This window comes from Sarcophilus harrisii, chromosome 1 (assembly GCF_902635505.1).
Source record: "Sarcophilus harrisii chromosome 1, mSarHar1.11, whole genome shotgun sequence".
NCBI lineage: Eukaryota > Metazoa > Chordata > Mammalia > Dasyuromorphia > Dasyuridae > Sarcophilus > Sarcophilus harrisii.
The window spans coordinates 201,218,466-201,470,320 of NC_045426.1; the positions used below are offsets into that span (position 1 = coordinate 201,218,466).

The following is a 251,855-nucleotide window of genomic DNA, read 5'->3' on the forward strand; positions in this document are numbered from 1 at the left end:
TCTGAGACCCAGAGATAGTTACTTACCGAAGGTTCCAAAGCTAATAAATGGCAAAATCAGGTTTTTAACCCTAAATTCTTTTGACTCCAAGTACAGTACTCAATTGCCTCCTGGGCAAAACTCTTCAGTTTGGGATTTAAAGTTAACAATCTTGTCCCAACCTACATTGCAAGTCCTAAGCCTGATTTTCAGCCCTCAACAATCTTTTTCTAACTTGCATTTCAATTACTCCTCTTTGCATGTTATTCTATATTCCACAGAAATTGAGCAGTTAATTTTCCATCTGCCACCACCCTGAATTGTAACAAATTGTTATCTAATTTTATTATGGATTCTCTGCTCCAATTCTCAGAATTACTTTCCTAAAAATTTGACTCTATAAGTGCCACCTCTTCCATGAAACCTTGACAAATAACAATTATCCTCTTTTTCTTCAAACTGCTTTATATTTATCTATATCCTTGTTGTAATGCCCAATATATAATCTTCTTAAATACAGAGATCATTTCAATTATGGGGGCCATTGTGCATTCCTAGAGTCTAGTACAGGACTTAGAATATAGGAGATAGGATAAAGTATTTATAAAAGAGACAAGGATAAGAATTAAACAGGATGAAAAGCCAAACAGGAATTCTGCACTGATGGTAACCATGGATCCATCAAAGCAATTTTTTTAATGTAGATTCTTATGGCTTTCAGAGCATTTCATATATATTAGTTCACTGACCTTCACAACATTGGAAAAAAGCCATGGTTAGCATTTTTATTTTACATATGAGGGCCATATCATCTATCAATAAGAATTATGAACACCTAAAAAGCAAAATATTGCATACAGTTTGCATTGAGAGACAGTGTGGCAGCATGTAATCTGGGAGAATTGAATTCTACTATTGCTCCAGCAATAACAAGTCATTTTACTTAAAAACAGTCATTTAATCCCACTAAAGGTCATTTCCATATCTTTAAAATGAATTATATTACTAGGAATACCTACCTTCTGTCATGAAGCTCATATGAGATAATGTACATAAAGCACTTTGAAATCGTTAAAACAATGATATAAATACCAGCTATTATTATCTTTATGATCAGTTTAATGTCCTATGATTCATGGAAATTTAAAGGTGAACTGTTTTCAAAACATAACGCTGAATTTTCAGTACCCAGTATTCCAATTTTCTCTTTTTCCCTCAAATAATGTAGAATAATATTAATTATGGTATGAAATTAACATGTTTTTTACTCCAAATTCACTCTGAACTAGTTTGAGTAAAACTAAAGGACTCAAGTACATTTCCCATCAAAAGCAATTAAAAATTCTCTACCTCCCTTTTTCTCCCCCCTCCCCACTGCTCTCTATTTTTCTTTCCCCCTCCCTGTCCTTCTCCCCTTCTCCAATCCTCTCCATCTCCTTCCCTCAGACTTGCCCAGAGACCAAATTTGAACTCTGGCCCTACAGGACTAGTGCTATCTAGCGCCAACCAGCTGCGCCCCTCCTCCTCCAATCAGTCTTGCAATTTTAGTACATTTGCCTTTCTAGCTACATTGTTTTTCTAAAGGAATTCTCGAACATTTTAGAGGTTACTGTTAAAACAAATACATAACTTAAAATAGTACAAATTGTTTATTCAAACATCACCAGTAACATTTATCATCTGTATCAGTTATTTTACATATATATTCATTTCTATCTGTATGTGTATATACACACACACATATAGATAGAGATGAATTCAACCATATAGATAAGTCTACTGGCAATGTAACATATGAAAAAATAAGTTTCTAATTTTTTAATTAAAATATGAAAGGGAGGGTAATCAGGTAAACTGAAATGCACATATTGATGGTAATTATTATTACAACCACGGTCTTCAGGATAATCTTTATCTAATCTTTATCTCAAATGCCAAAAGTATGCATAATCTGTTGCAATCTACCAGAATGAGGGCGGGAGAGATCGAGGAACTGGGGGTAGGGGTGGGAAAAGATTTTATACAAACTCTTCAGATAAAACTCACAACTAACACCAGTATCACCTCCCACTTTGGTCAACTTTTACAGGACCTCCCCACCCCTACCCTCTTCCCAATCTGTAACTCTTTAAAGCTCAAATATCACCCTTTCCCTCTCCATTCCCTTTGGCACCTTACCTCTTAACACATTAATACATCTAATTACCTCTAACAATATCCACAACTTCTGCAGCCGCCCAGCACTCAACCTTCCCACTCTTTCTCGCCCCTCTCCCAAACCCGCCACCCTCAGCGCCTCCGCATCCCATCGCCCTCCTCAATCCCAAGAAACTCAGCCTTCTTACTCCTCCCCTTACTTACCTTTTATTCCCTCCCCCCTCACACATCCTACCTCTTCCCATTCCTTCCACACTCAGCCTTCCGCCGCCTCCACGCCCTCGCCGTCCAGGCCGAGGTCAGGCCAATCGCACTGCGATCCTCTACTACTCCGAGGAGAAGTGGCTCCTCCCGGCAGGTGATCGCTGCCCGCGGGGAAGGTGGAGGCGTGGGCGGGGAGCGGAGCAGGCGGGGAAGTGCTGGGCTTTACCTCTGGCAAACCACCGAGCCGCCTGGCCAAGGGAAGGGGATTTCCCCGGGCTCCAGGGGAGGTAGCAGGGTCAGAGGAGCAAGTGGGAGGATTTGGGGCAGCGGAGAAACCTTGTATTCCCCCCAGGTAGCATCAGAGAGAGGGGACGGAGGAAGGATAGAGGCAGAACCAGAGGAATTGCTGAAGGGAGAGACAGGAGAAAAAGCTGCTCTTCTTGGGCCTCCTACTGCCGCTTCTGGCCATGGAGCTACTGCACAAGTGACTTTGCATCAGTTGCACCTGGAAACGAATGTACAGGCGTGCCTCGATTATCCGAAGGCTTCATTTATCCTCTCACTTCAAACATCCGGAATTGCGGATAAATCTGGAAATTTAAAAAGGTAAAAGGAGGGGAGGGGAAGAAAACATTTTTGAAAGCAAAAGAAGCAATTGTCTTAATAAACTGAGACAACAAACAAGGCCAGGAGACATCCACCTGGTTTGTTGGGATTGGTCAATCTATCAGCCAGAAAGAAATGAGCAGTTATTGGCTGGCCAACTCCATAAAAGGAAAGTTCATCCGGATGCTGATAGAAACTGCAGAAAAGGCTTACTGGGGGAGATGGAGAGGAAAAGAACACAGACTGTGAGAATAAAGAAAGAGGCATCAAAGAAGTAGAAAAGTTCTACATGGTACCATTGCCTAAGTAAAGGAATGGGCATTAACCATATGACAGGCACTGTGCTAAGATTGGGAATACATATACAAAAAGAAAAACATCCTCTGTCCTTAAGTAGCTTACATTCTCATAAAGAAGATAACATATATTAGGATGTGATTGCCAAAGAGGAATGGTTTGGTCTTAATTTTCTGGGATTGAGTAGAACCACAGGGACAGGATATTGGAGGAGAATACAGACTTGGAGCAAAGTCTGGGGAACTCTCACTAATGGTAAGAAAGAGTCTGGCTTATCTTCCCAGATGGAGGGCTCTGGTGGCTCTGCGGTGAGCATCATTGACATTTCAAGGGAGAATGGTTAGAGTAGGAAGATATTTCAGAGAGAGAACAAGTGGAAGACTAACCAATAGTCCAGCTTTGAAGTAATGAGGGTATGAATCAATGTGTCTGCTGTATCAGTAGAGAGGTGGGGAAGTGGCTACCTTACAAGTGATATTGTAAAGGTAGAAATGATAAGACTAACAACAGATTAGCTATGTGGGATGAGTGCAAGTGAAGAGTTGAGAATGAAGTTGAGATTGAGAGTGGGTAACTTGGAGGATGGAGGTACCCTGGACCAATAAGAAGGGAAGGATAGAATTATAAGAGGAAAAAATCCCCTGTGGTGAGTAGGGGAGCAAATCAGGGAAGGGGATATAAAAGGAATGCCTTCTTTGGTGCAATGTGGTTCTAGGTATTTGTGGTAGACAAAATCAAAACAATTTCACTTTTTTTCTCCAATTCCAATTAAAAACTTGTGAATAGCCTTCAAGTGGAAGGCAGAAGTAATATGATGTTAGAATTTGGCAAGAAATCCAAATGTAGAGAAGAATAAGAGTCAAGGAAGGTAGGAGAATGAAGCCAATACAAGAATGATAGCCTGAGGAATAAAGATAGCCTGAGGAAATAAAATTCCTTCTTTGTGAAGGAATTGGAAGTCATGGTAAGGACAAAGAATTGAGTTAGAAGTCCTAAGGCAAAAAAGAGTGATGAAATTATAAAAGATAATGGTCACATAAATAATTAAGAGTTCATAAATATGGAACTCAAATACTTCTGAGAGCAAGATAAAGGGTATAACTATCTGTATGGCTAAGGTGTAAAAGAGGAGTAAGTGACTAAGTTTGAGGTATAGGATATATTGGGGAACTGGAAAGTTAGATTAGTTGAGTAAGTATTGATATGAACTTTGAAGTCTAGTATGAAGGCAGAAATTATATTGAAGTGAAAGATAAGCAGTGAAGAAACAGTACTAGAGAAGGTATCAATAGATAATGGCAATTATTATCTAGACAACCAAGCACTTAAGGCTAATTACCTATTCCATGTGAGATAATGGCTCTATTAACATATATCTGAATAATGGCTCTCCTCACCATTGGTGCTTGCTGAATGTTTGGTGTTAAGATAATTGTAGGCTAGGATTGAAGCGGGGGAGAGGTCAGAGTCACTTGGCAGCAGGACTAGGAGGAGAGATGTTGGTGACTCCAGACTCCAGAATCCAGGATAGGTCTTTGGCAAGCCTCCTGGCAACTTACCTGCCTCCTTCACTTTTCCCCCCAAAGACCAAGGACTTTGATTTATTCCTGACTGGCTAAATCTGTAACCCTCCAGGGAGCTAGTCCATACTTTACAGAAAGATTACTGAGTGATAGAGGAGAATTTGAATGTAGCAGAGGGAGCAAAAGTATTCTGTCTACCACCACTACAACCAGTGGCTGGAAAGAGAGGAATTTAAGATTAAACAGTCCTTACTGGGCTTATATCCCAAAGAGATTATAAAGAAGGGAAAGGGACCTGTATGTGCACAAATGTTTGTGGCAGCCCTTTTTGTAGTGGCTAGAAACTGGAAACTGAATGGATGCCCATCAGTTGGAGAATGGCTGAAGAAATTGTGGTATATGAATATTATGGAATATTACTGTTCTGTAAGAAATGACCAACAGGATGATTTCAGAAAGGCCTGGAGAGACTTACACGAACTGATGTGAGTGAAATGAGCAGGACCAGGAGATCATTATATACTTCAACAACAATACTATATGATGACCAGTTCTGATGGACCTGGCCATCCTCAGCAATGAGATCAACCAAATCATTTCCAATGGAGCAGTAATGAACTGAAACAGCTACGCCCAGAGAAAGAACTCTGGGAGATGACTAAAAACCATTATATTGAATTCCCAATCCCTATATTTATGCCCACCTGCATTTTTGATTTCCTTCACAAGCTAATTGTACAATATTTCAGAGTCTGATTCTTTTTGTACAGCAAAATAACGTTTTGGTCATGTATACTTATTGTGTATCTAATTTATATTTTAATATATTTAACATCTACTGGTCCTCCTGCCATCTGGGGGAGGGGGTGGGGAGTAAGAGGTGAAAAATCGTAACAAGAGGTTTGGCAATTGTTAATGCTGTAAAGTTACCCATGCATATAACCTGTAAATAAAAGGCTATTAAATAAAATTAAAAAAAAAAAAAAAAGATTAAACAGTCCTGGAAATTGGGACCAGGATTGCAGTAGAACCCTGAAGGTTCAGGAAAAGATTTAAGATGAAGGGGAGTTTAGTAATTATAGAGCAGACATTCTAGAGAACATAGTGAAAAGTGTAAGCAAATGTGGAATAAAGTGTGTGTGTGTGTGTGTGTGTGTGTGTGTGTGTGTAGAGTTGGTGTGAAAAGGATTGTAGAAGATGAGAGTAAAGGAGCAGGAAGAGTGGAGTGAGAAATAGGGTTTCTAAATTGTCCAGGAGTCCAAAATCAGAGATAGAGAAAATATGATGGGATAAACATATGGTAATCATTGATTGGAAAAGTCCAGTCAGAAGAGTATCAGTGACTGGAAAGAGGTCCATTGAAAGAAGCAAGTGATTAGATTATCAAACGCCCTTTCTATAGATCTTTGCTATAAGCATATGGAAAAAAAATACAAAATATATAAATTCAAGATAATTGGGGCAGGGAATCTTAGAAGCTGGGGAAGAACTGAAAAGACTTCATATAGAAAGCAGTGCTTGAATTGAGATTTGAAGGATGTTAGTGATTATAAAAGGTGGTAATGACAATAATTTCCAGCAGAGAGGACAGATTTCTAAGGGATGGATGATGGGATCATAAACTAGGAAAAGGAAGTAGACTAATTTAGCAAGAACATAGTATGGCACAGAGAAGCCAGGAAGTTACCAGAGCTCTCCATGATTTCCCTCAGAAACAAAATTAAAGTAAGCCTCTAAACAGATTCTGAATGGCAAAACTCACAAAAAGAGAGAGAAAAACAATTTTCCAGCTTAACACTTAGAAGGACTTCAGTAAAGGTCTTTCTCACTTGGTTAAAAGGGGAATACTGCCCAGTACAAATGATATCCAGTCAAACCAACAGCGCTGATATAGCCTCAGCACAGATCAACAACCAAGACTCCTCAGAGTCCTAGGTCAGCAGGTTAGTGTCACCACATGCCAACTATGAGGCTAACTTCGATGTAAAAATCAAACTGCCAACTGGGGAACCCCTGACTTAACCAGCATGACTAGACAGGGACAGCCCAATACAGTGGGTGGGCTGACAGTGCTGAAGCCTTGGGGCAGAAACCTCCAGCGCCTCAACACAAAAAACCGTGTCCCAGGAGGCAAGCCAAACTTTAAAAAAAAAGTTATTTTTTTTTTATTTGCTTAAGAGTCCTAATCATAGAAAGCTACTATGGTAACAGGGAAGATCAGAACACAAATTTAGAAGAAGAAAAATGTCAAAAAAAAAAAATCTACATGTGAAGCCTCAAAGAGGAATATGGATTGGTTTCAAGACCAAAAAGTCAGGGGGTGGAGCCAAGATGGCGGAGAAGGCACACGCGACTTTCTAAGCTCTTCTCTTACCCTCTTTATCTATATTATATTGAGCCTCAAAAATAGTCTTGACTGCTACAATTCATAAAGATTAGAAGTATAACAACTCACCAGCCAAAGAAAATCTGCAGTCTCGCCAAAAAAGGTTTATTCCTGGGCCGGGGGGGTGGGGGGGGAAGAGGGGGAGAGAGGAGGGGGGCACGGAGATCAGCACAGACAGGGAGAGAAATTAGTTTCCAAGGAGAGCCTCAAACCGGAAGTGAGAGCAGAAATCACAACACAAGCTGGCAGGCGCAACCCGCAGTACGGGGCTTTTCCTTGGGGCAGTTGCAAACCTACACGGCAGGGGGGGCACAGCCCAGGGCAGCCTCTAATCTGCACAATGGGGGGCTCGGCTTGGGGCAATAGAGCTTTCACAGAGCAATTTGCATCAGGGCAGAGACTTCTGGTAGAGTTGGGCTATCTGCTGGTCAGCTGCTAATACCCACAGCCCCACAAGGGGCTCTGGCCTGGGGCAGTGACACTTTCAGCACTTAGTCTCTAGCCTTAGGACAGTGGCTAAACCACATAGCTCAACTGGGCACTTCAATAGCTCCGCCAGTCCTAAATCACTTCCGGTTGGGGTAAGGGGAAACTCTCACTCAGAGCACTCCCATACCTCAGAGCTGGAAGCCAGTTTATATCTCTCCCTGCTCTACAGAAGAAGCTGGTAACCCCCTTGCTTAGAAGGCATACTCTAAAGGCTTTAAAAAATGAATAAAAAAATGAAAAGAACTATCAACAGCTTCTATACAGAAAAAGTGCAGGTCTACAACCCTGAAGAGACTAATAGCAAACAGTCACCAGACAATACCCCCAAAGGGGAATGTTACCTGTCCCCTTTTACATAATGCTCTCATAGAAGAGACCATTAAAAGTCTCAAAAGAGAGTTATAAGAAAAATGGGAAAAGGAAAGAGAAGTTTTGCAAGAGAGCAAAAATTTCCTGAAATATGAATTGGAAAAGAAAAAAAATTCCCAGGAAGTACAGGGAAACAAAATCTGTGAATTGAAAAAAGTAAAAAAATCTCTGGAAAGTAAGATTTGTGAATTGGAAAAGACAAAGAACTCACAAGAAAGTAGGATCTGTGAATTGGAAAAAGAAAATAATTCACTAAAAAAAAAAAAAAAATAGTGAAATGGAAAAAAATTCCATAGAGCAAAACAATTCATTTAAAAACTCAATTGGACATATACAGAAAGAAGTAAAAAAAAAAAAAAAGCTAATGAAGAAAATAATTCATTAAAAATCAGAACTGAACAAATAGAAACTAATGATTCATTGAGACAGCAAGAATCAGTCAAGCAAAACCAAAAAAATGACAAACTGGAAAAAAACATGAAATATCTACTTGGAAAAACGATAGACTTGGAAAATAGATCTAGGAGAGATAATCTGAGGATTATTGGACTTTCCAAAAATTATGATGAAAAAAAGAGCCTAGATACTATTTTACAAGAAATCATCAAAGAGAACTGCCCAGATGTAATAGAATCAGAAGGTAAAATAGGCATTGAAAGAATTCATCGAACACCTTCTGAAAGAGACCCTAAAATAAAAACCCCAAGGAATATTGTGGCCAAATTTCAGAACTATCAGATTAAGGAAAACATTTTACAAGCAGCCAGAAAAAAACAATTTAAATACCGAGGTGCCACACTAAGGATCACCCAAGATCTGGCTGCCTCCAAATTAAAGGATAGAAGGGCCTGGAATCTGTTATTCTGAAAGGCAAAACAACTTGGAATGCAGCCGAGAATAAACTACCCAGCTAAACTGAGAATTTTCTTCGAGGGAAGAAGATGGACATTTAATGAAACAAATGAATTCCATTTGTTTCTAAGGAAAAAAACCAGAACTAAACAAAAAATTTGATCTCCAACCATAGGACTCAAGAGATGCAGAAAAGGTAAAAGGAACTCTTGAGAATTGTATTTCTGGATATACAAAAGACTACATGTATAATTTGATTTTACTGATATAACATAAAAAAGGAAGTAGATATGGAAAAGGAATGATGGCAGAAAAGGTGGGAAGGGGGATAAAAAGAGGGAAACCACATGACACAAAGAGGCAAAAGAAATTTATCATATCTGAGGGAATTTAGAGAGGGGGAGGAACACTGTGTGAATCTTACTCTCATCAGAATTGGCTTAAAGAGAAAATAATTGACATACTTGTTTTAGAGAAAATTCTCTCTCGCCTCATTAAAAAGGGAGAGAGGAAAAGGGAAAAGAAAACGAGTAATAAGGGAAGAGTACAAGAAAGGGGAAAAGATTCAAAGTGGGGGAGGGATTCTAAAGAGGGTGAGCGTTGTGATACAAGTGGGGCACATAAGTTTAAAAAGGGGAAAGAGAGTTGGGGGGCAAGAAAAAGTAAAGCATAATCTGGGGATATTAGGGTGGCAGGAAATACAGAATTAATAATTTTAACCGTAAATGTGAATGGGATGAACTCTCCCATAAAGAAGAGGCAGATAGCATACTAGATCAAAAGTCAGAACCCTAAAATATGTTGTTTACAAGAAACACATTTAAAGCAGGGAGATACATACAGAGTAAAGGTAAAAGGTTGGAGCAAAGTCTATTATGCTTCAGGTGAAGTAAAAAAAGCAGGGGTAGCCATCCTTATCTCAGATCAAGCAAAAGCAAAAACTGATCTAAGTAAAAGAGATAAAGAAGGAAACTACATCTTGCTAAAGGGTAGCATAGACAATGAAGCAATATCAATACTAAACATATATGCACCAAGTGGTATAACATCCAACTTCCTAAAGGAGAAGTTAAGAGAGTTGCAAGAAGAAATAGACAACAAAACTATAATAGTGGGAGATCTCAACCTTGCACTCTCAGAATTGGACAAATCAAACCACAAAACAAATAAGAAAGGAATTAAAGAGGTAAATAGAATATTAGAAAAATTAGGTATGTTAGATCTTTGGAGAAAATTGAATGGAGACAGAAAGGAATATACTTTCATCTCAGCAGTTCAAGGAACCTATTCAAAAATTGACCATATATTAGGACATAACGACCTCAAAATTAAATGCAAGAAGGCAGAAATAGTAAATGCTTTCTTTTCAGATCACAATGCAATAAAAACTGTATTCAACAAAAAGTTAGGGGTAAATAGACCAAAAAGAAATTGGAAACTAAACAATCTCATCTTAAAGTATGATTGGGTGAAACAACAAATCATAGATACAATTAATAATTTCACTCAAGATAATGACAACGATGAGACATCATACCAAAATTTGTGGGATGCAGCCAAAGCAGTAATAAGAGGAAATTTTTTATCCTTAGAGGCTTACTTGAATAACAGAGAAAGAGAAGATCAATGAATTGGGCTTGCAACTAAAAAAACTAAAAAAAGACCAAATTAAAAAACCCCAATCAAATACTAAATTTGAAATTCTAAAATTAAAAGAAGAAATTAATAACATTGAAAGTAAAAAAAACTATTGAACTAATTAATAAAACTAAAAGTTGGTTCTATGAAAAAGTCAATAAAATAGATAAGCCTTGGTAAATCTGATTAGAAAAAGGAGGGAGGAAAATGAAATTAGTAGTCTTAAAAATGAAAAGGGAGAACTTTCCACCAATGAAGAGGAAATTAGAGAAATAATAAGGAGTTATTTTGCCCAACTTTATGCCAATAAATTTGATAACCTAAGTGAAATGGATGACTACCTCCAAAAATATAGACTTCCCAGATTAACAGAGGAGGAAGTAAATTGCTTGAATAGTCCTATTTCAGAAAAAGAAATAGAACAAGCTATTAATCAACTCCCGAAAGAATCCCCAGGACCAGATGGATTTATATGTGAATTCTACCAAACATTTAAAGAACAATTGGCTCCAATGCTTATAAATTATTTGATAAAATAGGGAATGAAGGAGTCCTACCAAATTCCTTCTATGACACAGACATGGTACTGATACCTAAACCAGGTAGGTTGAAAACAGAGAAAGAAAATTATAGACCAGTCTCCCTAATGAATATTGATGCTAAAATCTTAAATAAGATATTAGCAAAAAGACTACAGAAAATCACCCCCAGGATAATACACTATGATCAGGTAGGATTTATGCCAGGAATGCAGGGCTGGTTCAATATTAGGAAAACTATCAATATAATTGGACATATTAATAACCAAATTAACAAAAATCATATCATCATCTCAATAGATGCAGAAAAAGCATTTGATAAAATCCAACATCCATTCCTATTAAAAACACTTGAGAGTATAGGAATAAATGGACTTTTCCTTGAATTAATCAGCAGCATCTATTTAAAACCATCAATAAGCATCATGTGTAATGGGGAAAAACTCCAATCATTCCCAATAAGATCAGGAGTGAAACAAGGCTGTCCATTATCACAGTTACTATTCAATATTGTATTAGAAATGCTGGCTTTGGCAATAAGAGTTGAGAAAGAGATTAAAGGAATTAGAGTAGGCAACAAGGACACCAAATTATCACTCTTTGCTGATGATATGATGGTATACTTAGAGAACCCCAGAGATTTTGCTAAAAAGTAATTAGAAATAATCCACAACTTTAGCAAAGTTGCAGGATACAAAATAAACCCACATAAATCATCAGCATTCTTATATATCACTAACAAAATCCAACAGTCAGAGTTACAAAAAGAAATTCCATTTAAAGTAACTACTGATAGTATAAAATACTTAGGAATCTATCTGCCAAGGGAAAATCAGAAACTTTATGAGCAAAACTACAAACCACTTTTCACACAAATTAAGTCTGATCTAACCAATTGGAAAAATATTGAATGCTCTTGGATTGGACCAGCAAATATAATAAAGATGACAATACTACCTAAACCCTTTAGTGCTATACCAATCAGACTCCCCCAAAAAATATTTTAATGACCTAGAAAAAATAACAACAAAATTCATATGGAAAAACAAAAGGTCAAGAATTTTAAGGGAATTAAGGAAAAAAAAAACCAAATGAAGGTGGCTTAGCTGTACCAGATCTAAAATTATATTATAGAGCAGCAGTTACCAAAACCATTTGGTATTGGCTAAGGAATAGATTAGTTGATCAATGGAATAGGTTAGGTCCAAAGGACAAAACAGTCAACAACTATAGCAACCTAGCGTTTGACAAACCCAAAGACCCCAGCTTTTGGGATAAGAACCTACTGTTTGACAAAAATTGCTGGGAAAATTGGAAACTAATATGGCAGAAACTAGGAATCAACCCACACTTAACACCGTACACCAAGATAAGATCAAAATGGGTTTATGACCTAGGCATAGAGAATGAGATTATAAATAAATTAGAGGAACACAGGATAGTTTACTTCTCAGATCTGTAGAAGAGGAAGGAATTTATAACCAAAGAAGAACTAGAGATCATTACTGATCACAAAATAGAAAATTTTGATTATACCAAACTGAAAAGTTTTTGTACAAACAAAACTAATGCAGACAAGATTAGAAGGGAAGCAATAAACTGGGAAAATATTTTTACAGTCAAAAGTTCTGATAAAGGACTCATTTCCAAAATATGTAGAGAATTGACTCTAATTTATAAGAAATCAAGCCATTCTCCAATTGGTAAATGGTCAAAGGATATGAACAGACAATTCTCAGATGAAGAAATTGAAACTATTTCTAGCCATATGAAAAGGTGCTCCAAGTCATTATTAATCAGAGAAATGCAAATTAAGATAACTCTTAGATACCACTACACACCTGTCAAACTGGCTAGAATGACAGGGAAAGATAATGCGGAATGCTTGGAGGGGATGTGGGAAAACTGGGACACTAATACATTGTTGGTGGAGTTGTGAATACATCCAGCCATTCTGGAGAGCGATTTGGAACTATGTTCAAAAAGTTATCAAACTGTGCATACCCTTTGATCCAGAAGTGCTACTACTGGGCTTATATCCCAAAGAGATCTTAAAGAAGGGAAAGGGACCTGTATGTGCATGAATGTTTGTGGCAGCCCTCTTTGTAGTGGCCAGAAACTGGAAACTGAGTGGATATCCATCAATTGGAGAATGGCTGAATAAATTGTGGTATATGAATATTATGGAATATTACTGTTCTGTAAGAAATGACCAACAGGATGATTTCAGAAAGGCCTGGAGAGACTTACACGAACTGATGCTGAGTGAAATGAGCAGGGCCAGGAGATCATTATATACTTCAACAACAATACTATATGATGACAAATTCTGATGGACCTAGCCATCCTCAGCAATGAGATGAATCAAATCAGTTCCAATGGAGCAATAATGAACTGAACCAGCTACGCCCAGTGAAAGAACTCTGGGAGATGACTAAGAACCATTACATTGAATTCCCAATCCCTATATTTTTGCCCACCTGCATTTTTTATTTCCTTCACAGGCTAATTGTACAATATTTCAGAGTCCAATTCTTTTTGTACAGCAAAATGACAGTTTGGTCATGTATGCTTATTGTGTATCTAATTTATATTTTAATATATTTAACATCTACTGGTCATCCTGCCATCTGGGGGAGGAGACAGGGGGAAGGAGAGGAAAAATTGGAACAAGAGGTTTGGCAATTTTCAATGCTGTAAAGTTACCCATACATATACCTTGTAAATAAAAGGCTATTAAAAGAGAGAGAGAGAGAGAGAGAGAGAGAGAGAGAGAGAGAGATTAATAAAGCTGAAAATCAGAAAACTACCAAAATAATAAATAAAACTGAGAATTGCCTTCCTGAAAAAAAAAAAGTAAAATAGATAAACTTTAAATTAATTTGATTAGAAAAAGGAAAGAAAAAATCAAATTGTTAATATCAAAAATGAAAAGGGTGAACTTTTCACTAATGAAGAGAAAATTAGGGCAATAATTAGGAATTATTTTGCCCAACTGTATGCCAATAAATCTGATAATCTAATGTGAAATGCATGAATGTTTACAAGAATATAGATTGCCCAGATTAACAGAGAAGAAAATAAATTACTTTAATAGTTTGATATTAGGTAAATAAGTTGAACAAGCTATTAATTAACTCCCTAAGAAAAAATCTCCAGGTCTAGATGGATTTAAATGTGAATTTTATCAAACATTTAAAGAACAATTAATTCCAATACTATGCAAACTATTTGGGAAAATAGAGAAAGAAGAAGACCTACCAAATTCCTTTTATGACAGATATGATGCTAATACCTAACCAGGTAGGTCAAAACAGAGAAAGAAAATTGTAGACCAATTCCCCTAATTAATGCTGATATAAAAATCTTAAATAAAATATCAGCAAAGAGATTACAGCAAGTTGTCACCAGGATAATATATCATGACCAAGTAAGATTTATATGCCAGGAACGCAAGGCTGGTTCAATATTAGGAAAACTATTAGCATAATTCACTATATCAATAACCAGACTAACAGAAATCATATGATTATCTCAATAGATGTATTTTCCTTTTGCAATTGTTTGTTTTTTCTTCCTCGTGGATTTTTCCCTTTTGTTTTGAGTCCTCTTTTACAACAAGAAATATGCTTAAAATGATGTACATATATCACATACCAGATTGCTTGCTGTCTTGGGGAAGAAGGGAGGAAGATGGAGAGGGAGATAAATCTGAAACAGAGTCTTATAAAAATGAATGTTAAAAACTATCATTACACATAATTGGAAAATAAACTAAAATACTATTAAAGAGGATTGGGGGAGAGGGAAACATAGTATATGTAAATTAAGTGGATTAGAGCCACATTGTAAAGGTAATAATTTTAATTTGATCTTAGAAGTAAATGAGAATTCCTTGTGTACTACAGTGATATGGGTAGATCTGTGCTTTAGAAACATCACTTTTGTGGTTATGTAGAGGATAGAATAGTGGGGCAAGAGACTTAGGTTAGGGAACAATTAGATAGCTATTTGTTGTTCCAGGTAAGAAGTGATAAAGGTGACCATGTAAACAGAAAGGAGCCATGAAAAAAATACTGTAGCTATAGAAACAACAAAGCCTGACAACTGATTATACATATGGGATGAGAGGAAGGGCAAATATGACTCTGATGTTAAAAACCTGGATAATTGGTATTGTTGTCAAGAGAAATTAGAGAAGTTCAGAAAGGCGTGGCACAAAGAGTGTTTATGGGGATAGGTTGAAATGATAAGCTAAGAACTGATCCCTCAATACCTTCAAAAGTGATACTTCCAGCACAGATTTCTCTATTTCTTATTTTTTTTTTCCATTAATGCCATTTGTACTTCATAAAGCACATTGGGAACTGTGACATTGGAGTTCACCTCATTGATGGAAAAAAATTTGTCATAGAACTCTTTAATGGATCCATTTTTTGTCATCTTCCAGATGATTTTTTTTCTTTAAAAAATTTGTATTGTGCAAACACAGTTTCTTCTAACATTTATGCACATTTAGCGATTGAGTCTATATAAAATTGATGTTACTTCAAGTTTTAGAGGAAAGTAGTCCTACATGATGACATTTTAATATGTAAATAAGATGTGTCTATAACCTGATTTGAGACATAAAGACAACAATACAGTTAGCTGAAAACATTATTATTTTGCAGGGTTTTGGTTTTTATTTTATTTTTTATTTTTTGCTACATGCATGATTTATACTCCTAATTTCTACTGCCTTTTTTTTTTTTAACTTTAAACTGACCTATTTCTTTCCATAGATGTTCTATTTATTAGAGTATCCTAATTTTAAAGGGGCTATCTTTTGTAACTATTCTTCTTGCTATGCCTCTCCGTAAATACCTTTGAAAGTCACTTGAACATATTGGCTGATGGTTAATGGAAAGTACAATGGTAGGATCTTTTGAGCTATAGAATAAGAAAACCAATCATTTAGGATCACCTCTAAAACTTGAAATAACATCAACTTTATATAGACTCAATCACTAAATGTGCATAAATGTTAGAAGAAACTGTACAATTGGAACATAATCCCAGCATAGGCCAGGCTAGCACAGCCCTAGTCCCACCTAACTATTAGAAGGGGTTGGAAATCTCTGAATCAGTGGTAGCAGTGGCAGTTTTCAGATTTCTCAGGTCACAGACACCAAAGATTACTTAGAAAGCAGCAGGGAAATTGTAGCATAAGGGCCAGAAGATCTTGGGAAATCAGCAAAACAGGAGCTGGCTATGAAAGCCATTCAATGAGCAGCTGTGGTGGCAACAGCAGCAGCTTCTGGAGCTTCTGGAGAACTCGGGTCAAATAGCTGGTCAGAAGAAGGTCTCTTTGCTAGCACTCAGATAGGACTCTGTTGCTTTGCCCACACTCAGACCTAGGACACAATCCTGGCCCACAGTCCCAGGACTAGGAAGAATACTAATAAAATTAGAACTTGCAGGTACAGTGGAACAAGGACTTGACTAACAGTTCCAGGGCAGAAAAGGATGTAGACCAGAGCATCGGCCAGGAGAGTAGTAAACACACTTCTCCTTGGATCATACCAGCTTAGAAGAACTGAAAATTTCCAGGTCCCTAGAAGAACTTCGAAAACATTTGCACAAAATTCCTGAAGCCTAGAATATTGTACCTTCCACTCTGGAAACAAAGCCCTAATCTAATAAAGAGTTAAAAGTCTAGTAATAAGCTGAGTAAATAAGCAAACAACATAAAGAAGATTCTGCTCATAGAAAGTTACTATAGTGATAAGGAAGATGAAAACACACTCAGAAGAAGATAATGAAGTTAAAGATCCTACATCCAAAGCCTCTCAGAAAAAAATGAGATTTAGTCTCAGGTCTTAGAAGAACTCAAAAGGTATTTTGAAAATCAATTAGGAGAGGAAGAGGAAAATTTGGTAACAGAAATGAGTGTGATGCAGTGGAAGTATAAAAAGCCAACAAGGAGAAGAATGCCTTGAAAAACAAAATTGACTAAATGGGAAAGAAGGCACAAAATTTAACTGAGAAAATAGTTCCTTAAAAATTAGAATTGAGCAAATGGAAGCTAATGGCTTTATGAGAAATCAAGAAACAATAAAACAAAAGCAAAAGAATGAAAAACTAGAAAACAATGTAAAACATCACAACTTACCTGGAAAACAGATCAAGGATAAATAATTTAAAATTTAAAAATTATTGGACAACATGAAAGCTGTAATCAAGAAAAAGAGACTAAACATCATCTTTCAAAATATTATCAAGGAAAACTGTCCTGATATTTTAGCCACAAGATAAATTAGAAATTGAAAGAATCCACTAGTTACTTCCTCCTGAAAGAGGTCCAAAAAATGAAAATTGCTAGGAATATTATAATCAAAGTCCAGAACTCTCAGATCAAGGAGAAAATATTCTAAGCATTTAAAAAGAAACAATTCAAACATGGTGACGCCTACATTAAAGGATCAAAGGATTTGGAATATGATATTCTGGAAAGCAAAGGAATTAGGATTACAACCAAGAATGCCATTCTCAGTCATACAATGATCCAAGACTACGCTGAAAGACTTATAATGAAAAATGCTATCCATACCCAGATATCCAGATTGTGTCTGAATACAGATTAAAACATGCTTTAAAAAGATTTATTTTTCTTGAGGTTTTGTGGGGGAGGGGAAATTTATGTTTTCTTTTACAAGATGACTTTTATGGAAATCTTTTGCAAAACTTCACATATGCCTTTTCAGTGAGGGTAATAGGTATGGGGAAGAGGAAGAGAGATAATTAGGAACTCAAAGTTCTAAAACAAATGTTAAAAATTGTTTTACATGTAACTGAGAGAAAACAAAATATTAAAAGATCTAATTTCTTCAATTTATAGAGAACTAAGGCAAATTTATAAGAATATGTCATTTCTCAATTGATAAATGGTCAAAGGATATGAACAGGCAGTTTTCAGAAGAAAATGAAGCTATCAATAGTCATGTAAAATGTTTAAAATCAGTATAGATTAAAGAATTGCAAATTAAAAACTGAGGTGTCACCTCATACTTATCAGATTGCTTATATAACAGAAAAGATAAATGAGAAATGTTATAGATAACGTGGGAATTCTGGACAACTAATGTACTGTTAGTGGAGTTATTTACTGATCCAACCATTCAGGAGAATAATTCTGAACTATGCCCCAAAAGTTATAAAATTGTTTATGCCCTAGTAATATCACTACCAGGTCTATATAGCAATATTGTATGGTGATCAACTGTGACTGATTTAGCTATTCCCTGCAATACAATGATCCAAAACAATTCCAAAGGATTTGTGAAAATGCTATCCATCTTCAGAAATGGAATTATAGAGTATGAATGTAGATCAAAGTATACTTTTTTGTTGTTTTGTTTTTGTTTTGTATTTTGTCTGTTTTTTTCACTGCATGACTAACATAAATATGTTTCACACAACTGCATATATATAACATATCAAATCATTTACTTTCTCAATGGGGAGGGAAAAGAAAGAAGAGAGTTTGAAACTCAAAAATTTTGAAAATTAATGCTAAAAACTTTTTTACATGCAATTTTTAAAAATTAAGAATCGCACTGGAAAAAAAAAAATCAAGAATAGCACTGGAAAAAAATCAGTGCAATACAATGATGAACAGTAATTTCAGAGTTCCAATGGTGAATCCCAATATCTTCCTCCTGACAGAGAGATGGTGAAGTCAGGATGCAGCATGAGACATATATTTTGGATATAGTTAATGAAGGGATGTGTTTTTCTTGAATACATATATTTGTTATAAGGATTGTGTTTTTTTTTTCCTAATTGAAGGGGATGTAAGAGGAAGAGAAAATAAATGCTTTATTAATTTGAAAAATACAAAATAAAAGTTGCATTTAAAATTTTTTTTAAAAAGAAAACTTAAATAACTGGGGGAAAATTCAGTGCTCATATCTAGACTAGGGCAATGTTATAAAAATGATAATAGTTTTAAAGCAAGCTCATATTTTTGGTGCTATACTAATCAGGCTGCCAAAAGAATATGAAATTTGATTAAAAAGAGCAAAATTAATTAAAGAAACTGATCTAAACTTTTTAGTTTTAACAAATTAAAGGGAAAAGGTGAATCACAATTAATAATTTGTTATAAATACAGTACTATAATATTAATTTTTTTCATCAATGGAACAAAGTGACAATAGAGAATAAGAAAAAGTGGAACTCAATAAAATACTGTTAAATAAAATAGAAAAATATCAATTACCAAGGAAAAGAAGCTTTTTATTTTATAAAAACTGCTAGAAACTAGCCTTAAATGAACACCCGACAGCATATTCAATAATACGTTTATGTTAATTTTTAGACAGTTTAAAAATTAAAAACAAAATAGATTATAAATATATTTTAACAAAATGAGATGGAGGCAACAAAAAAGGCAGCTGATAACATGAAACTGAAAGACTTGCAAAGACAAATTAATATACTTAAGAAAGGAAGTGGTTAAATGGAAGAAAAAAAATTTTTATCAAATTTTTCTGATTAAGGTTTGGTGTCTTACTCACATATACACATGTTTGTGTATGATTCCCCAACAGATAAATGATCAAAGTATATGAATGAGCAATTTCCAAAACAAAAATTACTAAGTATTCACAACTAATAAAAGTTTTCTCCAAATTATTGAGAAGAAATGTAAATCAAAACAACACTGAAGTTTCACCTTATATTCTGCAAATTGGCAATGAAAAAACAAAATGGCAATTCTTAATGTTGGATAGGTTGTGGAATGACTGTCACAGTACAGTGAAGCTGTAAAATTGCTTTGGAAAGCAAAAAATTGTGGAAATGAAGTGGCTAAGAAGTCTTTATCCTTTGAACCAGAGACTCCATTACTGGATTTATACCTTAAGGAAGCTATCAAAAAGAAGCAAGTCCTCATACACATCAAAATATTTATAACACTTTTTGTGATTATAATGAATTGAAACAAAGTGTCTGTCCATAGATTATGGAATTGTTAAACAAATTGCAGTGCATGAATGAAACATTCATAGGTGGTAAAAAAAAATATATGTATATGATAAATACAGAGTCTATCCTCCTCCTCTATCAATTCTAAGGAGTTTATTAACAAGAAATATACATCAAGATATTTGTATCAGTACTTTTTATGATAGAAAAGAATTGGAAACAAAGTATATGCCTATAAGTTAAAGAATAAACAAATTATTGTAAATTAATATAGGAAATCACAAATATAATTAATACAGAAAAGTCTAGAAAGATCTACATGAAGTGATGCAAGTAAATTAAGTCATACCAAGAAATCAATATACACAAAAACTACAACAATGTAAATGTGAAGAACTACTACCAAAAATGTTTTTAAAAAATATAAAACTACAAAGAACAACCATGAATCAAAAAAGAGATATGAAATTACACTCTATCCCATGAAAATAATGGTGATGTAAAAAACAAATGACAAGATTTTTTAATGAAAAAAGTTTTATTTAAAAAAAAAAAAGCTTTTGTATCAGAAAACAAAACAAAACTATATTTTCCTTGTCCACAAGAGGTCACGCTCTAATCAGAAAAACTGTACCAATACTAAAATCTATATGATCCTAGTAATGAGAAGACATTTACAAAACTTCATAATTGAATGAGACTCCAGAAATTAAGTCTAATCTATATACCCCCTACAGTATACCTAACAAATTGCCATCTAATCTCTAGTGAAGTAGATTTTACTATCTCCTGATGTAATACTTATTCTATTTTTGGATAGCAATAATCATCATGAAGTTTTTACTGAATAAAATGAAGTCTACTTTTCTGCCACATATTTTCATTGCTACTAGTCTAATCTATACAAAGAAAGTATGATTCCTCTTTCAGGATAGCTATTTAAATACCTGGAGACAGCTATCACAAATGCTTGTGATTTGTTGTACCAAATAAGATGAGATTGCTAGGAGCAAAGGCATGATATAAGAGTATAAATAAGTAGTCAAAAGGATATGAACAAACAGTTCTCAAAAGAATTACAAAGCATTCACAACATGAAAGAATGCTTCAATTTGCTAATAATAAGAGAATGCAAATCAAAATAACTTTAAATTTTAATGTTACAATCTGCAAATTAGCAAAAAGATGATGAAAAATGACTACTTAATATTGGTAAGGCTGTAGAATAATAGGCATTATTATATTATTACATTGTTGATAGAACTGTGAAATTGTACAGTTATTTTGGAAAACAATAATTTGAACCAGAGATTCCATTTATTGGGTTTACACTTTAAGGAAGGTATCAAAAAGAAGAAAGTTCTTATGTAGCCCCAAATTTTATAATAGTACTTTATCACAAATAATTGGGTAGATTATTTGTGATACCCATTAACTGGGGAATGATTAAACAAATTATGATACACAAAAGTTATAGAATATTATAATGCTATATGTAAGACATGATGAATGTTTTATAATTCGGTTGTAGCAGACTGCATACATTTTTGGTCTTATTCATGTAGAAATTTGTGCTAATTTTGTGTCTTTAAAATACTATTTTCTATAGAAATTAGCTCTCTGAAATTGAAACTATTTCTAGCTATATGAAAAGATGCTCCAAGTCATTATTAATGAAAGAAATACAAATTAAGACAACTCTGAGATACCACTACATATCTCTCAGATTGGCTAGAATGACAGGGAAAGATAATGCGGAATGTTGGAAGGGATGTGGGAAAACAGGGACATTAATACATTGTTGGTGAAATTGTGAATACATCCAGCCATTCTGGAGGGTGATTTGGAACTATGCTCAGAAAGTTATCAAACTGAGCATACCCTTTGATCCAGCAGTATTAGGATTCTTAGAAGGTAATAAGTTGATTGCCTAATTTTAGTATCATGCTTAGCAGTTCTCTGGTTCACTAATGTATTAAGTATTCTTTGGAGTTCTACAAGATTCATAAATCCAGGAGATTCACAAGTTCAGTGGAGGAGATTCACAAGTCACAGCTCCCACAATCCCACTCTCAGAGAAGGAATCAATCTTTAAGTTCACACCTCTAAAAGAGCATATAAAAGAGTCAGTTGGGGAGATTGAGAAGCCAGGATTCAGTTGGGCAGAATAGGGGATTCGGAAGAAGAGAGGTTGAAGCTGGAAGAGACAAAAAACAATCTCCTTGGAACCAAGGAGAGAGATAGGCCTCTAAGAAAGTTAACTGGCCTATTTTGGAAGAGACAATAAAGAACTGGATTTTAACTCCTGGCTGCATTTGAAGTGATTATTACATGGAACCGAAACTAAGGCTGCCTCCAGAAGTCCCCCAAGAAATCTGCTCCCAGAGAATGATCATATTTTAGAGAAGAGAACACTACACAACAGTGTTACTACTGGGCTTATATCACAAAGAGATCTTAAAGAAGGGAAAGGTACCCACATGTGCAAAAATGTTTGTGGCAGCCCTCTTTGTAGTAGCCAGAAACTGGAAATGGAATGGATGCCCATCAATTGAAGAATAACTGAATAAATTGTGGTATATGAATGTTATGGAATATTATTGTTCTGTAAGAAATGACCAGTAGGATGATTTCAGAAAGGCCTGAAGAGACTTAGATGAACTGATGTTGAGTGAAATGAGCAGGACTAGGAAATCATGTGTACATATATTGTATTTAACATATACTTTAACATATTTAATATGTATTGGTCTATCTGCCATCTTGGGGAGGAGCTAGGGAGAAGAAGGGGAAAAATTGAAACAAAAGCTTTTGCAACTGTCGATGCTGAAAAATTATCCATGCATATATCTTGGAAATAAAAAGCTATAATTAAAAAAAAAAAAAAAAAAGAAATTAGTTCTCTGAAAGGGCATCAAGGGTGGGACATACTAGGATTGACTATGATAGTATAAGAAACAAGAGACATTATTAAAAACTCATTTTTAAAAAAACAGATTAATATATTTTTAAAGTTTATAATTTAACACATTTAATATTATTTAATCTTATCATGGAGTGTCTATATTGAAATATAATGGAATACCTCTGAGTCTTAAAAATAGAAAAAGAAAAAAACATGATTCTGCTAGTTTTGTTATAGTTTAAATATTAAAATAAAATTTATCTTAAAAAACCTATGGTTGAGAATCTCAATACTGAGCTCAAAACTACTGAGTGCAATCTTTGGATGTTCCTTTATAATAATTCAATAAGGTATTGATCTATTGCTCTGATTCTCCTCTTCTTCCTCCTACCAGAAATTGGAACTCTGACTTCACCTTGGCTCTGATGGTGAACTTTTGCCTTCATCTCATTTCTAGCCACAATTTCCAAGCCAAGCTGCTTGAACTTCAATCATTTTCCTCATCCTACTAAACTTTCTTCAAACAGAATTTTGAACTCTGTCCCTCGATCCAACTTGAGTTTTAATAGATGGATTTTTCACTATAGCTTGGAAAAATGGTTTCAATTTTTTAAATAAATTATGAGGTAAGATTCTTAATTGAGAAGTTTGGGAGAGGAAGGAGCTATAGAAGTTCTGAGGAAGAATGAAAAGGTGTGAAAAAGACAATGTGATAAGTAGGATAGTGGACTAATTACATATTACAGCCTCATTGTGGTTAAAATAAATTTGTAGTGGACCCAGTCAGCATGGTTTCATGGTTTTCTAGCTTTGTTCATCCACATATTAGTAGGAATGAAGGCAACAGATGGTGGCAGTAATTCAAGACCGAAGCTTGTCACGGTAGGATCAGCAATATAATAGAGGAAAAGTCTCAAAGACAATGTAAACTTGAACTGATCTACCAAGGGGTTAGGATGGGGAAGGGAAAAGAATGTAGCTAGGGCAGGGGTTATAGCCTTGAAAACTGAAGGGTTGAGGAATTCAAGTATGAAGAACAGAGTTTGAGGCTGCCAGTCACAGGAAGATATGGAATGAAAATAAATTGTGATCAGATATGGGAATTTCAGAGTTTGTGTACATGCAATTGGTATATTTATATGTGAGAGCAAGATCAGAGGTATAACAACTTTGTATGTAGCTGACATGGAATGGAGGGGTAGATCATATGGAATTAAGTACATTTCCAGTAAATATTTAAGTAAATTGAAGTACTCTGCTATGAAGGCAGAAGAGACTATGAGTCACTGAACTCATTGAAGAAAAGAGACTTCTAAAAAAGAATAGATCCTACCAAATTCCTACTATATATAAGAATGGTTCTCATGACTAAAGCAAGGAGAAGCAAATGAGAGAGCAAAATCTATAAAACTTTATCACTAATGTATATTGGTGAAAAAATATAAGCAAAATATTAGTAGAACAGTAATATCAATACATCAAGAAGATTGTACATTATGATCAGGCTGCATTATTAATAAAAATACAATCTCTGTATAACACAAGGGAAATTAAAAACTTAATAGCTTTTAATAATAATAAAATAATAAAACTAATTTGATCACATAAATGCAGAAAAAAAGCTTTTCATAAAATATAATACATATTTCTATTAAAAGCACACAAATTTCATGTAAATATTATCTATCTAAAAGCAAAGACAACATGATATATAATGATGCTACACTAGAAACCTTTATTAAAATTAGGAATAAAGCAAGGATGTCTATTAATACCAATATTATTTAACACATTGCTATCAATAAAACTAAGAAATAGAGAACAAGTGTAGATGGAAAGGAAACATAATATCATTTTTTGCCTATTATCTAATGTTTTCCATAGAGAACATTAAAGAAGAGATTATTAAAAATAACTTCAGCAAAGCAGCAAAATATTAAATAAATCAATATAAAATATTACTATTTTTATAGCTCACCAAGGAACTGAGCTGAAAAGAGGGAAGCAGAAATTATTTTTAAATAATTAAATAATGTCCAAAATGAATACCAACTAAATTACATGTAAAAACTAAGTAAACTCAAATGTAAAACCCATTTTGCTAAAATAAAGATAAATTTAAATAAATAGAAAGATATTAATTGATATAGATTGACCTACATCAATATAACAAAAATGGCAAAACTACATAAATTAATTTGTCTATTCATTGTCATGCCAATCACATTTTCAAAGACTTACTTTATAAAACTAGAAAAAAATTCACCTGAAGGAAAAATAAAGATAAAAAATCTCAAGAAAATCATTTTTGAAAGTGAGGAGAAAAGTATCTTACCAGTCCTAAATCTCAAACTATATTACAAAGTAGAAATTATCAATTCTGTGATGTACTAATTAAAAAGTAGAAAAGTTGCTCAGTGAAGCAGTGAGGTACAGTGGATAAATGAAATCAAGGAGACCAACTTCAAATTTGATATCAAATATTTAATTAGCTGTGTAACCCTGAATAATTCTCATAGGTCTGCCTCAGTTTCCTAAATCATAAAGTGGAAATAATAATAGGACTTACAGAGTTGTTGTGAGGCTCAAATGAGATAATATTCATAAAGTATTTAGCACATAGTTGGTATTTAATATAAGCTTTTCCCCTTCAGATTAGGTACACTAGTTAATGTACATAGTAACCCAATTTTTGACAAAACCAAAGACCCTATTTACTGCTATAAAGACTCAGTATTCATTATACACCCCTTCGAAAGCTACAGGCTGTCAAAAAATAAGGTTTATATCAATATTTCATAAATTTGTAATAAGTTCTAAAAGGATATGTGTGCGTGTGTGTAATGATATAATAAACAGATTAGAAGATCAAAGAAGATATCTTTTGCAATTATGACTAGGATAAGATTTCATTACCAAACATGAGATCACCATAATTAAAGTAGACAATGATTAATACCCAAAAAAATGAAACACTTTTGCACAAACAAAATAAATACAGTAGTTAAAGTTTTAATGGAAACAGTTAACTGAGGGAAAACAATCTTTGTTGCTGCTTTCTTTGATAAAGATCTTATAACTAAGATGTATAAGAAGAGCTATTTCTCAGTAGTTAAATGGTCAAAGAAAGAAATCTAAGCTATCAACAGCAATGTGAAAAAAATGATAAAAGAAATCCATGTTAGAAACAACTCAAAGTTTTCACATAAGATTGGCAAAGATTACATAAAAGGAAATTGATAAAGATGCATTTTTAACAATGCTGTGCTAATAATTCTGGAAAACAATTTGTAGCTATGTCCTGAAAGTCAGTGACTCAGTGAAAAAAGAAAAAAGAGGAAAAATCCTATGTGTACAAAAAATTTTACAGCAACTCTTTTTATTGCAGCAAAGTGCTAGAAACAAAGGGGAACTGATCAATTGAGGAATGATTACATAAATTATAGTATGTGTGGAAATAATAATCATGCTATAAGAAATGACAAAAAAGAATTGTTACAGAACTAATGAACTAAAGAAGGGTGAAGTGAGCATAACCGGACAATTTATATAGTAATAACATCAATGATGTCATTGGGAAAGAGGCTTTATCTCTTTCTCAGTGTTAATCTCTATTCACTGGATTATATTATTTCTCATTTTCTAGTCTAATCTGTTTAGTATTATTGCTGGTTACAGCAAGAACAGCACTTGTTGGAAATAAACTGAAGAACATTTCCTTTATGTAATCAGAAATTATCTGTCAGAAGGAAAACTATAAAAGTTTCAAAATTGCTCAGTAAAGTGGTGCACAACTAAGATTCCTGCTACTGAGGTTACTGAGATTGAGCTAGGAGTTGTGAACTGCTGCAGGGCTAAAAGCAGATTGTGTATCTGTTCTAAATCTGGTACCAATATGATGAATAGCTGGGATTGAAAGGAGGGAGTGCAGGGAACAACAAGGCAGCCTAAGGAGGCATGAATTGGCGTGGGTAGGAAAAGAAACAAATCAAAGCTTTTAAGCCAATCAGCACTGGGATCTGGTTCATGAATGGTTGCTGCATTTCTAGCATAGGGAGATACAAGATGGAAAAAGGATGGGAGAATCAGAATTAAGTTAGTTAAAATTATAATTTAACTTATTTGCCTTGCAGAAAGTGATTCTTCTCAGCAGATAAAATGATTCAAATAAAATAATTCCTCCATAATTAAGGCAGATGCCTTACTTCTTTTTGCATAGACTCCAAAGGGTTTTTTGTTGTAAATTAAAATTAATTTTTTTCAGTGTCCTGAAACTCACAAATCACAACATTTTTAAAATAATTGAATAATTGACATATACTATTAAAACAATAGTTGTAACCTATAAATTTCCTTATTGTGAAAGCTGGAAAATGTATAGATCCATCTGTTTCTGATACTTACTTGTAGGGGAAATGTGCACATTTTAAAAGTTTTTCTTTTAATCCCTCAACTCAATAATCCCTTCCCATGATCAAAAGGATAGTTATATTGGCCAGAGTTAATTTTTTTTCTGATTTAAAATTTTTGAATAGTCAATATCTAACATTCCCATTTGATGTTTTGGGCATTTAATGAATGTCATAGCTCAATAGCATTGTTATAGCTAATATTATGTTTATTTTTTCCTGCTTTTATATGTCTTTTGAACCTCACAAAAATATTATTTTCTCAATTTTACAGATGAGAAAATGAAAGCTGAGAGAGGAAGTGACTTTTTAAAGAGTTCACAGGAAGTAAATAGTTGAATCAAATGTTGAGTACTTTAAAATACACTGTCAATCCTCATTTCAGTAGTTAACTGCATAAATCTTCAAGTACCTCTTCTGGGAAAAAAATTATAACATGCATCCACTTCATGCTATACAAAATATGTTAAAATACTCTTGCAAAAGTGTTCCAATTTCATTCTTTCAGTGCTATTACTAACCAAAAAAATTGATAGAATATGTAGCTTTGTGAAACTGCAAAATCTTGTAACTGTTCTGGGATTTATCTACTTTCTAGCAAGTCATCTGGGGCTCAGAAAACACCTGCTTTCTTTAGAAATTATCTACCAGAATGATCTAGATTTCTCGATGGGAGAAATATAGAAATCTAGATTCTAGATATTTTCCAGCTTTTAGGTCATTCTGTACTCTAAATAGCTTCCCACACACCCTCAACTTCACTAACTACTCGGTTTAGTGTTCGAAGTGGAATAAACAAACTCCTCTTTTCAAATATATGTATGTTTATTGAATGTAGATCAACTAAATGAGAATTCAGATCCCTTAGCTAATTTTATCGTTTCCCCTTTAACGTATGGTGTTTAACTGAACGGATGAAATGAATAGAACCATACTCTAAAACCCTAAAGCCAATCAAACGTAGTTTATCAATTCTAGTTTGAGAGCAAGAGCTGGACTTTTGCCCAAATTGCTTGCGAGCCCTATTGTAGAAACCGTGTATGAAAGTTAAAACAAAGAATACAGTCTTTAACCTAGGAGACTGTCGCCTGCGCCTAGGGCACCCCAATCCAATTGCACTTTGGAAACGTGTGCAAGTGGAGACATTCAACTGCAATAACAGATTGGATGAAAGAAAAGAGTAATACAATTGTCCCATCCTGCGCCACCCCCACCCCACAACCCATCAGCAAATCCCCACCCTAGTGGCAGGTGGACAGTGTTGCTATGAAGAAAAAGAATCAATTGTCTAAACTCCAAACTGCCACACGCCAGACCTCCACTATTGTGTGCTTTCAATAGAAATGCAAACGAGCAGCGTGTGCCATCCACAATCTGCTCCACTAAGATTCATTATTTATTCAGGGCTTGTGCGGATTTTGGTAAAGTTTTCATTTCACCCGCAATCCCCATTTATACTTTTAAACGTGCATTGCAAATGCCGATTTCTGTCTTTAAGAATTGTATGTTAACAGCAAATAGGTCTTGTTCAATTTCTGCAGGCTAGAAGCAGTATTTCAAGTTTTGTTTTACTGTTCTTAAAGTGAAATAATCTTGAACGGTAAGATTTAGCGACAATTTTTGTCAAGATCTAATTTTTCTAAAAAGCAGCGATTTCGTCAGCCAAATTAACTTCCTTTTCCTTTTTATGATTTAAAAGAGATTAAATTTTCAGGCTCCAGTCTGCCTAGTAACAACATAACAAAAGCGGCAGATTTCAGGCATTGTAATCCTTCAACCCCCTCCACTCAAACACCTCCTCTCCCTCCTCTCTCCCTCCCCCCACACGTGGCCTTCTGGCACGAGTCGGACAGCCTACAGCCTTATTACCATCACAATACTCCCCTGCCTCAGCCAATCAGTGTAAGGAACTCCACCAGCTGTCTTCTCAGCAGTCAGAAAGAACATAAAGAGGCTCCTGAGGAGACTCCTCTAGCATTTTACTTGGTTACCAAACGTTGCTCTCTCTACCGGGATCCTATCCATTGAGTAAGAAGCAGCCAGAAGCTTCTTCTCTTCTTTGTGGATAACTAATTTTTTTCCCCTTCTCCTACTGAATCATGACTTTGGAAGAAATCCACAGCCAGGAGATGGTTACCGAAAGCACCAATAGGTAATTATCAACTAGCAGATGCTAGAAGGAAAGGAAACCTTTGGATTAAGCTGTAGCCAGGGCATGCTCCTGTAGGACTGGGGAGCAAGTTCTTAGAGCCTGAGCTGGAGTATTCCAACCTATGCTGGAAGGACTGCTCCGTGCTCCGTACTCCTCCTGACCTTTCAAAGTGTTTTCCTTTTGCTGTCTGCAGGATGCAGAACGCTGGAAACTTTTATTCAAATAGCTCTGGTTCTTTCTCCTTTTTAGCAAAAAAAGATTTTTATAGTTTTTGACTGGGCTTGTAGCTACTGCTGTGGACGAGGAAAGAGAAGGTGGCAGAGTTGATTTAAGGAGGCTGTGGGGCAATTTTCCGGTGGAAAAAGGTTGAAGAAAACATCCACAATAGTAGTGTGTTGGGAAGGAAGGATATTTGAGAATCCACACTTTTACTTGCCAGTGTTCGCAGCATCTACCCAACAGACCTAGAGATCTTAACGATATTTCTCTCCTCCTTTCTGGACTTTTTCTCACCCGCATGCCTTCTTGTATTGTCCTCTAGGATGCAGGGCGCCGGGAAAGCATTGAGCGAGCTGCTGTTGTCTGCCCAACGCCAAGGCTGTCTTACTGCAGGCGTATATGAGTCTGCTAAAGTCATGAATGTGTGAGTATCCTATCAAATAGCCCCAAGTTACCGTTTATTATTATTATTATTTATTTTTATTATTAAAGTGTGAAGTGGGAATCATTGCTAGACCATTCAAGCAACATGTAGAAATAGAGGCAGAGACAGTAGAACAACCTCCCCCACACTTCCCCCCCAAAAAAAAAACTCACCCTAAACTGTAATTTCAACGCAAAGTTGTATTCCTTGTTTTGACATTCTGTATCTAATGTTCTTTCTCTTGTAACTTTCCTTTCCCCCTCTATACAGCGATCCAGATAACGTGGCTTTTTGTGTCCTGGGAGCAGATGAGGAAGATGAGGGTGACATTGCTCTGCAAATTCACTTCACTCTCATCCAGGCTTTCTGTTGTGAAAATGACATCGATATTGTTCGAGTCAACAATATTCAGAAGCTGGCAGAGATTTTAGGTGCTCATGAAGATTCTGGGGAACCCCAAGATCTACATTGCATTTTAATTACAGTAAGTATCATTCGATGCTGTTCACTTCTCTCTTACCTAACATCAAAGATAAATTGATGTGATCTGAATATAGTAAAATGCTTGAATATTTCCCTTTTCTTCTTCATTGCAGAATCCCAATGAGAATTCCTGGAAAGATCCAGCTTTAGAAAAACTAAGCTTGTTCTGTGAAGAGAGCCGAAATGTAAATGACTGGGTACCCACTATCACTCTGCCTGAATGAGGAGGATAGTTCAAGGCGCTGGGGGGAGCCTTAAAACCTTTGTTGTCGAATCAACTTGGTTCTACACACCTGGGCTAACCAAACAACCGGTGGCCGATTCTGTAGATTAGCATGGAGGAGAAATCAGAATTGAGCTGCTTGGAATGGCATACAGTGGGCCGTTGCCAAAAGAAGAGAGGAGAGTGAACACACTGTGTCCGTGATTGGTTAATGCCCACCAATAAGCCTTTATAGTGCTTCTGCACTGGAGAAGATGGCTTACCTTGGAGCTGAAAGAATATTGGAAGTTTATAAATCAGATGAAACTGTCTTGATAAGGAGAACAGGTTCAGGAAAGGGGGAAAAAATAGCTACTAGAAGCTGAAACTGAGCTGTTCAGCAAAAAAGGGAGACTGGGTCATGGATCCTTGGACTTAAGTAAAAATTGCGATTAAACAACCTTATTTACTAGGGACTAATGCATTTTTTTCAAAATTGATTATTGCAGTAATCCTAAAAGAAGTGGTGCTCTTGATGAAGCAATGATGGAAGTTTACAATAATAAACTTATTGAAAATGAAGTATCCTATTTGCTTCTTTTGCTTTGGGGAGGTAAAACAAGAATTCCAAAACCATTTCTAGGCAGCATGCTTGTTTGAATCTTCACACTTTACAACTTACTATGGCAACTCAAGCAAACTGTTCCCAGGAGGAACAAAGTTCTTTTCATACTTTTCCCTTTAAGAAATCCAAATATTCTAAAGTAGTAGCTAACTGAAGATAAAAGCAAATAAATTTTTTCCATTCAATTAGATAATTTGACCTTTTGGCTTCTCTCCTCTATTCTTTGCTACAACTGGTTATCACAATGTCTGGCACTGCATACTTAATAAGCTCTGCTTTTGTGGTAGGTGGCCTTTGTATTCTCCTTGAGTGATTTGACAGACTAGTCCCTAAAGAAATTTTTGTGTCATAAAGCAACTATGAACATTTTAAGCACATCCAGCAATAATTACAAAAGCAGCTATATTAAATATTACATTTAATGGCTGCATTTGATATTGCTTTTAATTTTTTTAATTTTGTTTTTAAATTTTTTCAATTAACAGAAGTCTTTTTCTCTCCCACTATTCTGCCTCTTAAAAATGAAAAAAAAAAAAAATTAACAAACCTTAGGGAAATAAAATAAATTCCCACATTGTCCATATGTCCAAAATATATATTTAAGTCTATATCCCATCACTTTCAGGAGGGTGGGTAGCATGCTTTATCATCCTCTGGAGTTCTACTTGGTCATTGTTTTGATCAAAGTTCTTAAGTTTTTTTAAAGTTATTTGTCTTTACAATGTTGGATAACTTCATTGGAGCATGAATTACTCAATATTACTCTTGTCTTCGTAGCTCAACAAAGATTTGACTACTTACATCTGCTATAACTACTTTGAGTTTTCTTCTTCCATACACAATGGGACCATTATTCACAAATTTATTTGCAGTCTTACAAGATCCTTTTTTAAAAGTTACTTTTTAAAAATAATGTGGAAATTGCTTTTGCCTCTGCACTGATATGGAAAACTTGCTACATGAATGCAAATTGGGAATATCTGTGATTTATGTCTTCAAAAAATTTTGTAGTTTTACTGAGAGGGTGACTTGTCTATAGTCATACAGCCAGTTAGATCTTTGAATTCAAATTCCACCTGACTCCAGGGTTGACCTTAGATCTATTCATTTTCTTACAAGATTAAAAAAAATCCCTTAACCAAAAAACATGGTTAAGGAACATTTTGACTAAAATGCAACCTTTATGTTAGGTTAATATTATATTACAAAAATTCACATGCTAATTTCACATAGTCTCATAACATTTAGTGGAGGGTGTTTGGTTTGATTTGTTTTTTTTCTCAGAAAAAAACTCAATTTTTTTATATATATAATACTTTAATTTTCTCCAATTACATGTAAACATTTTTTAAAACATTCATTTTGAGTTCAAAATGTTTCTCCCTCCCTCCTTTTTTCCCTCCCCAAAACATCAAGCAATCTGATCTAGGTTATACATATGCAACCATGTAAACATATTTCTCCATTAATCATGTTATTAAAGAAGCAGCAGAACAAAAAGGAAAAGTCACCTCAAAAAGGAAAAATAGTATGCTTCAATCTGCTTTCAAATTCCAGTAGTTCTTTCTCTATGTGGATGGCATTTTGGAATTGTCTTTGGGTTGTTATATTTCTGAGAAGATTTGAATCAATCAGAGTTGATCATTACACAATATTGCTGTTATTGTGAACAATGTTTTCGTTCTGCTCACTTCACTCAGTAATCAGTTAGGTGCCAATTCTGTCAACATTAAAGGAAATACTAAAGAAATCTTTTGTATCTATAGATCCTTTTCCCTTTTTTATAATTTTTTTGGAATATAGATCTGGTTGTTGAATCAAAAGGTATACACAATTTGGTGCCTTTTGGGCATAGTTCCAAATTGCTCTCTAGAATGCTTGGATCAATTCACAGCTCCACCAACAATGTATTAATGTCCCAGTTTTCCCACATCTCCAACATTTATAATTTTCTTTTTCTGTTATCTTAGCCAATCTAATAGGTATGAGGTGGTACTTTAAGAGTTATTTTAATTTGCATTTCTCTAATCAATGGTGACTTAGAACATTTTATTCCTTTTTGATCTATTCTTTCACAACTCTAACGTGGAAATATGATTTATAGGATAGTACATTTGTAAACTACATTAAACTGCTTGCCATCTTTGGAAGGGGGAAGAAAGGGAAGAAGGGAAAAAAAAATTGGAATTCAAAATCTTTGACATGTAACAAGGGAAAAATAAAATAATGTTTAAAATAAAAATAAAATGAAAAATATGTACACACGTAATAAATATATACAAATGTATATGTGTGTGTGTGTGTGTGTGTGTGTGTGTACATACATATATATGTAAAAGAAAGCTACAGAGGAAAGCACTAGAAAAAAAATAAAACAGCTTGATGAAAGAGGTACAAAATCATAACCAAGCAGCAAGCACTCTAAAAATCAGAATGAGCCAAATAGAAATTGATGACACAAAGAAATGATAAGATTTCAAGAAAACAATTGACTTGTAAAATAAATCAAGGAAAGAGCTTAAGAACTGTAGGATGTACATTTTAGACAAAGAGTAATACTATAAGCAAATTAGAAGAACAAAGGATAATCTACCTCTCAGATTTTTAGAGAAGGAAGGAATTTGTGACTTAAGATAGAGTACATCTTGGAATGTAAAATTGATCATTTTGATTATATTAAGTTAATAAGTTTTTGTACACACAAAACCAATGCAGACAAGATTAGAAGGGAAACAATAAACTGGGGAGAAATTTTCCAAGGGCTCTGATAAAGGTTTCATTTCTAAAATAGAGAATTGACTCAAATGTATAAGAATACAAGCCATTCTCCAATTAATAAATAGTCAAAGAATATGAACAGACAATTTTCAGATGAAGAAATTAAAATCATTTCTAGTCATATGAAAAAATACTCTGAATCACTCTTGGTCAGAGAAATGCAAATTAAGGCAACTCTGATGTATCACTACATACCTCCCAGACTGGCTAAGAAGACAGGAAAAGATAATGAATGTTAGAGGAGATATGGAGAAACTGGGACACTAATACATTGTTGGTGGGGTTGTGAACTGATTCAACTATTCTGGAGAGCAATATACTCAAAGGGCTATCAAACTGTGCATATCTGTGAAATCCAGGTTAGCTCCCTGTTGACCTCAGAATCAGCCAGATACAAGATCAGCAAAAGTCCTTGGTCTTTAGGGGGAGAAGTAAAGGAGATGGATGAAAATTCCATGAGCTCTCCACAACCTCCTCTCTCCTTCTTGTCCACAGCCAAAGTGACCCTGGCTTGTCTTACTCCACCCCCTAATCCCTCTTATAATTATCTGTACTCAACAAAAGATCAGGCCAGCACAGAATAGTGAGAAGGGCCATTTTCCAAGCATATGCTAATAGAGTTATTGTCCAACAGGTAATTAGCCTTAAGTGCTTGGTTGTCTCATTTCAGTGCACATATTCAGAGTTTTACCCCTTTACATCTCCCACTTTCATTTTAGAACACAGGTGGTCACGCCATCCCTGACTTCTCAGAGAGGTGAGAACCCCAAAAAGGAGGTGATCATGCCCCCTCTGACTTCTCAGGGAGGTGAGAACCCCAAAAAGGAGGTGATCATGCCTCCTCTGACTTCTCAAGAAGGGAGGTGAAAAACACTAAGGGGAAGTGGGGAGACAAGCCAGATATTGTTAGCAGGTTTCTTGGACTGAAGGGTTTTACTACAAACAGGTATGCACAAACCCATCAGCATGGGAGGTATTACACAAGCACATAGCAATGAAGCAAAGGCTATTAGTAATGACTCTCTCCACAGTCAGTGCAGGCTCGATGTGTTGTAACAAACATGAATTGTACATATAAGTAGTGATATAACAAACAATATGAATAAACATGGTGTTGTAAAAGATTTCCAGAACTTCTAGAAGGAGATTATGTAAATAACAATTACACGTATGCCTCCTTTAGCAGCCAAGAGATAGTCCAAAACCAATGTATTGTCCATTGCTTCACGTGTTAGGGAATCCAATGATCCCCACAAGTTTTTGAAGTCCTGCAACAGTCTTTTTATGTGTTAGGGAATCCAATGATTCTAGCAAATTTTGAAGTCCACAACAGTCTTATCAGTTCCCAGAAAATTCAATGATTCCTGAGGGTTTTCAAGTCCCACAACAGTCTTATCATGTCTCAGAGAATCCAATGATTCCTGAGGGTTTTCAAGTCCCACAACAGTCTTATCATGTCTCAGAGAATCCAATGATTCCTGAGGGTTTTCAAGCCCCACAACAGTCTTATCATGTCTCAGAGAATCCAATGATTCCTGAGGGTTTTCAAGTCCTACAACAGGCTTATCATGTCTCAGAGAATCCAATGATTCCTGAGGGTTTTGAATTCCAACAATTTTTGATATCCATGAGTCAAACACCATAATTGTCATGCTCTTTCAATGGTGGGCACAGTCAGCAGTGGAACCATCCGATGTTTCTTGGATCTTCTCCTTCGTTTCAAGGGTCTGCTCTGTCTCTCTCTGATGGACAAGGCGAATATGGATTGTTGGCACCCATCTGATTCCTTCTCCACCTGTAGAGATACAAGCAAACCCTCTCCCCCAAGCAGTTAATCTATCTGGTCCCTTCCATTCACTACTCTCTAGATCTCCCACATCACCTGGTAACTATCTAAAGATAGTGAAGCTGCTTGCACTGGACACTGCCCTTCCTGTGGGTTATAAAATCTGTCTGCTGGAGCCAGTGCATCTTTATCAAAAATCAAGAAGTTAATAGTATAAAGAGCTAGATTTAGAAGTTCTCTAGGGTTACTTGTGGCTCCCCCTTTCTTTGTTTTTGGAGGAGCATCTTGATGTCTCTGTTTCTCCTCTCTAGTACTTCCTGTTCTTGACGATTAAAGGGTATGCCAGTGGTGTGTAAAATCTTATACTGTGCACAAAAGTGTGCAAAATATTTAGAAGTATATGCAGGTCCATTATCTGCTTTTATTGCTTGTGGTACACCCATAATTGCAAATGCTTGGATAAGGAATTCAGTGACCACTTGGGCTGTTTCTTTTGCTGCTAGTATTGCAAAAGTGAATCCCAAGAAAGGTGTCTACCACAACATGGATAAAAGACAGGCAACCAAAAGATTTATAATGGGTCACATCCATTTGCCAAATTTCATTGGGTCTCAAACCACGAGAATTCTTCCCTGGAGGGAGTGTAGGAGCATGGAAAGGAAGGCAAGCTGTACAGGCTGTTACTATGCTCCTTGTTTCCTCTCTTGTTATTCCAAATTGCAAATGTAAAGCTCGAGCAGCCTGATGATATTTAGAATGAGATTCTTGGGCTGCCTGAAATAAAGGTCTATTGGCCAACATAGTTAGAAGGCTATTTGCCTTTGAATTGCCATCAAAAATAGGACCTGGAAGTCCACTATGAGAGTAGACATGCAAGATATAAATGTTACCTGAATGCTTTCTCACTTGCTCTTGAAGTTCCTTAGAGAACTGATATATATTGGAAGCTACAAATTTTATTTGGGCTGTGGCAATTCTTTGTACCACACCTACTGAAGAGGCTGAATCAAATATTATATTTATATCTCCTGGATAATATAAAGTGGACTGAAAAGGAGTTCTGACTACTCTCTTTATAGTTAAGTCACGAGGATATACAGCACAAATATTATGTTTGGATGCATCTGTAAAGATAGTTGGTCCTTTAAGAAGAACTTTAGAAACCTTTTCTTCAAGAATCCATCACCAATTATGGAATAGTCTGGTTATCTTTAATGGAGACCCGTGTGTAAAATTTGGAGCCATGGCTAATAAAATTTGCCACTTTGGGAGGTTTCACAGCATACATTAATTTGTGCATTAGTATAAAAAGTGTATATCTTGTCAGGTCTTATCCCAGATAATTGTACTGTCACTTAATGGCCTTTAATAAAATTCTAGCAACAAGCACTGGGTAAGGAGTAAGGCTTTGTTCTGGTGGTGCTGGAAGGTTCACCCACTCTATCATACTGTCTCCTTGATGAAGGACTGCTATGGTGCCTCCTTAGCAAAAACTGATATTTCCAAGGATTTTTGAGTGACTCAACCACATTGGATAAAGCCAGTTCAACTTCTCTCAAAGCCTCTTGAACTTCTTTTGTAAGTTGGCATGGTGAGTTTAAAGCACTGTTTCCCCTTAAAATGTCATATAATGGTTGCACTTGATAGGTAGTCAAGCCTAACACTGGATGCATCCATTGGATATCTTTTATCAGTTTCTGAAAGTCATTTAAGGTGTTTAGCTTCTCTGTTCTTAAGGAAAGGTTTTGTACTGGAAGCACCTGAAGATATACTTTATATCCTAAATATTGAAAAGGAGCATGTCTTTGAATTTTTTCTGGAGCTATATGCAATCTGTAGTTCCTTAGTGTCTGTAGGGTCTTTTGTAGACATGCTTCTAACATTTGTTCCTCAGGTGCACATCCCAATATATCATCCATGTAATATAAAACATTACTTTTGGAAATGCTTTTCTTACTGGAGTAAGAGCAGCAGCAACACACATTTGACACATAGTAGGACTGTTTTTCATTCCCTGCGGCAAAATTGTCCATTCATATCTTTTATAAGGCTCAACTAAGTTAATGCTGGGCACTGAAAAGGCAAATCTTTTCATATCCTCCTTATCTAGAGGGATAGAATAGAAATAATCCTTAATGTCTATAACCCAAAGAGGCTATTCTCTAGGCAATTGAGTAGGAGTTGGAAGTCCAGGTTGAAGAGTTCCCATAGTTTCCATCTGTTCTTTTACCTTTCTTAAATCAGTCAACATCATCTATTTTCTAGATTTTTTTCTTACAACAAATACTGGGGAATTCCAAGGACTTAGAGAAGGTTCTAAGTGTCCTTGGTCAAGTTGCTCCTATACTATATCTAATAAGACCTGAATTTTATGACTAGCTAAAGACCACTGTTCTATATACACTGGTGTATCAGTTTTCCATTGAATAGGAACAGATGAGAGTGTTGGCAGGCCTTCAATAGCAGCCCTGCCTAAAAAACTGAATTACTCATTTGTAGTCCTAACTGTTGTAAAATGTCTCTTCCCCACAGCTTGATGGGGATTTTTTCAACTATAAAAGTAGTAAAAACTCCTGTTTTGCCTTCAAAAGTTTATCTCAAAGGAGTAGCACTAACTTCAGCTGCTATTGATCCTCCTATGTCAGACATGTAGGTTTCTGACTTGATCTTTGGCAAGTGACTGAGCCAGTTGACACCTCTGATGACTGTAAGATCTGCACCTATGTCTACCAATCCTTCTAATTGTATGCCATTTATATAGATAGTGAGCATAGTCAGTCAGCTGTCATAGCTGCTGTTCTGTATGTTCCTGGATTTTGTTGCTTGGAGTCAGAATCTGGGCAACTATCACCAGATTGCCTATTAGGCGTTTGTATCAGTAAACCTGTTGCTACTACTTCTCCTGGTTGATAAGTCACACATTGTTTACCTGTATTAGTGACTGGGATATTATCTACACATTCCCCAGTTTCCCACATCAGTGTATGGATGGACACTGTTTTGTAAGCACTCTCAGGAAGTTAAATTGTCAAGCCTACTGTGCCTGGAGGCAAGGAATCCATAGGCTGGAGAGGAACAGATTCCACCTCTCCAAGGGGTATCTCAGTTGTCCCAGCTACATACAACTCTATTCTCCCCAATTGTAATCCCCTTCTCCCATCAGGTTGCTTCCTGGCTGATTGATCATGTCTGGGTATTAGGAATTAGAATTAAATTCATGAAATATCTTAGTTTCTTCCCAATTAAATGTAAAAATGTTTTTAAAAAAAAAAAAAAAAAACTTGAGTTCCTATGCTCAAAAAGTTATCAAAGTGTGCATACCCTTTGATCCAGCAGTGTTTCTACTGGGCTTATACCCCTAGAGAAGGGAAAGGGACCGGTATGTGCCAAAATGTTTGTGGCAGCCCTGTTTGTAGTGGCTAGAAGCTGGAAAATGAATGGATGCCCATCAATTGGAGAATGGTTGAGTAAATTGTGATATATGAATGTTATGGAATATTATTGTTCTGTAAGAAATGACCAGCAGGATTGAATACAGAGAGGATTGGTGAGATTTACATGAATTGATGCTAAATGAAATGAGTAGAACCTGGAGATCATTATATACCTCAACAATGATACTGTATGAGGATATATTCTGATGGAAGTGGATTTCTTTGACAAAGAGAAGATCTAACTCAGTTTCAATTGATCAAGGATGGACAGAAGCAGCTACACCCAAAGAAAGAACACTGGGAAATGAATGTAAACTGCTTGCATTTTTGTTTGTCTTCCCAGGTTATTTTTACGTTCTGAATCCAATTCTCCCTGTGCAACAAGAAAACTGTTCAGTTCTGTACAATATATTGTATCTAGGATACACTGTGACATATTTAACTTGTATAGGACTGCTTGCCATCTGGGGGAGGGGGTGAAGGGAGGAAGGGGAAAAGTTGGAACAGAAGTGAGTGCAAGAGATAATGTAAAAAATATTACCCAGGCATGGGCTCTGTCAATAAAAAGTTATAATAATAAAAATAAATAAATAAATAAAAGAAGTGAGGGGTCAGACTGTAGGGTTGCCTTCTGTTGGAGGCCCATGAGTTGAGTCTGCTAATGCAGTCATATTGGCAGAGCATACTGGGTATTTCTTAAGACCATAGAGGTCACCTTCCTCTCACTGACATTCTTTGATGTGATTCCAGAACATTCTGGGAGTACTCTCACTATATTACTGTTTCCCTATCTTTCCAAATGTATTACAAAAATAAAATAAAATAAAATAAAAAGGCACAGATTTAACTGTAGGTAGAATGTCATTTTCATAATACACTATCTACCTTTTCAGTGTTTTCTCTTTCAAATTTCTGTCTTCACCCTGTTTCCTTTGTACATTTAGAAAGAAGTCTTTTACTTATCTCTCTGCTTTTACTCTCTTAGTGTTGCTGTACCTACTTGTTGGATTTATTCACTCTACAATTCTGTTGTTTGGAGTGTTTGAAAAACAATCTCTTCAATTCTGCTTTCATTGCCAAAAATGTCTCAAAATATCCTTTATTATTGAAGTTCATCTTTCATCCTGTACAGTTTAACTCAGATTTGCAGGATAGGTCATCCAGGGCTGCATTCTGACTTCAATGCTTTTCATAACATAGTCCTTGCCCAATTCCCCTTCTTTGCTGTCCTTGGATGAACTTACATTAGTTAGAATATTATTACCATAAATCAATACCCGTCCTAGGTAAGCTTTTCTGTATGCACTTTGGGTAACCACATGGGGAGTTCCAGCAAGATTTTAGGACTTCTCCATGTTAGCAAATTCTCCTTGTAACTTCAAAATTTAGCATCCTTGTCTTGATTTGCTGGGTCGCTGAGTCTTACAGGGTGTTTGCCTGCCCACTGAGTGTGTAAATCTCATCAAAATGGGCTTGAAGATTTGGATTGAAGACTGTCTGAGCCTGAATTCTTTCAGATGCAATGTCATGACACATACCTGATATTTCAACACTTTTCCCTGTGTTCCTCAGTTCTCTGGTTCAGCAACAGCAATTTAGGTCGTTGTAGTGCTGGTATTTCCAGGTTGCAGTCCCTGTTTGTACAAAGGCTTTTTAATTTGATGTAATCAAAATTTTCTATTTTGTGATCAGTAATGGTCTCTAGTTCATCTTTGGTCACAAATTTCTTCCTCCTCCATAAGTCTGAGAGATAAAATATCCTATGTTCCTCTAATTTATTTATAATCTTGTTCTTTATACCTAAATCATGGACCCATTTTGATCTTATCTTGGTATACGGTGTTAAGTGTGAGTTTATCTTTCTTTTTATTCATAAGCTTCTATTCTTCTTTGAGTGTGAAGTCTTTTCAGGTATTCCTGACTTTAAGAAAGAAGATGGAAAGAGACAAACTATATTTCTGGAAAAGACTTTGGGAAGACATGGGAAAACTGGTCTGTCTCTCAGGGATTTTCCATTGGGTAAAATCAGTTTAGCCCATATTGTAGGGCATATTGGCATATGTATAATTTCTTCCACCACAGAAGAGCCAAAAAAGAGTAGTGTTCTTGTTTCGAATATGCAGTTTTAGATACCTATGGGCCATTCAATTCAAAATATTCAAAAAATGATGTGAGACTGAAATTTAGGAAAGGGTTAAAACTAAATATAAACATCTTAGAATCATATGTGATAGACATAATAGATAGATTCCTGAGAACTGATAAGATCATTAAGTGAGATTATATAGAGGGAGAAAAGAAGGTTAAGGACAGACCTTTGGAGAATGTTGTTGGGCATGACCTGGGTGAAAATCCATCAAAGGAAACTGAAGTAATAGGTAGGAGAACCATGAGAGAGTAGTATCATAAAAAATCTGTTGAGGAGACCATATCCAGAAAATGACAAAAATTAGTGTCATATGTTACAGAGGTTAAGAAGAATGAAGATAATAGAAAGGTCATCACTTTTGGCAGTTAAGAGATCACTGATAACTTTTGAAAGATCAGTTTCACCTCAGGGAACTGATTAAAAAAAGTGAATTAAAATAGAGGAAATGGAGGTAACAAAAATAAATAATATTTTCTAATAATTTTGTATAGAGTATAGAAGCAAATATTTTTTTAAGGATGGAGAAGTGTAGGTAGAACAAGAAACAATAGATGTGAAGAGACTGAAATTTAAAAAGAAAGGGATAGAATATAACTGAGAGGAAAACCTACCAAAATAAAAAAAAGAGAGAGAGAGAGAGAGAATAGAATCAAGGTTACAGGTAGAGGAATTGGCCCCAGTAAATCCCAATGAGGAGAAAAAGTCACATCTTTTTGAGAGATTTCAGTGATTTCTTAAGTCAAAGGAGTCATCTGTTTCTTTTCCTTTCTCATCTTATTGCTGTGAATAAATTTAATTATCATTTTTCATCTTTACTTCACAATAAAAATCTCTTGATGTGAAAAAGTTAAAGTCAAAGGTAAAAGTTGTCTATTAGACTATAAACTCCTTGTGAGTAAGAATTTTTTTTTTTTATTCTTAGTACTTGCAACCCCAGAGCTTAGCATATAGCACTTGGCATACATTAGTTAAGTGGTGTAGTAGGCAGAACATTGAGCTTAAAATTGGGAAGACTCATCTTCATAAGTTCAAACACAGTCTCAAACATTTTTGAGCTATGTGACCCTAGGAAGTCACTTAACCCTTTCTGCTTCAGTTCCTCTGTGAAAATGAGCTTGAAAAGAAATGACAAACTACTTCAATATATCTCTTTTAAGAAAACCCCAAAATTGCATCACATGATTAAATAAACAACAAAAAAATCAGTGTGTCTTTTTTTGAGCAATAATGTAACGTTGTTGATTCATATGGAACTGGTAATTTATTAAAAACTCAGAGATGCAGCTCGTGAATGTTCTCTCTGGCTGATAGCCATTCTTGTGATGCACTCTCTCCTCCTCTCTGCCTACTGACTTTCCTGGATTCTTTCAAATCCTATCTAAAATTCTACCCCTTCCAGGAAATCTTTCCCAACCCCTCTTAATCCAATATCTTCTTTTCTGTTGATTATTTTCTAACTTGCTTTACATATATATTAATTTGCATGTTGACTCTTCCATTAGACTGTAAGCTCCTTGAGGGTAAAGACTCCCTTTTGCCTCCCCAGCACAGCATGTGGAAGGACTTTAATAAATGCTTAGTGATCAACATGTGTATGTTGACATGTCATATCATTATCTTTAAAATAATTATTAATTAGTAATATGATTTTTTCTTTGATTGAATATTATTATTTGATATTGATATTTGATATGATTATGGTATTTCTATTTAATCTCCCATTTGGATCAGCATATTTTGTTCTTTTTTATTCATTACTATTTTATTGTATTATGTTTTAAGAATGAACTTATGTTTTCTTTTTTATATTTGTTATGCTTCTTTTGTTCCTTAGCATATGGAACATTTTGGTTCCAATGCTTTTAAAAGCTAAAAAACAAAAAACAAAACCAAACACACACACACACACGCCCACTTGCACACGGCCATACCCATACATTTGTCTATTGATATGGATCTATAGATATATGTTTCTATAAATATATATATGTTCTTTAATATTCTAATTAAAGTCACATTAGAATAATACAATCTAGAGTTCTCCAAAATGCATTTATCTGTTATAAGTTCCTTGTTTATCTTTCTGGTGAATTTATTTAACTCTGAGAGAAGAAAATTAAAGCTTCCTACAATGATTGTGCTGTCACCAATATCTTTTGACAACTAATCCAATACTTTTAAGCATTGAACTACTATTTTATTTGAGGCATATAAATTTATCGCAATTTTCTATTTTTTTATTTTTGTCTTGTTTAATATAATTGCAACTCCTAATTTCTTAATGTCACTTAACCCATAATAAATTGTATTCTATGTCTTCATTTTCACTCTATATATTTCTTTATATTTTAAAAGTATTTCTTCTATGCAGCAAATTGTTGAGTTCATTTTTTACTTGTTATTATATTCTTTTTTCCTTTTGTTAGAAATTTTAATATACTTACCTTTAGAATTACAATTGTAACATTTTTGTTATTGTCCATTAAATTCATTACATACTACATCCATTTATAAAAATGGATGCATGCTTTAATTTTATATAAAATAGATGGATTTTTGATTCAAGTTTTTTTAATTGTCTTGCAGATTCTCTCAAACAAAAATTTTCCTATTTATACATCATGTACATTCTCTGGAAAATACAGCAATATAACAAAAAATCTTTGAAAACAACTATCAGGTGAGTCATAAAACATTGAGACTACTCATTATATCAAAGCATATAAATGACTCAATGTATAGAACTTTGAACTTGGTGTCAGAAAGACCTGAATTCAAATCTAACCTCAGAAAATTATTTTGTACTAGTCAATTCACTTAGCTTTCTCCTGAAATTTCTTCATCTGTCCAAATTTCTTCATCTGTGAAAGAGGGATAACAATATCTATCAACTAGAATTATTGTGAAGATAAAATGATATATTTGTAAAGCTCTTTTCAAACCTTAAAGAAGAATGCAAAAACTAGCTGTTATTATTTTCAAACCTCAGAAGTCACATTCACTCAGAGGAGTTTATCTGACCATCCACACAAAATATACTAAATAGAAGAAGAATGTCTGTTTCCCACATTTCTATATGCATTTGAATGGACAGCCTATAAAGCATTTTCATCAGTTTTTATATATTGGGAAAGATAGTACACGTAGACAATGAATTGGAGCCAGAGCTGAGCAGGAAAAGAGAAAACTGGATTGTCTTAAAAAATTACAAAACTCTTAGTGATCTTAAATTTTATATGAAAGTAATATCCTATGTTCTCAATATTAGCATTACTATATGACAAGACATTGCATACACATATCTATGAAAAATTAAAAATGAACTTTTTCAGTGGAGGACAGAAGAGGGAATTTTGGGGACTGTGAATAAGATACAAGACATACATATGAAAAGATGCTCCAAGTCATTATTAATCAGAGAAATGCAAATTAAGACAACTCTAAGATACCACTACACACCTGTCAGATTGGCTAAGATGACAGGAAAAAATAATGATGATTGTTGGAGGGGATGCAGGAAAACTGGGACATTGAGCATTGTTGGTGGAGTTGTGAACGAATCCAACCATTCTGGAGAGCAGTTTGGAACTATGCTCAAAAAGTTATCAAACTGTGCATACCCTTTGATCTAGCAGTTTTACTACTGGGCTTATATCCCAAAGAGATCATAAAGAAGGGAAAGGGACCTGTATGTGCACGAATGTTTGTGGCAGCCCTCTTTGTAGTGGCTAGAAACCGGAAACTGAGTGGATGCCCATCAGTTGGAGAATGGCCGAATAAATTGTGGTATATGAATATTATGGAATATTATTGTTCTGTAAGAAATGACCAACAGGATGATTTCAGAAAAGCCTGGAGAGACATACACGAACTGATGCTGAGTGAAATGAGCAGGACCGGGAGATCATTATATACTTCAACAACAATACTATATGATGACCAGTTCTGATGGACCTGGCCATCCTCAGCAATGAGATCAACCAAATCATTTCCAATGGAGCAGTAATGAACTGAACCAGCTACGCCCAGAGAAAGAACTCTGGGAGATGACTAAAAACCATTACATTGAATTCCCAATCCCTATATTTATGCCCACCTGCATTTTTGATTTCCTTCACAAGCTAATTGTACAATATTTCAGAGTCTGATTCTTTTTGTACAGCAAAATAATGGTTTGGTCATGTATAAAAAAAAAAAAAAGATAGAAGACATAACCAATGAAAAATTTAAGGAGGTGAACAGAACTAAAACATATCACCAATAAACTTTATGATAGCTTATATATCCATATGGGAAGATGATATGATATGTATAAATTCTAACAACTTTGTCATTATTGGGCAGTTAGAAAGAGTTTACATAGAGAGGAGCATGAGTATATGTTAATTATGTTGAGATGATTTCAGAAGAATGGAGAGATGAGGAAGGATGAGAAAGGTGGATATAGGGAAGAAAGGAGAGGAAAAATGGGGAAAATTATCTCATATAAAAAGGTACATGAATTAGAGCTTTTACAATGAAGGGCAAGGGCAAGTAGGCAACACTTGAATATTATGCCCATCTAAACTGGTTCAAACTGAGAAACTGGAAGAACTAAGAGAAAGAGGGATGGGTGAAAATAGAGATGGAAAATTAAGGAAGGCAGTAGGTCAGAAGCAAAATAAACTTTTTAAGAAGGGCCTGGGGAGAAAGAAGCAAAAGAAAATAGATTAAGGGGAAATACACAGCAATCATAACTGTGAATGTGAATGGTTTGCACTTATGAATAAAATATAAGTGGATAGCAGTAAGGTTAAAAACAAGAATTCAACAAAATCTTGTTTATGAGAAACACAATTGAAACAGACTCAAAGAGCTTAAATAAAAAGCCAGAAGAGATTCTGTTATGCTTTAGCTGCAGTTAAAAAGACAAAGGAAGGAATCATGATCTCAAATACATAAACAAATAACAAAAGCAGATCTCAAAAGCAAAAAAATTGATCTAATTAAAAGACATAAAAAGGGAAACTATCTTTTCCTAAAAGGTACCAAAGAGAGTGAACTAATAACAATACTTAAACATCTATGCAGAAAAGGCAGAGCATCCAAATTCTTAAAAGAAAAGTTTAGTAAATTACAGTTAGAAATAGGCAATAAAATTATAATGACAGCAGATCTTAATTCACCCTTTCTAAAAACTAGATAAATCTTAACATGAAATGTATAAGAAAAATGTTTTTTAAAAATGGAGAAAATTGAATGAAAATTGAATGAATGATCTTTTTCTCAGTCCTAATTCACAAAAATTGAGCATGTAATAAGGCATAAAAAACTCACAAACAAATGTAGAAAAACAGAAATTTTAAATGATCTCTTTTCAAATTATAATGTAATAAAATTACTTTCAATAAAGGACCTTAGAAATATAGATTAAAAATTAATTGGAAATGGGATAATCTAATGCTAAAGAATAGGTGGGTCATGGAACAAATCATAGAAACACTCAATAAATTCATTAAATAGAATGACAACATACCGAAAAACCACTGGTTAATTTGATTCTTTAAATTCTTTAAAAAAGAAAGAAGAAAAGGAAATTGTCATTATCAGAAATTAAAAACAACAAATACCTCACTAATAAATATGAAATTAAAGCAACCATTAGAAGCAAATTTGCCAATTATATACCAATGAAACTGACAATCTAAGGGAAACAAAAAATAGAAATTATCCAAGTTAAGAGAAGATAAAATAGAATACTTAAATAGTCCCATCTTGGAAAAAACTTAAAGCTATAAATGAGTTTCCTTTTAAAAAATCCCCAGGAGTAGATGGATTACAAGTATCTTATACCAAAAATTTAAAGAACAATTTATATATAAATTTTAAATAACTTTTTGAAAACAAAAGTATGAAGAAATTTTGAAAAATTCCTTCTCTGACAAAAATATAACTCTGATATCTAAACTAGGGAGAAAAAAATGGAGAAAGAAAATTATAGATCTAATCAATATTAATGAAAATTTTAAAATAAAATACTATCAAGGCGACTCCAGTAATATATCACAAACCTGATATCCTGAGTAGGTGAGATATATGCCACAAATGTAGATATGGTTCAATATTTAGAAAAGTGTAAACATAATTGAATATATCAGTAATAAAAAACAACAAAAAATCATATCATTATGACAATAGATGCAAAACTCCTAGGAAATATAGAATGGAACTTTTCTTTAAATGATGCATAGTATCTATATAAAACTAAGGTTAAACATTATCTGTAATAAGGATAAATTAGATTCCCAATTAGAACAGGAATGAAGCAAGGATATACATTATCACTATTATTATTTGTTATTTTATTAGACAAGGAAAAGAAGTTGAAATAATAAAAATAGGCAATAAAGAAATTTTTTTTAAAAATTACTCTTTGCAGGTGATATGATAATATGCCTAGAGAGCCCTAGAGATCAACTAATTGAACTAGTTGAACAAGTTTAGTAAAGTTGTAAGATACAAAATAAATCCACATAAGTCATTACACATTTCTCTATATTAGCTGTAAAGCCCAGCATGAAGACATAGAAAGATAAATTGCATTAAAAATAGCTATGGACATCTTAAAATACTTGGAAGTCTACTATATTGCCAATATAAACCCAAGGACTATATAATCACAGAAAAAAGTTTTCATACAAATAAATAAGGATCTAAAAAATTGGAGAAATATCATTTGTTTATTGGTAGGCAGTCAATATAATAAAAATTACAATTTTACTTAAATTCATTTATTTATGCAGTGGCATACCAAACAATCAAAGAACTATTTTACAGAGAAAAAAAAAATTCAAATGACATCTGCAATTATAAAAGATCAAGAAAATCAAGGAAATCCATGAAAATAAAATGTGAAGGGAAGGAGTCTAACAGCACCAGATTTCATACTATATTACAAAGTGATAATCATTAAGACAATCTGGTATTGGCAAAGAAATAGAATGGTTGATAAGTGGAATTGATTATACAATATATAGCAGTTAATGATCATAGTAATCCACTATTTGGGAAAACTAAAGATCCAATCTTTTGAGACTAGAACTCATTATTTGACAAAAATCTTCTGGGAAAACTGGAGAAAGATCTGGCAGAAACTAGACATAGACTAATATTTCATATTCTATACCAAGATAAGATAAAAATGAATACATGATATAGATGCAAAAAAAGATATATCATAAGCAAATTAGGGCAACATGGAAAAATCCACACCAGATCTTAGGCTAAAGACAGAATTATTTATGATTAAACAAGATATAGAGAGAATCATGGAAGATAAAATAGTGTTGATTATATGAAAATATTATTTGGGGGGAAATTTTTATTATAGCAAGTTTCTCTGGTTAAGGCTTCATCTCTCAAATATATAGGGAACTGAGTAAAATTTACGAAAAAGAAGAGCTATTCTCTTATTGATAGGTAGGTAAAGGACATAAAGAGTTTTTAAAAGGAAAACTCAAATCTATCAATAATCATAAGAATAGATATACTCAATAAAGCATTCTGCTGGAAGATGATGAACTAGTGTTAGGCATGTTGACTTATAGGGTTACTCCTGAAACTCTTTGCAGATTGTCCATCATTCCTACAAACTGGTGGGTAGAAATTAACGAGTAGCCTAGATGGGTTGACATGTTTACAAACTGATGAAGAATAAAGGAGAATAATTTATATAATAATGTTTTTTTTTAAAGAATTTGAAAGACTTCAGATCTCTCAACAATATAATGACAAATCATGAATTAAGAGGAATGATAATGTAATCTTTAAGAAGTCACTTCATCTCCTTAGCTCTCAGAAAATTTGTTTACAACATGAATGAGAGATGATTTTGCTTCTTCCAGAACTAAAACAATGATTTTATTAAGAAGGCACAAATGACCGGGGTCTAACAGAATGTGCAATTTCCACACCAAAAGTTCCTAAACAAAATCCAAAGCAGGGAAGAAGGTGCATTCATATATTAGATTTAAGAAGTTTAGTAACAAAAATGATCTTCAAAAAAAAAGATCCAATTCTAGTGCTTTTTTTTTAGACATATTGTCCTTCAACATATCCCTAAAAACCATCATTAAGTCAGATACTGACTTTAAGGGGTACAGAAGGTACATGTGTTCAGAACGTTTGTACAAATGCTCTGTAGTAATTAACTTAGTGTTATATATAAAATGACAATGAATATTATGAATATGATGAAATACATTGTTGAATACTTCTGTTCATCAGAAGTCTAAACTTCATTAACTATTTCTTTAGGTATACAAAATGTGACTATAATACAATAAGACTGATCTCTCTGCAACATTTGAAACGTTTGACTGCTGTTTCTCCCTGGTCTCTGAATTTTGATAACATTGAGTCTTCTTGATTCTCCTCCTACATATCTGGCCATCCAGTCTCTTTTATCAGGATCTGGATATCCATAGTCATCTCAAATGTAACATCTTCAAAACAAATCTCATTGTCTTCAGATGCACATCCAAATGTACTCTTCTATTCCCTATATCTATTTAACTAAGGTTACAATTTTAGAATAATATTCAACTCCTCATTCTACTTCTCATGCTGAATATTTAATCAACTGCTGAATCTTATTGATTTTCACTCCACAGCAACTTTGTCCCTTAATTCCCTTCTTTCTATTCATATGATTACCACCACAAGATCCACCAGTTCTTGTCTAGATGTTTACAAAAACTTCCTAATTGGTCTCCTTTCCTCATATTTTGTTCTTCTCCAATACATTTTCCATACAGTTGCCAGAGAGTTTTCCTAAAATATACTGTGACAATGCTATCCTCCTTACTCAATTAACTTAATTTGACTCTATTATTTGTAAGATCAATTTAAAACTACATTTAAAACATTTTACATTTCAGTTCTAACCTACCTTTTCCAGTTATAAATTATTATTCTCCTGCATATACTTTTAAGTCCGCTAAAACCAGACTTCTTTTGGTTATGTTGTAGGAGAAATATCTCCATTTTGAGATCTTGTGGTAGGTAACAGCTGCCACAATAGATGTTGTTCATCCTTTATTTTTATGATGAAATTATTGATGTCTTGACTTGTGTGTAAATTGGATTTAAGTGAGGCATAATTGAACAAAGTTATCAGCCTCAATCTCTCTTCCAGAATAAAGTACAATGGCAAGACAAAAATCAAGATAACTGACAATGTAGTAGGTGACTGGGATATCTAGGATATCTGCTCAAGCTTTAAGTCTTCCATTGTTCTCATATGTCCATTTCACCAGAGGAAGTCATCACATGCTTGAGATCAATATCTAATTTACTGATGGGTTTGAGACCCCTCAGTTTCCTACTTATGAAAGAATTAAATAAATAAATGAAGGTATACTTGATTACAGTGAGAAAGAACATACTGATTGCCTTCAGGTATTCAAAGGGTTGTTAAGGTCTACAGAAGGCAGAAGGAGTGTAATGGGGTGTGTGGATATGTTGGTGTAAAGTTTCAGGAAGGGGAACTCAGCTCACTATAAGAAAGAGTTTCCTAATAATTAGAACTATCCAAAAGTATTTGGCAGGTGATCAGCTAGAATCAGAAGATCACAAAATCTCACATCTGGAAAATACCTCAAGGATACCTGGATCTAGTCTTTCATAGAGCAATAAGATCTGTAAGATCTTTAAAAATCACCTTTGGTTTTAGGGATTCTCTTGCCCCAATCTATATGTCTCTCTCTCTCTTGGTCTCTCTCTTCTCTCTCTTTGTCTTTTCCCCTAAGCTTACCCTGATCCCTATGCCCATAATGACCTGTGTACTTTTACTTCTTTACTTCTCCCTCACCCACACATTTCTCTTTGGTTCAACAAACGTTAGCTTCTTACTTCTAATCTGCACAGTAACACTACATATGGATCAAAATAGATTTCCTACAACGCAAAAATTATAAAGTTAAAAATGTAGGGTTTATTGTGCTTAAGCTTAGGTTGGGAGTGAGGGAAGAGGATAAAAAAAAATAACCCCTGAAAGGAATTAAAATTTATAGACAAAATTATATCAAAGTGACAGGAAAAAAATAATTTTTGTTCACATTGCTATATTGTATATTTTTAAGTCATAAAAGTTAAAAACAACAAATTGATAATCCTATGCAATGTTCTAAAAGTTGAGTAAACTTTAATAGAATCATAATCTCATATATCTCTTAAGCAAACAATGACTTAAACAGACTCTATAGGTACACTAAGTTGCAGATTGAACTACATTTAAAAGATTCACATTGAGCTGACTGTTGTATAAGCCTACAGAGATTTGCATGCCTTCAAAGTAAATGTCAGATGAATCCTTCCTTAATACTAAATACTGGGAAGCCTAGACTCCCTTTTTAACTTCTTATCTTAGAAGTTTTTGAAACCTTAAGTAAATTTTCACCTCCTATAGAATAGGTTTCAGCCAGCTCATTAACCTCTTAATTAGGAGTAATGATCCTGACTTTCCCTAAATAAAAAAAATAATAAAATGAAATCAAAGATGAAAAATATAATTATGATCCATCATTTTATCATAGAGAGGTCTGCAATCATTTTTGTTTTTTTGTTTGTTTTTTTATTGCAGGCTTATAGCTTGTTGTGTCCCACATTAGAATTTGGACATATATTTCTGCAGACAAACATATAAGCACCAGGAAACATTAAAGCAAAAATTATACAATAATGATAATTAATATTAAATGGCATGAGTTCTCTTTGATCTAGTTTATTCCTGATAACCCACTCCAAATGTTCATTTAATCAGCATTTTCTATTTTGGATCTTAGTTGTATCACATAGGCATCAGAGCCTGGAAAAGAATTTCCCATGGAAATTCAAGAATAGACCTTATTCCCTGGTACATACAGTCCTGGAGAGGTGTTCTTCCTAGTCACTGGGAGAGATTCCTTAGGGAGTGCTGCTAAAACCTCCTAGTGAAAAGACTTAATACAAGATTTAAAACAAACTCTTAAATTTGAACTTCAAGTAACTAGTTCATGTGATAAAACCTAGTTCAAATCTCATAATACTTTTCATAATAGAACTATGTGAAGTACATAAATCTAGGAACTGATAATTCACACTAAAGTTCACAGAATTTCATGATGTATGTATTACTTGCTTTATTTTTTTAAACTACAGAATGATAGGGATATCACTAACTACAGATTGAAGTAAGAATCTTTTAAAAAGATCCATGAGTACTTGATTTGTAAAATGACTGCTTTTGACCTCTTAATATTATCAGACTTCAAATAAAAAAATAATTTAAAAACTTATTTACAATTATTAATGCAATTTTACATGTAAAAAAAATCCTTCCAAATTTGAAATCTTACGATTAAAACGTATTTAAAGCAATATGTCAGAAAAAAAAGAGAAAAAAATTTTTTACCAAAAAAAAAAGTATATTCATTTGAATCAAAAAAAATGTTTAATTCTTCATTCTATTTTTAAAAAATCTTATCTTAATAATCTTCAGATTATAAATAAAAAGCATACACACAAATACACACATATGTTTATAGACATATATACATACCTGTATATATACAGGAACATCATGTTTAACTGTTCTTTTTCACTGCTCTTAATAGAAAGATTTGCAAGTTCACCATATGTATGTGTGTATTTATCTATCCATACACACAGAAAGAGAGATATATGGATACATATAGATACCCACATACATATATGTGTGTGTGTATATATATATATATATATATATATATATACACACACACACATATACTTAGTGAAACCTATCAAATTCTATTGCTTTTCTCAAAGTAAAATTTATTATTCCATTGTAATTTTAAAACTCTTTCATAAAACTTGAAACTTAAACATCTTTATCACACTACATTTTTGACCTAGACCACCTTCAAGGGTATGTAATATACATACACATGTAGATATACATATTTAGTGTGTGTGCACACATATGTGTATATATGCATATATGAATATATACACACATCATCATCATCACAGCATTTAGAAAAGAGGTGATAAATGTGCAAATCTGATGCTATGCATGAATGCATAATCATTAACAAGGAAATAAATGGCAAGTCTAAGCATTTATTTACTGAACTACTTCAATTAAGAAGTCAAAATAAATTATGTCCAAAAATTCATTCAGATCTTTCATACTTGCATCTTACTATAATAATTCAGAGATGTCTGACTATTACAACAACAGTATTCATCACATTTTAAAAAAATAACAGTTACAATTTATCTGCCTTGGTTACAGTATTTTTCTGGGAAAGCAAGAAATTTTTCTGGGATCACATTATAATAAAATCAAGATTGTCCCTTCAAGAGTATAGACTAACTTGGCAAAATTTAACAAGATATCTGTTATCTTTATTTGATTCCAGGTAAGAGTTTAAATTTATATTTATAAAAGATCATCATAAAGTTTCCACATTATTCAAAAAGTTTAATTGCCTCGCTCAGAGTTCATGAGGTGGGAAATTTACTATTTAGAAAGGAAATAATATAATGGGAAACTGAGTCAAGAGGTTATTACCCTTACCTTTGCAAAATCGTCTTCTCAACCTTTCCTAAGCATGTGCTGCTCAAAGTGAATAAAATATTAGAATTGCTGCAGTTGAATGTCTATACATAATGAGGTTTTTTTTCCCTGTTAATCAAAGTTCATAAACATACCTGTAAAGATAAATGTCAACTCAATTGTGGGATAGTCTGTTTTTAAAATTTGATTCTCAGGGTCTGCCCAAATGTGCCAATTAGCTATTTTATAAAGATATTGATTTTCTATAGCCAATCTAAGCCCAGGCAGAATGTTAAAATCAAAGGATACTTCTTTGAGACAAGGATATCTATTTTCTGAAGTTAATTCTATAAAAACAAAGATTTAAAAAACTGAGCTTTAGATAATTTGAACTTCTTGAAGGCAATATTTTCCACATTACCCAGAAAACAACCTCTGGGAGTGTCTTTAGATCAAACAGACTACTTTAGAATTAAAAAAAAAATTACCAGAAACATTAAATCGGAATCTAAGGAACCCCCAAAAGAATGATTTTAGAACCAATTATTCCCCTGCTAAATTAGAATAACTAAAACTAATTCACTGAATATTTCACAATAAAATATTATATCAGTCCAAAACTTTGTTGGTGATGGCAGCTACCTCAATGTAAACTAGACAACGAAGATAGAAAATAGAAAGATGTAGATGCCTGAATGATTTCTGAGCCATCCTCAATATGAAACTTAGTTATATCCCATACACACACACACACACAGAGAGAGAGAGAGAGAGAGAGAGAGAGAGAGAGAAAGAGAGAGAGAGAGAGAGAGAGAGAGAGAGAGAGAGAGAACCACTTAATGAAGAATTTTAACCAGACTAGGAAGAGTACTTCTGAATGTTCTAAATGGCCACTTGGAGTAGGGAGTAGGTAGGACATTTTAGAAATCAGAGGTTCTAGTCTAATTAAAACCCCTGAAGGCTCAGCCACATAAGCCAGAAATTTTTCTGTGTATTATGATAATTGTCTTTGAGTCCTTAGTGGTTCACTGGATAGTTAAGGTTGATCACAAGTTGATCTAAAATGAGTCCAAAAGGCAGAAAATTTGGATTCTAAAAATGACTTGTTAAAATTCAGAGTTTCTCAGTTCAATCAATCCTTGCTTTAGACACCTGAATCACAGTGTCTTGATCATAAGAATGTTTAACTAACCAAAGCATAGATCTTAATCTTACTACTTATTATACAGTGTTCCACACTTATAATTACCACTTCAAAAAAGAAAGGAGGGAGGTACATTCTCATTTCTGGCCTCTGTAGTCAAATTTGGTCATTATAATTTTACAAGATTCAGTTTTTGTTGTTGTTGTTCTTTACACTGTTGTAATTGGTGTGTATTTTGTTGTCTTGATTCTCTTTTATTTTGTTTAAATTGGTCTTTTCTCATGAATCTTTGTATTCGTCACATTCATTGTAATTAGAGGTTAATAATTTCAGTTTTGTCTGACTCTTCTTGACTCCGTTTGCAATTTTCTTGGCAAAAATACTGGAGTGGTTTGCCATTTCCTTCTCCAGTTCATTTTACAGATAAGTAAATTGAGGCAAACAGGGTTAAGTGACTTGCTCATACATAAGGTAGGTGTCTGAGGCCAGATTTGTATTCAGGGATATGAATCTTCCTGACTTTATCTGGCTGGCACTCTATCCACTGTGCCACCTAACTGTCCTTCAGTGTTTTCTTACAGAACTATATGAATGTTCTATTGTATTCATAGGTTATTACATGTTACTGCAATTAATTTTTCTGTGAATTCAATAACTATCAATTCAAGACTTCTTTTTTAAAATAAGAATGAGCAGCTTCCAGAGAAGCACCCCCAAATTTCAAGTCTGATTATTAAAATGTAAAAAAAAAACAAACAAAATAAAAATAGAAACATAATAATAATAATGCATAGACATATATAGAACACACAAAGAAGACATATATCCTTTTTTTTATACTTTTAGACAGTGGTTTTTATGATTCAGCTGTATTTTCCCCTTCAAAATTTCCAAGATAAATGTAAACTTCTGTAAACAAGAGAATTTTGAAACGGAAGGTATAGTGCTTCCAATCTCATGACCTACCTCTTTATGGGTTGCCAAATTTGTTATTGGATAACTATCTCCTTTTTAGGTTGATGTGGTACTGAAAATAGATCTACCATATCACAAAAAATATATAGCTAGAAATCTTTTGGTTTTATTATGCTTAAGAGCAGTTCAGAGGTTGAGAATAGGGGAGAAAGTAGAGAGATAACCTCTGAACAACAATTAAGATTCTATCAAGATTTCTTATAGATAGTTGCATTAGAGAGACAGAAAAACAACTTTTTTTCTTTACATGTTACAATCTTGTACATTCTTTTAAACCATAAAAGTTAAAAAAACAGAGATTAATTTATTCCATGCTCCTGTTAGGTCATAAAAGTTGGGCGAATTTAGTTAAACAGAACCATAACCTCACATACTAAGGAAACAAATCTAGTTAAACAGACTCTATGGGTAAACAAAGTCAGTTTACAGATTAAGCTACATTTAGAAGGTTCACAATGGACTAATTGAGAAGGGAGATTTCTATACTTACAGAGGAATTCTTCCTCAAATCAAATTGGTTGGGAAGCATCAATTCCCTTTTTAGTTTCTTATCTGAGGAATGTTTGATACTTTATGTGAATTATGTACTTTACTTTTTGTAAATTTTCAAAATCCCTTGTATAGGTTTTAGCCAGCTCAATAACCTTCTAACTAGGAGAAAAGCCTCTGATTTAACTATATATAATAAAAATTAATAAAAAGGAAATCAAAGATGAAAAATTATCATAATTCCTCATACTCAGCATTTCACCTATTTCCATGCCTTTGTGCAGCTTATCCCTGTCTAAAGCCTAAATGCTCTTCTGCCTCATCTCCCACTTTTACAATGTCTAATTTCTTACATTATTCAGGTCAAGTAATATCTCTTACATAAGAGCTTTCCTGATCTTCCTAGCTATTAGTATCTTCACTCCTCTCTCAATAAAATGACTTTTTATTTTATAAAGTGACACTTAGGGTCAGAATGATTTGAATATAAATTCCATTTCAGAAATTTACCAGCTGAGTGATCCTGGACAATTCACCATCTGTAAAATCCAGTTTCCTCATCTGAAAAATGAAAATAATAATTGAACCTATCTCACAAAGTTGTTGAGAAAATCAAATGAGATACTAGATGTAAAATATTTTGCCATCCTTAAAAGCATCATATAAATATTAGTTATTGTTGTTATTATTACATAGATACTTAAGTCTAAACAGAAGGCTGCACAGTATAGTGAATCAAGAGTTGATTTGGGGGCCAGAAAGATGGGGTTCAGTTGCTAGTTTTGATTTATATTAGCTGTATGATTTTAGACAAATTTTTTAATCTTTCATGCTCTAAACCAGAGGTGTCAAACCAAATAAAATATTTTATTTTATAAATACAAATATAAAAGGAAAATATAAATATTTATTTAAAATAAAATAAATAAATATTTAGATATAAAATATAAATTTTATAAATTTGAAATTTAAATTTATATATAAACTGTAAAAAGAAATTATTTAACAAAATGTTAACATATGATTTTCTTTTTTTTTAATTTATTTATTTTATTTTATTATTATAGTAACTTTTTATTGACAGAATCCATGCCAGGGTAATTTTTTTTACAGCATTATCCCTTGCACTCACTTCTGTTCCGATTTTCCTCCACCCTCCACCCCACCCCTAGATGGCAAGCAGTCCTATATATGTTGAATATGTCTTAGTATATCCTAGATACAATGTATGTTGCAGATCAAACAGTTTTCTTGTTGCACAGGAGATTGGATTCAGAAGGTAAAATAACCTGGGAAGAAAAAAAATGCAAACAGTTTACATTCATTTCCCAGTGTTTTTCTTTAGGTGTAGCTCTTCTGTCCATCATTGATCAATTGAAACTGAATTAGGTCTCTGTCAAAGAAATCCACTTCCATCAGATTACATCTTCATACAGTATCGTTGTTGACGTATATAATGATCTCTTGGTTCTGCTCATTTCACTTAGCATCAGTTCATGTAATTCTCTCCAAGGTTCTCTGTATTCATCCTGCTGGTCATTTCTTCCAGAACAATAATATTCCATAACATTCATATACCACAATTTACCCAACCATTCTCCAATTGATGGGCATCCACTGAGTTTCCAGCTTCTAGCAACTACAAACAGGGCTGTCACAAACATTTGGCACATACTGGTCCCTTTCCCTTCTTTAGTATCTCCTTGGGGTATAAGCCCAGTAGAAACACTGCTGGATCAAAGGGTATGCACAGTTTGATAACTTTTTGGGCATAATTCCAGATTGCTCTCCAGAATGGTTGGATTCGTTTGACGCTCACCAACAATGTATCAGTGTCCCAGTTTTCCCGCATCCCCTCCAACAATCATCATTATTTTTTCCTGTCATCTTAGCCAATCTGACAGGTGTGTAGTGGTATCTCAAGAGTTGTCTTAATTTGCATTTCTCTGATTAATAACGATTTGGAACACTGTTTCATATGAGTGTTAATAATTTCAATTTCATCATCTGAAAATTGTCTGTTCATATCCTTTGACCATTTATCAATTGGAGAATGGCTTGGTTTCTTATAAATTAGAGTCAGTTCTCTATATATTTTGGAAATGAGGCCTTTATCAGAACCTATAACTGTGAAGATGTTTTCCCAGTTTGTTGCTTCCCTTCTAATCTTGTTTACATTAGTTTTGTTTGTACAGAAGCTTTTTAATTTGATGTAATCAAAATTTTCTATTTTGTGATCAATAATGGTCTCTAGTTCGTCTTTAGTCACAAATTTCTTCCTCCTCCACAAGTCTGAGAAATAAACTATCCTATGTTCCTCCAATTTGTTTATAATCTCGTTCTTTATGTCTAAATCATGGACCCATTTTGATCTTATCTTGGTATACGGTGTTAAGTTGGGTCCATGCCTAATTTCTGCCATACTAATTTCCAGTTATCCCAGCAGTTTTTGTCAAATAATGAATTCTTATACCAAAAGTTAGGATCTTTGGGTTTGTCAAACACTAAATTGCTATAGTTGACTATTCTGTCTTGTGAACCTAACTTGTTCCACTGATCAACTAATCTATTTCTTAGCCAATACCAAATGGTTTTGGTGACTGCTGCTTTATAATATAGTTTTAGATCAGGTACAGCTAGGCCACCTTCATTTGATTTTTTTTTTCATTGATTCCCTTGAGATTCTTGACCTTTTATTATTCCATATGAATTTTGTTGTTATTTTTTCTAGATCATTAAAATATTTTCTTGGAAGTCTGATTGGTATAGCACTAAATAAATAGATTACTTTAGGGAGTATTGTCATCTTTATTATATTCGCTCGACCTATCCAGGAGCACTTGATATTTTTCCAATTGTTTAAGTCTGACTTTATTTGTGTGGAAAGTTTTTTATAATTTAGCTCATATAATGCTTGACTTTCCTTTGGTAGATAGATTCCCAAATATTTTATGCTGTCGACAGTTATTCTGAATGGAATTTCTCTTTGTATCTCTTGCTGTTGGATTTTGTTGGTGATGTATAAAAATGCTGAGGATTTATGGGGATTTATTTTATAACCTGCAACTTTGCTAAAGTTATGGATTATTTCTAATAGCTTTTTTGTAGAATCTCTGGGGTTCTCTAAGTATACCATCATATCATCTGCAAAGACTGATAGTTTAGTTTCCTCACTGCCTATTCTGATTCCTTTAATCTCTTTCTCGACTCTTATTGCCGAGGCTAGTGTTTCTAATACAATATTGAATAATAATGGTGACAGTGGGCAACCTTGCTTCACTCCAGATCTTACTGGGAAAGATTCCAGTTTTTCCCATTGCATATGATGCTTACTGATGGTTTTAAATATATGCTCCTGACTATTTTAAGAAAAAGTCCATTTATTCCTATACTCTCAAGTGTTTTTATTAGGAATGGATGTTGGATTTTATCAAATGCTTTTTCTGCATCTATTGAGATGATCATATGGTTTTTGTTAGTTTGCTTATTGATATAGTCAATTATGCTAATAGTTTTCCTAATATTGAACCAGCCCTGCATTCCTAGTATAAATCCTACTTGGTCATAGTGTATTATCCTGGGGATGATTTTCTGTAATCTTTTTGCTAATATTTTATTTAAGATTTTAGCATCGATATTCATTAGAGAGATTGGTCTATAATTTTCTTTCTCTGTTTTCAGCCTACCTGGTTTAGGTATCAGTACCATGTCTGTGTCGTAAAAGGAGTTTGGTAGGACTCCTTCAGTCCCTATTTTTTCAAATAGTTTATATAGCATTGGAGTTAATTGTTCTTTAAATGTTTGGTAGAATTCACATGTAAATCCATCTGGTCCTGGGGATTTTTTCTTAGGGAGTTGGTTAATAGCTTGTTCTATTTCTTTTTCTAAGATGGGACTGTTTAGGATATTTACTTCTTCCTCTGTTAATCTGGGCAAGCTATATTTTTGAAGGTATTCTTCCATTTCATTTAAGTTGTCAAATTTATTGCCATAAAGTTGGGCAAAGTAATTCCTAATTATTGCTCTAATTTCCTCTTCATTAGTGGCGAGTTCTCCCTTTTCATTTTTAAGACTAACAATTTGATTTTCCTCTTTCCTTTTTTTAATCAGATTTACTAAGGGTTTGTCTATTTTGTTGGTTTTTTCATAGAACCAACTCTTAGTTTTATTAATTAATTCAATAGTTTTTTTACTTTCAATTTTATTGATCTCTCCTTTTATTTTTAGAATTTCAAGTTTAGTGTTTGACTGGGGGTTTTTAATTTGTTCCTTTTCTAGCATTTTTAGTTGCAAGCCCAATTCGTTGACCTTCTCTTTCTCTACTTTATGCAAGTAAGCCTCTAGAGATATGAAATTTCCCCTTATTACCGCTTTGGCTGCATCCCACACATTTTGATATGATGTCTCATTATTGTCATTTTCTTGGGTGAAGTTATTAATTATGTCTATGATTTGCTGTTTCACCCAATCATTCTTTAGTATGAGATTATTTAGTTTCCAATTATTTTTTGGTCTACTTTCCCCTGGCTTTTTGTTGAATGTAATTTTTATTGCATTGTGGTCTGAAAAGGAGGCATTTACTATTTCTGCCTCACTGCATTTGAGTTTGAGGTTTTTATGTCCTAATATATGGTCTATTTTTGTATAGGTTCCATGAACTGCTGAAAAGAAAGTGTACTCCTTTCTGTCTCCATTTCGTTTTCTCCAGAGGTCTATCATATCAAACTTTTCTAGTATTCTATTTATCTCTTTGACTTCTTTCTTGTTTATTTTGTGATTTGATTTATCTAATTCTGAGAGTGCAAGGTTGAGATCTCCCACTATTATAGTTTTGCTATCTATTTCTTCTTGCAGCTCTCTTAATTTCTCTTTTAAGAATTTAGATGCTACACCACTTGGTGCATATATGTTTAATATTGATATTGCTTCATTATTTATGCTACCCTTTAGCAAGATATAGTGCCCTTCCTTATCTCTTTTAATTAGATCAATTTTTGTTTTTGCTTGATCTGAGATCAGGATGGCTACCCCTGCTTTTTTGACTTCACCTGAAGCATAGTAGATTTTGCTCCATCCTTTTACCTTTATTCTGCATGTATCTCCCTGCTTCAGGTGTGTTTCCGGTAAACAACATATTGTAGGATTCTGGCTTTTAATCCATTCTGCTAATTACTTCCTCTTTATGGGGGAGTTTACTCTATTCACATTTATGGTTAAAATGACCAATTCTATATTACTTGCCATCTTGTTAACCCCTATTTATGCTTTTCTCCCTTCTTTCCCCCTTCCCAGTATTAAACTTGTGAGCACCACTTGCTTCTCACAGCCCTCCCTTTTTAGTATCCTCCTCCCCACCTTAGAGTTCCTCCCCCTATCTTACTCCTTTCCCTCACAGTTTCTGTATTCCCTTCTGCTTAGCTTATTCCTTCCCTTTTCACTTTTCCCTTCTCACTTTTCAATGAGATGGGAGAAGTTTCACCATACATTGAATATGTCTAAAATTTTTTCTCTTAAAGTCAATTCTTATGGCAGTAAAATACCCACTATATTCATCCCCCTCCATTCTTTCTCTCAGATATAATAGGTTTCCTTTGCCTCTTTGTGAGATATAGTACCCCCACTTTACCCTTTTTCTGATACAATGTCCTTTCCACCTCTAATTTCTAGAACAAGGTATACATGTATTTTTTATACATCTTTACAGCAGAAATATAGTTCCCAAGATTTCTTTTTACCTTTTTAGGTTTTTCTTGAGTTCTATATTTGCAGATCAAACTTCTTGTTAAGTTCTGGTTTTTTCACCAAAAATAGGTGAAATTCACTTATTTCGTTGAATGACCATCTTCTTCCCTGGAAAAAGATGCTCATTCTGGCTGGGTAAGTTATTTTTGGTTGCATACCGAGTTCCTTAGCCTTTTGGAATATCATATTCCAGGCCCTTCGATCTTTTAATGTGGATGCTGCTAGATCTTGGGTGATCCTTATTGTGGCTCCTCTATATTTGAATTGGGTTTTTCTAGCCGCTTGGAGTATTTTTTCCTTTGTTTGAGGGTTCTGGCATTTGGCCACTATATTTCTTGGTGTTTTGATTTTAGGATCCCTTTCAGTGGGTGATCGATGAATCCTTTCAATGTCTATTTTACCCTCTGTTTCTATGACTTCTGGGCAGTTCTCTTTGATAATTTCCTGGAAAATAGTGTCCAGGCTCTTTTTTTCATCGTATTTTTCTGGGAGTCCAATAATTCTCAGATTGTCTCTCCTAGACCTGTTTTCCAGGTCTGTTGTTTTCCCCAGAAGGTATTTCACATTTTTCTCCATTGTTTGGTTTTTTTGGTTTTGCTTGACTGATTCTTCTTGTCTCCTCAAGTCATTCAATTCCATTTGTTCTATTCTGATTTTCAATGAAGTGTTTTCTTCACTCACTTTTTTTATATCTTTTTCTAATTGTCCAATTTGTTCTATGGAATGTTTTTCCATTTTGCCAATTTTATTCTTTAGTGAGCTATTTTCTGTTTCCAGTTCACTAATCCTATTTTTCAAGGATTTGATTTCTTTATCCACTCTGTCTTTAAATGAGTGAGATGACTTCTCCAGACTCTCTTGCCAAGCCTCCCTCTCCTTTTCCCATTTTTCTTCTAGCTCTCTTGTGAGAGCCTTTTTAATTTCTTCTATGAGATTCATCTGTGCTGAGGAACAGATGATCTCCTCCTGTGGGGATTCACCTGGAGATAATCTGTTTTTAGTCTCCTCAGGGTTTAGAGTCTGTTCTCTGTCCGTATAAAAGCTGTCAATCGTTAAAGTCCTTTTTAACTTTTTGCTCATTTTGTCAGAGAAGAATCAGAGACAAACTAGCAAAGAAAAAAAAGGAAAAAAAACCCCAAATGGAATCTGCTTTTTTGGGGGAGGGGCTGGGTGGCATTACCGAGCTTCCTCTACAGACTGAGGGGGCAGCAGCGAGGCACTAGCAGGACTGTGTTGCGCCTGCGCTCTGAGACTCTGAGAGCGTGCTGAGACGCTGTGGGGGAGGGGTGGCCAGTCCCAAGGAACTCCAGCTGTTTGGGGTTGTATTCTTCACCCCCGGTGTTTTTAGCTTCTCTGCTGGGCTACTGACTTGCTGCCAGGGCAAAGTATCCAATCCTGTAGTGAAGCTCTCCCCACAGAGACGGCTGAGATCACACCCCAACCCCCCTCCGGTCTGCTCGGCTGTGAGCTGCCTGCCGAGCTCTTGCTGCCGCTGCCTGCCCTCAGCCTGTGCCCGATCTAAAACCGTCCTGCCCTTGAGCAAAAACAGACCTTTCCTGTCGAATCTCAAGGATGTCTTCTCTTGGTAACTGTTTGTGGGGTTTTTTTTCAGTCAGGCATTAATTCAGAGACTTGTAATGAGATGGATTCTGAGAGAAAATGCCAACATATGATTTTCAAAGTCCATATGTTGCCCACAAGGATCCTTATAATGATTTAGAGTCAACCTCTTCTTTTTCCCTCACAACACCTACCCTTTCCACGAACCTTATTTCTCTTTCTATTTGAGTTTAACACCAGTGTTCTAGATAGACTCTCTAAGGCTATAAATTCTAGAAACTGTGCCAACCTGCCATGGCAAAGGTTCCTCTTTGGGAGCTCCCTACACCAATAAAATTGTAGAGCCAATCTTTATGCTACACTAATGTGTACAGGTAGGAATGTAATTTCCTTCGGAGAAAGTAAACTCTTTTATGGCTGGGATTATTTTATTTTTGTCTTAGTATCCCTAGTATCAAGTACAATGCTTATGACATAATAGGTCATTTGTTTAATTAATTGCTTTAATTAAAAATTAATTTCTTTGAAATACATAATATTCTTAAAGTTTTTATTACTTTACAACACATTGTTGAGAAGATAGCCCAACATGATTAGGATCCCCCTTTGTGTCTTGGGTTTGTCAAAAGAATTAATACATGGAGAGCAGGCAGATGACATACTGGATAGAGTACCAGCCCTGAAATCAGGAGGATCTGAGTGACTCTAGGCAAGTCACTTGACCCCAATTGCCCAAGAAAAAAAAAAAGGATTATCATGCTCAATCATTTTTCAAGTTAAAGGACAAAGATTTATTATACTGCTATACAATGGGCTGATTTCCAAAGCAAAGAGGCAGAAGCAAGACATAACTTTATAGGATAGAGAAACAAAGATTAGATTGATATGCTAATATTATTATGGTTTAGAGGTATAATGCAGAGTGGTAAGGATGGGGTAGTTCCTATCACTGAGTTCTACAGCTTACAGACCATGAGACTCAGTATTAAATTACTGCTATTGCCCAGAATTGTTTGTGCCACTCCCAACATCAGCTAACTTTAGGGTTTTTCAGACCTTGCAACTTTCTCACACCTCATTAACATTGTGTTATGTGTTAAATATACATAAATTAATTTGGAATATATGAAACTGATTTCAATAGTATAAAGAACTAATGAGGAAACACTTTCTCCCTATACAAAAAGGTGAGTTAAAGCTACATTGTGACATGGCTGAAAAGGTTGTTTAGAGACACAATGTAAAATGTTTTAAATGCCAAAAGGAGAAAACCATGCAGACTCACAACTATTTTGCAACATAGAATTTTAATTAGTTTCTTGAAGCACTAAAAATTTCATTAACTTGGCTAAGATCAAAAGGTTAGCATTTGTCAGACACAGGATTTGAACTCAGGGCTTTCTGACTTAGAGGAAATTCTATATAAGGGTAGTTCTCTATCTTTATATAAGTCAAACTACATTTTTCAGGCTGATTATAGTGAAGTAAAAAACTTTAACTATATTCATCAGCCTCTCAGACCCCAAGCTAAAAGTAGCAGAGCTATTCTAACTTCAGATGCTAAACATATGGGCTGCCTTTAGGGAAAGGAAGAGAAGAAATTGATTTAGGACTAGGAAGAGAGAAATTGACTTAGACTTCCATGTAGCAGAGGGAATTTGTCTGACTTGTCTTTATCATTATAAAAGTTCCCAATAAAAACCAGTCCCTACCTTAAAGCCATCACTGATCATCAGAGATAACCCCTTCAACATATTACTCTTGAGGTTCATAAAGAGTCCCCCAGAAGATTGGGGTCAAAGACCAGTGTGGAGAGTTATCTCAAAAGAATTTGCAGGCTTGAACCCATATCCAAATCAAGGGGCAGAGTTTATTGTAATCATAATGCCAATTGAAGCAGGCTAAGTTTCAAAAGAATTTAACAAGGAACCAAGAGAAAGAAGATAGATTTATAGGACAAAGTTAGATGGAGCTTCATGTTACTTATTTGCTAATTTTATGGCTTACCGATAGATTTGAGGGGTGATCTATTCACTATTGTCTCAGGAATTTTATTATCACTGACCAACAGATTATCTCTTACAATCAGTTCTGTTTGTGGGACTAAGGCTAGAAGACTTTAGAATCATTGAAAGATAGATTGTTAGAACAATAGTATTCCAAAGTCAGAGGACCTCAGAATCATTAATATATCTTCCCTAAACCTTAAGGGAAGAAATATTATATTCCTAGGCCAGAAGACTTTTATAATCATTGATAAACAAATTATTAGAACAGAAGCACTCTAAGGTTGGGGGACCTAAGGAACACTAATTTTAAAGCCAGAAAACTTTATAATCATTGACAGATTGTTGGAACCGAAGCACTCTAAGGATAGGGGACCTCCTTACTGCTGTGTTTTCTCTAGAAGCATATTTTCCCCCTCTCAAGTAATTTGCACCCCAAGTTCATTTGGGACAAAGGGACAGAGATCTCAGCTTCTGGGATTGCTTCATGCTGATAAAGGGTGAAGAGCTGTCCCTGCCTAGTGGAGTCCAGACTGAGGAGAGGAGGCACATGGCTTGAAGATGGAGGCAGCATCCAGGGTTTGCTGAGTGTCAGAATCAGTTAGGTGATGGTATTCAAGTTGAACAAGTAATTGCAAGTTCATAACTTGAAGTCTGGAAGAAACAAATCTCACAAGTAGATTAAAAATGCAAAGGCCAAATATGAGCAAAAAAAAAAAAAGAATAATTAAAAGTAGACTTAGTATAGGGATTGGTAGGGACAATAGCCAGGAACATCACCCAGAGTAAGACTTGGGATGGGGTGGATGAGAGAATCATGAATGTCTCACAATCAGACAATTTTCCCTAAGATAAATACCAAAAAACATTTCCCTCAAATCCCTGATTTTATTTCCTCAAAGGAGTAGGAGTAATGGGTAGAATAGTGTGACATTATACACAGTGAAAGTAGTGCTGGGGTGGTCGAGAGTGCTTGCACCATAATGTTTAAAAGGCATTAAGCACTGGGTAGAGAGGATGACATGCAAAGTGGAAATAATAATCTTAAATAGGTTTGATCTCCTTTAGGAAAAACTTTTGAGCCTTTTCAGTCTTACAAGGCTTTTACCCAATTAGTAAAGATGTCAACAGAAACCAAAAGCAGTTTGAAATCCCTGCAAGGGGGCATATGTGTAAAATCTGTTAGTCCTTCCCTACATATATACCCCTCCTCCAGACAGACTTCAGGATAGAGGGGTTAACAGCCCTTTCAGGATTTACTGGGGCAAAAACTGGGCAGGACTGAATTGGAGAGCATTTTTTCCCAAGTGAGTAGCTTGGTGTATGCCACAGAGAAGTTTCCACTGGCTATCCTCTGCAATTAGAAGTTGGCCTAAGGGTGTTTGAAACCACCCAGAAGGAAAAAGGGTGTTCCCCCTTTCTTTAGTAAGGGCTTGTTCCTGAGAGATAAATGAGAGAGTGTAGGAGTCAGGGAGTTGGGGAGCCAAAGGTCATGAACAAAGACAAATAGACAAATAAGCAGCAGCACAGGCAGTTGAATCGGCAACCCTGTTTCTCTTGGTCTGAAGTGAAACCCCCTTCTAGTGTCCTTTAAGAAAGATAACAAAAACATCTCTAAGTCCATGGACAGCTTGCAATAATTGTAAAATTTCCCCTGAATGTTTAATTGGGAAATCTAATTATTTATGTATTTATTTATTAATGTCAAAAGTTCCCTTTCTTTCCATATAACCCCATGAGTGTGCAAAACATGAAAGGCATATTTGGAATCAGTATAGAATCACTCTCATTCCTTTGCCCCGGTTTCAAAGGCTTAGTAAAGCAATGAGTTCAGCTGTCTGGGCAGAGATCTGACGGGGGAAGTAGCTTAGTCTCCAAGGTGCTATTGAGGCAGAATAACCTGCCTTCCTTTCCCCATTTTCAAGAAAACTGTACCCATCTATAAACCATTCACACTCTGGGTTGTAGAGAGGAATGTCCCTCAAGTCAGGTTGGCTGGAGTAGGCAGAATCTAAAGTTTCTGCACAATTATTTACAATGTCACTCGATTTGAGTGTTGTCAGGGAATAGGATGATAGGGTTGAGAGTGGCACACCCAGAGAGTCAAGTCTGGGATATCTAGCAGGAAAGCCTGATATCTGCTAAACCTTCCACTAGCAAGCCACTGATGCCCTTTGGCTTCTAAAATGCTCTGAATCTCATGGGTTGTTAGAATCTCTAATCATTAGCCTATGGTGAGCTTAGAGGCTTCCTCAATTAGAAGGGCTGTGGCAGCCATTGCTCTAAGGCAGAAGAGTCACCCCCAAGACACCAAATTTCTTTGAGAAGTAAGCAAGGGGTCTGGGAGAGAATCTCAGGGATTGAGTCAGACACCTAAGACTTGGCTCTGCCTTTCATCAACATACAGAATAAAAGACTTCAGGTAAGGCTAAGACAGGACAAAAGATTACTTTAGCTTTCAGGGTCTTAAAAGTCTGGTCCTGGTCAGAGCCTCCATTCCAGGGGAATTGTGTCAGGTTCTTGGACAGAATCATAGAAGGGCTTGGCAAAAATGAAAGTTAGATATAAAATCCAACTATACCCAGGAAAATACACAGCTGTTTCTTTGAGGAAGGTTCAGGGAGTGAAATAAGATTGCTTCCTCTCTGCTGTGAACAAAAGGGAGGTGGGAGTTAATTCATGGCCTAAATATTTAACAGACTGATATGCAATGTTGGACCCTTAGGCAAAGAAACTTCATAGCACTGGTGGGGAGAAAGAAAGGGCTAGAAGTTAAGGGTTTTTATAGCTGCAGCCAAACAAGCCTCTCACTGAGGCTGCAGATCAAGATGTCATCTACATACTAAATAGCCTGTGCTTGTCCAAATATGTGAGGGCTGTCATGGAAGCCCTGAGCTACCTCCATGTTATGGACTTGAGTGCCCATGCTAATTAGTGAGGGTTATGTAACCCTGGATTTTCTTGTTGAAAGGCAAAAAGAAATTGTGACTCTATGCAATGGTATGCAAAAGAAAGCATCTTTAAGGTATAAGATAGAAAACCTTTGTGTCCCCTGGGATACTGGGCTCATGGTTTCTACTGACCATTTTCTCTTTTTATAGAAATTTGCTATAAGAGGAAAAAGTAGGGACATGATTATAATAGTATCAAAACAGGTTTTTCAGGCTTCAGCCTGAAAGCACATAAAGCAACGTTAGCTCTGTTTGACAACGAATCATGCAGTAACAATTCCACCTCAAAGCCAGACTTAAGAATAATCAGGTGGGAAATAAAGAAACAGAACTGGGAAACTGAGTCAGAAGCATCCAACCCTGAGCAGAGACTAAGGTTGTCCTCCCAGCTCTTTCCCAGATAAGATGTCCACCTATGACAATTCAGCAAGGAATTAACTTATGGTATTTCTCTGAAAAGGTGGGTTACTGGCTTAATAATCAGACAATCAAATTCAATACTCCTTAAGAATATCAGATACTGTCCCAAGAGATTTTATCTCTAATGGCAAATTCTACTAATCACAGCTTAGGGCTAAATAACATTTTTTAAAGTTTACCAGAACTTTAACATATAGGATATTTTATTTAACATTTAGATTCTTAGTATACATAATCCTTTTTAGAACTATACTTACTAAACACTCATTTCTCAGGGCTTATGATCTTGCTTATACTGATGGTTTCAAGAAAACTGGCAAATTTATACATTAAGGGGAGTTGACATGGAACCCAGAGAAGAGGCTGAGCTTGCTGTTGCCCATCCCAATTATTCTTAGTGTTTTCATGGGCTGTGCTGTTTGTTTTCCTTTTTCTTTTTTAAATTTTATTATAGCTTTTTATTTACAAAAAATATGCATGGGTAATTTGCAAGGGTAAGGGACTCTTGCAAAACCTTCTGTTCCAAATTTTCCCCACCCTCTCCCCTAGATGACAGGTAATCCAATACATGTTAAATATGTTAAATTCAATACATGTATACATATTTACCTAGCTATCTTGCTGCACAAGAAAAATTGCACTAGAAAGAAAAAAAAAAAAAAACCTGAGAAGAAAAACAAAAATGCAAGCAAACAATAACAAAAAGAATGAAAATGCTGTCTTGTGGTCCACACTCAGTTCCCATAGCCCTTTTTCTGGGTGTAAATGGTTCTCTTCTTTACTGAACAATTGTAACTGGTTTGAATAATTTCATTGTTGAAAGAGCCATTTTCATCAGAATTGATCATCGTATGACTTTGTTGTTGTCCTGAATAATGATCTTCTGGTTCTGCTTATTTCACTTAGCATCAATTCATAGAAGTTTCCCGAGGCCTCTCTGAAATCATCCCGTTGGTTGTTTCTTACAGAACAATAATATTCCAGAATATTCATATTCCATAATTTATTCAGCTATTCTCCAATTGATGGGCAACCATTCAGTTTCCAGCTTTTAGCCACTACAAAAAGGATTACCACAAACATTTTTGCACATGTTGGTCCCTTTCCCTCCTTTAAGATTTTTTTGGGATATATGCCCAGTGGTAACACTCCTGGGTCAAAGGGTATGCAAAGTTTGATAATTTTTTGAGCATAGTTTCAAATTGCTCTCCAGAATGGTTGGATCTGTTCACAGTTCCACCAACAATGTATCAGTGTCCCAGTTTTCCCACATCCCCGCCAAAATTCATCATTATCTTTTCTTGTCATCTTAGCCAATCTGAGAGATAAATAGTGGTATCTAAGAGTAACCTTAATTTGCATTTCTCTGATCAACAGTGATTTGGAGCACCTTTTCATATGACTAGAAATAGTTTCAATTTCTTCATCTGAAAATTGCCTATTCATATCCTTTGACCATTTATCAATTGGAGAATGGCTTGATTTCTTATAAATATGAGTCAATTCTCTATATAATTTGGAAATGAGGCCTTTTCAGAACTTTTGAATGTAAAAACATTCTCCCAGTTTATTGCTTCCCTGCTAATCTTGTCTGCATTAGTTTTGTTTGTACAAAAACTTTTTAACTTAATATAATTATCTATTTTGTGATCAATAATCATTTCTAGCTCTTCTTTGGTCACAAATTCCTACCTCCTCCACAGGGCTGAGAGGTAAACTATCCTGTGTTCTTCTAATTTATTTATAATATCATTCTTTATGTTTAGATCATGAACTCATTTTGACCTTATCTTGGTATACAGTGTTAGGTGTGGGTCAATGCCTACTTTCTGCCATACTAGTTTCCAATTTTCCCATCAATTTTTGTCATATATTGAATTCTTATTCCAAAAGCTTTGGGTCTTTGAGTTTCTCAAATACTAGATTGCTATAGTTATTGACTATTTTGTCCTGTAAACCTAAGTTTCTTAGCCAGTACCAAATGATGAGCACTTTTGATGACCACTACTTTATAATATAGTTTTAGATCTGGTACAGCTAGGCCACCTTCATTTGTTTTTTTATTTCCATTAATTCCCTTGAAATTCTTGACATTTTGTTTTTCCAGATGAATTTTGTTGCTATTTTTTCTAGGACAGTAAAATAGTTTCTTGGGAGTTTGACGGGTAAAGGACTAAATAAATAGATCAGTTTAGGTAGTATTGTCATCTTTATTATATTTGTTTGACCTATCCAAGGGCACTTGATATTTTTCCAGTTGCTTAGATCTGACTTTATTTGTGTGGAAAGTGTTTTATAGTTTTGCTCATATAGTTCCTGACCCTCCTTTGGAAGATAAGTTCCCAAATATTTTATCCTATCAACAACTATTATAAATGGAATTTTTCTTTGTATCTCTTGATGTTGGATTCTGTTAGTAATGTATAAAAATGCTGATGATTTATGTACATTTATTTTGTATCCTACAACTTTGCTAAAGTTGTGGATTATTTCTAATACCTTTTTAGCTGATTCTCTGGGGTTCTTCAAGTATACCATTAAATCATCTGCAAAGAGTGACAATTTAGTTTCCTCATAACCTATTTGAATTCCTTTAATCTCTTTTTCTTCTCTTATTGCCAAAGCTACCCCTGATATTATTGGGAATAGTTCCAGTTTATCCCCATTACATATGATGCTTACTGACGTTTTAAGAAAAAAGTCCATTTATTCCTATACTCTCTAGTGTTTTTAATAGGAATGGGGTTTGGATTTTATCAAATGCTTTTTCTGCATCTATTGAGATAATCATATGGTTTTTGTTCATTTGGTTATTGATATAATCAATTATGCTAATAGTTTTCCTAATATTGAACAATCCTGCATTCCTGGTATAAATCCTACTTGATCATGGTGTATTATCCTGGAAATGATTTTCTGTAATCTCTTTGCTGATATTTTATTTAAGATTTTTGCATCAATATTCATTAGGAAGATTGGTCTGTAATTTTTTTTTCTCTGTTTTTGTCCTTGCTGGTTTAGGTATCAGTACCATGTCTGTGACATAAAAATATTTGGTAGGAATCTTTAGTTTCTTTTTTTTTTTTTCAAATAGTTTATATAATATTGAAGTTAATTATTTTTTAAATGTTTGGTAGAATCCACATATAAATCCATCTGGTCCTGGGAATTTTTTTCTTAGGGAGTTGATTAATAGCTTGTTCTATTTTTTTTTTCTAAAATGATACTACTTAAGCAATTTACTTCATCCTCTGTTAATCTGGAGGAAATCAAATTGATATGGCATAAAGCTGGGCAAAGTAACTTCTAATTATTGCTCTAATTTCCTCTTCATTGGTGGAAAGTTCTCCCTTTTCATTTTTAAGACTTTCATTTTAAGATTTTCCTCTTTCCTTTTTCTAATCAAATTAACTAAATTCACCTCTGATATCCCAAAGAAGGTGGCAAAGGTTCCCTAAGAATTTTGCTGAAAATTGCAAGAATTTTCAAGTCTGGGTGTCCACTGTCAAAGAAAATTTGCTGAGTGTGGAGCTTAAGATGATCCAGATAAACTTTTCTCAGTTGCCTGGGGTATCCCAGCTATAAAATTGAGACAGAAACAATGGCTTACCTTAACAAGGAGAGAATCAAGCCAGAGGAGACCAAACTCCCCATACAAAACCACCAAATGTTGAGGTTCAGAAAGAACCCCCAAAAGGTTGGGGGTCACAGACCCGTGTCTAGAGGTGTCTCAAAAGAATTCGAAGGCTTAAACCCATATCCAAGTCAAGGGGCAAAGTTCATTGTAATTGTAATGCCAATTGAAGGGACTCAGTTCCAAAAGAATTTAGTAAGTGTTTGGGACAAAAAAAAAAAAACCTATCCAAATTGACTATTACAGAGATCACTCATAGAAAGCAGAATTATTTATTAGAATCTCAAGAAGTGGACTCCATCCTGGTCTGTGAGCCGAATTTACAGCAGGACAGGGCCACTCCCTTGAAAATGTTCACAGCTTTTATACATTTCAGACAAAGAACCTCCAAAATCCCACTCTCAATATAGTGTGATTGGTTACATAAGTCTATTCCCCTATTTGGTCAGTGGAATGCAGTAGACGTATAGCTTTCTCCCCAGTCTCCTTCTTTGAACAACAGAATATAGTCCAGGCCTTATCTAAAATCACATGCTTCCTAAACTGAGGCCTTTAAAGCTTTAAATAACAGTCCCTGATCAGTAAGTGCTTAATCTGTAAATTCCTCACCTTTTTCCCACACATAAGGTACCAAGAGAAAGAAGATAGCTTTGCAGGACAAAGTTAGACCAGAGCATTTTTATGCTAATTTTATGGCTTACAGGGCTGTCAGTCAATAATGTTTGTAGCTATTCTAAGGCCAGAAGACTTTGGAATCATTGACAAATTGTTAGAACAATACTACTTCAAGGTCAAAGGGCTTCAAGATCACCAATACATCTTCCCTAAAGTTTAAGGGAAGAAATATTATTATATTCTTAGGCCAGAAGACTTTAAAAATCACTGAGATTATTAGAACAGAAGCACTCTAAGATCAGGAGACCTCCTTAATGCTGTTTCCCCTAGAAGCTATATCCTGTCATTACTACTTTCAAAGTATAATCCATGGGGTCATTGAAAGTCAAATATGACCGAACAACAAAATAAATTATCATTATTATAAAAGGCAGTTTAGGTGAAAGAGCAGCTATATGCACAGTGATTAGCGAGTCTGTACTATAGAGAAGATTCTCTTTTCCTGAGTTTAAATCCAGACTCAGATACTTATTAGATATGTGACACTGCATAAGTCACTTAACCCTGTCTGCCTCAGTTTCCTGTTCTGTAAAATGACCTATAAAAAAGGTTGTGACAAACCACTCTACTATCTTTTTCAAGAAAATCCCAAATAAGGTCAGGAAGAGTCAGAGGACTGAAATGAGACAACAATAACCCCTTGAGCTATTTACAAAGAATCTGGAGTGAAAGGCCAAATGAAACAATTGGTGAGGGCAACCTAGGAGTTTTGAGGCCTTTTACTTCTGGCTCTAATTGTAGGAAGGGCCTATTCTATCCCTCAATCTGTCATTCAAGCTGGAATGGACTCCCTGTCCCAGCAGGTTAGCTAAGCATTGAACTAGTGGAGAAATTAGCTCTCCTTAGAATTTAGGATTGGAAAGAGAATTAGATTCCAAAATCTAAATTTTGATTTTCTTTTTTTTACTCATACACAAAGAAAAGAAGATAAAAGAAAATGTGCTTGTTTAGACTGGATAGATGAGTAAAGACCTTGCATGCATTTATTTGCATGGGAATACTGGTATTCACAGAGGGATCAGGACTCCTGGGGAATCAAATTGTAATGGCTTGGTAAAATCCTGCCAGCAAAGTCTACAAATGAGAGATGGGGTTGGGTAGGGACTGGAAAAATTATAAGAAAAGGAAAAAAAATTGTCAGATAAGAGATGGGAGCTTTCAATGAGAGTGAGAGAGGCTTTGAAACAGCAAGAGCCCTCATTTTCATTAGATAAAGACCAAAATGCCCTGGAGGGTAACAGAAATAGGGGAAAGGTTTAAGGAATGGAAAGACAGAGGAAGAAAAACTCAGGACTAATCAACCCCACCCCCAGCCACATGAGACAATCTTACTCCACCCCCATACTGGCCTTCACTCTGATTATAGATGGATAATACGCATAAAATATTCATCGTAAGTTAAGGCAGGCAACTAGTCCCTGGTAAGAATTTAGTTGAATAAGGTGTATATATGGTTTGGGATTTCACTGGTAAGGAAAGTGTTCCAGCTGGATGTGAAAGAAACAAGAGCAGTATAGTTTTGTTTTGTTTTTTAAAACTAAGATTAAAAGAATGCAGCGTATATTTAAGGGAGTTAGAAGAGGAAATGAGTAGAAAATTGTGTAGGCTGAATAGAAGGTTTTGGAGATTTGCAGAGAAGTAGAAAAGGTTTTTAGATCTTTGTAATATGCAGTTTGTAATTCCTCCAAAGCTTCAAGGGGGGAAGAGGGGGATGGGAATGGAGAACTGTCAATTAGTCTTATCAAGAAAGAGTTAAGGGGACTAAGAATTGATCCAGCTCTTTGAGAAAATAGGAAAAAAAGTTTTAGGAGCTGAGAATTGTCACCAATTGTCTTTAAAAATGAATTTATTGATAATCATAGATTGCTTTTTGAAGTACTACCAATAAATGATCCTTGAATGAAATGAGATTTTAATATTACCATTAACAATTATAAATCTGGATTTGATTTGGTAGAAATCTGTCCTGAAAGTAAATTGGAATGTGGTCTAAATGTGTTCTCTTATTAGGATAATTGTAGTAAAGAAATTTATTCGTTATTTGACGTTAAAACATAAAAAAAAAACAAAAACAAAAACAAAAAACTGCTGGGAAATGGGATCAAAGAAACCAGAGTTAAAGTCCAATATTACTTATTACTTATTATTAACTTATTACTTATTACTTTTTACTTATTACTGTGTAACTTATTAATGTGTAACTTAACCTCTGTTTAAAGGGGAAAATGAATTAATAACATTTATGTCCCAGTGTGTTATCACAGCTAAGTACTATATCATTGGTTATATTGGTATATTGGTATAACATTGGTTAACTATTATTTTTATTATTAATTCTTTAATTGAATGTAGTTGCTCCATACTAAATAACTATATTGGGGTTTTAGACATGATCAGAGTATAATCAAATAAATGATTTTTCTGTATAAAGTGATTTGGAAATTGCATTTAACTGAATTGAGGTCACTTGAGAAGTTCCAAATCCATAATATTGTTTATGATTTTGTGAATTTTTGGACAAGTTTCAAATTCATAATTTTGTTTGTGACATTGTGAACTATTTAATGAAATATGCTATTAGAAAAGAAACTTCTCTTGTAATCCAAATGTTTTTAGATTATGAACTGAAATGTTAAAAGAATGTGGAAAAATCTTTAAGAACTGTTTTATTAGTCCTTTTGAGCTCGTTGTAATATTTGAAGTACTATAATTTTTTTTAAAAATCGAAACTTCCACGTTTGCCTATCGTTAAGAGGAAGCTTCACCTAAAATTATTTTTCTGTCACTTGACTGACAATTATGAGACTGTTAAATAAGTTACTATTCATAAAATAAAAATTACTAATTGATTGCTGGGCAGGAAATGGTACAAAGAAAAAAAATCTTGTAAAATCTCCCTTTTTGTAAGTTTACAAGTTTTTTTGGGACCCTCTATTCATAAACTCTTATCAATCCTGTGCAAGAGCTTGCTGTGTTATTGAACAAGATGAGGTGAGATCTTTCAAGACAGTCATGAAAATCGAGTAAGGCTTATCTACTTCAGAGTTTGAGTAGACCTGAAGGACTTTGAAGATTGAGTCAAGGGCATATCTAAGTCCCCTTCCTGCTATCCTCCCATGACATCAGCGCCTCCCTATTTCAGTCAAATATGGGCAACTATGTACTTATTGGTGAAGTTCAATTTCTTGGGTAGTTCCCGAGTTTAGAATGTAAGGCCCTCAGCCAATGAGGATGATGCTCAGTGGTGGGAGGGGATATTTACGTTAGGGATTAAAAGTGTTGACCCTGCCCCCGACAGGGCTTCCTCCCTTCAATTGTCTACTCCATGGGTGGGACACCCTTCTCCTGAGAATGTATAATAAACTTTGCTTTGCTTGTAGAGATCTCTCCAGCTTTTTTTATTAAATGGTGACCCCTCACCATTTCTGAACCACACATTATGAATAAATATTCCTTGCACAAAGGGGGGCTAAATGTGTTTATTATGTAGAATGAATTTTATCTAAATTTGTTTATCTATTACTTATGGAAGGTATATGTATTTTGATCCCGTTTAGTCCTAACAAATTTCAGGCTTAAAAATTCATGCTTGTTTTAAGGCCTGAACATACGATATCTTAAAATACATACAAATCTGTGTATGTTTTGGGGGGATTATACCCCTTGCTCAGTGTTGTATTTCTAGACTTTTGTGATTCTAGGTATCTTTATTCAACTTTATGACACTGATGGAGACATGAAACTATGATTTGTGATCTTTGTGGTCATAGTATACTTATTTCCTGTTGTGAGTTTAAGTCCCTTAGTTTAGAGCCACTAATTTGGCATAAAGAGCAGCAGAGATTAGATAATATAGTTGGGCATAAAGATGCAATCTAAGACTGACTGTGGTGCTGAATCAAATATATTTTGTTTTGCTGTTCATTGTTTCAAAATATAGGGTTAGTCCATTTTCAATAAGATCATGGGTAAAACAAGGTTGCCCACTATTATCATTACTATTTAATATTGTATTACAAATGTTACTTTTGGCAATAAGAGAAGAAAAAGAGATTAAAGGAATTAGAGTAGGTAATGAGGAAACCAAGTTATCATCTTTGCAGATGATAAGATGGTATACTTAGAGAATTTTAGAGAATCAACTAAAAAACTACTAGAAGCAATTCAACTTTAGCAAAGTTGTAGGATACAAAATAAATCCACATAAATCAGCATTTTTATATATTACCAACAAAGTCCAGCAACAAGAGATACAAATTACATTTGAATTCCATTTAAAATTTATTGCTATGTGCTTGTGTAATACCTCCCATGCTGATGGGTTTGTGCATAATAAGACCCTTCAGCCCAGAAACCCGCTAGCAACCCCCATTTCCCTTTGGTGCTTTTCATCTCCCTTCCTGAGATATCAGGTAGGGCGTGATCATCTCCTTTTTAGTGCTTTCACCGCCTTTTCTGAGAAGTCAGGGAGGCTGTGATTCACCTCCTTTTTGGTGCTTTCATCTCCTTCCCTGAGAAGTTAGGGAGGCTGTGATCACCTCCCCTTGGGGGCTCTGACCTCCCTGAGGAGTCAGGGATGGCATGACCACCTGTGTTCTAAAATAAAAGAAAGCAGGAGATGTAATGGGCTGAGGTTTGAGTTGATGCACTGAGGTCCCAAGTACAGTACATGAGGCTAAATAGTAATTGGGCTATACTCTATTAATATACATGATTGGATAAAGAATGGTCCCTGCCCACTCTCCTTGCAAGTCCTGATGTGTTGTATAGGAAATGACGATTTTGGTGGGTGGAGGCAGAGAGACAAGAAGAGAAGCTGGGAGAGATTAGGCCTGGGTTCGAGACTCCGAGCTGCTGGTCGTGTGGCTGCTGGTCGAGCTTGCTTCTTGACTCAGCTACACACATTGCTATCACCGATTCTCTTCCACCTCCGATCCTTCTTCACTGAGAATAAAGACTGACGATTTTCCCCTAACCTGAATTCCTGACTCCTGCTGATTTAAAAATACACAATCTTCGTACCTCTTGTGTATCTAATTTATATTTTAATATATTTAACATCTACCGGTCATCCTTCCATCTGGGGGAGGGGGTGGTGGGAAGGAGGGGAAAAATTGGAACAAGAGGTTTGACAATTGTCAGTGCTGTAAAGTTACCCATACATATAACCTGTAAATAAAAGGCTATTAAATTTTTTTTAAAAAGAGAGAGAATTAATTCTAATTTATAAGAATTCAAGCCATTCTCCAATTGATAAATGGTCAAAGAATATGAACAGACAATTTTCAGAAGAAGAAATTGAAACCATTTCTAGCCATGTGAAAAGGTATTCTAAATCACTATTGATCAGAGAAATGCAAATTAAGGTGACTCTGAGGTACCACTACACACCTCTCAGATTAATTAAAATGACAGGAAAAGATAATGACCAATGTTGGAGGGAAATTGGGAAAACTGAGATACTAATACATTGTTGGTGGAGTTGTGAACTGATTCAATCGTTCTGGAGAGCAATTTGGAATTATGCCAAAACTGCCTACTCTGTGATCCAGCAGAGTTTCTACTGGGCTTGTATTCCAAAAAGATCATTAAAAAGGAAAGGGACCCACATGTGCAAAAATGTTTGCCGTAGCCCTTTTTGTAGTGACAAGAAACTGGAAAATGAGTGGATGCCCATCAGTTGGAGAATGGCTGAATAAGTTATGGTATATGAATGTTATAGAATATTACTGTTCTATAAGAAATGATTGGTAAGATAATTTCAGAGAGGCCTGGAGAGACTTGCATGAACTGATGCTAAGTGAAATGAGCAGAACCAGGAGATCATTGTACACAACAACAAGATTATGCAATGATAAATTCTGATGGACGTGGCTCTCATCAACAGTGAGATGATTTAAGCCAATTCCAATGGTCTTGTGATGAAGAGAACCATCTGTACCCAGAGAGAGGACTGTGAAAACTGAGTGTGGATAGCGTATTTTCACTATTTTTGTTGTTTGCTTTCATTTTCTTTTCTTTTTCTTTTTTGTTTCCTTTTGGATCTGATTTTTCTTGCTCAGCAGGGTATTTGTTGAAATATTTATAGAAGAATGACACATGTTTAACATATATTGTATTACTTGCTTTCTAGGGGATGGGGTGGGGAGAAGGGAGGGAAAAACCTTGGAACACAAGATTTTGCAAGGGTGAATATTGAAAATTATCCATGATATTTTTGGGGAAAAAAAGCTTTAATAAAAAAATAAATATAGGGTTAGTAACAAATGGGGGAATTGTTGAAAAGTTTTTCTGAGTTCTATGAACTATTGTTCCTAGATCTGATTTTCAATCAGTGCTGAAGGGAAGCATTAACTAGTCCCCTGATATTTGTCACTTAGTCAAATCACCCCTTACCAAAAATTGTCATGTATTCCCACTTCAGTAAGAAATAAGATGCAAGGATCCAAACTCTTTTGCAAGCATTGACTTATCTGAATTGTCTTTATCTCATAATGGAAGTTCCCAACAAAAGCGGGTCCCATCCTTGAAGCCATATCTGACTATCTATGTGTATCTACATTAACATACTTATAATAAACTCCTTTTAATTTTCTTTGTCTTGAGTTTTACCTTGTAAAGCAGAGTGAAAGTTCAAATGAAAATATTTTCTTTTAAACAGTATTACTTCATTGTCTCTTGAATTGAACTTATTGAATTTTAGGAGAAATTCCAAAAAAAAGTTGTTGAATTGGGTTTGAGGTATGAATTCCAGATGGAAGATTATTTTGTAGTATTATTACACTTTGCCTTGATTAGAGATTAACTGGAACATTCTATTTAGTTCTGAATATTTTAGTAAAATAAGGAAAATTAGAATGCTTATAAAGAAGACATAACCAGAATGGCACACACATGAAAAAAGAATATGTAGACGATGCCATATAAGAATCATGTTTTAAAAAGTTATTGGTCTTTATCCTGAAGAAAAGAGGGTTTTGTAGTATAAGCTTAATAAGAGGGATGTAATAGTTATCTTTAAGTATTTTCCAAGACTCTCAATTATTATACTTTTTTTGCTTGGTTCCAGAGGTCGGAAATAGGAATAATATGTGGAAGTTTCAAGGAGGTGGATTTCAGTGAGATGGAAAGCATTTTGGAGATCAGAGCTCTAAAAATAATGAGTTCTTCAGAATTCTTGGTCAGGTCTGGTCGAGTCAGCCTCTCAGAGACTTTATAAAAAGGGACTGCCTTGGACTACTCTCCAAGGAATTTGGAAAATCTATGATTAGAAATTGAGAATCTTTATTATCACTGTAGTAGAACTATAATCCAACTTCAGGAATATAATTTTCTTTTAGAAATTATTATAGAAGTTTGAATAGGATGATAATATGATTAATTATAAGAATCTAAAGTATTTTTTAAGTGGTAATGAGGTAATGAATTCTGACCATACCAAGAATTAAAATCAAAGAGTTCCTACTAAGAGGAATACTCTCAAGATGATCTGGTTAGATCACATGAACTAGGAATTAATAATTTTTTAGTCTTCATTAGAAAAAAGAGAGGTGTCAAAAACTTAAATTAGAAAATTGTAATTTTGCAATTACATTTAGCACATTTATTTGCTTTTTTTTGTATGGAAAATTTTAAGATTAAATCTTTTCTCATTATCCTTTCTCTCTATGTTTCTCCTTACTCTCCCTACCCTCCCTACCCTCCACCCCCAAAAAGGATTTTTAAAAAGACTATAATAGAATAATGGTTTAATTACTCTATAAATGGAAAAATCCTGTCTTTTTAAAACAAAAGTTAGCAAGAATATAGGATTCAATTCATATTTGTCAAATATAAAATAGGTCTGTTTTCTTTCTTTCTTTTCTCATTTAGCATTTTGGTTTTCCAAATCACATGTAAAAACAATTTCTAACATTTGTTACTAAGGTTTTGGGTCCCAAGTTCTCTTTCTTCCTCCCCACCCCCTTCATTGAGAAGGCAAGAAATTTGATACAGATTATAGAAGTGAGTCATGCACACATATTTCCATATTAGTCATGTTGTAAAAGAAAACATGGATAAAAAAAATCAACCCAAGAAAAATAAAGTTTAAAAAAGTATATTTTGATCTATATTCAGATTCCATCAGTTTCTTCTTTTGGAATAGGTGGCATTTTTCATTATAAGACCATCATAGTTGTATTAAATAATTGTACTTCTGAGAATAATTAGGTAAGTCAGAGTTGATCATCATACAATGTTTCTATTAATGAGTACAATGTTCTCCTGGTTCTATTCATCTCATTTTGCATCAGTTCATGTAAATGATTGTAAGATTTTCTGAAAGCATTTTGTTATTCATTCTTATAGCACAATAGTGTTCCATTACAATCTACTACAACTTGTTCAGTCATTTATCAATTGATGGACATTCATTCAATTTCCAAATTTTTTGCTACCAGAAAAGGACTGCTATAAATATTTTTGTGCATATAGATTCCTTTTCTTTTTTTTTTAATCTCTTGACATATAGATCTAGTAATGGTAATGCTAGGTTAAAGGTTATACATGGTTTCATAGCCCATTGGGCATAGTTCCAAATTGATCTACATAATAGTTGAATCAGTTAACAGCTCCAACTAGTGTACCAATTTTCTAATGTCCCACCAGCATTTTCTATTTTCCCTTTCTGCCCTACCAGCTAATCTAATATAGGGCAACAACTCAGAATCATTTTATGTAGAGGGCTGAAACTCTTGAGTTGATGCACTGAGGTCAGAACTGCCGAGCACTTGAGTCTAACTACTGATTGGACAATATTCTATGGGCATATGCTTGGAAAATGGCCCTTCCCACTATCCTGTGATGGCTCGATGATTGGTGTATACAGAGAATTGTAGGAGGGACTAGGGGGTGGAGTGAAACTAGCCAGAGTCACTTTGGTGGTAGACAAGGAAGAAGGAGGTTGCAGAGATCCTGCTTCCATTCCCTTCACTTCTACCCCTAAAGGCCAAGAATAAAGACTAAGGACTTTTGCTTATCCTGACTCTGGCTAATTCTAAGGTATCCAGGGTACTAATGCAGTCATCACAATTTTATTCTGCATTCATTCAGAAAATAGTGATCTAGAGCATTCCTTCACATGGCTGTAAATAGCTCCTATCACTTCATCTGAAAACTGATTGTTTATATCTTCAGCAACTGAGGAATGGCTCTTTTTTTTTTTCATAAATTTGACTCTATTCTCTATGTATTTGAGAAATGAGGCCTTTATCAAAGTTGCTTCAAATTTTTTTTCATATTTATGATTGCTAACTGTATTTCCCTCCATCCTATTTCTCCTTGTTTATTCTATTCTCTCTGCTTTCACTCTGTCCTTACTTATAAGTGTTTTGCTTCTGACTAGCCTCTCCTCAATCTTCCTTCCCTTCTATCATTCCCTCCCTTCTCTTATCTTTTTCCCCTCTTATTTTCCTGTAGGGTAAAATAAATTTCTATACTCAATTGAATTTGTATGTTATTACTTCTCTAAGTGAATTTTGATAAGGGTAAGATTCATTTATATCCTCTTACTTCCTCTTTCTTCCCCTCCATTATAAAAGATTTTTCTTGCTTCTTTTATGTGAGATAATATACACCATTCTATCTTTTCCTTTCTCTTTCCCCTGCCTTGTGCATTCCTCTTTCTTACCCTTTATTTTTTTTAGATAACATCTCATCATATTTAACTTACAATCATGCCCTCTTTCTATGTATACCCCTTCTAACTGCCCTAATTAAAAAAAGTTCTTTTGAGTTACAAGTATAATCTCTCCAAGTAGGAATGTAAAAAGTTTAACTTTATTAAATCTCTTATGATTTCCCTTTCCTGTTTACCTTTTTATGCTTTTCTTGTGTCATATCTGAAAGTCAGATTTTCTATTGAGCTCTGGTCTTTTCATCAAGAATGTTTGAAAGTCCTCTATTTCATTGAATATCCATTTCCCCCCTGAAGGATGATTATACTCAGTTTTATTGGGTAGGCAATTTTTTACTGTAATTCTAGTCCCTTGTGCTTTGGAGTATCATATTTCAAGCCCTCTGATACTTTAGTGTAGAGGATGCTAAGTCTTATATTATTATAACTGTGACTCCTTGGTAAGTGAATTGTTTCTTTGTGGCTGCTTGCAATAATTTCTCCTTGACTTGGAAGCTCTGGAATTTGGTTACAATATTCTTGGGAGTTTTCATTTTGATATCTCTTTCAGGAGGTAACTGGTGGATTCTTTCAATCTCTATTTGATCCTCAGGTTCTAGAATATCAGGGCAGTTTTCCCTGATATCTTGAAAGATGATGTTTAGATTTTTAAAAATTTTTGATCATGGCAGTCCATTACTTTTTCAAGCAGCCTCTCCCCCAATTTTTAAAAAAGTGATCTCTCTTGGATCTACTTTCCAGGTCAGTTGTTTTTCCAATGAAATAGTTTACATTGTCTTCTATTTTTTTTTTTCATTCTTTTAGTTTAGTTTTTGTTGTCTCATAAAATCATTTGCTTTCTCTTGCTCAATTATAATTTTTAAGGATTTATTCTTCATTGAGCTTTTATATCTCCTTTTCCAATTGGCCAATTATACTTTTTAAGGAGCTCTTTTCTTCATTGAATTTTTTTGTTTCTTTTTCCATCTGGTCAATTCTGTTTTTCAAGACATTCTCCTCTTTGGATTTTTGTACTTCTTTCACCATTTGGCATATATTGTTTTTTAAGATGTATTTTTTTCAATATTTTTTGTACTTTCTTTACCAAGCTGGTGTCTCTTTGTTCATGATTTTCTTGTATCACTGTCATTTATCTTCCTGTTTTTTCCTTCTATTTTCTTGATTTTAAAAATCCTTTTTGAGCCTTTCTAGGCCTAAGACCAATTAATATTTTATTTGGAGTAAGACTTTTGAATTTGTTGTCTTCTTCTGAGTGTGTGTTTTGATATTTCTTGTTATCATAGTAACTTTCTATTTTTATCTTTTGTTTACTCATTTCCCCCAACTTATTTCTTAACTTTTTGCTTAAGTGGTTCTTTGTTTTTAGGGTTGAAGGTGCATTGTCCCAAGGTCTAGAATTTGGGCAGCTGTTTTGGGAGATATTTCTTGGAACCTATTAGTTTTCAGTTCTTCCAAGGTATTATGATCAAAAGAGAGTCATGTTTTCTATTCTCCTGGAATATGCTCTGGTCTATGAACAACCACAAACATTCTTTTACAACTGGAACTGTGATAAGAATCTCTCCTTGACTTTAGTCTGAAGCTCTAGTACTCTTCCTCTCCTTTGGACTGATACTCAGGATTGTGACTGAGCCAAAAATGGGGAAAGCAACAGGGTCCTGCCCTTAGCAACAGAAAAAAGACTCCCGTTATCTTCTTGTCATCGATTCAACCCACTTATAGCTGTGAGCTGAGAGTTTTTCCACATGCAGCTGCAGTTGCTTCCATAGCCTGTTCTTAGTTTACTGGAACTGGTCTGTGTTGAGGAGGCCTTCACTCTCATATTGATGCAACAGACCTTTCCTATCAACATTCTAAGTTGTTTTGGACTGGAAAATTGTTTCACCTGATCATTTTGTGGGTTCTCCCACTTCAGAATTATTTTGGAGCATCATTTAAAATTGTTCAGAGCATTTTAGGGAGATCTTAGGTAAGACTCAAACTTTATCATCTTGGATCTACACTTTTATTTTCTTTCTGATATACAAAATTAATTATTTAATTCCCTCTGCTCCACCTGTGATTAAATTTTATTTTAAAAAAGTAATTTAGTGGAAGGATGTATATAAATTTTATTTCACAGATACATCTTTCCATCTCATTACTTTGTAATAAAGTTATTGACATAATAGATAGCAGATCAGATCCTGTTAATATTTTATTTCATCTTCCAAAAATTCATTTTATTTATGAATTCATGAATAATGCTTACACTGAAATTCTAAATAGCAACAACAACAACAACAACAATAATGATAATAAAGCATTCATATAATGCTTTAAGTTGGGGGAAGCATTTATATCTCCTTGTGAGGATAGAAATATACTATACTAAATACTAAATAAATACTAAATAAAGCAACCTTCTCTAATGTGTTAATTCTATTTGTATAGCTTTTGCTTTGGTTTTGTTTTTCTAGAAGTTGAACAATGAATGAATAAATTTCCTTGAAATATTATTCTAACTATGAAACTGATTTCCAATCAAGATTGGAGGCTTGCATTCTGTGAGTAATATTTCAAAATCAATAAAGTACTGTTTGGGCAAAGACACAGCCTAAAATAGGCTCACAATCACTTTGACAGCATTTTAACAAGGGAAATGGCCTTGGAATGTAAATTCAGTTTTGCACATCTGAGACTTTTAAACTTCAAATAATGAAAAGTTTCCACTGGGTTTCTCTTATCTGGTATAGCTCAAATTTTAGGTTATCCAAAAACTTCTAGTACCTTTAGTGACCTGCATATTATCAGTTCAATTTGTGAGTTTTTTATCTTAGAGTTTCAATTACACACACACACACACACACACACACACTCACACAAACATATATTTGTGAAATCTAAAATATATAAACACATATATTTATTCATATATGCATGCATGAATATATATCTATGCATAATAGATATATCTATACATTCATACATATGTATCCATTCATCTATCTGTCTGTCTATCTATCTATCTGTCTATCTATCTATCTATCTGTCTATCTATCTATCTATCTATCTACTTTTAGAGTGAATTTCTTGAGTTAACAGAATTGAACTGCAAAGCCAAAAAGCTTCTTGGAATAAGTAATAAATCTAAATAGTCCATGGCCAATTCTCAGATATGAGGGTGCCTCCATTAAATTAGCCCGCCTAAGAGTAAATAGCCTCTATTCCTTGGTTAAAAAGACATCTCCAACTCATAGCTTTGGGAGGTGTAGTATTTGATTCTCTTCTAATTTGTGTGTGTGTGTATGTATGTATTGCAATTTTCAATATTAAGTCAAATAAATATTATAAATATTTTGTTTGTAGAGCATGGCTTAAGATGTTGGTCTGACTACAATTTCTCTTAGCATACTTTTTAGTTTTCCAGCAGGAGTTTTCAAATAAAATATTCTTTCCTTAGTAATTTGTTTTCTAGTTTATCATTGAACATTGTCTTTTTGAGTTCCATTGTTTCTGATTATTCTTTTGTCCAGTTTGCTCCACCAATTTAATTTCTCTATTTTTTAACCAGTATCAAATGGTTTTGATGTCTACTGTCTGGAAATTCTGTCTCCCTTTCATTCCTTTCTTTTTTCAATAATTCTCTACATATTATATATCATTTGTTTCTTCAAATTAATTTGATATTATTTTATCAAATTATTGAAAGTATTCTTTGGGTAGCTTGATTGAAATCAATAAGGCAATCTTTTTATGCTTCACTAACCAGTTCACTATCCATTCATCATAGAAGTTTTCCAAAAACTTTTTATCCCTTCTCAATCCTTCCATAGCTCTCCCCTTGTCTTAACCTCCCAGTTTAAATCTTGTCTCATATTTCATTTTAAAAATTAAGGACATTTACCAAGACCATCTTCTTCCTTTCCCTGTCATCACACCCAGATGCTTTCCCCTACTATCTCTTCCTTCCTGTTTTTTCACTAACCCCTGTATGTACACAAGTGATCCTATTCCATTCTGCTTTCTTATCATTGCTTCTTTCTCACTAATCTTCAGTTTTTCCTTGTTTACTAGCTACATCTTTTCTGTCTACAAATACACCCATCTTTCCGAAATCTTTAATATCATCTCTCATATACATTCCTCTTTTTCCTCTGACATATCCTAGTGCAGGCCTTCATCACCTCATGTTGTACTATTCAGTAGCCTTCTGACTGTTCTTCATTTAGTCTCTCTCTCCACTCAAATTTATTATATAAGTGATTATCCTAATCTACATGTCAATAAATTTTAGTAGGCCTTTATTACTTTTAGATCAAATATAAAATCCTATTTAGTTTTAAAGCCACTATAACCTAGACCCTTCTTACTTTTCCAGTCTTCTTATACCTTTGTCCCTCTATGTATTTTATAATCCAATGTCCATTCTTGCTGTCTCTCTCACAAGAGAAGGCATCCCCTGATTCCAGGTATTTTTCATTGGCTTTACCCCCATCTGAACTTCTGTCCTTCTTCACTTCTGTTTTATGAATTCCCTGGGATTTTCATGCAAAAAATTCCATGTTCTTCAAAAAGCCTTTGTACATAATTGTTTGCATGTTGTCTTCCTCATTTAGTTTGAGAGATCTTTAAGGACAGGAACTATTTTGTTTTTCTTTCTATCCCTAGTGTTTAGCATAGTGTTCAGCATATAATAGATATTTAAAGGCAGCAAAGTATTGTGATAGATAGAGTGCCAGGCCTAGAATCAGGAAGACTTGAGTTCAAATACAGCCTGAGATATTTATTAGCTGTTTGACTCTGAGCAAGCCACTTAACACTGTGTGCCTCAGTCTTTTTCATCTGTAAAATGAACTGGGGAAGGAAATGGCAAGCCACTCCAGTTTCTCAGCCAAGAAAATCTCAAATGGAAGCATAAAGAATCAGAAAAAATGATTAAACAACAATAAATCTTTGCTATTTGGCATGATTTAGCAAACTGTGACAATTATCAATTAACATAATAGTATTGTTATGTAATGCTGGAGAATCTGAAGCAAGAGAGATTAGAGAATTTTTAATATTTTATTTGGGTTTCTGAGAAGGAGAAATAGTCTGGAGGCAGAGCAGAATCCATTCTGCCTCCAGGGCTGAATTGGACTTTTGTCTCAAAGAATCCAGCAGCAAATGTGAGATTCCAGTGATTTTTATATGTAGCTATAAGATGAGAGGGGACAAAGGCAAGGAGTAGAGTCTGAGCATTGGTAAACAGCAGGAATTTCCAGTCAGGGACCATCAATTCGGTTCTGACAGGTTGGGGTTAGGACCATAAATTCTGATAAACTGGGAGTGAACTACCCCTAGAGACAAAAAGTCTGGAATTTAAAGATATGTAAGCATATCTCCCAGTAACTCATTTGCAATTTATGGCTCTGTGGAATGCTAATGGACAGGACTCCCAGTCTTAATTATCTCAGTCCTAATGGTTAGGAATCAGGAATGCAACCAGGGGGATTGAGGCAGAACAATTCAATGAACTGAGACAGGACACTTTAGGGAAACTGAAGCAGGAAAGTTTAGGGAAACTGAGGTAGGATAATAAAAGGAAACTGTGGCATAACAGTTATTTTTATTTTATTGACATTGTCCATTCATGAGCAATGCAATTTTCCCCCCAAGCTATTCAAATCATGCTTTCTTTAAGGAGTACTTTGTAATTTAATCTAATTGCATATTTTATGTGCCTTTTGCAGTTATTTTGAACAGAATTCTTATTTCTATCCTATTATTGCTTCTTTGATTTTTGTTGCTATTATAAAGAAATGTTATTTTTTTAAAGGTTTATTTTTCTGCAAGTTTGTAGAAAGTATTAATTATCTTGATTAATATCTTTATCAGTTTCCTAGGATTTTCTAAGGAAACCATCTTAGCATTAGCCAATAGAGACGGCTTTATTTGTTCTTTGCCTATCTTTAAATCTTTTCTTTTTTAAAAATCCCTGTTATTGTTAGCATTTCTATAATTTCATCAGATAAATAGGTAGTATGAATGAATATTCTTGTTTTATTCTTTAATTTGTTTTCATTTTCCTATTTGCTTCTTTGTCTTTTGCTCATTACCATTTTTATGTCAAGTTCTATAAAACATTTGCTTGCTATTTGTTTTTCCTTTTTTTTTTACATTACTTCCACTCTTTCTTAGTTACTTTTTTCAAGCGTTCCATGTGATTCTGAGAAGTATGTATATGTTACTCCTAAAAATACCATAAATCTCCTAGCTCTACTTTCTCCAGCAATTTTTTCATACTATATTTTTACTTTCATTGATCTTTGCAGATTATCCAAAAATGAGAGTAGGATATTATGGTCTCCTATTTTTATTATATTACTATTTACTTTTTCTAAATCAGATAAGTTTTCCTTTGTAAGTTTAGATGCTAAGACATTTGGGGCATATAAAATTTATATTGAAATTAATTTGTTGTTTATGGTTTATTTTCTCATAAAGTAATTTTCTTATTTATGGCCTTTTGGGGGGTGAATTTTTGTTTTTTCTTTGTGTGATAGTATGATTGCAACTATTACTCTTTTTGAGTTCAATTAATACATGATAAACTTTGTTCCAGTCCTTTATTTTGTGTACTTGCTTTTTAAAGTATTTCATGTAAACAATTCCTTTTTTCCCTTATTAAATCAGTCAATATCTTGTTTTATGGGATTATTGAATTCATTTATATTTAAAATTTTCTATAATTTTTTTTCTTAATTTGCAGTTTTCTCATATCATTTCTTGTGTAAAAGCATGTGAGCTTTTGGATTTATCATTGTAACATTATTCTTGGGTTCTTTTATGCATATCATCTTTCAAGGTTAATGTGGTTTTAAGGTTAATAAATTTTACTACTCCAAAATTGTCCTTCATGTCAGTATACTTGTATTCTCAATTGTATGCTCAGTTTTTTAGAGGTTCACTCAATAGGGTCAAATTTTTCCTATTTTTAAAATTATTTCTATTGTGCAGGCTAAAATTCTGCCATTTGTTCACTTTGAATATCTATTTTCAATATTCTTATTTCTTCTTGAACTACTCATAAACATTGTGCTATACTTCTATAGCTTATTGGGAATCTTCAGGGTCCTCTGCCATTTTAAGTATTTATTATTTTTTTTTTAACAATAGTTATATATAAATGTCTGCACTCATTTAAATGTCTTTCCTTCTGTTGATTTATGTACTCATGCTCAAGTTTTTTCTTATCCGAGTTTTATTTCTCCTAAGATCTTTGTTAATGTTGGTCTTTTTTTGCCTTATATTCTTTTATTCATTGCTTATCATTTAATTACTCCTTCTTTGATAGTGGATTCCTTGGGGCTTGGACCTTAAAACTGTCTCAGTCTGTTCCCAAGTTGGGGAACTCACTTTCACTGGCCTAAGATCCTGCCCCAAGGGACTTTTGGGGAAATAGAATTGGCCCCATCTGTATGCCAATCTGCTTACCTTTAGGTTTGGTGCAGAAACACAGACACACCCCCTGCCCATGCTGACAGCTTATCCCTCTTCCCTCTGTTTTTTAGTTTTCTGGCTGAACACTGCCTGCTTCTGTTTTCTTTTACTACCCCTTCCTCTGCAAGGCTGTGGGAGGATTTAAGAGCTATTGTTCATTGACACAGAATAGTAGGGTGAGGACTGGGGCAGGATTTGCTGGCAAGAATAGTAGCTGCAGCAACAGCCACAGCCTCAGCAGCAACAGCAGGAGGAAAAAAAGTGGTAAATGGAGCCACTGGGCTGAGTTTTGCCTCCCTGCCAGAATATAGGGAAGGGTGTTGATTAAATCAGGATTAGGATTTATACTTCTCTGTTATTATCAGTTTGCTATCTTATTAGAATTCCTTTTACCTTGACATAATTCCTATTTTGGAGACTTTTGTAAATTCATGAAAATTTGAGAAAATAACCTAATTCTCTCTCTCTCAGAGCAAGGGTTCCAACCATCTTCTATCTTACTGCACTGAAAAGGAATAATTCTATGTTTATTTAAAAACAAAATGAACTCTCCCAATTCTTCACATGTTCAGCTTTCTATCATTAGCTTTACTAGTCAGGACTAGTGGCAGCCTTTCTAATCCACATTAAAAAATTGAAATATCATCAAAATTTAGATGTTATTTAAATCAAGATAACAAAAATGTGAGCACTAACAACTTTTTGCTGAAAATCCAGAAGGGGCAGTTCATCTACCTCTTCCTTCATCTCCTTTTCCTCACACTTGAAAAATTTCCTAACATTCTGACGGAGATATTGAGCTCTACTTTACAAGGCAAAGTAGATTGGGAGGGAGTAAAAGAACAAAATTCTCATCTATGCAGCAGTCTTATCCAACATATCCAATAAGTTTTGCCCCATGACTTTCCATCATCATACTAGTAATCACAAATGGGATCATCCTAAAAGAAGTAATCTGGGAAGAAAGACTAGGTTTGTCCCTGCTGTTCTTGCTGTCCTTGCTCACTACCACTCCTCTCAGTGGCTCCAAAAGGTAGATGTCCTTCTCCTTATCACAAGTCATTCCTACAATAAACTCCAAGGCATCACCAAGACTTATGAAGTCAAAAAAAAAAAAAAAAAAAAAAGGTCTGATAGCGTTATAATAGGCATTTCCCAAATATATATGATATCTTTATGATAATACTTGCAGTAGTGGGGACCACATTTGAAAATTTATCTTGAAAGGGCTGAGGGGCATCTGTTTTACTAGTAAATTGCAGGAAGAGTTGTGAAATAGTCCAACAATCTTGAAAACAATTTGTAATTATTCTGAAAAAGTGACTGAAATGTTTATACCTGTGGGATCATACTGGAACATATATAATATAAGAAGCCCAAAGATAGAAAGCTTACACACACACATACGCACACACACTCCCATATACATATATATGTATATAATGTACATACATCTGTGTATGTATATTACATATGTGATAAAATATTAATAGCAACACTTTTTGTATTAGCAAAGAAATAGAAATATGTAGGTTCTTATAAACTGGAAAATAAATTCTTGTACATGAGTGTGATGAAATATTATTACACTACAAGAAAAAAAAAGTAAAGAAGTCAGGAAGGCATAGGAAGACATATTATCTATAATTTATTTTAAAACAAAACAATCTTTGCCACTGAGAATATACAATTATATTGATCAAGCTTGCCCTAGAAAGAGAGTTCTTCTTCCCTTGTGGGATGCAATAGTATGAATGTGAAATGTAGCATATATTGCCAAGTAAAGTCAATTTGTTGCTTAGTTTTGGTAAATTACTTTTCTTTTTTTTCTTTCATGGATGAGATGATTCACTGAGTAATTATGTATGAAGAGCTAATATTTGGAAAAAATGTGATGTTTAAAAAAACACAGTCAGTACCTTTTTGAAGACTACATACATTAAAAAAAACCTATAAAAGCATTTCCCTGTCAACAGTAGTATTTAGCACTTTATTAATCAATTTGTTAATTCTTATAACTAACTCTAATGACTAAAAACAGAGGTCCTTGAAAAAACTTCACTTCCCTTCTTCCCTGTCCTCTCAGATCTCCAGAATTCTGCCCAGCAACTGCTACTCTCCATCTGCTGTCTGGTATAATGAGCTAAATCAGGATCTCTGTTATAAGCCAAATTTCATTCTTCTATTCAGTGAAATTATCCTTTAAAGTTCTCGTTGTTCTTGTTAATGGCCTTAATGTGGGCCTGCCTTTTCCACCTTTGTTCTGTATAGTAAAATCTTAATCTGGGTTCCAAATTAAAGGGGAATGACTCTGAATTAATAATGCAAGAAGTGTACTGCCAGGAATGTAGGGTCTTGATTCAAGAGGATGTATAGAACTTTAGTGCTATCAGCTGCTGTGATTAACCAGTCATGTCATAATATTTTATTTAAATTTTCCCCTCCCCCCAGAAAGAGTCCAGTTTACCACATGGCCTATCTTGTACTGTCTTTTCAAGTCCTGTACTAATCAAGCAGCAAAAATGCCCTAGATACTATGACAGATGGGGAGTCAGTTAGTTTAATGCTAGGCTCAATCCCTTAGGCACACACTAATAGATCAATTCACTATAGATTTTAGGAGTCAGATCTGTACTTGGCTTGAGTAATTCCTGTCTGTATTTAAAGTTAACATTTTATGATAGTATGGATGAAATTCTCCTGTAACTAAGCTATACTGTTGTATTTTCTTAATGGCTTAGAGATTTGAACATTAATGAGTTTGAAATGCATATCCAGAGATTCAGTTTTTGAACCTTAACAAATCTGTCCAAAGAAAGTGAAGAGTTGAAAAAAAGAAAACAGAAAAACACAAAGTTTAAAATGTTTCCTTTGCTTTTACTGAAATAAATAATGATTTTTATTTTTGATTCCAAAGGCAGGTAATCATTATCCATATATCCTCTCTTTTGCAATCATGCTTAATAGTATGCATGGCTATTATGTAACAGTTTCACAAATATGTTTAAGCAGTGCTTTGACATAAACAAAGTATCCTTATAATAATTTTGTGAAATATGTAGCACAAGTCTTGTTATTCATTTTACAGTTGAGAAAACTAACACTTAGAAAGATTAAATGACTTCTACAAGATCTCATAGAATAAATGCTGAAGCAAGGACTTCTGACTCCTAAGTCTAGCAATCTATTAAACCATGCTATTGAAAAAGAACTTACCTATTTTAAAATGCTGGAAAACTTGTTGTGGCTATCAGGTTGAAATATTTCTAGGATATTTTTCTGCAAAGTAGAAACAGTAAAAATTGACAAAATAGAGGAAAATAGTTCTGATTTTTAAAAAATGTTTCAACTATGATTTTGCAATTAGATATTTAAAGGACATTTTGTGAGACAAGTGGAGAGTTCAGCATATATTTGCCTGGATTTATGTTGCTTTAAGCATACTTTTAATTATTATTATTTTTACAAAATCCAATTCATAAATACATTTGTATTATTGTATTATATGAAATGTGATTTTTATAAAATAATTATGGTGTGTTAGTGTGTATGTATCTGGGTCTATCTGTGTGATTATGCCTGACCATTCATCTGTGATGAGGCATCTGTTTTGTTACCAATACTGATAGCTTTCTCCAGATTTGCTGATCTTAAAAGCAATGATATGTTATGTCAAATCTGTCCAATAGTCCAGGCACGTGGCTGCAGTCCAGTATGCAAATGAGCTGGAATGCTTTTGCCCTGTGGCCCCTAACACAAGGACAGGCTGCCTGACAGCCAAAGATTGCTAAGCAGGTGCAAGGCACAAGGCAGGTGCACAATCTACCATATGCTCTGGTTAGGGTCATATTTCTTTAAATGACTTTAAAATTATCAATTGAGTGAGATAAAGTCAGTGACAAGTACTCCCCTAAATAAGCCCTCCCCACCCCCATGCCTATCCCCAGCATCTTTGGCTTGCATAAGGCATCTCTTGGTGTTAGTTTATTCTGTTATAGTAAAGATTTGCAGGGTTGTACTTTCAGAGCTCTGGATTGCTGTGTCAGCCCTTTCAGAAGAAAAATAAATAAAAGTATAGAGCCTGACAAATACTGAATTAATACAGCACTCAGTAGCTGCTTCTGAAACTGATGTTTTCATCATGGACACTTATAACTATTTATTTTCCAAAAAAATCATCACAAAGAATTATTTAAGTCAGCTCATCTGGGCTGGTAGGATTAATCAAGTTGCATGTAATTCAGACTTTTCCTCTTCCATATTCTGCACCATGAATTTTTTTCATAGTTAAGACTTTGCACAGAAAATAACTTTAAAGATTATTTTACAGGTGAAAAAAATTGAGCTTTAGAAAAGGAAAATTATATTTCTACAATTATTCAAAGACTATATACTGACAAATTCTTAAAGACCTTTGTTGTTTCTTGATCTAGATAAAGTTCAATTTACATTTATGTTTATTATACTAAATACATTTAATATATATCCTTACTTTGCTTAGTTTGCTATTCTTTCAAAGGAAACATCCAATTTCTTGCACTGAAAGAGGAAATAATTTAAAAATTAGAGGGAATGTGAATTGTTGCTATCTCATTCAACTGGTGCTGACCAATCACATTTACATCAAAATTAGTCTAATGATCATTATTTACCTATAAATATTTAATCCCTACTTCATGCTCTCTACTACAGAGTAAGAGAAGAAAAAAAAGCTGCAGCATCTAGAGGAGGTATGTGCAAATTGTGCATCAATTTCTTCAAAATCTATAAGTGAATAGATAATCGGTTTTGCAGCTAAGGGATAATATTAATACATATCAGCAAGTTCTACATTTTGAAGCTTAAACATATTTCCTAAAGGAATACAGGTTACAGGCTAAAAAATATGAATGTTTGCGGGGGATGTGCTGCAGTCTGGTGTGGAGCTAGTTAAAGAGAAACAGGAGGGAAAGGGGTATTTTCTGATCATACAACATTTCATAGCATATATGTCCAACTGTTGCAGGGAAAAAGGGAGAGAAAAAGAAAGTGGAGAGAGATACATTACTTCTAGTCCCTCAACTCTACTTCTTACTTCCTCATTGTTATTCTGGAGCAGGCAGCAGGCCACAGTGACAGCTGTGCATTGCGTGTATCCCTAACAGCTGCCTTTTCCTAGAGTGAAATTAAAAGATTAGGGGGATGTGGGCACGTGCTGGCTTCTGCAGACTCAGACAATGCTTGATTTAGGGTGGAACTTGTACGTGGAAGCTGACAAAAGAGGTAGACTAGAGCTAGCCAAAAGGTCAAAGGGGAGTTTGCTTTGACAGAGACAAAAGAACACATGATAGAGAGAGACAGAGCAAAGGGGAGGGGAATGACAGGAGCTAAGTGAAAAGAGGGCCCCAGTAGTGGTCTCGCCTAAGCAACAGCTGCTCCTGTACCAGAAATTTGAGCAGATCTTTTCACAAACATACATGCTTAGAGAAGAATAGTTGGGGCCACACTTTGCTAAAATGACTTGTTTGCAAATGGAAAAAGGATTCAAAGCTTCTTAGATTTTGTAGGTTTGTACCTAGAAGGCTGAAAAATGATTAAAGTAAATCACTAGCCATCAGTATACCATGGACCATATGGGCAAGACACTTCTCCCTTTTTTTTTTTTTTTTTTTTTTTTTTGTGTGTGTGTGTGTGTGTGTGTGTGTGTGTTTCCATTACAATTGTGAACCACAACAAAATGATGCAGAACTTGGAGGTGGGATTGGGTGATACAGATATAGCTAACACACTTATAAACATATTTGTCTTTGAATTCTAATAGTTATATGCCATCTATAGGCCCGTATGAATTTTCAGTCACAATCTGATATACTCAATTCTGATGTTGGGCCAAAATGATGCTGATTTTAGCTAATTAAAGAAGTGTTAACATGCTTTCCAGCAGGAAGCAGGTAGCTCAACATTGAAATCGTCATCCTATTGGACTAGAACTATAATTTGCCTTCCTTGTTTTCAGCAATAATTCTGGTTTGCTTTTATGTAAAGGTGCTGTTGGAATAGACTTAGTTTAGCTGAGATAAGTCATCGACAGCAATACATTTCAGAAAGCACTGAAGTCTACTGTTATGAGTTTAAAAAACTTTAAAATAATTATTTATTTACTATTGCAGACATTATGTGATAGTTACAGTGATGATTATTGTAAAATGGCAAAAAGAAAAAAGGAAATGCATTGTCCCTTTCTCTGGGAAATGCCAAATGTTCATAAGTACGATCATTTCAGATCCAGTCATTTACCTATAGATTATGATTGCAATTGTATGTTTTATAGCTGAGAGAGAGAGAGATTTGGAGAAATTAAGGAACTCATCCCCACAAACTGCTGTTATTCATGGGATACATAGAAATATAGCTTACAGACCATTTAAAAATCAATTTTTGCCAAAAAAGAAAATGATATAGTGATGCCTGAATTAGCATATTCTTTGAAAACAAACCTACACCAAACTAGCCTTGTAGAATAAAGAGTTTCAGGAAGCTTCTGGACTCTTGTTCAGTGCCAGGTTATTTGTAATAATGATTGGAAAGAATAAACTTATTGTATAACCCTTTATATACTTTAGTTGGTTATTATGGGGGAATGAGAAATAGAAGAAAAAAACAAGCTTATTGAAGATGTTTTCTAAATTCAAATACTTAAAGGATAGAAGAGGAAGTATGGTATATTGGAACATCTTTGAAGTCAGAAAATCTGAGTTTGCTTGGATAATTTAAAAGACAAATCTTACCTTAAAATTGAAATAATTCAATTCTGAAATAAATAATTCATAAGGCAAAATAAGAATTTGACAAGAGAAATTATATCAACAATGATTATAATAATTGTTTACAAAAATTTTAACTCACATAAATCAATTGTCACAATAAGAAGCCCAAAAAATACTTTATCAGCAAACACAATTTCCTTGTTAGTGAAAAATATGCTTTTAATAGCATAATATTACCAGTAAAGATGGTAATATGAAAGATTCTAGGCAGATTCAGCTTCCTGAAGAATATCCATTAATAATGGAGAACATTATTTCCAAATGAAAAAAAAAAAAAAGGTGAAAGAAAACTTTGAGATTTTTTTCTCCATGAAAGATAAGACAAGGCCTGATGATAAATGGGGAAAAATGTATAGAAAAATTGCATATGTTTAATATATATTGAATTATTTGCTGTGTAAGGAAATGGAAGAGAGGAAAAGGAGAGAGAAAAATTTAGAGCATAAGGTTTTGCAAGGGGAAATGTTGAAAATTATTTTTGCATGAATTTTGAAAATAAAAAGGCTATTATTAAAAAAGACTAGGTCTGAAACAATATATACTCTGGACTTGAGGCCTCTTTACAGAGATAGCTCAGGAGGAAAAAAGCAGCCAAATTCAATACACACAGTATCTGAGGACACACTGATAGATAAACCTAAAACCAGTGAAGATTCTTGTGTGGTGGTGCTTTAGAGTCTAATGCCTGAAGCTGCAGATCTCTGATAACTACATAGGGTTTGGGAACACCAAGTAAACTTCTAGAATGAACCAGTGTGAGGTTGAATGGCTGCTCCATCCAACTAAGACATTAAACTACTAGTAGTGATTACATAAAGGAACTAACAAAACTTATCCTCTCCTCCCCCTGCTGGGGAAGACTCACCTTGATACCAGCTCGTTGTCCAGTTCTTGGGTCCAAGTTAGGACTAAAATTCCAAAAAGAAGGGGATGGAGATTTTGGGAGAGGTTTGATACTAACATCATGTCCAGCTTTTACCCACAAGATTTTAGATGAGGTTTTAGAAGTCAGAGATAGTCCTAAACAGCCTTTCAATAAGAGATTATATAGAAATTACTTACAGACTATGCAAAAGTGATACATAATCTGCTATAACACCATCCTAACAGCATCCCACTATGGGCCTGCAATGAAAGATAGCACCACAGTCTAGTAACAATGTCCAATAATACAGGACTGTGATGATTCTGAAACTGGAATAAAATCTTAATTCATGAAAGTGAAGCAGTGGACATGTGGAAAAACAAAAAAGAAAAATTTTACACTTAACACAATGGGTTAAAAGACATACAAAGTAAAATCCTGGAGGAAGAAAATAATTCACTATGAGATAATTTCAATTAGAATTTAAAAATAGAGAAGAATAGATTGGCCAAAAGGATTCAAAGAATGAATGGGATTAAAGAAGTACTAAAATAATGAAAAAATACCAAATCTGTTTTTAAACTTTTCTTAATATTGATTCAAAATTTCTTGTATTCCTGGTATTACACATATCTTTTTATAATATACAACCTTTCTGATGTGTTGTTGGAACCTGCTAATATTTTGACCATGATATATAATAGTGACATTGATTTATTGTTTTCTTTCTCTGACTTGTCTTTCCCTTGTTCAGGGATCAAAGTCTGCATTATAGAAATTACTTGATAGGATTCTGTCTTTTCTCACTGAGACTTTATGCAATGTTGAAATGAATTATTTTTGGATGTCTGATAAAATTCACTTGTAAATCCATCTGTTTTAGGATTTTTCTTTAGAGAATTTATAACTTGATAAATTTCTTTTTCTGAATTTGGGTAATTTAAATTCTTTATATCTTCTTTATATTATATATATATATATATAATATATATATATATAATTGGATTCTCCATGAATCTCACACATACCCTCAGCTTTATTTTTCTGTTAAATATGTTTTTTTAATTGTATTTTCAATTTTGTCTCTCTGTTCTTTGATTTTTCAGGATTTCTATTTTGGCATTTAATTTGTTGGCTTTCTGGATTTCTTTTAATTGTCATAGAAGGGTAAATGGGGTGTTCAGGAGGGCTAGTATCTCTATTGTGAATATTACTGATTCCTTTTCAGAGCTGATTATCCATCTTAATATGGATGCCACACAACTCTCACCTATGGCTCTAAGAAACTGTAGCATGTGAAGAGGCCACGTCCCAACAAAACTGACTCAGCAGATGAATTAAACTAGGTTCAGGGTAACCAGTGGTCCTCAAACTCAATCATGACTTAGGGAAGTGACTACCCAAACATGCAAAAATTCTCTGGTAGAATAGGGGATGTTAAATATTTATTCAAATAGTCCATGAAGGGGGAAACAGATGCTATGGAGCATTTACAGCTTGGTCAGACATTGAAGATGCCAAAATCATCCACTATATCTCAGGCCAGCATCAGTCATCCTGACTTTTTTTTGCCACTGGATTTTAATGACTGCAAGAGAGATTGAAGCTGACAATTTCATGCAATTGTCTCATTTAAATCCAATTTACATGCTAGCCAACCATTTTATTATTTCATTATATTATTATTTTATGTTACATTATTATTTTATGTTACTATTTTCTTATCTCAAATTCCTGTGATGTCAGGCTAGTAAAGAAGCAGCAGGTACAGATACACTGGAAATTGTAGACACACCCTTTTTTAAAAAAATTTTATTTAATAGCCTTTTATTTACAGTTTATATGTATGGGTAACTTTACAGCATTAACAAATGCCAAACCTCTTGTTCCAATTTTTCACCTCTTACCCCCCACTCCCTCCCCCAGATGGCAGGATGAACAGTAGATGTTAAATATATTAAAATATAAATTAGATACACAATAAGTATACATGACCAAATCGTTATTTTGCTGTACAAAAAGAATCAGACTCTGAAATATTGTACAATTAGCTTGTGAAGGAAATCAAAAATGCAGGTGGGCATAAATATAGGGATTGGGAATTCAATGTTTTTTAGTCATCTCCCAGAGTTCTTTCTCTGGGCATAGCTGGTTCAGTTCATTACTGCTCCATTGGAAATGATTTGGTTGATCTCATTGCTGAGGATGGCCAGGTCCATCAGAACTGGTCATCATATAGTATTGTTGTTGAAGTATATAATGATCTCCTGGTCCTGCTCATTTCACTCAGCATCAGTTCGTGTAAGTCTCTCCAGGCTTTTCTGAAATCATCCTGTTGGTCATTTCTTATAGAACAATAATATTCCATAATATTCATATACCACAATTTATTCAGCTATTCTCCAACTGATGGACATCCATTCAGTTTCCGGTTTCTAGCCACTACAAAGAGGGCTGCCACAAACATTCGTGTACATACAGGTCCCTTTCCCTTCTTTATGATCTCTTTGGGATATAAGCCCAGTAGTAACACTGCTGGATCAAAGGGTATGCACAGTTTGATAACTTTTTGAGCATAGTTCCAAACTGCTCTCCAGAATGGTTAGATTCGTTCACAACTCAACCAACAATGCGTCAATGTGTAGACACATCCTTATACAAAGGCATTCAGTCTTCTCAGCAGCAGGGGGATTAAGCAGTCCCCTAGATATCTGAACAACCTTTTTAAAGACCACACTGCTCACCTCCACTATGTGGAAGGGACTAGAAAAGGTGCTTTAAAAACTGTCTGCTACACCTAACCCTGGCCTGTTAACTGTGACATGCAGAGCTCCTATGATTGACATTTTTAAAAGTGTACAAAATCTTTTACACAAAGATGATTCCATGCCCAATGTGGAATGTGCACACATTTATGGACAACACAAACTCTAGTAGACCAAAAAGATGAATAGTTCTTTTTAGGAGAGAATTCAGCAGTTATCATATACAAAAAGCAGCCCTTACTGAAACAGGGCTGAAAAATAAAGGCAAGCTTACCAAAATCAGAGCTTTTTGTTTTTGTTTTTGTTTTATTTTTCTCCCTGTGAGAAAGAGCATCATATAGGTTTCACAATCAAATCTAATCTAGTCAACTGTCTTGTATGCCTCTCAAAAGGAGTGAATAATAGGTTCATGAAAATGTGATTGCCACTTGCAGGAAAATATACTACCACCATTATCAAGGACTATAATATCATTCTGATAAACCTTGATGATGTCAAAGAAAAAAATTTATAAAGGGCCGGAGACTCTTAGCAATGTGCTTAAAGAGGAAAAACATAATTCTAGTGACTTAATACAAGAATAGGCACAGACTATCAGACATTGTTGAAATGTTTGGAAGGATTGGAATCAGAAACAGCAAGAACAGTGGTCACTTACTACTGAAGATTTATGCATCTCAAGACTTCATCACCTACAGTGTCTTTCATTTATCTAAATGAAATAAAATTTTATAGATGCACCCTTATGCAAATATTGGCATTTTATAGACTATATGATTGGTTAAATAAAAAAGAAGATAGGATGTGAGAGTTAGGATAGTTATGTGTATAGTACAGAATGCTGGACTGATCATAGATCCATCCTTTCAAAAGCAAACATTCACATTCAACAAAAGTGGTAGCTCCAAAGGACTGTCTGAGATCAGATTTGAACTCAGGTCCTCCTGACTTAAGAGCCAATGCTCTTTCTGCTGTATCACATAGCTGTTCCCTGAATAGTGATCTCTACAGACAAATACTGAAGACATTGACTATATCGCTCAGCTTGACATCCATCTCTTTGTAGTCTGATTGAATAAAGGTTGCAAATGTTATTCGATTGTCCTGTAATAATCACTGTGGGTAAGAGGAGGCATTTCTCTGCTAGCCATTGCTGACAAGACTCTTTTTTCCCCTTTGCTGAGTCATGACATTTTAAAAAATATTAATTAAATCTTTTTATTTTCAAAATTTAAACATGGACAGTTTTTGATATTCACCTGTACAAAACCCTGAGTTTTAATTTTTTTCCTTCCATTCCCCTCACCTCTTCCCCCAGTCAGCAAGTGACCCATTAATATGTTAAACATGTAATTTCTCTAAGCATATTTCCACAAATATCATGCTGCACAAGAAAAATTAGATCAGAAAGGAAAAAATGATAAAGAAAACAAAATGCAAACAAACAACAACAAAAAGAGTGGAAATACTATGTTGTGATCCACATTCAGTTCCCACTGTCCTCTCCTTGGGTGGAGATGGCTTTCTTCATTATAAGACCATTGGAACTGGTCTGAATTGATCAGACCATATTGATGAGAGCCATGTCCATCAGAATTGGTCACCTTATAATCTTGCTGTTGCCATGTATAATGATCTCCTGGTTCTGCTCATTTCACTGAGCATCAATTCATGTAAATCTCTCCAAGCTTCTCTGAAATCATCCAGATGATCATTTCTTATAGAACAATAATATTTCGTAACATTCAGATACCATAATTTATTGAGCCATTCCCCAACTGATGGACATGCACTCAGTTTTCAGTTTCTTATCACTGCAAAAAGGGCTGCCACAAACATTTTTGTATATGTGGGTTCCTTTTGCTCTGTTATGCTCTGTTTAGGATACAAGACAAGTAGAAACAAGACAAGTAGAAACAAAGGATATGCAGGTTGGCAACACTTTGAGCATAGTTCCAAATTACTCTCCAGAATGATTGAATCAGTTCATAACTCTACCAACAATGTATTAGTGTCCCAGTTTTCCTACATCCTCTCCAACATTTGTCATTATTTTTTCCTGCCATTTTAGCCAATTTAGTAATGTGTAGTGGTACCTCAGCGTTGTCTTAATCTGCATTTCTCTAATAAATAATGATTTAGAGCATCTTTTCATATGACTAGAGATGGTTTCAATTTCTTCATCTGAAAATTGTCTGTTCATATCCTTTGACCACTTATCAATTGGAGAATGGCTTGGATTCTTATAAATTTGGATCAATTCTCCATATATTTTAAAAATGAGGCCTTTATCAGAACCCTTGAACGTAAAAATGTTTTCCTAGCTTATTGCTTCCCTTCTAATTTTGTCTGCATTGGTTTTGTTTGTACAAAAATTTTTAACTTAATATAATCAAAATTATCTATTTTGTGTTCTATAATAATCTCCAATTCTTCTTTGGCCACACATTCCTTCCTTCTCTACAGATATAAGAGATAAACTATCCTTTTTTCTTCTACTTTACTTTTTATATCTAAATCATGTACACATTTTGACTTTATCTTGATATATAGTGTTAGGTGTGGGTCAGTGGCTACTTTCTGCCATACTAATTTCCAGTTTTCCAAGCAGTTTTTGTTAAATAGTGAATTCTTATCCCAAAAGCTTTGGTTGTGTCAAATACTAGATAACTATAGTCATTGACTATTTTGTCCTGTGAACCTAAACTACTCTATTGATAGACAACTCTATTTCTTAAACAGTAGCAAATGATTTTGATAACTGCTGTTTTATAATATAGTTTTAGGTCTGGTACACTCATAGAGTATGAAAAAGTACACTGCCACCAAGTGATCCAGTTTATTATGCCATACATCCTTGTTGATATACATTTCTGCAAGCATAATCAGCATGTGAATAGCATGTGAATCCCCAATTACCATTCAGAGAAGCAGCTCTTGGGCTTTGTGTATTCATGGCATCAGCCAATGGGAGGAGAGCCAATCCAGCAATTCAGCACCTTGCTCATAGGCAAGAGGCCCTGTCAAGGAATCCCTATTCATAAGCAACTAGCTGTGCCTCGGCTCCATACTCATTCCCATTATCACAAATCATTGCTCCTTGCTCAACAAGGATGGTTTCTGCAACAAGGCAGAAAACGTATTGTGTATTAAAGATCAAGGTGGCCTTGGTACTCTCTCTTAGCAGGGTCCCATAACTCAGCACAACCTCTTTGTTAAAATTTTATTTAAGATTTTTGGGGAATAATTCACATTCCCCTTTCGGGCTTCATCTGGAGATGATCTGCCTTTAGTGTCCTCAGGGTTCGAAATCTGTTTTCTTTCTCCATAACAATTATCTATGGTCAGAGTTCTTTTTGCTTTTTTGCTTATTTTTTTAAGAGGTTGAGGTCTGCTTTTAGGGCAAAGAGAAAATTGCCCAAGCTTCCTCTAGAGATGACAGTGGCTTCACTAAGTTGGTGCTGACTAACTTCCAGTAGTGGGTGGGCGTGGCCAGATCCTGTATTATTCTGGTATTAAGGGACTGTAATATTCTCTGTTGGTTCAGTTTTCTTGGGGTCTCTGGAAGCAGCTTTCATTTCAGTTCAGTAATCACCACACAAGTGTAGCCAGTTGTTAAAGTCCAAATCCTTTATTATCTCCTTACTGGGGGCCCAGGTCAGCTTTCTTGAGGTGCTCCTGAATGTGTCTTGGTTTCTATGGGGGAGGCAGGAGGAGCACCATCACTTCTCTGTCTTCCCTAGTTCTGATTCTGGCTGAGTTTGTCTGAGCTTATATGCTCCACACTGAGTATAAATCAATCGTTATATCAGTAGGAAACGATTATTTGTTGTAGGATTAAATCAATGCTAAACTAGCATTTTTTGTAATCATTGTCTCCTCAATTCTATTTAGTACTTTGTTTCAAGAAATATTTCCCTTGTACACCAAAACTTTTGATTTTTAGCAGGGTACTATCATTTAACTTGATGAAATATTGAATGGTTAGTCTGTAATGTCTGGAGTAGCTCCATGGAGGGCCTCAGGATTAATCAATCAGGATTAATCAAAGTTCTTGTTCTTTAGGGGAAGAAGTGAAGGAGGCAGGCAAGCTGCCATATGGCTTGCCAAAGATGTATCCTGAATTCTGGAGTCCGGAGTCTCCTCCTCATCCTGTCACCAAGTGATTCTGACTTCTCTTCCCCAGCCCTCTATTACTTGCCTATGAATATCTTACCACCAAACATTCAGCATTAATCAAAGTTCTTGTTCTTTAGGGGAAGAAGTGAAGGAGGCAGGCAAGCTGCCATATGGCTTGCCAAAGATGTATCCTGAATTCTGGAGTCCGGAGTCTCCTCCTCATCCTGTCACCAAGTGATTCTGACTTCTCTTCCCCAGCCCTCTATTACTTGCCTATGAATATCTTACCACCAAACATTCAGCAAGGACCAATGGTGAGGACAATCATACTTCACCATCTCATCTAAATATGTATATAGAGCCATTATCTCACATCAAATAGGTAATTACCTTGTGTTCTGCTGTCTGATTCAAGCATACCTTTTTGGAGTTTCAGCCCTCTACATCTCACTATTTCTTTTGTTTTAGAACACAAGTGGTCATGCCCTCCCTGACTTCTCAGAAAAGTGAGAACACCAAAAAGGAAGTGATCACACTCTGACTTCTCAGGAAAGGGTGTGAAAACACCAAAAAGAGGTGATCATGCTCCCCTCTGACTTCTCAGGAAAAGAGGTAAAAACACTAAAGAACACTAAAAATGATCATCTGATCATGCCCTCCCTGACTTCTCAGGAAGAGAGATGAAAATCACCAAAGGGAAGTGGGGAGTCAAGCCAGATATTGTTAGTGGGTTTCTGGGCTGAAGGTTCTTATTAGAAACAGGTATACACAAATCCATCAGCATGGGAGGTATTACACAAGTACATAGCAATAAAACACAGGCTAGTAGTTATGATGCTCCCCACAGCTGGTGCAGGCTCAATGTGGTGTAACAAACATGAATTGCACATGCAAGTAGTGATATAACAAAAAATATGAATCAACATGGTATTGTAAAAGATTTCCAGAAGTCCTAGAAGGAGGGTATGTGAATAATAATCACAAATATGCTTCCTTCAGCAGCCAAGAGACAGTCCAAAACCAATCTATTGTCCATTATTTTATGTGTCAGGGAATCCAATGATCCCTGCAAAGTTTTGAAGTCCTACAACAGTTTTATCATGTCTCAGAGCTTCCAATGATTCCTGAGGATTTTCAACTCCTACAACAATGTTATCATATCTCAGGGCTTCCAGTGATTCCTGAAGGTTTTGAAGTTCTGCATCAGTCTCTTTAACAATTTTTGATGTCCATAAGTCAATTGCCATAATTGTCATGGTCTTTCAGTGCTGAGCACTAATCAGCGATGGAACCACCTGATGTTTCTTGGGTCTTTTCCTTCATTTCAAGGGTCTTCTCTGTCTCTCTCCAATGGACAAGGCAAATACGGCTCATTAGCACACATCTGATTCCTTCTCCCATCTGTAGAGATACAAGCAAACCCTCTTCCCCAAGCAGTTAACCTATCTGGTCCCTTCCATTCACCACTTGCTGGATCTCTCCACATCACCTAGTGATTATGTAAAGATAGTGAAGCTGCTGTTATATGAAATGGAATACTACTGAGCAATAAGAAATAATGACAATGCAGATTTCAGACAAAAACATCTGAAAAGACTTGTATAGATTGACAAAAAGTGAAATAAGTAGAAGCAGGACAATATTAGCAACACTATGTGATCAACTATGATTGATTCAGTTCTTCTCATTGACATAGTCAACCAAGACAAATATAAAACTTTCACAAGGAAAATGCTATCTATAACCAGATAAATTTGATTGACTGGAAATGCAGACCAAAGCATATTTCTTTTTTACTGACTTTATTTTTTGGATCTATTTCTTCTTTCACAAATGTGACTAATATGGAAATATGTTTTACATGATAGCACATGCATAAACTATATCAAATTGCCTATGATCTTTAGAAGAAGGGAAAGAAACAAAAAAGAGAGAAAAATTTGGAACTCACAATCTCTGATCTTTTCATCATGATTACTTTGACAGTTCTCTATTTATTCTCCTGAAGGATTATACTCAGCTTTTCTGGGTAGGTGATTCTTGATTATAATTCTAGCTTTATTAGAATTCATTTTTTTTAAACAAGCATTCTTGATTTAAAAAAAAAAAAGACCAGAACTGAATAGAAAATTTGATTTTGAAATGCAAGACTTGGGAGAAGCATAAGGAGGTAATCAGGCAAGAGAAATCATAAGGCATTTAATAAAGTTTGTTTGTTTACATTCCTACACAGGAAGATGATACTTGCAACACCTAAGAACGTTCTCATTATTATGGCAGTTAAAGGGAATATATATAGACAAAGAGTACTGGTGTGAGTTGAATATGAAAGGATACTATCTAAAAAATAAAATCAAGGGGTGAGAGGAATGTATTAGAAGAAAGGAAAAGGGAGAGATGAAAGGACATAAATTATCTGCTCTAAAAAAGGAAAGAAAAAGCTTTTACAGTGGAGAAGAAGAAGGGCAGAAGAGGAGTAAGTGAACCTTACTCTCATCAGAATTGACTCCAAGAGGAAATAACATACACACTCAAGCTGGGTATAGAAACCTATCCTACTTTGCAAGAAAGTAGAAGAAGAAGGGTATAGGAAAAGGGGAGAGGGTGCAAAAAGAAAGAGCATATTGGATCAACATTTATTAAATTGGCCCATATTTTTCTTTCTCTGCTTTTGCTCTCCTTGGATTAGATATCAACACTATATTTATTTCATAGAGAAATTTGGTAGAATTCTTTCTTTACCTATTTTTCCAAATGGCTTATGCAGTATTGGAATTAGTTGTTCTTTAAATGTTTGGTTGAATTCATTTGTGAAGCAGTCTGATCCTGGCAACTTTTTCTTAAGGAGTTCATTTGTCTAAGATTGTATTAAATTTTTTATTATTATAGCTTTTTATTTATAATATATATGTATAGGTAATTTTTCAGCACTGACGTTGCAAATCCTTTTGTTCCAACTTTTTTCCCCCTTCCCCCCACCCCTTTCTCCAGATGGCAGTTTCACCAATACATGTTAAATATGTTAAAGTATAAGTTAAATACAATATATGTATACATGTCCAAACAGTTAATTTGTTGTATAAAAAGAGTCGAACTTTGAAACAGTGTACAATTAGCCTGTGAAGGAAATCAAAAATGCAGGCAGACAAAAATAGAGGGATTGGGAATTCTATGTAGTGGTTCATAGTCATCTCCTAGAGTTCTTTCCCTGGATGTAGCTGGTTCAGTTCATTACTGCTCTATTGGAATGGATTTGGTTCATCTTCATTGTTGAAGAGGGCCACATCCATCAGAATTGAGCATCATATCGTATTGTTGTTGAAGTATATAATGATCTTCTGGTCCTGCTCATTTCATTCAGCATCGGTTCATGTAAGTCTCTCCAGGCCTTTCTGAAATCATCCTGCTGGTCATTTCTTACAAAACAATAATATTCTATAACATTCATATACCACAATTTATTCAGCCATTCTCCAATTGATGGACATCCACTCAGTTTCCAGTTTCTGGCCACTACAAAGAGGAATGACACAGACATTAAGACTGTTTTATTTCCTTTTCTGTTAATCTGGGAAGTTTATATTTTTATAATATTCACCCATTTCACTTAGATATCTAATATAATGCCATGTTATTAAGCAAAATATTTCCACTTCTACTTCTGCCTCATTGACCACACTAACACCTTTGATTGTGTGGATTACAATAAAATGTGGCGTCTTCAAAGACATTGGAGTACCAGATCATCTTATCTCCTGAGGAACCTGTATGTGGGTCAAGAAGCAACAGTTAGAACTGAATATGGAATAACTATTCAATTTAAGAATGGAAAAGGAGTATGACAAAGTATTGTCACCTTATTTAACTTATATGCAGAATACAGCATGCAAATTGAACCTAAAGCTGAAATTAAGGCTGCTGGAAGAAATATCTAGAACCTTAGGTATGTAGACAATGCCATTTTAATGTCAGAAAATGAAGAAGAGTTAATAAATCTCTTTATGAAGCTGAAAGAGGAGAGGGTAAAAGTTGACTTGAAGATAAACATAAAAATAAAAAAATAAACAAATCAAACCAAAACCAAACCAAAATAAAATAAGATCTTGGAAATTTGTCCTATTGTTCTCTGGAAAATTAAAGAAAAAATGGAAGCTGTTTCAGATTTTATATTCTTGGGCTAAAAGATGGAGAACAAAATCCTGAAATTAAAAGATGATTGCTCCTTGGTAGAAAAACTATGGCAAATCTGGACAGAATTTTAAAATACTAAAACTCAAAGACATCACATTGCTGACAAAAGTCTATATATAATCAAAGCCATGTTTTTTTTTTTTTTTTCCAGTAGCAATGTGAGAGTTGGAGTATGAAAAAAAAGCTGATTGCTACAGAATTGGTGCTTTTGAATTGTGATGTTTGAGAGTCTGTTCAACAGCAAAAAGATGAAATAATTTATTATTTAAAGAAATTAATTCAGGTTATTCACTGGAAGGTCAAATTCTGAAATTGAAGTTAAAATATTTTGGTCAGGAATTCAGGACTCTTTGGAAAAGATGCTGATTTTAGGAAAAATTGAAGGAAAGAAGCTATTAAGAAAAGATAATGTCAAGTAGATCACTTTTTCTCGGATATATGTGTAAAACAAGAAAAGGAGGACTGGCAATAGCAGCAGGACCAATTGGAGCATAATCTTTATGGATTGTCAAAAAAGACAATACAACTAGTATATGGGAAAGAGCTGACAATGGAATATACAGAATTATATATGACTAAGCACATGTAGCTGAAGATCCAGAAGAAGTAAAAAATTTAGGTAAAAGATTAGAGAATGCATCCATTAAAAAATGCATGGATGGTTAAGCCTCAGACACAAGAAATTCATGGTGGCAAAGATTAATTGGAGGCAGCATCACAGAAAGACCAAAAAATGATAACCCAAACTATTAACAGAAGACAGTGAAAAATCCACACATGGCAAACATACAATTCATTCACTGCAGTAGATAGAATACTTTCAATTTAATTCATCTCTTGTTTGCTTTTCAGAATTTCCAATTTTATGTTTAATTAGGGATTTTTAAATCATTCTTTTTATAGTTTTGTTGTTGTTGTTGCATTCCCAATTAATTAATCTGATCTTTCTCTGTTTTATTGGTGTAAGTTTCAGAGTTATACAATTTGCTCTAAGTACTGTTTTGACTGCAAAGCATAAATTTTGATAAGGTAGCTCATTACTGTCATTTTTAAAAATAAAATTATTACTTAGATTCATTCTTTGCTCCACTCTTTCTTTAGGCTTAGATTATTTAGTTTTCAATTAATTTAAGCTGTTTTCGTGGAATTTTATTGAATATAATTTTAGTGTGTTATTATAGTCTGAAAAGGATGCATTTAATATTTCTCATTTTCTGCATTTGTTTTTGAGATTTTTAATGTTCTAATACAGGGTTAATTTTTGTGAAGGTGCTATATATGGCTGAGAAAAAGGTTTATTCTTTTTTGTTCCTATTCAATTTTCTCCAGTGGTCTATTGTATTTAACTCTTCTAAAGCTTTATCAATCTCTTTATTTCTTGTTAACTTTATTCCTAAATGCATTTAGTTCTGAGGGGGAGAAGTTTAAGTCCCCCACTATTATAATTTTACTATTTCATCCTACAACTTACTTAACTTTTCCTTTAAGTATTTGGATAATGCATGTATGTTTACTATTGATGTTTTCTATATTTTTTAGCAAAATATTTTCTTCCTTGCTTATATCTTTTACTAGGTCTATTTTTGTTTTGGCTTTAAGATCATGATTGCTACTCCTGCCTTTTTTTAACCTCAGCTGAAGCTGAGAATAATAGATCTTGCTCTAGCCCTTTATTTTAACTTTGAATGTCTATTTCAATTGTATTTCTTATAAACAGCATATTGTTGGATTCTGGTTTTTAATGTATTCTCCTGCTTTTGTTTTATGGATGAGTTCATGCTATTCACATTCACATTCATAGTTAAGATTGCTGTGTATTTCCATTCATCCTCTTTTCCTCCTCCTAAATTTCTCCTATTTTCTCCTATTAAGTTTTTCCTCCTCACCAGTGTTTTGCTTCAGACCAACACCTCCTTCAATCTTCTCTCCTTTTGACCCATCTGCCCTTTTTACTTAACTTATTCTCTTCCAATTTCAATGTAGGGGGGAGGTGGAGCCAAGATGGTGGAGAAGGCACAACCTCAACCAACTATTAAATTCAGCCTCAAAAATAGCTCTTCACTGCTAAAATTCATGAAGATTAGAAGCACAACAATTTACCAGCAGAAGATAATCTGGAAGATTGCCAGGAAAGGTTTGTCCTGAGGAACCAGGAACAGACTAGCACAGGCAGTGAGAGACTAGCATCCTGAGCAGACCAGAGGCGGGGGTGATCTCTGTGGCTAGAGAAATTATAGAGACTATTCTGCTATAGGCCAACTGCTCTGCCTTGATTACAAAGCAGTAAACTGGCAGAAAAATTAAAGCCTAAAACAGAGGGTACTCTAAAAAACACCAGAATCTAACAAGATCTGGCTGTAACTACTCAAACCTGGAAGTGACTGAAGCAGACTGAAATGCAGCCCTGCAGCCATATCCTGCAGTTCAGGGCTTTTGTGGGGGCAGTTACAAATCTAGAGGGCAGGGGGGCACAGCCTGGGCAGCCTCTAATCGGCACAGTGGGGGGCTTGGCCTGGGGCAATAGAACTTCCCCAGAAGGACTGTGCTTCCCCAGGCAGAGACACATTGGATCCCTGGAGGGCTATTCACTGCTCAGCCACTAATTCCCACAGCCCCAGGGCGGACTTTGGTTTGGGAATAGTGAAACTCTCACTGCTAGGCGTCTAGCCCCAGGGCAGTCGTTATCTCACACAGCAGGGGTTCTTTGCAGGGCACTTTCCCAGCTTAGCCCTCAGGCCTGAGTTACTTCTGGGTGGGGAACTCTTTTCCAGAGCACTCCAGTACCTCCTGCTTTTTATAGCTAGCTGGCAGGACAGCTACCTATCCATACACCTATCACTGCTCTTCAGAGGAAGCTGGTAACCTCCTGGCCCTGAAGGCAGACCCTACAGGCTTTAACAAAATGAGTAAAAAAATCAAAAGGACGATTGATAGTTTCTATACAGAGAGCAGCTTTTCAACGCTGAAGAGACTAATAGCAGACAGTCTCCAGACAATTGTTGGTCCTCAATACAAAAGGCTCTCCTAGAAGAGACTATTAAAAACCTTAAAAGAGAACTAGAAGAAAAATGGGGAAAGGAAAGAGAAGCTATGCAAGAGAGCAACAACTTCCTGAAATGTGAATTGGAAAAGGTAAAAAAACTCCCAAGAAGTGCAAAGAAACAGAATTTGTGAATTGGAAAAAGAAAATAACTCACTAAAAAAAATAGTGAAATGGCAAAAAATTCCATAGAGAAAAACAACTCATTTAAAAACTCAATTGGACATATACAAAAAGAAGTTAAAAAACCAATTTCAATGTAGGTTAAGACAGATTTTTATATCCAACTAATGTGTATGTTTTTCCCTTTGAGCCAATTCTGATGAAAAGTTTGAGTGATCACCCTTACCTACACTCTCATTTTCCCCTCTACTATAACAGGTCTTTCATGACTTTTCATGTGAAATAATTGACCTAGTTTTACCTCTTCTTTCCTTCTCCTCCCAGTGTAACTTTTTATTCCCTCTTAATGAATTTTTGTCATTCCCTCAGATTCACCTTTTATCTCTACTCTCTGTCTATACATACCACTTAACTTAGTGATAACAATCCTCAAGAATTATAAGTATTATCTTCTCAGATAAGAATGTAGACAGCTTAAACCTATTAAAACTTTATGTTTTCTCTTTCCTCTTTTTAATAAACTTTCTATGCTTCCTTCTTGGGTCTTGATCTTGAAAATCAAACTTTTTTGTTTAGTTCTGGAGTCTTCTCCTCATGAAAGTTTAAAAGTTTTCTATTTCATTGAATTGCCTTTTTTTCTTTAAAGGATTATGTTCAATTTTACTAGATAAATGATTCTTAATTGTAGTCTTAGATTATTTGCCTTCCAGAATATCTTATTCTATGTCCTCTAATCTTTCAAAGTTCCATCTGCTAAAGCCTGTGTAATCCTCCTAATTGTAGCTTCCTAGTATCTGAATTCTTTCTTTCTGGCTGCTTACAGTATTTTTCTCCTTGACCTGGGAGTTCTGGAATTTGGCTATAATGTTCCCAGGAGTTTTCTTTTGCCTATTCTTTCAGGATGTGACTGGTGGATTCTCATAATGTCTATTTTTTTTTTCTTTTTGGTTTTAGAATAACAGGGCATAATTGAAAAAAAATTTGAAGTATGATGTCCAGGTCCTCCTTTTGATTATAGTTTTCATCTAGTCTAATTATTCTTAAATTATCTCTCCTGCAACTATTTTCCATGTTAGTTGTTTTTCCAGTGAGGTATTTTACATATTTTATTTTTTTATGCTTTTGATTTTGTTTGAATGATTCTGTGTATCACATAGTTATTAGCTTCCAGTTGTCCAGTTCTAATCTTTAATCTTTGTTAGCTTTTCTATCTCCTTTCCATTTGGCTAATTCTACTTTTTAAAGAATTGTTTTCTCTTCCAAACTATTAACATTTTCCCCACAATTCTCTTGATCTCATTTCTTTTTCCAATATTTCTTTTAGCTCTTATTTTTTAAACTCCCTTTTGAGCTCCTCCATGAATTCTTTCTGGGCTTGAATGCAATTCCTATTTTTCTTTGGGGCTTTGCCTGTAGATGCTTTGACTTTGTTGTTCTCTTCTGAGTTTGTGTCTCACTCTTTCCTGTCACCATAATAATTTTTGTGGTCATATTCTTTTTTTCTTTTTCTTTTCTTTTTTGCTCATTTCTTCTAGCTTTGCCCTTACTTTTAAACTTGAGTTCTGATCCTGGGTTGGAAAGGGTACTGTCCCAAGCTTCTTGTGTTGGGGGCTTTAGCTCTTGGCTGTTTGCCTGGTATTGGTGTTTCCTGAGTGTCATGAGGGTCTCTTGTACCTGTTGTTGCACTGAAGGAGTGGGGTGTGATAATAGGTAATTGTTGCTACTAGAGACATTTGGGGTCTGGCAGTTTACCTGCTGCAATGTGTTGAGACATTTATATGGGGTGTTCTAAAGCAGACATGTGCCTATTTTCTGTGCTGAGGTATTTGGGAGGTTACTGTGTTGTCATCCCAAATGGGCATTTTTTGCCCCAGAGCTACACTGAGGCATTGGTAAACTAGAGTCTACCTGTTAGTCTAGCACTATACTGAGGCATGTGGTGAATTCAAGTGTTGGCATTTGCCTGTTTCTCTGGTACCACATTGGAGTTTGAGACTTTTTGCTAGCTTGTTGAGGCAGGGCTTCCAGCTGAAGTGCCAAGATGCTTACTGTCCTGAACTGTTCTCTCCTTTTAACTGAGTAAGAGAGATCTTTCCTGCCAACCTTTAAAGTCTTTAGACTAGAAGATTGTTTCACCCCATCTTTTTGCTGGTTCTGACGTTCCAGAATTAGGTTGGAGGTGCTATCTTCTAGCTATTTGGAGGTGAATATGGGTGAGTGTGTAACTGCTTACTCTGACCATTTTGGCTTCCAGAAATCTCAAAACATAATTTTATGATCATCTCCACCATGGTATATTGTAGCTGATAGGAATAATCTAGGGTTGATGCTTAGTAATACACAATAAAGGATCTTGACACTTGGGATTATAGAATAGAATTGGATAATCTTTATGTTATAGTTGAAGTAGTGTGGAGAAGTAGGTCATGTAAAAGTATTAAGATGAGAAATTATGAGTTTTGAGATGTTTAGGTATCAAAAATTTTTTTGAAGTGTTATAAGCACAGAAGTTGAGGAGGAAAGAATGTGATCCAGGTTCTGAACTAGTTGGGGAAAGAAAATATCTATCCTAGAGGTGAATGAGTAGAAAAGAGGTACTAGAATTTTGATTGAATAGTAGATATTGGAAGGTAGATAATTTTATTCCACTATTTAGTGGATAGAGTCCTGGATCTCATTGATGTAAGACCTGAGTTCAAGTGTGGCCTTAGACACTAATTATGTAGTTTTCACTCTGGAACTCAGTTGCCTTAGTTTTCAGTGTTCAAAAATGAGGATAATAGCAATATCTACATTTCTGGGTGGTGGTGAAGCTCAACAAAGATATTTATAAAATACTTAGCATAGTACACGATACTATATAATTCTATAAAAATGCTATCATCATCATTTGAGTGAAATTCAAGGAAAAAATAAATTACCAAGTGAGGCAGAGGGAGAACTTGACAAAAATGGATCCAGTGTTGGAAAGGAAGGTAAGGATAACTGTCCTTAGGAGAGTCAGGTCCTAGAGAGCCAAAACATGGAATTTGAAGGGAAAAAAATTTAAACAAATTTGTTACCTAAGGAATGGTTGTTTCAGAGAGCACAGTGGAAAGGATAAATAATGTTATTGTGGGAGTTGAGGAAGAGGGGCTTAATTGAGGGGAATGGGACAAAGGGATTTGGCAATGAAGGGTAGAGAATGGATTCGAATGGTAGCAACTGGGCATTCAGAATCACTGGAGAAATTAAAACTAGTGGTAAGTATATAAATCAGTGGAAGGATTTTATATTTTTACTGTCCTCTTAGGATTTTAAGCAATTGTAGTCAGAAGACAAGTCCTAAGAATTGAGGTTACTCATCTTATCCTAAGGCTTGAGGAAATGGCTTTTTCCTGTTCCCTGAAAGAAGTCTTTTTCTACTGCCTACAAAATTGCCCATCTTCAAAAAACCATTTGTTCCAACTATCCCCTCATTTTTATCATTTGGTCCTAAACTCCTTGAGAAGTTGTGTACAATAGGTGCCTCCACTTGTTCTCTTACATTAACAATCTGATTTTTGTCTTCCTATTCAACTGAAACTGCTCCTGTAATGCCAGAGAAATGAGGCAAGATAGAGATTAGAGAGTTTTTAATATTTTATTTATTGGAGAGCTTTTGACTGGTTCAGACTCACATCTCAAAGTATCTGATATTGAATGTGAGATTCCAGAGATTCTTTATAGGACTTTAGTGATATGGGAGAACAAAGACAAAAGGGGTGGGGGGTGGGGGAGCAATGTAGAGTGAGCACTGGACATTCTGATAAGGTGGGAAGGCCAGGAGCTAGGGTGTCTAAAATAGATCTTCCTTTTACCTGAGATTAAACATTTAGTTTATAACCTTAGAGTAGCCAGCCCTAAGTTATATCAGTCCTAATGGTTGCAGTGGGGGGGGGGGGGGGGGGGGGGGGGGGGGGGGGGAGGGGGAGAGAGAGAGAGAGAGGGAGAGGGAAGAGAGGAAGGGTTACAACCAGGGGAACTAAGGCAGAACAATTCAGGGAAACTGAGGTAGATCAAAGGAAATTGTGGCATAACACTCCCTCCAAAGTTCCAGGGATCTCTTACCAAATCTACTGATCTTTTCTCAGTCTTCATGTTCTCTGTAGTCTGACACTATTGATGACCTTCTTGTCCTTTTTCTCTATTCTGTATTTTTTGGGACACTCCTCTCTTTCCTACTTTTTCTCCCATTTATCTGGCTGCTCCTTTTTAGTATCTTTAGTTGGCTCCTTATCCTAGCCACATTATAGAGTCCCATGAGTCTGTCTTCTGGACTCTTTCCCCACCCCCCCACTATACTATTTCACTTGATAATTTCATCAGCTCCCATAATTCAATGATGCTAATAATTCTCAAATCTACTTATTCAGTACATTAGTCCTCTCTGATGACCTTCAATTTCACATCTGCAATTGCCTATTAATACACTTGAATCTAATATCGTGTAAACTTGCCTTTCCCCTGAAATCCTTTCCCCTTTCAAGTTTCCCTATTATTTTCAGGGGTGCTACCATTCTCCCAGAACACTAGGTTTATAACTTGGGGATCATTCTCTCATTTCCCTACGTTTCTCCATCCCCATATCCAATTTGTTGCCAAGGCTTTAAATATTTCTTGTATATACATTTTCTTCCTTCTTTGGTTACTGCCACTACCCTGGTTTAGGCCTTCTATCTCATCACAACTGGATTACAATGCTAGCTTGCTAGCTTTGCCTGTCTAGTGTCTACTCCAATGTCTCAGGATTAAGTATAAATCGTCTGGTTGGCATTCAAAGCCCTCCATAACTTAGCTCATCCCTCATCTCATTCTAGTCTTATACATTTCACAAACCATTCCCTACCCCCATTCCCACCATTCACTAAGATCTGGTGATACGAGCATCCTCAAACAAAGTACAACTTTCGATGCTAGAACATTTTTACTGGTTGTCCCTCATGTAAAGAATGTTCTTTGTCTCTTGCCTTCCCAGATAAAATCCCAACATCTCTCAATTCTAGTGCTTTCTAGTCTGTTACTTTCTTTTAATCCAGTAGATAATGGTAAATAACCCATTAGATAATGGCAAATAACTATGTGCAAACAAGTTATCTCCCTCATACGACAGAGCTCTTCAAGGGCAGGGGCTGTCTTTTTTACTCTTTGGGCCTAGCAATTAACAGATATTTAATGTTGTTTGGTGCTCAATGAAATGGTGTTTCTTTTCTTCCTGAGGGCAGGAAGGCAGAGACAGTAGGCCTAGTAGAGATGAAATTGTTTTCTCCTTTTATCCTAAAGGCAGAATTTAACAATTTAACTGACCTAACATAGAAATGATATGCAATGACACAATGGCATTTATATTCTCTGGAAAAGTTCCCCTAGTCTCCATTTATAAACATTTCTGGTCAGCAGGTTATCAGCAAGTGAGTACTGGTGACATTTGTCTTTAGGCACCACACAAATGTCCTGAGCTCTCAGAATATTATATTAAAGCAGAAAATGGAGATAAATGGTGGCAACATTTAAAAAAACACGATAGAAGACCTGGATTCAAATCCTGATTCTGATATAATCTGTGGGACCCTGAACAATTCATTTAAATTCTCTGGGCCCAATTTTTTTCAAACACAAAATGAAAATTTTTGAATATACCATCTAATTAGGCAGAGGATTACAATTCTGATTTAAGTTCTGTCTCCTGTGTGATCTAAGCAAAGTAATTTTGTTTTTTAATACTGATAAAGTGAATGGATGAGATTAAAATTTCCTTCTAGTTTTTACATTTGCACTTTTTTCAATGAAGATGACCATTTTTCAAAGTTCTTAAGACCAAGGTTATATTGATTTTCAACTGTAGGGGGCTAGAATAACAGAATATAGGGAAAATGAAAGCTGACTTTGTGTGAAGTGTTAAGTCCAGGAATGACAATTTTAAACTACCTTTAGAATGACTATCTCTATGTGTTAATACACACAGTTGCTTGGACTAATTAATGTTCCTAAAAGGCAGGTTTTTGTGACACTCATCACTTTGGAGACTTATGGAACCTTCAAACTAGGTCATCATCTTGGCAATAGTAAAAGAAAGGCTTTTATGCAATGTAAATATGTAAATAAGGCTTTTATGCCCTATTGAAATCTTGAAATGTGTACACCCAAATACATTTTAACTGATTTAGTTTAATAGTGAAATACAAAGTAATTTAGGTTGTAAAAAAAAAAAATCTACCTCTAAAGGGAATCAACACTAATTCTGGATTGAACACATCTTCAACTCAGAAAGCTGTTAACAGGAATGATAAAATAGGAAGACATCATGCAATCAATTTTATCAGGCATCACTTTATCCTTATGGTAGAGACCATAAGATCTGAAAAGTATTTTCAAAGTAAAGCCCAGATTCTATTGAAAAGAATGTCTCAAAATGCTAATTTTCATTGTGATATAGGATATATAAAACTTTTCAGTGTTGTGAATTTTCAAACTTCTTTAAACATATTTTTTACTTGTAAAATTTCAAAGTCAAATTTAGCTTCAGATAATTCTATTTTATGACATTCAAAATGTAATAGTGTCAGATAAATTAGTCAAGTTTGAGAAAATATCCAGAGGCAAATACATATTACTCGCTGAAGCCAATTTCCAGTTGGGAAAAATTAGTAGAGATCCATAATAATCCATAAGCATATAATTTCTTATTTAATTCTGAGATGCATTTCAGAGCATCTTAGGTGTTTTAAATTTTATTTTTATCCCTAATATATTCCAAATAAAATGAGCCATTTCCATAGATATTACAGAAGAGAAGATTATGCATAAAATTGCGAATCTCCACTAAGTTTGATTTACAAATGTAAATTCAACATGTAACTTTTAAAAGCTCCAGACATGTTATATAAAACACTATATGATATGTGCATATATATATATATATATATATATATATATATACACATTACACATTTTTTTGTGTATGCACATATACTTTTTATATTAAGGGGAAAAATCATTTTGTTGGAGAGATAACATTTGCTATCTTATTGTAGGTAGAATTTTGTGGGGGGCATTTCTCAACTATTATCATTTAGAAAAATTATAGCAAGAGTCAGGGAAATTGCTATCCTTAAATAATGTCCTAAAGCTTCTCTGGAGATGACTACAGTAGAAAATGTCTCCCAAAAGGATTCTCTCTCTAGTTCACTGATGGATAAGGCAACATGGCACCGTTTTCTCATCTGTAAAATGAGTTGAATTAAGTGGCTTCTAAAATCCTTAATAGCTCCAAACCTATGGTCTTATATAATTTTAAAATGATGAGTATATTAAAAAACTGTGTGTATTAACACATAGAGATAGTCATTCTAAATGAGCTCCTTAGATGCTCCTTATAAAATTCTTGCAAAAATACTTATTTAAGCAAATATGAGGCTGATGAAAAAATTTTAAAAAAGAATTATGCTTTCATTTGCAAAAAAGTTCTTTCTGGTAAGGAAATTTCCCATTATCAACTTTGAAAATTGCTTGAGAACACTGAACACTTGTTAGTTGCCCAGGATCACATAGTATATTGGGTCAAGTGGGAGGATTTGAGCCCAGATCTTTCAAACTTTGAGCCCAACACTGTTATCTACTATATATCATGGCTGCTTCCTGATTGAAAGTCACATCTTGATGACAAATGTTTCATTGAAAATGAATCTGTATAGGAGATAAATTATATGTTTTATAAATGTCAGATGTCCCTTGTGAGAATATATTTGTAGAGCAAAAATTCCATGCTCTTAAAATACAGGTAATTACAGAAAATCTACCCCAAAATAAGCTTTTAATGCAAGAAAAGTGTTTTCATATTTGATACAGATCTATAAAAACAAACAAAAGCAAAAACCAAAAATCTTTCCTCACAAACACTTGATTACAAATTTATAATATTTCTTTCCCCACAAAACAAAACACAATATTAAAACACTGGATATAACTGGTTACTAATTTTGTCAGCATAGGTACAAGATAGAAACAAACCTATATGTGCTTTTGGCTGAAGTTCGGTTATGTGAAATCCTTATAGATAACTGTCAAAAAAGCACTGTTGGGACATAAGCCTTATGAGCACATAATAACATAGCTTTTTAAAAAATACTAAAGCAAACTAAACATCAAGTAATTGTACAGACACTTTCATACACAATAGACTATGACAAAATTAAGCATACGGCATATAACTATAATGAATATTCTAAAAAAATTCAAAAAAAAAAAAAAACACACGCATTTCCTTGGCTGCACTGCATGATTAGTTTGCACATATGGCAATCCTGAAATAGCTTGATCATAGTAAATGCACCATTAATCTAAGCCAGCACCAAACCCTGGGAAACTTCAGGAGTTCCTTTCAAAGGAACAACATTTCAGCTGCCTAAAGTAACACAAATATGTAGAGCACCCTTTTAAAGAATGAGGTGTTGTGGGTAGCATATGTAGTTCCTTGAGGTTATTAAGAAGGAAACAGTACAATTTGGTCTGCAATGCTAATGGTATTACAAGTAGTCAAGGTATTTTGCTACAGGGGTTGTGCTTCATCTTCCATTAATGTGTCTGATGATATAGAACACATACACAGTGAGCTGTTCTAACTTCGATGCTCCTTTACAGAGTCTTATGTAATTCTCATATCTAAAAATTATTATAATTTTCATTCAGCTCTGCAAGGTTCTCTTTAAGACAGGCTGGATGACTGGGGGAAAAAGGAAACATCTCTTGAATCTACTGGATCTTTTTTTTTAATCACCTTTAAAATTAAATAGTTCAAATTTGTAAATTTAAAGAAAAACAAATGAGTTTCCCTTTTTTGCTTAGTCTGTTAATTTCTCCATATATTACTGCACTAAAATAAATATCTATACTTTTAAAATTAGGAACTATAGCAAAATACCTAACTTGTTACAGACTGCAAACAAGAAAAAAAAAGCTCACATTATTTTTATGCATTTAGTGACATATGCTATGTCTTGAATATTTAGGATGTTTTTTTTAAAATGTATTTTAGAGTGAAATTATATAAAAACACAGTAACCACGGTTCCTTTGTACCCAAATCTTTGGCCACAGCAGAGTTTAAAGTACATTTGGGGGCAGGGGCAAGTGGGAAGGGAGGGAAGAAGAACTAAAGGTCTATTTTTTCCTCTTAAAAAAAGTCACTGACACCTTATATAGCTTGTGGAAAGTAGATATGCTCAAGTGGATTAAATACATAAACTATTTAGTGATTATAAAGTGATTTGAGTACTGAATCAAGTCTATAAAGGCCTTAGTAGAGCTGAATATGCAGCTTCATTTTGAGAGCTTCACCAAGCTCCCCTAGGAGGTAGTTGTCCTCATTACTGTCTTCCAATTTCTTCATTTCTTTCTTCTTATACAGAGGAATGCTAGTGATTTCCAGTGTGTAAGTTCCAGGTACAGATTTTTTCTTGGCCATATGCAAGTAGGTTAACTCATCCTGTTGGTCAATTCGGAAGATGCTGTTGTCATTTCCCTGGGAGATGATATACTGAATGTGATTGTTGAGTGATTCAATGGCAGGCATACCTTCTAGAATATGCAACTTATTGCCAAGGCTGGAAAGATTGAATTTCATTTTTATTGGAGTGTCCATATCTACACTTTCTATATCCATCTTTTCAACCTGAAAAAAAGGAGATAATCTTCAGAAATAAGGGCTACAAAGCAATTATACAGAGCAAGAGAACTAAAGACTTTATTTGAAACTTCAATTTAATCAATCAAACCTTCTTACTCCTAGTTTCTTAGTTCTGAAGAAATCATTGTCAGCTGGGAGAACTGTTAATTCTATGAAAATTTCATAAACTATTCTGACTTTAATAGGTAATCATAGATTATAATACAATCTGCTTGCAATGAAAAGAATATACATATATAGTAAAATGTCCCATTGCCGGAGACCAGATCTACTAATGATGGATAGTCTAATTATAATTCTTATTCTTAGGATTATTTAGAGGGCTTTGGTGTATGGAGGATAATAAATACATCAGATCAAGACAAATTATTAATATTCTCTAGAACTCCAGAACATTCATTGGTTTAAAAAAAATCTGTCATCATACAGATAACTAAGTTCAGGAACAATGAAAGATCTGAAAAATCTGTACTGCAAATAGGGAATGATATTTTATGAATGGGTCTTTTAAAAGTAAGTATTTTGAGTCTAAGAGGAAAAATATTGCAGTATCATTGTTTTTCAGAGATTTTTCATTCCTAAAGCATGTGATGTTTCTAAGTCTAAAATTAATGTAATATTCCTTCTTACTACGGCACTTCCATCCTTCTAAAATTCTTCCTACTTCTATTACACCCTTTTTATTATATAAAACAATCTCTTTAACTGGAGAGGTGAAAGTTCAGCTTGAACTTTTTCATTCAGGGTTAATGAGTGTAATCAGGGAAATTGCAGTTTTTGCTTCCTATTAGTTCTGAATAGACTATTATCAATGAAGAATGCCTAGAACCGGGCTTCTCCCAGTGATATTTGTTCTCATTCTTTTCAGTGAGCCAGGTATGCTGGTTCAGGGATGAAAGATACAGGGTTTTTTTTTTTGTTTATTTTGTTTTGGTTTTTTAGGATAACACAACAAACCTTGGTTAGTCTCTTGGTGGACACAGCAAAGAGAAAAAGACTGCTTCAGAGTATTTGTCCTAAAAAAAGGAAAAACTGAATACTTAGTTGATCTTAAAGGGAGTGACTAACAATTAAATCTTTCTCCTTTGTTTTGGGGGAGGGGAAAGGGCTGGAAGAATTTTTTATGATCTATGCAAGTTTTGAGCATATGCTCCAGTCTTAAAGAAAAGGACAACTACTCTTAGAAGATAGTCAACACATGTGATAAATAAGATGACCCTGATATTAAATCAGGAAGGCCTAGTTGCTTCTTCTGATGTGTTTAGTGTAGATGACTGAAAGGAGATCCTAAGAGAAGCTTGGAGGCAGTCTTATGGGTTTGAGAAATAAGGAATTCTTGTGTCCTTCAGTCCTAGCTTACTGAAAACTAGAGGAGTGGTTCTCTAACTATACTTCTCAGAGAAGATGACCATAGACAGAAGGAAAAGCCCCAGGTCTTTACTTGGCTTGTCTGAGAATATGTATCTTATGGAAGTTGTTCAGACAGTACAGAGACTGTAGACCACCATAAAATTCTAATAAAGCAATGTCAATTTAATAGTTAAAAAGTTACTGCTGCTGTTTACTTAAGGAAAAATTTAAAAACACACTTAGGAAATGGAATAGGAAACAAATGTTTTGCTCAAAAGGAAGTACATAAAATACTTTTATACTTTCTTTTGAAGCAACTCTATATATCAGCCAAACCTAAGTTTTTGAAGTGATTCTTCTAAAGAGCTCCCAGCTAGAAAGTACAGGGGGAAAAAGTCCTGCCTCTTTCTTCAGGCACCAGACCTCTCTAAGACTGAATTCCATCGATGTTCTTGTTTCCAATATTGAGAGAAATCTCTTAAATAAGAAGCAAAAATGAGCATCCCAGATCCATGGGGCCAGGGGCATTTGTTATTATTGCTACAGAAAACTATCTAATGAATTGCAGAATTTTTTTTATTATAAAAGGATTTGTAATTAGAGATGTGAGAGAAATTTTATAAGCATTTGTTTCACAGGAAGAAGGTAAGTCTCACTTTTTTTTTTTCCTGAGGCAATTGGGGTTAAGTGACTTAGCTCAGGGTTACACAGCTAAGAAACGTTAAAGTGTCTTAGGCCAAATTTGAACTCAGATCCTCCTGATTTCAAGACTGGTCGTCTATCCACTGTGCCACCTAGCTGGCCCTGTCTCACTGTTTCTTAAGTGTCAATCTTCCTCTTTGCTCTGACAAGATTGTTTTTCTTTTTATAGATTAAGAATTAACTTAGAATGGGTATTTCAAAATATCCCTGGGAGAAGAAATCTGGTCCATTTAAATGAAAATTAGAGAGAAAGATCTAGTGGTTGAATTCACTCCCTTTAAGATCTCCTGAGTGGGTGACTCTTCTTAGTCTAGTGAACAATCTTTTGGAATTGATTATTCAATGAAATCTTTCAATTTGTTCTTTAGAACTCTCTTTTGTACTGTACTTGGAATTCTATTTTATACTGGATTTGGAAGAAGGGATTGTTTCATCTTTTCTAATTCAACAGTGCTTGATACATAGTAAATGCTTATTAATTGTTTTTTCATTCATTCTTTCATTCAATTACTACTAATAATGTTTTCAGATATATTGTGTGGTCAAAAATATCTGGATGAACCACTGTGTGCTATACTTTTATGAATAGTGAAATCCAAATGACTTCTTTACCTGTTTATGAACTGTCAATTCTAGTTTTTCCCAAGAGACACTATGTAATATTATGAACCAGGCAAGAAGGTGAGCTCAGCAACTTGAATCTCCCAATCCAAAATTTCTTCTAATTTTATAATGTAATGCTTAATTCCAGAGTCCTTGATGGAAGAGGATATGTGGGATTTAAATTTCACTTTTTCCAAGGGAATAGTTGTCTCAAGTGAACTCTAGGCTACAAGTTAAAAGTTGTCAGTTTGATTTGGAATTTCCTACACAGGTAATTCCCCAAACTGAGGAAATCACAGGTTTGGGCCTACCTCAAAAAAAAGAGTTCTAGCACTTAATTGGTCCAAGTTTAGTCAATAAAAACAGTGTTGCTAATTTAGAAGAAATCTAGAAAAGTACTTCTTTTAACACCATTATTAATATTTAAATCCTCCAGTAGATTATATTAAAATAATCATTTGTATGTTTTTTTGTATTGGCTCTTGGACTTTTACTTAGCACTGTAATTTAACTTCCAACTCATCGACTATGACAATTTAAGTATATTGAGCTCCACTTTAAAAGATAAAACACATTTATATATGTCATTTTCTCAAATAAATGAAATATTAACACTAACTAAAGTGAAATTCTAAGTAGTAAATTTACTTACCACAGTTGGTTCAACTTTGTTAATATTTCCGTTTTGTCTGCTTTCTTTCTTGGAGTAGCCATTTATTTTGCTTCCTTCAGGAGACAAAGTATTTTCTTCATCTGCCTGTGTATCCACTTCTAGATATTGGCCTTTGTTAAATCCCATTTCCGAGACGCAATGACTGTTGACAAAAATGATCATATAAATGATAATTTTAAACACATATTCTGATAACATCTGCCTAGATTTTCTTCCCAGCTTTCTCCCAGAAGATTGTTTGAAAAGAAACAGTTGTTTTTTTTCATGAAAACTGATGTTCTCACTTTTTACTATTCAATAACATTTTTGGGAAAAAATTTATTTGGATTGACTGAAAGCAATAAAGTATATGATATTACATTATGAACTTCTTTTATTTTCCTAAAATAGAAATATTTAAAAAGTTTATGCACATAGGGAAACTAAAGCTAGAGAATCACCTTCCAATGCAAGTGCTTTAAAAGGTCATACCATAGGAGTGCATTTATTTCTAGCTTGTTATTTATCCTAGTTTTAGGAATAATCACTGAATTCATACTTTAGTAACATAAATGAATCTCTATAATGAATGGTTATCATCATAGTATAAATCAAATCTTTAAATGTGATATGTTGACTGTTATAGAAAGAATTAATGAATTATATTTGAGGGACAAGGCCATAAAGCTATCAAATTGTAGAAAATAATACTTTATTTTTACTATATAATTTATTATTTTAATACTTTTATTAATAATTTGATATTTTTATTATTAATAACTCAACTGATATTCTAATATTAGTGGAACAATTGTGAGCTATCCAAAAAGAATCAGTACCCATGAGTATTAGAATTTGTAGGCAGCCAAGTAAGAGTGCAGAGGAAAAAAGGATATGGAGCTGTCATTTTTGAAGAACTGCCAAGTAGGCCAGTGTTGTCGACATGAAGGGGGCACAGAAAAGAGTAAAATATGAGTAGACTGGAAGGTAAGAAAAAAAAACAATTAATGAAGAGTTGATGGCCAAAGATAATTTATATTCAATCTTGGTGGAAGTAATTGGCGGGCCATCAAAGCTCATTGACCAGGGGATTGGTTTGACATGATCATATCTACTTTTTAGAAAAACAACTTGAGTGAAGATACAAGAATAAAAGGAAATCCTAAAAACAAACAAACAAAAAATAAACACAGAAGCTGGTTCTTTGAAGAGTATAACAAAATTGTTAAAAACTTTAGCTAGTCTGCTTAAAAACAAAGCAGAAAATAAAATCAATAAAATAGTAAATGAGCAGAGTGAAATCACAGTAAAAGCATAAGAAATTAAGAGAATAATCTTTATGTTCATTTGTTTGGAAACAAAACTGAGAACATCAAAAGAAAAAGAAGAATATAAATTATTCAAACTATCAACAAATTGAATAGAGCTTAAATAACCTAATCTCAGGAAAAGAAATAGATTTGCTCTAAAAAGACTACACTCTGCTCCTTGCCTCCAAAATAAAGCCCAACAACAACAACAACAACAACAACAACAACAACAAAACCCTTTGATCAAACTGATCCATAGAAGAAAGAATTCTTTCAGATTTTTAAAGAATAGTACCTATATTTCATGTATTATTCTCAAAGATGAGAAAGAACCCTACTAAAAGTATTTTATGAAACAAATTAGAGTCCTAATTCTTAAACTAGGTAAATATTTAAAGTACATCAGAAAAATATAGGCTGATATCATGAATGAATTTTCATACAAAAGCCTAACAAAAATATTGCTACAATTTATATAAGAAATTATTATTATCAAGAATAATTTACAGCAAACGTATGAGGTTGGGCCAATCTTAGGAAAATGAGTAAATTAATCATATTGAAATAATTCTGTATTTCCCACAATCCTATTTTACCCAAGTTATATTTTTCTCTCCTCTTTCACTTTTTCCATTCTCACCAACCTATTGCTTATGACCATAACTTCGTTCAATCTGTCCTCCCTATTTTTTAGCTCCCCCTTTCTTATCTTTAACTTCTGCTCTCTTTTCCATTAATTTCCCCTTTTCCTATCTCTTTCCCCTCTCCTACTACCTTTAAGGGTAAAACAAATTTCTAATAGCTTTTTAGTTGATTTTCTGGGATTTTCTAAGTATACCATCATATTATCTGCAAAGAGGATAATTTGATTTTCTCATTATCTACTCCAATTCTTTTAATCTCTTTTTCTTCTCTTATTGCTGAAGCTAGCATTTCTAATACAGTATTGAATAGTAATAGTCATAGTGGGGAACCTTGTTTCACCCCTGATCTTATTGGAAATGGTTCCAGTTTATCCTCATTACATATGATGCTTGCTGATGGTTTTGAATAGATGCTACTGTTTATTTTAAGGAGAAGTTCGTTTATTCCTATACTGTTATTGTTTTTAAATAGGTGTTGGATTTTGTCAAAAACATTTTCTGCATCTATTGAGATAATCACATGATTTTTGTTAGTTTGGTTATGGATATGGTCAATTACACTAATAGTTTTCCTAATTATTGAACCAGCACTGCATTCCTGGCATAAATACTACTTGTTCATGATATATTATCTTGTGGATAACTTTCTGTAAACTCTTTGCTAATATTTTATTTAAGATTTTTGTATCAATATTTGTTATTGGTCTATAATTTTCTTTCTCCTTTGTCATCCATCTGGTTTAGATATCAGTACCATGTCTGTGTCATAAAAGGAATTTGATAGTAGTCCTTTTCCTATTTTTTCAAATACTAGTATTGGAGTTCTTTTTCTAAAATGGATCTATATATGTAATTTATTTCCTCTTCTGTTAATCTGGGCAGTCTATATTTTTGTAAGTATTCCTCCATTTCGCTTAGGTTATCAATTTTATTGGCATAAAGTTGGGCAAAATAAGTCCTAATTATTGCTTTAATTTCCTCTTCATTTTTGAGACTAACAATTTGATTTTCTTCTTTCCTTTTTCTGATCAAATTAACTAAGAGTTTATCTATTTTGTTGTTTTTTTTTCACAAATAAATTAATTCAATAAATTTTTACTTTCAAATTTATTAATTTTATTAATTATAATTATAATAAATTAATTTCAATTTATTAAAAGAATCAATTAATGCTCCTTTTATTTTTAGAATTTCACTTTTAGTATTACATAGGGTTTTTTTTTTCTTTTTCTAGATTTTTTAATTGCAAGCCCAATTCATTGATCTTCTCTTTCTCTATTTTATGCAAGAGTAACTAGAGATATAAAATTTTCCCTTATTACTGCTTTGGCTACATCACACAAATTTTGCTATGGTGTCTCGTTGTCATTCTCTTGGATGAAATTATTGTGTCTATGATTTGCTATTTCATCCATTCATTCTTTAGGATGAGATTATTTAGCTTCCAATTACATTTTCCCCTGGCCTTATACTGAATGTAATTTTCTTTTGAGTGTAATTTTTAAATGTAATTTTTATTGCATCGTGATCTGAAAAAAAAAATGCATTTACTATTTCTGCCTTTCTGTTATTTGATTTTGAGAGGGTAAGACAAATTTCTATACTAAACTAAGCACATGTTATTCCCTTCTGGAGCCAAATCTGTTCAAACAGTGCTCATCCCCTCCCTTCTTTCTTTTAACTATAATAGATTTTTTTGTGATTCTTCATGTGGCATAATTTACCCTGTTTTAACTTCCCCTTTCCTCTTCTCTTAGAATGATCCCTTTCCCACCCCTTTCTTTATATCATCACATTTTTTATATCTTTATATATCTTTATATCTTTTTATATCCTTTTTGAACTCTTCCAAGAGACCTTTTGAACTGGAGACAGTTCATATCTCACTTTGAGACTTCATCTGTAGGCATTCTTCCTTTGCTGTCCTCTTCTGGATTTGTATTCTGGTCTTCCCTGTCTCCATAGTAATTCTCTTGGAACAGAGCTCTTTTTGCTTTTTTGCTCAGTTTTAAAGGTTGAGGTCTGCTCTTATGGCACAGGGGAGATTGTCCTGAGCTTCTTCTGAATAACTTCTCACAATGCTCTGGGGTTGGTTCTGCATGCTTCCCCACTGCACTGCCTGGCCATGCTGTTATGCTGGGGTTCAGGACCTCACAATTTGCCTTCTCTGTTTGTGTTGGAAGCCTCATAGCTGTTCTACTGATTTGACCTTCTGAACCAGGTCAGAGTAATCAATGCTGCTGTTTTGGGCTAGTGGCTTCCCACTAGATTCTCCATGCTTGGTCTCCTCCTACCCAATTAAGACAAACCTTCTTTCCTGAAGTCATTCCAAGATACTTTAAGCTGGAAAATTATTATACCCCAAATATTTGTGTTTGTCACTCCTAAAAATGTTCAGAGATCTGAATTTAGTGTTGATTCTGAAAGAAGTTAGAAAGAGCTCAGACAATGTCCTGTCTACTTTCTACCATCTTGGCCATTATGTTTCCTTGTTGTAAGAATTACGAACAGTCAACAGAATATTTTTTGTAGTCATATATTTTCTCAATATTTTTTATTGAATGAAATGATCACGTCATAATTCACTTTGGGAGTTAAGATGTATACATCTCAATTTAACCAAGAAATAGAATTAACTTGAATCTGTGAGCAAAATAGTAAATAAAAAGGATGACCATAACTTTAAAATGGGAATTCACAAATAAAAGTTAATTAAAAATAAATCCTTGAAAATTTTAAGTGAAATTTTAATTTTTAATAGAATCTAATGACTTCATGAGATATCAAGAAATAATAAAGCAAAGCCAAAAATGTCAAAAATTCAAAAAATCAAGAAAATTTGAAATGTATCACAAGAAAATCAAGTGATCTGAAAAACTGATCAAGGGGTACTTTAGAATCACTAAGTGATTCTAAAGATGACAACTACTAAAAGCCTAAATGTAATATGAGAAATTATTTAAAAATTACTCAGATATTTTTAAATGAAACTGAAGGTAAAGTAGAATTTGAAAGATTTTGTGGGTTACATATGGAAAGAAAATTTAAATTATCACTACCAAGAACAATAGCAAAATCCAGAGTTACCAGGTCTAGGAAAAAAAATAACCAAGAATAACATACTCAGTAAAACTGAATATAATCCTATAGGATGGGAAATAGACCTTTAATGAAATAAGAGGAATTCTAAACATTTCTAAGAAAAAGACTAGATCCAAGTAGCAAATTCAGCCTTTAAACATTAAATCTTTAAGTAGTCAAGAGAATCATAAAAAGATGAACATGAACAAATAATCATATAAAACAAAGTTAAACTATTTACCTTCTTAAATGGAGAGAGATATAGTTCCTCACAACTCAAAACAGTCATTTTTAAGGGTCAGAGAGAGTTCAATTAGACAAAAGGCCAGAAACTTACTGATATGTTTTGATAATCTTGATGAATGGAAGGGAAGAGGAATACACAGGGAGAGGAGGGAAAGAAAGAAAAAATGTAAGAAATTAATTTGAATTAAATGAAATTTTTAAAGAGGAATTTAGACAAAGAATGGTCAATAGGGGCAAGGAGTGGGACACTTCTTGTATCTTTTATCTGAACTGGTTGAAAGAAAGAAAGATACATAACTTAGTCTAGAAACCTCCTGTTTGGGAAACAGGAGGGAAGGAATTAAGGGAAGACAGAAATAAAGAGGAGAGATCAAAGGAAAAATTAATCAGAAGAAAAAAAACACCTTTAAAGATAGGATGGAGTGGACAAAGTACTTTTGGGAGCTAGATTGAGAAGTAGTGAATTACTGTTATAGTGTTCCCCATGTTAATCTTCTGACAACCACAAAATAATACTCCCAAACAGGTCCTGGAGTAGTGGAAACAGCAAGGAAGGGTTCTCTGTCTGTCTGTCTGTCTCTTTCAGTCTTTCTTGGGTGGGGAGGGAGGGACCATTCAGGAGAGGAAACTAAACCCTATCTTACTAAACCAGGACATCCTGAGACCCAGGATGACAGAGCAGGGGAACACCAGCAATAAGACCCCATATGTGCTTTAGCATAGCCAGGGAGTTCACAGACTCTAGCCATGCCAGATGACAGCACTACACAGCACAATCCCTTAGCTCAGCTCCAGACATTAGGGTACTTTGTGGGTCTCAGAATAATATCAGGCAAACAACAAATGCCTGCAACCACTGCTTTAAAAGAAAGTAGTTTAAAAAGGAGCAAAACCAAAAAATAATCTGGCCTTATAAAAATATTGTGTTCATGAGTAAGACCAAGACAAAAGCTTAGAAAAACAGGAAATGGTCTCAAGCACAGGAAGAGCTCATGAGATTCCAAAAAGAGCTTAAAATTATATTAGAGAAGTAGAAGGGAAAAATGGTCAAAGAAATGGTCTAAGAAAACTGCTTAAAATATAGAACTGGTCAAATGGAAAAGGAGATTTTAAAAATCCAGGAAAAAAAAAAACCATAAATAATACAATTTGCCAAATGGAAAAGAAAGAACAAAAATTAATTGAGGAAAACAACACCTGGGAAGCTTATGATTCTATATGATATCAAGGATCAATACAATATAAAGTAATACAATAAAAATGTAAGAAAATATAAAATAACTCATAGGAAAAATAAGTGCCTGAAAAATAGATCCAGGAAAGAAAATACCAGAATCACTAGACTCCATAAGATCTGGCATTTGCAACTTTAAAGGACTGGAAGTCATGTAACATGATATTCTGGAGGTCAAAGAAGCTTGGACTATATAAGCAAGAATCATTTACTCAGCAAAATTAAGCATAATACATTAAACTTTCATAGGAAAAAACCTACAATTGTAGCTGTATTGACCTACAATATCAAGACACAAGCATAAACAGATAAAAAGGAAAAGAAAACAAGGGATTCAGTGGAACAAAACTATATACATCCCTACATGGGAAGATAATATTATTAACACTTAAAAATCGTATCACAAATTGTATAGCTAAAATGAATTTATAGAGAGGGTAAATAAAAAAATAAAGGATGAGAAAGAAAAGTACATTGGGTGCAAAAGAAAGGTACACACACATGAAGAGGTACTAAAGATCTATTTCAGTGTAGGGGAAAAATGGGGGTGGGTGATGAGCATCATTTGAGTCAAGGAGGGAATAATTAATTTACACAATAAGCTGAATATGGAAATCTGTCTTACCCAAACTGGAAAATGGAGGGGAGGAGATTAAATAAAGAGATGTTATGGGCCTGACAAAATAGAGGGTAGACTAGAAGTAGTAGACAAAAGCAAAATAAGGAGGGAAAGGCTGAAATTAGGGAGGAAAAAAAAAAACAGGAGGAATGATAAGATGCAGGGAATACAAGGTATTGTATATAATTATGAATATGAATGGAATTAATTCTGCTATCAGAATCAGATAGTAGAGTGGATCAAAAAATAGAATCCTACAATTGACATTTTTACAAGAAACACACTAAAAGCAGAGATCTACACACTGGATAAGGTAAGGAAGTGCAGCAGAATTTATGTTTCAGCTGTGATTTAAAAAAAAAAAAGAACAAGAAAAAGCAGGGGTATCTCTTCTGATCTTAGACAAAGTAAAAGCAAAAATAGACCTAATTGAAAGAAAGGAGCCTAATTAAAGGAAGGAAACTAAATCTTGCTAAAAGGTACCATAGACAATAAAGCAATATCAATACTAAACATATTTGTACCAAGTAGTATAACAACTAAATTCTTAAAGGAAAAGTTAAGTGAGAAACAGGAAGAATAGACAACAAAACCATACTACTGGGGGACTTCAACTGTCCCCTCTCAGAACTTGATAAATCCAACTAGAAAATAAACATTAATAAGGTAAATAGAATATTTAAAAAGTTAGATATGACAACTATGGAAAAAACTGAATGAGAATAGAAAGGAATATGCCTTTTTCTCAACAGCACATGGCATCTACAGAAATAATAGACCATGTAATAGGATATGACATTCTCAAAATCAAATGCAAAAAGACAAAAATTAAAATTACATTCAAAAAAGGGCACTGAAAAGACATGTTTAAAACTAATTGGAAAGTAAATAATCTAATCCAAAAAATTGAGTGATTCAAATCATAGAAACAATTTCATCAAAGAAAATTGCAACAATGAGACAAAATACCAAAATTTGTGGGAGACAGCCAAACTACGTAGGGGAAAACTTATTTTGCTTAACTATATGCCAATAAATCTGACAATCTGAGTAAAATTGATGAGTATTTATGAAAATATAAATTATCTAGATGAACAGATCAGGAAATAGAAACCCTAAATAAATCCATCTTCGAAAAGAAATTGAATGAGCTATTAATGAACTCCATAGGAAAATATCCCCAGGTTCAACTGTATTCACAAGTGAATTTTACCAAACATTTAAAGAACTATTAATTCTAACACTATGTAAACTATTTGGAAAAGTAGGCAAAATAAGGAGGTCTACCAAACTTCTTTTAAGACACAAATATAGTGCTGATACCTAAACTTGGAAGAACTAAAACAGAGAAAGAATATTATATACTAACTTCCCTAATCACTATTGAAGCAAAAATTTTGAGCAAAAGAGTTATACACTATTACCAAGTGGGATTTATACCAGGAAGGTTTGGTTCTTTCAATATTAAGAAAACTATAAACATAATTGGCTATTATTTATAATATGTTACAACAAAATCAACAGAACTATGATAATTTCTGTAGATGCTGAAAAATATGCTGACAAAGTTTAGCAATCTTTCATATTAAAAACACTAGAAAGAATAGAAATCAAAGAAGCATTCCTTAAAATGACTAGTATCAAATTAGTAATTTTAACCATAAATGTGAATGGGATGAACTCTCCCATAAAGCTGAGGCGGATAGCAGATTGGATCAAAAGCCAGAACCCTACAATATGTTGTTTACAGGAAACACATTTAAAGCAGGAAGATACATACAGAGTAAAGGTAAAAGGCTGGAGTAGAATCTATTATGCTTCAAGTGAAGTCAAAAAAGCAGGAGTAGCCATCCTTATCTCAGATCAAGCAAAAGCAAAAATTGGTCTAATTAATAGAGATAAGGAAGGAAACTATATCTTGCTAAAGGATAGCAAGGATAGACAATGAAGCAATATCAATACTAAACATATATGCACCAAGTGGTATAGCATCTAACTTCTTAAAGGAGAAGTTAAGAGAGTTGCAAGAAGAACTAGAGAGCAAGAAGAAATAGTGGGAGATCTCAACCTTGCACTCTCAGAATTAGATAAATCAAACCACAAAACAAATAAGAAATTAAAGAGGTAATAGAACATTAGAAAAATTCATCTGGAGAAACAAAGATCATGAATAACAACAGAATCAAAGAATGGAAAGTAGATAGAGTCTATTGATTTTAAACTATCCTACAAAGCTATAATCACTATGATAAGGCTATGCAGAATACATTATACAAAAATATTTGACTGGATGAATCAAAAGTTAAAAATTAAAACTGTTGGGAGAAACAGTCTTATACAAATGATATCACTCTGATGGCAGAAAGGAAAAGGAATTGGGAAATATTTTGATCAGTGTGGAAGAAAAGATTATAAATGCTAAAAAAATAAATAAAAATAAAAAAATAAAGTTAAAACTTAACATTAAAAAACCAAAGATCTGTTCCTATCACTTCCTGGCACACCAAGGGAAAGGAAATTGAAGTAGTACCACTTTTTGTAGTCTTAGGCTTTAAGGTCAATCACTACTGACAGCAACTGCAACCATGAAATTAAAAATATAATTTATTCCTTGGAATAAAAGCTATGGAAAATCTATGGCAAATGGCCAGCATACTGAGATGTAGAGATCTCACCTTTCTGACAAAGCTATGATTTTTCCAGTAGCTGTGAGAGTTAGACTATAAGGAAAACTGAGTCCTGCAAAAAAATTAATGCTTTGAATTGTGGTGAATTGAGAATTTTGAGAGTCAGAGAGATCAAATCAGTCAATACTTAAAAGAAATTAGTTCAGACTATTCACTGGCTTTCCAAGAATTGGAAATGATGGGGTGCCCATCAATTTGGGGAACAGCTGAGCATGTTATGATATGTGAATGTGAAGGGATACTACTTTGTTGTAGGAAATGATGAATGAGGTGGTTAAAAAAAAACAGTCTTGTTTATACTGATGCAAGGTAAAGTGAACAGAACCAGAACAATTTATGCTGTATCATTATAAAGGAAATCAATTTTGAACTCTAAACTACATAATAAGCAAATAAATAGAAAATTAATACATACTTCCCCCCCCCTTTTTTAACATGGCTAATGAGGGAATTTGTATAGCATGTGTGTGTGTGTGTGTGTGTGTGTGTGTGTCTGTATGTTTCATACGCTTCGTTTTGATCACTGAATGGGAGGAAGGTAGTAGAGAAGGGAGAAGATATTTTCACTTAGAAGTGAAAATACATAATTTTTAAAAGAAAGGTAGACAACTAAATAGAGGATGGATGACACTGAGAAAGAATAGAAGAGACAGTTGATGTGATCGAATTAGAGCTTTAGAAAGATTAAAGCTGGAAATATAAATTTGGGGAGCATGTACATACATAGCTACAATTGAACCTATGAGAAATGATGACTTTACCAAGCAAGATAGATAGAATAGATTTAAAAGAAGGGTCCCTAGAATGTAGTAGATTACCTATTTATTACATGGATAAAGAACAAAGATACCAAAAAGAAATAAATCTAAGTATTAGGAAAGATTTGCTCATGACAATCTTTATTTAGGAAGAAAAAAATCATCATAACATGAAATGGTGCAAGGAGGATAAAAATTAAGAAAAAGTCATTAGATTTGGCAATTAAGAAATCACTGGTTATTTTAGAGTGAACATAATTGAATGATAGTGCCAGAAATAAAATTGTAGGGGATTTAGAATTGAAAGATACTAATTGTAATGGCTTTCTCAAGAAGTTTAGTATTAAAGGGAGGATTATCATACCATCTTCCCTTTAGCACAAAGAATGGTGCAATGAGAAGGGGAGAAAGATGATTAGAAGATCAATGTCAGTACAAGAAAACAAGTGATTTGAGTATAGAGGAGAGCATAAAGTTGAACTGGATCACTAACAATGAAAAGTGCACATCAAGGTGATGTTCTGGGAACAAACTGAAGGGCACTACAATGAAGGTCATGATGTAGATGAAAAGCTTAGAGATCATTTAAGAGGAAGAAAAGATAGACTAATAGAAGATTGTTTTAATCACATAATAGAATTTCTGAGTTCACAAATACCAAGTGAAACACTCATGACTGATGTCAAGATCAAGGTTTTTAATTATCTCTGGGATAGCTGAGATAAAGTGAAAATGTTGATCAAGGGAATTACATTGAGTGAGGACTTGGGAAATAAGGATAGCTGTAAAAACAATGATATATGTTGAAATCCTCTACTATAAGATCTTAAGTTGAGGAGGAAAGACTGAATCAATATTTGACTACATTGAAGAAGGAAGGAAAGTATCTTAAGAGGGCAATAATGCATAGATTTACAACTACAAGGATTTGGATTGGGTGACAAATCTGGATAATGTGCACCTCAAAGGACTTTTATTTTGCTTAATGAAGATAGAGTGTATGAAAGTAAAAAAGGGGAGTTGGGGATTTGCTCATTCCCCCCACAACTACTAATAATTTGGGAATGAGAGTATGACAACAGAATCATAAGTATAAAATAGGTTTTCGTTCAGTTATTTCTGACTTTTCATGACTCTATGAAATTTTTGGCAAAGAAATAATAGTAGTTCATCACTTCATTTTACAGATGAGTAAATTGAGGCAAACATGATTATATGACTTGTCTAAGGTCACACAGCTACTAAGTATCTGGGGCCAGATTTAAACTCAGGAAAATGAGTCTTTTTCTTCTCCAGGTCCTGCACTCTATACATTGTAACATCTATGCAACTATGAAATGGATCATAACAGTACATTCTAGTAATAACCATTATTATGGAGTAGTGAGGTGTCATCAGGAGTGAGCAAGCTCTCAGTGAAGGACAGAGATGAAGAGAAATGAGTGGAGACACACCTTTTGAGGTGTATAGGTCATCTCTTGAAACCTGGGGGTGGGTGCCATTATTCAGTGAAACCCAGATATCTTTTCTTTATGTGCAGCTTAGAAATTATTAATATTTGGCATGGCTTCACCTATTAAAAATTATTTTCAAGTCTATGTGTACGCATCAAAATTATATCTGGGAGATTCTGAGTTCAGTCTGTGAACATATTTTGCTGAATTTGCCAGGACATTTTTGAATCTGTATTTGTAGTATATGAACTTGTCATTTGTTAGAACATGTAGGTCTCAGGTCCTTTTCTTGCTAGATATTTGGAAGATGATAAGTCTTTATGGCCTACAATAATTTTTTTATGATTTGTACCATGACTTGTATAAATCTATATTGATCACTAAATCCTAGCTGCTTAAAATAATCAACCTTTTTTTTGTTTTGTTTTGTTTTGGTGGCAAAGACCTGATTCTAAACTACCATCATAAACGTTTTCATTTCCACTTAACTCTCCATGACTTAGTTGTTTTCTGACATCTTGGCAATTTCCCCTTGGCTCTTAGCTTATGAACTTCATCTGAAGGTAAATCATATTTGATACATTTTATCAGTCTTTACTATTTCTTGATATAAAGTGGTGTTTGTTTTTTCCAAAAGTATTTCTAGATTTTTGACCTATTAAGTATGTCTCTAAGAATAGAAAATTTTTTTTTCCTCCTTTCTGAGGAGAAAATGCTATTCTTTCTAGTTGCCTTAGAGTGATTAGATCACTTTTCATTAATGTTGTGAGTTTTTTGTTAGTATGCTTTCCAAATCTATTATGATTCATTTTATCCTGCTTAAAGTATATGTTAAAGACTGATATTGAGGTATTAATTGCTTTATATGTTCTCCTTCAATTTTGATTTTAAGATGTAAGTATAAATATGTGCAGCTACTGCCTTCTGTTTGATGTCTGTTTCAAATATGGTTTGTCTCAAAGGTTCAAAATTTCTTAAATTAGCATTTTTTTTCTGTTGGTTCAATGTAACCCGAGTTAAGTTTGTAGCTTTCAATCTCTCTTTTTTCTTAGAGTTCATTAAGAATTCAACACTTATCAAGTAATTCAGAAGATGAAAAAATATATTATTGGTGCAGTCGTATAGCTTGATACTACCAATGTAAATCAAGTGATTAATAAGGTGTTTTGATCTGACTCTGTTTAATGTAGAAGCTATACTTAATTCTATTTGGGAGAGATAATTAATTTTAGCCTAGGCAAAATCATAATTGTTTAAATTGCCTGCCTGAAAAAGGTTATATTTTACATCAATTGCTCATATTTTTGTGTTGGTGGCACATTTTAAATTGAAAAATTTTCAGGAGGACATCAGTTTAAATTTGCATGGGTTATCTGGGTTAACTTTATATATTTGCAGTGCACCCTTAGACATGAGTATGAAACTGAGTTAAAAGTTTTGTGGTACCTATTAAGGCAATATTAACTTTTGGGCAGTTCTTTCAACAATTACCAAACCAATATACCATTCTTTGTAACCCTGGAACTTTCTGACACAACTTTTTTGATGCTCAGTTAAGATATTTTCTTTCCAATTGTTTATAATTAATTTTGTGAATTTATATATTTATATACAAAGCTGTGTATACTTTATATACAAACATATTTCATCCTATGTTTATTAGAATTACTGGTGTTTTCATCTTTAGTTAAAAACAAAAAGAGATGAGACTTCCCATTAAGAAAGGCATGTGTCTAAGAGGAAGTTGGTAAAAGCTTTGCTAGCCATTTTTAAACCACTCAAATTTTTCAGGCAAAAATCATTCATCTTATCTGATATCTCACCATTTTTACAATATCTTAGAGGCCAGGACTTCAGTTAAACTCCCTTGATATAATTATTTGTTGTTTATGATATTAATAATACATAGAATTTCTATTTTTCATGATCCAATTTGCCTGCATATTGTCTTGTTATCGCATAGAGCAGAATTTTCAACATCCTTTTTCAGGTATTTCTTCTTATTTTTATTTAGGCCTCTGCTGTAAAGTTTATTTAGGTTGAATTATTTTTTTTTTTGTCGTCAGTGTTTCTCTGCCTTCTGATATAATTAATATTTGATTTTCTTTGTTTATGGAAAAAAATTAAGATTTTTCAGATATATTTTTATTTTCTGGATTTCTTTTCAAAGGGATCTATTTTGTTGCTTTAAAATGGATGATATGGCTTTCAAATTTTCTATTGCATATACTAGATACTACGTAATCTTACAATGCCTTTCTACAGATATTCATAACTCTCTCAAAGTGCTTCTCATAGTCTTTCATGACAAGATGATCATCATGACAGTTTCAAGAAGCCCAGCTTGCAACCCATATGCTGTCCCATTTATGCTTTAAATCTAAAGGAGTTTCAACCTAAACATTGGTGTTGTCTAGCATTTCGAGATTTCTTCCAGATTTCGTGGTTATTATAGAAATCTTAGGACACAGAGTCCTTACTTGGCAACAATCTTACTCTGCCATTCTTGACACCCTCCCTTGTCCATCCTTCACTATTAGAATAACTTTTTCACATATTAGGTAATGAGTCTTTTTGGTATACATATAAAACAATACAATATTCTTAATGTTGTTGATGGGATTGTCTCACCCTTGTCTGACTCTGTAATGCCCAGGTGTGCAGCCACAAAGATAACCACCTTCCATGTTGGAACAACCATAATTGCATGAGTTGTTTGCTGATGAATACTCATTCACATCACAATATTCACTGGAAAATTGGTCAAAAGAGAATCCGCATGGACAAGTACACTTGTCACTTCCAAAAGTATTGTAGGAGGAGGCAGAGCCACAAGCATTTGGATTGGTGCACTCATTCTCATCTATTTGAAAAACAGAGGACTATTATTCAGGAACATATAAGGTAGAACTATTAACTCCCAAAACTTTAAATTTTAAAAGAATGGGAGATTTTTATTCCATGTATTTCTAAGTCCATGAGGACTTTAGAAGTTGAAAAACTATGTCAATGTGATTGACATGAATACTCTTTATATTTAGTTTCTCATTTACAAATTATGCTAACATCCCTCTGAAAGAATTCGAGATTTACCTATTCAATAATTCCTCTTAAAATATAATTATTTCAGTTATTCTTTTCTCTTTGACAGAAGTATTCTTAACCTTCACTCTGTAGGGAGAAATAATGTAAGTGTTTTAAAGAAACTGAAGAGAAATTTTTATAACCATTTTCTTAATATTGCTTTGCCTACTTAAAGATCAGCAGAACATAAAGTGTATCTTTCTTAGGCTCATGAAAACATTAATGTACAATTATTTACTACTAACATCATAATAATGATGAATTAAATGGAAAGGGAGTTATTTTATATTTTTGACCTGTCTTTAAGACCACGACTACTTTTGGCTTTGGGTACTATGATTTTCTATTTAATTATAAAGAATATACAAATATATTTTGCATGCTTCTGGAAAGTATTATAATTAAAGTTTTCTCCTGGGAAAAATTTACATTTAGCTTCATGAATTTTTTGTAATTTTTAAGTATTTATGATGGATGATAAAATGTTTATTATATATTATTTGTACAGATTATTTTTCTTCTGCTACAAGTGGCCTATTTGCAGCTAGTCATTGGGAGCATTGTTATTTATAGAAGCACAAAAAAATTTTTGGAATATTTCCATTGTAACTAAATCTTCATTTGAATAAGTGTCTTAGGATATGGAAGGAAAGAGGCAACAAAGTTCCTATAAATAAAGGATATAGTTAATAAGAGTAAATACCATTTGCTAAACAATTCTATATAGGAAAAGAAATTCAGAAGATAAAAAACAAATACCTACAGCCTATAAAATAGTATTTCACTGCATTTAAGATTTATTTTTTAAATTTTAAGAAACTATGCTGAACAGAAATACATTTGATATTATATTTAATGGATATAGTACTGGGTTTACTCAAAATACATTTTCTACTAGTGTAACTTTACCATGCTATAAGATCTTATATCTGAATTCAGCATCTTTTCTAATTTGGAATCTTCATCAGATACAGTGCAACAAAAATAAACTATGGGGATAAGCAAAGCTAGAAATTTCGTCAAAAATATTTAAGCAGGAGGTTAAATTATCATGTCAAGAAATTGATTGTGTTAATTAGCTTTAAACATTCCACTTTTGGAAAGTACTTGATAAATTTTACAAGGAAACATTTAAGTATTTTTATTAAAATGTTGTGTTATGAACTCTTCATTTATATATTCTTCCACATCATTATATAGAATAGAAATAGAACTTTTAAAAGACACATGAGGGCATAGACTCACATCTCTCCTATCCGACACATGCTTTTGTTCGGCATATGGTTATTGTCAAGTCAAATCCAAAGCTCTACTGACATTTCTTAAAGAGTCACAGAATCAAGTGTAAATGGCTAACAAAGTAAAAATTTCACATGAAATAAGGTACTTCTTCCTTTTAAATCAACATGAAAGTGAATGAGACCATTTATAGTAACTTTTATGAGTAAAAATGTATACAAATTCTGAAAATTAGGGGAAATTATTAATTCTTTAACACTTTTAAAAATTCTTAATGTCAACACCTATAAACATTGTTAATTTTTTGCAATATTATGGCATGATAAAATACAATTCTAGATCTGAAATTCAGTTTTATTATTATTTGATTAGTTTTCCCTAATAATGTTCACAAACTATTTGAAGAACAGATATTATGTCATCTTTTTCTTCAATCTCTTTTTAAAAATTCTTATACAGCATTTGACATGAGAACCAAGATTAAAAATCAGGGATTTTTGTTTGGGGGGGTTCTCCTATCACTTTGATTTCCATATTTTTATTTCCTTTGCTAGAAATCACCTATATCATGCCCCTTAAGTGTTGGAGAACCCTGACATTCTGTCATCAACTGTTTTCTCTTTCTAAGTTTTTCTTTTTTTGTGGCTATATTGGCTCACAAATTCATTTAATCATTTTTCTGTAGGTAACAACAGAATCTAGACTTAGTATTCCTAGGAGCTCTAGTTATGTATTTCCAAGCATCTAATGAACATAATGTTTCATAACCATCTCAAATTCAATATGTTGCAAAGATAATTTTTCTGAAAAATTATGAACTTTCCTATTTCCATTTTCCTTGTCTTTTAACTTTTACTATACATCACCTAGCAAATTTTATTGTTTGTACCTCCACATATTCATAAGCCTTATTTAAATCAGAGGGAATTAGCTCTAGATCAGGCCCTTCTATTTGCTTGTAGATTGTTGCAAAAACCTCCCAATTGGTCTCCCAGCCTCAAAAGCCTTTCTACTGTAATCTATCATTTACCTAGTGACTAAAGTGATATTATGACATTGTCCATTCAACAAACTCTTGTGGCTTCCCTACTGCATTAATAAATGAATATTAAATAACTCTACCTTTTAATATCCATTATCACCTGACCCAACTTTATTATACATTACTACAACTTCCACATTCTATGTCTTGCTCAATTGGTCGTCTTCTCTATCAATACCAATTAATACTACTCACATTTATACCTTTCTTTGTGGTCTCATTAAAAAAGAGACAGATAGACAGAAACAGGGACAATAACAGAGAGAAAGAGAGACAGACACACAGAGACAGAGAAAAAGAGAGAGAACAAGCACCTGTCTTTTAATCTGAAACAATTGTGTATGATTAACTTTAAATCAGTGTGATTTATTATTTTAGTAATTATTTATAAAAATAATATTGTCAACCTAAAATTATTATGTTTGAATTATACTATTATATATGTATATATAATTATACCATTGTATATGAATCTACATATATACATAAACATCCATCTGTATGCAGAAATATTTTTATATGCATATGTATACTGTCATTCCTTATGGAACTCCAAATGGAACTACTTATTGATGGAGTTGTATTTCTCCCAACACCTAATACCATATCTTCTACGTATTACATGCTTAACAAATGTCTTTTGAATTATTACCCAGAGTAGGGATAATCTAGAGATCACAAAACCTTAAAGTGTTCATGGATAGATTTCAGGGAGTCTGTGTTCTTTGAACATAGTTTGACCCCAAGCTCCCAAACATATAAATCACTAATTCCTTAAAAACTAGGTCTTTCATTTTAGTCAGATACCTATTTTAGAGGCAAGGATAGAGTGGTTTAGAGAAATAAATTAACTTCCCCAATCAGAAACACCTAGGTCCCATGACTCTGTCTGGTGTATATTTTATAAAATTTTATCATGTCTTTATTTAGGTAATTATGTATGAGGGCTCTCAGGGGATTTTCTATTCTTGGTATTACAGAATACCAATTCTTCCCAGATTCTTCCCAAATTATTAGCCTTGAAATAATAATAGATGAGTAATTCTGGTTTTCTCAGGGCAAGAGAGTGATTTTTGATACCAAATCTTCTCGATTTATGAACTACTGCTAGAGTAAAGATAGTTCTGTTATGTATGTATGTGTTTTCTTTTAGTCCTAAGAAATTATTTAAATCCTAAGAAACTATTGCACTACCTAGCACACAGTGTTTGATTGGCATGATAAAGTTTTGAAGAGTCCACCAACAAATGAAAAGAAATTCATTTATTTTGCTAAGTTTCAACTAGGAATGTGGACTATATTCAACTTTGTTGCTAAGACTATATTCAAGCTTTGTTGGTAGCTAAGGTTGCTAAATAGACACTTAATCTCTACATAGCTATTTTCCCTTTTTTTGTTTAAGTATGTAATGTCTGATGTTTCATATTACAAAATCTGAATTTTCTAGATGATTTATAAATTTATACATACTCTAGGCATGTTCATATATCTTATCATATTTCTAAAAAGCAGCCTTTACATCAATATTATCAACTTAGGATACAAAACTGAATAAATAAATTATCAATGTTAGAAAGATTTCTACTTTTTTTGGAGTTGCTAACAGTTGTTGGAATTAAGTATACTGATTATCTTCTTTATTTCTACTTAAATATTTTACATTTTATTATTTTAAAGAAAGGTATAGTTGATTGTGTATGAAAAGGAAGGCCTGGACAATTCTTGGTATTAGTCTAAATTACCTTCAAATTTTCAATGAAGTAACTTTGTAGCATAAATTCAATGATAATTTAATTTATATATAAGCTCATATATGTATGTGTGTATATATAAAACATAAATATAAGATATGATATAAATTAAGATCAACATACTTGAAAAACTAAGATTAATTATTTTTAAACTTTGATCTCTTATTTGTTGTCTTTAATGACTAAGAACTATGTAGTACTTTGACTCTTAACCAAGATGGTATGAACTTATTAAAAATGTGTTTTTAGCATAAATGATATTCTTTGTAATGCTTTTAATAATCTTGTAATAATAGTATGAACATAAAATTTGTATTCTGAAAAAGTGGTTCATAGACTAAGCAGGGTACCTTAAGAACCTCTACATAGAACTTTTTATCTTGTTTGTTCTTACTCAGAAGTATCTGAAGCAAGGAAATTCAATTTTCTAAAGGAATTATGTTCTTACCAACACACTGATTCCACTGATAATGTTGACAATAATCTTGTGGACAACCACACCTGTAAGCTCCAAGGGTGTTTTGGTAGATATGTTGGCATTTATGATTTGCATCGCATTCATCTATAGCTGCAAGAATAAACCAACTAATATGAGAATCTGACCTGTCATTTAGTATTCTTATACTTCAAACTAAATATATGACACAAATATAATTATTTTGTGAAGAAACTGAGACATTAAAAAAAAACTACATTGTGGTAACATTGAGAATGATACCTATATACACAAACCATTCCATTTTCAGTTTACAAATAATTGAATATTAGTTTTAGCAAATCATCTGTTGACAATAAAATGTTGGCAATTATGTTACACTTATTATTAAGATCAATATATCTTCATTACATATTTTATCAGTTTTAAAAATAATTATCACCTGAATTATTTTTAAGAAAACACAAATGCCTATGGACCTCAAAGTTGTAGGAGAAATTTCTTCAACAATTAGTTACCAGTTTCATTAGAACACTTTTTTATTTTGGAACAATATTAGGAAGTTTTACAGATTAGGACATATGGAAAAAGAGGAGAAAAAAATTATTAAAGAATAAAAATAAATAAATAAAAACAGAATTTACCAATTGTAAAAAAAGATACTAAAACTCACTGAATAAAATTCCTTAAAACTTAGAATATGACAAGTGGAAGTTAATGATTCCAAAAGACAGCAAGAAATAATAAATTAAAAAATAGAAGAAAAAGTGAAACATCAGCCAGATTTGAACTCAGATGGTCAGTCTTCCTGACTTCATGCCAGGAACTCTAGTCACCATGCCACCTAGGCTGCATGGATTCATTTTAAATTAGGATTCATTTAAACTAAAAAGAAAAATCCCATTCTAAGAAAAGGGATGTATGTCTGTAGACTAATCTGTGGCTTGTTTCCACACTAAATTCAAATCTAATAAAGAAAATAAAGTGGTAAGATACTGAATTCTAAGTGAGTTTAAAACTATATTGGATCACTGTACAAAATGTTATAGTTAACTAAAATTTAACATATAATCTTTTAACATTGGAGAACTCAACTCTTTAATGTGTTCTTGGTTATGCCACGTCTTTTTTAATACTTCATTTATCAAATCACAGGAGAATACAATTAGAAGCAAAATAAAAAATAAAAAAAAAAAACTTCTAGCAAAATGATTATTATCAACAGGTTTTGGTAGCTCTGTTTACCCTACCTTTTTTCCTTTGGCAAATACCCATCATTTAAAAAAAATCTAAAATAAAAAAAATATTTTGACATATTTATGTTAACTGATATTAACATAAATATATCAAAATATTTTATTTCATTTTATTTATTTTATTTTATAGATGGTCATAAGTGGTTTTTTAAAAGTAACCAAAAAATGAAGTCTCTCATCTTTGTCAATTTTTTACCAATACAGTCAGTATTAATTAAGTTGTGTGAATCCAAATGGGCATGTATATTGAAACCCTCCAAATTACTGACACAGAGAAATTGACAATTGTGTTGTTTGGTTTGACATTTATCAAGATCTGAATGTAAAAATTCTAGTTATATTACTTTTCTCATTAAGCTAAAAGCAGATGCACATCTGTATCATAGTGGTCTTTCCACATTTTGCTAAAACTTTTACAAACTTCCATTTGCATTCAATAAGTAGCTTTTTTTCTCCTATTATATAAAAATACAAATAGCAATTTATATTACAGTAATCTTATTTCTTAGGTCAGTGTTTTAGCATATTTGTTGAACTTAACTGAATTAAAGATTTAGTTTCATAGTTCAAGCCAACTGAGTCAAGAGAACAATATCTTGCTTCATGTGTTTTCTTGGAATAAGATCATGGTCTATGATTCATAATAAGCTTCCTTTGGAACTGCTCATATATCCAGGAGTTCTTTTTTACAGTAAATAAAAACACTCCACTCTCTATCACAATAAGCAACATTTGAAATTCCTTAAACATATCCATCTTTCATCATCTTATCTATATGCTCTATCCTCTTCACCTTCACCTTTTGACATGAACTTTCAAGTCTCAGCCCTAATTTCACTTGCTTCAGGCAGTCTTTTCTACCTCCCTCCCCTAAGCTGTTTCCTCTCTTAAAGTGCCTTCCATATACTTTGGATATATCTTCTATCTACCTATATATTTATATATTTTCAATCTTATTAGAATGTAAGTTCCTTGAGAACAAGAATTTTCTTTGTGTTCCTAGTAAAAATGATTATTGATTAAACTTTCATCAGTATTTAAATAACTTCAAAAGTGTCAAAATAGTTATTTGGAAGTCTGCATTATAGCAAAATACAAAATAGAAAGGAGGGTGACTAAATAATATATAGAAGGATGCCTAAAGATCCCATAGTGACTTAGAAAGCCACATCCACATAACATTATTTATATTTTATTGCATTTTATTTTTAAAATATTTTCCGATTACATTTTAATCTGATTCAGGCTTTATTCAGGAATCTTGGGCTTACCTGAATATTTGATATTTTTTCTATACACTTATCATGGTTGATTTCATCAGGTTTTGCTTTCTGAAGTTAGAAAATCCTTAGGACTGTCCTATACAGAAGTTCTCTTATAAATGAAAAAAGAATTCAAAATAAAACAAAACTTTCTTTTTACCTCTGTAAGTCTTTCCATCTTCTTGCAGGATATATCCTTGAGGACAAGAATACTGATAACTACCATCAGTGTTTTTACAGACAAAATTGCAAGGTTTAAGAGAAGGGGAATATTCATCAAGATCTAAGGAATGAATGAATAAGTAGCATAAATATTAACTACTAGTTAAAAAAAACCAAATTACATCTCTCCAAATCTGTTCAAGTTTTACTTATAGACTTAAAGAACTGTAGGACATTAGAGTTAGCTTCTAATTATAAAGAAATTTGGAATTATATAAATCAAATAACTAAAATGTCTAAACCCTTTGAGCAAGAAACTTTGATTATTGGGCTCATAAAGGAAATTAGATAAGAATCTAATAGAATAAATAATAAAATAGGTAAAATCAGTGGATAAGAAAATCTAATAGCTATCACATGCAAAAAAATGTTGCTAAGTATTAGAATCAGAGTAGATACTCATCAATAAGGGAATAGATTCAGCAAATGAAATAGAATATTACTGTACTATAAAAATGTTTGTAATATAAACAGTTCAGTAGAAATTATAGTATTATAACATTGTTTTCTATTTGTTCTGTTTTAATATTTATTCCTAAATTATACGTGTAAGAATGCAATCATTTGTAGGCACTGGGGTATTATATAGTTGAATACATCTTGTAATAATATTTGGGTATACAGTCTGAGGATTGTAAAAAGGGATGGTCCCATTCTGTTCTATGATAGAACTTATATTTCAATGTTCAGTAAGGTCAAATGATTTGCAGGAAATATGTGTCAATCAGCAATCGGGGGAACAGTTGATAGAGCTTACCTACACAGGTTGTTCCACTTGTGTCAGCTGTATAGACTACATTGCAGAAGCATCTGAATGAACCCACAGTATTAATGCACTGACCATTATTATTCAAGTTTCGCATGACTTTATATTCATCTCCATCTGTAGAGAAGGAAAAATTAAGTTGAAGTAAATGAAATAAATACATTTTCTGACCTGTGAAGATAGAACTCTGAAATTGCATAAAAAGATTTTTATTGAATCCATCTTTAGCATTTGTTATTTCTAAATTGGTTGAGTGTTAGAGAGATAAGCAACATTCTCAGGAAAAGGTTTAATTTACATTTATTAAAAACAAAATCCATTCCCAAGTAGAAAATTGATAAGAGACGAATAGGATGTTTGCAAAAGAATAAAATCCACATTATCAATAAAACATGAAAAAATATTTCAAATAATTAGTCATTAGAGAAAATGCAAATAAAAATAACTTTTAGGTTACACCTCTCATCTGTCAAAATAATGAAAAGTAAAATGACAAATGTTGGAAAGATTGCAGAAAAACCTTGTATTGCTGGTGGAGATGTGAATTAGTCTAAGTGTTCTGGAAAACATTTGGAAGCCAGTCTCCAAAGTCACTAAACTGTGCATGTCCTTTGAGTTAATGATACAAGCTCACTAGACCTATACCTGAAAGAGATTAAAAAAGGAATGCACACAAAAATATTTATGGCAGCTCCTTTTTTTTTAGTGGCAAAGAAATGGAAACCAAGAGGCTACTCAATAGAGAATGGCTAAATAATTATATCTGCAGTATTTGACCTATTCATTTTTTCAAATTAATATTCCTTTCATTTACATAAATGTACTGATTGTGAAAAATGAAAATAGATCTTAAAATACTGAAATGCTGAAGTATTTTTCATGGTTTTTTTTTTAATTATTTGGTAGTATGGTTTTAGATCTGAAACAGTGCATTTCCTTCTGATTTTTCACTATTTCACTTGAGATTTTTAATCTTTTATTTCTCCTAAACCGTTATTATTTTTTCCTTAATTGACATGATAAATTAAACAAATTAACATCATTTAATGATTAACAAATTAATATCATTTTTACCACTGATCATATACTGTCAAAAGTGCATTTCGGATATAGCCATTTGTATCAGAAATTAAATTTTTGGTTTTATGTAATTTGTATCAGAAATTTAAAATATCACCTGCTTTTAGTTTGACCTCATGTTCTGAGTTCACTTGAATTTCTATATTTATAAAATTCCATAGCTCATCAACTGTCATTTATAATAAATAAAAAGAGAACATATTAATTGATTACATATTCAGTGGAACTGAAGATGCACATAGTATTCGAAGCAAATGCAACCAAATTTAAAAATTAACTACTGAATGACTAGTAATAATTATGAAAGGAGTATGCCTTCACCTTAGCCCTAAATACCAAGATGTCTCTAAATTGCACCTAAAAAGGTAGAACTTGAACTAGAGAAAAAGTAGGCTAGGAATAATAGCATACTCTAGTGCCAGTCAAAAGTATAACAAAAACAAACCTTGAGACAAGAGTAATATGAAATACATGATATGAAGATGAGCAGTATTGGAGAGGTGCCACTGAATGAAATAGAGGTCGGGAATATGTTAGGACGAAGTTTTCTTTCCTAGTTTCCCAGTTTTCTTTCCTAGAACTCCAAGCTTGATGTCTAATGTTCAGATTATTGCATAGGCATTTGAGGATTATTTATTTCTTTATTTTTGGTGACACAGGATGGATAAGAATTGAACTTGATCCCAGCTTTTCATTTATAGTTATGTTAATCCATGTAATTGCAGGTAACATTTAAAATAAAATTTAAATGGCTGAATATAGTGGTATAGGCTTAAGAGTTCCTGCTGCTGGGAAGACAGCTCTTAGCTATTTAGTAGGCCTAAAACTGAGTGAACTTAGCTCTAAGAAGTAAAGCTGCCTAAGGACAGTTTAATTGGACCAACTTGGAAAAACAATGCAAGCCAAAGCATCTGTGCTTTGTGTGTATTGGAATTCACTGCTACGTTAGCTCCTATACTTCTAGCCAGAGCAAGATAGCACTAATGTTTCCAAAAAAAAAAGTAAAAGGAGAGAAGAAAGTGAAATCAAATCAAAGAGAAAAAAACCCATAACTAGAAATGTATCTTCAATAAACTACAAAGTATTTAAATGTATCAGCTTAATTCTCCTTATCACTGAAACCTCAACTTCAGAGTGCAGTGTACTTGTAATCCATTATTTGACTTAAAATTGTCTTTAAATTAGATATTCACACACTCACATTTACATACATATATATATATATACACACTATACATAGGCTTTCTAAATAAATTTAATAATGTAAATGTGATTTATGATTAGTTATTTCTTCTACTTAAGGACTTTCTCCATAGTGGTTTCAATAATATTACAGGTTAGGATTTCTATGGGAGTTTGCAGAAATAGTAATGACATGAGGCCAACAAAATGATACAAAAAAGGTTAGAAACTCAGAAATGCATAAAATATATTCATAATGTTGTATAATATGTTGTATAATAGTGTCATAATGAAGTATGTTCACTATTCTCAAATTTGTTTCATTTAAAAATTTTCTTATTTGTTTTGTATTGTTAAAATATCTTTTCCATACTGTATTTTGACTTGGCATTGATCTTCACATAGCCTATGACCAAATACTTGTTGTAAATTTTACAATAAGTACTGTGAACACTCCATTCAAAAAGGGGGGGGGGGGCAGCGGGAATCAAACTTCTCCGGTATGAAGAGAGGTTCAAAAAATTTTACCCAGATCATAATGGCTCTATGACCCTATGATGTGGAAGAAATAATTGTACATAACATATTTGAGCATATCTAAACTACTAATAGAGAAAACATTTAAAGATATTTGTCACATTGAAACATTACATTACTTTTATGTAAATAGAAGATGCTTATTACAAAAAATCTAATAAAAACAGACCTATTTGATCTTTTACTTGTAGAATATTGTTAGCAGTTAAGTTTAATTAGGTTAAATTTGCCATATCTTATAAAAGAAATACAAGAAAATTTATTGAAATATTAAATAATAAAACAAATTTTCCTTTGAATATTTTAAATATTTAAAATAAAGCACACTTGTCATTAATGCAAACTAGGACGTAGATTCATACCTCTTTCATCTGTGGCATATCCTAAACCATGAGGACAAATTTTTTTGTACTGGGTAGTTACAGGAAATGGGCAAAGTTCACATTGGCCACTCCAGTCCCATCCTTCATCACAGCAACACTCTGATTTTGTGACAATGCTTTGGCAATTGGAAGCCATGTGACGCATGGAGTGTAGAACTTCAGCAAAGCAGAATCCTCTTCTGTTTTCTACATGAATAAAGTGGAGGAAAAATGCGATCACCATAAAGGTCCATGATTTTTATTACAATGTTTAATATATCTGTCAATGATTATTATACAAAAATGTGTTGCAGTCAGCATTTTTGCTTTAATTATTCCCGTCTTCAAAAAGTTTTCCAAGGACACTTAAGAAACTCATAGATCACAGAATTTTTTTTTTTTTTGAGATAACAGAGATTATAATTTTTGCTTCAGTTTTAGGATGGTGTTGATATGGACATAGTATGGGAAGTTTGTAACACATTTAAGCACAAAGATAACCAGGTGCCCATTAAATGTTAAAAATAAATAAAACAAAAACAAAAACCTCCTTTTACCAAAAAAGTTTACTAGATTTGACTAAATGTGATAAGGTATTTCATTACTTTTTATTAACCACTCCAAAAGAACTGCCAGGAACTTCCTGTCAGTCCTGTTGTTACCTACCATATTTTCTTGATCCTTTACTCATATCCCTTCATCACACTGATTCTTCTCAGTAGAGGCAAAAAAGGTTTCCTTTTTTTCATTATTTTCACTAAGATGATACTATTTTACTTCTTCTATATTCCCTAAGAATTTACCATCTCCAGGCAAAGAATAATTTAAACTAGCTAAAATAAAAGTCCACTGGAAAGGGTGGAGATATTCAGGTTGTTTTTGATCCACTAACTAATGGAGTTTAAAAGAGTCGGTGTTATTTCCCTTGCCCTGAAAGAAAAGTCTTACCAGAGGGAAGATTACATGTGTGTGGGATAGTTATCTCCTGTGCAGGGGTTTTGAGTTAGCTTATAATGAGTGTGAAGGGCTCCTGGGAATAGAGAGGTCACAATGATGTTGTCTCAATTTTCTGGAACTAGAAGAGCAATTTGAAACCTAAAAGGAGAGCTATCCTGGCAGAATGGTTGCTACTTACCTTTTCATTTAGAAAAACAAATTTTTGCTGGCCCTCTTCCCTTCTACCTCCTCTTTCCCTGATCAAGGAAATTATATATTAAGCCCAAAATCTGTGCTTTATTTAAAATCTGTTTATATATTCTGTTGCATGGAAAACTGATACAACTTTGATAAGACAACACCAATATTTTTATGTATTTCAATATTGGGAACAGGAAGTGACAGACAGGAACAAGGGCATTAAAACAAAAAATTGATTCACTGAAGTTGCTAGGAATTTTTTCTCTGGAGTCTCTGGAATAAAATGAAAAGAATCTTATTTATTGATTTATGTTTAACTTCAAAAAAAGAAGCAGAAGGAGAAATCTATTTTGCTCCTAGAAATAGTGAGCTCAGTTCTGTCTGGTGAAGGGATTAGGATTGAGCCTTCTCCATTTTTGTACTCTGAGCATGAGGGTGATGAATAGAAACAAAGTCACCTTAAATGACAGGAGAAGGAGAATGGCTAGAAAAGGCTAGTGAGATCTACATTCTAAACATGGGGGCAAAGGGAAAGGGTGTAATAATTTTTTCATCAGAATCTTTTTACTTCACACAAACAAGCACTTAGTGAAGGTGTCACATTCAATTTAAAGTTGAAATTATGAATTTATTTTCTCTTTTAAAAATAGAAAAGATGAGTGTTAATAAGAACAATCAAATAATACTATATTTCAGGAAGATCATTAAACTATGTAACAGGCTTTTCTGAATGGCCTGGAAGTATCATCATCTTTTATTGCACTATTTTTTTTTTAAGGAAAATGCATTCTTAGTCCCAAATTACTTAGTTTCACATGATCTTTTTTAGAATAGAACCTATTCTTAAATTGGGGTATAATAAGATAAGATAGATAGATAGATATACATTTTTATGATAAAGAGAAGAATGTGATAGGGGGATATAAAGTGTTCATGGAAAATGTAGATGATAATGTATATTAGTTGCAGAGGCAGAGAAAAATCTTCTTAATTACTAGATCTATTTAGTATAATGGGCTGTTTGAAGAAATGGTTTTCCTCCTTAGCAATGGATGACTAGTTGGTTATTTTTTGGAAGACATTCTTATTCACACTTGACTTGATCTAGAAGATCTTTCCTATATATATATGTAGGTTGATGGTTTGAGAGACCAGCAAAGTCAACCAAGAAAATAATATGTTTGTATGCAGAAAGAAACTGGAAAGAGAGAAAGAGTAGAGCTCACAAGTGGAGAAGTTTAACTCTGGCAAAGAACTCTTAAGATGAGAGGAAAAGAGAAGATCAATGAGAATTATAAGATTATAGGATCACAGATGAGCTGGAAGCAATGCCATACAATTCTCTCATTTTACAGATGAGTTGAATCTAAAGAAAATGACATTCAGTTTAGAAGATCTCAGAATGTCAAAGAAGAGATCTCTCTAGTCTTAAACTTTTTCTGGAAAAAGGATGTTCTGCAATGTTCTTTACAAATAATCATCTTGTGTCCACTAGAAATCTACCAATTATAAGGAACCTATTATATTCTGAACTATTGTTTTATTTTCAAATTCTCCAAGTATGGAATATGTGCTTTAATGAATAAGTATTCATTCAATAAGTTCATTCAATTCATTAAGTGTTCATTTAAAAGGACATCTGCTTTAACATGATTGTTGAGTTTATAAACAATATAGTACTGCCTCCCTGATATGTTCCAAGTACCTTGATCTGAATGTCTAGTTTCATCAACCCCTGGGGATAGACTGGTTTTATTCGTATGGTACTATGACAAAATAGCATTCTATATTTTCTTATGTGATTTTTCTAGTATCATTTAGTTCCTACAACAAAGACTTAATTTTGCAAAGCCTATTAAGAGTAGAATGAAGAACACCAGCAAGAATTCTAGTTGATCTTCTGCTTCTCTAATCAGGAAGCAAAAATATTTTAGTATATTCTTTATGTTTCTATTAATTGGTCTTTTCTTGTAATCTATGATTATACATTGTTTCTACATCCCTCATAAGGCAATCAATTGCAGTTCAGGTTAAGAAGCCAGCTGCAAATGACTTAATCTAGGTTGTCAATCTCTTTTACATCCCAAATAACTTGAATGATAAAAAAGAAAAATCAACTATTGCAAATGGGAAGGGATGAAATCTAATAGTAATTGTTATTATAGCATTATGCAAATCAAACTTGAAGTAATAAGAGAGCTCATGACATTTTTTTTTTAGAGAAGTAATGTAATTTGCCAACAGATCAGGGAATGGCAATGGAATCAGTGACTTGAGGGGACAGGGTATGTGGAACTGTCATTGTGCTATATATTGTAGGTGATCAATTTCAGATCAGTTACAGATGATTAGAAGAACTTCCATGAAGCAATGAGAGCCTAATTGAGGTCAGAAAGCTTGCATTTTTAGTGTAGTCAATACATTTAACAACCTTGTACATATTTTACATTAATTCTATATGTTCAGACATGTGTGTGTGTACGCGTGTGTGTGCGTGTGTGTGTGTGTGTGTGTGTGTGTGTGTGTGTATTTTCTTACATCAACTTACCAAGGCAATCAATGCCTGATGAAGTTGACTGGAATTCTTCATTACATTCACACCTGTAGCTCCCAACAATGTTAATACAATGACCATTTTCACAGTTTCCTGACTTCATCCAGTATTCATTTTCATCTTCAGAAAAATATCATGGAAACAAAATAGAGATAGTAACTCTGATAATCAAAAAATTTTGGCAAAGTATAGTGACCTAAAGTTTTGTTTTGGCATTCCCATTTTGAGTTAGCAGCTTTGCTAGGTACATTATCAACAAATTACAGATAAATAATTTCTTATTTTTAAAAAGTTATTATTTTAAGTACTTTTATCTTTTCAAATTTTGATTTCCAAATTGTTACCCACCTTCCAATCCCATCTCTCACCCATTGAGATAAGGCAAGCACTATGTCAATTATACATGTGAAATTATGCAAAACTTATTTCCAAGTTAGCCATTTTGCAAAAAAAAAAAAAAAATGGCAAGAAAAATAAAGTGAGAAAATTATACTTCAGTTTGCGCTCAGAATTCATCAGTTCTCTGTCTGGAAGTAGATTTTAGTGTTATCTTGAGTCCTTCAGAATTATCTTTGATCATTATATTGATCAGAGTAACTAAGTCTTTCACAGTTGATCATCATTACAATAATGCTGTTACTGTATAAAATGATCTCCTGGTTCTCCTCTTTACATTTTGCATCAGTTCACATAGATATTCTCACTTTTATTCCCCTGAAATCATCCCCTTTGTCATTTAATTCAACTTGTTCAGCCATTCCCCAATTTGTGGTCATTTTCTCAATTTTCAATTCTTTGATACCACAAAAAAAGCTGCTATAAATATATTTGTACATATACGTGTTTTTCCTTTTTTCTTTGATTTTTGGAGTATACATAAAGTAGTGGCATTGCTCAATCAAAGGGTATGCAGAGTTTTAATCCCTTTAGGCTCCAACATAGTTAAGACTAATTCTCGACTCCACCAAAAGTTTATTTATGTATTGATTTTCTTTTATTCCCTCTAGAATTTGTCATTGCTAGACATGAAATGGTATCTAAGATTTGTTTTGTTTGCCTAATATTACTATATATCTGATTTCATATGGAAATTGTTTTATTCATCTCTTTTCACCATTTACAAACTTTATCTCATTTTTATAAATTTCAATAATTCTATACTCAGTATATCAGTATAGAGTATATAAGGCCTTTATTAGAGGAAATAATTTAAAATTTTGGGGTATTATTGCATATTTTATCTTTTAGGAAAATGTAGTTTTCCTGGTTATCTTTTTAAAATTTTTTTTCTTTGATTTTTCTTTTGTCTAAGATCATGATGGCTATCCCATACTTTTTTTTCCCTTTTTCTTTTCTTTTCTTTTCTTTTTTTTTTTTTTTTTTTTTTTTTTTTTTTGGTGACTTGCCCAGAGTCAACAGCTAGAAGTAGTAAGTGTCTTGAGGCTGGATTTAAACTCTAGTTTCTTCTGACTTCAGGGCTAGTGCTCCATCACTGTGCCATCTAACTGCCCCATTTTATTTTTTTTTAAAGAAAATTAGATTAAGCTTCAATTTTTTTTAACAACCTTGGCAGGGTTAACTATGTGTATCTTTCCATTTCAAGGGTGTCTCTTGTTAAAACAAACAAAACCAACCAACCATATTGTTGGGAGAGGATTCTGGAAAGGTGATAGATTAAGTCAGAAATTTGTACATTTTCCAGATATCTCCACAAATTAGACAAAATAGTCTATAAGGGCTAACTTAAAACTGTACAAATAAAAAAGACATAGAAAAGAACAGCATGACAATCAGAGAAGATATCAGGATGGAGATTTGGACTTTGTGAAGTGTAAAGACCTCCATGCTAGTTCTACTGAAGCAGCAAGCAATCCCTTTGGGCTAGCTAGTTGGCAGGTAGTCTGTGCTCCAAGACACATGAATTTTCACCTCCCAGACAGTGTGGGGAGTTGGATGTCTCTGAGGGGAACTGTCCTAAGGAACACCATGCCAAGATGAGGCCCTGGACAAGAAGGAACCAACACAAATTCAGTGAGTACAGAAACAGTGGAGTAGGGATATTGCTGGCATGGACACTTACATGAGAGTATAATTCTTGGCTTGGGGCTTGAGGATGAGGAAAGAACTAGAGGAAAATCTGCTAGAGGGAAATCTGAGGCCAGAGGCACCATCTTTCACACCATAGGACTGGAGATAATTACAATAACAAGCTCTTATTAAAAAAAAAAAATGAGTAGGCAAAAGAGAAAGTTGCTATGAGAATTGGAAGACTAGTCAGAGGAACTGAATTTTTTTTAAAAGTCTCTCCTACCTCAACGAGTAAGTCAAATGGTCACCTGTTCAAAAAAAAAAAAATTCAAAGAACAACATAGAAGAAAATGAGAACTATTATCTTAAGAAAATGATTCCGAAACCTAGAATTGGGTTAGAGGAATTCATCAATGTTATAAGTAAAATGTGTACAGCACAGAACAAAAGAAAACCTACAAGGAAACAAAAGATGAACAGTTCTGAATACAATTTGTAATATTTATCTAGATAGGCCTCCACCCTTGTGTCAAAGTTGTTTCCTCAATCTTCTAAGCTTTCTTAGGCTGTAAAAATGTCTCACCCTGATCTTTTGTTGACTCTACTACTCCAAAATTTGATTTAAGGTGTTATTTTAATGTTGTTAGGAAGTGAATGTTCAGTGAGTTCAATTAAGTTGCTCTCTCTAATCCACCATCTTGGCTCCACCACAAATAATTTTTCTTCTTCTTCTTCTTCTTTTTTTTTTTTTTTTTTTTTTTTTTTTTTGCACTAAGGCAATAGGGGTTAAGTTACTACTTGCCTAGGGTCACACAGCTGGGAAGTATTAAGTGTCTGAGGTCACATTTGAACTTGGGTTCTTCTGACTTCAGAGTTGGTGCTCTAATCTTTACACCACCTAGCTGCTGCTCATAAATAATTTCTTAATAGTATTGTGCCTGAATAAAATATGTTAGCATTTTAAGAAGATCTACATGGAAAATCCTAAAATAATAATCTTTTAACTAAATATTAAATTACATTTATTTTGTCCCCAGGGACATTTTGTTTGAAGCAGTTTTTATGCCTTTGTAGGCTAGAATTTGGAAGAACTAATGAGAAAAATAAAATGACATTTCCTGAAATGTTAACTACCAGTTTGTTAGCAAATTTATCTGAGGATCCTCGTCCAAAAAAAACAAAAAAAAACAAAAAAAACAAAGAATTTGGATATAGTATACACCTTTGAAATACTTGAAAATATTTAACTTAAAGAGGAAATAATTTGCAAAAGGAACCAGCAACCAACATTTACTAAGTTTACTAAGAATGGCTAAAAAATAGGAGGAGGAAATAGTAGAATGCTGTAATTTTGAAGATTTAGCAAAATGCTTACTTATTGTAAGAAAAAGCAATTTTTATTATTTATATTATTGGCTCCTATTTAGTGACTACTGTCTCTCTATGCAAGAGCCATATTTTATTAAACTTAGCTACCTGATTTGTTATTTTCTCTTTCTATCTTTATTAGAAAAATAATTATCAATGTCTTTTTCCAAACCTTACCTATATAACCTTCCCCATCAGGTCTTTGGATCAGTAGAGTGGGACAGAGACACATGAAAGTACCAATCATATTCTTACACATTATGCCTTTAGATTCACAGTCATGTAAACCTTCAACACATTCATTTAGATCTGTAAGAAAATACTTCATATTAACAAAAAAGATCCCTGACAGTAGGTTCATGTTCAAAGTTGAAGCATAATCATTTAAAAAAATTATTATTTTATTCTATCAAGTAAAATTGTATTTTCCCTTGTAAGCTATGTCGTGTGAGACCAAGGAAATAAGACTCCCACCTTTCCCAAAAAAATCTCAGAAAGAGCACTTTTGCCAGATTTCTACACAACTTTCTAAAACCTTTTAAAGGCACGAAGAAGAGTGCAACTGACTTTATTTTGAATATATCAATATTGCATAGTAACAGTTCTATAATAATACCCCAGTCCACAATTTCCCTCTGATTGAATTTAATCAAAGTAATTAGGGAAACATCAGATGTTGAGATGTTCAGGACTATTTAATCAATGACATACTGTATGAAAGCAAATATGAAAATCACTTTAAGGCAAATTTATTTAAGAATTTGAAGAGCTACATTTCCAATATGGTCACAATTGGTATTGTCAAGATTAAAGTTGTTTTCATGAAATTAAGAATACACATTGTGTATCTAATTTATATTTTAATATATTTAACATCTACTGGTCATCCAGCCATCTGGGGGAGGGGTGGGGAGAAGGAGGGGAAAAATTGGAACAAGAGGTTTGGCAGTTGTCAATGCTGTAAAGTTACCCATACATATAACCTGTAAATAAAAGGCTATTAAAAATTTTTTTTAAAAAATTGTTTGAACATGTAATAAAAGAAAATTAAAAAAAGAAGAAATTAAGTATACGTTTAGAGTTTACTTATAAAATTTTACTTATTAAATATCATTACCTTTACTCATCTTTTGATCATAGCCAGCAGGACAAGTGCATTCATAGTAACCAAAGGTGTTTATGCAGCGAAAAGCACATAACAGTGGATTTGGGACACATTCGTTGATTTCTGAACAGTGATAAAAAGGCAAATTATTTTTATGTTCTCAATATAATGGTTTATTTAATTAAATGGAGATTGATCACTGTACTCTGTCATTCAAATAATGTTGAATTTCTTCCATTTAGATCACATAAAATACTCTTTAGCACCTGTCAGATTGTTATTATAAATTATTGTTTTACAATTATCTCTATAAGTAATCTTATCTTCTACTTGAGATACTATAAGATACACCAGAGCCAGCAATTATACTTTATATAACTTTTATGTCTCTCAGTGACTAATCCTGCATATATTTAATAAATGTCAAATTAAATTTGACTGAGTCTAGTTGAGTCATAAATTGTGTTTACTTTTGAAAATGGTAACCAAAGGAAGAAGGAACACTGCAGCAATTTCACATAATAAATTGTCAACACTGAGAATCTGTGTTTGTAAAACAATTTATAGAGAGGCTACATCAGTAGGATATATATAAAGATATATATATTTATCTTTCATATAAAGAGATGAGATAAAATATATGTAGATTAAATGATATAATGATGGTGGCATCAACTGAACAGCTCTTTTTGAGTAGAAGCTATGGATTAACCACACAGACCTTTAAAAAACCTTTTCCACTGGTGTAATGGGAAGGACACTGAGTGAGTAGTCAGAATACCTTATATCAAACTCCTGGTCTATTACTTATGATGTGATTTTCAGTATGTTATTTACCTTTTTTAAACTTGTACAATGTGACAATATAATCTATCATGTCCACTGAAAATTATTGATATTGAGAGGACTGGCTATATCTATTAATATACAGAGAGTTATCTTCATAGGTGTTTTTTTAAATATGTGAATGATATTTAAATAACTAAAATTTGAGAGACAACATGATGTAGCACACAGATACTTCTTGTAATCAAAGATTTAGATTCATATCTTGATTTTAAGACATTAACTCTCTGATTGGTAGACAAGTCTCTTCTCAGAGAATTATTGGTCTGCATCAGTTGAAAGGAATTTTTATATAGTCAAACATGTTATTGAAATCACAGATCTTCTCCTACCTAAAAACAAAGGACAAGAAAATAAAAGCTTACCTGCACAATTTATCATGGAACCTGGCTCAAATTCATCATTGCAATTGCATTCAAAACTTCCAATAACATTAATGTATGCCCCATTTCTACATGAATTCCCAACTGAACATTCATTTGTATCTGGAAGATAAATTAAAAAAAAATTATTATTAAAGGCCTATACACTTCCACACCCAAGTTTTTGAGGAGGAGAATTGATGCACTCTCTTGAGGAAGTAGAATAAATGGTTCTGAGTATATGCTAATATGTCATCACATAATATATTAGTTGAGCATGAGCACTATACTTATGTATATACATATTTCTGTACTCATGGAAATGATGACTTTTGACAAAACAGAGGAAGAATGGGGTAAGTCTGGCATCTCTGACAATTTTATAGAGCTTGTTCTATCCAACCCTCCTTCACAATGCTTCTTACATACTTTTTATTTCTATAACATATATGTGTGTGTATAATTTATATGTTAAATATATTATATACATATTTTATGTAATTAAGATATTTTAGACCCTCAGAACTTCTCATTCAACTCTTGCAACAGTCTTCGAACAATTCAAAGTCTCCTTGATTCCTGTCTCTTCTTTCTCTAAAGCATCTTTTACACAGATGTCAAAATAATCCTTCTAAAAGACATATTATTGTAACACAGGAACCACCTAACAGTGGCTTCTGGAGATCCTACCCACATCTCCTTATGTGAGAGGATGATACAAGGAGACTGAGAGGCAATTGCTGTTCTCTGACCTCTCTGACTGAGAGGGTATTGATTGTGTTGTCTGACCTCTCTCCTTTTCCCTTTGCCTCCAATTTATTTCACTACCAGTCTGCAACACTGGCTGCCCTGCAACTCCTTCAGATGCTATGATCCACAGCTGTGGAGGCTCTCAGAGAATTGACCTGTACTTAACAAATTATGACCATATCACTACCCCTGCTCAATAGTCTTCCATATCACTCTTTTGACTCTAGGATAAAATATAAATTCCTAACACAGTACTTTCACAAGCTGCCTCCAGCTAGATTTAATTTATATAACTCCTCTTTATATTTTTATTTTTATATTCTAATGAAAGTGGTCAATTTGTTGTTTCCTGAATCTCCAATCTTTCTTCACAATGTGATTGAAAGATGATGTTTATCTTGTTGTTTAATCTATTTGTTTCTTATCCCTCCATAAATTCCCTGAGGACAGGACATTTGTTTCTCTTTTTGTATCTCCAGTATGCAGAATATTGGAGAGGTAAATTGGATTGTGTAGTAAGTTTTGTAATGTACTTTTGAGGCCAGAATTTAGGTAATTATCTGGTCCACATGAATATAAACAGAGTTGGACAGGAGAATAAAGGAGCAGGTAAACTGCTAACTTTGAGTGCTTGGCAGATCTCTTTTTAGACTTGGAAAAAGTGTATTTTAAGCATGTATAGTTGTAGAAAGATGAAATGAAAAACAGAAAACTGAAAATGAAGTTCAATTTCCATCTCATGACTTAAGAACATTTGTTCTTAGAAAACTCATTTTGCCTTTCTATACCATTTTTTTATATATAAAATAAAGGATTGAACTAGATGATATAACAATTAGAGATATGCAAAAGTAGATAGAAGTAGTGTAAGCTGCCTTTTTTTTTTTTTTTTTTTGCTTTTTATCACTAATAACTTGCACATATTTAATACTGATGTACTATAGGGTTTCCTCTCATCAGAAGTCTTTAAGTAAAGGTTAGATTACCTTGAGTTGGAATTATTGCAAGGTGAATCTTGGATTAGAGAATGTAGGATTACATTATATACAATAACAGCAAGAATATGAGATGATTAACATTGAAAAACTTGGTTCTCTCTCAGTGGTTCAGTGATCTAAAGCAATTCCAATAGACTTTGGACAGAAAATGCCATCTGAATCCAGAAAAAGAACTGAGACTAAATGTAAATCAATACATGCTACATTCACTTCTTTTTTCTGTTTTTTAATCATGGTTTTTCTCTTTTGCTCTGATTTTTCGCTCCCAACATGATTCATAAAGCAATATGTGTTAAAAATAAATTTAAGAATTTTTAAAAAAGAGAATATAGGAACTGGGTTTTTTATATCTTGAGATTTTGTAAATTCTAAGGTCCCATTTCCATTCTAGCATGTCATTCTGTGAATTAACACTTACCCAAACAATGTACTGTAGCATAATCCAGGTTGTAACCCATGGGGCTTTCACAGCCAAATGATCCATCTGTGTTGATACACTGACCATTTAAATAAGTGCCTGGGCTTTCAAGACATTCAATGACATCTGAAAAACAGAATTCCCAAGCTTCTATATTTTTTTTCAATTGACAAATTGGATGGGCTCAAGCAAATTTTCAGATGTTAAAAGATATACAAGTTGTGCTACTATTCAAACATAGCATCATAATTTTTTAATTATATGTACTCTGTGGAGTAATGGAGGAATATGCAATTATTAAATGAGAATTTGTGATTTCTTGCTAAAATAAAATTAAATACCTTCCTGTGAATCATGAAGGCTAGAGGAAATTCCATGGCCAAATGGACATAAATCCTGGAAAGCAACTGCAGAGAAATATTGTATAAGAATTCCAAATTATCCTGAATACTGAATAGTATTTAAAAAAAACAAATTTATTTTGCTTCTAATTTACAATTTCAAAATAATGTGTATTTGAAATTTTTTCTTGATTTTCTTCTATGTGTTAATTAAAAAAAAAAAATCTAACACCAATATATCAATATATCTGAATGAGGAACTAATATTTTAAACAAAGACTTCTCCAGTACATATCAACTCCATGCATTCCATCTTTCCATCTTGCTTTATATTTTTCTTTTTTTCATTCAAAGAAGCATGCCTGATGATTCTGAATTTGCTGCAAACTAACCAATTTACCTCTGCTGTTTCTCTACAATGCAAAAAGATCTATGAAAATCTTTGTGTTAATTCAGCTTTTCAATATAAGACTTCTTGTTTTATGAGTTATTTTGTGGTGCAATACCCTAATGAAAAGTTTAATGAAATCTGTAACTTAATTTGTTTCTTTCCCTCTATTCCAGTGCTTCCCAAATTCTTCCTTTTGAAGACAGATAATTCTGACATTTAGACAATAATTCTGACATTTAATTAATCACCGAGTTGCATATTACATATACATTTATGCAAGTTGTCCATATTATTCAGTGAAAAACACCTATTTAGGTTCCTTAGGAAATAATTTTATTTTAGCAGTTAACATGGAAGATTGTGGAGAGCAGACATGACTCTGTGTAACCTCCTTTAACCTTCTCTCAAACCAACAGCAGATTAAACCTCTAAATTGGTTTTGAAGTCAAAGACTCCACAAATATTTGTAGTACAACACATTTCTAAAAGAACTTCAGAACAGGTCTATTTCAATTAGGCAAGGGGACAGTCTGCCAAACCCAGACTGTAGCATAGGGAAATCAGGGGAAGAAGTCAGAGCATTGTCGCTTCCACACACCTGTGAATCTTCTGTGAGCCTCTTAAGCCACTCTGTCCTGGTTGCAATCAGGTGGTTTGGCAGATTTGCCTTTTGTAAAAGAGAGCCATTTTGTAAAATGAGCCCCAGCAGAACACTAGACCTATCCTCTATTACCCAGCACTGGAAATTAATCAGCAGAACTGCCCCAGGGCAAATTAGAGCAGTTATCTCTCTTTTGCATTGAACAGATCTCAAGTCTTTAAAAAAAATGAAAAACAAAAAGAACTCTCACCATAGACAGGATGGATTTACATGTGCATTCTACCAAACATTTAAGTAACAATTAACTCTAATATTATATAAACTATTTGAAAAAATAGGGAATGAATAGGGAATGAAGAAATTCTACCAAATTCCTTTTATGACACAGACATGGAACTGATACCTAAACCAGGAAGGATGAAAACAGAGAGAAAATTATAGACCAATCTCCCTAATGAATATTGATGCAAAAATCTTAAATAAATCTTAAAAGAGATTACAGAAAATCATCCTCAGGATAATACATTATGACCAAGTAGGATTTATACCAGGATTTCAGAGCTGGTTCAATATTAGGAAAACTATTAACATAATTGACTATATCAATAACCAAATTAACAAAAACCATATGACTATCTCAATAGATGCAGAAAAAGCATTTAATAAACCCAACACCCATTTCTATTAAAAAAAAAAAACTAGAGAATATAGGAATAAATGAACTTTTCCTTAAAATAGTCAGAAGCATCTATTTAAAACTGTCAGCAAGCATCATATGTAATGGGGATAAACTAGAACCATTCCCAATAAGATCAGGAGTGAAACAAAGTTGCCCACTATCACCATTACTATTCAATACTGTATTAGAAATGCTAGATTAAAGGAATTAGAGTAGGTAATGAAGACACCAAGTTATCACTCTTTGCAGATAATATGATAATATACTAAGAGAATCCTAGTGAATCAACTAAAAAACTATTAAAAATAATCCACAATTTTAGCAAAGTTGCAGGATACAAAATAAATCCTCATAAGTCATCAGCATTTTTATATATCAGTAACAAAATTTAACAGCAAGAGATTCAAAGAGAAATTCCATTTAAAATAACTGTTGATATGATAAAATATTTGGGAATATATCTGCCAAGGGAGAGGCAGGAACTATATGAGCAAAATTACATAACGCTTTCCATACAAATAAAGTCAGATCTAACAACTGGGAAAAAATCAAGTGCTCTTGGAGAGGTTGAGTGAAAATAATAAAGATGACAATACTACCTAATCTATTTATTTAGTGCCATACCAATCAAACTCCCAAGAAACTTTTACTGACCTAGGAAAAAGTAACAAGAAATTCATCTGGCAGAACAAAAGGTCAAGAATTTCAAGGGAATTAATAATAAAAAAAAAAAAAAAGGAAATGTATATGGCCTAGCTGTATCAGATCTAAACTGTATTATAAAGCAATGGTCATCAAAACCATTTAGTACTGGCTAAGAAACAGAGTAATTGATAAATGGAATAGGTAGGTTAGGTTTGGAGGACAAAACAGTCAATGACTATAGTAATCTACTGTTTGACAAACCCAAGGATCCCAGCTTTTCAAATTAAGAACTCACTATTTGACAAAAAACTTCTGGGAAAATTGGAAACTAGTATGGCAAAAACTAGGCATTGACACACACCTAATACCGTATACCAAGATAAGGTCAAAATGGGTTCATGATCTAGACATAAAGAATGATATTATAAACAAATTAGAAGAACATAGGATAGTTTGTCTCTCAATCTATGGAGGAAGGAATTTGTGACCAAAGAAGAACTAGAAATCATTATTGATCACAAAATAGATAATTGATTATATTAAGTTAAAAAGATTTTGTACAAACAAAACTAATGCGGACAAGATTAGAAGGGAAGCAATAAACTGGGAAAACATTTTTACATTTAAGGATTCTGATAAAGGCCTCATTTCTAAAATATATAGAGAATTGACTCAAATTAATAGGAAATCAAACCATTCTGCAATTGATAAATGGTCAAAAGATATGAAACTTTTAGTCATGTGAAAAGGTGCTCCAAATCACTTTTGATCAGAGAAATGCAAATTAAGATAACTCTGAGATACCACTACACACCTGTCAGATTGGCTAAGATGACAGGAAAAGATAATGATGAATGTTGTAGGGGTGTGGGAAAGCTGGGCTACTGATACATTGTTGGTGGAACTGTGAATCCTCAAAAAGTTATCAAACTGTGTATATCCTTTGATCCAGCAGTGTTTCCACTGGGATTATATCCCAAAGAGATCTTAAAGTAGGAAAAAGAACTCACATGTGCAAAAAATGTTTGTGATAGCCCTTTTTTTGTGGTGGCTTCAAAACTGGAACCTGAACAGATGCCCATCAATTGGAGAATGGCTGAATAAATTACATGGCAAGAACAAGACTTATATGATGATCAGTTCTGATGAACATGGCTCTCACAATGAGATGATTGAAACCAGTTCCAATTATTCAGTGATGAAGAAAGTCATATACACCCAAGAGAGATCTCTGTAGGAACTGAGCATGGACCACAACATAGCATTTTCATGCTTTCTGTTGATGTTTGCTTGCATTTTGTTTTCCTTCTCAGGTTTTTTTTCTTTCTATATTCGATTTTTTCTTGTGCAGAAAGATAACTGTATAAATATGTATACATATATCGAATTTAACATATATTTTACCAAAAAAAAGGGAAAAAACAGTTCACATGGTTTTCTCTCATTCAAAAATCTTATTATTTTAAAATCATACCTTCATCATCTTTAGGATACATTTCATAAGGGTTACCCCAGCCCTCTCCTGGCATCTTACTGCAACAACATTTTGTCTTTGTGGTATTGAAAGCTTTTGCTACTGTGCACATTCCATTCTCAAAATTTTTGAAGCAAAAGCTCTGGCAGGTATCTAAGCAGTTAAAAAATGTAAAAACATTTCAGTTATTTAGGAAACTATTATAAAATATTCTAATGCAAATATCTTTGAAGAAAGGGAGTAAGCTTTTTAATTGGATACAGTTTAGTATAGCAGTTTAAAAACATTATTTGGAATGACCAAATCATATACTTTTTTGTTTTCATAATAATATCTTACTCTATGACAAATGATAACCTCTAATTGCTTGCTTTGTGAAATTTTACAAGAAAATGAAGACTTTTGTAAATAAAATTAAGTAATATTTGTTCAAGTCTTATTCTAATGCCTTATCGGTACATGGAATCTTATTTCTTGGAGGCTAATATAGTAGGTTATATGTGTTAATAGAAGTTATCAAGCTAGAAATGCTCAAGCTTGGACATAATTTTGTCTTAGGTATAACCTTCAGAGAAATTCATCATGAAGTTGATTACAATGGCTACAGTAAGTGATACATAAAGAACTTCTAAACTCCTAAAACAAAAAAAAAAGCTAGTCTATCTCTATGTATCTCTTTTTTTTATCAGTCATACTGTTCCTATTAAAAAATACCTTTCTCCTACAAGAGTATAAATCTAAAAAATACAATGTATCATTCAGTGAAGTAAATCACCTAGAAAGCTAAACCTCACTATATAAATTTTGAAAATATATTGAAAATTTCTAGTAATAAAGTTATAAAAGTGAACCACGATGGTCATTTTAAAAAGTACAATATCAAAAAATTTAAACAGTATTTTTCATCTTCACACTAGTTTATTTTTTTTTTCAAAACTAAAAATTTATGAGTTCCAAATTCTCTTTCCTCTCCAATCCCTCACCCACTATGAAGGCAAGAAACATGATATGCGTTATATATATGAAATCATAAAAATGGGTTTCCAAATTAGTCAATTTGCCAAAAAACAAAAGAAACCAAGACATTTTTGTTTGTTTTGCTGAATTGGGGTGAAGTGGCTTGTCCAGGATCACACAGCAAGAAAATATTAAGTATCTGAGGTCAGATTTGAATTTGGGTTCTCCTGACTTCAAGGCTAGCTGCCCCATGTCACTTAGCTGTTTAAAAACAGTAGTTCAAAGGATAATGGATCTTGCTTATGTAGTTTTCTAAAAAAGTGAAGACTTTATTTTTCTTAATTTCTGTAATTCCCAGGTATGTCTTACTTTAAAGGCTTCATCTCTACCCTTTATGCTAGAGACCTTTCTTTAGGTATACAGACATTCTTTTTATACTAGGATAGCACTTGGATTTTTTTGTTATTTTCTCCCCCTCTTTTTTTAAACTTAAGTTCTTCTGATAGATTTTCATCATTTAGGCCACTCCTTTCTTATAAATTGTTGGTGATATTTTGTAGCTGACTTCCATCAGTTTCTTGCTGTAAAGTTGTGTGAATTTGTATTAATAAAGCATATTTTTCACAGGAAGCTCTCTACACAGATAAAATCAGGATCTCAGTAAAAAGTGATTATAAAATATATTTTATTGATGTCTTTTGTTTTTATACAACAATAATTTCTGGAAGAAAAATGAAATAAAATATTTCATCATCTCCAGATTGAACCCTTCTCTTCTAACAAAAGACAATAAAAACTGATACAGTAATGACAACTTACAACGTATATATTTTTACCTCAAATCCTTGTCTGCTGCAAAGGCAGCAGCTTATTTTTATGTTTAATCTTAACAATGTGTTTTTCATTTATTCAAAGAGTCTTATGGTAATCGATTCATTTATATTGTGGTAGTCATTATGTATATTGTTCTTTTGGTGGTATTTATTTCACTGTGGATCAGTTCATACAAATCTTATGTATCATAAGATGGAAATTAGATATAAAGAGCTGGTAATAGCTAAATCTGTGTATCTGAGTAAGCCTCATAAATATTTGATTATTTTTTTTCTTTCTGACTACTTGTGGTATATATTCTCCTTGATTTGAGAGTTCTAGATTTTGGATATAGTATTTTTTAGAGTTTTCGTTTTGGTATTTTTTTCAAGAGATAAACAATATAGTCTTCCAATTTCTACTTTGCCCTGGGTCTAGTTCTAATCATTTTTGTTTGTTTTATTTTTTTGTTGTTGTTGTTTATTTCTTTTGCTGGGACCTTTTATCTGTATAGAGAGATCATGATGAGAAATATTTAAAATTTCCTAAATAATTTCTTAGAATATGATATGTAGCTCTTTTATTTTTCATTCATGGAATTAGGGTAATGTAATATTTCTTAAATCATTTCTCAATTTATTTCCTAGGCCAATTGCTTTTTCCTGTGAGACATTCACATTTCTCTTCTTTTTAAAAAGTTTTTTTAAACTTTAGTTTTACTCTGGGTTGTTTTCTAGGTTGTTGTGGAAGGAGTGTGCTAGGGAGCTAAGACAAAAATTCCTTTTCTTATTCTGCCACTTTTTTCTCAGCAAGAATTGATGAATTAGCTAATACAAATTTTAGAAATGACTGGAGGTTTGTTATCAAGATATAATACAAGGAAATGTTACAAAAGAAATATAAATAAAAGATGATGGATAAAATATCTAACATGCTTTTTTGTTTTTTCAAAACACCATTATGAAAATGAGATATGACTATCTTAAGCATATATTTGATGTAAAGATGTTTTCAGATGATTTTCTATAGCAAATAATGTATAGTCACACAAATGTTCAAAATATATACAGAATATAAATCTTAAATGTGATGTATTTCTTAATTTTAAAGTAGTATTTGACTCAATAGAACAAAAGGTAACCTGGAAGGCTTAGGCATAACATCTGAATATTAAAATCACAGCTCTTATCATTGGTGATTTGCTAAATACTTATATCTATTGAGATTTAAAATTGGGAGGAACTCCTAAAATGTCACCAGAGTCTTGAAAGTAGTTTTGTGCAAATCTCAAACAAAACAAGTATTTCCTATTTTAGATTAGATTAGTTAGATGCTCTTATGTACAGATGCCATCGTACTAAATGTTTAATTAAACAACATAAAGCCTCCAGAATATAGTAAACGAATTTCGTTTAAACTTTAACAGTGGCAAAATAAAGTTGAAAAGTAGTAGGTACTGACTAGAGTATGATATATGTCTGGATTTGCAATTCATTGATTATCTTAGAGAAATGTTAGTAGACTCAGAGTTGAGTGTCAGGATGACAGGTTATGAAAACCATGTACTGTTTTCAATAATCTCTAAACTGCTTGTTACCTTAATAAATAACTATAAATTATGCAACATTGTGACCAAAAAAGAATAATAATTATTTTAATTAATTATAACACATACCTAATGGCCAATGGATTTCGCAAAGGAAAGCTCTATTGTGGGAATAATCAGGTTAATCATATTAATAATAAGAGTAGTATGATGAAAGATATTATATGTATAAGCTTCTGTGAATATATATAATGCATATATATGTCACATATATATTTATATTATTGCATAAAATGGACTGGTTTTATATTAAGAATAAGATGATTTTGAAAAGAATCAGAAGAAACCCAGTTAGTCTATATTTTCTATGGAGAAAATATTGAAAACATGGGCAGGAATTGCATAAAATAATTGTAGTGGGTGTAGTTTAGGTATGTCTTTGCATTATTGGAAACAAGAATCTACTATGAAATTAAGCAGTTAGAAAAAAGGTCAATATTAACACCATCATAATTTCAAAGCTTACCAAAGCATCTCTGTCCCTTGTCAAACAATATAAAACCTGTGGGGCAGACACATTGGAAACCCCCTAGAGAATTTGTATAAGAGCCAAAAAGGCAGATGTTGGGATCTTCATTGCATTCACTTATATCTATAAAATAGGGGGAAAAAATAAGTTAATTTTGTAACTTTTCTGATGCTTCCTAAAATATTGTATATTTGATGCCTAAGATTACTAAAGGACAAACAAACAAAAGAGGTGGCAAGTGGATAAAACTGCATTTGGAGCCTCAGATATTTTATAATCCTGGGCAAATCACTTTGCCTCATCTATAAAATGAGAATAATAGCACCTATCTCATAAGGCTGGTTTGTTGTGAAGATCAAATGAGTTTATATGAAGTATTTTACAGACTTCAATGCTCTACATAAATGCTATTTTCACTTTAAAATATAGATTATATCAATTCTTCAAGTTACTCTTCTTGCTTCAAAATCAAAAATGTTTGCTAACACACAAAACATATGCATGCACACATACACATAAGCTACATACAATGAACCATAATGAATAGAAAACTCATTTCAAATTCAGGAAAATCTGGGGTTCAAATTTAGCTTCTGATATATAGTGTATAATCTTGTTATGGATTCTTTAATCTCTTAGTGCTCTTGAAAAGTCCCAGATTCTAAATTGTAGGGAAATTCTTGACTTACACTTTAAAGTTTTCTCCTGGGCAACTCAGTTCCAGTCTGTGTTAGGAGTCTTACAAGGTGCTAAGTCATTGGAAATGATAGGCACTCTAAGAGATTCACAAGTCAGGATTCAGTCAGGAGATTCACAAGTCCAGGAGATTCACAAGTTCAGTGGAGGAGATTCACAAGTCACAGCTCCCACAATCCCACTCTTGGAGAAGGAGTCAACCTTTGAGTTCATACCTCTAAAAGAGCATATAAAAGGACAACCCCACTGGGAGCACTCTGGGAGATTGAGAGGCTTTGGATTCAGAGGGATGAGAAGCTGAAGCTGGCAGAGGCAAAAGACTAGCAGCAAGAGCTCTTGGAACCAAGGAGAGAGATAGGCCTCTAAGAAAACTAAGGGGCTATTTTGGAAGAAACAATAAAGGATCTGAACTCCTGGCTGCATTTGAGGTGATTATTACACAGAACTGAAACTAAGGCTGCCTCTGGAAGCTCCCCTAGAAACCTGCTCCCAGAAAACATTACGTTTAAGGGAAAAGAACACTACATTTTGGTGCCCAACGTGGGGCAGACGCAATCCTGCTTTCAGTGGAAAACCCTCTGATCCTAACTCCAATGGGAAAGTCACCTCAGCCCAGAAATTAGGGTGAGTACAACAAGGAAACTTTGTTAAAGAGCTCAAGTAGAATTTCAGCTGAAATGAGACAGATGTTTAGAAAACAGCCTTCTCTTCCAAAAATTAGCACAAGCAGCAGAGAACTGATCCACACTTTGATATATCTCAGTATCAGAGGCTACATTGTGTGCGTAATCATCTAGGAACAAAAAATCATGTATCAACTGTCCCTTTTCAAATTAAATAATCCATGACCAATGCAGTAGCTGACCTTGATGTCATTTTCATCCTCACTGAAGACATGTGACAAACATTGCTGAAAATATCATGCAGAAAAGCATCAGAGAAAGCACACACCCCTGCTTCACTCCATTAATGATTGAGAAAATGGGTTTTTTGGTTGGCCTTACAAGCTTCTTGATTAGATTAGTTTTGAGTGAAAATTCTAATGTCAGCTTTAGGATGCTCTTTTAATGTAGATTGTTGATATTTTGTGACTACCTCAAAAAATTTTATCTTCAGCTCTAGCTTAAATAAGTTGGCTTTTGTCAGCTTTATTTCACTTTGACCTACAATTTGGATGCAATACCCACTGAATTCTCTCACAAGAAGAATCATTTGTCTTTCAAATATATTGGATTTCATATTGTCCATATGTATGCACACAATTCCATGTACCAACAGTGAGTGGAATTGTCTTTGAAAATTTGTCTTCTATTTTATGGCACCTTTTCTAGTTGCTTCCTCATTCCAGGAAGCATGCAGTTTAGTCCTTCAAAAAAAAAAAAAAAAAAACAGATCAGATAGCCAGAAGGCTGCCAAATCTCACTGCTGCTTCAGTCCAGTGAGAAGATGATCCTATGTGCATGATTGTGCATGATTGTGTATGATTGTGACTACAATTCAGAGTGTATTCAAAATGTTGCTTTGTCATTTGCCTATCATATCATTTTGAAGTAGGTAATAAGCATAAAATGATATAGGTGATGTCTCTTGATTTAAACATAAGTATTTATTTAATTAAGACATAGTTGTACAAAGTAATTGGCCTTACTCTCTCTTCCAGAGTCAAAGTCCAGTGGCAAGGGAAGTCAAGATGATTGGTGATGTCTCAGGATGCAGTGGATGATTTTGATATTTTTGATGTCTAACCAAGTTTAATATTCAACAGAGCCTTCTGCAGCTGCCTTTATGGTTATTGGAAGAAATTATTCTCATCTGTCCATTCAGGCAGGGTAAGGTTTCACAAGTTTGAAATAGATACATCTTAACTGATTAGAGGATTTGAAACTGCTCAATTACCCTCAACTAGTTTTAACCTGTTAGCTGAAAACAGTTTACTATGATATGGCCTCTGCGCATTCTGCAGCTTTTTGAAGACATAGTTAAGAGTTGGGTGAATTAGATGGACACCAAAGATGGAAAGCAATGCTGAAAAAGGGCTTGATAACCCTAAGATCAGAGGTACTAATTTTCCCTGAACTCATCCTATAGCCCCTTAAGATAGTAGTAGAGATGGTTTGAATTTTGTGAACTTTCTTCTAGTCAGACTATATACAATTTTTCCCTGAAAGTTTAAGAGACTTTACTGGTTTTATGCAAGTATGATGCATGCCATCACTATTCTTTGAAACTAAAACTTTCCATTGCTTTGATTTTTAGCTTATTTCCTTTATAGTGCATACCATATAGTCTTAGGACTGATGAAAGAATCAGAAAAAAAAATTGGCCTTACCAATGGAATTTTCACTTTTTACTTCATAATCTGAAGGACAGATGCATCGAAATGATCCTTCTGGGTTCTGACAGGCACCAGGAGAACAAGAGCCCAGAAAGGTTACATATCCATTAGTATCTTGAGGGAGCAAGAGAGGGAAAGAGGAAGACAGGGAGAGAGAGAGAAAAAGAGGGAGAAAGAGTTTAAATATATGACAGATATTGCAAAACGATACTAACAGAGTTATAGCAAGTTAGTCATTTGAGTTAAAAACTCTAGGCATATAGATAGCAAATTTCTTACTTGGTCTTAGGATCCTTTTATTAGCTTACTTTCTCTATATCTTTTCATGGAGACAGGGTAGCCTCAAGCTTTGACTATACTATTCTATTTTTCTAATTATCTATCTATCTACTATTTATCTATTCTATACTTCCAATTGTCAAATTATTGGTTCAAATAAAAATTCTAACACACACACACACACACACACACACACACACACATATATATATATATATTCGGAATCATTTTTTTTAAAAAAGGCATTTTCTTTATTTTAAGTGAAGGATCTTTCTAGTGAGTAGTTTTGGAATACTTACCAATACAATTTTTGCCATCAGGAGTGAGTTCATATCCTTCATTACACAAACACTTGAAAGAACTGATTTCATTAAAGTATTGTCCATTTCTACACACCTGTCCAAAAAATGAACTGCACTCATCTATATCTGTAAGAAAGCAGAATATAATAACTTTCATGAATAATTAACTCATAGGAGCAAAAAACTTTTAGGGATAATTATTTAGAAATTTGAAATATATGCCATAGTACACCTAACATATTCATTAAAATGACTGCAACTTAAAATTTTACAGTTAGGAAAGCAAGTGTTGGTTTCTGGCATTAGAAGCTAAAGGAGGAATCCTTTATTCTCTAATAAATCTTATTTTTAGGGGGGAAAGAGATGTGTAAAATTTTAATTTGATAATCTAAAATGAAAATTTCACTACTCTGTTTCCAATAGGATGTACAGTAAAACAAATTACTAACCATTACTCTGGTAAAGAACTCTAGCTATATAAAAGTAAGTACTACACAGAATATCCTGGATTATATATGGAATTTATAGATTTGCTAAATTCACAGTAGATTTGGAAAGTAAGAATATTAACATGTTCTGCTTTTCACCAAAGATGAGAGTTAGTGCCAGATCAGCAATTTTTAAAAGTGTATTGTTATTAGAAGTGCACCCTATCATACTAGGGATATCAGAAACTATAATTCATGGACCACCTGGTGGAAGTTGAATAAAATGCTCTTAAGCCTTTGTTAACATGTAATTTAAAAAAAAAGGTATAGAAACAGGAATACAACAAGTAAAAGAACAACCAAGAATAGAGAATCATAAAAAGGAGAAGTAAGTCCTCCATCTACCTCATCCCAGGTTACATTTTCTAGCACAGTAGGGAATTAATGAACAGAAGTTAGAGAATCAATGATAATCTCAATTTAATCTGAATATCACAAAAAGGAGCATAGATTAAGACAAGTGATGTAATGGTGACAAAGGGTTTACTCTGAAAATCTTTGGAAAATACAAGAAAGCTGAAATACTCATTAAATTGTATAAAAGGGTCTTAAAATTTATTTTTTATTATAAATGAAAACTTTTCAACTTCTTTTTTTTCATAATTATATAGCTTGGGGCCATTAACCACTACTAATACAATTGGTTTTTTTTGGAGGAGAACAAAACAATTAAGGGACATACTAAATTTTAAAACATAAGGACAGCCTGTATTTCAAAATCAAACAGAAATGAATTAAAGGATTACAAATATACAGTTGGAAGGTACCTAATTTAACAGATGAAGAAACTAAGGACTAGAGAGATTATAATATAGAAAATGGGGTTCAGAGAGCATAAAAATCACATTAACTAATAAGTTTCTGAGGCATAATTTGAACTCAGATCTTCCTAATTCCACAACCAGAACTCTTTCCTCTCAATCAACAGTTCTCAAAACATGATCTGGGGAATCCCAGTGGTACCCAAGGCCTTTCAAGGAATTATTTTTATAAAAATACCAAAATGGACATAGACAGATATTATGTGTTTTGCTTACTTATACATATTTGTTGCAAGTGGTTTGTTTCTCTTTCTTTCAATTGGGAGAATAGTAGGAAAAAAAGAGAATATTTTTAATTGAATACAAAATTAATTAGAAATATTGACCCAAAAATAAAAATACCAAAATGCTTTAATTTTCTAAGGTGGTTAATATGATGGATTAGTCCATGCAAGTAAAAGCTCTTGGGGGAATACTCAATCATTTTTAAAAATGAAGAAATAGGCCCAAATGAGACCAAAAAATACTATTCCCAACTTCCAGAGTAAAGCCAGGAAGCTGCTTGAGCTCTCCAGTTTCCCTAAAAAACCAAATGAAACCAAGCCTCTGAACAGAGTCTGAGGGAATGAAACCACTCTCCAACTCAAATAGACTGGAAAAATTTCAAGAAAGGTCAGTCGCACTGGGATGAAAAAGATGTTTAGAGTAGCTCATGTAGACTGTGGGAAAGCTGGTGAAAGGGTCTTTATCTTTATCACACACAGAAAATCAACTGAGATCCTCAGGACTGGAAGACCAAATCAATGGGGTAGCTCTCAGTACCAGCTTAGAAGGCAAACACTGGAAAACCAGGCTGTTTCCTGAACAAAGCAGGCAAAGCTGTCCCCTGCAAACACAAGATGCCCCTGTGCTCAAAGTCAAGGCTCAGAGCTGCACAGGAAACGTGGGACAACTTTACCACAGGAGCAGTTTCACCTTAAAAGTTTAAAAGAAAAAGTTGACCTCAGAAAGCCACTCTGGTGATTGGGCAGACCAAAACATCAACTTAGTTAAGATCAAACTGTCCATAGAAGAAATCTCAAAGCATGATATGAATTGGTCTCAAACCTAGAGAAGCTTCTTGAAAGTGCTATAAAAGACTTTAAAAGGCAAATAAGAGAGGTAGAAGAAAAAATGAGAAAAGAAATGAGAGATATGCATGAGAGTCAAGATCTTTGAAAAGGAAGGGGAAAAATTAACTGAAGGGAAAACTCTTTAAAAATTAGAATTAACCAAATGAAAAGAGGCAAAAACTAATTGAAGAAAATCACACATTAAAAACTATAACAGGGCAAATCAAAGCTAATGACTCTGTAAGACAATACGAATCAGTCAAACTAAAAAGTGAAAAAATGAAAGAAAATATGAAATACCTCATTGGTAAAACAGCTGACCTGGAAAATGGATCCAGAAGAGACAGTTTAAAAATTATTGGCCTTCTTGAAGGCCATGACTAATAAAGAGCCTAGATAGCATTCTTCAAGAGATCATTAGGAAAAACTGCCATAATATTCTAGAAACAGAGGGAAGAATTCTCATTGAAAGAATCCATTGATCACAAAGAACACTATTGTGAAATTCCAAAACTACAATCTGAAGGAAAAAATACTACAAGCTACCAGACAAAGGCAATTCAATATCAAGGAGCAACAGTCAGGATTACCCAAGGAACATTATTGTGAAATTCCAAAACTACAATCTGAAGGAAAAAATACTACAAGCTACCAGACAAAGGCAATTCAATATCAAGGAGCAACAGTCAGGATTACCCAAGGAACATTATTGTGAAATTCCAAAACTACAATCTGAAGGAAAAAATACTACAAGCTACCAGACAAAGGCAATTCAATATCAAGGAGCAACAGTCAGGATTACCCAAGGAACATTATTGTGAAATTCCAAAACTACAATCTGAAGGAAAAAATACTACAAGCTACCAGACAAAGGCAATTCAATATCAAGGAGCAACAGTCAGGATTACCCAAGATTTGGCAGCTTCTACAATAAAGGATTGGAGGGCCTAGAATACCATATTCTGGAAGATAAAGGGCTTAGGGTTACAACTAAGAATTAACTTTTCAGTAAGACTCAGTATCATCTTTCAGGGGAGACAATGTAGCTTCAATGAAGTAAGAGATTTTCAATCATTTCTATTAAAAAAAAAAAAAAAACAAATAAACCCAGAACTAAACTGAAATTTTAATCTACAAACACAGGACTCAAGAGAAAAGTAGAAAGGCAAATAGGGAGAAATATATATTATTTAATGGTTAAACTGTTTATATCCCTAGATGGGAAAACAATATCTATAACTCTTGAAAACTGTCACTAGGACAAAGGGGAGCATTTGAGGGTGTGGTTGTGAAGGAACTCTGATGTGATTGCATCAAAGAAAAAGACATTAAAGGGTAGAAAAACATCTGCACTGGAAAAAGAGGAAAGAGGAGATATAATGGGACAATTAATTCAAATAAAAATGCAAAAGATCTATTTCAAGGGAGGAAAAAGGGAGAGGGGATCTGAGCATTGTCTGAAGCTTAATCTCATCAGTTTTGGCTCTAAGAGGGAATAACTTTTATCATTTAGTTGGGAATAAAATTTTCTCTAACCCTATAAAAAGTAGGAGGATAAAGAGGAAAGAAAAGGTAGGGGCAGGATAGAAGGGAAGGCAGAAACACTAAGCAAAAAGGTAAGAGAAGGGGTAAGATAAGAAGATAAGATAGTGGGTGGAATGGGTAAAAAAACAAACAGGACCAGGGACAGAATGGAAAGAGAGAAAAATAGGATGAAGGGAAATACAGAGCTGGTAATCATTACTGTGAAAGTGAATGTGATGAACTCTTCCATAGAATTGAAAACAATCTTACAATATATTGTTTATAAGAAACACATTTGACACAGAGACACATGCAAAGTAAAGGTAAAAGGCAGGAAAATAACTTATTATGCTTCACCTGAAGTAAAAAAAAAAAAAATAGGGGTGGCAATTCTGATCTCAGATAAAGCAAAAGCAAAAATAGATCTTATTAAAAAAGGTAAGGACAAAGAGTACTGTAAACAATGAAATAGTAAAGATACTAAATGTGTATGCAGTAAGTGGTAGAGCAGGCAAATTCCTACAGAAGTTTTAAGCAAGTTACAGGGAGAAATAGATAGCAAAACTATTCTAGTAGAGGACCTCACTCTCAAAATCAGACAAATTTAACCACAAAATAAACAAGAAATTAGGGAGGTTAATAGAAGCCTAGAAAACCTAGATATGATAAGACCTCTAGAGAAAATTGAATAGGGACAAAAAGGAATACACCTTTTTCTCAGCAGTACATGAAACCTATACAAAGATTGATTATTGTATTAGGGCTTACAATCAAATGTAGAAAAACAGAAATAGTAAATGCTTCCTTTTCAGACCACAATGCAATTAAATTATATTGAATAAACAGGCAGAGAGAGATAGACTAAAAACCAACTGGAAATTAAATAATCTAATTCTTAAAAATGAGTGGGTCAAAAAACAAATCACAGAAACAATCCATAATTTCATCCAAGAGAATGACAATAAGACAACATACCAAAACCTATAGGATGCAGCCAAAGCAGATCTTAGGGGAGATTTTATATCTCTAAATAGCAACAGGAATAAAATAGAGAAAGAGTAGATCAATGGATTGGGAATGCAACTAAAAAAGCTAGAAAAAGAACAAATTAAAACCCATAAACACCAAATTAGAAATTCAACTCAAAAGGCAAGATTAATAAAATTGGAACTAAGAAAATTATTGAATAAATTGCTTTTTTTGAAAAAACCCCCAACAAAATAGATAAACCTTTGGTTAATGTGATTAGAAAAGGGAAAGGAAAAACAAAACAAAACAAAGCACCAGCATCAAAAATCAAAAGGTAAATTTACCACTAAAGACAAAGAAATTAAGGCAATAATTAGGAGCTATTTTCCAACTTCATTGCAGCAAGTTTGAAAACCTAATTTAAGTGGATGAATATTTACAAAAATATAAATTGACCATCTTGACAGAAGAGGAAATAAATTACTTAAATGGTTCCATTTTAGAAAAAGAAAATTGATCAAATCATTAATGAACTCCCTAAGAAAACATCTTCAAGGCAAGATGTATTCACCAGTGAATTCTACTAAACATTTAAAGAACATTTAATTCTAATACTATATAAACTATTTGGGGAAATAAAGAAATAATACTGCCAAATTCCTTCTATGACACAAATATAGTACTGACACCTAAACCAGGAATAGCCAACACAGAGAAAGAAAATTACAAATTACAAAATATTGATGCAAAAATGTTAATGCATCTGACTGATCTCCAAGTCAAAATGGTCACATCATATACATTTAAAAGGTAAAATTCAAAGAATAATGCTGTAAGTGAATAATCTTGATGGGGTTGTTTCCAAGAAACATTTCCAAGAATCTAAAAAAGCACAAAATATAGCATTATGCTTCTAGTTTCCTTCGAATTATGATGAATATAATCATTCTTACTTTACTTAGATACTTAAAAATGATACCAAAGATGATTAACTTCTCTATCTTATAACAACAATAGCAACAACAACAAATTATTAAGCAAAACTGACGAATGGAGAAACCACAGACAGCATATGCAATATTCTGCACCCATATTCCCCCATCTCTCTCCCAATGTGATTTTTTTAAAAATCATCTGTTAAATAAATCAAATGTTAAATAAAATGTTAGCAAAGAAATTACAGAAATTTATCAGTAGAATAATACAGTATGATTATTAAGTGAGATTTGCACCAGAATTGCAGGGTTGGTTCAATATCAGGAAAACTGTTTTCATAATTGACTGTTATCAATAGGAAAACCAATAGAAATAATATAATAATCTCAATAAATGCAAAAAAAGCTTATGACAAAATACAGCACCTGTTCCTGATAAAAACACTAGAAATTATACGAATAAAAGGAACTTTCCTTAAAATTTCCTTAAAATAATATAAATAATAAAAAATAAAATTATATATAAATATATGTAAATATAAATATAAACCTAATATAAATAAAAAATAGAATAAAATAATAAGCAAACATTACATGGAATAGAGAGAAGCTGGATATACTCTCAGGAAGATCAGAGGTGAAAAAAGGATGCTCATTATTACCACTATTATTCAACCTTGTACTAGAAATGTAGACTTTAGCAATAAACAAAAGGAAAAAGAAATTAAAGGAACTAGAATAGGCAATGAGAAAATAAAACTGTCACTCTTTGCAGATGATATGATGAAATATACTTAAGAGTATCCTAGGAAGTCATCAAAAAACCTACCGGAAACAATAGGTTTAGCAAAGTTTCAGAATATAAAATACACCCATACAAATCATCAGCATGTTTATATATTATTGACAAATCACATTAGCTAGAAATAGAAAGAGAAATTTCATTTTAAATTATTGTAGACAAAATAAAATAGTTGGGGGTCTATCTGCCTTCCAAGACAAACCTAAGAACTATATGAATACAATCACAAAACACTTCTCACACAAATAAAGTCATATCTAAACAATTGGAAAAGTATCACTTGCTCTTGGGTAAGCCCAAGGATATATAATAAAAATGACTATTCTGCCTAAATTGGTCTATTTGTTCAGTGCCAAAGCAATCAAACTGCCAAAAAAATTGTTTTATGGAAATAGAAAAAATAATAAAATTCATCTGGAAGAACAAAAGGTAAAGAACAGAATTAATGAAAAAAATATAAATGATAGTGGCTTAGTATGACCAAATCTAAAATTATATATATATATATATATATATATATATATATATATATATATATTATATATATATATATTTTTTTTTCAAAGAAGCAGTCATCAAAATTATTTGTTCCTGGCTAAGAAATAGTAATAGTGGACCAGTGGAATAGATTAGATCCACACAACACAATAATCAAGGAAGGCCTGTAGAATTTCGTATTTAATAAACTCTCCAACTCTAGTTTCTGAAATAAGAATTGACAAAACTTGCTGGGGAAATTGGAAGATAATGTCAGAAACTTGACATAAGACCTACATCTCAAACCCCATACCAAAATAAGGATCAAAATGGGTTTATGATTTGGGCATAAAGGATGATATCATAAACAAATTAGGAGAACAAGATCTTTGGAAAAGGGAGGGATTTATGACCAAAGAAGAATTAGAGAACATTATAAAAGGCAAAGTAGACAACTGTGATTACATTAAATTAAAAAGTTTTTGCACAAACAAAACCAACAAAAACAAGATTAAAAGGGAAGTTCAGTATGGGGAAAAATGTTGACAGCCAGTATTTCTGATAAAGGTCTCATTTCCAAAATATATTAAAAACTATGTTAAATTTATAAGGATACAAGTCATTCTCCAACTGATATCTGGTCAAAATTTATGGACAATTTTCATATAATAAAATTAAAGTCATGTTTAGTTATATGAAAAAATGCTCTAAATCACTATAGATTAGACAAAAATAGAAATTTCTCTGAGGTACTACCTCATACCTCTTGGATTGGCAAAGATGACAGGAAAAGATAAATGTTGGAGGGGATGTGGGAAAACTGGTACAACAAAAATGGTACACACATTGTTGGAGGAGTTGTGAAAGGACCCAATCATTCTGGAGAGCAATAGGGCTATCAAAGTGTGCATACTCTTTGACCTAGCAGGGCCATTACTGGATCTGTAACCCAAGGAAATCATAAAGGATGGAAAAAGACCCACATGTGCAAAAATGTTTGTAGCAGCTCTTTTTGTGGTAGCAAAGAACTGGAAAATGAGTAAAGGTCCATCAATAGGGGAATGGCTTAACAAATTGTGGTATATGAAGATAATGGAATATTATTGTTCTGTGAAAAATGATGAACAAGCTGATTTTAGAAAGGCCTGAAAAGATATACATGAACTGATGCTGAGGAAAACAAGAACCAGGAATATATTGTACACAATAAATGTACGAATGTGTTATGATCAACTATGAAAAACTTGGTTCTTTTTAGTAGTTCAGTAATTCAAAGCAATCCTAATAGTCTTTGAGCAGTAATTGCCATCTAATTCCAGAAAAAGAACTAAGGAGACTGAATATAAGTCATCACATGGTATATTCATCTCATTTTCCTGGGTTTTTTTTTTAATCTCTCTCATGTTTTTTATTTTTGTTCTGATTTTTCTCTCTCAATATGATTCACAAAGCAATGTATATTAAAAATAAATCCACTACACAAAAAATACTATTGCCTTATACTATGCTTGACATAGCGTAAGTTGTGTATTGGTTAAAGTATAGGGATCAAAGTTCTTCCCAATCTGTACACACAATTTCTTAAGCTTTGAAAGTATTCAGTATTTTGAATTTTTTGGAAACTAATTTCCTTAAATAATTAGAAATAGTGAAAAAGTATTCTTTGACTCCAGTTGTATAAAAGAGTTGCAACTGTATGTAGAGGAATAAATGGATAGAAAATGAAAAAAAACATGAAAGAAGGAACTGAGTCCAAATTGCATCTCTGACCCTACCTGTGCAATCTTGAGCAAGTCACTTAATTTCCTTGGGCCTCAGTTTCCTCATCTGTAAAATGAGTAATCTGTAAAATCTGCAAAATGTATAAGACTCACTCTGAGGTTCCTTCCAAATCTAATTTTATGATCTTATGATCTGCTGTTTTGACTGAATTGATTGTTGATAAAGTAGTAATTTTGAAAGGTTATTTCATTTAATTTATTGCCTAATTGACAGAAGAGAGTGGTGCAATCATTTTGTTATTATTTATCTATACCCTATATAAAAATTATCATTCTAATTACTCTTCTTTTAATTATTCCCTATTTATCCTGTATATTTGCTTTTTGCATGTTGTCTCCCCCGTTAATTTCAAATTTCTTGAAGGCAAATACTGTTTTTGCCTCTATTTTGTTATCCCCAAAGTTACACAATGCTTAGCATACAGGAGGCCTTTTATAAAGGTTTGTTGATTGGTTGTCATTGATCTAAACATAATAGTTATATAATGTAAAAACATTCATTTATAATTTTATTTTTACCTTAATTTCATTTTTTGTTAAGTTTATTATTTGACAATTGAAAGAATTGTAAAGAAAAAAAAGTTCAGATTTAAGTACTTACCCAGATTATCATCATTATGAGTAAGTTCAAACCCTGGGTAGCAGAGACAGTTATGGGATCCAACTGTGTTTTTGCATATTTCATTTCCACACAGATGATCCTCACATTCATCAATACCTAGGAAAAAACATTTACATGTCATATATAATGTATGTATTATATATTTTTTCTCCATATCAAATATAGTATGAACATTAACAAATTCTATGAATTAATTTGCTCTTGCTTACTAAAACCTTACAAGTGAAATTAATCGAAAAATCAAGTTTGAATCACTGATTACTTTGAATAAGAGAATTTTTTATTAATATAACTTTTTTTGCTACATACAAGAGTTATGTGTACTTTTAGCAGACCTGAGATACTAAGTGGAAGAAACCTATGTGTTATTAGTATGAACTTAATAAACATATTAGTGGATAAATAGTTCTTCCAAAAACCTCTTTTTTGATTAAGACATGACCATTAATCATCTTAAATTTTCTCCAAGAAACCTTGTTTCCATTATTGTGTTTTAAGCAAGCCTCTGCTTAATAGTGATTAATAGCATCTGACTGATCTCCAAGTCAAAATGGTCACATCATATACATTTAAAAGGTAAAATTCAAAGAATAATGCTGTAAGTGAATAATCTTGATGGGGTTGTTTCCAAGAAACATTTCCAAGAATCTAAAAAAGCACAAAATATAGCATTATGCTTCTAGTTTCCTTCGAATTATGATGAATATAATCATTCTTACTTTACTTAGATACTTAAAAATGATACCAAAGATGATTAACTTCTCTATCTTATAACAACAATAGCAACAACAACAAATTATTAAGCAAAACTGACGAATGGAGAAACCACAGACAGCATATGCAATATTCTGCACCCATATTCCCCCATCTCTCTCCCAATGTGATTTTTTTAAAAATCATCTGTTCACTAAGATCAAATTGATCATTCCATTAATTTGTTTAGTTGCCTTTTTTGGTCGTTTCCATTTGGATTATTATAGTAATATGTCTGGTTCTGGTTCTGGTTCTGGTACCTTCAGCCACTCAAGTTTATAATCTTGGATTCTGATTTTTCCTCACCTCACTTATCCAATCAGTTGACAGACTTCTCATATCTACCTTTCTAAGATCTCTGATCACCTGACTGCTGTTTTCTGTTCACAACTATATCTTTACTAAAGGATTCACTAATTATTTTTGCCAATTATTATTCCAATGGCTTTGTGGGTTTCCCCATTTCAAGTATCTCCTAACTTCAGTCTATCCTATACATTGCTGTCAGTGCTTTTCCTCAAAGCACAGATCTGACCATGAAACTTTTCAATACTACCAATGACTTCTTATTGCCTTTAGGATAAAATGCCAATTTGTTCCAATAGCCATGAAGGTAAAGGTAGCAGAAACAGAAGTTATAAACCACTACAAGTTTCATCAAGTATTGAAGATTACAAGATCATTCACTTGTCTTGACTTTTGTCTTGCCACTGAACTTTGACGACTTAGGAAAAATGGGACCAAAGACTTTACACAATTCTGCCTCATTTATATCCAGTTCAAGCATAAGTCATTACCCCATGATATCACTGGCATCCTTTGAAAATTAATGAACAGCAGCAAAGATTTTAAAATGTAAACCGTACTGAAACCTGCACAATCCGGGACCAAATTTCTGTGGCTCTCTCTCCTTTCTAGGCATTTTCTATGGCTGTCTTCTATGCTTGGAATATTCTCCTCTTTTCTGCTTGGTCTACTGAATTCTGCCTTCCCATTAGTCTTAATTTTTATTGAAAATCTTCTCCAGCCCATCTTAATTGTAATGCCTTGCCTCTGTAAATTATTTCTTATTTATCCTGTCTATATTTTGGTTTGTATATATTTGTTTCCTCATTAGATTATTTATTCCTTGAGAGAAGGGATAGCTTTTTACCTCTTTTGTACCACCAGCACTTAGACTAGTGACTAACACATAGTAGGTGCTTAATATTTATTGGTTGATTGATTTCATCTATATTCCTGTCATGAGGCAGCATGTTAAAGCTGAAAAAATTGTGTTCATAGTAAATTTGTTATGCTGCATTAGTTTTTAAAAACAGTCTACATATATTTTTCAAGTACTTTATTGAAAAAAAATAGAAACATTATGATATTTTTCTCAGGATATGATACTAATTGAGGAATAAAAAAATTCTTTATATCCCTACCCCAATTTCTGATCCTAGTCCAAGAAACATGAAATGATGCTGATAATAGTGTCTCAGTAAATGATTGAAAAACTTGTTAAGTGCCTGTTATGTACAAGGCACTTGTACTAAAGTAAGCTAAATGTTGGAAATATAAACGCAAGTAAGCAAAATAGACCCTGGTTTTGAGGCTCCATTAATAATTGAAAAAACAATACATATGTAGTAGTGATCAGAGAGGAGTTTGTAAACCCTAAAGCACTATGTAAAATGTGAACCCAATTGTCCATAATTTCATTTGAAATTATATTTCTTTTTTTAGATCATTATTAAAAACACCCAAAAATTGTGCCTAATTACTCTTAACAGCTTAGTGAAAAGTTTAGTTATAAAGAAGTTAACTCAGCCATGAGGCACATAATAAGCACTCATGATGCATAATTAAATACAAAATTTTCTCTATTTTTAATAATTTTGAAGTATTTTTAAGACTTAAGACTGAAATTATTTCTTACCCATGCACATGGTCTGGTCTTGTGATGTTTTAAAACCACTGTGACAGACACATTGATAACTTCCTTGCAAATCCACACGTAAGTCATGACTACAAACATTAGGCATTTCCAAACATTCATTGCGATCTAAAACAAAAATGTAAAATATATGAAATACATAGTATTTACCTGTTGTGATTCCTCAATAATATCATCCTATATTACATGTTCATGTTCTACAATTCTTTAGCCATCCCCAATTCTATGGGTACCTGCTTGTTTTAACCTACTTACTAACACAAAAATACTGGTATGTACACGCTCTGAGAGCTCTTTCCTGGGTCAAAATGGACTGTTTCTATCTTTTACTATGTAAGAGAGTAATTCTCAGAGTTGTGATTTGAAGAGCTCTTATTTTTAAATTTGGAGGCATATTTCATATGTTTGTTAATAGTTTACAATTTAAAATAGATTTTATTGCTATTTTTATCACCTACATTTCCTTTGTGTCCCTACTCCATGTCCTTCCAGAGAATCATCCCTTATGTCAAAGAATTTTTATGAATAAAAATAAAAATATCAGCAAAACTAGTCAACACATTTTTAAAAGCTGATATAATATGCAGTGATCTACACCTAAATATTCTTACCTCTATAAGAAGTAAAAATGTCTTCTTAATATCTCATTTGAGATATTTTTGTTTTTTTTTTTTTGTTTTATCCTAATTTCACAATTCAGTTTCCATTGTTTTTAATTTATATTGTAATCATTGTGCTAGTCACACAATATCACTGCTATAGTTCCTGTAAGTCTTTTCATACTTCATTCTACCATGTTTATTGTTTCTTATAGAAAAATATTTCATTACATTTACATACCATAAATTTTTGGACACCCAGTAATCACTGGGTTATCTACTTTAGTTATTTAGTACTTTGCTACCTCAAAAAGTGATACTCTATAAATACTTTGATGCAGAAGGAGCCTTTAATTATTAATGATCACCTTGAAATATCTGGATAATAGTAGCAACTCTGCATCAAAGAGTATGGAGAAAGCAAAATAAAATATATTTAAACTGATTTCTAGAATGATCAAAGCACTTCACAGCTCTACCAACAAAACAAGAGTTTGCCCCTCTTTCCAAAGTCCTTCCAACTTTGACTTATCCTGTCGTTTGTCATCTTTGGGAATTTGCTATATATGAGAGAAAACTTTATTTTTCCTGAGTTTTTTTTTGGGGGGGGGGAATCTTATTTTTTTTCACAATTTGACTTTTAGGGAAGTGTTTTGCATGACCACATCTGTGTAAATTATATTCAATTACTTGCCTTCTAAATGATAAAAGCAGGGGAGAAAGAGGAAGGGAGAGAATCTGTAACTTAAAAGTTTCAAAAAACAAATGTCTTTTCATAAGAAAAAAATAAAATACTAAATTTAACAAAAATATTTACATGGAGAATTTTGTCATATGTTTGTCAACAATTTTAACATTCTTATTTAAGAATTCCTCATTTATACTAAAACAATTATTTTAAAATAATTTATCAAGTTCTGTGATATGTCCTTTGATCAGTACACATTCAATCCAATTTCTATTATCTACTATATGTATAATTTGGAGTCTTGATTTTTCTAACTATTACAATGTTTGAAAGCTACTACTTAACAGTCTTATTTTAATACTGGTATATATGAAGTACACACACACACACAATACACACATATATGCATGTATATACATATGCATATAGGGATAGGACCAAACTTATGTTGTTCAATATAGAAAATTCAATCAGTACAGATTAGCATTTTTTTGCAATTCAGTCATACAAAGTTGCCTAGAGTATCAAGATGCTGTTAAATCAACAAGCATTTATTAAATGTCTATTACATGCCAGTCATTGTGCTAAAGTGCTGGTGATAAAAAGAAAGGTAAAAAAGTCTCCAAGGATCTTATAATCTAATAGTGAAAGACAAAATATAAGCAATTATGTAAACCAGGACACATTGGACATAAACTCAGAAGGCACTAACTTTACAAAAGACTGGAAAAAGTTTCTTTCAAGAGGTAAGCTTTTAGATGAGACTTCAAGTGAACTAGAGAATTCAGAAGGCAAAATTTGGAGGGAAAAAATGCAAACATGGAAAACATTCAGTGAAATGCATGAAATTGAGAGGTGGAGTGTTTTATGTAAAGAATAGCAACAAAACTAATGTCACTGATCATAGAGTTTGATTAAAAAGCAATAGGTTTATTTTTGCAATTATCCTGCTTGTCATTTTTTATAGAATAATAATATTTCATTATAGTCTTATACTACAACTTGTTCAGTCATCCCCCAATTTGGTGCACATCCCTTTAGTTTCCAATTCTTAACTACAATAAAAAGAGTTTCTATAGTTTTGTGCAAATAAGTCCCTTTCCTTTTATATCTTTGGGATAGAGACCTAGAAGTGGTATTTTTTGATCAAAGGATATACAGAGTTTTATTGTCCTTTGGGCATACTTCCAATTGCTCTTCAGAATTATTGAATCAGTTCACAACTTCACCAAAAGGTTATTGGTATCCCAATTTTCCCACTTTTTTTGTCATACTAGCCAATCTGCTATGTGTAAGGTGATATCTCTGAGTTGTTTTACATTTTTATTTTCTATTCAATAGTTATTTAGAGCATTTTTCCTATGACAATAGATATCTTTGATTTTAGACAAATAAACTGAGCAAGATGTAAATGAACTACTTAAGGAAAAGTAACTAGGACAAGATGGATTTACAAGTGGATTCTAACAAATATGTGAAGAGCAATTAATTCCAATACTATATAAGTTATTTGGGAGTGAAAGAAGAGTTCTATGAATTTTTTTCTATGCAACAAATATGGTTTTGCTATCTAAACCAGTAAGAGCAAAAACAGAGAAAGGAAATTATAGATTTATTTCCCTTGCAAAGATTGATTTATATCAATATATCTCAAATTATAAACTGCATCCAAGCTGCATTTCACTTGGAATGCAGGAACAGTTTAGTGTTAAGAAAACAATCAGAATAATTGATTAATAAGAGAAAGAAGAAAAATCATATAGTTATATCTAAAGATACCAAAAAAGTTCTTGATAAAATTACAACACCATTCCTATTAAAACACTAGAAAAAATAACTGAAGCTTTTCTATGAATGATAATAAAATAAAAATTAAACAGTATCTGTAAAGGGTATAAACTAGAAGCTTTCTCAGTAAGACTGGATGTGAAGCAAGGATGTACATTATTATCACAACATTATTTAATATTGCATCAGATATGCTAGCTGTAACAATGAGACAAGAAAAAGAAATTAAAGGAATAAAAATAGGCAATGATGACACAAAACTATCATTCTTTGCAGATGACATACTAGTATACTTAACAGGTTTCTAGAGATTAAACTAAAAAACTAACTGACAAAATTAACTACTTTAGGAAAGTTGAAAGGTTAAAATAAATCCCCACACAAATTGTTAGCATATATATAAATATTGCCAACAAAACTTAGCAAGAAGAAATAGAAAAATTCTTTTTACAGATATATAAAAATATAAAAAAAAATATTTGTATAAAACACTTAGGAGTTATCTTGTCAAGATAAACTCAGAAATTATACATACAAAATTACAACAACAAAAACCACACAAATAAAGACAAATCTAAACAACAGGAGAAATATTAATTGCTCCCATATTGAAAGACTGCATCTTTCATAGTTTAACTGACAACTCCACCTAAATTTACCGACTCAGTTTTACATCAATTAAATTATCAAATAATTATTTTATAAAGCTAGAAAACATTATAACATTCATCTGGTAGAATTGTCAAAAATATAGGAGAATAACAGAAAAAAAAAGTGAAAGTAGGTAGCCTACCAGTACCACATTTCAAACCATATTACAAAGTAGAAATAATCAGAAGAACCCAATGCAGTTTTAAGTAATAAGAGTGATGGATTGGTGAAATAGATTAGATATATAATATATACTAATAAATGATCACAGTAATTTAGTGTTTGATAATGTAAAGATCCAAGCTTCTGGAGTAAGAATTCTATACATTTGAGAAAAAAAAATTAAGAAAACTGGAAAACAGTTTGATAGAAACTACATCTCATCCTATATACTGAAGGAAGTACATGGATATATAATTTATCATAAAGGGTGATATTAGTGAATGAGATTAGAGAATGCGAGAATGGAAGAAATTACTTGTAAAATTCCTGGATAGAAGAATTCTTAACTAAACAAGACAAATAAAGATAAAGATAAAATAGTCAATTTTTCGTAATAAAATTTTAATGTTCTGCACAAATATATATGGACCTGATCTAAATTATGAAAATAAAAGCTATCACTGAATTGATAGTTAAAATTTATTACCAGAAAATTTTCAGATAAAGAAAGTTATCAATACTAACATGAAAAAATACTCCTAATCACTAATAATTTTTGCTGTTATTCAGTCATTTCAGTCATGCGTCAATCTCTATGCCCTTATTTAAGGCTTTCTTGACAAAGATACTGGAGTGGTTTGTCTTTTTCCTCCTCTAGCTCATTTTACATATGAAGAAACTGAGGCAAAAATTAGTGACTTGCCCAGGATCACATAGCTAGTAAATTTCTGAGGCCAGATTTGAACTTGGGTCCTGCTTACTACATGTTCATACCTCTATTCACCATCATATACCTGCCCTCACTAATAAATGAAAATTAAAACATTGAGATACAACTCCCTACATATCAGATTGGCTAAGATGGAGGTATGTGAAATGACAAATATTGAAGGGAATGCATGAAAATAGAGACAATAAGGCACTAATTGGTAGTGCTGTGAATTGGTCTGACCATTCTGAAGAACAATTTGGAACTCTGACTTCAAAATATAAAATTCTGTTTTAATTCATCAATACTGCCATAGGTCAATTCCCCCCAAAAATTAAATAAAAAAGGATTCCAAGGTACACACACACACACACACTCTCTCTCTCTCTCTCTCTCACACAGACAACATGTATATCAACTGTGGTGATAAAGAATTGTAAACTAAAGAATTGAACATCAAATTGGGAAATTATTGAACAAATTATAGATTACTATTATGTGTATGTAATGATGAAAGAAGAATTTCAGAAGTATCTGAGAAGATTTACATTAACTGATGCAAAATGAAGTGAGCAGAACCAGGAGAACAATGTACCCAGTGAAATATCACACTTCCAAAGTATGCATGATGAAAAATGTTGACCACTTCCAGCTAGAGAACTGATAAGACTCAGAATGCAGAAAATAAAGCACTTTTGTTTCCTTTGTCCATTTTTCTTACTTTTTTTCTCAAAACTTGGCTGATGAGGAAATATTTTGCATGATTGTATCTATATGTATACAAATATGCATATATATATACACACATATTATCATAATTCTTTCCATCTCAAAGACTAGGTGAAGAGTTAGGAGGGGCATATTTTGAAACTGAAAATAAAATACAATTTTAAAAATGAAGTTTCTAATATTAATTAAATCATATGGTGTCTATCCTTTCCAAAGAAATTATTATACAAAACTAGATTTTAAGAAAATAAATCTTTATTTTGAATTACCTTCACAGACTAAGAGAAGATCATTGTAATTAAATCCTGTAGGACATTCACAGTGAAAATTGCCAATCTGGTTAGCACAAACATTATTTGCAAAAAAAGCTGGAATCTCCTTGCATTCATCAATGTCTGAAATTGAACAGATGTAATGAAGCATAATGAGGCTTTTCTTTTCCTTCATTTTTTAACAATTTACATACCATTGTGTGTGCATATAATTTGAAACTGATTTCTTCTGTCACTTAAGCTTATAAATACTTTTCTGGTGTATAAAACTTATACAAAATCATGAACTAGATTCTTTCTTCCAAGCCACTAAGAATTAAATGTATTAAATAAATTTAGACTAAACTATAACTATTGCCCACCCAGTGAACCAACTATCATTTGAAACAATATATTCTCATTCAGATACACAAAAGAAACTATCTTTTGTCATCTCTTTGAAAAATGATCAGTATTTTATCTTTAAGAAAAAAGCTACAAGTTCAAAAAAGTCCATCTAGAAAGAAATAGTTCTGTTTTCTAGAACTTAAATTGAACTTAGTAGAAAAAGATATTGAAAAGTTCAACAAAACTCTAGAATTCACCATATTATTTTGTTAAGACATGCTGTAAGATTTCTTACTTTCCAGATAGTTATATTTGGCTTGGATGGGAAGTAGAGTCACTCTGGATTTAGTATTTAACAGCTTTAACATAGCTTTTTTTCCTTTTTGATCTATTGTAGGAATTCAATAATATAAATTGAGAAATTTTTAAATATCAGCAGTTTTCTGCAACATGTGTGCTAATCTGATATTTGTATTTTTTCTGGATATTTGATACTGAATGCTAATACACAGAAAATGAATGAATATGAAAATTTCCCAACATTCATAAAATTTTTAGGTATATTGACTCTGTATAGAATATGATAAGGAAATTAGGGTATAAATATTCTTTAAAAATATTTCATATTTAATTATTTCCTGCGTTCTGAAATATACAAATGGGTAGCTCTTTTAAGAAATGACAATCATTTTCATTTAGTAGAAATCCAAGTTCCCAAATTCTCAGCATCTGAAGAGGCTTAGCAAAGGATCAAGAATAAGAACAAGAACCATAGCTTCTTTTAGTATTCTGCTATTTTAAAACACCATAATGATTTTTAATATTGTATGTAAACATATGCACATATTACATGTAAATAAGTAGATCTGGGGGAAAAAAAAACTTACCTATAACTTTGCCTGTATGAATGTCAAAAGTAAACCCAGGAAGATTTCCACATATGGCTTTAAATTCAACTTTAAAACAAAAATAAAGCAAATACAATGGTTAAAAAAACACTATCCAATGCAAAAAAACTTCAAAATTATTTCAGAAGTGATTAATGTCAATAATTATTACTGTTTACAATCATAATATATTCATTTCAAATTATATATTACTAAAAAAGGCACAGATTATGACAATATTGTTTTTCTGGGAATTTAGCTTTTTAATTGTGCTTGTGAAGAGAAGAAATGTACAACCTTTTTAAGTTAAAAAGGTACTTATCTTTACTCTATTTTTCTATGTTCTGAAACTAGTTTATTTTGAATCAGTACAAAATAAAATATTAGATATTGCCTATGACTTGAATTTTTCCTTTACTTCAACTAAAATAGGTATATGATTATAACTTAGACAAATTTTACTGCATAGTTGCCATTGTTATATGGTATTCTTTTCTTCTAAACAAAGACATTTCCCTCCTTTTTAAAAAAAATGTTTTTTTGTTCTTAATTCTTCATGGTATAATGAATAAGAGTTGGTTTTGGAGCTAGGAAGAAATGAAGTGAAAGAAGAAGTTGATAGATGGAGTTTTATTTCAGACATTCACTATTTGCAAGATCCTGATCAAACCATTTGAATAATTCCTTCATAGAAAGACTTTTTCTCACATAAGAGTTCCTTCTACTTTGGTGTCAGGAAAACCTGAGTTCAAATACGGTCTTAGAAACACTTATTAGATGCGTTTCCATCAATAAGTCACTTAACCTTGTTTGCCTCTGTTTTCTTGATCGATAAAATGGAGAATATTGTAGCCATCATTAAGGAGTGCTGTGATCATAAAATGAAATAATTGTAAAGCTAAGATTAGCACAATGCTTGGAAAATTTTAGCTATTATATCAATCAGTCAAGATAACATCAACCTGTACTGATTGAAAAAGATAACATGAAGAAAAAAATCTGCTTAATAACTAACAACTATGAGCAAATTTTTTTAATAGCTTTTTATTTGCAAGATATATGCATAGGTAATTTTTCAGCATTGACAGTTGCAAATCCTTTTGTTCCAACTTTTTCCTTCCTTCCCCTCACCCCACCCCTTTCCCCAATGGCAGGTTGACCAATATATGTTAAATATGTTAAAGTATAAGTTAAATACAATATAAGTATACAAATGTCCAGTTAATTTTGAGCAAATGATTTAAATGTTTCCCAAAATTCCAAAATCCCCTTAAACTGAGAGCTATTGTATCATAGATTTAAAATGTATGGGAGTTCAGAAATGCAACTCCCATTTTTTTAATAAAGAAAATCAGGACCTGAGAAAAATTAAATAACTTGCAGAAAGCCATAGAGGCAGTATATGCTTTTTAAATAAAGGCCCTTTACTTCAAATGCATTGTTGCTTTTAAGTCCTCTGACAGCGTCTTCATTAAGTCAGTTTACAAATTTTCAAAGAAACTACATTATATAGAGTCATGTATATGGAAAAAAAGAACTTTTGTACATTTTACCTAAAGATCTGTGAATCTTGTTTTACCCTTGTTGTAACCTCATATTGTACCCTTAAGACTTTCAGCCTACAGCTTTTTATTTTATGTGTTGTCTCCCCTAATTTTGAGAGTGATTTTCATTAAAACACAGATAATGCCCTTTTTTTCTGTTATTTTTTCTGTTTTCTCTGTTAAGATCTCCAGCATAACACAAAGTTTGGCATATAGTATATGCTTATTAAATACATATAAAATTATTAGTTCAAGACCCTTGTCTTTTCATATATAGAGATAGATAGATAGATATAATTTAAGTACTGTATCAGTCAACATTTAATTAGTTTATTAAACTTTACAACTTATATACTTGAAAATCAGGAGGTTAATTTAAGAAGTTTAATATTGCTTTTCTTTTTAAGATATTTATAATATTTATATATTTATAATTATACTTGTTTCCAGAGTAAACTACTAGTTGTTCTATCAATAGTTACCAACTATTATTCTTAGGAGAGCTAGTAATGTCTTTGTAAAAAAAGAATAAACATACTGAAAAGAAATGGATTTTAATGTTTCCAGATCTTTAAGTCAGTATGTGGAGAATATTTTTTGTAAAAGAGAAAATTGGATATTCATCGCTATAAACTGTTTCTAGTTTATACCAGGATACCTATTTTGTCAAGCACTTAATTTGTTAAGTAAATCTGTCTGATCTTCTGGATTGTTTTACCAAAGACTGGTTATTATCATTTCACTAAATATTCAAAATTCAAATGCATATCTAAAATTCATATTCTTATTTAATGATTTACTTTAAAAAAAAAAAAACACACATCACACATGGATAATAAGAAGCTAGCAAATAAGCACTGACCTTGAGCCTATAAGATCTAGATCCGGATCCTTGGCAAAATGAGAATCTAAAGTTTAATACCATACTAACAACACTATGAGCGTAATTTTGGATAAACCAATTAAGCTCTATGGACCACAGTTTCCTCAAACAGAAAATTAAAAAAAAGATTTTAATTAAATAACTTTGAAAGAAAGTTTTTCCAACTCTAAATTTATGATTTTATGATCTTTTCAATATAATTTTCATAATTATTTGTATGTGGAGGAAAATTTGAATGTATATATAGCAAGGAAGGTATTTATATCATCTTAATCCTGAATTAGGAACTGCAGGAATACAAGAAGGAAAAAAAGAAGTTCATTTGGGAATATGAGTTGTTCATATATTTGCTGAGCAAATATAATTTTTATAGGCTAGAGAATATAAAATTGCAAAAATATGGAACCAAGCAATGCTTATTATAAAGCAGAAAAAATTTCAGCTGTAGAGTTTATTAGACATACTTTACAAAATTATATAATATTACTGTTGGCTTCCCAGTGATAAAATAAAATAGTTCATTCATTGAAATTGTTTCAACTCCCAAAGTATTTTTCCTCTAGCCTCCAAACTGTCATGATTTTATATGCACAAGTATTTACACAATAGTAATAACTCACATTTGTATTATCACTTTAAGGTCTACAAAAAGTACTTTACTCATAAAAAACCTGTAAGGTAGGTAGTACAAGGATAAATATTTACATTATACTGATGAAAAAACATTTTTATAGATAATTTTCCAAGGTCATATGGCTAGTAAATGTCCAAATCAGTATTGAATTGCATCTCTTTCTTGACTCCAAGTTCAGCCTTGACAATGCCTCTCAGATCCTAAATTGTCCTGGGTCTAGTGCACATTTGTAATAATGAAAAATTAGGTTCCTACATTGATTTTTAACAGGCATATAAAAGTGAATTCTCACCTGTTCCTGAAGTAGGGCATGGTTCACAAGGTTTATTCCAAGCTTTGCCAAAATTATATGTACAGCAGCACATCCTCTTGGCCACATTAAAAGGTAGCTCATTTTCACAGGTGGTTTTGTTCTGGTAGCAAAAGCTTTTTCTCATGTCTATAAATAGAAAAAATAGTTTTTAAGTGACAAATAAATTAGCTTCAATATTGAAGCACAGACAATTGTAACATATGATCTGGCAGACTTTTTTGAATGTATTAAGAAATTTTCTAAAGTTTTATTAATATAAATTTGACAAAATATATGATATGATATACAAAGAACAGAGAAAAAAAGGATATATGAAACTGTGAATATTTTATATAGCTTGTTTCCTTACATTAAACAGTTAACAAAACTCTCCTACTAGTCACTGTCTCTTTCTGAACTTCTTTCATTTATCTTCTGCAAATTAATGTTTATTGGTGCTCTTTTTCTTTCTCTTTTTGGCATCAGTATATCACTTTTCTCCCTCTAAAATGTTCTTTCCTAAAAAAAAATAGCCTTCCCTTGAAACAAATGAAAATAGCCAATCAAAACAAATTCACACTTTGATCATATTTGAAAATGTCACATTGTATACTGGTAGTCCAGCACTTCTGTTATTATTATTCATCATTGGGGAAGAGTTGTATATTGATTAGCTCTTAATTCTTTCAAAATCTTTTCCATTGCTTAAAGTAGTCATTATATAATTCCTCCGGATTTTGTTCACTTTACTCTAAAATACTTCACATAAATTTATTCAGGTTTCTCTGAATCCAACTTTTTCATCATTTCCCCCCAAATAATTTTATTCCACTATATTCACAAACTAATTTCTTCAGTCATTCCCCCATTTATGGACATTCTCTTTAATTTTACTTTTTATCTGGTATCAAAAAAATACTTCCATAAATATTTTGGTGGATATGGGTCCTTTCCTATTTGGGGTTAAATAGTGGTATTGATGGGGAAGTACAAATTAATAACCTTGAAAAGAATTCCAAATTGACAAATTCCAAATTAGCATAATTGGACCAATTTAAAATTTCACTAACTATGCCTGTCCTTCCGCATTCCTTCTAAAAATTTCCATTTTTCATTTTTATCACCTTTGCCAATTTAATGGATGTAAGATAGAACTTCAAGATTGATTAAATGTGCATTTTGCTTACTATTGGTGATTTAGAATACTTTTTTTCATATGGTTGAAAGTTGGCATTTTTTTCTGATAACTACCTGATTAACCATTTATTTACTGTAGAAAATCCTTTGGATAAAATCTCCCTATATATTGTGTTATCAGAATTTAACAAAATATTTGCAGATGGTTTTCCCTTACTTTTCTTCTTATTTTAATAATTATTTTGTTTGTATAAAACTATTGCAATTTTTATATATTCAAAAATTCTTCATGTAAGATCCTATAATCTTTTGTCTACTTTTTGGTCAATAACTCTGGTTAAAGAATTCTGTAGTTACGAACAGTATGTACTTTCTTATTCCCCTAATTTGTTTATGATATTTTATATCTAGATCTGCATCCATTTGGTACCTTTTCTTGCATATGGTATGAAAAGTTAGTTTCAACTTAATTTCTATTAAATTTCTTTCTAATTTTCCCAGAAGTTTGTCATAAAGCAAGTCCATAAGTCAATAGTAAAGATCCTTCAATTTGTCAAACAGTATGCTATAATCATTTTTTTCTAATTTTGTCAACCTAATAATTTCTAAATGATAAGTTAAATATAAAATTCTACTTCAGCCATCTATCTGTGTGACCTGGAATAATATACAACTTCTTGGACATTATCATTTACAAAATGGAAAGAATGGACTAGATGACGATTTCAGTCTCTTTCATCTCTAAAATTTATAATATTATGATTTCAAGGATTTCATCTTAAGGTAAAATTTGTATCTTATAACTAGAACATAAATGTGATTTGAGAAGAATCTTGCTATCTCTAATTTAGTGACGTAATCTTTTAATACATAATGTTATATATGAAAATAAATTATTTTGTAGGCAACTTTAGAAACTATATTCTGAGAATAGCTTTCAAATTTTACACATACAAGATTTACCTTCCAAATTTTTCATCAATTATAAAGATTTATCAGACTTTTTGAATAGCTTCCAAGAAATGAGATAAAATCCTAAAATCAAAATTAATGGTATATATTACATAGAACTTTACATACCCATACAGTTATGTCCACCATTAATTTGCATATATTCAGGAGGACCAATGCAGGTGTAATTTCCCAACGTATTATAGTAGGTGTCAGGTCGACAGACACCAGGATGCACAAAACTTTCATCAAAATCTAAAAAAAGAATAAGTTATAATTGCAAACCAGAGACAGTTGAATAATAATTATTGAAAAAAGAGATTTCCTAACATTAAGATATATATGTGTATTTCTTTGGGATAGGGAGCTCTTTGTATGAAAATTTCTTTGAAGAGGGGAGTTCCTAGTGTAAAAATCTCTTAACTGACAGAAGTCTTCTATATTTTATAATTTTAGTGAGGTGGGTGAAGCATTGGACTTGAGTCTTCCTGATCCGAAAGCTAGCTCTCCACCCACTCTGCCACATTCATATACAGAGGGTCATAATGGACATAATATATTCATGATAGAATAGCATAGCATTTGTCTTAGTCCTTGGACAATAGCACTCCTACCCAAACTCCAGTGGTTCCCAAATTTCCTATAAGATAAATGTTATCTCATCTTACCTTCTATCTTATCCCTTAAAAATGTCTATTTTTATGACAAAAGACATTGTGACATAACAGAAAGAAAGTGAATTTCAAAGGCCAGGTCAGACTTGGTTTTTCAAGTACTGCTTCTGACACACATTGGTTATGGGCATTTCACTTAACCTAGCAGATGAACTCTAAAATTAAAAGTTGCAGGTAGAAGATGGAAGAGAATAGGCAGGGACTGAACCTGAGCTTTCCTCAAACCCTTCCAAATAACTTTGATAATTGCCTCAAAATAAACACTGGAGTGGCAGAACCCACAAAAGAACACAATGAAGCAATTTTCCAAGGCAACTTGGAAGGTCAGCAGCAAAGATATGTCACATGGGGATAAGAGTTGAGTATGGTCCACGATATGCTGCAGCACTTCAGGTAATCAGCAGTAGGCCTTAGGGACAACAGAATCAATGGTGCAAGTTGCAGTTTATGGACCTCTCGATCCATAAAAAATAGAAAGAGAATTACTACATGGGTGTCTTTTTTGGCATGAGAGGCAGAATTCTTTCACTGCCCTTACTTAAATCCAGGTATCAGTCACAGGGCAAAGATTGTGGTTACAGATTGAGGCTGGTAAGGATCCAGAGTGGAAAAAATTATTTGTTGTCTTTAATAGAAGAGAGCACAAATCAAGAAGATAACACTTCTAAATCATGATAGCTTGGAAGAATGGAAAAATTACAGGTCCCCAGAATAATCTTTGAAAACAGCTGCACAAAAACACTGAAGCTTGAGACAATACTTCTTCCACTCTGGAAGCCAAGACCACTTAACTTAAAAGTTAAGAAGTCAAGATGGCGGAATTGGCAGTACAGTACCATAATTCTCCCCTATTCACTTTCCAACTACCATAAAATAGTGCCCTAAAACAAATCCTGGGAGAACAAAAACAGAAAAAACAAAAACAATCAAACAAAAAAACAGCAGAACCAGCAAGAAAAAGATGAAACAATCTTTTAATTCAAGAAACTTGAAAGATTGGCAAAAAGATCTGTCTCATTTGGGCAAAAGGAAAAAGTGGTCTAGGACAATAAATGTCTTATTAAACCAGCAGCAAGCCCCAGCTCAGCAAACCAGCCAGAGACCCTCTATCCCAGTGTGGTGGAACGTCAAACCCTAACATTAGAATGGCCCCCACCCTCTTCACATGACTCAGTACAGCCAAGGGAACTGACAAGATTCCAGTTCTAAAACCACCAAGTGCCACTGAATTAGCCTAGGCAAACAGATAACTGTCAGCAGCCAGAAATTCATGTGCTTCAGCATAGCACAGGGCAAATAAGCTATCTCCAGCAACTAGACCTCCATGTACTTCACAGCATAACACTAGATAAATAAACAATCTCAAGTGGCAGACAGCCATGAGCTTCAGTGTAGCCTAAATGTCAGCAATCACTGGCCTACCTGAAGGCCATAACAAAAAGGAAAATTTGGATAGCATCTTTCAAGAAATTATCAAAGAAAACTGCCTTGCTACTCTGGAACCAGAAGGCAAAATGGACATTGAATCCACTTATCACCTCAGGAAAGAGATTCCAAAATAAAAACTCCAAGGAAGATTACAGCCAAATTTCAAAACTATCAGATCAAAGGAAAAACTACTACAAGTGGCCAGAAAGAAACAATTCAAATATAATCAGGGAGTCACAATCAGGATTACATAGGACTTGGCATCTGTAAAATTAAAAGGACTGGAGGTCATGGAGTATGATATATGAGAAAGCACAGGAGCTGGGATTACAACCAAAAGTCATCTACTGAGTGAAATTAAGCATACTATTTCAAGGGAAAAAATGATCATTTAGTGAAATAGAAGGATTTCAAGCTTTCACAAGGAGAAGACTAGGATTTTTAAAAATTAATCTCTAATATCAAGATCTAAGAGAAGCCTAAAGAGTTAAAAAGGGAAATGAAAACAAAGAGATTTAACTTTAAGTAAAAAAACAGAGGTGGCAATCTTGATCTCAAACAAAGCAAAAGCAAAAACAGATCTAATTAAAAGAGAACAGGAAGGAAACTACATTTCACTAAAAGGTATTAGAGACAATGAAGTAATATCAATATATGCACTAAGTAGTTTAGCATCCAAATTCTTAAAGGAAAAGGGGGGTGAGTTACAGGTACATAACCACATGAGAGATATGAGAGAACAAAATGCAAATTGAAATGTAAAACAGACCTTGATTGAATTAAATTAAAAGCTTTTGTGCAAATAAAACCAATGCAACCAAGGTTAGAAAGAAAGCAAAAGGCTAAAAAAAAAAATTTTAGCAGCAAGTGTCTCTGACAAAGACCTCATTGCTCAAATATATAGAGCATTGAGTCAAATTTATAAGGATACACAAGCCATCCCTCTGTTTATAAATGATCAAAGCATATGAACAGTCAGTTTTCAGATGAAAAACTCAAAGCAATCATGTGAAAAAGTGCCTAATTATTTTGATTAGAGAAGTACGTACAAATTTTATTTTATTTTAAATTTCTTGTCAATTTTTATTTTCCTCAATTACATATAGAAAATCTTTTTGGTTATATATGTATAGTCAGTTTTTTTGCATATTTTCTTATCAATCATGTTGGGAGAAAAAAATTAGAACAAAAAGAGAAAAACCACAAAAGGGGAAAAAAGTGAGCATCATATGTATTGTTTTATATCCAGTCTTCATAGTTCTTTCTTTGGATGTGGATGGCATTTTCCATCCAAATTTTATTGGGATTGCCTTGGATCATTGAACTGCTGAGAAGAAACAAGACTTCATAGTTGATCATCACACAAACATGCTGTTGCTGTATACAATGTTTCTTGGTTCTGCTTGTTTCACACTTAGCATTAATTCATGTAAATTTTTCCTGGTTTTTCTAAAGTCAGCCTTTTCATCACTTTTTTATAGAAAAATAATATTCCATTACTTTCATATACCATAAATTATTTGGCCAATACCTGATTAATGAGCATTTTCCAATTTTCCAATTCTTTGCCACCACAAAAAGAGGTGTTAGAAAATTTTTCCACATGTGGGTCTTTCTCCCTATTTTTTGATTTCTTTGGAATCCAGTGGCACTGCTTGGTCAAAGGGCATGCACAGTTTTATAGTTCTTTGGTTATAGTTCCAAATTGTTCTCCAGAATGGTTGGATCATTTCAGAACTCCACCTACAAAGATCTATATAAAAAATTTTTTTTCTAGTATTCTTTTAAACGTGATAAAGAACTGGAAATTGAAGGGATATCCATCAGTTGAGGAACAAGTTGTCACATATGATTGTGATAGGATATTATTGTACTATAAGAAATGATAAGCAGATTGGTCTCAGAAAAACCTGAGAAGATTTACATGAACTGATGCAAGGTGAAAAGAACCAAACCAGGAGTACATTGTATACAGTAGCTTCACTATTATATGGTGATCATCTATGAATAGCAGCTATTTTCAGTGATACAATGAATTAAGACAATTCTGATAGACTGTATCCTGAAAAATGCTCTCCATCTTCAAAGAACTGATGGATTCTGAATGCAGATCAAATACACTTTTTCTTTATTTTTCTTGTTTTTCTTGTCTGTTTTCTTTTACTACATGATTTACATAGAAATATATTTGGCATGACTGTACACGCGAAACCTATATCAAACTTCTGTTTTTACATGTAATTCCAAATATAATTAGACAAAAAATTAACTATTAAAAAGTGACAAATAAGGAGTGGACCTGCATTGATAATACAATTTTCTTCTTTACCTACTCTCTGTATTAATGAAATGACAAATTCCATTCCTATTTCTAACTCTTCTGTAATTTTGTAATTTATTTGTTTTACTTCAGTAGTAGATTTATATTACACATTAACATATAATCAACAAATATATGCATTCACATTCTTAGGTTTCCTGCTCAAAAATGCTTTATAAGTGAGGAGCATGATTTTAAAAATAGTTTGTAGATCAATGATTTATAAGATAAAGCCATTCTTTATTAAATCTTTTTTTCTGTTCAGGGTCTTTTGTTCCTTCCCTCACTCTTCTAGTTATAAATATACAATGTGTGAGAGTTAAAATAATCTGTATGTAGTAATAATCTGTCTGTATATTTGCTGAACTTTCATGCTTGCAAAAAGAAGTGCATCCATGTAGAATTTTGATACTCTAATATAGTCCTGAATAGAAGCTTGATGGAAGAACTTTGACTTCCTATCCACAAGATTCCATACTGACATGGAAGAGGAGCATAAGTGAGGTATCATGGTGGGCCAGAGACCACCAAAAAATTAAGGCAGATTATTTAAAGAAGTAGAAAATAGGCTATCCCTGCAGCAGCCTAAGTGGAAATAAAGCCTTAACAGTGGAAAATCATTGTCCTTGGCTGAGAAACTGTTTTAGGGACTCTATTATGCTCTAATTTGTTATCCACTATGACTTCTCATAAACTTGATTCTCTTTTTATAAATTAGTTTATACTTGTTGCCTACAGACATGTTACTATTTTGAGAAACAAGTAGGCATCTAATATTTTTGGGATGTGAGGGAATTTGTACTTAACAAATTTCTACTAGGACCTTGAAATTTGAATGTGGAATCAAGTCTTCCTTAGCATCTATCAAATTATAATTTTGTTTAATAAAAAGATCTTATAACTCTCTCTCAAGAAGAATCCTGTAATTTGGAGCTCACTTTGATCACCTTTGGAAGAATGAGTCACTGGATCATGGAGATCATAAAGGTTCTAAAGGTTAAACTCTCAGAATGAAAAGAGCATAGACCTGCTAAATTCAGAGAATAGGAAATATTTATTGGCATATTTTATCGATTCAGATCAGCAATTGGCCTACAATTTTAAAAGTCTTTGGCAGCTTTCTAGGTCAAGAGTTTCTTAAGGTCAGCAAAGCCAGTATGTCAGATATGGAACTTAAACCTAATTTTTATGTTGATACGTAGTTGTATTTTGAATTAATATGTTTTATCTTCTTTTTAGTGATTCTGATCAAAGTGGGACAGCTAAGTGGTGCAATAGATAGAGAGCATGGGACTTGGGAATCAGACTCAATTTTATGAATTTAAATCTACCCTGATGCATTTACTAGCCATGCGACAAGCAAGTCACTTAACCCAAATTGCCTCAATTCCTCGTGTGTAAAATGAACTAAAAAAAAAAAAAAAATGACTAATCACTGCAGCATCTTTGCCAAGAAAAACCTCAAAAGGGTTCATGAAGAGTCTGATATAGCTTTAAAAAAAAAAAAAGAGAACTAAACAAACCAATGACAACAGCAACAATAACAAAGTATTTCCAAACTGCTCTGGCAATTCAAAGTAAGTGGTTAGCATTAAAAACTCAAATATGCCATGAACTATTTAAATGAACATTCCAGAAAAAATTAAATATTCTATGTAATTTTGAAGATCCAACAAACTTTTTAGAAAGAAATAAGATTGACCCAGATAAACATTGTTCTCTCCTGGAATTTACTAACTGAACATTTTTTTTCTGGAAATAATCTCTTAATTTTTCTATAAGTGTTTTATTTGTAAGAATTTGCTCTACCTTCACATATATGAGTTTCCTCACTGAGGTAGTAGCCATGTGGACATACGCATTGGAAACTTCCAAAAGTATTAATACAGTTTCCACCCTGGCAGAGACCTGGTAATTCTTGGCATTCATCAATATCTACAAAACAAATAATTATAGTTGAAAAAATTGTCATAATCCAAGAGGAGAATCATTCTGACATATATACATAATTCATCATACTTTTAAATTAATGCATATTGAATTGACATGATTTTCTAGACCATTGATTATTTTAGCTTTTTAATAATCTTAGAATGGTGTTGGATTTGGGAGATTGTTCAAATTTGGTAGTGATAGTAAAAAAAAAAAAAAATTTCCATATCATTCAGATAACTCTTTGATGCAACTACTTTTAATAAGAATTTTTGTCACTTTTCTTTTAATTGACTTTTTATCTGCTTCAATGAACTGTGATTTATGGAAGAATTTCCTCCATTGACACAGATCCATACCTGACCAACATTTATATGATTTTCCCATAAATCAGCCAATGGTAATCTACAGGATATATAGACCACCTTCTATATCTCTTCACATGTAACATACCACAGAATATGTGTACTGTTTGTAGGTTAGCTCTTGTTCTCCTTACCTTACTGATGTAAGTTTTTTTTCCTGGCCATAAATTTATTTGATAACATTTTTTTTAATCTTGTATCTCCAGCATTTTTTTTTTGCTTTTGATATATATGTTACAGCTAGTTTATACAATTCACATTTCTGAATCTCCAAATAAAAATCATTCAAATGATTTTGGTTTGGCTATACACATAGTAAAAATTAAAAACTATACACAGGAGAATGGGCAATACAAAGATCTCATACACAGGAGAATGGACAATTCATAGATTTCATCAATTGCTATAAATATCTTGCTTAGTCATTATAAATGATTACTGAGTTGAAGTCAAAATTGAATATGAGAGCAAGCAGAATTGTCTTTAAGAAACTAAAATTCTAAGGGAGGAATGTGAAAAGATGATGGAGTAGGTCAGAAAATTCCACCTCTCCAGATTTCTCCCACAAATAAAATAGCTAAAGTAGATAATGAAAAACATAAGACTTGGGGCAAAATGGGGTTCTCCAGGGACAAAAGGAAAACTGTTTGAAAATTAAACTCTTTGAAAATTAAAATTGGGCAAAGGGAAACCACTGAAGTTTTGAGAAACAAAGCAAAATTTAAAAAAATACCATTAGAAAAAAAAAAAACAGGTCTGAAGATCAAAAAAAAAAAAAAGATATAGAGAGAGAATAATTGGATGCCCTTATTGTCCCTAAAATGATAGAACAAGAGGGGAAAATAGAAATTCAACAATCATCACCTCAAGGATAACCTGCAAAGAAAAAGTAATATCACTGCTAAATTTTGAAACTCCCAAATCAGAGTAAATTCTACAAGTAACAATTAAAATATGCTGGACCTATCACATAGAATTTATTGGTGGCTATAATAAAAGATTGCGGGCCCTAATTGCAGAATTAGGGGGAAAAAATAGGCGTAGTAATCACTGATCTCCAATAAAGTCAAACTTAAAAATGATCCAATCAAGAGGAAAATCTAAATTATGTGTGAACTATAGTAATATTGTTTTAGATATATGTGTGTATATATATATATATATATAAAACATATGTTTATGTTTTTATGTGAGTGTACACATACATGCATATATATGTGTGTGTATATGCATATATATCTACGTAGGGATGGGGGGGGGGCATGTGCGCTTAACTGTAACCTGCTTGGGAGGGGGAGAAAAAAGAATAAAGTAAAAAGTACACAGTGGAAAACAAAAGAAAACTCTTAAGGAAGCAAGGATGGACAGTTGTGAATATGTCTTCTATTATTATTTATGCTTTCTTGTAATGGAAATTGTTACATATTTTGAATTCTCCCTTATGTTCTGTTGGGCACATGACATTGTTTTCCCCCTATTCTGTCTTCTTCCAGTTATTTTTATTTTGCATTAAGCTTAAAAAATAAGAAAAAAATACTATAGTTGTTTTAATAACTCTAAGCTTTCCCCTGAAAAACAAGCCCATTTTAAAAATACCAGTGCTTTTCTAATGATACCATATAGTACAAGGCATGTAACCAAAATATTCAAAGATTTAAAAATGATCAAGACCCAAAGGGTAAAGGAAAAAATTAAATGTAATTCTTCATCAAGATATTAATTACAACCTTATTCCTATAATATATAGTCCTTAAAATGGAATGAAAATCAAATTTTATTTTATTTTTTTATTTAATAGCCTTTTATTTACAGGTTATATGTATGAGTACTTTACAGCATTAACAATTGCCAAACCTCTTGTTCCAATTTTTCACCTCTTACCCCCCACCCCCTCCCCCAGATGGCAGGATGACCAGTAGATGTTAAATATATTAAAATATAAATTAGATACACAATAAGCATACATGACCAAACCGTTATTTTGCTGTACAAAAAGAATCAGACTCTGAAATATTGTACAATTAGCTTGTGAAGGAAATCAAAAATGCAGGTGGGCATAAATATAGGGATTGGGAATTCAATGTAATGGTTTTTAGTCATCACCCAGAGTTCTTTCTCTGGGCGTAGCTGGTTCAGTTCATTACTGCTCCATTGGAAATGATTTGGAAAACCAAATTTTAAAATTCAGCATAAAAACTTTACTAGATGATATGTGAGAGGGTAATTTCAATGGGTACATTAATTTTTCATGAGCTATTATTTAAAATTTATTTTTCAGTACTCTATTTCCCAGCTAGATCTGATATTGATAGTTATTAAAAATGAACTCACCTTCAAAGACAATAGTGACAGGATTAGGTCTGAAGCTCTCAACTCCTGGACAGAAATTATAATATTCATCTAGGAACAACCAAAAAAAGGACATGTGATATTTATATTTCCAAGACATAGTCCAATGAATAATCATAAATCAAAACAATTACTGGATAATTACAATAGATGGGTACAATGTTATTTATAAGTACCTTACATAAAATTAGGCAACTAAATGGTACAGTGACTAGAGTATTGAGCTTAAAGTCAGGAAGATGCTTCTTCCCGAGTATAAATCACAAGCTATGTGACCTTAAGTATTTTAACCATTTGTCTCAGTCCCTCATCTATAAAATGAGTTGGAGAAGGAAATGACAAACCACTTTTATAAAATTCCAGATGGATATAGTGTTGGAATCTACTAAAAAGCAAGATAAAACGAACCAACAGACTGAAAAAGCACATACCTATGCAATATTCTATGCATCATACCTCAGTAAATAAGGGAAGTCTTCTTATATTTCACTAGGAAGAAACTTAATTTGTCATATAATGTGGCATCATTCAACTCTGATTAGATTTTGTTGTTCTATTAAATTTTATTATTGCCATTGTGTGTATTACTTTCCTGGACTTGCTTGTTTTATTTTGCATTACTTCATATGAAATCTTCATGATTTTCTGTATTCTATTCTGAATTTCTTATAGCATAATAACCTATTTACAGATAAAATTCTTGTTTTGTAAATTTTAGCTCTCTATATAAATTGTTTTTATTTATTTTAAACACACATTGTTTTATGAATCATGGGGAAAGAAAAATTAGAGCAAAAGGGAAAAACTATGGGAGAGAGAAACAGAAAAAAAAAAATTTTGAACCTAGCATGTGGTGGTTTACATTCTGTCTCCTTAGTTCTTTTCTTGGATGTAGATGGCATTTTCTGTCCAAAGTCTATTGGGATTGCTTTGAGTCACTGAACCACTGAGAACTGCTAAATCTTTCACAGTTGGTCATCACACATTCTTGCTGTTATTGTGTACAATGTATTCCTGGTTCTGCTCATTTTCACTCAGCATTGATTCATGTAAATCTTTTCAAGCCTTCCTAAATTCAGCTTGTTCATTTTTTAGAAAAATAATATTCCATTATCTTCATATATACCATAACTTGTAGGTTATTCCCCAAATGATGGCCATCTACTCATTTTCCAATTCTTTGCTACCACAAAAAGAGCTGTTACAAACGTTTTTGCACATGTGGGTCCTTTTCCTTCTTTTATAATTTCCTTGGGGTACAGACCCAGTAATGGCACTGCAGGGGTAAAGGGTATGCACAGTTTGATAGCCCTTTGGACATAGTTCCAGATGGCTCTCCAGAATGATTGAATCAGTTTTCACACATCTCTTTCAACATTTATCATTATCTTTTCCTGTCATCTTAGCCAATCAGAGATGTAAAGTGGTATCTCGGTTGTTTAAATTTGCATTTTTCTAATCAATAGTGATTTAGAGTGTGTTTTTCATATAACTATAAAAATGGCTTTAATTTCATCATTTAAAAATTGTCTGCTCATTATCTTTGAAGCATAGTCATATTTCATTACAATAGGCAAAGCCAAGATGGCAGAATCGAACCAGCAACTTAGATGAACTTTCTTAACATTCCCTTTGAAAAAACTTTAAAACAATGCTTCAAATTGAATTATGGAATGTCAGATGACTGTCAAGTCAGTATAAGATATTATTCCCAGACCAATATGACTTACAAGATTGGCAGAAGAGGTCTGTGATACTATGACACTGAGCACATGCAAACCAATACCAGAATCAGACCTTGAAGTTTCTCTGATAGTACAACAGCTGCTTCAAGAGCTCTCATCCTAGAAAACAACTGATAAAAGAGTTTACTGGGGACCCTTTTCCGACATTGGATACAGGTCTCTGTTGCATTGCCTATATATAGTTTTCATTCACAGTTCCTGAGAGGAGCACTAGTGCTTGTGATAGTGGGACCCTGGTCACCATTCCAGAGAGGAGAGGAATGCTTGTGGTTACTCATAAGGGAACAGAGGTCCTTATGTCAATTCCAAGGTAAAAGGAAGTATAAGTATTTGAAATCCTGAGTACCTCAACAGATTTCCAGGGCCAAGAGAAACAGAGGCTAAACAGACACCAAAAAATTGGGGGAAGGAGGGAATATTTTACAGCAAATTTCTCTGATAAAGGCCTCATATCTCAAATATATAGAGAATTGAATCAAATCTTTAGAAATAGAAATCATTCCCAGTTGATAAATGATCAAAAGATATTTACAGATACTTTTTAGATGAAATCAAAGCTCTTTAACTATGTGAAAAATGCTCTAAATCAGAATTAAATACTCTCTGAGGTAGCATTTCTCACCCATCAGATTGGTTAATATGGAAGAAAAAGAAAAATTACAAATGTTGAAGAAAATTGTGAAAAATTGAACCACTAATGCACTGCCGCTTGAGATGTATAAACTGATCCAACTATTTCAGAGAACAAATTAGAGCTATACTCAAAGAGCTATAAAACTGTTCATACCTATACATAACAATACCACTATTAGGTGTATATTCCAAAGTGATCAAAGAAAAGGGAAAATGATCTACCTGCGCAAGAGTCTTTTTTTAGCTGCCTTTTTTAGTGGTAGCAAATAACTGGAAATTGAGGGGCTGTCCAAAAATTGGGGAATAGCTGAACATGTGGTATATGCTTGTAATAAAAATACTATTGTGCTATATGAAATAAAGGGTGGTTTCAGAAAAGCCTCAGATGACATATATCACCAAGCAATAGTATAGCTAGAGAAAAGAGCATATGGTCAGAATCCTGAGGAAACTTATTAATTTGTTTACAGATCATGTCTCATTTTCCTTTTTTGTTTAAGTATTATGTAATACCAGTTATTCATTGTCAAAGTCATAGTCAAAGTCAAGACCCTTGACTTTACTATAATCAATTCTCTTGACAACAGAAACTGTGCCATTTTACCTCTAGGTTCATGTCTCTACCATTCTGTCAGTTACCCCTTAAAGATCTTGCTTTCTTGTTCCTGACTAGGATGCTAAATAGACATAACACTTTCAGAGAAAGTAAATTTCAAAAATGGACCAACTCCTCCTGCCAATAATGAGGCCTCATCTTACATTATAGGATTACAGTTCCTCTCTCAAGGGAATATTTAAAAGTGGGACCACCAACCCTTATTGAAGCAAGCTCTTTACTCTACTCAAATGCAATTCTTCTCTCTTGCAATCATTTCTCTGCAATCACCATCCCTTCATTGTTCAACACTGGACTTGGTACAAATGCATCATTCATTTCCTTTTATTCCTCCACCTCTCTTTTGTTTTGGAATCCTTCAATTTTGCAACTCTGTTCCACAAAATATATTAGGGTGATCAGGTGGTACAGTGGAGAATGCTGGGCCTGGAGTCAGCAAGACTCATCTCTCTTGGATCAAATCTGACCTGAGACATTTACTAGCTGCATGATCCTAAGCAAGTCACTTAATCTTTTTTGCTTCTTTTTCTTCATGTGTAAAATAAACTGAAGAGAATGACAAACTACATCAGTATCTGCCCAGCAAAATCCCAAATGGGGTCAGAAAGAGCTGGACATAATTGAAACAAGTGAACAACATAATACACACACACATACACTCACACACACACACATACAAGGGAGTAAAGGGAGAGGTAAGTAAATTTAAAAGTTTAGTCATAGGGCTTTGATTCCATTTTTCCACTTTTACTTCTGTTTCTTAAATTTCATGTCTTTATCCTACTGATGATCTATCCTTCTTTCCTTATTTAAAAAAATAAAACATCTCTGAGTAAGTGTAATTACTTTTATTCTTTTTTTAGTAGTTGTACTTCCTTACTATTTTAATGTTTTTCTGGAGTGTTCCAAGTCAAATATTCTGCTTGCTTGTGTTTTGGCCTTTTTTTTCTCAGAAATACTTTAATTGTTTCAATCTGTTGGTCCATTTTTTTTTCTTTGATAATCTAGTTCAGATTTTCAGGCTACATCATTTGGTGTTGCAACTTGATCTTTATTTCTTCTTGGAATATATTCAAGTCCTTCTTGGTTCTGGAATGAACTTGCAGTGATCAATTTTTTTCTTCCTTGATAAGCTGAAATTATTTTGATCTCTTACATTATATAAACACTTTTGTGTTTATGGGAAATTGTTAAATTAAAATTCATCTTGGAAATTTTAATTTTTTTTCTTTTTCTGGAGATCTATGGATTCTCTTGCTATTTTTTATATTATAAATTCAGATCAGCTCTCTTTTATATTTTCTTCATTATTGAATTCAGTTTTTCTTATTTGTCATATCCTCCTGGGACAATTTATTTAAAACCAGGGCTAGCATATTCTCAGCACATATAAAATATTCCATTTCTGCATTCAGGAAGTTGTAGCAGATGTGGTTCCCACATGTAATTTTTGTCTCATCTTTTTGAGTGCTATGTCACAATCTAAAGCGCTAAGAATACACACAGACAATTTCTAAAAAGGGGCAGCTAGCTTTTGTAGCAATCTGAGCCAATTATTTGTTCTATAAAACAAGCTACTCAATTCCTAGGCTACTATGGCTGCTTCTAAGAGGAGGCACTTTTTAAGGTTCTTGAGAGTGAGCATGACACTATGTAGATAGAGAGCCATCCTCAAAGCTAGTAATACCTGGATTCAATTCCTGACTCTGAGATAGTAGAATCTCCATCCTTACTGAAGTGAAATCTTCCTCTGTACTCAAAGCAACCCTGAAGACCAAAAGTTGCAGAGAATGTGTTGACCTGTATTAGGAGAGTTATCTTACTCAGGATTTATCCATAACAATGAAATCTTAAGTACAATATTCTTAATTTCCAAATCTAGGGGCATTTTCAAAATTCTCATTTTTTTTTAAATCTCTGCAGCTTTTGATACAATCACTCATCCTCTTTTTAATATTCTTTTTTCTCTCATTTTTCTCTGACACCATTTTCTCTTGCTTTTCCTCTTGTAGAACCATTCCTTTGCTGGATCTTAATCATGTGTGCTTTCTTCCCTATTATTCATTCTTTATCATTAGATAATTGGGTTTAACTGGCTTGCCCAGGATCACACAGCTAGGAAGGCCTTAAAAGTGTCTGAGGACAAATTTTAACTGAGATCCTCCTGACTTCAGTGCTGATGTTCTAACCAGTGCACCATGTAGCTGCCATGCTGCCATCTGTCTTCTTTTACTTAGTGATATCAGCTCCCCTTGGACTCAAATTATCTCTATGGTATGACTATGTACCCTTAACCCAAACTCCAGTTTCACATTTCTAATTTCAACTGAATGCATAATAAACATTGTAATCTAAATATAACAATTAGTTTTTCACACAAAATCCTTCCCTCTTTTTATTTATGATGGTCTAGGATAATACCATCTTCCCAGGGGCCTAGGCTCACAACCTAAACAACTTAGGTTTGCCTCTCATCCTCTATATCCAATTTGTTGTCAAACACTGTTGTTTCTACCTTTGGCAACATTCTGGCTTCTGACTTCTGACCCTAATCATCCTGGTACAGGTTCTCTTCATTTCATACCTGGACTAAATATAGCAACAGCCTGTGGTTTGATCTTTTATCACAAGTCTCTTCAAACTAATCAGTCCTTCACTCAGCTGTCAAACTGATCTTTCTAAAATGCAAGTCAGACTATTTTCACACCCCAGTCAGTAAGCTCCAGTATCAACCTATTTTCTCAATAAAAATCTTCTTCTTGGCTTTTAAATTCTTTATAATTTGGACTTTATCTTTCTAGCATTCCTTACTTCCCTCCATGTATTCTTCATTTTAGTGACATTGGTCTCTTTGATGTTCTTCACATTCCTTCATCTCTTGATGCCCCCCCGCCATGTCTGGAATTCTCTTCCTTCCCATCTTATTTCCATCATGATTTCCTTCAAGTCTCAAGCAAAGTTCCAATTTCTGTAAAATAATCCTTTTTAATCCTGATTCTTTCCCTCTTGAGATTATTCCCAATTTAACATTGTTCATAATTGTTCATACTTGACAGCAAGCTTCCTGAGCACATTTATTTTGCCTTCTTTGTATCCTCAGCACTTATTTCAGAGCTTGGAATATCATTTGCTGAGGGTAAATAGAAGATATTCCTTCCCTGAACTTCTTGTGTGTAAGCTTTGAGATCAATTTTGTCTCACTAATATCTTGTTTGGGGTTAAATGAGTTCAGGAAAAGACCTTAAAGGATCTGGGGATTTGAAGAGAGTCCACATTTTTGGTTGCAACAGATTTCTAAATAAGCTTTTTTTTGAGAGATTTTTGGTAATATGCTCGGTGTCCCATGTATACTAATTTTCACAATGTTACTCAGATGGGTCAGCTAGACAAATTCCTATATGTTGAGATTAAATTGCCACTTCTGAAATCAATGGACTAAGCAAGTAGTTGCACCTACTCTCTGGGTGCAGCTTGCTGTGAACAAATCAAAAGAACCTTTTGCAAGATTCCTGTTTTCCAATGAATGTGTGTTCCATGTCTCTGATAACTGGCAATCCAAAGTAGTTTAATGTTCAGGGTGTCCCAAGTCTCTTCCACCAAGACAAATTCCCTTTGAACAAGAAAGACTCTAAAACAAAGAATTTGACTAATACCTAAAATTAGAATTAACAAGAAATCAAGATTGTGTCTGATCATTTTTGTGGGTGGAGGGAAATTGTTTTGGTAAGAGTTTCCACAGGAGTGTGGTGTGGGATGGGTAAAAGATGGGCTTCTGCACAAACCAGAGTTCCTCCTGTGGCACATAAAGGTAAGTGGGATACAGGGTGCTGAGTGCTTTAAGTATTAGAGAGACCTTTGATGGATGTTAATTTATAATGATTTTACCTTGCTGGGGTTCTTATCTTCTTTCTCCTGTGGATTTAACTGTAATTACTTTATATCTGGTAGATAATTCTTTTTTGAAGGGTTTCAGTGGTTTAGAAAAAGTAATTAGCACATCATTGTTCTAGTCATGTGATCATGGCTCTCCAAAATCTACTGTCAAAAGCATTACAACCTTATAAATTCTAGTCACAATATAGAAATAAAATGGAAGAAAAACATCTTTCTCCCTTATAAATAAAAGCCGAATGTAGAATAGTGTAGCTTATGTCAATGTTGGAACTTAAAAGAATCTGAAGACATTCTTTGACTAATTTCAAGAAGGAAATTAATCTCAAAACAGAATAAAAGTTCAGAAAAGCTATAATCTACTTTCTGGCTAATATATTTTACTTTAGTGTATGAATTTGAAAAATGATAAGAATTCATTATCCTTTTTATTAACAGAAATATTTCAGTCTATATGAATGTAAAAGTTAAGTTTATCCTGTTCCAGAAAAATCTGCAATCTACTGTGTGGAACTGACATATCAATTTTTGGTTTTTTCAGGGAAAATATTACATTGCCTTTAGAATTTTGATGCTAATATGTTTGAAGATTATTAACTGATTCATAGAGAATGTAGTAGGACTGTGCCAAAAGTAACCTACTGCATTTCATAATGAAAATTTTAAGTTTGATGGAGCTATTTAAGAATTATTAAAATGCATTTTAAGTCCAGATCATTCACTGCAATACTAAGTTATTCTTGACATCAGTCCTAGTTTTTTTTTTTTTTTAATATTCACCTACCCATTTAAAATAGACAAGGATTAAAATAAAACTAACTTTTCCCCTTTCCTTTTATTGTTAAGTGTTAAATTGTCTTTGGCAATCTATTTCCAGAAGGTTTTGAAGAGATTAAGATCAATCCTGTATACTTTTTCTGTCCTGCACTTCTTAAGTCATGGTTCTTTGTCTACAAATTTAATTCAGAGTTTGGTTAGCCTGTAATGGGTTGTTTAAAAATCCAGCTCTCCTACTCAAAAAATTTAACTGACCTTGGAGAATGCATATGAACACAAAGGGGGTTGGAGCTATTATCTTTATTCCATTGATTTGCTCTCCAAAAGTCTGAACTGTTTGCTAACTCATATCTGGAGGTTTTCCCTTGAGCTCAATTTTGTAACCAATCATGTTGCTCCAAATCCCATGATATTAGCTGCCCTTTTCTGAGCTTGGGTGTTTGTCATAAGACGTCATCCATTGACCCATTTATTGACAAGTAGGAAGTAACACTAATGACAAATAACAATAAATGTTATTTTGCACAGAGATCTACCTTAGTCGACCCATTTGTTAAAATCTCAAACATGACAGTTACAACATCTAGAAAATTACAAATATATTTATACTTACTGCTGTTCACAGGTGGACAACTCTCACAGGAATTTCCCCAAGTCTTTCCCAGAGAGCAGGAACATGAGGAATGACTAACTCCAACGCCAATCTCAGTGTTGCAGGGGGGACCAAATTTCAGGTAATAATTACCAACTTGATTATCTGTAGAACAATATAGGAACTTGTACTGTATGGAAAAATACTATACAAACATTCACATTTGTTTTTGTGAGAAATTGGTAAAGATTTCTTATATCATCTAATATAACTGGGCTTGGGGGGGGGGAAATACCTTCTAAACTATATTTAGTATCTTGAGGTAAATTCATCTACATTGGAATAATTATTATTATTATTAAGTTTTTCCTTATGTTGAAAACATACCATCAATGCACTATTTGCTTTTCCACATGACTATTCTTCAACTTTACTTAACGCCTGTCAAATTCCCAGTCCCTTTGAATGACATGAACATATCTAGAAACATATCTAGAGAAGGGATAACTAGGTTTCCTAGTTATCCCTTCTCTAGATATGTTTTGAGTTTTCAACGTTCTTTAATGTTCCTGAACTTGTACTCCAAATGAGGTTTGACTAAAATAGAATATGGCAGGATAAGCACTTCCCTAATATTGAACATGATCTCTCATGTGACCTAAGACTATTTTTGATGATATATATTATTCACTGACGTAATTTATAGTCAATTAAGACAACTCTTTCTCCCTTCCTTAATATTTTTCCTTTTTTTTCTCATCAAGTGTGGTAGCTTCTCCTTTGTTAGTGATAAACTTCTCAGTATCTTAAGACCAAATGATCTCTAGTAAGTTCTCTAGAGATCTCCTTCCCAATTTGCATCAAACCATTGGAATATTCAATCTATTCAATTAGAATTAAATCAGTTCCTAATCCACTAAATTATGCTATCATCTAGATTATTTTTTCATCTTTTCTTCCCCATAACACAAGAGAATTTATTATATGCTTTCCTAAAATCATGGTAAACTAATATCAAATGTCAAAATGTAAGGCATGATTATTCTTCATAAGGTCATGCTGTCCATTTGTGATTTACCATTTTACTTTTCTAGATGTCTATTGTCCATTCTCTTACTATATTTTAGTATTTTGCAAAAGTTTAAAAGTTAAGCTCAAATTTGGAACCATGCCCAAAGGGCTATAAAACTCTGCATATTCTTTGATCCAGTACTGTCATAATTGGGATTGTGCAAAAAATGTTTGTAGTAGTTCTTTTGTGATGGCAAGAAATTGGAAATTGAGTCAATGTCCATCAATTGGGGGATGGCTTAATAAGTTGGGATATATGAATGTAATTGAATATGATTGTTCTATAAGAAACAACGAGCAGCTAATTTCAGAAAAGCCCAGAAAGACTTACATGAACTGATGCTGAGTGAAGTAGACATAACCAGAGTACCTTGTACACAGTAACAAAATTATGTGATGATCAACTTTGATAGACTTAGCTCTTCTCAGCAATACATCAACCTATGACAATTCCAATAGGCTTGGGATGGAATATGCTATCTGTATCCAGAGAGAGAACTATGGAAACTGAATGTAGATCCTTTGATACTATTTTTAACTTTTTAAAAAATGTTTGCCATTTCTTTCTTATGCTTCCCCTTTTGTTCTTTTTTTTTTTCACATCATAACTAAAATGAAAATATGTTTAAAATGATTCTATATATATTACTTGTCAGATTGCTTGATGTTTTGGGGAGGGGAAGAGATAGAGGATGAAAGTAGGACAAAAAGTTGGAACTCAAAATCTTACAAAAATGAATGCTGAAAGCTATCTTTACATGTAATTGGAAAAATACAATACTATTGAATTAAAAAAAAGAGAATAAATAAAATCTCCATGCCTTCTAGTTTAAAATTTTAATTCACTTATGCATATGTACAAATATGTGTGTATATAGATTTATTTGCAAAAGTATGTGTGTATATAGAATGTATGTGCAAAAACACATAAGTATGTATACATTAATATGTATATATTTACACATTTACATATAAATATATACATAAATATATCTGTGATTAACTATAGCTTGCTTGGGGGAGATGGAGTGGATGAAAAGGAAAAAGAAGAAAAATAAAAGTGCACAGAAAAAGAAAATCTACAAAGAAGCAAAGATGGACAATAATGAATACCATGTCTTTTACTAATATATATGCTTTCTTAAAATGGACATTTATTATATATTTTGAATTTTCCCTGATGATCTATTGGACACAACAATATTTTGTTTTGTTTCTTTCTTTTTTCTTTTTCTATTTTGTTCTTTCATATTTTGTATTTTTTAAATAAATGATTTTTAAAAAGAAAAGAATATTTACTCAATCTTCTACTTCTATTAGATAAATAAAATAAATATTATATATCCCAAAGAAGATATGAAAATGCTGGTAATTGTTACATATTAAATGTAACAAATTTAATTTAACAAAAGTCAAAAGAAAATTAATTTAAATTATATGCTTTTAAAATTATTTTTAAAAAGGACACATTAGAATTCATATTCTAAGAAGTTAAATAAATTTTCACTATTTTCTCCCTAAATTATACATACCCACACAATCTGTACCAGTTGGGTTTAGCTGGAAGTCTGGTGGACAATTACATTCAAATCGACCAGGGATATTGACACAGAAACCATTAACACAATTGGTAGGATTGACACACTCATCAACATCTAGAAGAAAAACATTTTTGAAATTTTGATTTTTAAAATATCTCATATATATTGATGCTTCAAATCAGTTTAAATTATTGACAAGAGTTTTAAATGGATGAGAAGGAAAAGGTAAAGAGAAGATTTGAAAAACTTTTGTGCTGACCAATACAATGAACAAAATTTGAAGGCTCAAATATGTAATATTAAGAGAAATATAATTTTGGCTTCTGTAACTTAAATAGGAAATTTAAAAAAATTTTGAATAAGATCAATTGCAGAGGAAGGCTCCTTTTTCTCCACTGATATTTTTAGACTCTTCCCTCTGCTGCAATCCTTTAGCAATATCTCTTCCTTTGTTATTTATATTATCCAAATTTATCTGTTAAGATTCTGGTAGTTATCAATCCTCAGAACATTAACTTTCTTTCCTCAATTAGTTTAAAGGTTTTCTTGCTTCCCCCCTCAACTCTTGCCTTAGTATTAGAGGGGTTTAATATATGTACATATATGTAGACACATTCATACATACACACACAGATACACATATATTTACACATCATTCAGGCATCCTTCTTTACTATTTCTCCTATTACTTCAGAGGCAGCTGATGACAGAGTAGATTCACTGAGTTTATTGTCAGGAAACCTTGAGTTACAATCTGGTTTCAGATGTCAACCATAAGAGCCTGGATAAGTCACTTGACCTCAATTTCCTCAACTGTGAAATAAGTATAATAATAAAACTTAACTTGCAAGATTTTTATGAGGATTGTATTAAAAAAAATCACTTAGCACAGTGGCTTGCACATATTAGTGCTTATTCTTTTATTATTTTCTCCTTCCCTTCCTCCTTCCCATTTTTGTCTTATATTTACACATGTGTACATATATATGCATATATATGTATGTGTCTATGTGTGTGTGTGTGTGTGTGTGTGTATATATAAAATGTGTGTATGTATTGTAGATAGATAACAGTGTATTTAATTTCCATGACCTACTCCTTCATTTATATGTCAATTACATACGTGGTCATCTCTTTGCTCTTACCATCATTTACATCTGCTCTATTTATGTTAATGCACTCCTATTTGTTCTTAATCTTTTTATAATTTGATAATTCTCTATACCTTATGACACATAGTTCTGTCCTTTGTTCCTACTATGATCTCTTAATTTCTTTATTCTTCAGTTATTTTTCCCTGAAGTCAATTACCTGCTTAAGTATACTCTCCCCCTTCATTACTCAACTCCAATGAATCAGTTCAACACTATACTATGTTTTACTTTTTAACACATCTTTATTAAATTTTATCTATCACCAATTATACTCTGTCAAATCCTAACAATGGACTGCTCTCATTAACTGTAGCCCTTTTCCCTATTTAAATACTGCTGAATTAAGTTGAAGAAAACCAAGAACTCTTACTAAGTGCAGAATACAAATTTAAAAATATAAACCTTAACTTGAGTTCTCTACAGCATAGGAATCTTTTTATACCTCCTTAATATATTCAAAATTACACTCATCAAAGCAGCTATTTTAAGCCTTTCTGTCTTGTTCTCAAGACTATCAACATAGAGTTGTTGTGAAGTTCAAATAAGATAGGTATAGAATAAAATCACTTAGTACACAATGCCTGACACAGTTTATATATTATATAAATGCCTTATTCTTTCCCCCCTTTCTTTCCCTTCTGCCTCTCAGATTAAAAAGTAATTTTTTCCCTAGTCAAAATAAATCCTCTAAATGTACTCTTGACTCCATCTCCTCCTGTTTTTCTTGCCTCCAATATCATCCCTATCTTTCAATTTTCGGCTCTTCTTACCTACTGGTTTATATTTTGTACAAACAAGCTCTTTTCTCCTTAATCCTTCAAATACACTTGTTTACAAATATTCTACTAGCTATCATTTATAACTCCTTTCCATTCTAACTTCCTTTAGAAAACTAGCTATATCAAATGCTTTACTGCTCTTCTCATGTGGTTCTATAACTTCTGAAACCTGGCTTCTAAACAAATTTATTCAACTATAATTGCCTCTCAAAAGTTATCAATAATCTCTTGTCAAATCAAGTAATTTGGCTTTTTAAATCAATTTTTATCCTTGGGTTTTCTGCAGTTTTTGACAGTATTAATCCCTCTCTTCATTAATCCCTCATTAATACTCTCTCTGCACTAGTGTTTTATAATTATTCTTTCTTGGTCCTTTCACAAGAATTGTTCTTTATAGTAATTCTTGTCATGCCTATTTAACCAGGTAATCCAAGTATCTGCTCTGGATTGCCTTTTCTCGCTACAGTTTCTCATTGGATGACTTCATATGCTTTTAATATTTTAATTATAATCTCTGTGCTGGTTACACTTAGATCTATATATATAGCTCTAGTATTTGGTATGTTCTAATCCTATATCAACTGGTTTTAGGACATTTCAAACTAGATGTAGCCTTGACATTTCACATTCAACAAACATGCTCCATAACAGGCCATTATCTTTACCCTAAACTTTCCTTTCTTTCCAACTCTTATATTACTACTGAAGATATTATCATTCTCTAGTTCCATAAGTTTACAATCAAGATGTCATTCTTGACTCTTCACTCAAATTCATCCTACATATTTAACCTAATGTATAAGAATTATTTTTAAATTTATTTCCCTTTTTTTTTTCCAATCTAAAAAGTTCCTACTTAGGCCCTTCTCACCTCAACTATTACAACGGTTTTCTAATTAGTCCTGCTATTTGGGGTAGTGATTTTCTTTTTTTTTTTTTTTTTTTTAAATTTAATAGCCTTTTATTTACAGGATATATACATGGGTAACTTTACAGCGTTAACAATTGCCAAACCTCTTGTTCCAATTTTTCACCTCTTACCCCCCCCCACCCCCTCCCCTAGATGGCAGGATGACCAGTAGATGTTAAATATATTAAAATATAAATTAGATACACAATAAGTATACCTGACCAAAACGTTATTTTGCTGTAGAAAAAGAATCAGACTCTGAAATATTGTACAATTAGCTTGTGAAGGAAATCAAAAATGCAGGTGTGCATAAATATAGGGATTGGGAATTCAATGTAATGGTTTTTAGTCATCTCCCAGAGTTCTTTTTCTGGCCATAGCTAGTTCAGTTCATTACTGCTCCATTAGAAATGATTTGGTTGATCTCGGTGCTGAGGAGGGCCTGATCCATCAGAACTGGTCATCATATAGTATTGTTGTTGAAGTATATAATGATCTCCTGGTCCTGCTCATTTCACTCAGCATCAGTTCATGTAAGTCTCTCCAGGCCTTTCTGAAATTATCCTGTTGGTCATTTCTTACAGAACAGTAATATTCCATAATTTTCATATATGGGGTAGTGATTTTCTTAAAAGTATCCCCCCCCAAAAAAAAACACACTTTTTTCCAGTCCCCAGACCACTTCAGTGGTTCCCAATTACTTCCATGATTCGGAAAAAAAAAAGTTCTTCACATTTTGTCTTCTATCTTTCCAGTGTTGTTCTACTTGGATCCCCTCCATTCTACCATCTAGCTACAGTGATTTACCTACACAAGACTTAAAATTTTCTATTGAGTTCTGCTCTTTTCATCAAAAATATTTGAAAAAGATCATCTTCTTATTTATTATTTTTCCACACACACACTCCCATAAGATTATATTCAGTTTTGCTGGCTAGGTAATTCTTGCTTATAATTCCAATTCCTTTGCTTTCTGAAAAAAAAAAAATTATTGCCTAAATCCTCTGCTTCTTTATAATTGTAGATGCTAAATCTTGTGTGATCCTGAGTGTGCTTCCAAAGCATCTCAATTCTTTCTGGCTTCTTTCAGTATTTTCTCCATCTGGGAGCTCTGGATTTGACTACTTGTTTTTGGCAGCTTTCCATTTTGAGTTTTCTTTCAAGGGACCAATAAGTAATTTTTACTTTGTCTTCTGATTCTATAATAGGTAGTTTTCATTTAAAATTTCTTAAATTAATATTTAGGCTTTTTAAAATCAAGTACTTCAATGATTCTTAAATTATGTCTCCTCAGTTATGTTTTCTTATTCAAATCAGCTGTTTTTCCTATGAAATATTTCACATTTTAATTTTTTCCAGTCTTTTGACTTTATAATGTCTCATTTAGTCATTAGTTTCTCCTTGGTTAACCCAATTTTTATTTTCTTCAGTGAGGTTTTTCACCTCTTACCATTTGGCCATTTCCAATTTGTAAAGATCAGTATTTTTGTCTTTTACTAAATTGTTAATTCTCTTTTAATAATTTTCTTACTTAGTTCTCATTTCTTTTCACATTTTCCTCTACCATTCTTATTAATGTTAAAAATTTAAATATTTTAAAAAATCTTTCTGGTTTATGTATAATTTGCATTTTTCTTTGAAGTTTTTCTTATATTTTCTAGCCATCTTCTTGGTTTATGTCTTGACCTTCCCTATTTTGTTATAGTCAGGTTCCCTTTCTATTTGCTCATTTTTTTCTGATTTCTTGATTTTGTTAGCATTGGGGTCTTCTTACTCCTGTGGAAAAAGGGACGACCTGGGAAATGGCTGACTTGAACTTCTATATTTTAATCTGATGATCTACAGGTTTTTGATGCCTGCAATATAGGGTTGAATTTATTAAGAAGACTGGTTACTGCCCTTCTGATCTTCTGGTCTTTACTGAGTTAAGGTCTCTTTCTCCCTCACTACTATAGCCCTTCCCTGGAACTATGACAAGAACTGGAAATTCATCTAGAGCTATCAAATGACATCGTATCCTGCACCCAGTCTTAACATAGGGGTCATCTGGCATCCAAGTTGTTCAGCCCCTTTTCATCCCTGTGGATTAAGTTGGATCTAGTATTCCCACTGCTGCTACTGCTTCAACCTGTCTCTTCCAAGGCAGACACTTTCATTGTGCCTGTGATCAGTGTTCCTAACCACCTTCTACTGTGATGTTCAAAGACCTCTCATTCTATATTTTTTTATCTTCCATAGACTGGAAAGAATATGATTTTATTTATGTTGAGTCAGAATTCAAGCTGGCATTTTCTGTGGCCATTTTGAACAAAGTTTGTCAATTGTGACTCTTCATTCTGCCATCTTGACTTCCCCTTCCTCTCTACCTCTCCAAATTTCACATTTTAGTGAAACCAATAAAGTGGGCCTGGAATGTTCATTCCTCCTCTAAGTTTTCCTGTCTTTCCTTTGTTTTTCTTTGAATAACTAGTATCTAGCACTTAATGTAATATCATGGACATGGTACATTCTTAATAAATTCTTGTTGACCTTCCACAAGAGGCCTTTTGCAATCTCATCTCCACTCCAATCAAATTACTTTCTATCATTTGGTATGGACCAATTTATTTACACCATGTCTTTTCCATCAGAATCTGAACTGCTTGAGGGCTGGGACAGTGTTTTTTGCCTTTTTCTGTATCCCTAGAACATGGTTTCTGGCACAAAACAATGCTTAATCTACATGTTTATCTGAAAATTCATTTGAAGAATATAAGTATCATAGCTGCATATTACATAATGAATATTATTTGAGGCATTCAAAGTTATTATTCTAGGATTTATATGGCTTAATCAATCCATAGTCAAATATATACAATGAGTTCTCACATTAAGAAAAATAAGTAAATGATCTACAAAAATAACATTTTTTTCCTTTAACATGAAAAAAACAATCACTAACTTGAGAAAGTTTAGCTAATTAACCAGCTGAGAATAGTGGCAACTATAAATTCCAAGGTGACATCATCAGAAAAAACAAATTTGTGTCAGGGCAGTCAAATGACATAGCAAATAAGACTTCTGAATTTTGAATCAGGAAGAACACAGACACAAACTGTATGACTCTGGCCTACTCAATCTCTGTGTGCCTGTTTCCTCACCTGCAAAATGCTAAAAACATCTCCTATTTTTGAGGATTGTTCTGAGGTTCAAATGAGATAATATTTATTAAGCACTTTGGGAACCTTAAAACCTTATAGAAATGCTAAATATTTATTATTGCTATCATTCTGATTATCATCATTATTCTAACATGTGTAACCAGTTTGAGCCTCATCTGTAAAAAGAGGGTAATAATATTGCAAAGCCAACCACATTGGATAGTGTAAATGGCAAAAAAGATGTGCAATGTTAAGCAACTATTTAATTGCCCCATTATCATTTCTTAAAACTGGCACCAAGTAGTCACATTCACTAATTAGAATATAATCAAATATCTTTAGAAACAATTTCTATATTTAAAGAATTGACAGACCTGTACAGTTATCTTCTGTTCTATCCAGTTCATAGACATCATCACAGATGCTATGAAACATTGTTGGAAGGTTTTTACATGTTCCAAAGACACGGATATTCTGGAATGAACATTCATCAATATCTAAAGGCATGTAAAATATGTTATTATATCATTCGTTTCCAATACCAGCAACAGATAAAATGCTGGTACTAAACTAATTATATATTGTATTAATCTATTTGATTTCCCCCTTTTGCAAAACTTAATGTCGATATTTTATTTGTAATTATAGTTTAATATTAATAAGATACCAAATATCAACCATGTGCTAAAAACAGGAAAGTAATTTTTGGTTAGACCAAAATTAAATGGAAAACATTTAAAGGTGCTATGTTCAAATTTTTTAAAGAACTTTTTAATTCTTATAAAAATTACTTAATAAAGCATTGAGAACATTAGCATGTGGTAAAAAAAAAATCTGGTAAGTGAAAAGAAAATGCATGAAAACAAAACTTTGTTTGGGTTAATATTCAGAATTATAAAGCATAATTTCTAAATTTAATTTTCAAACCTTTGATTGTGTAATTTTGTTTATGTTGCACTCAACTAGAAGAATACCTTATAAACCTTAATAATTAAGGTACAAATCTGATTGCATTCAATCTAAAAGAGTTTTTGTTTCTAAAATCATGTAAAAAATCCCTTCTATCTCATTTTAAATTTCTTCAAAGTTGTATTGTAGTTAGAAACTCAATTCATTAAATATGAGTAAACATGAGGATATTTGTCTGTGCCCCCTTTCAAATTAAGCGTGCATGAATACTAGTACTGATATAACAACTGTATGTATTCATATATACCCATACAAGTAAAGGAAAAGAGTAAACTTTTCTAAAACAATTTTCTTTATATTTTTTAGAATTTAAAAATATTTTAAATGCTTTTCTTCATTTGTCCATACTTTGAGACTAATAGAAATTCCTGGTCCTTCTCAATAGTTTATTCACAAAGGGGTTAAAATGATTAATTTTAACTACACTAAAATTAGCATATGAACACTGATTATATTAAGGGATTCACTTTTGATAGCAAAGCTCCAAAATGAGATCATATTTTCAAATACTAAGTCACTTTCCTATTGTATATATTTTTTTCCTATGTATTTTATTTACTAGCAACTGGAACTGAAACTCTAGAAAAATGAAATAAGATTTCATTTTCAAATAACATAATGGTTAAATTATATTTGCAGTTTGTCTGTGAACAACTTAATTCATCAATAAATAATTTACTTTATTAACAACTTCAGATATAAGAATTCCGTGTGTGTGTGTATGTGTGTTTGTTTGTGTGTGTATGTGTGTATCACTTTACAAAAACTTCCTCAAAACAAATGAGGCTTCTTCAGATACTGGAATCTTTTCTCCAAAATGATCTAAAAAAAGACTGGAGCAAAAAGCAATTTTAAAAAATGCCATAAATCCACTAGCTAATTTTTTATTTATAAATTTTTAGAAAAAAAATCTTCCACACTGCATTTTGCATTTGTGTGCATTGTTTGTTTAATTTAAAAGAAATTTCAGACCCTTTTTCTTGGAAAAATATAAGACTATATAAAAACTCTTCTCTAGGAATGACATCATCCTGGATGAAATACAGAAAATCACATGACCAAGTGAAATATGAAGATGCCACCCAAAATAAGCAGTTGATATTTTGAAAATTATAATAATGTTAGGTATACACTACATTTCATTTGATGAAAAAAAGAAGTTGAATAGTTTTCCTATATAAGTTAAAAACAAAACAACAACACTTAAATGAAAAATAGTTAAACGAAATAAAATAAAATAAAACAAAACAAAAAAGGGCCCAATCAAATAGGCTCCAATTTAGGAAAATTATGTGATGTATGAATGCTATAACTTCATCATTATTTATATTGCAAAATAATCCCTACTGGAAAGTATTCTTTTATATGTGAAAAGTGTTTCCAGATTGAGGTCATTTCAACTTCTTTTTGTAGTTTTATTGCAGCCAAATATAAACTTTAAAATGAGAATTGAGATACTCTTGGCTTACCTTGGCAGAATTTGCTACCCGAACCTGGAGTGAATGTAGAAGGGATATTCAAGCACTGTCCATTCTCACAAAGATTAAAGTTTTCTGCACAATCATCATCTATTGAAGAAAGGGACTTAATTACTATTAAATTATCATGACTGTTCATGTTTTATTATGCAAGCATTTTCTTCTCTTATTTGTTCTTTTATCAAGCCATTTATTCTGACAATTAAACTAATGGCACATACTATGTAAATCTTTAAGACAAACAATCTTGTCCTGAAGAGTTTTAAGGGAATGTATTATATTTGCTATTTTTCTCTCACAATAAAATTTTGTTATTGTCAACTTGATTGATAATAATTTTCCTTGATTTTGTAATTAATTCAAAATAATTTTATTACAAAATGGTGTTTTTAATCACCATATTTGGAAATAAATTACTAACACTGCAGTAATTTAAAGCATTGCAATATAGTAAGCAAAAAAGTATCTGGTACATTATCATTTTAAATATATTATAATTTATATTATGCATTATACTATATCTCATCATAATGTATTTTTTTTTTAAAAGACCCATTCTCCTAAGAATGAGGTTTAATTGGATACTAATAAAGTGAATCTTGTTTAAAAAGTCATCTAAGATTATAGATTCAGAGCTGGAAAGAAACATAAAGACCAAGTAGTCAAAAAAAAAAAAAGTCCTATGTCTATAATCATAATGAAAAGTCTCCTTAGTGTATTTCATTTCATAGCATTGCTTCAAAATAAGGGATAGCATAGAAAAACTATTTGCCAGTTAAAAGATGTTGTAAACTATATCTTTGAAATTTCACTAACCTAAGCAAGTAAAGCCATCTCCAGTGACTCCTTCAAAACAAGCACAGTGGTTTAAACCTGGTGTGTTCACACATTGGGCATTTATACTACACTGATGGGTTCCAGCAGAACATTCATCCAGCTCTATAAACCAAGGGAACAAAAGAAAATACAAAGTAAAATATTTACAAATAAATTATATTAAATTTGGCCTTAATTTAAACTTATAAGTTATTATTTATGTTTTAAAAAAATAAACCTGCAAAAGTTTTGCCTTTCCTGCTTTTTTTATTTCATTGAACTTTTTAAATCTTGTTGATATGTTAAAAGCCTGGAAAATATATAAAATATTTTTAATCATATAATTGATTGGATATACTTCTAAGTGCTGTTTTCAGATAGAAAGTTTTCCATAACATAAAATGGATGTTTTCTTATACTCTTTGATTCAATATGCCATTCAATAATAAATAACAAATTTCTAGGCATAAAATTATCTTGCAACTAAAGCTATCTTTTGACTTTAAGATAAAAATCAAGAAGAAAAGCAACATTTTTGCAAGCATGCAAATTACAAGTATGTATACAAAAAAAAGATAGTATAGAATATTATATCTGACTAAATGTAATTTTGTTTCCCAATAATTGATACTTATGTTTGCTATTCACTAACACATCCGATACTATAACCCTCCCTATAGCTACATTTGAAGCTTCCTTGGATATTTAAGCATGAAGCATGCCTATTACAGTTGTGAACATCAATGTCACATTCATCTATATCTAAGAAAACAATAGTTGATTAAATGCCAGATAATGTAGTATAATTTAAAATAAGACTTTTTCAAAATATTACTGATTTTACTTCCAAAAATATTCTATTAGTATAATTTAATATAGAATATGTAAACTTCTAAATTTTATATTAATAATTATTAATATAATGGAAAGTGCTAGTTTGACCATCTACTTTCTGCATAAAGATTTAGTAAAAGATAACAGATTAGATTTGGGCTTGAAAGAGGTTACATATGATTAGAATGATATGATACACCTATCTTACTGAAGCAATTAGACTTAAGCACATCAGAACCAGTGAATTACATACATGGATCCCAGCTAACTTGGTGTGCTATAATCAAGTCAACTGTGTGAAGACAGAGGTAGTAAGACAGAGGGATATGGTGTAATTCATTTATACTATGTTAACAGTTTTTAGTAACAGTCTATTTGGTTTACTTAATATAAGCAATTTAATAGAATTCTAATGATGACAGTCCTCTGAAATGCAAAAAGAAAAATGAAATAATGGATACATGATTAAACTATACCTGTATATTCAATGTTTTCTCTCTTTCCTGAACAGCACAACTGGCAGCAACAAATGAAGGATCCTTTTGTGTTCTCACATTCTTCAAACATACAGATGTTAGAATTTAAGTGGCATTCATCCAAATCTACAAGATTACATTTTATTTTTATTGGTTAACATTTACCTATAATAATCATCACATGTAATAAAATAGTTTTTACAGGCAACTGACCATTAATGATAGAAATCAAAAACATTCAAAATATATATTAAATATGCATTTTGTACTAACACATCCTTGGATATATATTTATAAGTTTATGAGATTAAGAAATATGCTGTATTTCTTTCATATTTCCCAGCTTGTTTTATCATGATTTAGAAATTAAAACACATACAACATAAATACACGAATACCCTAACTACTTAACTCTTCATTACTTTTATCATTTTCTCAATAATAAGCTTTTAAAAAAGCAAATAATTAGCATCCTATACTAAAGTCCTACTCTAATACCTAATTTTAACATAGAGACCATCTGAAAAGCTATTCTAAGAATATAACTTCTGGCAGGTTCTAATTAAGTTAAAAAGCATACATCGCTAAAAATGTAGATACAGAAATAGTCTAAAATTTGGAATGGCTAATCACCACAGTGTGTACTCTTTCTTCATTCTTGGGTTGATTTTTATTGGCCTTAATTCAAGATGACTATGTAGTGGAAGAATTAAAACCTGAATCAGATTGATTTTAAAGTCTTCAATAGAATTTGATAATATGATAAATTTCATCAGTGATTACATATTTCATATATGATTTACTATAATCATAAAAGATTTAGAGAAAGCAGCTTATTAGCTTTTGAGTTGAATTTTGCTTGAGTCCCTGTCTCAGAAACCTAACTAGATGGGTAATTATTGGAAAGAAATTTCCATTTTAGAGCCTCAAGTTACTCATTTGAAAGCAAGCATTTGTAAAATGCTTTTTTCACAATTATGATACAGATAATGTAAGCACTTGTAAACCATAATGCAGTAAATAAACATTAATGCAAATTAATAGACATTATTTTGCCTGAGCTCCCCATTTTAAGAGAAGGCAGAGGGTTTATTTTCCTAGTTCAATATATGAAACTTTTTTTTTCAAACTTCTTGGGAAACACTTATAATGTGAACATTACATCATGAAACACTATTATGTGTACATATACATAAGCACTGAGAGGCAGCATGATACTGTTAATAGAGCTGATATTGGAACCAGGAAGACATGCATTGAAGTCTTGCCTTTGATACATGAGGGCTGTGTGAGTCTGAGCAAGCCCTTTGACTTCCTAATACTACAGGTATTGAAAACAAGACTTTCCAAGGAGTTACTGATCTGAGTTAGTAGATGAGAGTAGAGTTTTCTCATCAGGAGTTCCCGTACTAAATGAAATGACAGATCTGTGTCTCCAACTATCTGGAGAATGATATATAAAAGATTAATTATATGATGTCTAAATACCTTGTTATTTAAATGAATACTCACCAATACAAGTTTTCATATCCATGGAAGCCATGAAATCATCATAGCAGAGACACTCACTGGGAATGTTAGTACAATGGCCACTATCACAGATTCCAGGATTGTTTTCACATTCTTCAATATCTAAAGAAATGAAATTTGCAACATATAAAAATTAAAATTATTTCTGAGAATACCATTGATTACCTGTTTCCATCCCTTCTATAGTATATAAAACTCACTAAGAAATCCTCCTTTCTCCAAACTTTTATTGAAGGTATTACCTTTCTTTTAATTGCCCAAGTTGACCTCCTTAAAATCATTCCTGACTTTTTCTTCTTCCTCATCCTCAATATCCCTTATGATTGAACTTCCAAAATATCTATTATATCAGTCCTCATCTCATTTACACAATCCCTACCCAATCTATTTCATATCCAATCAGTCTTCCATAGACTACAAATTGATGTACCTGAAACACAGAACTAACTACCTCACTTCTCTACTAACAAATATTCAGTGGCTTCTAAGATTTCCCAAGGATAAAACATAAGTTCCACAGCTAGACAATGATTGGCCCAGAAAGAAATCCCATTTTCCTTTTCATTCTTATTTTACATTTACTGCTTCACATACTGTCTATTTCAAACTGCCCAGCTATTTGTTCCCTATGCACAGCATTCTATCTTTCCGCCTTGGCATAGATGCTATCCGTGTCTAGAATAAATTCCCTCCTTCCCTTCACTCTTTGGTATCCTTACATTAGTTCTAATTACAACTCTCAAATATTTTCACACACACACACACACACACACACATAGTGCATTTGCTAATCCCTAGTCTGCTATTAGTGTTTTTGGAACTTCTGGAACTACTTTTGTGTTTGTAGCTGGTATTTAGTTGTGGAATGTTATAGAATGGATGGTATCTGGAGGCAGAGATTGTTTCATTTTTGGTTTTTATTACCAGTGTCTAATATAGTGCTTTGTATATGAATAGGCATTAAATAAATGTTTACTGGGATGAATTGAATCGAATACAATAAAATATGTAAATGTAAATTAACCAAGCTGCAGAACATGCTTGTGATTGTGTTACCTTACCTACACAGGTTCTCATATCTGGCATCAGGGTATAAACTTCATTGCAAATGCATTCATAGTTGCCTTCTGAATTAGAACACTGGGTGTCACAACCTCCATTTATTATTCTATACTCATCAGTACCTGGTAAAAAACATATCAACTGTATATTATTTGTCAGTTCTTCATTTGAAAAAATCCACTGTAGAGGGCCACAGATAGTTGGGGAACTCTGAGTGAAGTATAAGATCCTTCAGCCCAGAGGGAACCTGCTAACAATGTCTGGTTCAATTCCCCATCTACCCTAATGGCTCTTGGTTTTCCTGAGAAGTCAGGAGGCAGTGACAGCCTGTGTTGTGATTGAAGCAGAGTGATACCAGGTGCCAAAGAGCTACTAGGTGGCAATCTACATACAATAGCAACTTTATGTGGTCCCGTGTGGGGGAGAGAATTTGGAATAAATGGACTCCATATTTCCACCATCCTCAGGAGTCTTCTCGTCCACTAAGACGGTATGTTTTAACTACCACTTTCTAGAGCTTGAAAGCTCTAGAAAGCACAGTACATTTTGTTACCCAACTTGGGGGCTCTAGAAAGCAGGACACAACAGTCCACCTTTTGAAAAATAATTTTACCAATCATGTTAAATATTTATTCACTTCTCATGATTATTTTTTTCTGTAGTTATTCTAAGCTATTTACTTATACAAACTAGCATGTTCTTTTGATAAGTTTTTCCCCATTTCTCCAAGATTAAAGAAATCAGGAACATAAATAGAAAGATCAAGTTATAAAAAGTAGATTCCTAGATGTTTAGACCTATAACTCCAAAGCAAAGAAAGGAACCATGCTGCCTTGCAGAACTATTCACTTCATAAAATTAAAACTCCATTTTTAGTTAGTAAATCAAGGCAAAAGTAAATTGTCTCAAAATATTTCATTAAACAAAAAACAATGAAAATATAAAAGATTATCCAAAAAAGGACTAAAGAGAGATAGTCAAAAGATTCTCATTTCTTATTACAAAGGACAACCATGCAACACTAGACAAACATGTTTAGGAAATATTCTGAGATCACAGTGACTTAGAACTATAACTGTTTCTCATGGCTCTCCATTTAGATTGTTCTCTTTAGTGACAAAAACTCCTTTTACTAACTTAAAAGAATTTTAAAGACACTGATAGTCCTCCTTCTTACCCATACAATCTTCTCTGTCTGGAGTTGTTTGATATCCAAGATTACAAGCACATTGGTATGATGCAATCATGTTCACACACTTTCCATTTCTATATAGATTATCACTCAGAAAACATTCATTTACATCTGCAAAAGAAAAAAATGTTTCTATATAGTAGTTGAACATTCTATAATTAATTAACTTAAAAGAATCACTAAGAACTGCATAAGAATTCCATAATTCATGGAATTTTTCTTTTTTTTTCTTTTTAAATAGTATTTTATTTTTCTTTTTAAGTAGTATTTTTAATAGCATTTTGTTTTTCTTTAAATAGTATTTTGTTTTAACAATTACATGTAAAGATAGCTTTTAATATTCATTTTTATAAGATTTTGAAGTACAAATTTTCTCTTCTCTCTCCTTCCCTCACTACCCTTCTCAAGACAGCATGCAATATGATAAGATGTATATCTACAATCATTTAAAACATATTTCTATATTAGTCACGTTGTAAAAGAAAAATTAGAACAAAAGGGAAAAACCACAAGAAAGAAATGGAAAACTTTTTTAAAGGCGAAAATAGTATGCTTTGATCTACATTCAGTCTCCATATTTTTCCCTCAGGATGAAGATGGTATTTCCCATTCCATGTCTATTGGAATTATCTTGAATCAATGTATTGCTGAGAAGAGCTAAATCTATCACAGTTGATCATCACATAATCTTGTTATTATGTACAATGTTCTCCTGGTTTTGCTTATTTCACTCAGCATCAGTTCATGTAAATCTTTCCAGGCTTTTCTGAAATCAGCCTGTTCGTCATTTCTTATAGTAAATAGTATTTCATTACACTCATATACCATAACTTATTTAGCTATTCCCTAATTAATGGGTATCTACTCAATTTCTAATTCCTTGCCAGCACAAAAAGAACTACTACAAACATTTTTGCACATGGAGGTCCTTTCTGCTCTCTCATGATCTCTTTGGGATACAAACCTAGTACTAACACTGCTAGAGCAGAGGGTATTATAGGCCTTTAGGCATAATTCCAAACTGCTTTCCCAAATGTCTGGATCAGTTCATAACTTCATCCACAATGAATTACTGTTCTTGTTTGCCCACATCCTCTCTAACATTCATCATTATCTTTTCCTATCATCTTAGCCAATCTGATAGGCGTGAGGTAGTACCTCAAAGTTATTTTAAATCGCATATGAAGTCATTTTTTTTCAAAGACAAGACAGTTGTTATAAGGATGCTATTTTTTTCTCTACATTTGCTCATGTCTGTTTTTGACAAAGTATTTAAACCCTTAGGTGTTCTGAATTATTATGTAGGTTAGAGTTAATGGTTATGGTATGACGAAGACAGAGAAGTCTGAAAGAGTGTTTTTTAATTTATGATTACACACACACACACACTGAATTTAGGGGAAGTGCATTTGCAGTGCACAAGAGACAGGAAAAGATAGGAAAGTAGCAAATCTGTATATGGACATACAGTATTTAATTATTTTTCTATCCTTTTGCCTTTGAGAAATCTTTCTGTTCATCTTATTAGCTGAGAGTGCTGAGCCTCCACAAATTATACCTATTGAAAATAATATTTACTAATGACTGAGATTAGTGCTGCAGAGTTGATTGATATTAATTTTGAATCAAACATATAACTTGATCAAGTAGAGAAAAAGGGAGGACAATTGCTCCTTTGGTGTTTCCCTTGATTTACTTTGAAGTAATCTAGGACTCAAAAGAGTTCCAAATCTGGACACATATAACTCTCCAATACTAAGCAGAAGGGGTTTAGAATGTTTTAGAGGCAGGGGAGCTCCATGAACAAATTATAATTTGCTTTTGCTATGGATGGTACCTTATATTTTCTATTTAAAAAAAAATATATATATATTATATATATATATATATATATATATCCTAAGCAATATTTCACATTATTCTAAGTAAATACTGAACCCTGGCAGCATGATCATATTAAGTTGCTCTGCTCAACAGTAGAGGGATATTCATAGGCTTAGTGCTCTCTAGTGGCCACTTGAGATAATGCAATCTTTTAACGGTCAGGCTGGAGACTACTTAGTTGGTAACTTGAGAAGGCCACTTGGTGAATGATTTGGATATCATTCTCCCTTCCTGGATAATAGAGTGATTCACTGAACTTCTACAGAGTCAAGACGAACAGCACACAAAATAATGTAAACTACTAATAGGACACATCAGTTCCCTAAGTATTACATGTATGTACGTGTGTGTGTATTATTTCTTATAACAACTAAAAGTCAGCATGGAAACTAAGTAGAAGAAACCAAAAACAATACACATATACAAAAATGTTGTTCTTAATTATAATAATAAAGACTGATAAATTTAGAAATTGTCATATGGCTCAGGGAAAGGAAGAGAATAAGTATTAAATGCTTATTACGTGATAAGTACTTTGCTAAGCACTTCACAAATATTATCTTACTTGGATTTAATGAAGTTAGAGCAGGGATGGCAAGGAAGCATTTTTATGTGTATGCACATGTGGGTAAGACATATTTGTGCAAGATCACAGAGGTGTGTGAGCAAATAGGTTCTTGAAAATATAGGTCTTTTAGAACTGTTTGGTTCTGCACACATATATTGTATCTAGGATATACTGTGACATATTTAACATGTATAGGACTGCTTGCCATCTGGGGGAGGGGGTGGAGGGGAAAAAATCAGAACAGAAGTGAGTGCAAGGGATAATGTTGTAAAAAAATTACCCAGGCATGGGTTCTGTCAATAAAAAATTATAATTATTTTTAAAATAAATACTGCTCCTGGCACAAAAAAGAAAAGAAAAGATATGTCTTTTCTCCTGGTAGCTAGAACTTTTGAATTTGTATACATTACACATGTGCTATTTTCCCCCAATAAAACTGTAATAACTGAAATTCATTTGTTTTACTGCCTGGTAATGTACATGATATCAGATAAAAATCAATTGTAAAAAACAATCTGAATATAGATGTAGTAAGGATCAATTACTAAAATCTAAAATATGAAGGTTCTTTTATAAATAGAAAATCTAGTTTTAAAACTAATAGGAACTTAAGAGGCATCTGGTCCAATTTATCAGTATATGAGGAAACTGATGCCCAGAATGGTAACTGACTTGCCTAGGATAACAAATATTAGCCTTTCTTCCTAGAACTAAACCAAAACCAGGTTTCCTAAAACCTAACCTTAATTTAATGAGAGAGATCTGGGCAACAAATAATGTAATTGTGGGAAGCCTTATTTTCTTTTTACAATTTATTTAATTCTGCGGACACAGACTAGAGACAAACTCACCCACACAATTCTGATGTGATGATAGTTCATGTCCAAGTGAGCAGTCACATTCAAAGTTCCCTTCTGCGTTCACATCATTTCCACCTCTACAAAGTAGAGAGTTATGTTCACATTCATTAATGTCTGAAAGATAAATATATTATCTATTAAGTGAATTTTAGAAAAAAATGGTAAAGAATGAGAAAACAATTATCTGAAAATGAGTGAACTTCACAAATAAATGGGATTTTCTCTTTCTAGGCCCTCTATCTTCTAAATATAGTATTAGAAGAATCTAGTAACTAATCAAAGTTTTAGTACAACTCAAAATTACAACTATCAAGAAGTTTAGTAGTTTGAGAAAGTTAAGTGGTGGTGAAGAAAAAAGGTATTACAAACTACACAAGAAAGGCAGCATTTACATATCACAGATATATTTTTAAAAAAAAGATTGCTTTATTTTAATGTTAAATTTCAGATTTACTAAATGAATTTTGAGTTTTAAGAGCATAATTTCTATCCAACAAATATTCACTGAAGAGGTCAGATTAAACGTCAGTATATAAATGTGTAATTCACAACGTCCTGGAAAGTAGGTCAAAATACTATATAATTAGAGCTGCAATAATAAAAAATTGAAGTTGTCAAACTTTGGGACAAGTAATAATTCCCAAAAAATATCATAAATTTTAATACAAAACTGTGTGAATCTAGTTTATTGATTTTAGATCTTCATGAATCCAATCCATTATCATTAATTTACTACTATTGAGATGTCAAGAATTTTCAATGAGCTAAGAGTAATAAGGAACATATTTTTTGTTTCATCAATTTGTTACATCTTGGTCCACAGCTATGTTGCAAGCATTCTCTGAGATAGGCATGGGTCAAGATAATGAGTCTATGCTACATTTGCTTCAAATTTCGAGAGCAAGCCAACCATACTTACCCATACAGTTCTTCATCATCATGAACACGCTTTCATAGCCTTCAAAACACTCACATTTAAAACTGCCTGGAGTATTGACACAAGTACAACTTCCACAAAGGTCAAGGGAAATCTTGCATTCATCAATGTCTGATTTTAAAGAATTAAATAGACTTTAGTGAGCAAGAGTTAAAGTGTGAGATTTCAGGGAAAGGGTGGTTTTTTAAGGGAAAAGTATAGTTCATTTGAAATGTCAGAAAAGTCTGTGTCATAGAGGACAAAGATTTGTTCAGATGAACAGCAACAGAGGGGATCAGGGGAGCTGAGCCTGGGGTTCATTCTTCTTCCCAACTGCCAAAACTGTCACTGGCAACTGGCAGAGGTACCTTTCTGTGGTCAGAATTCTGGAACCAAATGGGTAGTGGTTTTTTTTAATAGACTTTATGTCTTCCTGGATTGAAAATGACAAAACATTAAGTGACTTCAAGTTTAGCTAAGGTGATGACAGTCAAAAGTCAGATGTTATATTGTGACCCTTCATAAAGCTTTTGGGTAAATCCACTGTTGGCTGCAACTACAACAGCTAAAATACCTTCCTAATTGGGAGCAGTTAAAGATGAGGATCCTAAGAGCAGAGATATGATATAATTCATACACAAGGGTACAGAGTCAAAAGAGAAGACTCATTTTTCTCTTTAGTCTCTCTTTAGTCCAAAATTGTATCAGCCTCATCTTCAAAAATAATGACAATGAGCTTTATTTATATATTGCTGTTACTAATCTATAATATAATTTGTAATACTGAAATTTACATTCTTTAAAAACATGAGTTACCATACTTGCTAACTGGATGAGATCAGCTAAGCTGTAGCTACTCTGTGTCTATATGCAGCAGATAAAGAACTTTACATAAAGAGAATTTATAATCTGATAAAATATTGATAATTGATAAAAATTAAACAAAATTCATTTTTGAAAGCAGAAAAAAAAACTATGCTAAATAGATTCTGAATTCAGCTGCTATTATATTTTGTTTCCTTTTTAAAATATTTCTCAAAGGATTTGATCATTGGGCCTTAAAAAATTTTTTACATAAATAATATGCATTCATTATGTGACAGATGGGGACCCCAAGATGGGGTAACAAAACAGTTTGTTTTCCAGAGAGCTAGAATTCTGAGAATAATTAACAAAGTTGCTTAACAAGTAGATCCAACCAATCAGATGGGTCATTCACAGTCTTACCACAGACCCCTCCTTCAAGCTCAAATTAGTTGGAGTCAACGACCTGGCAAAGGTAAATGGGAAATGAACATGCTTAATAATTAAGGCCAGTAGGAGAAGTTTTCCACTTCTTTGAATGTTGGATGCATGACAAGGGAGGGGAACATATTTAAGAAAGAATGAAGAAGGCAGAGAGGGAGATGCTGTTAGTCAGCAGAATACTGATTAATTGGAAATGACCAGGAGGAGATTGGGTTAAATAGGAGAGTTTTGGTCAATAAAAGCTCACTCTCCCTGCTGTATCAGCACCCCTCTACCAAAAGGATAGACTGCTTTCCTTCAGGAACTCACTGAATACTACTTCACTTACTCCAGAGACTTTTCATCATTTGGGGCAGGGGACAGACCTCTGACCATAGTCATAAAAATAATTTAAAATAACTTCTGAGCATTCTTACTAGGAAACCTTCACTTTTTTCTTTTTTATTCATTTATTTCTTCAGCGACAAACATTACTTAAACTGTATAAGTAAACCACTGTTAGTTAAACTTAAAAGGGAAATCCGTTAAGTGAGGGGAGGGAATCTTTGCAATGAGGCTTTTTCATAAAGGTACTGTAACCTATAAAATATTTTAAAAACTGATTTAAATTTAGAAGATAAGTATTTGAAGGCAATGAACAGGAAATCAAAGAAAGAAATCCAATCTATCAACAACCATATGAAAAATAAATTCTTTAAATAATAGAGAAAAGTAAATCTGAGGTTTTATCTCATGCCCATCAGGTTGGCAAAATTAATAGCAATTTAAAAAATGATCATTGTTGAAGAGACTGTTGGAACATAGGTAGACCAATGCCTTGTTGATGGATCTTTGAATTTATCCAACCATTCCAGAAAACAATTTGTATCTGTATCCAAAAAATTACTGAACTTTGTTTAATTACCTTTGATCACCTAATATAGGTTTGTACCTTGAACCAATCAGATGAAAATGAAAATTACTCATCTGTGTGAAATTGTGTAGTTATTTTTTGTTATACCAAAAAACTGGAAAATAAAGAGGTTGCCCATCAACTGGGAAATAACTGAAAAAAATTATAACATACAGAAAAAATAGAATATCATTGTGCTATAAAATATGATGAAAAAGTTATGTGAACTGAAGCAGAGTGAAATGGCCAGAACAAAGAGAATGATTTGTATAGTTAAAAATTAAAATGAAAAACAATATTGAAAGACTTAAAAACACTGATCAACAATTCCAGAAAACACATAATAAAGCATGCTATTAATCTTGTGACAGAGAGGCAATAGATTCAAGATGCAGAATAAAACATATATTTCAATGTGACCAAAGTTATTAAACATTTATTAAGTAGCTACTATATGTCAGGCACTGTTCTTGGGGATACAAAGAAAGTTAAAAATCAGACTCTTCAAAGAGTTCACAACCTAATGGAGGAAATAACAAGCAAATAACTATGAACAAACATAATAGATGCAGGATAAATTTGAAATAATTAACAGAGTGAAGACATTAAAATTGTTGGGAAAAACTTCCTGTAAAAGGTAGAATTTTAGCTGAGGCTTGAAGGAATCCAGGGAAACCAAGAGAAGGTGAGGCAGAGGGAAGACCTTCCACCATAGAGGTCAACCAATGAAAATGCCCAGTGTAAAGAGATGGAGTATCTTGTGTGAGGAACATTAAGAAGTGTATGATTTTTTTTTTCCATTTTTATTTGCATTGAAGCAAATTATTTTCCAAAATTGATGTACAAAATATTTATAGCAGCAATTTTTGTACTGGTTGAGAACTGAAAATTCATGGCCTATAAATTGGAGAATACCTGAACAAATTGTAATATACGATTATAACAGATTTTTACTGGACTTTCAGAAATGATTTCAGAAAAAAAAATTTGAATATAGATTTATTTTTTTTTTTACTTCAGGTTGACAACTCTGTCTACTGAACCACCTAGTAGCCTGGAAAATGAACTGATACAAAGTAAAGTGAGCAGAACCAGGAAAACATAGTTACAGCCAATATTTTATCTTGAAGAATTATGAATAATTTAACTATTCTTAGCAATGCAATGATCCTATACCATCCTAAATATCTCATAATGAAACATGCATCTGAGAAAAAAGTAATGGAGTCTAAATGCAGATAGAAGCATACTTATTTATAACTTTTTCACTTTTTGTTTTCTGTTACCACATGACTAATATGAAAATATGCTTTGTGTGACTGCATATATAATCTATTTCAAAGTGCTTGTCTTCTCAATGAGAGAAAGTAGGGGTGAATTTGGAAATCAAAATTAAAAAAATGAATGTTAAAAATTGTTTTTACATGTAGTTTGGAAAAATAAAATATTAAATCACGAAAAAAAGAAGAAAAGGAACAGGAAGAAGCAAAAGAAAAGGAAAAGAAAAAGAAGAGTGTGTGAAAGAAGTGGAACAACATAAAATAAAGTTGGAAAAGTAGGTGATGGGTCAGGTTATGAAGAACTTTAGATGTTAAACAGAACAATTCGAGTTTTATCCACCAAGTCAATAAACATTTCTTAATTGCCTATTATGTGCCAGACACTGTGCCAAGCACTAGTTTATAGAGATGAAAAAAAGGACAGTCTCTGTCCCCAAGGTTTCCACATTGTAATGAAGGAGAAAGCACACGAATGAGTATGTAACAAGACAGATAGAAGATAAATAGAAAATAATTAAAATAAGAAAGGCAATAAAATTAAGAGGGGTAGAAGAGGGGATTCTAATAGATGAGATTTTATTTGGGATTTGAAGAAAGTTAAGGAAAACAGAGGTAAAGGAGACTATTTTAGACAAGGACAATCAGAGAAAATGTCCAGAGATAGAGACAGAGTTTCTTATTTGAAGTATAGCAAGGAGACCATTGTCATTGCAGTGAAGAAAATGTGTTGGGGAGTAAGGTGAAAGAAGACTGGAAAGGCAAAGGAGGGTTAAGTTATGAAGAATTGTGAATGTCCCAAAGAAATTTTGTATTTGTTCTTGGAAATGACAGGTAATCATTGGAATGTATTAAGTTGGGATGTGATATGACTAGAGTTACATCTTTGGAAAATCAATTTGATTGTTTAGTAGAGGATTAACTGGAATTGAAAGAGACTTGAGGCAGGCAGCTCCAGTAGCAGAATATTGAAATATTCTAAGCTTGAGTTAATAATGGTCTGCATCATGGTAGTAGCATTATCAAAGAAAAGAAGGGGGCTTATCCAAAAAATATTGCAAAAATGAAATTGATAGACTCTAGTTACAAATTAGATAGAGAGAGTAATAAATAGTGAAAAGTTGAAGATGCCATCTAGGATACAGAATTAGAAAGATAGTAAATTACATAGGGGACAAGCCTTAGAAAGATAATGAATTCAGTTTTGGACATATAGTGAATTTAAGATGTCTAAAAGACAACTGGACCTTTCATATGCCTGAAAGACAACTGGACTTGTAAAACAGAAGTCAACAGGGAGAATAGGGTGGGATAGGTAGATTCAAGGATCATTAACATAGAGATATTAAATAAATCCAAGAGATTTTATGAGACCACTAAGTCAAGTATTATAGAGGGGGAAAGAGAAAAATGCTGAAAACAGAATCTTGTGGGACACCTATATATAATGATCCAGACTGAGATATAATAGCAAAGGAGATTGAGAAAGTCTGATATATAAGAGGAGAACCAGGAAAGATTGATGTCTAGAAAAATTATAGAGAAGAGAATGTAAAATAGAAGGGAGTGTTCAATATTGTCAAAGGCAACAGAGAAGGCAAAAATAGTGAGGTTTAAGAAAAGGTCATAGGATGCTTTGGAGTGAGAAATTTCAGTGGAATGAAGAGGTTAGAAACTAGATTGTAAAGGATTTAGAAGAAAGAGAGAAGAGAGAAAGTAAAATTACCCACTATAGATTGACTTTTCAAGGAGTTTGGCCACAAAAGGCAGACCATATTTAATAGAAACAGGAGAATAAAGTGAGGGATTTTTGAGAATGGAGAAGAGGATTCTGGAAAGATCAGAAAATCCAAGCTGTCCAGATTTCCATCACAAACAAAACAAAAAAGCCCCTCAGGATGAGGAGGGAAGGTGGAAATAAACAAGATTTGGGGCATAACAATGGTTCTCCTGGAACAACCAAAAAAATCCCCAGGATTGAGATTTGGCCCAAGAGAATGTAAGCACCTCAAGATGAACTCAGGCAAGCCCTGGGGCCACCTGGTTTGAGAGGTAGCTTCAGGCTTAAACTCAGGGGGTTGGAAGGTGAGGGGTGTGGGAGGAAAGCTACCATTATCTCTAATGGGGAACAAAGCAGAAGTCTTTCGAAAATCAGGTGTGAAACAACTATCACTCCTTTGATTCAAGATTATTCTAGAATCTTTAGCTATAACAATAACATAATAATATAAAATAACATTTTTTTCTAAATAATAAATCATAAAATTTTCTATTTGTTATCACTAAAACCTAGTAAGAAGAGATAGGAAGAGAAATTCCATTTAAAAACACTGCAGACAATATAAAATATTGGGAGTCCAGCTGCCAATACAAATCCAGGAACTATATGAACACAATTAAAAACACTTTTCATGCAAATAATGACATATCTAAACAAGTGAAAAAATTAATTGCACATGAGTAGGCCAAACCAATAGAATCAAAATGATAATTCTACCTAAATTATTTATTTGGTGACATGCCATTCAAACTGCCAAAGAATTTTTTTTTGAGATAAATAAAACTATAACAAAATTAATTTGAAAAAAACAAAAGGTCAAGCATATCAAGAGAATCAATGAAAAAAAGTGAAGGAAGATTTCAAACTCTTTTACAAAGTGGGAATCCTCAAAACATTTTGATACTAAGAAACACAATGCTAAATCAGGAATAGTTTGATTACACAAAACCACAGTAGTAAATGACCATAGTAATCAAGTTTTTATTAAACCTAAAGATTCATGCTTTCAAACAAAGAGCTTGTAATTTGACAGAAATTGATGGGAAAACGAGAGAACAGTTTGGAAACTATAAATAGTGGAGCACAGGTTTTAGAATCAGCAAGATTCATTTTCCTGAGTTCAAATCCATCCTTAGATATATAGACTGTGGGATCCTGGATATCACTAACCTTCTCTGACTCGGTTCCTTATCTGTAAAATGAAATGGATAAAGAAATGGCAAATTATTTCAGTACCTTGCCACGAAAACCCTAAATGAACTCACAAAGAGTTGGGCCCAATTGAACAATAAGAAAAGTGTAGACTAACATCCCACATCACAAGATATGCTCAAAATGGATATATGTTTTAGATATAAAGGGCCATTGTTGTGCCACAGTTCCCTTTTAATGTCCTGACCCAGTTTCTCTAATTGTTCTATTTAGTTACACTGCCTTGGGTTATAACCTTTCCCTCTTGATGTTTGATGAGATAAAGGTTTTATATCTTTAGGTTATAATCATTCCTTCTTAATGTTTGACAGGATAAAGGTCTATCCATTTTAGACATTATTAAAATATCAGTAACCTCTCCAGTACCTCCTTCATTATGTTATTGTTCTTGTTACCTTATAAAAGAACTTGTTATCTGACATTCAGGGCTGGATTCTTTGAGAATTCTTGTTCAGCCCTGGGACCAAACATGGATCATTTGGTCCCAGTAAATCTCTCCCATTTAATAAACTATTTAATTGTTCTCTAATCTCTGTCTTGCTCAGTTTCTCCTGCATTACACCATATAATAAGCAAATTAAGGGAATATAGAAAAATTTATCTGCTAGATCTATGACCAAATAAGAAATAGGGGCATGATAAGTAAAATGGATAATTTGATTATATGAAATTCTAAAGTTTTACACAAACAAAACCAATTCAGTCAAAATTAGAAGAAAAGTAAGAAATGAGGAAAACAATGTTTATAGCAAGTAACTTTCATAAAGGCTTCATTTACCAAATATATAGAGAACTGAGTTAATTTGTAAAAAAGCCATTCTGCAATTGATAGTTAAAAGATATGAACATGCAATTATCAGAAGGAAAAAAAAAATAAAGCTATCAATAGTCTTAAGGGGGAAAATGCTCTGAATTCTCATTGATTAGACATATGGAAAATAAAACAACTCTGAGGTGCCATCACACATGGTAATATGACAGAAAAGAAAAATAATATTGGAATAGATGTGAAAAACATGGATACTAATACACTGTCAGTGAAGTTGTAAACTGGTCCAACCATTCTGGAAAACAGTTTGGAAGTACATCCAAAGGGCTATAAAATTGTTCATACCCTTTGACTTTAAAATGCCTTTTAGCCTGTATCTCAAATATTCTTTAACATAGTAATGCCAATTCTAGGTTTGTATCCCAAAGTAATCAAAAATATAGCTAGAAGTTCTTTTTGTGAGTAGCAAAGTATTGGAAACTTTGGAAATGCCCATCACTTGAGGAATGGCTAAACAAGTTCTGCTATACAATTATGCTGAAATTCTACTGTACTATCAGCAATGATGAACAGGCTGATTTCAGAAAGACCTGGGAAGACATATGTGAATTGATATAAAATGAAGTGAAAAGAACCAATATGTATATATGTGTGTGTGTGTGTGTGTGTGTGTATAGTATATAATAATAGCAAGACTGTAATGATAGTTAAGTGAATCAAAACAGTTCTAAAGGGACCCACACCTAACACCACATACCAAGATAAGGTCGAAATGGGTTCATGATTTAGACATAAAGAGTGATATTATAAGCAAATTAGAAGAACTAAGGATAATTTACCTCTCATATCTGTGGAGAAGAAAGGAATCTGTGTCCAAAGAACTGGCACTCATATTGAACACCAAATAGATAATTTTGATTATATTAAGTTAAAAAAAGTTTTTTGTATAAACAAAACTAATGCAGACAAGATTAGAAGAAAAACAACAAATTGGGAAAACATTTTTACATTCAAGGGTTCTGATAAAGGCCTCATTTCTAATGAGTATACTCTCTCATGAGACTCTCTCATGACTATAATTAACTCATTTATAAGAATTCAACCCATTCTCCAATTGATAAATGGTCAAAGGATATGAACAAAATTTTCAGATGAAGAAATTAAAACCATTTCTAATTATATGAAAAGATGCTCTAAATCACTATTGATCAGAAAAATGCAAATTAAGACAACTCTGAGACACCACTACACACCTCTGAGATTGGCTAAGATGACAGGAATAGATAATGATCAGTGTTGGAGAGGATGTGGAAAAGCTGGGATACTAATACATTGTTGGTGGAACTGTGAACAGATCCAGCCATTTTGGAGAGCAATTTGGAACTATGTTCAAAAAGTTATCAAACTGTGCACACCCTTTGTTCCGGCAGTATTTCTTACTTATATTCCAAAGAGATCTTAAAGGAGGAAAAGGGATCCACCTGTGCAAAAATGTTTGTGGCAGCCCTTTTTGTAGTGGCAAGAAACTGGAAACTGAGTGGATGCCCATCAGTTGGAAAATGGCTGAATAAGTTATGGTATATGAATGTTTGGAATATTATTGTTCTATAAGAAAGAATCAGGAGGATGATTTTATCGAGGCCTGGAGAGACTTATACAAACTGATAGTAAGAAAAAGTAAATTTGAGAAGTAAAATGAGCCGAACCAGGAGATCATTGTACACAGCAACATCAATATTATATGACCATCAATTCTGATGAACGTCACTCTTTTCAACAATGAGATAATTCAGGCCAGTTCCAATTGTCTTGTGATGAAGAGAGCTATCTACACCCAGAGAGAGGACTGTGGGAACTGAATGTGGATCACAATATAACATTCTAACTTTTTTTGATGTTGTTCACTTGCATTTTGTTTTCTTACTCATTTTCTTTCCTTTTTGATCTTGTGCAACAAAAGAATTGTATAAATATGTTTACACATACTGGATTTAACATACATTTTATAACCATATATTGGATTGCTTGCCATCTAGGGGAGGAGGGGGTAAGAGGAAGGAGGGGAAAATCTGAAACACAAGATCATGCAAGGATCAATGATGAAAAATTATCTGAGCATATGTTATGAAAACAAAAAGCTTAAAAAACGTTATGGAATTTTTTTTCTTGCTCCATTACTCAGCTGAAAAGAATAAAGGCAAATATCCCTTACTTTCACTACAAAACTCAATCTTTCTTTTTTCACAAGGTTATTCTTCCTTGTTTGTCTCAATAACAATTTTAAAAATAAAGAGACGTCTGATATACATATATGTATATATATATATATATATATATATATATATATATATATATATATATATATATATATTTCCTCCCCAACCTTAAGACTTCACTCTCCCTGAGTTGCCAGACAGGCACACAACTCAGAGGAATGAGCTTTTGGTACTTATTACCACCTCAATTCTGCACATGCAGTCAATAATCTAAGGAGAAGCTATGCCAAACAAACTTACTCTGCTTAACATTATATTTGTTTGTAAGAAATGAAAGGTGAAGGATTTCCATATGAACTATTTTGAAATTTATGAAAGACTAACAGGAATAATGGTTATACCAGAAGAATAAGGGATCTGGAAAGGAGAAACTCAATAGGATTAAACCAAGCTAACGTTCAGGTTCCAGTTGGGTCTAGGGACAGAAATGTCCCAGGAGGAGAGTGTCAGCCTACCCTTTGAGCAAATCCTATTGCCCTTGCCTTCCGGTTCTAGTGAATGTGGGCTCGGGTCCTCTGGAAGGAAACATTGTGCTCTTCTCCAAAAACTCCAGGATACTGTGGACGCTGTAAATCTCAGCCGCATGGAGGATCTGTAGAGGTGGATGCGGAGGTTGCTTTCTTAAATGTTGGAGGCCGCTGCTGCAGCTCCTGCCGCTAACTGGATTCTGTGTCCAAAATTCCACATACAGCAACCACATAAAACGAAGTTACAGACAGAGCCACTGTTGTCCCCCCATTCTGAAAAGGGAAAGTGTTGAAACGTGGTAGGAAGTCAGACAGTAAAGTTATAAAAATAGTGATTACTTAAATAATAATAATAGTAATAAAGTACAGTAATCACTTCTACTCCAAGAAAAGCAATGCGACGTAGGTCCAGGGTCTTTTTCTCTGAGCTTCCACAGGGGTAGTGAATTGTTCTACAGCGATCTTGCCACCCCATTTGCCTTCGTTTTTCTGAACAGACTCAGAGTAACTCTAATTTAGAAGCAGCAATAAAACGTGAAAGAACCCCACTCAAGGAATAGAAAATAACAAAAATACTGATTGTAATCGTAGAATTACTAAACTTCTCCAAAATTCTAAAAAGCTTTAAAAAAATAAAAATTAAGATGTAGACAATGAGACCAGGCCATTTAATTTCTTGGCAGTCAATGTTTGCAAAAAATATTTGCAAACAAATAACAATAATAATCCTTGGGGGGGGGGGGGGGAGATGTTCAGAATCTTCTGAATTGCAAAAGAATCCACAAGTGGAATTAAATTGTTTTATCTACACTAGGAGGATCGGCAGCAAGAGCAGTGACAGCTGAAGAACCAAAAGGCTGTAGTGCTTCAAACACGAAGGAACCCGGTTAGAAATTAAAACACAGGAAGAGGGATGTAAAAAGGTTTTGATCCAAGGCTGATTCTCACTGGGAGGCCGAATATGCAGCTCTAAACACGTAAGGTCGGAGGAGGGGTAGAGTGGAGTGACTGGGGGAGGGGAAAAGAAATAAAGAAATAGGGAAGAGGAAAGGGGAAAAGAGAGAGAAACGTAGGAGAAAGGGTGGCTAGAAGAGGAAATCAAAGGAGAGCAAAAAGATTCGGCGGAGAATTGGAAATCTGGAAAAAAGGCTTCAGAAGGAAGGGGGGGGGGGGGGAAGAGATCGGCGGAAGAGAAAATGATGACTGAACATGAAGCGTTTAGAATAGAATAAGAGACAGAAAATATGCCTGAGGATAGAAATAGGAAGAGACAAGGGAAGGTAACTTACTAGTGAACAAAAGAAGGCAAAGGCAGTAAGAAGCCGACGGAGTAATTCTCTTTAGTCTATTTTCCCTTAGTCTCAGCTAGCCTACTAGAGTAGAAGCAACTGTCTCGGAGGTATGGATATGGAGAAGGTGGAGGAGAGATCATCCTAGGAAACCCGTCCCTTAACATCAGCATTTCCATTATTTTCAGGCTTTTCCACTGGTTGAAAAGATAGAAAGATGATGAAGGGTAGGGGTGGAGGGATACACGCAGACCCACCTGGAAAGACTCCTGGCCGGATTAAGTTCTGCCAGGCAGTGCTATTTCCATCCCCCACGGGTCTTTCAGGATTCAAAAAGCCAAACGCCACTAGGGTGCGGGCAAGAGACTCAGAGAAACTCTTAGATAGCGTAATGACTATCTAAAGGACATAGGCCACCAAATCTGCTTTGAATTATGTATGCAGACATAAAAGCAAAATGTGAATTTTGTTTTCTGGGTCTGAATTGTTCAAATCAACTATTTAAGAAAAGCCAAATTTGCTAGAACGGTAACTGTAAAATAGGGGCCTCTATTTTTCATTCTTTAAGGTGGTTTTAAAAAAAGGAAATTAATAATTTTTTTGGTGAAAAGCAAGAAATAATTGAAAATGGGGAACAAATAACAAATAGCCTCTTTCAGTGTAAGAAAACTAAAGCATCTAAACCATTCACTCATAGAGGAAGAGAAATGCTGGCACATTTGCAAAGAATTCATTACATCACTAATACTCTATTCCCTTCTATGCCATCATAACTCTTACCAGTATTCTTTGCCCTCACTGCATCCTCCATCCCTTAATATTTTCCTATGCTATCATTTCTGCATTGGCTACTCACCCTTTCCATGTCTCAATTTCTTGGTGAACCCGTTCAACTCTACTCAGTCCTCTTCTACTATATCCTTTGTCTTCTTACTTTATCAATAGTCTTGATGCCAGGTCTCAACTTTGAATTACTCATCATTTGCTATCTTCATTCATGTATGTATGCACACATGAAACTAGATAAAATCATCAAACCATGCAAACTTGATCCTTTACAACTTTATGTTCCATTATCCTAAGATCAATTGCAAAAAGACAATTCATTTAGAGTGCCCTAATTAAATTCAAGATCCTACTCATTATGATTTTTCCAAACTTTTTCATCCCTCCTCAAACTTCCCATGATTCTTCCTTTTCCCATTTTCTTGGCTCAGAACGTTGCCTCATATTTAACTGAAAAAAAAAATTGGGGGGCCATTCACTTTTTTTCCTTACTCCTCTCACAACATTTCTGCCACTATCTTTTGATGATGGAGCATTCTGTCACTATCTCCTCTTTCACCCTTCTCTCACATGAAAATATAGTTTTTCTTGCCAAGGTAAATCTCTCTACATGCATAAATCCCATTCCATCATGACTTCTCTACACAGATTTCTTCTTCTTCCAACTCTATTATAATTTTCAGTCTTTCCTTATGACCTGAATTATGCTGCCTACAAACATATCCTTGTTGCCTCCATCATCAAAAAACTCCAATTTCATTTATCTATCCCCACCAACTATTGTATATCTCCCCTACCTTTTGTGGTCGAATTCCTTGTGAAGGCTGTCTACAATTAGTGCTTTCATTCTCAGTTCAACCATTTATTTCTTAAAAGGGAAATTTTAAAATCTTTTAAGAAATAAGTGGTAACTCTAGAGACAACAGTTTCAGTTGAGTTGAGGTTGAAAGCCAGAATGCAGAGAATTAGGAGATAAACAGGAAGAAGTAAAAGCACTAATTGTAGATTACCTTCATAAGATTACTTTGATGTTCCATGATCTTCAATATTCTATTCTCTCTACATCATCATAACAATGCTTTTCTGGTCCTTTTACTATCTATTGAATGAGCCTACTGAAGTCTCCTTTGCTGGAACTTTATTTATTGCCCATGGTCATATCTATTGCTAATGGATTACATACAGGGCTGAACTTGTTTCTCCCTTGTACTATTTTGTTTGGTGATCTCATCAACTCCTATAGATTCAATGATGATCTCACTAAGTTGTTTCACAGTTCTATTTGTTTACCTCTAATCTCTCCCCTGACCTCCATTCTTGTATCTCTGGCTACTTACTACATATCACGAAACAGGGTATCACACAGACAACTTAAATTCAACATATCCACAACTGAATGCATTATCCTTTCCCCTAACTTCCCCTTCTTGCTAATTTCCCTATGATTGTACAAAACAGAACTGAATATTAAACATATGAATATATATATATATATATGCATTTTCCAGATTAATGGAAGAGGAAATAAAATGCTTAAATAACCTCATTTTACAAAAAGAAATAGAATCCAAACATTCAATTTTACCAAACATTCAAACAACAATTCCAAAACTATATAAATTATTTTTTAAAATAGGCAAAGAAGAGTCCTACCAAATTTTTTTATGACACAAATATGGTGCTGAAACCTAAACCAAGAAGGGCCAAAGTAGAGAAAGAAAATTATATACCAATTTCCCTAATGAAT

General features: G+C 33.1%; 2 protein-coding genes across 7 annotated transcripts; one reads left to right on the plus strand and one right to left on the minus strand.

Annotated features, from left to right (window-relative positions):
• Positions 1-29,259: 29,259 nt before the first annotated feature.
• On the plus strand, positions 29,260-31,374 carry GADD45G (growth arrest and DNA damage inducible gamma). Its single transcript, XM_003762842.2, has 4 exons — positions 29,260-29,475; positions 30,017-30,118; positions 30,389-30,602; positions 30,715-31,374. The coding sequence occupies exons 1-4, from the start codon at positions 29,423-29,425 to the stop codon at positions 30,823-30,825; spliced, it is 480 nt and encodes a 159-aa protein (XP_003762890.1). The 5' UTR covers positions 29,260-29,422; the 3' UTR covers positions 30,826-31,374.
• An 89,317-nt stretch (positions 31,375-120,691) lies between these two features.
• Positions 120,692-238,508, minus strand: LOC100923239 (fibrillin-2-like). 6 transcript variants are annotated; one of them, XM_031968604.1, is made up of 36 exons: positions 238,116-238,496; positions 237,188-237,310; positions 233,870-233,995; positions 232,692-232,814; positions 231,613-231,732; positions 230,101-230,226; positions 228,791-228,913; positions 227,966-228,064; positions 225,902-226,024; positions 219,536-219,658; positions 216,954-217,097; positions 208,661-208,729; positions 205,842-205,967; positions 199,740-199,865; positions 197,523-197,669; positions 194,170-194,238; positions 192,953-193,078; positions 187,340-187,465; positions 184,645-184,761; positions 175,192-175,320; positions 174,608-174,727; positions 171,580-171,705; positions 167,738-167,890; positions 163,948-164,013; positions 163,607-163,732; positions 161,444-161,563; positions 160,245-160,355; positions 159,305-159,436; positions 155,726-155,851; positions 152,041-152,247; positions 148,871-148,996; positions 148,052-148,174; positions 145,386-145,505; positions 140,453-140,684; positions 125,789-125,951; positions 120,692-122,466 (listed from the first exon to the last, which is right to left on the minus strand). In XM_031968604.1, exons 1-36 carry the CDS (start codon positions 238,135-238,137, stop codon positions 122,092-122,094), a joined length of 4,713 nt encoding a protein of 1,570 aa, XP_031824464.1. In that variant the 5' UTR covers positions 238,138-238,496; the 3' UTR covers positions 120,692-122,091. The 6 variants fall into 6 exon arrangements, 4 of the variants coding, with proteins under 4 accessions (XP_031824464.1, XP_031824468.1, XP_031824473.1 ...); XM_031968608.1 differs by lacking the exon at positions 232,692-232,814; XM_031968613.1 differs by lacking the exon at positions 225,902-226,024.
• Between the last annotated feature and the right edge of the window lie 13,347 nt (positions 238,509-251,855).

Bases quoted from the DNA above. Each gene is read 5' to 3' on its own strand.
- GADD45G (XM_003762842.2), top strand. From the start codon at position 29,423: ATGACTTTGGAAGAAATCCACAGCCAGGAGATGGTTACCGAAAGCACC. The intron at 30,119-30,388 runs GTGAGTATCCTA...CCCTCTATACAG, and splicing joins TCTGCTAAAGTCATGAATGT to CGATCCAGATAACGTGGCTT. The intron at 30,603-30,714 runs GTAAGTATCATT...TCTTCATTGCAG, and splicing joins TACATTGCATTTTAATTACA to AATCCCAATGAGAATTCCTG.
- LOC100923239 (XM_031968604.1), bottom strand. From the start codon at position 238,137: ATGATGATGAAGAACTGTATGG. The intron at 208,730-216,953 runs GTAAGTATAAAT...GGTTGTTCCTAG, and splicing joins TTGTCCACCTGTGAACAGCA to ATGAATATTATAATTTCTGT. The intron at 187,466-192,952 runs GTAATTCAAAAT...TTTTTGTTTTAG, and splicing joins TCTTCTCTTAGTCTGTGAAG to ATCGCAATGAATGTTTGGAA.